This window comes from Puma concolor, chromosome B3 (genome assembly GCF_028749965.1).
Source record: "Puma concolor isolate L17-30 chromosome B3, mPumCon1.1.hap2, whole genome shotgun sequence".
Classification (NCBI taxonomy): Eukaryota; Metazoa; Chordata; class Mammalia; order Carnivora; family Felidae; genus Puma; species Puma concolor.
The window spans coordinates 86,897,320-87,180,715 of NC_141672.1; the positions used below are offsets into that span (position 1 = coordinate 86,897,320).

At 39.6% G+C, this 283,396-nt stretch overlaps 3 protein-coding genes and 1 non-coding gene across 7 annotated transcripts; 2 read left to right on the forward strand and 2 right to left on the reverse strand.

The window, feature by feature from the left end:
- Positions 1-5,418: 5,418 nt before the first annotated feature.
- On the reverse strand, positions 5,419-149,623 carry INO80 (INO80 complex ATPase subunit). 4 transcript variants are annotated; one of them, XR_015252593.1, is made up of 38 exons: positions 149,117-149,621; positions 119,594-119,779; positions 119,189-119,358; positions 119,028-119,095; positions 116,925-117,092; positions 111,452-111,572; positions 109,669-109,883; positions 102,279-102,332; positions 101,254-101,457; positions 99,038-99,233; positions 98,094-98,161; positions 97,032-97,241; positions 96,436-96,516; positions 95,536-95,631; positions 87,286-87,345; positions 86,719-86,861; positions 85,091-85,175; positions 83,936-84,053; positions 82,922-83,007; positions 81,486-81,653; positions 81,134-81,267; positions 79,821-79,888; positions 79,031-79,124; positions 78,089-78,260; positions 60,226-60,366; positions 53,757-53,982; positions 49,534-49,661; positions 38,233-38,327; positions 30,835-30,907; positions 22,927-23,085; positions 22,210-22,312; positions 20,148-20,236; positions 17,557-17,712; positions 17,105-17,264; positions 16,247-16,462; positions 14,123-14,336; positions 10,816-11,132; positions 5,419-5,517 (listed from the first exon to the last, which is right to left on the reverse strand). XR_015252593.1 is itself a non-coding variant. In XM_086710399.1 (38 exons), the coding sequence occupies exons 2-37, from the start codon at positions 119,734-119,736 to the stop codon at positions 8,203-8,205; spliced, it is 4,863 nt and encodes a 1,620-aa protein (XP_086566525.1). In that variant the 5' UTR covers positions 119,737-119,779; positions 149,117-149,623; the 3' UTR covers positions 5,419-5,517. The 4 variants fall into 4 exon arrangements, 2 of the variants coding, with proteins under 2 accessions (XP_086566525.1, XP_086566526.1); XM_086710399.1 differs by lacking the exon at positions 10,816-11,132 and adding an exon at positions 8,203-8,383 and having other exon boundaries at positions 149,117-149,623; XR_015252592.1 differs by lacking the exon at positions 5,419-5,517 and adding an exon at positions 8,246-8,383.
- Positions 149,624-195,102: 45,479 nt separating this feature from the next.
- EXD1 (exonuclease 3'-5' domain containing 1) lies at positions 195,103-232,134 on the reverse strand. The gene is made up of 11 exons (XM_086710403.1): positions 230,617-232,134; positions 221,971-222,039; positions 218,084-218,141; positions 217,714-217,841; positions 214,256-214,314; positions 210,168-210,254; positions 206,898-207,002; positions 206,735-206,815; positions 202,062-202,205; positions 201,206-201,397; positions 195,103-196,860 (listed from the first exon to the last, which is right to left on the reverse strand). Exons 1-11 carry the CDS (start codon positions 230,747-230,749, stop codon positions 196,222-196,224), a joined length of 1,695 nt encoding a protein of 564 aa, XP_086566529.1. The 5' UTR covers positions 230,750-232,134; the 3' UTR covers positions 195,103-196,221.
- Positions 232,135-232,423: 289 nt separating this feature from the next.
- Positions 232,424-278,401, forward strand: CHP1 (calcineurin like EF-hand protein 1). The gene is made up of 7 exons (XM_025918815.2): positions 232,424-232,738; positions 241,508-241,580; positions 254,952-255,032; positions 259,442-259,569; positions 271,421-271,482; positions 276,143-276,265; positions 276,423-278,401. The coding sequence occupies exons 1-7, from the start codon at positions 232,672-232,674 to the stop codon at positions 276,474-276,476; spliced, it is 588 nt and encodes a 195-aa protein (XP_025774600.1). The 5' UTR covers positions 232,424-232,671; the 3' UTR covers positions 276,477-278,401.
- LOC112856571 (U6 spliceosomal RNA) lies at positions 274,455-274,563 on the forward strand. The gene has a single exon (XR_015253077.1). It is a non-coding gene; the product is annotated as a U6 spliceosomal RNA (small nuclear RNA).
- Positions 278,402-283,396: the final 4,995 nt, after the last annotated feature.

The following is a 283,396-nucleotide window of genomic DNA, read 5'->3' on the forward strand; positions in this document are numbered from 1 at the left end:
GTGTCTCCTCACAAGAGGGGGTGAGCTGGGTAGGAGTGCAAGGGAGGGAAGGGGACAGACCTACTATGATACTCCCTACCCTGAAAATGCCAGGGCCTGGTCAGGGCATTGAAGAGCTAGCTCTTCAGAGGCAAAGAACAAGCACTGACCTGGGATCCAGAGGTTCTAGTCCCTGTTTTAATTTTTTTTTTAAGTTTATTCATATATTATTTCTGAGAGAGAGAGGGAGAGAGAGAGAGAAAATGTGCATGTGTGCATAAGCGGGGGATGGGCAGAGAGAAAGGGAGACACAGAATCCGAAGCAGGCTCCAGGCTCCGAGCTGTCAGCACAGAGCCCGATGCACGGCTCAAACTCACTAACCGCAAGATCATGGCCTGAGCAGAAGTTGGACACTTAACAAAATGAGCCACCCAGGCGCCCCTTATTTTTTCAAAGTTTCTTTCTTTATTTTTGAGAGAGACAGAGAGCACAAGCAGGGGAGGGGCGGAGAAAGAGGGGGCCAAAGGATTTGAAGCAGGCTCCATACTGACAGCAGAGAGCCCAATGTAGGGCTCAAACCCATAAACTGCAAGTTCACAACTTGCGCTGAAGTCCAGAGCTTAACTTGACTGAGCCACCCAGGTACCCCTCTAATCCCTGTTTTAAACTGTGTCTTAGCCAAGGCATTTTCCTTCTCTCTGGGCCTCTGTCTTAGCAAATGCAAAATCAAGAGCTGCCAATTCCCATCCAGTTCCAGTGGCTCCCCTTTTTCAGGACAGACATGGGCTTGGGGTCAGAGGGACTGGATTCCATGTATCTTGTGAGTCCCTGACCAGGTTATTGAATATCTCTGAGCTGCCATTTCTTCATCTCTAAAGTGGGATGGATAATCTTAACTACCTTTCACATTCTTGGGACTAGGTGTGTTATCGGTGAAAACCTGTACCCTTTAAAGCACTCTGTGAATGTTGCTTATTACTTAACCCTCTTAATGTTAAACTAATTCACTATTTGACGCTATTATTTTCCACCAATACCTAATTAGGTACTGGATTGTCTCTAACCACTAGAGTGTAAGCTCCATAAGGGTCATTGCTGGCACCTTCCTGTTCATTGCTATATCCTTGGTGCCTAGCACAGAGCCTGGCTTATTCTCAGGCCCTCAAAAAAACAGTTGCTGGACAAATAAACAGATAAATGAGCTGACATGGATGAATGACTACATGAATGAACTCGGCTACTTTGCAGAGCACTGAGGACAAATCAGGGTGACCAGGTGGAGGGAGAAAGGGAAAAGGGGGAGGAGGCAGAGGAGGAATGGAGTGCTGCTGGGGCTGTCCAGGCTCTGCTGAATTGGGGAAGGCAGGTGAAGAAAGGCAAGGAGGGAAATGACAAAAACAAACTTGGGGCAGTGAGACAGGCCACTTTGCTGCTGGGTGCCTGGCAGGAGGCCCCCCTGAACAAGCCCTCTCCCTGGTCAGGGCCCTCCTCTACCTCTCTCAGGCCCTGCCCTGCCAGCAAGTTGGGGAGAGGAAGGAGGAAGGAGGGCTGGCTGAGGTCACTCCATTTTGGTTTGTTTACCAACAGCACAATCCTCTTGGGTCATGACACAGTCAACAGCCTCTGACCCAGCTAAATATATCTCCTCTGTTGGCCAGGACCACACAGTCAGCCTCTGAAGGCCAGGGACCACTCCGCTCATCCCTTTGGGTTGGGCCCTGGGTCTCCTCCTCACCCCAGAGCCCTGTGTCCCAGGGGGGCCAAAAGCCAATCATTGTCCAAACCAAATACAATTACTGGCTGAACCCAGGTGGGTAGATTCATATGGACAGAATCAGAGAACTTTCAGGGGGGAAACCCCTAACCGTCCAGCAGTAGGACAACCAGAAGACTCACCCACTTCGACGGCATATTTGCAGTCACTGTGAATATCTAGGAAAAGTATTTACTACTGTTACTTTCTTTACACTACTCTCTCAACATTACCGTATAATGTTAAGTGAGGAAAAAAGCATACAAAGTTAGATACATAGTATGAATACAATCATGTCTTTTAAAAAGCATAGAAATATCTGGAAGGAATCACCAAAAACTGTCAACGCAGTTTGCCTCCCAGGAGGGGAACTGGAGGCCAGGGGATGGGATGAGAAAGACTTCTTACACCCTTTTGTATGTTTTTGATTTTGAACGATGCAAATTCATTACTTATTCATAAGTAAATAACTCAAATAGATAATAAAATGCAGATTTGAAAAAAAAAAGGGGGGGGGGGTGTCTATGCATTAAGACGTGATGAAACAGCCCTGAGAGGTTAAGAGCACTTGTCTGGGTGGTGGGCTCCCTTTCCTACCCAGAGGAAAAGCTGGCCCTATGCCCAGGTAAACCAGAACATCAGCCTTGCAAACAGAAATAGGGGCCCTATCAATGCTCAGAATCTAATTTGAGGCATGAAGAAGGACATACCTGCCTTAAACCATTTCCCCATGGTATTTGAAATAGCGCATGCCTTTGTGTGAAGTACAGTTTCTCTAAAGTTCCCTTGAAAACATTATTGTATGTGTGCAGGGGCGTTACCGTAATGTTATCATTTTATCACGTGAACCAAATGAAAGAGGGGGACATCTTGTAAGAAAGCTTTCATTTCTGGGAAGTATTTCTTACTGCTTTTGAGTTTTTTCCCTGAATTTCCCTAAGAAACATTTGCTTCTTTTATTAATAGCACTTATTATAATTATATATAAAAAGAACACATAATCACAGTGGAAGTTTGGAATATAGAATGGGAGGAAGCATTAAAAATTCATAATTCTGCCATCCAGGGAAGTTTACTTCCTTCTAGTCTAACCTCTTACTACTCTATTAAAAACCTTTATTATATATATAGGTAAGTGAAAAGACAAAATTGGTCATGTTCTACTACCTTGTGTCTACACCTTTTTGCCTAATTAACTTTAAATTGTGAGGATTTTCCTATGTCCTCAAATATTTTTGAAAATATGATTGCTGATGGCTAATATTCCACCATATCAATGTACAAACATTTATATAACCAATCCTATAGTTTCCGTTCGAGTTGTTTCCAACCTTTTGCAAGGTTTGATTATGCTGCTATGAACCTCTTATTTTAATTGCATATAGCAGAAAATCCAGTGAAGTGGGCTTAATTTAGCCTAAGAGGAGTTACTGGCAAAACCCAGAATTAAAAGGAGCGTCAGGGAAAGGCTCTCTCAGGGTTTCTGCTTCATTTCTGGCCTCTCCTTCAGGTTGGCTTCTTCTTAGCCCCTGGGGCAATAGGCTTTCAAGTTCACACCTGAGGAGGTGGGAGAGTGGAGTGAGGGCTCAGGTCCTGTTTCCCTCTGGCCAATTTATGACAAGATAGCTAGGCAGGAGGGAAATAGGCTGATTGCCCTGGGGCTGGGGTCTGGCCCATCCTTGCCTAGGTCATGGTGGCAGGGTATGTATGTGGGGGTTAGGCCTACCCCTGTGGTTTTGGCACAAAAGCAGGAAGGGAAAATGCTGGCTAGGCAGCCAAAAAATGTCCTCTGCAGACTGGCTACTCAGATTGGGGTCTGTGAACCAGCAGGCTCCACATCATCTGGAACTAATTGGAAATGCAAAAATCTTAGGGACCTCCCCACACCTACTGAATAGCAGTCTGCATTTTAATAAGAGCCCCACTCAGGAGACTGCTCATTAAGACTGAAGAGCCCTGCCCTACAGCAAACTTGATAATCCCCTGAAAATAGATCTCTAAAAGTGGAGTGGCTGGGTCAAAGGATGGATATTTCTAAAAGTCATGGTACATATGGTCAAACTGTCCCTTATAAATAAGGCTCTATCACTTTACATTCCTACCCTGGGATCTGGGTATGTGAGTCCTAAAGCTTAAGCAATTTGGGAAAACCTCTCTTTAAGAAAAAGAATACAGGGGTGCCTAGGTGGCTCAGTTGGTTGGGTGTCCGACTTCAGCTCAGTCATGATCTCAGAGTTCTGTGAATTTGAGCCCCACCTAGGGCTCTGTGCTGACAGTTCAGAGCCTGGAACCTGCCTCAGAATCTGTGTCTCCCTAACTCTCTGCCCCTCCCATGCTTGCACTCTCTTCTCTCTCAAAAATAAACATTAGGAAAAAAAAAAGTACAAAAGTAAATGTTAAGAATAAAAAAATCCTGAAAAATACTTCAAAATTATAATATTTAAACTTATCAATAGCTTGAAACATATGAAACTGCCATATTTGTAGGTAAAAAAGTCACAAATGGTTAACAAGCAATTTCACTTTTTCCCTACATTTTTGGCTGCATCCCCCCCCCACCCCCTCCCCTGCCCTACTTTAAAGCTTTATTGAAATGTAATTCACAAACCACACAACTCACCCTTTAAAGTGTAGAATTCAATGGCTCACAGAGGTATGCAATTACCATCACAGTCACCTCTGGAACACTTTCATTAGCCCAAAAAGAAACCTCACACCCCTTACCTGTTACCACCCAATCCCCCAGCCTTAGGCAACCGCTAAATCTGTCTCTACAGATTTGCCTATTCTGGAAATTTCACAATCATGTAATACATGATCTTTGGTATTTAGGTTCTTTCACTTAACGTAACGTTTTCAAGCTTCATCCATGTTGTAGCATGTGTCAGCACTTCACTCTTTTTTATTGCTGGGTAATAATGCACTGAATGGACATACCACATTGTATTTATCCATTCATCAGTTGATGGACATTTGGGTTTCTTCTACTTTTTTGCTATTTAAGAATAATGCTGCTGTGAACCTTTGTGTATCGGTTTTGTGTGAATTTTTTCATTTCTCTTGGGTTTATACCTGGGAATGGAATTCCCAAGTATATCATTAGGGCTCTCCAGAGATACAGAACCAATAGGTTTATGTGTCTATCTATCTAGTTGACTAACCTACACAGAGATAAATAAGATAGATCTAGCATAATTGGCTCGTGTGATTATGAAAGCTGACAAGTCCCAAGATCTGCAGGATAAGCCAGCAAGCTAAAACCCAGGACAGCCAATGGTGGAGTCAGGTGCAAGAGATAGCAGCAAGAGTGAACATTTCAGTTCCAGTCTGAAGGCAGGAGAAAGCCAACATTCCAGTTCAAAGGCAGTCAGTCAGTATGAATTCTCACTTATTGGAGGGAGGGTGAGCCTTATTCTATGCAGGCCTGCAGCTGATTGAATGAAGCCCACCTACTGAGCAAGGGCAGTCTGCTTTACACAGTCTATTGACTTAAATGTTAATCTCATCCAAAAACACCCTCACAGGAACACCCAAATGTCAGGGTATTCTGTGGCCCAAACTGATACATAAAATCAACCATCATAGTAACTATGTTTAACTTTTTCAGGAATAGCCAAACTGTTTTCCAAAGTACCTGTAGCATTTTACTTTACCACCAACAATGAATGATTCCTATTTCTCCATATTCTCATCACTTATTATTATCGGTTTTATTAGTCATTGGGTATGAAGGGCTGCATATTCTTTGCCTTTTCAAGCAATAATGATATTGCAATTGCAGTTTCTATAGAAAAAATAGGAAGGAAATGTCTTTTTTATGGCATGTTTAATATACATTTTTTTTTTTTTTTATAGTTTTGGGTGTCCTATTGCTACCTCTGTAACTTTCTCAGAGATGCCTGTTCAGTCTAGGCATTGCTCACTGATCTCAATAAACATGGTTTCCCATGGTCCAGTCAGCCAGGGCCTTACTGTTCTGGTGCCACCCACCATGCCTGTCCTTGGGGGGGCTTGTTGGCTGAGAAGCCGAGATCAAGGTGGAACAGTGTCTTGTTCAGATCATTCTCCTTGGAGTTAACAGTGGGATCTGAACACTAGATGAAGGCCAATGGCAGAGTTTTATTGGAGGTTGAAGAACAGTTCCAGGACCACCTCTTCCAAGGCAGAGGGGTTCTCCTAGGCTGAAGCAGTGCCCCATGCCATCTGTGCAAAAAAGGCCCACACAAAGTGAGGTGACCTGAGGCTGACACTACAGAATCTCACAGTAAATGAGCTTCTGATTCTACCAGGATTTGTAACAAAGCACATTTCCTTGTAACCTCCCCCAACTCCTGCAACTGTCATTTAAAAATAAATCTCAGCCGGGGCGCCTGGGTGGCTCAGTCAGTTGAGCATCTGACTCTCGGTTTCAGCTCAGGTCATGATCTCACGTTTCATGAGCTGGAGCCCCACATGGGGCTCTAAGCTGACAGCACGGAGCCTGCTTGGATTTCTCTCTCCCTATTTCTCTGCCCCTCCCTGGCTTGTGCTGTCTCGGTCGCTCTCAAAATAAGTAAATAAACTTAAAAAAAGACTTATAAAAAAAATTAATAAATCTCAATCTGATAGGAAAAGCTTAGAATCTCATTGTTTTATTTTGTATTTCTTTGCTTATTAATGAGATTGAAACTCTTATGTGAGAAAACTATGGATTTATAACTTACCTGAACAATTGCATGTGGGATCTGTTATAGCAGTGTGTGCTACCCTAACTAACATAAGCAACAATACTATTTGGTCAGAGGATTTATGGCCGAACCAGTGGACATCTGCAATTAGTCCCTAGGGATGACCAGCCTGTTCCCATAAAGATGAGGCACAGGAGAGAGGAGGAGATCAGATCAGGTTCAATGACACTGGCCTTTGAGATCACCCATTTCATTTTCCCTGCTCTTCCTAACCTAGGATGACGGACTGTATTTCCTCACATTGCCTTCTGAGAGTGAGCTGCATCAATCTATTGCCTAGACCCCTTGGCAGAACTGTTCCTTCTCATTTAAGTTAATCAGTACTTTTTTTTTTTTTTTTGCTTTTTAAGGGTAATTAAAAAAAAGGGGGAGGGGGTGCCTGGATGGCTCAGTCGGTTAAACATCTGACTCTTGATCTCGGCTCAGATCATGATCTCACAGTTCCTGAGATTGAGCCCTGGGGTCAGGCTCTGCGCTGACAGCACAGAGCCTGCATGAGATTCTCTTTCTTCTCTCTGCTCCTCTCCACTCTCTCTCAAAATAAATAAACATTAAAAAAAAAAAAAAAAAAAAAAGGAGAGAAAAAATACAGACAGCAAGCTTTAGTGAACTGGTTAAAAACCAGAACATGCTTATCTAAGACACTTGTCTTATCCAGAGCTCAGTTACTAGAGGCCCTCGGGAGGGCCAGAAAACAGGCCAAACAGGAGGCATGTACTGAAGCTCAATTACATCATTCCTAGAAGACCCCACAATTCCTCCTTCAGAGTACTTTTCATTGGTTCAGAAGTTCCAAATCCGGTAAAATGGTTTCCAAGCCCTCCAGAATTTGGAAAAAGTTAGAAGAGAGAGGGCTACCTCATATGGGCACAAAAACAGTGAGGGGGCAGAGGCCATCTTCAAAGTAGACTTAAGAATTGTGCCAGTGTAGCTGTTGGTGCTATTTAATGTTGTGCACATGTTAGTCACTTTGCAGTGAGCCTGGGCACCAAGATCCTCACATGACCCAGGGCCTCGGGAAATGTTAAGACAGGTTTACTAGGTATGGTGTTTTTAAGCAGTGACATTAATAAAACCTTTTAAAAAGAGTTCTAGGGATGCCTGGGTGGCTGAGTTGGTTAAGCATCCGACTTCAGCTTAAGTTATGATCTTAAGTTCATGGGTTCAAGTCCTGCATTGGGCTCTGCGCTATTGTGCAGAGCCTGCTTGGGATCCTGTCTCCCCCTCTCTCTTAAAAATAAACATTAAAAATTTTTTTTTATCTTGTTTTAAACGAGGTGCTTCCCATACCTGGGAAATGGGAAGGAAGCCCCTTCTCTCTTCTCTGGTAGAAGGAACAGCCATAGGTAGGCCTGATTTAGGGTGGGGTTTGTGGTTTGCGATGGTGGAGGAGGAGGTAAAACATTTGGAATGCTCCTGGCTATTCTCTCACAGAGCTGCTCTCTGGGGGATCACCAGCTGGGAATGGGGGAGCTTAGAAAAACTGCCATGGTCTCCTATAACTTTCACAGGAGCTTCCTTTTTGCCTTGGGAATCCCCAAGGCTATGGAATCCCCAATTGCTATGGCCCAATCCCCAGTCCAGGTTGGACCCAGAGAGGCCACTCTAGCCCCTGGGGCCAGGCCTTCATTCTTGAGCTTTGGGTCCCAAGACACAGAAATCCCATGGGAGAGCAGAGGCATGGGCCCTGCAGGGGTGCTCACAGGAGCACATTCTCCTGCCTTTTGGGAAGGAACTCTTACCTATGAGGAAGGAAAGAGTTGGGGGGCCTCTCTCTCTGGAATCCTGGTCTCTCTCCCCCAAGTGCCAGGAACTAGGAACCAAAGGCTCCATGAGAACTGCGAGAGACATCTTGAGCTTTGTGACTTCCTATGTCCAGTTCTGCTTTTACCTGGTGTCCTTGTTTTGATGACCAAGAAAACCCTTAACATAGAAAAAAGCAAGAGGTTTATCTTTGGCAGTATTTCTAGGAGAAAACCAGGGGTACATCCTCTTGCCATTATGGGGAGCGGGTGGTGGTGGAATGAGAGAGGGGGTGGTAGCAGTTTAAAATTTCAAATTTTAATTTCCATATCCAACATGGGGCTCAAACTCACAATCCCGAGATCAAGAGTTGCATGCTCTACTGACTGAGCCAGCCAGGCACCCCCAAAGTGGCAGTTTCAGAGAGGAAAGGGGAACCACCAAGTCTGTGGACCGGAAGCAAAGTAGAAATGGGAACACAGGAAGAGGCTGGGAGCCTGGTGATTAGTGAGACATCCAGTCCTCAACACCCAGGAAGTGGGCCTCAGGCATGTCCTCTCTCCTCCCTTTTCCTTCCACCATTTATACCCATCCCTGGTGACTGTCACCTGAGACCGGCATCTCCATAGCACTATTTGGCCCAGATGCTTGTGGGGTGACAAATGGGTGGGTCATTTCCATGAGGGCTGAAACAGCCCAAGCTCCTGCCACCCCAGTCCTCAGGAGCCTCCACATAGGGGTCTTTCTGATCACCATTCGCCACCATAGATAGAGCAAGTGCCCACGCACACAGTTTCAAGGCAGCCAGAGGCCCTGAGTTTTCTGCAACAGACTCTGCCCTCCACACACCTGCCCCATCTAAGTTGTCTAAACGAGCATTGTGAAGATGCTCGTGGGCAGCCAGCACTGACCACAGCTGCCTCCCAAATCACACGGCTTCACCACAAGCCAGGGGTCCGGTCTCTAAGAAGCTTGGGGGAGCGGCCAAATTTCCCCACATCCTTGAGAAGGGTTTAGCAATGAGCTAAGAAAGCTAACTGACCCTGAGGAGTCTGGTGGCCATGACAAGAAAGGCAGCAGAAAGTGAGCCTAGGGATCACAGACACTCCAGCAGCTGCCAGCAACTAAAGAGGCTACATCTTGGGGCGCCTGGGTGGTTCAGTCGGTTAAGCGACCAACTTCGGCTCAGGTCATGAGCTCACGGCTTGTGGGTTCGAGCCCTGCCTCGCGCTCTGTGCTGACAGCTTCGAGTCTGGAGGCTGCTTCGGATTCTTTGTCTCCCTCTCTCTCTGCCCCTCCCCTACTCGCATTCTGTCTCTCTCTCAAAAATAAATATTAAAAAAATTTTTTTTTCAACTTTTTAAATTTATTTTTGGGACAGAGAGAGACAGAGCATGAACGGGGGAGGGGCAGAGAGAGAGGGAGACACAGAATCAGAAACAGGTTCCAGGCTCTGAGCCATCAGCCCAGAGCCTGACGCGAGGCTCGAACTCACGGACCGTGAGATCATGACCTGGCTGAAGTCGGACGCTTAACCGACTGCGCCACCCAAGCTCCCCAAAAAATTTTTGTTTTTTAAATAAAGAGGCTACCTCTGGCTGGAAGTCACACCAGACAGAGGAACAGCAGCAGATGAGACCTCTCATACCTAACATGTTTAACAGAGGTGCTACCCAGAGGGGAAGTGTGTTAGAGAAGATCATGAATTAACAGTTAAAAAAAACAAAACACTGGAGAAAACTCATATGAGACTGAATTTTCCTAGAAATATTAGGATTTCATTTTCTGTCATTAGGTGGATGAGGCGGAGTAAGAGAAAAACAAAGCTGTTATTTCCTTCTCAAGGTTTCCTGGCTGGGGTGGCAACACACAGAGGTGGCTTACTTGGGACTGGCAGAGGTGGAACGTGCTCTAAGGCTCGTTATTCCAGGTGTGGTCCAAGGACTGGCGGCATGGCCATCACCTGGGATGTAGTAGAAATGCAGTCGACTGTAGGTCTCATCTTGGACTTTCTAAAACTCAATCTGCGTTTCAAGATCCCAAAGTGATTCATGCATATTAAGTTTGAGGAAAAACTGCCTTAAGGGATGATCCAGGTTTCAAATCCTTTTCTTTCCCTAATAGTTGAACTCCACACTGTACTGGTTAATTTGGGTGGCCATGCTGCTTTACTCCTCATTCACAGCAGCCCTTGAGGCACATCTGGGGATCTCTAAAACTTTGAGACCCGCTAAAACCTACTATCTCACCTCAGCTCCCTTTTGGCATTGACAGGAGCTAAAGAGATCTCTAATAACAGATGGTCTGCTGCAAGGGGCACAGGTGAGGGCATGTGGACTGTACTTGCAAGCCAGCATGGCTTTCTGATGGAACATGCTGCCAGACATCAGGGCAAGGCTGTGAAGAACCCCGCTCACTGCTCAGTCGGCACTGCCCTGCCTCCTGCCCAGCCCAACCTCAGGACCACAGACACAAACAAGCCTTGGGTATGTCTCCAGAGTCCTGGGTGCCTCAACAAGTCCTTACACACAGAAACAGGGATAGTAAGCCCACTGCACACCCTCCATTTCCAGGGCTGTTCATACAGACTCACGATCTTAAAATTCACTCACCTGGGGTCCTCAGAGCTGGCTCATGTGGCAAAGTGACCTCGGCCAAAGAGACAGCCCTCACTGTGATCCACACCAGATCTGCACTCTAAGGCCTGGGCTTCTAGGCTTCCTGAGGGATGTTTCTTTTAGCAGGCAAGAGCCCTCCCCCAGCCTTTTTCCATTTTAGGGTACTGGCTCCCTGGGTTCCTGAGAGCTGGGCTATCTCACATGGAAGATGTACAAGTCTTCAGAAAGTGGGTAGACAGAGCATGAGTCATAACTTGGGGACTGGTTAATGAGCTTGGAGTCTTCACTTTTTAGGTTCCAGTTTCATCCATCTATCCTCAGGGAAGGGAGAGACAGGTGAGGAGGAACATTAGGGCTGTGAGTGTTTCTCATTATGAAATGTTAGCTGTGTTTCTTTAGGGACTGGATTAAAAAGGGTGAAAGGGGAGTATGGCAGCATGTTTGGGAATCGAGAAGATTAGAGGTCTCTAATCCAAATCTTACATGTTTTTTCAGGCAAGGGCAACTAGCCTACCACATCTGGACGAAGCTGTGAGAGAATCTGAGTTGTCATGTCTCCAGAGAGGTGGCCACTGCCAACCTTGGCAAGGCTCCAGCAGGAATGTCATTGGGGGCCTTGCTGAGAACTGGAGAGGACCATCCTAGTGGGCTTGTTGACCAGAAGCCACAGCGGTGACAACAAGAGACCACCGGTTAATTGGGAAACTGATGCTGGTTTGTTCTGTGTGAAGCATTGGTCAAAGTTACCAGCAGGGAAAACAAGAGGGAGCATACACAACAGTGCTACTTGAGATCAACAAAACAAAAAGGCTGATCCTGTAACTGGGTGAGCAGCAGCTGCTCAGTACCCAGCCCTCTGAGATCAAGGGTGTGCAGCGTGAGCCAAGGCTCGGGAGGCCACACGGCCAGCACACTTGGGAACAGCACGAGCCCTGCTCAGAGGTGATGCAAGAGCATATCAGTGTTTTAGCTCAGTCAGAGAAACACCAACTGCCAGTCGAGGCTGGGAACTTGCTCTTTTACCAACTGATGAGAGAAGTAAGTTTTCAAAGCCTGGATGTCTTTGGAATCATTGAAACATATTTCACTCTATTTTCTTTCGTGATTCTTACAAACACGGCTAACTCTGAGAACATGGGAATTCCATTCACAGTTTGTCAGTATTCACAGTCTGTTAGTATTTCTGCTAACAGATCTATAGATTGTGTACTGGAACTGCCAATGGGCTGGTTTCTGGGGTTTATATACGTATTTTTGTACACATGCCACAGTTTTGGATATTGGGACCATAAACTTGTTCCTATTAGCTGGATATTTTACACATTACACACTGCCAGGATCATCTCTCACTTGCGGTTTTTGGAGCAAGAACCTGTCGGTATTAAGATTGCCACCACGAAACTACCTGATGGTGAACCAGGCCAAGCTGTCCACACCTGAGTCTTAGAGTCTAGGTCCTGAGTCATAATGAGTTCACCCTCCAAGGGCCTCAGCATGCCAGGCACTGGTCAAGCCTCCTCTCTGATGGCTGGAGGCAAATTCCTAAGCCTGATTAAAAATGCCACTGGTGATGGGGCACCTGGGTGGCTCAGTCGGTTGAGCGTCCGACTTCAGCTCAGGTCATGATCTCGCGGTTTGTGGGTTCGAGCCCCGCATCAGGCTCTGTACTGACAGCTCAGAGCCTGGAGCCTGCTTCGGATTCTGTGTCTCCTTCTCTCTCTGTCCCTCCCCCACTTGTGCTCTGTTTCTCAAAAATAAATATGTGTAAAAAAAAAATTTTTTTTAAATTGTCCCAATGACGACCTGTCCTCTCCAACCACAGGAAGGATGTTGGGGCTCTGTGTCCCCTTTACCCAGTCACATTCCTCTAAGAACCCTACTGTGCCCCAAGGCAGCTGCAAAGACCACAGACATCCTGATTTACATAAAATTATCTCACTCCATTTTATTTAAGATTTTTTTTCTCCAGTTAGTAAAAGAAAGATGTGTCTCTCTTTGTACATATATACAAGTTCAGTTATAAAAATAGACAGCACATTCAAAGAGAAAAAAGGCTTGGCATTTTTCTGATTCCCTCTAAATAGCTTCTGTACACAAGAGTCTGGGTTTGGGCAGGGGAATCTCAATGATTTAAATTAAATGATTCCCCTACCAACCCTACTCCAAAAAAAAGTTTTAAAAAATCAATCTGTCTAAACTCAATTCCGCGATTTTCAGGTGTGCAAATTAGAGGCTGGCCCTCCCGGAAGCACCCGCTCCACCAGGGACATCAGGCTGGGGGCAGGCAGGAACACCTCCCATGCAAACACCACCCCTTTGCCTCTCTGGGGGGAAGCAAGCTCAGGCGGGTGGGGCTAGGGCCGGGAGGGTTGGTGCTGAGCTTTGCCCTTTCTCCATCCTCTCCACCTCACTCCTGCTGTCCCTTCCTTTCTCAGTGCAATACAGACAGTGCATACAGCCAAGCAGGGGGCTGAAGGGCAGGGGTGGGGAGACTGTGCATTCAGGAAGGGCAAAGGGAGTTGCAAGAGGGGCAGTGAGGATGTCCTGCTGATTGAGGTGGCTCCTGGTCTCTTTACTGGCTTCTGGGAGTCCTGGGGTGGAAGCTGCTGCTACGGTTGCTGGTGGGACCTGAAGGTTCTCTGGCGTGAACCATGCAGGACAGGGGAGGAAATGCTGGGAAAACAAGTGCCTCCGGCATGCCTCCTCTAGCCTCTGTCACCCTCACAAGCCACTACCTTCTTACACTCAATGTTCTCTTCAGTGCTGACACTCTGGCAAATGGGGTCTGGAGACATGGGGAGCTGCCCAAAGACTGAGGATGCCAGATACAGGATTTCCTCCCTTCTTAGCCCTACAGGAAATCACAGCCCTAAGAGTGGTCTCCACTATGGAAGGTTCTTCACAGCACTTGCACAGCTTTTGCAAGGGACATGGCCAGAGCCCAAGAGTGAATGGGGATGGAGACTGTGTGCCTGAGCATCTAAAGGGGATCTATGTCAGCCTCTTCCCCAGTGCGAGGTTTAAGACGTGGCTGTAAAGTTCATTTGAGATGCTGCAGGGCCGATCTCTGTCCTTGGGCCTTCTTCCTATAGGCCACCCCATAGCACTCCTCTTGAGACACAGGTGAGAAAAGTGCTCACACCAAGCACCTGCCTGTCCTTCCCTTGCTGCAACTGGTCATCTCTGCCCTCTGACCTGGGATGTAAGATGCTGCACTGGGCAAGCCATCTAAAGACCACTTGCGGGCCAGGACTCTAGCCCCTCGTTTGGTTGAAAGAAGCTAGAGGGTTCAGGTAGTTACCGTCCTCCAGGGGGGTTGGTGCCTTTGCCCTGTTTCCGGACCAGGGAATCTGGGGCTAGGCTGCTGGTCAAGTGGAGGCTCTTGGGAGTCCCGGGAACATTATTTCCTTTGCTTAAAGGGGAACTCAAGGGAGAAGAGGCGCTTGAAGGTCCAAAGTCAGCAAGGCCAGCAGGCCGAACAAGGGACGTCTGCAGAGGACTGCTGGCCGAGATTCCTGTGGGAATGGAGAAAGAGACAAGTAGTGTATAGGTAGCTGGCCTGTCTGAGCTGCCCTGGTGCCTGACCTTGGTTAGTCTGGGCTGGAGGTGAGGCTGTGGAGGACCCCTCTCCCTGCCACTCCTTGCCAACCTCTTCTTAGCACAACCTCTTACTTGCATTCCTGTCAACTGTCTTTTCAGTAAGAGGGATGTGTTTTTAAGAGAAAAATGATACCTACCCAGCCTTCTCCACATCATCTCATCCACAAGGACAAGATGTCTCCTTGGTGCTCAAGGACACAGCACACGTTACACAATGCGGGCAAACCAAGGCTACAGGATGGTATGTAACTTCCTAGGTGCTAATGTATTCTTTTACACATTCCTTCTTCCTTCTTGGGACACCGCTTGTGAATAGCTACTTCTTTCTTAACTTCACAAGATGTCCTCTACTCTCCCAAGACCTGCAGTTTCAAGGACCCAGTTGAAACTGCTCCTCTTCAGTGATGGTTCCGTGGGTGACAACTCTTTTTCCTTCATATGAGCCAAATCTACTTACACCTGATAACACAGTGTCTAATATGTGTTAATTGTTTCTTGTGGACTGATTTTACTTTCCTAAAAAAGCGTATTAAGCACTCGGTGGGCAGACGGCTGTCTCTTCCTATCCACAGTGGAGCTGCAGGAGATCTGTGAATCAGTCCATTCCCAGTTACCAAGCACTGTTGTTTTTCTTGTGAACTCTACCCCTGCTGCCTCATTTACCCCTCCTGCCTCTTCTCAGACCAGGTCTCCAGAAGAAAGTCTGATGGGTGTTATGCTCTGCCCATCTGTGGGTGAGACAGCCTGCCATGGCAGCCTTGGCTGCTAGTATGACTTGTTTTTCAAGGATGTGATGAGCTGGCAAAAGGTTAAGAAATGCTGGACCAGCCTATTATACTTCATATTTGTTGAATGAAGAAAATACGTGAAAGCAGAGATTCCTGCAGGAGGAAGAAGTGGGGGAGGGCAGCTAACACTCACTAATAAGCTAATGCCCGTACCTGCTACAACAACACTATCAGCTAAACATGAAGCCTAGGTTGTGACTGGGGAGAGAGGTCAAGCAGTCAGTCATAGATGTCCTACCAGCTATAGTTATAATCATCCTCCACGTGTCATGCTCACCACAGCCACTTTCTTTCTCACTCTTTCCAGAGCCCCTCATCACACACTTCATAAGCCCATCCCCACCAGGTCTTGCCCTGTTTTTCCACTCTTGACTGCTACTGCTCCTCTTAAGCACAGCCTGACTGACCTGCTCTGTGACCCCTGATAGGCCCAAATCTTTGTCATCCTTCTTTCTGAATTACAGATTGGCAACTTCATATTCAGGCCCATGGCTCCTCCTTTTTCCGGGCTACAACTACAATGAAGGCCTCCCCTCTTTTGTCACTCAGTACAAGCATACTGCTGTGCACTGCTGTTTAAATGTATTCCATGGAAAACTTCCCTTCTCACTTCTACCGTAGACTCCAGAGTGGGGTCCATGCACACGAAGCACGAGTGATGGAGCACACATACTTAGGTAAATGTTAACTATGCTGGCCTGGACTACTGAAACGTGAAATGCTGGTCTTGGGGAAAAAAATGAGTTCTCAAAGCAGGAAGAATTCTGATGGTTTAAAATAGTATAGTCCAGAAATACAACTCTCTCCTTTCATAGTTACTTCCACTTCAAAGGTGAAACTGTACTAAGTCACAAGGGCAAGGGGAGAGTCAGGACTGCTCAGTGCAGAAGCAGAACCCAAGGTGGCCTTTGGGAAGGAGCTTTCTGGCCTGGGAGTGCCCTACCTGCTCTCCCAGCAGAATGCTTAATAGACCCTCCAGACTGGCCCTCACCAGAATGGAGCCTGCAGCTCACCCTTGCCCCCTGAGGCCTCCGCACCTTTAGACACGTTGTACCCGTATGCAGCATAGGCGGCTGCGGACGCTGCCGCAGCCCCTGCTTTGGCTCCTGCCATAGCGGCAGCACTGCCTGCAGTGGACTTCCGGCTCCGGCCTTTCCCTGCTCCTTTGGCTGTGCTTCCTGAACCTTTGGGGCGGCCTCGGCTTCGCGCTGAGTGACCACGTCCTGCGGCTGGCATTTCCTGAATGGAAATTCCTGTGGGAACAAATGGACCAAGAGGTAAAAAAGTCAACATGTGATGTTAACAGAATTTTCCCCTAACAGGGAGGGCTGGCTCTCAGGGTATCTCAGGACTTCCAGGGAGGTCTCTGTCCCCATTTAGTGGCTGGGCCAAGGAGTCACAGAGTTAGTAAGAATTCTAAACAGCTAAAACTAGTTCATTACTAAATGAACCTCAGGGGCGTGCTCTCTGTGATTCATGTGCACACCTCAACATGCTCCTGCCCTGGAGAGTCAACTTTTACTCCTAAGATTTAAATCTAGAACTCCTCGAGAAACAGCAACAACACTGGGCCCCACAGAACCAACACTGGAAAGGCCCAGAAAAGCAAACTTTAATTAAAAACTAACAAAAATGAAGGTGAAATATGAAAGACAGGGCTGACTAGAAAACAAACAAGTCTGAAATCTTTATCAAGTTCTTTCTCACTTTCAGTTGACAGGGCTACTGAAAGAATGAGCCTGTAAGTTTTTGTTTTTACTCCACTTGACTCTTCTTTACACAGTAGAAAATGCCATGATCTCAGACAGAACTGGGACTTTGGCCAGCACCAAACCAATGCTTCTCCTGAGGCAGAGGACCAGGCCCAAGCTATATAAGACAGCAGGATCACTCACCATTCACGGTGTCTGAAACGGAGCCCGTTATGGAAGCGGGAGAGTTGGTGGCTCGAGACTGGGGGGCTGAAGAGGCTGGGTCATCCACGATCACCAGCATATCACTGCTGCTCTCATCGGGGGGGATAGAGCCAGTGTGCAGTTCACTGCTGATGGAGATCTGGAGGAAGAAGGATCGAGATCACCACCATTCCTGGTACCCACAGCCCATGGCCCTTGTACCCACGTGAGGATGTGATTCTTAGGCTATTTCTCTCCTTCCTGGCTTCACTCCAGAGGGTGAAATCCCCTGCCTTGGCTCCAGAGAAGCCAGCTTGTCCTCATTTCCTTTCCTCCTTACGGATTCCATGTGCAGCCCCCTTCCCCAAGGCAGGAGAACTCCAGGAGAAGCAAAGGCTACAATGTCAGGATGCAGTCTCTACTGCTGTGAAGGCATCTAAAAGGAGCCTCACCTCACTGAAAGGGCTGGGCATGGCCGAGTCCACACTAATGAAGGAGTCGTCCCCGTCAGCAGAAAGGTTGGAGTTATCAGCCGAGGGAACAAATGGAATTACTAGGTTCACACCCTCTTTTCTCCTTTTCCCATCCAATTCATCTTCCTTTTTCTTCTGGGAACACACAAATGAAGAAATATGGAAAAAGCATGAAGACAGGCATCAAAAAGAAAAGCTGAGTTGGAAAAGAAAGTGAGGATAGAAACCTCTCTGTAAACTTCCAGGTTTTGTTTTTTGTTTTCAATTAGCATACTTTTAAGGAAAGAAAAAACTCCTATGGAAGGAGAAAAGAATAGCTCAAGAAGAGTTTATGTATATTCTACCCCAATAATACGGAGTTGAGAAGTAGGCCAGTCACACTGAATCAGAGCCGCACTAAGCCTCACCCATGGGGGTGAGCTCCACGGTCAGCTTCCGGCATGTCCAAGCTGTAGCACTTAGAGGGGCTGAACAGATTCAGTCCTACAAGAGGGAGGCCAGTGCCTTTAGTGTATTTTCTGCACATCTGTTTTTACTCTGCCTTCTTTTTAAATATGCATAAGGAGAATGAAAGTTATCATATCCAAGAAACTGTTTTTTTTTTTTTGTCATTTTCTCAGTTTACATGTAATTGCTTATGGGCTGAGCTACCTTAAGCAGTTCTAGAACCAAGTTCAGTAGGGTGCTGTTACAGATTAGGGACCTAAAATCATTGAATGTGCTTGGAAAATTCTGGAATCACATTCACCCACTGCATCTAACTACATTTGTATCTACATCTATATTAGGGTTAATGTCATTGCGTAGTTTATACTACCACTGGGGGTTTATCTGAAACTTCTGTGCTCAGAGTGAGGATGGCTTCTGATGCAAACTCAGAAAACCCTACAATCTCTTATATTAGAAAGCCACCTTTTCTTCTTTGATGTTGTTTCTGAATGTTAAAGCTATTTAAATTCTAAACAGTAGTAAGTAATGGGTTAGAGATTTGAGAGTGGAGTCATACATAGTTCTTGGATTTTTCAACTTTGTAAATATAGTGAATACTATATTTAGTAAGTACTTTCTAACCTTCAGGTTAGAAATAGTTTTGCTTAGGGGTGCCTGGGTAGCTCAATCAGTTAAGCGTCCTACTTTGGCTCAGGCCATGATCTTGCAGTTCATGAGTTCAAGCCCTGCATCAGGCTCTGTGCTGACAGCTCAGATTCTATGTCTCCCTTTCTCTCTCTGCCCCTCCCCTGCTCATGCTCTCTCTCTCTCAAAAATGAATAAACTTAAAAAAATTGTTTTAAATAAAAAAAATAGTTCTGCTTAGCAGAAGGTACAACTGAGGGTGTAGATTTTACAAAAGAAGGAAAAGGGACCTAAGGCCCAATACAAGCTTGGATAAGGGGAAGAAGTCAACCTCCACTTAAGACAGAACGAATTTAAACATGTGGCCAGACAATATGCTTCAGACAAACCAAACAGTTCAGGGAAATGAAGCATGGACAACTGTTGGACTTGAGGGCCCAGAGCTATCAAGATGTCTGAAGCTCATGGCAGCTATCTTGCTCAAGACAAGGGGCTCAACAAGGGCTGATGAAGGGCTTACCCAATGGTAAGCCAGGCCCACTAGAAAAAATTAGGAAGCACTTTCTGGAAGGTAGCAAAGTGGTTCCGAACCAACAATCCTTGGTGTAACGCTGGGAACCTAGTCAGAACCAATGGGCTGACTCCTGCAACTAGAATAAATCCTGAAGGCCTCACTTCGATTTACTTGTCAATAAAGACCAGGAATAAAGATCACTGAAACAGGGGCACCTGGGTGGCTCAGTTGGTTAAGCATCTGATTTTGGCTCAGGTAATGATCTCATGGTTCATGAGTCTGAGCCCCACAGACAGCTTGCTGCTGTTAGCCTGCTAGTGCAGAGCCCAATTCATATTCTCTGCCCCTGCCCCACTTATGCTCTCTCAAAAAATAAATAAAATATTAAGAAAAAAAAGATCACTGAAATAATATTCTGGTAGAAACAGCAAGATTGGGAGAAATGTAGGGGAACTACATCCCAGTTAGCAGCTAGCCTAGTGGGCTCAAGTGGGAAATGTCAAAAGGGAGACAAAACACAGCCTGAATTTTTGGCATAAATTGGACAAAAAGAGATGAACAGACCGGGCAGTGATTTATTTTGCTAACAGTAGATGACATTGAATGGAACACTAGCAGAATTATGGTAGGATTGGACATAATGACATCTTAGGCCCTAAGATTCTATGGAATCTGATAATGTAAGATCGATCCATCTTACCCACATTTAGCCTTCTGCTCTGTAACAGTCTCAACAAATGATTTCCATAATTACATATGACCACAGAGACAGCAGGTCTGTGTAGGGGGTACTGGTCTAACAAGGCTTCATTTCTGTGGATCAAATGTCAATCAGCATAGAACTGTTGTTACTTATCCCATATAGCTGCTGGAGCTGGATACCAACTAGTAACCAAGATGACAAGCCATGTACCCAAAGCCTTTTTGTAAGCACCACTCTGCCCCACACCGGTCCCTGTTGGCCACCTCAAACTTGAGATACCTTCTCTGCATACTTTTCCCGCTTGCGCTTGCGCTCTTTGACTCGGTTGGTTTCCTCCTGCTGCCGTTTCTCTTCTTGCCGCAGCCTCACTATCAAGAAAATTGTAAAGATCTGATGAAGTACCTGTGTTAACTGTAATCCTCATTCTCTGAAATTAAGGTGGCCATACCCTCTGATATTTGTGTTCCAGGGTATGACTTCTAAGACAGATAACTGGTGTTTTTTTTTAACTTGGAGAAGGAACAGAGTTCTTGGATTCTTAACAGTTTTTTGGGTTCCAACTACTATTTGGTTTCAATGTTGTGGGCCTTTCCTTGCCTTTCTTCTTTTTCTTTTCAGCCTTTTAAGATCTCTGCACTGTACAGATCAAGTATGGCTGGAGAGTACTGAAAGGTTTTTAGAAGGTGGTGGTAAATGTGAGCACTGTAAGAAAGGAACCTCATCATGCTTTCTTGTATGATGCTATGAAATACTCAGGGGCTCATAAGGTAATTCTGAAACCAATTGTTCTCCAAAGCCAGAGATACATGGAAGAAGTGTTATAGAAGTATGGTTCTCAAACTTCTCCATGAAAACATTTCTTTGGTATATGCTAACTAATTTGGATGTAAATTAAAAAAAAAAAAAAAAAAAAAGGGGCGCCTGGGTGGCGCAGTCGGTTAAGCGTCCGACTTCAGCCAGGTCACGATCTCGCGGTCCGTGAGTTCGAGCCCCGCGTCAGGCTCTGGGCTGATGGCTCAGAGCCTGGAGCCTGTTTCCGATTCTGTGTCTCCCTCTCTCTCTGCCCCTCCCCCGTTCATGCTCTGTCTCTCTCTGTCCCAAAAATAAATAAACGTTGAAAAAAAAATTAAAAAAAAAAAAAATTAAAAAAAAAATTTTAAATAGAACTACCCTGTGACTCAGTAATTGCACTATTAGTTATTTGTTCAAAGGATACCAAAATGCTGATTTGAAGGGGCACATGCACCCCAATGTTCATAACAGCTCTATCAGTAATAGCCGAATTATGGAAAAAGCCTGTATGTATGTATACAGGTATACCTATATATGGTATACACACAATGGAATATTACTTGGCGATGAAAAAGAATGAAATATTGCCACTGGCAACCATGTGAATGTAAGTAGAGTGTATTTTGTTATGTAAAATAAGTCAGTCAGAAAAACAAGTATCATGATTTCACTCATGTTGAATTAAGAAACAAAACAGATGAACATATGGGAAGGAAGAAAAAATAAGGTAAAAACCAAAAGGGAGGGAAAACATAGGGTTTCTTTTTTTTTTTTAATTTTTTTTTTTAACGTTTATTTATTTTTGAGACAGAGAGAGACACAGCATGAACGGGGGAGGGGCAGAGAGAGAGGGAGACACAGAATCGGAAGCAGGCTCCAGGCTCTGAGCCATCAGCCCAGAGCCCGACGCGGGGCTCGAACACGCAGACCGCGAGATCGTGACCTGAGCCGAAGTCGGACGCTTAACCGACTGAGCCACCCAGGCGCCCCGAAAACATAGGGTTTCTTAAACACAGACTGAAATCTGAGGATTGTAGGAGTGGAGGTGGGGGGGATGGGCTAAATGGGTGATGGCCATTAAGGAGGGAATTTTTTGGGATGAGCACTGTTATATGTAAGTGATGAATCATTAAATTCTACTCCTGAAACCAACAGTATACCATATGTTAACTAAGTTGAATTTAAATCAAAAATAATATGAAGAAATAAATTCTCTTTCAGACATCAAACAAAAACAAAAACATTTCTCTGGGCAGAACAGAGTAAATTCGTCACTGCTGAGGAGTCTAGGGATACAGCTTCCCTGATGTAAATGAATTCAAAGTCATATTACTTTTAAAATACATGCAAATTTTGCCTTCTACTCCATAACACATTCTTGTTTGGGTTTTAATACAAGTTATTAACATAAAAAATGTTTCTCCCCAAATACAGTCTTTGGCTTTGCTTACCCATGGCGCATAGCCAAGGGCCTCTACCATTTTCAGATATGTGGGTATAGACAAACATCTTTTGCAGGGAGGAAAGAGCTTTAGTTTAGAGTACGTACATTTCTTCTCCAGTTCTTCATCATCTAGAAGAAGACTAACCACCTCTTTGGGTTTCAAGGTATCTGGTTTGAAGTTCCCACCAGAAATCACCATCCGCTGAATCTATACCAAAGCAGATCGAAACATCACTACCAGGCACCCACTCCCTTATGGCAAATATTCAGAAAGAAGGCAACATCTTTCTCAATCTGCTCCTCTGGCACTTAGATTCCCCATTTCCTCTCATTCATCTCACTGGATCATCCAGATTATTTGTCCAACACAAAGAACAATGAGAACTTCTTTTGCTTGGGACTGCTAATTGAGAGCTAGAAGATCCAATATTGAAATCAAGATTAAAAAAAAAAATACACAAACCCCAAATAATCATTTCTTTGGAAACTAACAAATCTGGCATACAAATTAGAGGCTGTCAAATCAGGAGTCCTATGATGAGAGCTCCTTCTTGCCCTGAATGTGAAAGTATGTGAAACACAAGGGCTATGACTGATGTCGCTGCCACATGAACAATAGCCCTATCTAGGCTGTAGAAGCCATTTAGATAGGAAAGGAATGAGGAATGAATAGCCAGCAGTACCGGCCCTGATTTTATTTTCTATTCAGAAGAAATTTTCGCCCCTTCGTGATGAACGAAAGGCAAGCATCTTAGCCCGGTAAATGTGGCTGGACTTTCCAATTTCTTCACCAGTACAGTACTCCCTCTACCTTGTGCTTACCTCACTCTTCTCCTTGGCTCGCTGTAGAATGCGTTCTTCAATGGTGCCTTTACAGATGAGCCGGTACACAGTAACCTGTTTTGTCTGCCCCAAGCGGTGGGCCCTGTCCATGGCCTGTTGGTCCACAGTGGGGTTCCAGTCACTATCATAAAAAATCACCTGCACAGGCAGGACAAAAATACAGCAAAGACTGAGGCATTCTCACAGAAAAACCATGGATTCTGAGAGCAACCCAGTCGCTCGTCATCTGCAATAGTTTGATGCCAGATTTTTTTCTATGATAGTAAGATGAGCCAATATCCACTCATAAAACCAAGCCATCCCTTCACTTGCCCGGGGCAAAATAGATACACTCTAGCTTTTTTTTCAGGGTTTTCACATTTAAAAAAAGGGAACAGAGATACTATTAATAGTTAACCCTTAGTGCTTACCAGTTGCCAGTCACTGTTCTAGGTGCTTTATGTGTGTTAACTCATTTAAATCCCATAATCACTATGACTTAGGTACTACTAAGACTCCCATTTTATAGATGAAGAAACTGAGGCACATAGGAATTACAGAATTTATCCAAGATCACATAGCCTAAGTAAGTGGTAGGCCTGGGAGGTGAGGGATATGAAAGCCTTCTCTCTCTGGCCCACCCCTGCCCCCCTTTTTTATAGTTTTTATTTAAGTAATCTCTAACCCCAACGTGGGGCTCAAACTCACAACCCTGAGATCAAGAGTCCCATGCTCTTCCGACTAAGCCAGCCAGATGCTCCTGAAAGCCTTCTTTTTAACACTAAGCTTACCATGGTAAGAAAGACAGGCATGGATTTCCTGGCATTCTCTAGCTCCTATTTCCTGTCCCTTGAATTCAGCAAAGAAATGTTTAAAAAAAGGGATCCCTGACAGCTACTTTTAGTTTGCTAAACAACAAACACAAATGACAACAAAATGTACTCCCCTCTCCTCTATCCTATGAGTAACCCTACAATTAACAGACTCCTAAATTCTTAGCCCTAAGGCTACTATCGAATACAGGTGGCATCCTGAAAGAAAGCCAGTTCCAAATTATCCTTAGTCTCTCCCATGTGCCCTCATCTATATAGAAGCAAGTCACCAAATCTAGCCCCTGCTTCTTGAGAAATGAACTAATCCTTTTTAGAGTTCACTGTCCCTATCATGCAATGGCCCTCACCACCTGTGCCTGGCTCACTGCGGCAGTCAGACCGGCAGGCTTTCTAGGGCTCAGTCTCTCTCTTCTTCAGTCTACTTTGGATACCACTGTAGGCCACTCTACCTCTGTGCCAGTTATGTGATAACACACCAAGTCCAAACTGCCCTCAATAGTCAGACCCTGCTATACCGAGCCAACTTCATCACCATTCTTTTCTGAAATAAACACGCTCCTTCCCTTTTGTCAGGTCTCTTCAGCATTCCTCACTTATGTTTGTTTGCACCACTTTTTGCTCAAGTTGCTTTTCTGATCCGGAATCCCTCACTTCTGAATTGGTCCTTTATAATAGGTTCAGTTCAAGTTTCCCACTGTCAGGAAGGCCTGATTTCTTTCTTTCTTTCCTTTTTTTTAAAAGTAGGCTCCATGCCCAATGTGGGGCTTGAACTCACAACCCTGAGATCAAGAATCGCATGCTCTACTAAATAAGTCAGCCAGGCATCCTGGCCTCCCTGATTTCTCTTGCCTGTAACAATGTCCCTTTTTCCTATTTCTCATGGATTCCAAGTAGACATAATAATGGCTAAAATCTGTTCAGCACTTACAACATATCTGGCACTAGGGTGCATACATATTTCACTCAATTTTCACAAAAACCTGTATATTTCCTTCATCTTATAAATCAGGAAGAGACTAGCCTGAGCTCACAGTCTTAACAGTCTGCTTCCACAACTTGCATTATTAAGAATACCTTGCATTGCCTATCCTGGTCCAAGTTCCCACTTATTTACTATTTTCCATGGGTAACCAATTATTTCATGTGTATTATGTAAAAAAATCTCCGTATCTAGGGGCACCTGGCTGGCTCAGTGGGTAGAACATCTGACTCTTGATCCCAGGGTCATGCGTTCAAGCCCCACGCTGGGTATGGAGCCTATTTAAAAAAACAAACAAAAAAAACTCCCTATCTAGTCTTACTGTAGAACAGATACCATCCATCACTGCCAAGTAGAATTCCACAAATACTAGTCAATGAATACTAGACTAATCTCTAAGGGGATTGATCAACACTAGATTAAGCCTAAAAATGTAAACTGAAGAGTGATTCACTCCAAATGAATTTATTTGTTCTCTCATTTAAAATACGAGGCAATTCTGCCATTCTCTGCAGAATTAAGACTTTGAGTGAAGATAGACAAAAGGCACTGGCATTTTCAAAGCTCTCGCTTATAATAATAAAACCTCCTGTGGCTCTTTCTTATGCTGCTCCTTTTGTCTGGGTTTTACATAAGGTATAATCCCGTAATTTTTAGCATTAAGAATCCTTGGGGAGAAACTACAAACTGTGTGCCGAAGAAAAAAAAAAAATCAGTGTGAAAACTTACTGTTAATCCATAGTGTCCACAGACCTAGGATTTCAAAGTGCACAATGCTTGCCATTTGTAAAGGAAGGAGCATAGCAAACCTGATCACAGGATATTTTAGAGATTCAATAGGATATGCAAAATTCTAGAAAATCTACTTTAAACTTTCAGAGAGAATAAGGAAGAGAAGACAGAGTTAAATGAAAAGGAGGACTCCAAGTGGACTCGGGGGAAACACTACTTGCCCAACATACCTAAAATATCTGCATATGTGGAAAATGACAGCTGATGTCACATCCAAAAGATAATACTTTTAGTTAGTTACCTAAGCCTGAGGCAATGGTACAGCATCAATTCACAATGGGAAATTCAATCTTATGAATCATTTTATAGGTGCTTCCTTACACATTTACATTTTTTCCTAGAAGTCTCAGTGGCAACCAAACCTGATTCAACTTGTGTTTTGTTTTTTTTTAACTCATAAACAGTAAAAACATTAAAGCATGGGAGACAGGTCTGAAATTTAACTTCAAAACAACCCCTACACATTTAGTGGCTAATTATCATTTAAATAGGTTAAAAGAGGTAGGAAATTTGGGAGGACAAGAATAAAGTTAAGATTCTGTTAAGAAAAATACCCAGGAAAAAAAGAGTATGAAGTATGTATAAGCTCTAAGGTTAGAACAAGAATGAGAGAACTAAAAACAAAGCCAATAATATGGTTATTGTCTAACCTGACAATAAAATGAACACTGAATCAACCATGACATGAACTAGGGGTGATAGGGAGGGGTGCTGGGGGGAGACAATACCCCCCAGAGTGGGAAAAAGATGACACCGATATTTGGTAATTAGGTTTATGGAGCTCAGTGAGACATTCCAGAGAAAAACAAACAACAATTAAAGGATAAGAACTAACTTAGCCAGGGAAAATTAAAGCAAGTCTATGCACGGCCACAAAGCATGACCCAGCAATGACTAAGGGGAAATACATTACTAGACAGCACCTTCACGAAGTTGTACACTCCAAGCTGGACAGGTATGGGGGAGGGGCAAGGTCAGAGCTGAGAGAGGGTGGAGGCGCCTGGCTTTATAGGTCAATGACAGGGAGTTTCAGGGGATGATGGAGTGAAACAGAAAACAGGAAAAATCTGAGAGAAACAACTAGAAAAAGTTGGACCAACACTCGGAGGGTGAAACTCTGACCCAAGAGAATGGGAGGGCTGAAAGAAGTCCCATCTTGTCCCACAGGACATATAGGAATTCTCACACTGCTACCAAGGGAGAAAAGCTCCCCCTTCTCTCTCTACATGTGAGCCTTTAAAACAGGTCTTACACAGGAACAAAACAAATAGTACAGTTTATAACAACTCCTCACTAAAGAAAGTCAAATGTAAAGATACACCTACTTCAGAAAGAATACACGAAGAACATAGACAGTTAAGGGGCCATTAATCACATGCTAAAATCATGTTTTTACTAACAGAGTGGGCCAGAGTCCCATTGTTTACAAAAACATGTTTATATATGCATTCTCAATCATAAGACATTAAGTTTTTCCTGACATTTTAGGCTGACTAACCTCTTCCTTGTCCATAAATGGTTCTGGGGATCTTCCAAAGCTAAATAAATCTCAGGACAAAGGAAGAATGCCAGGCAAGCAGTTAACCTATTGTTTGTCTAATCACACACACACACACACACACACACACACACACACACACACACACAACCTTGACTGCTCCCAAAGCATAACTAGAAATTCATTTCAATCTTGTCTCATTTTACTGAGAAGTATTACAGGAGGTTCTAGTTTACAAGGGAGTCCCCAAGCCCTCCCCTCAAATTTAAATGTAAATTATTTTGGAATTGGGAACTCAATATACAGAGCTTTTCTCTAGGCTGCTAGGATGAAAAGAGAATTCCTACTTCTGCTCCTCTAGCTATGGGTTAGGCCTACTTTGGTTCTTTGAGGCCGGCAGGAGCTCCTTACCTCCACAGGGTAAAGTGTAAATACTGGAAGCATAATGCAGATCTCCCCGCTCAAATCTGCTTTGTTTTTTCTGACCATGCAAATAAATAACTAGAAGAACTATTCCTTAAAAACCATAGACCAAACCTCAGATCGGCAGGCTGAGAAGGGAAATGCATTTTAATCACATGAACTTATACCAGACTTCCCAGGTGACCTCATCCAACGTCATTACCTTAAATATCATCTAGGATCTGATGATTTAAAAACTACATCTTGGGGCGCCTGGGTGGCGCAGTTGGTTAAGCGTCCGACTTCAGCCAGGTCACGATCTCACGGTCCGTGAGTTCGAGCCCCGCGTCAGGCTCTGGGCTGATGGCTCAGAGCCTGGAGCCTGTTTCCGATTCTGTGTCTCCCTCTCTCTCTGCCCCTCCCCTGTTCATGCTCTGTCTCTCTCTGTCCCAAAAATAAATAAACGTTGAAAAAAAAATATTAAAAAAAAAAAAAAAAACTACATCTTTAGCCTCAATCTTTCTACTGAACTCCAGACCCTGCTGCCTGGGTGCCTTTGCCCCTTAATGTCTGTTAAGAATCTTGACCTGAATATACCCCAAACCAAACTCTTAATTTCCCCACTCAAACCTGTTCCTTCTCACCTTTCCCTTAATAAGTAATTGGTGTCTTCATCGTTCCAGGTGCCTAGGTCAAACCCCCTGGAGTTTTCCATGACACCTCCTATACATCCCACATCCAGTCTAAGAGCCAACCCCAATGGCTGTGCCTTCAAAATACATGCAGATTCCTATTATTTTTCCCCATCTCTACTGCTTTAATCCTTGTCCAAGTCATCATCATCTTGTGTCTAACTCCTAACTGAATTTCCTGCTTCTACCTTTCTCCCTATAGCTCTTCCCACCTCACTCCCCCAAAGTTGGGGGGACACATTTAAAACCCAAGCCAAATCCTGTTACCCCTCTGTTCAAATTCTCCCAGTGGCCTCCCATCTCAAAATTCTTACTACAGCCCACCGTGCCTTACAGGATCTGCTCCACAACACCCATCTCACAACCTCTCCTTCTCATTTGCTCTGTCCCATCTACAAAGGGCCGCTTGCTATTGCCTAATCATGCCAAGCACGTTCTCACCTCAGGGCTTTGCACTTATCTCTTCTGCCTGGAATGCTCTTCTTTCTGCCAGATATATGCTTGGCTTGCTTCCTTAGTTTCTTCAGATCTCAGTTCAAGTATCACCTTATCAGAGAAGCTATACCAGTGCATATAAAACAACCCCTGATCATGAAAGGGGTTTTGAAGAACAAACAGAAGTTTACCAGGTGGAAGATGAGGCGCTGAGGAACAGTTCATGCAGCAGTGTGATACAGTATGGTATGTTTAGGAAACAAGTCAATCATTATTTCTGGAACATAAATTTTGGAAGGTGGAAGTAATGTAGCAATTAGACTGGAAAGGAAGATAAAAGCCACAAAATGAAGGGCCCTGTAAGCCACGTAAGGAGTTTATCCTTTATCTTGTAGATGATGGAGATTCCCTCAAGAGTTCTAGGCAAAGGGAGTGGCATGACTAATCAAGAAGGGTATAAATAAACCAAGAGAATAAATATGGGGCTAAGGGCTGAGACTGGAGTCCAAAAGATCCACTAGGAGAAAGTGGTGACTCCTGCATTTACATTGAAGTATGACTAACCTGGGGCTGTATGGAATGCTTACAAGGTAGAGCAGAAAACCAAGGAGTAAAGAGAAAGCCAAATTTCTGCTATCTGATATGACACACGTGAGCCACCACCTCAGAGAACCCATAAGAACACACCTACCACCATCGACAGCCTTCCTTTAGGAAAACTGAGGCTGATGATGTGCATATTAGATACAGTATCTACCCTACGAGGCTTTCAGTGGTCCTCTGGTCCTGGAGCCTTGTCCACACTTGGTAAAATGGCTAAGGTTTACATGCCAAGGATGGTACAGTTGAGTCCTATGGTTGATATTCTACTTAGTGTTGTTACAGAATCTGTTTTTCATTCTTGAGGCCAGGCAGTTTTATGGTATAATAGTTAATAAGGAGAAAGCAGACAGAGCCTAGGAATGGAGACTAGGAAACACAGGCTCTGCTTCTAGTTCTACAACTTATGAGTCTATTCAAGCCTCTTCCCCCACACACCTCATTTCTCCAGGACTCTCTAGGGTTTGCATCTTCCTTCTATTCCTGGGAATTTTCATGCTCTGTATTTCACAGAGAGGCATCACAGCCACATAAAATGACATTTTTATAGTCATGCCTTCTACAAAACAATTTCCCATTTATGCATTTTTATGTCTCAGGGTTACTGAAAGTGTTTTAAAATATGTTTGGGGGTGCCTGGATGGCTCAGTCAGTTAAGTGTCTGACTCCTGATTTTGGCTTAGGTCACGATCTCATAGTTTGTAAGATCAAGCCCCATGTCAGGCTATGCGCTGATAGAAGAGAGTCTGCTTGGGATTCTCTCTCCTCTCTCTCTGGCCCTCCCCCATACTTGTACTCTCTTTCTCTCATTCTCAAAAAATAAATAAGTGAAAATTTAAAAAAATATATGTAGATATATATATATTTGAATCCTGGGAATAATTCTGAGATTCAAAATGAATGCTCTTTTCCTTTTTATTTATTTATTTACATTTTATCTATTTTTGAGAGAGAGTCAGAGCACAAGTTGGGGGAGGAGCAGAGAGAGAGGGAGACACAGAATTTGAAGCAGGCTCCAGGCTCTGAGCTGTCAGCACACAGCCCGACGCAGGGCTCAAACTCAAAACGGTGAGATCATGACCTGTGCCAAAGTCGGATGCTCAACCAACTGAGCTACCCAGGCGCCCCAATGCTTTTTTCCTTTTCAGTCACTGAAGTATTCTTCCAAAGAGACTGGATATGAAAGGATAGATAATTTGATAGAATGTCTTTATTTTTTAAATTACCAATTTCATTGCTTTCCAACCCTCTTTTAAAGTTTGGGATACAAAAGTATGAGTTTTTCCCATGGTGGAATCAATGCATAAGAGTAACAAAACAATCATTTCTGATTTGCTGCTATAGTTTCTAAAACAATTTGGCTGGATTGACAGATTTTTTTTTTTTTTTTTTTTACTCTGTTTATTCACTAATATACTCTAAGTGTTTAGGACAGTATTGGACACATAGTTGGCATTCACTAAATATTTGTTGAATGAATGTGTAAGAAATTTAAGAGAATGGAGAGAAAAGTCCAGAAGGAAAGCTAAAATGTCCTAGTTCTAGGCAAAATGCAACTGTCTTTTAACATAATGAGGCAAAGAGAAAGTGTGACACAAAGCAAAGAATAACACCAACTGAACAACATATTTATAGTAGACGACCTGCTGTCTGATATATTGTGCTCTCGTTACTTACTGTATCTGCAGCAGTGAGATTGATACCCAGTCCTCCAGCTCGAGTGCTCAGCAGGAACACAAAGATGTCATTCCTGCAGAAAAGGGAAGAAGACAGGTTAAAAGGGAAAACTGAAAAAGAAAAATGGCATGTGACAAAAGACAGGGATTTCTGAATACAGACCAGTATCTAGGGCTAGAAAGGGTTACCTACGCCTGATGCCTGACCCACATTTTTTGACACATTGTATCAAGGTGCTCTAACATAAAAATCAAACCGAGGTTGTCATCTTCCAATCTGCAGATATACTTCTGCTGCCCACCAATAATGATAGGCAATATACTTATAAAGATGTAACAAATATAACAGACATACAAGTTATCATGGAAGTAGTCATGTAATAGTCGTGTTTTAAACAAGTCAAACCATTCCTAGTTCATACAGAGGGGACAAATAAATCAACATTCCCTGGTGCTTCCCCAGAGAATCATGACTTCCAGTAATTTGGGAACTAATGATTATAATTCCCAAAGCACTCACTTTCAGATGAATAAAGTCAGTCCCAGAAAAATGACCTGAGGTCAGGACTAAGACCCAGGTCATGCCTTCTCTGTATTAAGCTGAATTTATGATCGATCTATGAAGACAGGCTAGAATTAAAGCACTTTTTAATGAATGGCAACATAGCCCTTACACAGAAATCATCAGATGTAGTTGCCTCAGTTTTTCTTTACATCCTTCATCCTTCTATTTTATTTTATTTTTCAAAGTGTTTATTTTTGAGACAGAGAGAGACAGAGCATGAACGGGGGAGGGTCAGAGAGAGAGGGAGGCACAGAATCCGAAGCAGGCTCCAAGCTCTGAGCTGTCAGCACAGAGTCCGATGCAGGGTTCGAACCCACGGACCATGAGATCATGACCTGAGCCGAAGCCGGACACTTCACCGACTGAGCCACCCAGGTGCCCCTCCTTCATCCTTTTAAAGAAACCCAGAATTACAAATAAACCAATAGGTGCCACTGTCACTCACGCAACAAATATTTACTGAATACCTTCTAGGACCAAGGACTGTGCCAGATCACAGTGAGCAGGCTTGGACTACAAGATTTATCTCTGTAGGCACATACAATTAGGGGCTCAGTTTGAACCCAATTCTTGCATATATTTTAAGATTATCTTGCATTTTCATGTTCTTGCCATACGAAGTTATTTTCTAGAAAATTTCTGAGGGAAAAGGACGGCATTATACTGGTAAGCGAACTTTCCAGTCCTTCAAATCAAGCTGCTAATCCCTTTTCTTCATGACTAAAATGAAGAGTGCAACTAGAAATTCATTTATACCAAGTGTTATTCAAATCGCAGGTCACACCTATTAGTGGTCATGAAATCAGTTTGGTGGATCGGACCACATTAAAGAAATAAAGGAACAGAACAGATTAAAAATATTGTAATATAGGGGTGCCTGGCTGGCTCAGTCTGAAGAGCAGATGACTCAAATTTCAGATATGGCATAGAGGTACTAAATTCCAACATAAAATGAATTTTTATTCTGTTGGTTAAAAAAAAAAAAAAAAAAAAAAAAAAAAAAAAAAAAAAGCAAACAGTGATACCAGGATGTTCTCAAGGGCTCTTCTTCTTGGTAAAGTCATTTAACTGCTGAAGGTCTGTTTCCTGGACTATAAAATGAGGATGCTCTGAATATAGGTGAAGTGACTAAGTGATGACATATCAACAGTAAACATGAGTATCAATGAAGGAACTATTTTGAAATAAGCCTCCTTGTTAATCACTAAGCTGTGCTGGTCCTAGTAGAAATCTGTCCACTATTTGTATTTAGGTAAATACAAGGTTCCTAGAGGCAGGCATAATAATAAAGTATGTCTGCAGGCCTGTTATAAGGCAGGATTCCAAAAGTTCTATACTCTCACTAATGTTCTACTAGTTTATCCTTGAATTATGTTATCAAGTTAATTATTTCATAATTTTATTTATTTAATTTACAAAAGTCCTCTTTAAAATTTTTTTAATGTTATTTTTGAGAAACAGAGAGAGAGAGAGAAAGAGAGCGAGCAAGTGAGCGTGGGGGAGGGGCAGAGACAGAGGGAGACACAGAATCTGAAGCAGGCTCTAGGCTCCGAGCTGTCAGCACAGAGCCCAACACGGAGTCTGAACCCACAACCTGCAAGATCATGACCTGAGCTGAAGTCGGATGCTTAACCAACTGAGGCACCTAGGTGCTCCAGAAGTCCTCTTTTATAGTTAACACATATAGGGCAAATCAAAAACTTAAAAGGCACACGCTAGTTTGCAAACATATTTTCTTACAGATATGAGATGATACAAATGGAAGCTTGACACCTTACAGCCCACAGGAAAATAACCATGAGGCTGCAAATAAAAACTGATAGAGCTTTCCAGGGCTGTACTAATCTCTACAGAAAAGTCCTTCCCACCTCTGGCCCTGAGAGGACTGCTCTTCCACATACTTCTCTCTCCTGCTTTGGTGGATACAGAAGCAGGGGTCAGAAGGTTCTCTCCAACACCCTTGTGAGAGCTGATAGAAGCACCCAACAGCTAGGACTCTTTTGGTTATTCCTAAAGAAGTCCAGACCCTGAGCAAGGGGAGCAAGCAGGGGAAGAGGGATGAGACAGGGAGGGAGGTAGAAAGCAATTGGGAACTGCAATATAAGGAAGGGCAGAGGCAAAGGGGTACTTGGGTGGCTTAGTCAGTTAAGCGTCCTGACTTTTGATTTTGGCTCAGGGGGTCATGATCTCACAGCTCATGAGCTCAAGCACCATGTTGGGCTCTGTGCTGACAGCAAGGAGCCTGCTTGGGATTCTCTCTCTCCTCTCTCTGTCCCTCCCCTGCTTGCTCTCTCTCTCAAAAATAAACAAACATTAAAAAAAAAAAAGAAAAGAAAAAAGAAAAAAGAAAGGGTAGAGACAGAAAGACGGGTCATTTCCATAGTCTGGACAGCCAGAGAGATAATTCCCCAGATATGGTAATGATTTATAAACAAGGACCATGTATAGAAAAAGTGAAGGAAATGTAGGTAAAAATAAGTCAGCAGCAAAACTTAGAAATATAATGCTAGAAGACACTTTTTGGGGGGATATTAACTATATATGGAAAAGACACCTCAAAAAAAGAAAACAGAAGATGCCTTTTAATGATAAGGCAGATGGTAACTTTTTGGCTGTATTCAATATCATTTTATCACACAGTAATGGAAAAATAAGGATTATGGAAACCTTGGGTTGTTAAATTATTGTTCATTCTGGATAACAGTATTGGATCATTTATAAACAAAAACACCTAAATCAAACTGCTGAGAAGTTCTTTTCAACTTAACAAATCTAGTATTGATAATGTGAATTAACGTTTTGGGGACTCTGACTAAACAGAAGAAAACAGAATCCCTGAAGCATCATGATGGTTTGGGTGCCCTCTAGGGGGCTGAAAAAGAATTTCAACTCAGGGTTTCTGTTGTTGGAACATGCCTTTGAGACCAGGCTTTTGGGTGGTCTGTGAAGGACCCTATGAAATCATGTAGCAAAGATATGCTCAGGTCTCACTCTTATTCTCATTTAATGACCCACTGAGGCTACTCTGCACCAGAATACCCAAACAGTGCTGGGTATGTAGTCTGACTGACTGCAGTGAAGACTCGCTGAATGAAAAAAGAACCAGAATGAAAGACAACACTGGAAGTCTACAACACTCTCACCAAGAAAACTTGGTGCTACACTCACTTTTTCTCATATTTTCCAAAGGGTCACCCCAAGTGATCAGATAATGGGGGGGTCTATTTGGTAAATGTCATGGGGTAGGAGGAAGGGAAGCAAAGGCCAAGGCACTCCAGAGCAAAGACCTTGTGAATGGCTTCTAGGATCATGCAATGATCACATGTTCTGAATGTTGCTCAGTCAGGACATCCTGGCCAAACAGTCTTTAGTCTCAGTCAGACTCTTTCCTGGAAGGATCCCTCATAAATAAATCTTGTATGAAGGGAATGTAAATGGCTTTTTATAGGAGTTCTTGTTTACTCTGGCTGACCTTTGAGCCACAGGGCTCTCTAGCTGAAACTACTTTTTTTTTTTTTTTTCTTTTGATGTCTTTTCATTAATAATAATGAAAATATTTGGCAAGGCAGACTTCTTCATTTTCAAAAACACCTGTCTTTTTCTCTATATTGGGCTACCTCAGCCACTCAAATTTACAAGTTGAGAATTTTTTCCCATTTGAAGGGGTCTGTCTGATAAGCTTCTGATAGCATTGGCACAGTTCGGACTCCATATACAAGAAGCAGGAGATTATATTCTAGCTGCAATCCCAACTCTGTCATCTGTCTAGCTCATAATGTAGGCAGGGAAAGACACATTCGTCTGTTTGTTTCATTTTGCCTAATATTAGACGCAGGTGTTAAAAATGATGGTTACTCAAATGTTGAACCTAAATAAAACTCACTGCTTCCTACTGGCTCACAGTTGTAGGGTCTGGAAATTCAAGGAACGTTCCCCAAAGAAAGTCACGTATTTATTAAGCACATCTAGTAGTTAATGGTGAAAATACCCTTCTTTTAGAGCTAAGGTTTCCAAAACTATCACACGATACTGCGAGTGCTAAAACAACTGTCCACAAGTTCAATAAAAGATTTTAGAAGTAATAAATTAGATACATCTACTGATTTTTTTCACTAGAAGGTCACTATAAAATATACGGTGTCTGGGATCTCACATCCACTGGGTCCGCTAGAAGAGCTGTACCTCTACAACTCAGAAGACCAAATCATTACATGTTAACATACTACAGCTCTGGTTGGACTCTAAATCAGAACTCTGTACAAGGCATTATAACAATCAGCATAGTCTTAAATGTTCATATCCTCTTACGGTCAGTAATTTCCCTTGTTTGAATTTATACTGTATTAAGAAAACTAAAATGATGACAAAGTTTTGTAAACAAAGATACTCACTCAACATTTTAACAACAGAAATACAGTATAAATATCCAGTGTAATGAAATATTAGTCACTGAAATTTATTACAAAGATTTTTTAAATGATACATAAAGATGTTTATGATATAATGTTAAGGGGAACACAATCATATCTATAATATGGTTACCAAACATGTGAATATAACCACATACATATTAAAGACTAGAGGGATATATCTAAGAGTTGAAGCTTTTACGTTGGAGTAGGCAAGAACAAAGTAAAATATGTTTCATTTGATTTCAGAATCAAGAAAAGATGAAGATTAGCTGGCAAAAAATTTTTTCTAGGCCAGGACGATTAACAATATGATGGGGTTGAGAGGCACTACGGTTGACCCTTGAACAATGCAGGGGGTTTAGGGGCACCAACCTCCTGGCACAGTAAAAAATCTGGGTATAACTTTTGACTCCCCCCAAAATTAACTACGAATTGCCTACTGTGGACTGGAAGCTTACCGATAATATAAGCAGTTGATTAATACACATTTTGTATGTTATGTGTATTACACATTGTAATCTTACTTAATAAAGTAAGCTAGAGAAAAGAAAATGTTATTAAGAAAATCATAAGGTAGAGAAAATACATTCACAGTAGTGTTTCATATTTATCAAAAAAATCCATGTATAAGTGGACCTATGGAGTTAAAACCCATGTTATTTGAGAGTCAGCTGTACTATGGATATACATGTCTCAAATAATCAATTTAAAAATCTGCCCATAGCTTCTGCTAGGTAAGAAGCTAGGTTAGGCCAGCCGCACACAGTTGCTCCAAGGTAACAAACTCAAATAGGTCCAAAGCAGATCTTCCCCTCCACTGTCGGCCAAACAGCCACTTTAATTCACATGTATAATTTCAATTTAGGAGTTACTGGCTTGAGTACAGACTGTAAACCAAAACAGGGTTTATCTTACCTGTGCTTCATTATAAAGGAGCAAAATTTTCAATCACAGGGCACTCTATGCTGAACTATGAATTTGTTTTATGCTAAGTTGTTTTACATTAAAAAAAAAAATTTCTTTTTTTTAATGTTTATTTTATTTTTAAGAGAGAGAGAGACAGAGCATGAGCAGGGGAGGGGCAGAGAGAGAGGGAGACACAGAAACCAAAGCAGGCTCCAGGCTCTGAGCTGTCAGCACAGAGCCCAATGTAGGGCTCGAACCCACGAACTGTGAGATCATGACCCGAGCCGAAGTCAGACTCCCAACTGACTGAGCCACCCAGACACCCCAAAATTGTTTTACATTTGAAGTAAACCATGCTTTATTTTAAAAAAAAAAAATTTTTTTTTTAACATTTATTTATTTTTGGGACAGAGAGAGACAGAGCATGAACGGGGGAGGGTCAGAGAGAGGGAGACACAGAATCTGAAACAGGCTCCAGGCTCTGAGCTGTCAGCACAGAGCCTGACGCGGGGCTCGAACTCACGGGCCGCGAGATCATGACCTGAGCTGAAGTCGGCCGCTCAACCGACTGAGCCACCCAGGCGCCCCAGTAAACCATGCTTTAAAAGTGAAATGAAAGAAATTAAAAATAGTAACCTAAATACAAATGGCTATGTGCCTAATTTTTTCCCCAAGAATTCAAAAGTTAAGTATTAATAGACTACAACAATTAAAGCCCAGAAATGCACAACTGTTGTGATTTACAGCAGCACATTAAGATCTACTCTATTCTTTAGTTATCCAGGTCTAGGGAAGAAAATATAAGGGTGGAGTTTAGCAGCCCTATGAGTAGCTAGTGGTGCTTCGCTTTTAGGGAGCAGTAACCAGACTCTGCTTATTACATGAGAACCTGCACTTAGGATAATTATGGCTCTGTAAGCCATCAGCATCCAGCAGGCAGTACTTGAAATTTCATAGGCTCATTATCAGGTGGGAGAAGTACTGTAACTGAGAGCTGCCAGCTGAATAGATTGCACATCACTGCAATTTGTCATACTGCACTGTATTATGTATTACTACAATGCTAGAGGGAAAGCAGGAAAAAGGAAGGTATTTTTCTTTAAATTTACACAAAAGAGGTAAGCAAAACAAACTAATAATCAACTATAAGTCAATATCCATTGATAGCCATTGTTAACATTTAGAATATAGCCTTGTGGACTTCTTTCTACACATACATTTTCCACATAAAGGAGGATCTTGGTTTACACTCAGAAATCATTTCTTTTATTGACCAAAGAAAAGGGTGCTGATTTGGTCAGAAGGTATATTTTGAATAAAGAAATTATCGAGTATTCATTTTTCTCTCTCCCGCACATATAGATCTGAACCACTATAAACAGATTAAGCTACCTCTTAAAATGGCAGAACACAACTGCTTAACAACCTGAGATATGCTGATATTTCTTTTAAACTCATCATCTTAAGCATTAGAGGTAAATCAAACGCGAATTTCTGTAATTCCCCTTAACATTACCTGTTCTGAAAATCAGCAACCATGTCCCGCCTCTCTGAGATCTTGGAGGAACCATCAAGCCTCATGTAGGTATGCTTCTTGTAAACCATGTATTCCTGCCAATCAGAGTGAAAACATGTAAGTCTGAGGCAAATTACTGTATTCTAATTCCCACAACATCTACCTACCTACCACCTCATCCATACTGGGGGCAAGTCATCATATCCAAAATGAGAGACTAATCTTAAAAGTACAAGAATTTAATTTGTAAATGAATTTATTGCCAATATGTGAAAATTGAGGGTAACATGAAGAGTACAGCCACCCTCAGTTTCAACTTGGAAACTAATCTTGTTCCTGCAGATTTCAGTAGGTTTCATGAAAACAAAACAAAATGAAATTTCCAAACAAAAATGGCCTTTCAGTCAGCAGCCAGATGTTTCTCACAGCTATAGAATATCCAGTTTTCTTTCCATAAGTAACACTCACCCTAGTGCTTTTCTCCCCAACATATCCTTGCTGACCAATATCCTTGAATTTACAGTCTAAGTTTCCTTCTCCCAGCAGAGCATGCATCATTGTTAAGGGAGGCCTAAGCATCAGAGTGAACAGAAGACAAGGTAACCTTCCATGGCAGAGAATGTTCTTAACATCATCTAGAAAAGGAATTACAACTTTTAAGAATAGAGAAGAAACTTCAAGAGATGCAATGGAGAGAACATATTGCCATTCTTAGAAGCTGCAATTCTTCTTACAGATGATGGCCAAATGAGCACTGATTTCCTCTTTCTTCACCCCTAATAATATGGATTACACTTCAGAAAGTCCATCTGTAGAGGAACCATTATCAAAAACTCAACACAGCTGCTTATTTGTAAGAAATACCATGAAACAATGATCAGTTCTAAAGTAACTTTCCCTACTGAAAAAGACTAGTTATTTCTACATTTGGAAGATGTCTGTATTAATTACTTTCCTATGGTTAAATGTTCTTTTATTTCAATATTCTCATAGGTAACTCATATCATACCTGGCTGGGTATTGCAGCACACAAGGTTGCTACAGTTGGGTGCAGTTCATGTAGTGAATGTGGTAGTCTACTCTTAGAGCAAGTGAATACAAAAAACCTTGGCTTTTTCATATTGGCTTGGCAGAGGACTCTGGCTATGGTACCTATGAGGTGAGGCTGGTCAACAAAGTAGACAAGCTCACTGAGGCACACATCTTCATTGTGCTTTGCATATATTTTTACTATTTCTTTGTCTCAAGTGATTCTTCAAGGGCTTTGATAATCAAAGAGGGATAGAACATATTCAGTCAAAGAGCTTCAAGTTCATATTTAGTGGTACGGCCCTGTTGGAACTGGATTAATGGCAGAAGAGTAGTGGGTGTTTTAGATAAGGAGGGATTCAGGAAAAAATGAAAAAATGAGAGCACGATGATAGTCTTTAGAGGCTCACTATACCTTGGCAGCTAATACAGTCAGGGGATGCTGCCATCCAGAACAACCAAATAACTAGATTATACACACATATATCCCACAGGTTGGACTTTAACCACAAGGTAGGCTTTCTGCACAGGCAATCTTGCCTTCTGAACCAGAACTTCTAACCTTAGTGAGAGCACTGATGAATGAAATATTCTTATAGATCTTGCTGTTGACATCAGTTATGTATCAAGGTCAACACAACACCAGAGATATTAATCCTAGACCATATTCAAACCAACACTGACTACAGAGCTTGTTACTGAGGCAAAAAAAGTGAATCTTTTCCATTTACTGCTTTAAGCCTTTGCTCTCCCACCCAGGGGAGCAGTGGGATTTCAGAAGGCTTAGATGAGTTTAGATCTGATTTCAGTAAGCAGCTTCAAAACAAGTAAATGGACATGGAAAAAGCAGTTAAATGAAGAATACAGGAATGTCTACATCCTTATACCACAGAAAAACAGCTAAAAGGTAAAGGCGGAGATAAAAAAGCAATTCAGTACTTTCTTCATTCAAAAATTCTGGCTATACCAAAGCCATTTTAGATGTCTAAAATTCTAGGTGGTTTAGAAAAGATCCATAATCTGGAAAGAAATGCCTCATTTCTTCCAACCACTAATTTCAAGACCTGTGCCCACTTCTATTCTTAGTTAGTTTTTCTATGATCTTAACAACATCTAATGATTTAGTATAAAATTGAATTCTATTTTGTTAAATCAAAATACAAATTCTAACAATAAATGGTTTGATAAGTAACTCCAGCACTTTTGAAAATTTATTTTAAAAAAATCTATCTCCAAGGGCACCACAGTGGCTCAGTTAGTTGAGCAACCGACTCTTGATCTCAGCTCAAGTCTTTATCTCACAGTTGTGAGTTCAAGTGCCACACTGGGCTCTGTGCTGAGCATGGAGCCTACTTGAAAAAAAATCTACGTCCAAAAAATATATATGCACACTATATATCTATTTCCATTTAACAATCTCTACATCAAAATGTTTTCTTCTTTTTCTTTTTTAATTTGAGAGAGAGAGACAGACAGACAGACAGCATGCGAGCAGGGGAGAGGGGCAGAGGGAGAGCGAGAAAGAGAATCTCAAGCAGGCTCCAAGTAGAGCCTGACATGATCCCATGACCCTGGGATCATGACCGAAGCCAAAATCAAGAGTCAGATGCTCAATCAACTGAGCCACCTACGTACTCCCATCACAATGTTTTCTAAGATTCATTTTAAACATTCCCAGTCATGCCCCAACTCTTTGTACTTTATGCCCATGTCTGAGGGCCACTGCTGGCTGATTTCCACTTGTTGGATGACTGTTGTGGTTTGTAGGAACTATGTCATGCTTAGCACTCCTGTGCATTAAAGAGGGCTACAGGACAGAAAGACCAACCATTATCCAGTCCTTCCTTATACATGGTACTCTGTATACACCAAGGTTATCTCTCACTCAAGTCCCTTTTGGTATTTAGGAAAGACTTAGAAAATGATCCACCAGAATGATTAGATTTCCTAGAGCCTTGTAAAGCAATTCTTTTTGTTCCACTAAAAGAAGCAAAGACAGAAGGGAAACCAAATATAGACCTTCTTTCTCTTCCAGAGGTCTCATAATTTAGTATCCTCCTTTATAAACAAATACGAACATTAGTACTCTCAAGTGGATTCTTGTGGATCACTAACTACCAACCAAAGTAAATTCTAATACTGCTTAAACTAATAAAATAAAAAATATGGCTTTTAACATTTAGGAAGTCTCGAGAGCTATACAATTCTAGCAGATACTATTTTTTTTTTAATTTTTTTTTCAACGTTTATTTATTTTTGGGACAGAGAGAGACAGAGCATGAACGGGGGAGGGGCAGAGAGAGAGGGAGACACAGAATCAGAAACAGGCTCCAGGCTCTGAGCCATCAGCCCAGAGCCCGACGCGAGGCTCGAACTCACGGACCGCGAGATCGTGACCTGGCTGAAGTCGGACGCTTAACCGACTGCGCCACCCAGGCGCCCCTAGCAGATACTATTTTTAAAAACTATTGAAGAAGCCAAAGGGGTTATGGACAAGATGTACTTTTGGTATTTGAGCAGTGATTCTCAACCAGGATTAAAAATACATGTGCCTGGAACCACCCCAGAAATTCAGACTCTGTATGTCTGGGCTAGGGCCCGGAGTGGTTTTTTTGTTTGTTTGTTTGTTTTAAAGCTCCAAAGATGAGTGCAATAGATAACCTATATCTGCAGCTGAGAACCACCACTACAAAAAGAAGGCAGAACATGGTCCCTTAGAATCTTGCTATTGCAGCATGGTCCTCAGAGAAGCAGCACTTGGAAACACCAGCAGTTTATTAAAAATGCAGAATTGAGGGGAGTGCCTGGGTGGCTCAGTCAGTTAAGCGTCCACTCTTCTGATCAGGTCATGATCTTGCAGTTTGTGGGATCAAGTCCTGTGTCTGGCTCTGTGCACAGAGTGCACAGCCTGCTTGGGATTCTCTCTTTCTTATCTCTCTGTACCTCGCCCCCCCCATAAATACATAAACATTAAAAAACAAACAAAAAATGCAGAATTGAGGGGGGCGCCTGGGTGGTTCAGTCAGTTAAGCACCCAACCTCTTAATTTCAGCTCAGGTCATGATCTCATGGTTTGTGAGTTTGAGTCCTGCATCCAGTTCTGTGCTGACTGCACAGAGCCTGGTTAGGATTCTCTCTCCCTCCGTCTCCCCCACCTCTCTCAAAAATAAATAAACTTTTAAAAAAGTGCAGAATTGAGAGATCCATCCTATAACTAATGAATCAGAATTTCTATTTTAACATGTATTACCTGGGGAGCCTGGGTGACTCAGGTGGTTAAGCGTCCGCCCTTGGCCTAAGCCATGATCTTGTGGTTTGGGAGTTTGAGTCCCACATTAGGCTCTGTGCTGACAGCTCAGAGCCTGGAGCCTGCTTTGGATTCTGTGTCTCCCTCTCTCTGCCCTTCCCCTGCTCACACTCTCTGTCTCTCTCTCTCAAAAATAAACATTAAAAAATTTTTTTAAATATGTTATTTGTAATTACATTTAAGTTTGAGAAACACTGTTGTGGATCATATCCTATACTATCTTAAAAACCCTGGAACTCTTTTTTCCAAGCAAAATCTTGTATGAAAACCTCCTAATATAAAATAGATAAAATGCATTATTATTCTGGTTGATGAAGAAGGGGGAGTCTAGGGCCCCACCTGCTTCATCTCTACCTAGGAATTCTGTCCTCTACCCGACCCCACCAATTTGAAAACCACTCTTAGAATACACATCGAGAAGACCGGTCAGTTCTGGATCATATCTATAAAGCCACATTTAAAACAGTGGCTACAGGGGCACCTGGGTGGCTCAGTCGGTTGAGCGTCCAACTTCGGCTCAGGTCATGATCTCATGGTCCATGAGTTTGAGCCCCGCGTCGGGCTCTGTGCTGACAGCTTAGAGCCTGGAGCCTGTTTCAGATTCGGATCTCTCTTTCTCTCTGCCCCTCCCCCCCTCATGCTCTGTCTCTCTCTGTCAAAAATAAACATTAAAAAAAATTTTTTTAAATAAGAAAATAAAACAGTAGCTGCGGAGGTATCAGCATAACTCAAAATAGCTTCAGCAAGTACCTCTCCTTTAAAGTATACTAAATAAAAGCAAACTTTCACACACCCAAAGATGTATCACAAAGGGACTAGGTTCATCCTGAAGCAATAGTGGTAATGATGATGGCTAGCACTTAACGAACGTTTACTAAGTGACAATCACTATGCTATACATTTTACCTGGTTTTGCGTATCTAATCCTCACTACAGTAGCCTTTAAGGTAGGTGTTATTATCGTCCCTCCCATTTTACAGATGTTAAGTCTCTAAAGTTACTCAGGCAGTGGGTAATGGAACTCAAGTTAATTGGTGCCAGAGCCTCTGGCTTAACCCCTGTACTGCTTCTCACATGGAACAGTAGGGGGGAAAAAGGTAGTGGTGGTGTGTGAGGGAGAAGCCATGTAAGGTTCTTTTTTTTTTTTTTAAGTTTTTATTTTTTTTGAGGGAGAGCCTCTCAGCAGAGAGCCTGATGCAGGGCTTAATCCCAGGAAACGTGTGATCATGACCTGAGCTGAAACAAAAAGTCGGATGCTTAACCGAGCCACCCAGGTGCCTCTATATGGTTCTCAAACATGTTGTCCATAACCTCCATCCATTATCATCATAAAGAAAGGATAACTGGGCATTTGAAAAACTAAAGGCAAATGTTTATATATCCCTAACATGAATCTTCCATTCTGAGTCTTTTCTATTTCAAAGTTGCCTCTGCTGTTCATTTAAACCCAATTTCACTTTCCCAAAACAATTTGGGGGAAAGACTTGGTATGATTCACAAACCTGCAGACCTGGCCTAACTTTATTTTTCTGAACACGCCCCTTTCCATCTTTGGGGCCTAGCACCAGCAAAAAGTAAGGCTCATCTCAATGTCTATTACAACCTCTCTACTGTCCAAGCAAATTGCCAAATGAGTGAAATATGGCAGCCATCCTTCCCTTAGCTAATACAAAGAGTCTTTTGGAGCAAGACTAATCACAAGGGACACATAGGCCCACCATAATCTGCTTTCATAATACTTGTGTTAGTCCTTTTTCTCCTACACCATATGATCCAATCACACTGAGCTAGTCCCTACAAATGTCTTGTGACTTCCCATCTCTGTGCCTTTGTACACCTGGCTTCCTTAGTCTGGAATGTCCTTCTCCCTGATGGTTGAAATTCTATTTAAGTTCAGTTCGGATGTCACTATCTATGTGAACCCTTCTTCAAGTGACCCAGTTAGAAATAAATGTATCCCTTTTGCTATCTTCAGCTCTGCTTATGCTTCATTTTGGCCACTGGTATCAGGGTACACTTGATAGTTGTGTGTGTGTGTTGTATGTGGTATATATCCTCCACTAGATACACTCCTAGAAATCAAAGATCACATTTAACTTACATTCACATCTGCCTAGCATGATGCCTTGCTCATAGTCAGCACGGAAAAGAAATGAATGAATGAAGCAGAATAAACATAGTGTGGTTGTAAGCTGACACATTTCCTTCCATCATTCCTAAAACGTAATCAGAATGCTTGATCCCAATTTGCTTTTCATTCCATGGAGCAGCTTTAGAATACCCAGCTTCCCAGTATGTTTAGAATCACAGCTCCCAAAGGTAATTTGGGACTTCTAAGAGAAGCCAGCTCATAAATGACAGAACATCTATCAAGGATGAATCCTCCTCTAGGAGGTACTTGCTGACTGGGCAAGTTACACAACCTAGTATCTCAAATGTCATCATTAGCTATAGATTATCTGGATTTAATACTGTATTGCACTATTTTAATGTATTGGTGCAGTTCAAGATTTGTCTGGGTTACAGTACTTAACAATCACACCACATACAGCACCAGCTGGCTGACCCGTTCCAAATACTTTTGTATTGCATAGAAAATACTGAAGCTTATTTCCTTAAAGTACAGACTCAGTTGCTTGATGTAACAGGAATGAACCTCAAAATGAGACAACCCAAAGATGATGTAAGTCATCTGTAGTGAGTTAAAAGCTTTTGGCAACTATCAGAATATGGTGGTGGGGGTCGGGGAGTTTCCAAACTAGGGTAAAAATGGTGGTGGCAGGAAAAGTTTTGTTTGACATACAGGTGGAGGCCATCATCCTAAGTGCAAAGGGGCCATGTCTGTTTCCCCCCAGTACCCTCACCAGCAAAGACCTTACAGGTGATTCAGTAAATATAAAATAAATCCATAGCACAATATTTAGTGATCTAAAATATTCTCCCCTATCCAAAGCTTTGACTTTTGCCTGTGGCACACTAAAAACTTCTGGCCCCGGAAATTTAGCAGCCTGCTTTTTTATCCCCTATCCAGAAATGGTATTTGGATACCATGGGAAAGAATAAAACATTTGTGAATATAGAATTCTCCTTGGAATAAGATCTGATATATTCACAAGAAACTTAAAGTCAGATTTTTGAGCAAGAGAAAGAGTCTATCAGTCACTTCAAAAAATACTGAGCAAATACTAAGTGCCCAGAACTAGTATTTCTCACAAAATACAAATCTGGTCATACAGAAGTATGTGGATTTTTACTGTCTTTTGGTTCTTTTGAGTCCTAGAAACAGTAAAAAAGATAGCCAAGGCTAAGGCACAGAACAAAAAGCCCAAAGAGGCTGTTGGATGAAAGAGATGCTGATGTGCTCTACAGTTACAAAACAGAGCTTCAATGCCCCCAATGTGAGTTTCCATGTCTTGCTCTACTGAAAGCTTTTCTTTCCCTCTTATATACAAGGTGTAACATGCTATGGTAAAAAGAAAATGCTGGGGGGGAGGGGGGGTTAATCTAAAACTAACCAAACAAAACCTACAACACATTGAGAATGAAGAAGGAAGGCAAAGGTCAAGGTACTTTTTTTTTTTTTTTTTTTAAAGAAAAGGTCAAGTGTACTCAAGGGGAAAAAGCATTTATGAAGATCGGAAGGGACTTTCTATAATATGATCCTCAGCGTTCATGTGCCAGGTCACGTTTTTTAAAACTTTTTTTTTTTAATGTTTATTTATTTTTGAGACAGAGAGAGACAGAGCATGAACGGGGGAGGGTCAGAGAGAGGGAGACACAGAATCTGAAGCAGGCTCCAGGCTCTGAGCTGTCAGCACAGAGCCTGACGCGGGGCTCGAACTCACGGACCGTGAGATCATGACCTGAGCCGAAGTCAGACGCTTAACCGACTGAGCCACCCAGGCGCCCCTGCCAGGTCACATTTTAAAGCTGATACATGGCTATGGGGCACCTGGATGACTCGGTTAAGTTTAAGCAACCGACTTCAGCTCAGGTAATGATCTCATGGTTCATGCATTCGAGCCTGCATTGGGCTCTGCAGTGACGGTGCGGAGCCCACTTGAGATTCTCTCTCTTTATCCCTCCTCCACTTGCATTCTCTCAAAATAAATAAATAAACTTAAAAAAAAAAGCTGATACATGGTTCTAACTAATGTTTACAGTGAGAGCCTTTTTTTTTTAAACGTTTATTTATTTTTGAGAGACAGACAGAACATGAGTGGAGAAGAGAGGGAGACACAGAATCTGAAGCTGGTTCTAGGCTCTGAGCTATCAGCACAGAGCCCGACATGGGGCTGGAACCCACAATCCATGAGACCATGACCTGAGCTGAAGCTGGATATTTACCCAGCTGAACCACACAGGCGCCCCTACAGTGGAAACTTCTATTATGACAATGACTTAAAAATCCATGATACTCTTTGAAAAGGTAAAGAAATATAGACCTAATCCTGCATTGTCCCAAGATCCACAATAGAATCATATATATTTTTCACAATAGGATTATATTTCAATAAATGGTTAGACATATATAAAACATCATGGACATTTTAGTTCTATGCCCACAAAATAGATTTAGAAGATTAACCTCCTGAAATACAGAATGTGGTTCACTGGAGTAAAATAATATAAAAACAAATAAACAGAAAAAAGGATAATATAGTATTAAGGAAGTCAGATAAGAGTTTCATTTTAGTTTTTCAGTAAAACATGTAAACAGTCGCAACATTTTCTGGCTTCATCATCCTAGAGGCATGTTACCCATACAGCTAAGGAATGTTAGCAGTTATGAAGTTCAGGCTTTGAACTTGGTTTTCCCTAATTCAGAATTCCCCAAACAGAGATGCAACTACATTTAGAAGAGGTTCTCAAGCTGCCATGTTTGCAAAACCTACCCACATCCCCCCAACCACTCCCAAAGCCCTGCTGCATTACAGAGAGATAGGAAGTGACTCTATTGGGTAGGGTTTATAGCACTCATCCTTAACAAAACTCACTATCATACTCTGAATCACTTATTTTAGTAATATTTATGAATACCTATAAGTGTATAATATACAGAATGAGGAACTACAATACAGGACTGTACCACATTTAAATCATCTTCATCTACTAGAGCTAGCTTATTTTTTGGTAGCTTACCCCACTTACCCTTGGCACTTTCCTAAAAGCAACTTTTAGGACTCTATAACATACTGGCATAACCTTGGGGAAAAAAGATCATCATTTTCCCTAAAAAATCTTTAGCATATTACTTTTTCTATAATTCACAGCAGTACAGTATCACCACACCTCATCTATGTTTCCCTGACTCTTCAGGAGAAGGCAAGTGCACTTTATCTAAAAGAGCCCCAAAAGTAAAGTTACTCATCTTATTTTGGCTATTGGCATCATTTTGAACAGAACATTAAAGATACAGGTAGTCCTTTTATTTTGGATTACTGCTGTTAGGACCCTTAACATAAGTTAAGATCTGCATCAAAAAAGTGCTTAATTACTTCTGTTATACTGACTTACACCCACCAACATTTTTCCATCATATAGAAATAGGTGACCTATTCCATAGGACAAACCAGAAAGTTCAACCGGTTGACAGCAATGAAGGGGCTGAACACTGTATTAAATGCCAGACTTAGTGATTCAAGTTACCTCGAATATCATTTGTTAGGTCTCTTGTTAAAAGATGTTGCCAGATTATTAAAAAGACCACAAAAATACTACGACAAAATTCAGCAAGCCAGGTCTGGCTTCCAAAGAACCTAAAACTTCTTCCCTATGCTACCTTTCATTCCATCTGTGCTGATATGTTCCCTAGTCCCTTATTCCTAGATAGGGATTATCATGGTCCAATACTCCCTGGGGTAGCAGGGTTAGAATATGCAGCCTTAGCAATGTAAAGTCCATGGAAAAACATGAGAAAATTTATACACTACTTACATCCAGGTGCTTTAGCCTCCTGGCCAGTGGCTATCCAACTTTCTGGCTCTAAACACTAATCCTGGTAGTTTGTGATTATTTGTCCTCACTTTCACTCTCCTGTTTGATCTCCATGACTTCCTCTCTCTTAAGTAATTAGTCTCCACTGAGACAAAAAGCAGAGAGAATGTCAACCTGGAAGCCTAAAGAAACAGAAGCCGCCATATACTGTAAGACAAGCTGTATCTTTCACCATAACCCTACAGTTGTCAACTTTGGTTGCATATCAGAATCACCTCATAAGCTTTGAAATATCCTGATGCCTAGGCCTCATTCCAAACTTATTAAATAAGAATCTCTGAGGATGGGACAAGGCATCACTATTTGTTAAAGCTCCTCCAAGAGAATGAAGTATGTATCCAAGTTGAGACCACTACATTAACTCAGATTGAATTGCTGTTCTCTGGCTTTTTACTTAGAAAACTAATCCCAAATCTTGTTTTCCATATAGAATTTCAGAGGACTTTTTTTTTTTTTTAATGTTTATTCATTTTTCAGAAAGAAAGAGAGAGACAGAGCACGCACACCATCAAGGAAGGAGCAGAAAGAGAGAGGGAGACACGGAATCTAAAGCAGGCTCCAGGCTCCAAGCTGTCAGCACAGAGCCCAATGCGGGGCTCAAACTCGGAAAAGGCAAGATCATGACCTGAGCTGAAGTCAGAGGCTTAACTGACTGAGCCACCCAGGCTCCCCATCAGAGGACTTTTTAAGTAATTCCTAGGCTCTGATCTACTTTAACATTAGGAAATTTGTTCCCCAATAAAGGAAGGAGTAGGGGGTGTTCTATTTCACTTGTGTAGGGAAGGAGGTAAAAGTCCTTTGTATATTCTCACATCTGCCAGGAGCTGCTTCTTCTCCCTTTATAGACACTAAAATCACAAAGACAAATTCTAGGTTCCTATTAGGCAGGACTGACATGAGTCATAGATATGTGATTCCTCCAAGTGAAATGTCAAGGTGTCCTAGGTCCCCAAGGTTCCTTCTCCTACCTCCAGCAGGTCTATCATCCTGGTCATCTGGGAGTAGATAAGGACCCTATGTCCTTGAGACTTGAGCCGAGTCAGGAGGACATCAAGGGCATACAGCTTTCCACTGTCAGTGATGAGGCTCTCCTTGCCTGGGGAGAAGAAAAGGGAGGGAGGAGGGGGGAAACTGTATTTAATTGAGGCAGCAAAATCACTCACTGCAAAGCTGTATGCAGCCAAAATTACAACCAGGATGCTTATCACCATGAGAGCAGAAAAGTACTCTAGAGAAGAATCCAAAGCACTGTTACATCATGATCCAGTAGTGCTCTGGGAAGCAGTATCCTGAAAGAGGGAGGTGTAGGTTCCCTTGCAATTGACAGACATCTGCTCCTAAGGCATTCAAAAGCTTCCCTGCTCCATGTCCTTATTCAGGGGATAGAGGGTACACATGGACATCCAAGAGGCCCACGTCATACATGCTGTAAGTGACCTGTTTCTCCTTGTTCATCCTATCTCTAGATGTCTGTTTCTGCTAGTTCTACAGCTATATGGTTTACACCCCCTAAAAGCATGAGAATGTACAGAAACAAGGGCTACTCTTGCCTATCCCCAGAGACACTTAAATATTGAGAAATGCAAATAAACATATCCACTTCTGTCCCTTTGTTTAAATCCAAACTCCTTCTCCTCGATGATTTCAAATAGGTTGGTTGGTAAATGTCATTATCCTAAACTGTAATTTAATAAAGACTGGGTTTCTGTGAAATAGAAACTGCTTTTATTCACTAACTTGCGCTTTCTCTCTCCTCTTCCCATTAAAAAAAAAAAAAAAAAAAAAAAAAAAAAAGAGTATTTTAGCCAGAGATCTTTACAGAACACTTAACTCCCAAATATTCATCTTATCCATTCAGTATCATTCAACTCCCATCACATTTCAGGAAGTAGAATTTCCTGTTTGCAGACTGGTCCATAAACATGCCCGAACAATCACTGCTAGTAAGAGGGGAAGAAATGAGGCTTAAGAGGCTGGGAGAGTTAAGAGTACATGTGGAAGTGGCTCTGGGATGCAACAAGAGAGAGACCAAGGATAGACATATTACATAGACAACTAAGCAACAGAAGTAAAAAAGGAAACTATTAAAAAAACATGCTGTCTACCCCTAGTTTCTGGGTTTGAATCCATGGTTTTTTCCTCTCAGAACTGCAGAGGCTGACTGTTGAGAGCAATCCAAGAGTTCTGAATGGAGATTTCTCTGTTCTCGCCACTATTTGCCAAGTGCACAATTATTGTATAAACCGAACAAGAGCGGATGTGCTGACAGCACCATAACAAATCATCAGCCACTCTGTTTTTGCTACAAAGCCACAGGCCCTGGATGTTTACTCCTCAGCACTGCAGCTTGCCTTTTCCCACCTTCGGAATGCTGCCAGGCCACATCTCTCCCTCCACCGCCCCCGCCCCCCTTCCCCCCAAGCTATGGCACACACCTTTGTTCAGCCTCTTTGTTTGGTCCTGTTTAGATTATTGAAATGCTCTTCTTTTTGTTGGTCTCCTTACCAACACAATCAAATGACTGCAGCTGGGACAGAGCCGAATGCTAAGCCCTCTCCCTGGCACCAGACAAGGAGGCCTGTACAAATTCCAAATCTGACCAAGCGGCAACGCTTTCCTAACAACCTCAAGGTTTTCTTGTCACGATTACCTTACCTTTCTCATTTAATTGGATTTCGTGGGATCCCTCAATTTTGATAGCTCCTAAACATTCCCCACAGAGCTACCAATCAGCTTTCAACAATAGTTTCTTTCTTTTTTTTTTTCTTTTTTCATTAAAAGCACAGGAAGGTGAAAAAACAAAGTCCATATATTTTTCAGTCATTGAGTAGAGTGGGCAAGCTAAGCTCATCAGATTTCTGCAGCCTGCTTATCTTCTCTCTCCATTCACATCCACTCCCTCAACCAAAATATTTAAGCATATATAAATCTCTTGTGACTGCATACTGAGAAGCTTCATCTCAAAATCATGATTCAATGGTTCTCACACATTCCTGCTTCCTACATCTACTTTACTTTGCTAACTAGAGCAAACTGATGCTAAGATTAGGAAGGCTCAGAGATGAAGATGTATACAGACTCTGAAGGACAGAACTCTGATGCACCCAAAAGAATTAAGAGTGGCACCTGTTGTTAGCTATTACTGTGTACGTGGGGACTGAAAATAGATGGGCTGGATTTCTTTGGACCACTCTGAAAGAAAAGGCCTAAGAAGAAAGACACTGCAGCAATAGTCTTAAAATACTTAAGCAATGAACAATATTTCTCCTTCTCTGTTAAGCATCCTAGACAGAGAAGTCAGCCCCCAGTACTTGTCCTTAGAAGATAAGCAGAAAAAATGGGTTTCTTTCCGTGCAAACATTGGTACCTTCTGGGCCTGGCATCCATTACCCAATTTTTTAGAAGCTACCAAAGCTGCACTAGACAACAGCACCACCTGTTACTAAGTAGGGCACAGAGCCAAGAAGAGCACGATTCCCTAGAAATTAGGCTGACTGTGCCAAGGCAAACCTCTCTTAAAACAGGATCTCAAAACATGTTGAACAGACCTATCCTACCTTCCTGCAGTATTTTCTACAATCTTGCAGTACAGTCTTATAGTATTCACTTAGACACAAGTTCTTACTGACCACAGCTGTGTAAGAGCCTACTTAGAAAATGAATATATCCCATGGCAGTAAAATTAGGGTAACAGATGAAATAATATCTCCTTTTTCCAAGAGAGAATTTTTAAAGGACTGTGCATCTTTCTCCAGGTGAAAAAGGGAGATGCATTCAAGGTGTGAAAGAAATCCAGGAGATTTTGGTCTCTCGGGGACTATAATGGAACCAACCCTTCCTAAGGAAACAGAAAATGTAAAAGTATAGAGAAAAAAGAGATAAAATACAGGTTTCAGTGACCCTGCACCCCCACCCCTCACTGCCCTGCCCCAGCCAGTCTACAGAGCACAATGGGGTCAGTGAGGAGCTGGTTGGTTCTCACAGTAAACAGCCAGTGAGGCTGGCGCTTTTTATCGATGCGAAAAGAACTCAGACACTTCCTGCAATTTAAACAAGGTCCATTTTTCTTTCAAAGAACAGGAAAAGCCACAAGAGATTCCCACAGCGCCAGCAATAAGCCTTCTACTCCTGTACTGGGAACTTAGGAGCCACAGTGAAGGAAGGAGAAAGAAGAAACAAGGTGTTGTCTTGCTTCTTTCAACACCTGTGCTCATCTTCTGCCTGGGATTCTATGGTTTCCAGACCCGGTAGATTTTATTCCGCTATTCCCACTACAAACCAGGCCTGTTTTACAATGGGGCTTTCCCTTTGTTTTCCTACAGTACACCTTCACCCAATGCTTTCAGGTGTTCTAAGACTGCTACGAGGACACATACAATGCTGCTCTCATAAACTCAAAATGGCATCTTCTAGTTCAAAGCACCCCCACAGCTCCTACCAGGCTGACCCTAAGTCCTTTGACACTTGGAAGATTCTTTTTGAATGCTTAGCTCTAGTTCACTTCCATCATATCCAGTAAGAAGAATACATTCAAAATATCAGAGAATCTGGACAACCAAAACTAACACGGTAGTTCTCAACTACCATTCCAGTTTGCCAGCAGGTGTAAGCAAAGAACATAAGCCTATGAACTCTGTGTTCAGTTTCCTTAACAGTAGTCTCACTAAAGCAAAGATGAAAACCTAGTTTCCTTTCAACCCTCGACCTTGACTCTAGGAGGTCTGGGAATCCGCTAGCATTTTGGCACAGAACACACTGTTTTTCTTCTGGTTATCATTCAGATCTCTAGTGCTCCGTGCAGGACACTGTTTATGCTACTTCAACGAGGCTTTCTGTGAGTGACGACATTCTCATTCACTCTACTGGCAATAGCACAAGACAACTGTACTCACTCAACCTGGAACCTTTCCTACCAAGTTTATTTCTATCCCCCTCCCCCTTTTAAAGGGTGGCATTCCTATCTCAGTTGCAAGCTTGTCAAAGGAGAGTACATAAGCACAAATCGAAAAAACATTTCTCTCTTCAGTCATAAATTACTTAAGTATTTTTATCTATAAAGTTACTAAAGGCAAAACAGGAAACAAGCCCAAAACTTTGAATTTCAAATATCTGAAACTACCACATGGAGTAAGTCTCTGGTTCACCCACTTGCCAGAACTGGGAATACATTCCAAGAGAACAGAGAACTTACCTGGAATCCTGATGAAAGACCAGCCATTCTGAGGCCTGATGCTCCACAGTCCTCCAGCTGGCTCTGGGAAGAACTGGGATCGTCGATTTAGCCAATCTGTTGCCAGTTCAGGGGCCCCATTTAACAAACACTGCTTGGCTGCCAGACTCCCTCCTTCCTTCAGCACTCGCCGCTCATATTCTGCACTTCGGTCATTGCAGTAAGAATCCAATGGCACTGCGGTAACCTACAGTGAAAGATCCACATGAGATAGCTTTCACATTTCCTACACTTCAACTCTGAAATCAGGCAGATGTGGATAATTTTTAGGCTAGTGGTTTGAACTTCTTTGTTCTGACAAATAAGCTGCCGTTAATAATGACCTAGTGAGCTGGTCCACGTAAAAGGTCAACCTCTTCAACATGAACCTGCAGCAAACTAAAGATCCAAAGAGTGCTGGAGTTTGCAGAAAAACTGGGATACCAAGTCAGGAATAATTCTATCACAGGTGTATATATAGATCTGATTACTCTGCCACCTCCCCTCATTGCTGGATAGTGTTTTCAGTGAAGTTCTATTAGCCATCCACAAAATGGTGAGATCAGAAAGGGAGCTGGAGCTCCGCAGTCATTACTAAAGAACTAAAGAGTTATGGGCCCAGTGCATATGAAGTTATCTTTAATGCTTTTGTGGCAAAGCTCCTGTATTTACCAATACTTCTTTCTCTCTTCCCTGACAGGTTGTTAATTGACAAACCTAATGGAAAATAAAAGAACCTTTCTTTTAGGCCATAAGCTGGGACACGGTAGAGGCAGGTGGAGAAAGCAACTGCCAAAGAGTAGTGGATTCATTTCTTGGCTAGGACAGAGGCTAGGCACAAAATCTTATCACACCACAAGGTGCAACCACACTGAAATGCTGCCCCCCAATGGAATAGAAGGCTCCTGTTAATTTAGAAACAAGCTTTTTAAAATTTTTTTTTTTTTCAACGTTTATTTATTTTTGGGACAGAGAGAGACAGAGCATGAACGGGGGAGGGGCAGAGAGAGAGGGAGACACAGAATCGGAAACAGGCTCCAGGCTCTGAGCCATCAGCCCAGAGCCCGACGCGGGGCTCGAACTCCCGGACCGCGAGATCGTGACCTGGCTGAAGTTGGACGCTTAACCGACTGCGCCACCCAGGCGCCCCAGAAACAAGCTTTTTAATAATCCTTTAGCGATCTGGGTCTATTCCCACTGCTAATAAGCATCTGTGTATTCAGATAGCTGTGAAATCATCTGATAGGAGCCCAAGTTACCGTCTGTTAAAATTTGGAGGCTCTGATTATCTGCAAGTTCAGGTTGAAAATAATGCTAAAGCCCCATTATATGCAGTAAATTGCTCAGAAAAACCCTGGAACTAGACCAAAAGATGAGGGAAAACTGGGTATAAGAAGCAAGGGCAGAGGTATAGGAGAGACCAGAACATAAAACGCTGGTTGTACCTAGGTAGCTACTTTCATTGTTGCTATTATGTCCAAGAAGTTAGACATTTAGGAAAATATATCTTACTATTAACTTTTCTATTTTCACGCCCATCAATCTTTAGGGCAATGGAATGGTTGTCAAGTTTTTGTATGCCTAAGAACCTTCTTGGGAGTTTATCTAAAGCACAGATATTAATCCAGAAGACCTAAGGAAAAAGCCAAAAGCTCTAGGTTTCTAACGAGCACTACAGAACCTCAGGCTAAGCCTTAAGAACTACTGCCAGGGTGCCTGGGTGGCTCAGTCAGTTAAGTGTCCAACTTCGGCTCAGGTCATAATCTCATGGTTCATGGGTTTGAGCCTCATGTCGGGCTCTGTGTTGACAGCTTAGAGCCTAGAGCCTGCTTCAGGTTCTGTGACTCCCTCTCTCTCTGCCCCTCCCCTGCTCATACTCTAGGTCTCTAAAAAAATAAACATCAAAAAAACACAAAAAAGATATACTGCCTTGGTTTACATTAACAGTCAGCTAGCTGACTATGAGGCTGCAGGTGCCTCTGCTGAAGACTACAGAATACCATAAACAAGAGAAAGCGCATCATTTACTAATAGCCACAAGAGTGCTCTACTCTGGCTTACAGATGAAGCTGAACTGAGTTTGCTAGCAAGCAGTGCCATCTACAGTCCACATATCAAACTACAGGGAAGGTCAGAGCAAGCAGGGCCCCTACTGCTCCAAAACCCAGATAAGTTCACACATAAATCACTTTCACACACAGTACTAGGAGCAGGTTTTGGTAATCTCATATTACCTTTGCCCACTCAAAAACGGGTATTTTTGCGTTCAAGTTATTCCTTTTTCCCACCTAAAGCTGAGCACATGTAAATACAGACAGAGTAAAACGCAGGTGAATAAAAATTGGATCTCTCCCATGATGGTCTGTCCTGGCTGCAGCTCAGCAGATCCTGGACCAGAGCAGGTATGTACCATCTAGGATATGAGTCTCAGAACCTCACAATCAGTAGTAGCTGTACTTTCATAACAATGGTACAAGCAGCAGTGGATGAGCTACAGAAGTATGACCAATTCTCTATACTATACACACTCTTGGATGAGTAGAGCATATTTAGTCTTTTCTAATGAGAGACTCATACAGTCCAATTTTATGCTCAAATATAACTGTTTTTGGTTTTATCATTATTGTTTATTTTATAGAAAAGCAGGACTTATACTGGAACTATATATAAGACGTCAGGCCCAAATGCTCCAGATGAAAACTCAAAAGCCAGAAACTCAGCATGAAGGAATAGGGGGAGAACAGGACACAGGAAGAATGTTTTTCCTGTCTAGAACTCACTCCTTGGCACTCTTATGGTTTATTATTTTTTAAAATGTTTATTTTTGAGAGAAAGAGAGAATATGAATAAGCAGGTGAGAGTCAGAGACAGAGGGAGACAGAGTCCTAAGCAGGCTCTGCACTGTGGGTGCAAAGCCCAATGTGGGGCTCGAACCTATGGACCGTGAGATCATCACCTGAGTCGAAGTCAAACGCTTAACTGCCTGAGCTACTCAGGTGACCCAGCACTCTTATAGTTTAAAACCAAAACAACTTTTTCCAGTTATAAACTTTCACCTATTTTCCAATTTCATTTTGCTGACATCCTTCCAAGTCCAGGATTGAAAACTAGGAGGTTTGCGGGGCCCAGTTCTTAGTGAAATATTTTTTAATGTTTTAATAAGCTTCTTTGGCAGGAGCCCTGGATCAAGATATATGCAGAATCACAGAATGTCATGTTGTAAGTACGTAAGCCGTGAACTCATGAGGCACAAAAAGAGGCAAACAAGTCCACTTCTAATTAAATTGTGCTTCCCTAGTCAGCTCTATCCTAGACAGCCTCCACCCATTCTGCTAACCCCAGTGGCCTTCCTGACTGTTGAGAAACAGGGGGAGATGAAGCATGACATACCATTCTTAACTCCCCACAAATGGAAATGCATACTCCCTTTAGTCTCACATGAGCTAACCTCTGTTTCTTGCTTCATTAACTTCCTAAACTATAGGATCTTCAAGGGCTGTCTCCTCAAGCATTTAGCGCGTCCTTCCTGATGACATGTATATTCCTGCTCTAGCTCTAAGAAGCGTGACCACTCCAAGCGCTTCAGTTTTTTTTTTTGGTAAGATGGATTTCCAGGGTCTTAGTTTATTAACGTTGCAGAATTATTTCCTTAGCTAATGAGAAAAGAAATCCTATAATTCCTTCCTTAATGGCACAGTTCTTCCTGAACCGACCCTAAAGTTTCCACAGCACATGCCAAGGACATTAATTTGTTTAAGCTCAAGGCCAAGGTTAAGACTTCAAAGGAAATCAGTCTGTCCCTACCCCAGATGGGTTAAAAATCAATATAAGATAATTAAGGAATCACATGATTATTCACTCTAGGCCTGATCAAGGTAAAAGCTTGTGTATGACTTTATATTCAGATATATTTAAAACTCTTCTTCCTGTCCTCATAACCATGGTGTTACTTATTCTCATTTCAAGTTCAGCACATACTTTATGAAGAAACTCTACACACAATTATAGATAAAGGCGCTGAGCAAGAAAGGAGGGTGCTGGGGAGGAGCCCTTCAGCCAAATGATAAAAAAAAAAAAAAGTTTCCTTCTGTTCCCTGCCTGCCACCACACCTTTATGCTACTATGGTCTTCTCTAAGCTACTCATTATTTATTGTTCTTTAGGGAAAAAGCAGCATCTGGCATGATAGTTTAGATTTTGGGCTCCTCAGAAAACAAGTCTCTAGTAGTACAGTTTGGGTATGCGTGTTTGAGTATGTTGGGAGAGTGGAGTTGTTCTTCAGAGTAGTTAGCTATACAGCTCTAAGTGGAACAAATGAGGAATCTTCATGCCTGTAAATGCAATGATGGTCCAAGGCATTTCACTTTTTAATTGGCTCTATAAAACACTGGGGATATGAGAAGTGAAAATGTCTAGAGATCCCTCTCAGAAATCCAGACTTCCTCTTATTAGGTCTCTAAGTATATACATCAGATTGGGAGAGTGAGAAGGCAACGAACTACACAACTATGAAGTCTAAAGACTGCTTTCTATAGAAACACCAGACCTTGGATATTTTGTAGAAAAAGTGAATTTCCCTACATCAACTTAAGCTTCAAAGACCAAAAATGCTTTGAAGAACTGGATACATATAAAATCTAAATATTTTCTATTTAGATAGCCAATATAAATCAAAGTTAACGGTGGCCTAGGAATCAAGTTCATGTAGTACAGGATCAGTAGGAAGAAGTTAAGGCAGGCAGGAGTCAGTGCGACTCAGTACTACCATCTTGTTTCCACTCATCAACTTTCTTGGGACCCTCTGCCAGATTCTGACCTTTGATAACTTAATAAAGGATGCAAGCAGATGTAAATACTGACAGAAAAATATCACTAAGGAAGATTCAAAAGGCTCCACCTTCTTTAAAGAGAACTGTGAAACCAGTAGGCCTTCTAGGATGAGTGCAGAAAACAAGAGAAAACACAGAAGGGTAAGAAATGTCAGCCTCTTGGTGCACCTGGGTGGCTCAGTCAGTCGAGAGTTGGACTTCAACTCAGGCGAGGATTTCATCATTCAAGAGTCTGAGCCCCACAGCGGGGCTCGCTGCCCGTCCCGCTTTGGAGGCCCCTCTCTGCCCCTCCCCCGAACTCGTGGTCTGAGAGAAAGAAAGAAAGAAAGAGAGAAAGGAAGAAAGAAAGAGAGAGAGAGAGAGAAAGAAAGGAGGAAATAAAGAAAGAATGAATGAATGTCAGCCTCTTAAAGAGTCTTCGCGCTAACTGGAAGATGCCCCAGAGCAAAAGGAAATGAGCCAGGAAGACAGATACTTGTCCTCTGCTCTAACCAGAGTCTAGTGCATCGCTACTCTGTCCCTCTCCCTTCATATACTTCTTCTGGTGTTGTAAGAGAGCTTCTGTCTGGCTCTGATCAATAAGGACAAGAAAGGGGCGCCTGGGTGGCTCAGTCGGTTAAGCGGCTGACTTCGGCTCAGGTCATGATCTTGCGGTCCGTGAGTTTGAGCCCTGCGTTGGGCTCTGTGCTGACAGCTCAGAGCCTGGAGCCTGTTTCAGATTCTGTGTCTCACTTTCTCTGACCCTCCCCTGTTCATGCTCTGTCTCTCCCTGTCTCAAAAATAAATTTAAAAAGTTAAAAAAAAAAAAAATAAGGACAAGAAAGAGCACAAGAGGTAAGCAGAGTAAAACACTGCACTGGGCCAAGAGGAGCCTTTGCAGTGATGCTGTCAGATATCACCAGAGTGCCCAGTTTTGATAAATGGGGTGTTAAGAGGCATCTAACAGTTGCTCAATGTTGAAACCATAACAGACACTGCTCCCAATCTGCAAATAAGACTAGGACTGCTGAATGGTGAACACAGCACAACAGTTACTTTTTAGGGCGAACATACTTGTGAACCAGTCTCAGCAGGGCTGCTAAGGAAAGTGAGAGGACACCAGATGAAGAAGTTTCGTGATGCTGGAGTGTTAGGTTTCCTTTTGTTATTTGGAGACTGCACTGAAGCGATAAGGCCAGATCAAATCTCCCTCCCAATGTAGCCCCCTCCCTTGAAAAACCGTCAAAAACCTCAATGCAGGTAACAAACAGCTCCCTCTCCTTATCAAATATTCCACTGTCCTTGACCCTGCTGTTTGGTGATAACCTACGTGACAGATGGCTTGCTCCCATGACAGTTCAGAGCTCCTTCCTGACTAAATGAGAGGAACTACACAGGAGAGACTTGGTCAGGCAAAGAAGCCATTCCTATTTACCATACAATAGTTCTCTAACCAACAAAATTTAAAGGGAGGAGTGTTGCCTTGGCAAAGCCAGGACCATGTATGCTTTCTAAATACTGAGGATTAATGTTTCTCAAGGTCCAAACAGCTTAAACACTTGTGTTTAAGAAATGGATCTCTTAAAAGTTGGTTTATTTCTTCAAGTATCATCTATTTTGTTTCTTCCCTCTTGTGGCACTTACTCGTGGACTGGCCACACACAAAAAAGATGGCAGTTCAGTGAGCAGGCAGCAACGAAGTGAGGAGGTAGCTGATCTCCGCTGATGGATGACCTGGTCTGAGTAGCCACTTACTGCTTTGCAGTGGCTGCTGAAAACCAGAGACTACAAAACAAAAATGCAAATTAGTACCATAATGCAAATTATGTTTAATGTAAGCAAAACGGAAAAAAATGTCACATATTAAACATCTGACTTAAAAGACATTCTTCTAGTAAACATTATGAATCCTAATAAACAACCAGTATTTAGAACCAAATGTATAATATAGTCAGAGTCCATGCTAATTTTTAAAACATGGCTTTATTAATATACCATAAGCAAGTGGCACTTCTCATTCTACCTTTTCCTGGGAAAGATACTATTAATTATAAAATAGTTAAGAACATAACGTTCATTAGATGACACAATGCATATGTAGGGGGGAAGTCTGGTTCATTTGTTATACCATGGATGCAAACTCATGTCTTAAGTTAAACATGATGACCAGGGCGTGTGGGTGGCTCAGGCAGTTCAGTGTCCGACTTCAGGTCAGGTCATGATCTCACAGTTCGTGAGTCCCAGCGCCACATCAGGCTCTTCGTTCTCAGCACAGAGCCTACTGCGGATCCTCTGTTTCTCTCTTTCTCTCTGTCCCTCCCCAGCTCATGTTCTCTCAAAAACGGACATTAAAAAAAAAATTATTAAAAAAAAAACACACGATGACCAACGTTTCTTCCCCAAATTTTAAGGTACATCTGCTTAGCATCATGTGTGTATACTAACAATGCAGTGTACATCTGACCCTTGAACAACATGGGTTTGAACTGTGTGGGTCCACTTATACATGGATTTTTTTTTCAGCAGTAACAGAACAGTACTGTAAATGTATTTTCTCCTTCCTACAATTTTTTTAAGTTTATTTTGAGAGAGAGAGAGAGAGAGAGAGAACAAGCAAGCAAGTCGGGGAGGAGCAGAGAGAGAGAATCCCAAGCAGGCTCTGTGCTGTCAGCATGGAGAATGATATGGGGATCTATCTCCCGAACCTTGAGATCATGACCTGAGTTGACACTGAGTCGGTTGCTTAACTGACTGGGTCACCCAGGCGACCCTTCCTTATGATTTTAACATTCTTTTCTTTAGCTTACTTTATTTTAACGATACGGTATATAACATATATTACATACAAATTATGTGTTATTGGTAAGGCTTCCTGTCAACAGCAGGCTATCAGTGGTTAAGTTTTGGGGGAGTCCAAAGTTATATGCATATTTTTGACTGCAGGGGATCAGCAACTGTAACCCGTGCTGTTCAAGGGTCAATTATAGTTCCAGCAAGGTGAGCTGTTTTATTTGGTGACACCAATACAAGTGCTCAGGAAAAGGAAATAATTTTTTACTACCTTTACCAGATCATCATTTTAAAAACATAAATTCTTCATATATATTACTATATCAATACACTTTAATCAGACTAAAAGCTCATGTTAAAGTTTCAGTTTACAGCCATTCCTGTGAAAGACTTTTTAAAAGTCTGGTACATTCACATAAAAGAATGTGTCAGTGGGATTCAGTGTTCTTTATGGCAGATGCAAATCTTCAGTGCAATGTTAGACATTTTATCTTTGGATCTTCATTCTTGATGACTTCACTTTTTTTCTTTATAGTTTTCTCAGATAAGGCAGGTTGGTAACCTAAATAACCATATAGATGAAGATAATACATATACGAAGTCGTCAAATTTATACACTGTTACAAGGTCAAGAAAACAAACTGCAAGATGAACAGTAACTAGGACCCTCTACAGAAGAATAATAGTTATAATTTCAGTACTAAAAGCTTTCAAAACCAAATCTCTTCAAGGCTTCTTTCCTCAGTTACGTTTGTTCATAATTTTTGTCAAAATAAATGCGCTCTTCAGGATCAGTATGACGGAAGTCATCTCAAGTTGTCTAGCAGGATATGTGTATCATAATCTGCTTCCATGAACCAATCAGCACTTTCAGAATAATGGTCTGAACAAACTGAAAGGCTTTAACTGTTTTCAGTACAGCTGGGACATCTCCAGTGGTTTCTAACCACAATGTATGGAAGCCTTTACAATACTTTATAACAATGGGCCTACACAGTTTTGATGTATTTGATATTTTTCTCTAGATGTTCATGTTTCTGTCATTACCCAGAAAAGAATTTTAACCTTCTGATAGTTTTTCAACAGTATCTGTGTTCTCAGCTTTATGTTGGCTAGCATCTTTTAAGTTCATCCACTTTGCTACATATTTATATCCATTATCTTCTGAATGCCTAGGGTGAGGATCATTACAAAGATTATTAGGTCAAGTATCACCCTGTTCTTCCAATACGAAACACTGGATAGCTAAGAACATGCACTTACAAAAAACAAACCCAATTCCTAATGCATAGACAAAGGTACTGAATTTTGTTTTTTGCAAGCACATTTTTTATTATTGGTGGTAAGCCCTCTTGCCCCTCCTAGGGGGTGAAGAGAAGTGGTTAAGACTCTAGTAATTAGTGTTCACATCGACGAAATACAATAGTAGTTCAGGGTTGCTAGAGATGGTGTCTACTGCCACCCAGGTGGCTGAGGTAGCAGCAGTAGCTGACCTTAAGTCTTCTAAATTGTTTACTAACTTCTAAAGAGCAGTAACTAAAGGCACCTGGGTGGCTTCAGTCGGTTAAGCATCTGACTCTTGATTTTGGCACAGGTCATGATCTCACAGTTCATGAGATCGAGCCCTGCGTCGGGCTCTGCACTGACAGCATGGAGCCTGCCTGGTATTCGCTCTCCTTCTGTGTCCCACCACCGATCCCCCCACCCCCCTGCCACTGGCCCATGAGTGTGCATTCTTGCTCTCAAAATAAATAAACTTAAAAAAAAAAAATACAGAGCAGTAACTAAACAATGTGTCAGGGATCTCTCTTTCTCTATGTTTATTTTTGACAGAGAGATAGCGAGCAGGGGAGTGGCAGAGAGAGACAGAGGGAGGGAGACACAGAATCTGAAGCAGGTTCCAGGCTCTGAGCTGTCCGCAGAGAGCCTGATGTGGGGCTGGAACTCACAAACCGTGAGATCATGACCTGACCTGAAGTCAGATGCTTAACTGACTGAGCCACCCGGCACCCCATGTCAGGTATCTCTTAAAATCACCCTCGTTTGAAGTATTCTCAAATGGCAAAATTCAACAAAGCCTGTTTCTTACTTCATTCCTAGAATATAAAAGTAAAAGATGAAAGAATGAACATTTCCTTCAACTATTTTCTCTTCAACATTGTAGTTATTTATTAGGGTTACAGCATTCACTGTAGGGAGTCCTTTCAACACAATATGTTATCTGTGATATATTTCTGGAAAAAGTCTAATGATAATTCTACTCCTGGGAGTGCTCATTCCCAAATTAGAACATGTCTACTTGTCTTATATGAGCTAAGTTAAGATGGTATTCTCATTGGAATTCACTAAGGTAAGATGATTTTTAGCTTTCTGATTCTAGATTAAAAAAAAAAATTAACTAGTTCAAAATGCTCGTTCACAACCTTAGCTTCAGAGAAACCTGACGACTCCTAGTATATTTTACTCAGGTTATTTTCTCTTAACATTGGTTCCATCAATTCTCTCTTAGCACAGGTAGTCCTTAACCACATTACCCACATTCCCTTCACAGAACAACATCAGCTGCTTAAACACTGCCACCTACAAAAAAAATTTAATGCTTAACAAAGAACACGAAGGACACCTTAAACATCATTGCATAAGATGCTTGGGCGGGTAGGTGAAAGAGGGACAGAAAAGAAGGTTCATCTCTTCTTTAGTCTGTTTTGGCCAAAAACAAATAAAAAGAAACAATGTCACACTATGGGAGACATGATTTGGTTATGATGTGGTCACAGGTTTTGCTGTTGTCTCTTCCTCATGCTCTTGAGTGTCTTCATTAACCTGTAGGCACTGGCAGCTGTGTGTGTCTTGCTATCAGAACCGCAGTATGCACATAGCAGAGAAGTCAGGCTTTTGTAGAGTCTTTTGGTACCGTGAAAAAGTCTCAAGTGGAAATAAGTAGGGCAGAAAGACCCCACAGCTGTACGCTTCTTGCCACAGTGTAGCACACAAAACATAAAGATGCTTTTCCCTCAGATACAGACTTACCCATTTAACAAGGGGCCATACTTTATTCTCCACCTCTTGTTTAAAGTTAAAAGGAAGATTTATGTTAACATTAGCTCCTCATGACTCAGAACTTAATTTTCTGCTTTTGTTTTTGAAGAATACATCAAACATACAGAGGAAAAGGTCTCACTTTTTTTATTCTTTGCTTTTTAAGTTTTTATTTTAATTCCAGTTAGTTAACATACAGTGTTATATTAGATTCAGAGATACAATACAGTGATTCAACAATTCCATAAATCACTGGAAGCTCATTATGACAAGTGAACTCCTTAATCCCCATCATCCCTCCCCCAGCCTCCCTCCCTGCTGGTAACTATCAGTTTATTCTCTATAATTAAGAGTCTGTGAGAAAAGGTCTCACTTTAAATGAAAGGGTGTAGTGTTTATAGATCAACTGCTAGACTACATGGATTCTATTTTCAGATATTTTAAGTGACCAAACAAAACGGGAGAAAATAAAGTACAGAAAAAGGGTGAATATAACAGCTTCCCAGGGCTTTCCACAAGAGGCACTGGCAGCTTTCAGGATACAAGAAATAATGACAGATATAAATACTGTAGCTGCAAATTAACATTTAGCAGATGAGTTTTTGAAAATGTCCTGTTTGGGGGATTCTTCTTTAATAGGCAGTCAAAGCTCTCCAAGCATTTAATAGAGAACAGTGTTTAAAACTTAAACACCACTCTTTTCAAAAACAATTCTTTATGTTTAGATCCTCTCGCATTTTTATTTTTTTACGTACTTTAAATCGCAAAATCTGAAATGCCCTTTAAGTTTGATGAGCTAGTTCACAGAGCTGTGGAGTATGTAAAGCTTCCAACACACATGATGCCTATGTAGACCATTACCATGACAAGAGTTTCACTGAAACTGATATAGGAGATGGAATCAAGACTGGTGCAGGTTTTCCCCTGCCACCCAAAAGAGACTTCCTGTGAAACCTTTCATAAGCTGAAATGGCATAAAGTCAAGAAGCAATTACCATTACTCTCTATGGAAAAATTTTTGAGCATTCCCAGGCCCAAAAAATAACCTCTCTTAATTAAGCTTTTCTGATACCTTAGAACACATCTTGCTAACAGATGCACAAAATAAATTGAGATAAAGCACAGATGCTCACAGACACAGTTCAGAGCTATGGAGGTTTGATGCTGAGTATCATTCCCGGGAAAGGAGACTGGCAGTGACACACTCTGCTCCTGTGCATACCACCTCTGTAATGTGAAATAAATGCTGAACGCTATTTCCGCTTTTTGCCCTTTTTTTGTAAAAGCAAAAATCCTTTTCCAATTTCTTTTAGTAAGTGAAACAGGTATGAATGCAGGTCTTTCTTAAAAGTGAAGTGGCATAAGCTTGAGCTTTTGAAAAGCGGGGGCCAGTCATCACTTTTAACTGGATACAGCATAAGATCCATTTTGCCCCCCCCAAAAGATGACTAAGTGCCATGTCCTTATTCTTCTAAGCAAAACAATATTAAAAAGAGAAAAGACTCATATGTGTGAGACTTGTACTCTTTAAACCCTACAAAACCAGGGGCGCCTGGGTGGCGCAGTCGGTTAAGCGTCCGACTTCAGCCAGGTCACGATCTCGCGGTCCGTGAGTTCGAGCCCGGCGTCAGGCTCTGGGCTGATGGCTCAGAGCCTGGAGCCTGTTTCAGATTCTGTGTCTCCCTCTCTCTCTGCCCTTCCCCCGTTCATGCTCTGTCTCTCTCTGTCCCAAAAATAAATAAACGTTAAAAAAAAAAAATTTAAACCCTACAAAACTGTACAAGAAAAGAGATCTGGCCAGAGCCCACAGGAGGAGGTGTGTGAGAACGAATTTATGAAAAATATGAACTAATTACTTACTATTCCTTCTTAAAATTCTCACCAGTAAAGCAGGGTGGTGCATAAAAAAAAATCAAGTGGGGGGCGCCTGGGTGGCTCAGTCGGTTAAGCGGCCAACTTTGGCTCAGGTCACGATCTCACACTCCGTGAGTTCGAGCCCCGTGTCGGGCTCTGTGCTGACCACTCAGAGCCTGGAGCCTGTTTCAGATTCCGTGTCTCCCTCTCTCTCTGACCCTCCCCCGTTCATGCTCTGTCTCTCTCTGTCTCAAAAATAAATAAACGTTAAAAAAAAAAAAAATTAAAAAAAAAAAAAATCAAGTGGAACACAGAGAACCATGCTGACTTTTGCTGCACAAGCATCACAAGAGAAAGAAATACCAGACAAGCATTCGCGTCAAGTTAGAGTTTAAAAGGCCCTAAACTTTGTTTAAAACACCCCTAAGTGTCATCTGATCTGTGTGCTTAGCCTAGTTCTTAGTTTCTTCATGTTTATATATTATCCCAAAGCCAGTATTATGAGAACGGTACTTCCTTGAACTCTGCAACACAGAATTCAAACTTAACATTCACTGCAGAGTGAGAACAAGGGTTTTACAGGCATACTGGGGGGGGGGGGGGGGGGGGAGCTTCTCACCATGTAGATTCATTCACATCCATGATGGAAAAGAAAGAGGCAAGGACTGGGTTAGACTGCTAAATGACTAAGTAGTATGGGATCTGATGTAGCTTACCAGGAACAAGATGACAACATGTAGCTAAGTCAACACTCATTATCTGTCTCCTTAGAGGAATAAGAACAAAGCCTTTACCTGGATCTGATGACAAGAAGCTATATTCAGAGGACAGGCTGCTGGAACAATAATTACTACTCTTTATAAAACAAATGAAGGCACCAAAGAGAATGAAGAATATTCTGCATTAAGAGGACAAAGCTGAATGTTGGAAAATTAATTCAAAGCTAATTTGGTAGCTCCAAAGGAATTTTATTTAAAATTATTTGAAGAGCACAAGAAAAAGAATTCTGACACGTGTTTCCAATTTTACCATTTTCCCTCCTCTTTTCTTTCAGGTCTGTCCACTTAAGAATAATCCCAAGGGTGCCTGGCTGGCTCAGTTGGTACAGCACACAACCCTTGATCTCAGGGTCATGAGTTTGAACCCCACAGTGGGCATAAAGATTACATAAGAAAAAAAAATGAATCACCCCAAAATTCACCTTTAAAATTGATCTTGAACATGGAATCTGGATTCAAGTTGCATGTTTCCTATCAAAACTTTACTGTTGTTGTTTTTAAATATTTTATTTAAGTAATCTCCACACTCAATGTGCAGCATGAACTCAAAACCCCGAGATCAAGATCACATACTTCACTGACTGAGCCAGCCAGGCACCCCACTTCCATCAAAATTAAAAAAAAAAAATTTTTTTTTAACGTTTATTTATTTTTGAGACAGAGAGAGACAGAGCATGAACGGGGGAGGGGCAGAGATAGAGGGAGACACAGAATCAGAAGCAGGCTCCAGGCTCTGAGCCATCAGCCCAGAGCCTGACGCGGGGCTCGAACTCACGGACCGCGAGATCGTGACCTGGCTGAAGTCGGACGCTCAACCGACTGAGCCACCCAGGCGCCCCTTCCATCAAAATTTTAAAACATAATTTGTGTTTACTTTGCATAGTGAAACAAAGCTATTTATTCCATTTTCTAGTACCATAAACGAAGGCAAAGCGAAGAGTTGGAAAAATATCATCTTTCCATTATGTTTACAAATAAAGTTCCATAATCAGAACTTGGCAAATCATATGAAAATGCAAGATACAGAATACACAGAGCTTGCAATAAAAAAAAATTTTGCTTACAAGGACTTAGGGCATTTGAGCTATGAATTCCTGCTGAAAATGAAAGCCAGATACCATTATGTACTTAGTATCTTCCCCAGCTGACATTTGTTGTGGCTAATAAAACTGTAGACAAGATGAGTGATACAGAGAGCAGGGAGAGATACCAACATTTTTTTTTTTTTTAATTTTCTTAACATTTATTTATTACTGAGAGAGAGAGAGAGACAGACCATGAGTGGGTAAGGGGCAGAGAGAGAGGGAGACACAGAATCTGAAGCAGGCTCCAGGCTCTGAGCCGTCAGCACAGAGCCCAATGCGGGGCTTGAACTCACAAACTGCGAGATCACGACCTGAGCCAAAGTCGGACGTTTAAAAAACTGAGCCACCCAGGCGCCCGATACCAACTTCCTTAGCAACACAATTTAAGAACTTTCGTGATGTCACATCACAGTCTGAACCCATCAATAGCCCAGGCCAAAATCTCAGAACTGGGAATACCAAAACAAACTTTATCATGAAAAAATATAAAGGCATCAGCCCAGCAGTAACAGGCTCTGGTCATTTTAAGATATGTCCACAAATTCTTTGGTATCTTTCTCTTCAAAAGGTAAAGCCTACTTTACTCTCCTTGCAGAACTCCCAAAACTAGGTCATAAAAGGCAGTGTGGCTCCTTCTTGCACTTTCTCTCTCTGAAATCACTTATCTGGGATGTGGATACTCAAGCAGCCCCATGTAAAAGTCGACACAGAAAGGAACTGAGGCCTTGAGCCAACAGCCAACACCAACTTGCTAGGCATGTAAGTGAGCTACCTTGGAAGTAGCTCCTATGGCTATAGTCGATCTTTCAAATAACTGTAACCTTAGCTGACATCTTGACTTTAACTTTCTAAGATTTTCTGAGCCAGAACCACCAACCCAAGTTGCTCCCAAGCTCCTGATCAAAAACAACTGCAGGGTGAAAATAACTGATGTACAATCAATGTACCCACTGATAAAATCAATGGATGATCAAACAAGTTACCAATCCTACCACATTTCTCAACCTCCAAGGAAATGTTATAACTCTTCACAAAATTCTATTTTAAGTACTGAAGTTAAGATCATACTTAATTTCAGGCTGGAGGACATTCCCTTAGATGAGAATACACACCAAGTTCCAAAGGAAAAACTAACACAAACACAACACACCAATACTAAGTCATTCAGGAAACATTCATTTAACTTTGTAAATGCAAGGCCCCAAACACAAGAGGGACTACTATATAAAATGTCCAAACAGCTAAATTGCATTCTCACTTGGGCAAGGAAAAGGAATGATGAAAAATAACAGGATAGAACTGCTGCTTAACAACACTTTCTTTTTTCATGTTAAGCTTAGTTTCAGAGTAAAATATTCTTTGTGGTAGAGAGTACCTTCCTATCAACTACAGAGCTCCTAACAGTATTCACTAGAGTTTTCTGCCATATAAAAAGGATACTTAACTACTTTGCATCCCCATCAATTGTCTCTCTTGCATGTTCAATCTCCCCCTTTGCTGCCTTTTTCTATTTTAGTCTTCAAATCTGAGTCTCCTCTCTCCTACAATGCAACTCTGCCTTAAACCCACATGTCCTTCCTGAAATACCTTCCTATTCTTCTTTTTGACTGTCACACTTCATTACCTACTTTCCACAATTCCTAACCAGCATCTTTCTCCCTGTAAATCCCTATGGGCTTCTGCGTTCAATCTGCACTCATAACAACAAAGACTTACTCATCTTACTCCTGTGTGTTTGCTTTACATTTAATATAGAATTTATCATTCTCTCTGGATCTTCTCTTGAACTCTGGGTTTTGGAAATGATTCCTTCACTGACAATGCTCCTCCATACTGAAATAAATCAGAATCCCTTGACCCCTGCTTCATAATCTTTTAGTTACAACCATTTCTGTTGAGTCCTTAGTACTTGATACTCACAACTTCTGTTCAACATTCTCCTTAACATGGACTCCTGTGTCCAATATTTCTTGACACCACACTCTTGAGATTAATTTTCATCAAATACCAATGACAGAGATCCCTCACTGGTGTGCTTAGTGATCTGAGTGATTAAGTGGCCTTCATGAAACTGGCTATCAGAGTACTCCCTCCCATCGCTTGATAGCAGCCACCAAAAGTTAATTTCCCCTAGGCTGTAACTGTAGCATCAAGAAAGTAAGCCAAGAAAAGGCTGAGTCTCCTAGGTTAATATCTACACCCAAGAGACTGGCATTCAAAGATTCCTACAATTTACCTTTCTGGCCCTTTCTCTCACTACTGTCTTTTATTTTAGTTCCAGTCTTTAACTTGTAATATTCTTCCTCCCACCCAGATCCGTATCACTCAAAATCCAATTAAAACAATACAATTTCTATAACGACTTTTTGTCCATTTCAATCTAAGGTGATTACCCATTCTAAACTTTACCACTAATCATCTACATCAATCTGGCAGTTAATTGTCTTCTTTCCACTCTTAAAGTGAATCATTTGTTTTGTTTTTATTTTTATTTTTTTTTAATGTTTATTTATTTTTGAGACAGAGAGAGACAGAGCATGAATGGGGGAGGGGCAGAGAGAGAGGGAGACACAGAATCAGACGCAGGCTCCAGGCTCTGAGCCATCAGCCCAGAGCCTGACTCAGGGCTCGAACTCACAAACCGCGAGATAGTGACCTGAGCTGAAGTCGGACGCTCAACCGACTGAGCCACCCAGGCGCCCCTCATTTGTGTTTTTAAAGTCCTTAAGTTTGTGTGTGTTTTTACTACATACCTGAATAATTTTTCAAACCCAAAAACAGGTTTTAACCTTGTTAACACACCTTGCTCACAGCAGGTGAGCTAACAGGGTGGTAAACAACACTGATTACATGCGATCTCTGCAGGTGTAGACAGACTAACACTGAGAGGGGGCTACTCTGAAGGTAGCCTGAATCAGCAGAAAAAAGGAGCATTAACCATTAAGCCAAGATCACATCCTACCAGTAGAGATTCATTCAATCAGTAAGTTCTTCTGACACAAATCAATGCACACTTTTCACTCAATCCAATTGGCTCGTGGTATCCTACAATTAAAAATAGCATGAAGAGAAAGAGAGAAGGGTTTGTGAAGAAAAGGGAGTATTTCCTCAAGGAAATACTGGGTCTTCCCCTCCATCACCATTCCTTACTCAATTAGGCTTCTTTTACTGTCCAAATAGTCTCCAAAAAAACTTCAAATGTAAAATTCACAATGTAAATAACAGTAACATGTTGGTACATGCATAACATTTTAAATAATATATAGGTATTGGCAAAATGCGTTAAGTCTGTTTAATTAACAGGGGGACATAATCAAAAAACATTTGGAGAACAGTGGCCTGTGTATCTACAATGCTAAAGAGTTTAAAATAAGATTTATGAGCTGATTCTAGGAGCACCTGGGTGGCTCAGTCGGTTGAGCAACTGACTTGATTTCAGCTCAGGCTGTGATCTTGTGGTCGCGACGGCCTTGAGCTGACAGCACAAAGCCTGCTTGGAATTCTCTCTGTCCCTCTCACTCTGCCCCTCCCCTGCTCATGTTCTCTCTCTCTCTCTCTCTCTCTCTCTCTCTCTCAAAATAAACATTAAACAAAAAAATAAGGTTTATGAGCTGATTCTAAAATTTACATAACAATGTAAACAAATAATAAAAAGATAACATTTACATAAAAATGCAAAGAGCCAAGATCAGCCAAAGCCAATACTGAAGAAAAACGAAGCTAGAGGATCTGTGCTACCAGTTATTAAGACTTATTATGAAGCTATAGGTTAAGAAAGAGTGGTACTGGTTTGGGGCACCTGGGTGGTTCAGTCCGTTAAGCGTCTGACTCTTGATTTTGGCTCAGGTCATGATCTCATGGTTTTGTGAGTTCGAGTCTCGCATCAGACTCTGTGCTGACAGCATGGAACCTGCTTGGGATTCTTTCTCTCTCTTTCTCTTTCTGCCCCTCCCCTACTCAAGCTGTCTCTGTTTCTCTCAAAAGTAAATAAATTAAAAAAAAAAAAAAAAAAAAAAGAGTGGTACTGGTTCAAGGATAGACAAATGGACTAATGGAACAATGACCCATATAGATACAGCCACTGATTTGGCAAAAACGATGCTGAGTGCAGTAAGGATGGTCTTTTCAAAAAATAGAGTTGGGTCAAATGAATATGGATATCTATATGTAAAAAAAAAAAAAAAAAAGATAACCTTTACCAGACTAAAAAACTACCAAAATTCCTTGTAGATTTGAATGTGAAAGGTACATCAAAAAAACTTTTGAAGAAAAACATACAGGATTATCTTCATGACCTTTGTATAGGCAAAGATTTCTTCAGCACGACACAAAAATGCTAACTATTTAACAAAAGACACTGTTGAGTTTGCAAAAGTTAGCTGCAGGGGAGAAGAAATCTGCAATACATAAAGAACTACAAGTCACTAAGAAAATACAGATACCCTAATAGAAAAATAAGCAATGTCTTGAATAAGAATTTCATAAATGAGGTTATCCAAATGGCCAATAAGCAGTAGAAAAAATACTCAATATCATTATTCATAAGAAAAATGTAATTTAAAGCCACAATGAGATACCACCACAAAGAAGAGCTAAAATGAACAAACAATAACTAATACATTTTGGCAAGGATGTGAAGCAACTAGAAACTCTCATATAATGTTAATGAGAACGAAAACACTGGTGCAATTGTTTTAGAAAATTGTTCGACATTATCTATTAAAGATGACCATATGCATACTCCATGATTTAGCAATTTGACTACTAGATATATATCCCACAAAATACATATGAATTTTCACTAAAAGTTGCATACAGTAATATTCACAAAAGGAGTTATAACAACCAAATATTTCCCTACAGTGACTCTTGTGGGGAGGTCAAGGCAGTGGAGAGGAAGAGTGAATGGAAGGAAGTAGGCACAAGAGACTTCTGGAGTAGAGTTCCAATAGTATTTTGTGAAGTAATCCAGCTGTATGTACACTTAAGATTTATGCACTTCCCCATATGCATGTTAATATCTCTAGAAGGACAGCCAAGGCAACAAAAAAGAAGACATAAAAAGTTTAATATACATACAACACCTATTACTTCTGTCTCTCTAATCCATTTGGCTTGTTATCTACTAAAGCAAAGCAAATGCTCTTTTCAGAATCAAGTTAGCTTTTCTTAGAATTGTTGAGTTCAAGAGTCACTAATTTTGTTAGAAAAAAAGTTTAACTTCCCTAATAACTTTGTTAGGGTACTGCGTGTCACTCCCAAATTTTCTTCCTCCCACTCCGACTTTTAAAGATGGACTCCACATTTATGTCAGTCTTTTTCTAATCTTTCAAAACTTTTCTTGCCCTTCCTAAGTTTGTAATTCACCATCTGAATTATAGCAAATACCTCTCACGTTATACTATTAGGACATTTACTGAAAATAGTAAACACAGTTGTAAGTCTATTTTCTGTGAAAATAAAAAATTCTGAGATTCCATAGTAAGATCCCTATTTAAATAAAGTCATCTTCCACAAGATTTGTAAATTATATCCATCGTGCCAGAAGTATTTTTTTAAACCTCAAGAACAGCAAACAAGTCATATCATGAATGAAAGGCACAAAGCACACATGATGTATTTATCCCACACAAAAGAGCCCAAGACCTTGTATTTAAAAATCAATTGATAAATTCAAACATCAGCACAATAGATAATCATTACATTTAAACCTCAATGCTGTTATCCAATATTTGATGAGCTATCTTTTGAAAAGAGACTCATTTTTGTCAATCTTTTTTTTTTTTTTTAATGGAAAACTGCCAGGATCAGAGTAGACTATGAAATTTCAAAGTATTCTTTTTCCCTAAAGTTTATTTATTTTGAGAGAGAGACAGCATGTGCATGAGCGAGGGAGAGGCAGAGATTGGGGGGGGGGGAATCCTAAGCAGGTGCCATGGTGTCACTGCAGAACCAAACGCAGGACTCAATCCCATGAACCGTGACATCATGACCTGAGCTCAAAATCAAGAGTCAGACGCTTAACTAAGCCATCCATGCGCCCCTCAAAGTGTATGTAGGTGTGTGTATGTATGCTAAAATATTATGCATCTTAAGTTTTAACTTTTATATTCTTAACTTATGAATTTTGGACATCTGTTCTAAAGGATTAGGCATCCAGGGTCCCTGGGAGGCTCAGTAGGTTGAGCATCTGACTTCAGCTGGGGTCATGATCTCAAAAATCATGAGTCTGATCTCCGTGGTGCACTCTGCGCTGACAGCTCAGAGCCTGGAGCCTGCTTCAGATTCTGTGTCTCCCTTTCTCTCTGCCCCTCCCCAACTCACGCTCTCTCTCTTTCGGTCTCTCTCTCTCTCTCAAAAATAAACATAAAATTGGGGTGCCTGGGTGGCTCGGTCATTTAAGCATCCGACTTCGGCTCAGGTCATGATCTCACGGTCCGTGAGTTCGAGCCCCGCGTTGGGCTCTGTGCTGACAGCTCAGAGCCTGGAGCCTGCTTCAGATTCTGTGTCTCCCTCTCTCTCTGCCCCTCCCCCGTTCATGCTGTCTCAAAAATAAATAAACGTTAAAAAAAATTTTTTTTTTTTAAAAACATAAAATAATTAAATAAAAATAAAAGATTAGGCGTCCTAAATTTCCTTCTCTACTCTGCTTTGCAAAACAGGCAAAACCAATGTTCTCTAGATAAATGCTTCTTGAATAAAAAAAATCTGTTCACAGAAGCCAGTGTGAGAAATAGGAAAGTAGTAGTAATAGACACATTCTAACAAAGTCATTCTTGGGGGATAGTTCCCATAATGAACTACTTTGTTCAAGTTTGAATCAGCTGGGTTCATTCAAAATTACTTATCTTTGGGGCGCTTAGGTGGCTCAGTCAGTTAAGCATCTGACTATTGATTTCAGCTCAGGTCATGATCTCATGGTTCGTGGGATCGAGCCCCACAATGGGCTCTGTGCTAACAGTGTGGAGCCTGCCTGGGATCCTGTCTCCCTCTCTTTCTCTCAAAAATAAACACTAAAAAATTTTTAATTTTAAAAACTTTTTAAAAATTACTTATCTTTATTTATATAATCTTTGAATACCAGGGATATAACAGGTACGTACCAGAATATACCAAGAGATGGACTTTGACTGCTAACTACAGGTCAGGGTAACTACACAGTGAAATGTGCATACTGCTTTCTGAGCAACATCTGGTCTTCTCTTCCATATTCAGAAAGTGAGACTCTTCATAAGCTCCAAATGTTAGTTTCTTTCTTTTCTTACGATTAAAAAGAATGATCCAGAATCTTCTACATGGTGACTCTCTTTACTTAGTCCTCTGGCTATTCTAATATTATGGAGCCGTGTAATGCTGTAGTTTTCAAACTGTGAGCAGTGAGAGTCATGATGTCATTTTTTAGTAGGTTTAACTAACGTTAAAAAAAAAACAAACGAGAAAAAAATCAGTACATTGTACATGAAGGCTAAGCATTGTTTTGTGAATACCGTTACAAAGAGTTATGTATGTGTATGTAATATTTTGTATACCTATACGCTTATCAGGTGGTGATATAAAATATTAAGAAAAAATACGGAGTTGTGGTCACACTTCAAAGGCCACAGATATAATGAGCTTTATTATATTTTTATTAATTGTTACATATGGAGTCTCAACAAAATAATTCTTAATTCAGAAGTTATGTTAACCTTTAAGGCTAGATACCACGTAAAGATAATTCTGCTTAGTTGAAAGCAGCAATTTCTTAGAATAGATCAACAAACTCTGGCAAAACAGACTGCCTGGTTGATATATCAATATATACGTGTTGGAGATAAGGATGAGACCGAAAGCAGAACGGTGTTTCTACACATAAAGAATTAGCTTTCAGCTACCTGCAACCTACTGGGGTTCAGCAAGTTAGTATACATAGTAAGCCACTATGGCAGCAAGTATCCATTTACAACATGAAATTAAAGAGGAAATGAAAGCAAATCTAACTTCAATTAGATAAACTTAAAGATTTCACTACCAATTTCCCATAAGGCATACTGCCCACATCTGAATTTCTCAGAATATACATTTTGTTTTTAAGTTTATTTATTTTGAGAGAGAAAGCACGTGTGCAGGCTCCACACTCTTAGCACAGAGCCTGACACAGAGCTTGAACTCACAAACCATGAGATCATGACCTGAACAAAAATCAAGAGTTCAATGCTTAACTGACCTAGGTGCCCCTCAGGAAATTAATTGATACAAGGACCTCAATGAACACATGCACTGAACACACTACGGTGTGTTTGAATACACATATGGGAAGGCATATGTGAGTGTTAAGTAAGATGCAAGTATCTACGTAAGAATACATAATAAACTCTTAAGAAAATGGTGCTTTCTGTACCAAAAATAAAACTAGCAACTATTTATAACTAGAGTAATAAAAAACTACCAAACGTAGGTGAAATCAGTCAATAGGAAGTTAAGCAACTCTTTATCAGACAGTATCTCACTAATAGAAGTCACCCTGCCACCACTGACTACATTATTCCAGTAGGACCGGAATCTAATTCTACTGTCTGTTTTACATTACCAGTCTTATCTCCAGAGTCCAAAAAAGCACATGGAGCAATGCTTGAGAAACCAATTGGGGAAACAGAGATCATATGGGTTCTTCAGTGTACAGGAGGCAAATACCATATTCAACCAAAGAATATCAGGCATTCAATAGCAATTAACTATAAGACTAATGACCCATTAAATTTTCTAGAGGACACAAGGATAATGCCATGCCTTCTAAACTTTTAATTCTGTTGGAGGACTGTAACATATAAATATATAAATCTCTTCTCAAAATTCTCCAGTGTTACCCATTTCATTCAAAATAAAATCCAAATCCTTGCAGTAACTGATGGTGTCCCTTATGATATGGACCTACATGTATACCCTTATGTTCTGTCACTTTCTCCCTTACTATTCTACAATGGCCAAAACAATTATATGAAAAGGTATTCAACATCATTATTTTTCATGGAAATAGAACTTAAAATCACAACAAGATCACACTGCAAATTCAACAAAATGGACTGACAATATCAGGTACAGGCAAGGATGATGAACAGTAGCACACTTCTCACATTGCTTGTGGGAGTATAAATTCCTAAAACCATTTTGAAAAATTTCTAAAACCATTTTGCTGTTTGGCAGTGGCTACTAAATCTAAACCTACATATACCTGATGATATAGCAATCTCATTCCTGGATATAAACCCCAAAGAAATGAGTGCTTACATTTATCAAAAGACATGTACAAGAATATGCATTGCACTTTTATTTACAATAGCCCCAAAATGGAAGCAACCTAAATATCCACCAACAGTAGTACAGGTTAATAAATTGTGGTCTATTCAGACAATAGAATGCTTCATGGTATTAAAAAGAAATGCTATAATACAACATGGATGAATCACACAATATTAAGGGAAAGCAGCTAGACATAAAAGTGCACATACTGGGTAATTCCATTTACATTAAGGTCAAGAACACAGGTAAAAATAACCTATGATGAAAGAATAGTTGGTTTGTTCTGAACTAGAGGTATCAAATGGAAGATGTCTGAGGCAGACTTCTGGGTGCTGGAAATGTTCTATACCTTAATCTAGGTATAATTTAGTAGTTACACAAGTGTATACACATGAATAAATTTAAAGAGTTGTATATTTAATATCTGTGCGCTTTATAATAAAATTCTATACAAAATACACACTAAATATACACATATGCATAGACACATGATACACACACACACACACACACACACACACACACACACACACCATCAATATATTAAATTATAACTCAGTACACTGCTTCCTCTGGAAATTTTGGGTTCATCAGGCCCTCACTTACTTTATTATTACTTTTAGTGATGCAAAGGAAAGGGGAGTACTAACATGGATAAGTGATGGTGAAATAATTGCTTACCTTTAACAAAGGGCAGCTGCAAAGGTTGGGAAAGGAGAGTGGAAAATTAACCCCAAGAAGGAAATCCTTGTTTCTCAGATATCTCTGCTGGCTTTCCCCTTCTGGCTCTCCCCAGGAGCGCAGCTGATGGAGCCTGTAGGAGGCTTTCAGAGACAGGAAAAGAGCTAACCATCTGAAACAAACCACAGCAGACATGCTTATTCAGTGCTCCATGGAGGTTTGAGGGTAGTTCATAGCAGCGAGGAACCTTGTCTTTCATTCACATGTCTCTTTTGTAAATCTTGAACATTTACAAACAGTTCTTTCCTTCTTTCAGATAAAGCTGTTTCGTACTTTTCTTCCATAAATTCTATCTTTGGCATGACTTGGTTTGCTACTATGAAAACTAAAATCCTCCGTAAAGCTCCTCGTTTAAAGAATATTTAACTTTATCACAAAAATTCTATTATAAAAACATCCTCATATCAGGGAAATAGTCTTTTCTAACAAGGTCACTATTTATTATGTAAATACAAAGTAATAACATTAAGTGAAAGCCATTATTCCAGAGAAAAAAAATATAGAACTAAATTTCCCAGAAGACTTAAGGTAGGCTATGCTGCAATCACTACTAACTAAAGGACTCAATGGCCATTATTTGCCCTGTGGAAGCAAATACAATATACTAAACTAACTAGAAATTAAGACGACTTAAAGACCTTCTGGTAGCATTTGGGGGAGGGGGAAGCCTAAATAATTTTTATATAAGGTATATTATGAAGTATCATGCAATTATTAAATGACCAAAGAAAATTAGAACTCCCTTATAACAATTTTTACCCTTAACAAGAAAAAAAAAAGCCTCGTTAAGATGATATAATATTAAATGTTTAATTTCACAGTCCAACCTCTCTCCCTATTTATCCCCAACTGCTCTGTCATCAAATTAAGCAAACTTCTCACCTGGCCAAAAGTCCCTGAAGCATAAGGTTTGCCATTTCTGCTGGCGATACATCGATAAAGCGAAGGAAGGAGAAACAGCTTTCTTCATTAACACCTGGAATATCAAAGGACAAAGTTAAACCCAATAGCGAGCAAGTCAACTAAAGCCTACTGAACTGCTGAGTTTTTATTTAAGAACGAAAAGATATCCAAAGGTTTTGTCTCAGCCACTACGATGTAAGTCACAGCATCATATTTTTGTATTACAATCACAAGTGGGAGAGGCAGACCTATGAGATATGGCATACAATGGGGCAGAATGGAGCTGGCTCACTGGCTACCTTTCGGCTTTTTGGTAGCTTGTCTAATTGCTTTTCTCTTTTTATCATGGCAGGAGAAAGATAAGTACAGAGCTGAAGATTCTGAACCTTTGCCTTAATACTCTAGATAATGCTCAAAGCTGAGCTGCTCCTTTCCCTTAGACTAAGCAGGAAGGAACTAAGTCACATTAATGATAGTCCTGCATTGTCTCTGTCAAGTTTCAAGGGTTTAAGAAAGTCTTTAAGAGGCAGGTAAAAAATAAAGGTGGAAGGTCAATGTAATAATTTTTTATTGCTTCCTGTTATAGCCACAAATCATAGCATCTACAGATGAAGACAACTAATTTACTTAAAGTTTATCAAGACTTCATAAATACAGACCCAGCAAGTAGGCAAAACCATTACTAGTTGCAAATCGGTCACTCAGCAAATCAAAGAGCATTCTGGCAAATCCCTGGTATATTTTCCTGCTCAAATATTAAAATACCCACCTTTTCTGTGAAAGAGAGACTGTTGGATATAGTCTGGTGCAAATGGAGAAAGAAGAACCCTTAACCACCTGTGAAGTAAAATAAAATGAATCCAAACTCATTATAAATACTGGGAAGTTAACTAGAGGTTCAAAACTAAAGAGAATCTTTTAGATTTGAAACTGCTTCTACTTTTAAGAGGTTTGTTGCCATATTACCAGACAGAAATCATGGCATAAATGTCAGAAAGTACTAAGTAATTAATATTCATATAAAAAGGTAATACAAGTTCAAAATCGTCTCATTTTATTTCAGGGAATCACAATTCAAAGCTGTAAGTTACCACATACTACACAAAACAGTGCTACAGCTCTGGTATGTTTCCCGTTTCTCCCCACCTATCTAGTTGAATAAAAAGCCTGGAGTTAACACAAAGAATTCTAAACCCAAGATGGGGTGCCTGGGTGATTCAGTCAGTTAAGCGTCCAACTTCGCCCCAGGTCATGACCTTGTGGTTTGTGAGTTTGTGAGTTTGAGCTCTGCACTGGAATCGCTGCTGTCAGCGTAGAGCCCATTTCAGATCCTCTGTCTCCCTCCCTTCTGACCCTCCTCACTCACACTCTCTCAAAAATAAACATTAAAAAAAAATTAAACCCAAGAAATGTGCCTCAACTTCAGTTTCATTAGACTAAATATTGTTGATAATTATTTTGATAATGCTGCTTATATTGTTCTTCTACAAAATGAACTTTCTAAAACCATGCTTCTTAAATGTGGATGTGCTTAAGCATCCATTGGGAGCTTGTTAAAAAATCCAGAAGCTAAGGCTACTCTCACTCACAGGTGTAGAACTGACCCATGCAAGTATTTTCTGAATAGAACTGGCATATTATATTAACAACCACTTCACCCTTACCAAATTTGTCATTGCTGATTCCGGGAGGAAGGTAAATTAATCTGAAATCCAATCAGTTTTCCCACACCAAGTGTAAAATAAAACACACAAAATAATCTCAGTACTGAGGCAGAGAACTTTGGTGACCTCTCTTGGTTCAAGTACATATTCACTCACACACACACACACACACACACGTTCCACATTCAGAAAGGCATCTCGAAGTGTCTAGAGACATTAGGTCAACCAGTTAAACCCTTGATATTGTACAGATTACTATCATAGTATCCATCAATAAATAGCTGTCCACCCTTTGCTTAAATACCTCATTGTTAGGGAACTCAAACACTCTCCAGTAAAACCCCAAAAGCACTAAGCCACAAAACCCCAACTTACAAAAACACCCTTAAGCACCCTTAATATTAGTATTTTTGCTCACCTGTCTCGTGAATGGTTGAAAACCCTGATCTGTCCATGACGGTAGATAAACTTTGAAATCTGGTATGGCTTTAGGGAAATATGAAATGGAGACCAAGTTTCTTGTCGTTCAAATAACTCTGGGTGATTACACACCTAAGAGGAAGGGAAGCGATAAGACACCACTGTCATGTACACACATCACTCTAGGAATCATGGGGAATCCCAAAGCCTGAATGTTTACCTTTATGAATATATGCTTTCTCATTTCATCTCTTTTTAACAGGCTTTGTTTATTTGGCATCAAAGTTAGAGCCTTTTTCTTGAAATGAGTTAATGAAGACAACTCCAAGGCAGCTGACCTAAAATCTTACCTTCCTAAACTGCATGACCAGATTCATGAGGCTGCTGGTGGTGGTCTGTGCTTGCTGGGTAGAGCCCATAGAAGACTGCAATAAGTCTTCAATAGAAATTTTGTTCTTGAGTGCCTGATATAGCAGCTTCTGTCGGCTGGTTAGTTGGCAATACATTAGAATCTCAATCTGAAAATCAATAAGGACATATATATATTGAAAAACTATAAGAAAATTCAGTATCAGCATAAAGTTGAAAACACATACAAGCCAGATTATGGCTGAAAATATACATACCTCTATAAACTCAGTCTCTCTCTATGAGCCTGTCATGTGGCTAATTATCCAGAAAAATATTCTTTCTTTGACACTTTTCCCTGTCACTCACTCTACATGTTGTCCCTGGGCAATCTCTTCCATTTCCAAATAGCACCAACTCTGACCACTGCAGTGACTTGCAAAAACATATTTCCAAACATCCCCAGCCCCATATTTTCTTTTTTTTAAAAAAAATTTTCTTTAACGTTTATTTATTTTTGGGACAGAGACAGACAGAGCATGAATGGGGGAGGGTCAGAGAGAGAGGGAGACACAGAATCTGAAACAGGCTCCAGGTTCTGAGTGGTCAGCACAGAGCCTGACGCGGGGCTTGAACTCACAAACCGCGAGGTCATGACCTGAGCCGAAGTCGGACGCTTAACCGACTGAGCCACCCAGGCGCCCCTTCAGCCCCATATTTTCAACTACCTACTATACTAGTACCACTCAGAGGGGGCAGGAAAAAAAAATCTTTACCATAATTTATTAAACTGATTAGCAGCATTATCATTCACTTAGCTGCCCAAAAAGAAACTTTAATCAGCTCTGATTTTTCTCTCTCTCATGCTCATGTTCTGTCATTTCCGAAGTCCCTCAACTCCAACAGGAAATTAACCTCAAATCCCCCATTCTGACCATTCCCAATGTCTTACTGCATAATCTCATCATATCTAATCTTCCTGCCTACAGTCTTTACTGGTTCTAAGAAACTTTCCATACGAATCTTGTAAGGTAATTCCAACTGCTGGATATCCTTCAACGTACATTACTGCCTATATGAAAATATTAAAAATTCTCCAGCGGCCACTAGGCAAAGAAGGTCTCCCATACTCTTAACCCTCCTGTCCCAGTCTCATCACCATGTCTTCCTATATACCTTAGCAACACTGCTCTGAATAATGTCTGCTAAACATGTTGCATATTTGAATGTTATTCTATCTTTGTTCACATTGCTCCTGTGGCCTAGCACCCTCCTTCTCACCATATTTTCCTAGTAAATGCCAATTCATTATTTCAGACCTAGCTCACATGTCATCTGTACCTTCAACTAAACATTTACCAAGGAATTTTTTTTTTGGTCCGGAACTCTAAGGTGGTTGCCTGTCAAGGCTTAAACTAATGAAGTCTTCTTTTCTTACCTTGTCAGACAATTCATTTTCCACATCTTTCTTGATTCTCCTCAGCATAAATGGCTTCAAGATCATGTGTAAGCGAGAGAGCTGATCTGAAATGCCAGGAGGCCACCAGACAAATACATTATATGGATTTAACAGAAACAAAAGAAATACCACAATCATCTCTCACTAAACTGTTCCTACACCTTTTAGCTTAAAGAAACTCTGAAAGGAGACTGAGACTTAATCTTTTCCCTAAGTGGGAAACCTAGGGGTCTGAATTTTCACAGCATCTGCCTATAGTCATTGGGGCAAATGCATTTTTCTACCATTTACTCAGACCAACAAGGAATACTTTATTTTTACTAGAATTCACCTTTAGAGTGTTTTAGGATCATTTTATCAGTAACAGAGTTCTCGTATAGGTCAAATGGAAGCTATCTGGGACTCCTAGTGTTTCCCCAAAATAACTTTTTCAAAGCATGTCAGCAAATTATCAAGTAGTAGTGTAAGAGATTACTTTAGGACTTCTCTATACTTGGTAGATTTCAGTTCATATCTATGTAATAAACACCTCATAACTCTCTTAAAAGGTATTATTCAACAAGATTAAAAGTATCGATAGATAAGGTTTAAAATGTTAACAGTAGAAACAAATCCTAACATAGAAAATAACAAAAATGACGCCTCTGTTTTTATTACAGGATAAAAGCCTTACCTCATTTCATAAAGAATATAATTCCGATATGAATTTTTCAGAATCTATATGGAAACTGAGGATTCTGTAAGCCAAAATGTGGTATTTTATGAACTCTGCCTGTTCTACCTAGTCAATAGGACAGCAGCCTCACCTGTATAACTTCTTTTGGCTCTTTTAAACATGAATAAAGCACATAATTAACTTATAAGAGAAAAAACTTTTCCTCAGATTCTTCTATGAATACTGAAAGAAAAATTCTTTGCATAGAAAAAAATATTCAATTATGTGGTTGCCTACACTGATAGAGAGAAAGAAAGAAAGTTCATAAAAGCACTCACTCTCATCAATGGCAGATTTGTTTTCGGCGTGGCTCTCAATGTCCTTGGAAAACCACTCATTAAATTCCTCATGTGAATCAAATAATGTTGGCATAATGAAATGTAGCAGGGCCCAGAGCTGGAAACAAAAGAAAAGTGAAATTAACTGTAGGACAACAAAATGACGGTGAAGATGTAATGAGGGAATGAGGGTTTGGACACAGTGAAATCTGCAGAGGTGTGTGTGTGTGTGTGTGTGTGTGTGTGTGTGTGTGTGTGTGTGTGTGTGTGTGTGTGTGTCTGTCTGTCTAGGTGCAGGTGTAAGTGTGAGTCAGTGGGCAAGAAAGAAGGCATATGTATGCACATGCCTCATCAATCAACCCTAATTCTATAAGATGCTATAGCAAAATGAGATTTTTCAATTAATTTCATACTAAAAGTCTAAAAGTGCAAGTACTGCTCAGATCTTGTAGTGGGAAAGTTTTAAATAGTCTCATGTATTTAAAAAATCCACTTCACAACTGAACACAATCTGAGGTAGCATAACTTGCTTAAAATAACTCTTAATCAGGGGTCAGTAAAAAATGGCCTATGGTTCCAACGCTGTGCCAACCACATTTTTTTCCTGCCAACTATTTTTATAAAAAGTTTTAATGGGACATAGCCATACCTATTCATTTCTGTATCATCCATGGCTGTTTTCACATTATAATGGCAAGGTTAAGTAGTTGCAACAGCAACTATATGGCCTGTAAAGTTTAAAATATTTACTATCTGGCTCTTTACAAAAAGTTTTCTAACCCCTGTACTAGATAATCAATATACCTTTTCTAAATAAGGAATTTTAGTGCCTCTCAGTGCCAAAGAATATTAGCTTTTCAAATATTCTATCATAAAAACATCTCTACATTAGATGGGCTACATTCCTAATATGTTCATTATTCATTCCATAATTACAGAAGAATAAATTATCTGCCTCTGCCAGAGAATTAGAAAATAGGAATGATGCCAAAAAAACCCCACTTAGGGCAAGCAACAAATTCTTCCTTTTATGTAGGGATTATAATTTGTACAGAGCAGTAACACTCCAGGTGGGCATGGGAAAGAATTCTATTCTGTGCTTAGAACCATTCTGTTTATTGCAGACATAAAACTGAAGCTTCTACTAATGCCTACCTCTGCCATGGTGTTCTGAATTGGGGTCCCAGTTAGCAAAAGCCGATTCCGACACTGGAACTGCAAGAGGATCTTCCAACGAACACTGTCCAATAAAGTGAATTACAAATTCCAAGTGAGCGGTAAATCTTTCTTCACCCTACGAAGACCCTGTATTTCTAAAAATGCTTTCCAAAAAATTAGTGAACATCCAGAATAATCAAGCACTCAACCTTAGACAATACTAAAAAATATTATTCAACAAAGCTGAGGACAGGAAATAACTCCTGAATACTGAAAACATGGTATTAGGGTTTAGGAAAAATAGCCCTCAAATAGGCAGGGTAGGATCCTTTCTGGCTTGACAAAGTGCTCTACTATCTTTGGTCAGTTTGCTGACACAAGCCATTTACTTATAAGGTACTTATCTATAGTAAAAAGCTTTATAATTATTAATCTGTGCACTTACAGTGTCAGTTTAGAGAGATCAATGGAGAAAGGGGAAAGGTGTGAGAAGAAAATGCAAAATGAGTCTACTACTCCTGGCTGTTAAGCACTTCCTACTTCAAAAGAGTGTAATATGAAGTAATGCCCATGAGAGAATGGAAAGTACCATCCTGTCAGTTAACATGGATTTCTAAGAAAGCCTTATGGGCTCACCAAGACTTAGTAAGTGCATGAAATGCAACATGTAATACCGCTTTAAAGTCAAGCACTGACTTACTATTCAGTTTTTGACTTTGAAGGTATTAAAGTATTTTTTTTTATTATTTAAAAAAATATTTTTAATGTTTATTTTTGGGGGGGGCGGGGAATAGCAGGGGAGGGGCAGAGAGAGACAGAGACACAGAATCCGAAGCAGGCTCCAGGCTCTGAGCTGTCAGCACAGAGCCCAATGCAGGGCTCGAACTCACGAGCTGTAAGATCATGACCTGATGCTTAGCAAACTGAGAAACCCAGGTACCCTTACAATGTTTTAAACACATAACTTCCAAGAAAAAGATTCTTGTGGCTCTAATAACCATCCAGGGACTAGGACAACCTGCATAAAACAGACAGAACCTAAGTCTACAAAATAAAATATTCTACTTCCTACTAAGACCACCTGTCTAAAATAATCCCTGAATCAAAGGGCAGACAAGACTTCTCCCACAAAAAAGTTCCTTTGAAGAGACACCTGGGTGGCTCAGTCAGTTAAGTGTCCAACTTCAGCTCAGGTAATGATCTCAATGTTCATGGGTTTGATCCCCTCAATAGGCTCTGTGCTGATAGTGCAAAGCCTGCTTGGGATTCTTTCTCTCTTATTCTCTCTCTGCCCCTCCCTAACTCATGCTTTCCTTCTCTCTCAAAATAAATTAATAAACTTAAAAAAAAAGTTCCTTAAGAACAAAGACTTGTTAAGATATAGTAATTATTAAATAGAGAAATGGAAGAGAAATCCTTGTATTCTAAACATTAATATTTGCATCCCATGAAAAATGCCTTCTGGTCAGATACATGGCTTATGCAGAGACCATATCATGCCATGTTCTGAAACCTCTCCGTCCTTTATTCATCTGTGTGTGTGTATATATCATATGTCTCTACCACATATCTATACATTTGTACGGCCTCAGTCTATAGAATTTGGTTTCTATTAATCATGTTACCTGGAACTACTCTTGAGTGCTTGAGCCTCATCCAATACCATGTACTGCCACTTGACCCGCTGGAAATACTTTACATCTTGCACCACCAGCTGGTAGCTGGTAATTACCACATGGAAAGGGGCATCCTGAGTGTAGAGGGTCTTCTGTAAATACAAGAAGCGAAGAATGAAAATAGATACCTAATAATTCATAAGATAATGAGAAATGGACACTAATTTTTAAGATTAAGAAGTTCAAAACAGTCCTAAAGACGTGCTTCTCCTACATGGTAGATGTGCAGTAAATGAAACCATAACTTTTTTAAGTACTCACCTTAATTACAGATCATGTTAAAATTAGTCTTCAGCTTACTAAAGAGTTCTTACTTAATCCTAGACTGCAAGTCCAGCTAATGGTCTATATAATGGGAAAAGTGTTGTAGAAGATAAAAAAGTACACTGGCTTAGTGCCTAGAATTATATGTAAGATTTTACACACAGGAAATTCCTCAGATCAATTGCAGAAACGACTGCATATGTATGTATATACGGGCGCATGTATGTATATATATAATAAGCTGAAAGTTACCTGACTCCAGAACCTCCTGATAACTTTTCTATCATGAGGATTTCCCCAGTATGGTAGCACCTGGAAAAAGGACCATTATACAGATTATTTCCTACTTATAATCTTAAAAGTATCGGCACAAATGTTAATTCAGAATGTTTTGTTTTTTTTTTTATTTTTACTTTTTAAAGTTTATTAAGTTTTGTCTACACCGAATGTTGGGTTCAAACTCATGACTCTAAGATCAAGAGTCTTATATTCTTCTGAATGAGCCAGCCGGGTGCTCCCAGATGATTTAAAAAGAACCTAAAGCAGATATCACCTCACGCCAGTCAGAGTGGCCAAAATGAACAAATCAGGAGACTATAGATGCTGGAGAGGATGTGGAGAAACGGGAACCCTCTTGCACTGTTGGTGGGAATGCAAACTGGTGCAGCCGCTCTGGAAAACAGTGTGGAGGTTCCTCAAAAAATTAAAAATACACCTACCCTATGACCCAGCAGTAGCACTGCTAGGAATTTACCCAAGGGATACAGGAGTACTGATGCATAGGGGCACTTGTACCCCAATGTTTATAGCAGCACTCTCAACAATAGCCAAATTATGGAAAGAGCCTACATGTCCATCAACTGATGAATGGATAAAAAAAATTGTGGTTTATATACACAATGGAGTACTACGTGGCAATGAGAAAGAATGAAATCTGGCCCTTTGTAGCAACGTGGATGGAACTGGAGAGTTTTATGCTAAGTGAAATAAGCCATACAGAGAAGACAGATACCATATGTTTTCACTCTTATGTGGATCCTGAGAAACTTTAACAGAAACCCATGGGGGAGGGGAAGGAAAAAAAAAAAACAGGTTAGAGTGTGAGAGAGCCAAAGCATAAGAGACTCTTAAAAACTGAGAACAAACTGAGGGTTGATGGGGGGTGGGAGGCAGGGAGGGGTGGGTGATGGGTATTGAGGAGGGCACCTTTTGGGATGAGCATTGGGTGTTTTATGGAAACCAATCTGACAATAAATTTCATATACTGAAATAATAATAATAATAATAAATAAAAATAAAAAGAACCTAAAGAATGAATATAGGAGTTCCTCTTCTGTCACTGCCACTAGCCCTCTTCCTATAGACTGAATTAAAACACACATACAAAACATTGGTTTGAAGGCATGAGAAAGCTACTGAGGCAGTGGAGAATTATGGAGTCAAGATCCAGGAAACAAAGTCCAGAGAGGAAAGCCTAACACGTGGTATATGTCCTTCCAAAAGGTGCTGATCATTTCCAAAAGTTCCAGTTGTGAAGCTAAGAAATTAAACAGAATATTGTTTTAAGAGATACAGGGCCTACAGAACAAAAACTGTAGTTTAAGGAAGAAGGATTCTGATAACCACCCACCTCCCTGGCCTTAAGATAAGAATCACAGGATACATACCCATGGGTAGTAAAAGTCAATTAAATATAGACTTGCCTTAACAAGTACTGAATCCCAGCTATGAATCATCTCAATTCCTGACTAGCTTAAGGGGGGACTTTTGGATTGTTAGTGCCCCCCCCTCAATTACTAGTGGCAAAACAAACAAAACAAACACAAAATGCCCAACCCCAAACACCTATAAATCCACAATCTGAAAGAAGAAAACAGAGCCCACAATGACCTCTACAATCATTCCTATATATGTCTGGTATACAATAAAAACATAAACAAACAAAATTTACAAAATATACCCAGATATATAGAAAGATTAGACAATATGACTAAAAACCAGTATGAGAAACAGATACAAGAAATAAACACAGAGGAGATCCTGACAATGAAATGTCAAAAGAACACTTTTTAAAAAGATGCTAGGGGTGCCTGGGTGGCGCAGTCGGTTAAGCGTCCGACTTTAGCCAGGTCACGATCTCCCGGTCCGTGAGTTCGAGCCCCGCGTCGGGCTCTGGGCTGATGGCTCAGAGCCTGGAGCCTGTTTCTGATTCTGTGTCTCCCTCTCTCTCTGCCCCTCCCCCGTTCATGCTCTGTCTCTCTCTGTCCCAAAAAAATAAATAAACGTTAAAAAAAAAAAATTAAAAAAAAAAAAAAAGATGCTAATTTGTTCCTGGAATTAAAAGATAAGCTAGAGAATTTCAGTGGTGTATTAAAAATTATAAATACCAAAGAGAATTTCCCCAACTGGAAAATACAGTAACTAACACTAAGAATTCAATTATGGGTTTAATAAGATTAGATGCATCTAAGAGAGAATCAGTGAAATAGATGATAGGTCAGAAGGAAATATTTACACGAAAGCATGGAGAAAGAAAAGAATGGGAAATTCACTTTTTCTGTTGTATCTCTAGGTATAATTTCCTTTCAAAGTGCTTCTTGGACCTGTAGCTTGATGTTTATTGTTGTTTTGAAAACTTTTGGGGCGCCTGGGTGGCGCAGTCGGTTAAGCATCCGACTTCAGCCAGGTCACGATCTCACGGTCCGTGAGTTCGAGCCCCGCGTCGGGCTCTGGGCTGATGGCTCAGAGCCTGGAGCCTGTTTCCAATTCTGTGTCTCCCTCTCTCTCTGCCCCTCGCCTGTTCATGCTCTGTCTCTCTCTGTCCCAAAAATAAATAAACGTTGAAAAAAAAAAAAATTAAAAAAAAAAGAAAACTTTCAGCCACAACGAAGTAAAAATATACAGGAAGAAATGAAGATCAACGAAAACACTGAATACGTGAGTAATATAAATAAATCTAAATAAATTTAAAATGTACAGATGATAATAAAATACTTGGTGGGGTTTGAAAGATAAAATATTTACAATAGCACGTAAGTCTAGAGAAGGGGAATGTAGTTAAAGTATACTAAAGCCCTTTTACTATCTGGAAAGCAGTAACAGTATTAATTTATACTACTTTTTAAAAAATCGGGACACCTGGGAGGCTCAGTTGGTTAAGCATCCGACTTGGGCTCAGGTCATTATCTCCCAGTTCGTGGGTTGAAGCCCCACATCGGGCTCTGTGCTGACAGCTCAGAGCCTGGAGCCTGCTTCTGTGTCTCCCTCCTTCTCTGCACCTCCCCTGCTCATGCTCTGTCTCTGTCTCTCAGCAATAAATAAATGTTAAAAAAAAATTTTTTTTTTTAATCAAGGATACATGTTCCTTGATTCCTGGGTATCTACTAAAGAATAAAATGAATATATAATTAGTATATTCCAAAAAGAAATTAGTAATTCCAAAAAGGAATGAGAAGAGTAGTAAAATATAATCAATCCAAAGGACACAAGAAAGAAGAAAAAGGAAAGTTGTAGAAGAAGAAAGAAAACAGTAAGGAAGATTTAAACTCCATGTATCAGTAACTACATTAAAAGCATAAATGTTCCTGGGGCGCCTGGGTGGCGCAGTCGGTTAAGCGTCCGACTTCAGCCAGGTCACGATCTCGCGGTCCGTGAGTTCGAGCCCCGCGTCAGGCTCTGGGCTGATAGCTCAGAGCCTGGAGCCTGTTTCCGATTCTGTGTCTCCCTCTCTCTCTGCCCCTCCCCCGTTCATGCTCTGTCTCTCTCTGTCCCCAAAATAAATAAACGTTGAAAAAAAAAAAAAAATTAAAAAAAAAAAAAAAAGCATAAATGTTCCAAATAAAGGCAGGAGAAAAAACCTTAAACGGAAACAGAATGGTTAAATGAAAAAGCGATACCATATACAAACCAGAAGAAAGCTGATCTATTTAATACCAGAAAGAGCAGATTTAAGGCAAAAAGTCTTAACAAGAGGGATTTCATAATAATAAAAGGTTCAATTCACCAGTAAGACAAAGTAACTGTAAACTTGTATACAACTCACAGTCTCAAAGTAAAGAAGCAAAATAGAACAGAAATGAAAAAATCCTTAATTGTGGCAAATTTTAACATACTTCTTTCAGTCAGTAATTGAAGAGGCAGACCAAAAAAATCAATAAAGATACAGAAGAACTTAAAAAACCTAACCTAACCAACACACACAGAACACTGCACTCAACAACTGCACAATACTTATTATTTTCAAACAGATATAGGACATTTATAAACACTGACCATATGGTGGGAAAGGAAAGTTCAAAAGATTTCAATGGATCAAAATCACACAAAGCCTAATTTCTTACCACAGTGGGTTTAAACTGTAAATTAGTAACAAAAAGATATCTAGTAACAAAAAGATTCCTCTGTTTGGAAATTAAGAACCACACTTTAAAAAAACAATTTTGGGGGCGCCTGGGTGGCACAGTCGGTTAAGCATCCGACTTCAGCCAGGTCACGATCTCGCGGTCCGTGAGTTCGAGCCCCGCGTCGGGCTCTGGGCTGATGGCTCGGAGCCTGGAGCCTGTTTCCGATTCTGTGTCTCCCTTTCTCTCTGCCCCTCACCCGTTCATGCTCTGTCTCTCTCTGTCCCAAAAATAAATAAACGTTGAAAAAAAAATTAAAAAAAAAAAAAAATTAAAAAAATAAATAAATAAATAAATATTTTTTTTTATTTTTACTTTTGAGAAAGATAGAGACGGAGTGTAAGAAGGGGCAGGGGCAGATAGAGAGGGAGACAGAATCTGAAGCATGCTCCAAGCTCTGAGCTGTCAGCATAGAGCCTGATGCACAACTGGAACTCACAAACCACGAGATCATGACCTGAGTCGGATGCTTAACCAACTCAGCCGCCCAGACACCCCAAGAACTACTTTTAATTAAGCCATGAATCAAACAAAACTTGCAACATAAGCTAGAAATTATATTGAATTAAAGATTAATGAAAATGTGACACATCAAAACTATGGATAGATACAGTCATGCACAAGAAGATATTAATACCCTTATGGACACTTACTGGAAAAAGCTGAAAATCAAGCATCTAAGCTCCACTTAAGATGTTAGAAAAAGAAAAAAGTTCACAAAAAAGCAGACAAAAGTAATTTTTTAAAAAAGCAGAAATGAATGAAATAGAAACACACAAAATAGCCACTTTCAGGAATGAAAATGGTACATTATAGAAAAAACATAAATCATATTTCATGGGGAAAAAGAGGAAGTCTATGGTCATACTAGAATCTTAAAACAAGTGTTGCTCAGATACCTGTCACATAAAATAAACATTCAGATGCTATCATCATACACCTAAGTATCTTTTGAATGTAAACTAACTATAAACTTGAGTACAGTCTACATTTAACTATGTTCTGCAGGGAGGTGGACACATTTCTGGACAACCTAAAGGAGCAATGGAAATTGAAGCAATGAATCAATATAGAAGAGACCATCAAACCTTTTCTGTAAGCAAATAACAACTATATGTGTTTAAATTTCATATCCCATTTGTTATGAAATATTCTTTTTAAATCAACAGTTTAAAAACAGAAAAGCTATTTTTAGCTCGTAAGCTGAACAAAAACAACAAAATTAACAGGTGCCAGATTTCTCAATAAAATACAGAATGCGTTAGCAATTCCACTCCTAGATATATACTAAAAGAACTGAAAACAGGAGAGGTGTTCAAATAAGAACCTGTAGATGAGGGGCGCCTGGGTGGCTCAGTCGGTTAAGCGTCCGACTTCAGCTCAGGTCATGATCTCACAGTTCGTGAGTTTAAGCCCCACACTGGACTCTGCTGACAGCTTAGTCTGGAGCCTGCTTCAGATTCTGTGACTCTCTCTCCCTGACCCTCCTCTGCTTGCGCTATGGCTCTCTCTCTCAAAAATAAACATTAAAAGAAACAAAAAACAAAAAACAGCACACTTTACACCCAACATGGGGCTCAAACTCATGACCCTGAGATCCAGTTGGATGTTTAGCAACTGATTGAGCCAGGTGCACCCATATATGTGCATTTTATCACAATTTTTAAAAAATGAGACAAAAAAAAAACAGTGGCAACTAAAATAGGCCCAAAGGCTTATTCAAAAATAAGCTCAACATGAACATGAAAGCTCGGTTCCAGGCAGAGGCGTAAAATCAAAGGACAGGTATCAAATGACATAAGTAGTTTGACATTGCCATCTAATGGTCAGTAAAGTTAATACTGAAAACTTAAGTGGTTTGGTGGAAATTTTTTTTTTTTAATGTTTTTATTTATTTTTGAGACAGAGCATGAGCAGGGGAGGGGCAGAGAGAGGGAGACACAGAATCTGAAGCAGGCTCCAGGCTCTGAGCTGTCAGCACAGAGCCTGATGCAGGGCTCGAACTCATGGACTGTGGGATCATGACCTGAGCCGAAGTCAGACGCTTAACTGACTGAGCCACCCAGGTGCCCCTGGTAGAAATTTTTAAGACTGAATTTTTCAACTCCTGATTGTTGAACACGTACTGGAAAAGAAAAAAAAAAAAATGAATAAATGAAGAAAAAAAGCAGCTCCATATTCCATATAGCAAACAACTCTGGAGAAAATATTCAACAAACTACCTCAGAATGATCTCATCTCCTCCTTACAAATTCAAAAATGAGTCAACCAATGGGGTACCTGGGTGGTCAGTCAGTTGGACACCCTACTCTTGATCTTAGTTCAGGTCATGATCTTGGGGTTGGTGAAATCGAGCCTGGCATGGGGTTCTGCACTCTCAGTGCTTGATTCTCTCTCTCCTTCTCTCTCTGCCCCTCTCCTGCTCACAGGCTCTCAAAATAAATCAACTAAAAAATAAGTGAAATGAAATGAAATAAAAATGAGTCGGGGCACCTGGGTGGCTCAGTCAATTAAGCTTCCAACTTTGGCTCTAGTCATGATCTCGCAGTCCGTGAGTTCGAGCCCCGCGTCGGGCTCTGTGCTGACAGCTCAGAGCCTGGAGCCTGCTTCAGATTCTGTGTCTCCCTCTCTCTCTGCCCCTCCCCCGCTCATGCTCTGTTTCTATCAAAAATAAATAAATGTTTAAAAATATAATAAAATTAAAAATAAAAATGAGTCTACCATGTTAAAAGCTATACACTTAATGTGCCTTGTAAATAGTTTCTAACTACAATTGAGGCAAAAAGGTGCAGCCATAGCCACAAAGGTATCCCTAAGTGGAATACCCTGCATGTCTCCTTATTCCTTACAATGCTTAAACCAGAAAAACATCAGATTCCCACATCCACCCTATCCTGTGTCCTTTAAATTGAATGGAACCCATAATTATGGACACCCCAAATCAGACAGATCATATCAATAATTTTTTTTAAAGAAAATTTTAAGTTTATTTACTTATTCTGAGAGAGAGCAAGTGCAAGCAGGGGAGGGACAGAGAGGGGGAGAGAGAGAATCAGAAGTAGGCTCCATGCGCTGTCAGTGTGGAGCCCAATGTGGGGCTCAATCTCACGAACCTCAAGATCATGACCTGAGCTGAAATCAAGAATCCGCTGGTTAACTGACTGAGCCACACAGGTGCCCCTCAATAATTCCTGATATACAATCTCCATAAAATCCTCTTTACCATGAAACTTCATTATCATTATGTCACTTTAGGGACAGAACACACAGTTACCTAATTTCCCCATTTTTACTTGCAAACACTATAATAAACCCTACCTGTTCTTTCTTTTTCTTTAAATGTTTATTTTTGAGGGAGAGAGAGAGAAAGCGAGCACAAGCAGGGGAGGGGCTGAGAGAGAAAGAGGGAGACACAGAATCCAAAGTAGGCTCCAGGCTCTGAGCCGTCAGAACACAGCCCGATGCAGGGTTCAAACCCACAAACCTTGAGAACATGACTGAGCCACTCGGCACCTCTACCCATTCTTTCTTACATCCCAATAACTTTCCACAATTAAAACCTGTTTAATAAATCTTGTTCACATCTTAACCAACTTAATACAACATACTTCCCTATTGATCACTTCTGACCTCGATCTTACTATTTTTCTTACTATCTAAACTCAGGCTAAAGATCTGACTTTGGAGTAATGAGAAAATGCATTCTTTATGCATATATTGGGAGGGGGTATGACAATGTCATAAATTATAGGGTATGTGCCCTGATGATATGATTTGCCAAAATCTACGTTAAACCAGCAAGGTAGATATTTTCTACTATGGCAGTTTGACCAGCAGCATCAATCCATGTGCCTAAACCAACAAATCATTCAAAGTGGACTTTGGCTTTCTCACTTATGAAACAAAAGGATGTAATATGCTCTCTTTATTGCTCCCATCAGTTACTTTCAAATGGAACAATGCAATGTATGCATTCCAAAGCATTTTGGAAAAAAATGCAAGAAACTAAAAATTCTTATAAACAATTTAAACAAGTAAGGCAGAAAAAGAAAAGTCACAAAGTTTAAAGAGCAAAAGAAATTTTTGCTGGATTGATTTTTACCTTAAATTTAGGAACAAATCTTGTAAACTCCTGGTGCCAATTGTTAAGTGTAGAAGCAGGTGAAATTATTAAGAAAGGTCCCCAGATGTTCTCTCTCTGAAAGAGAAAAAATGGGTCAGCTAACTGCAGAAAAACTGAAGATATTTAGTTCAAAATTATAATTAACAAGAGCAGTTTAAGAATCCATAATACTTTATAACAAGAGAAATGGTGTCTAGATCCCACATTTGCATATTCAGTAGTAATAGCCTATGTTAATAACAACACATGGAAGGAATCTGCTCAGAAAAACACTTGGGAAAAAATACCAAGCAATTACTCCCAACTCCCACCACTTAAAGGTCCTAATTTATATCACTGACAAAGCACTTACTACATCCTGACTTGTATGTGCTGCTTTCCCCTATACTAGATAACAATTTTACTAGTATTGGAGTTTTTGCTTTTCTCAAAATGTTTCTACACTTATTTTCACTTAATTCTCATAGAATTCCTCTAAGTAGGTATTATCCCCAAGTTGCAGAAGTAGAAACTAAACCTCAGAAAATTAAAGTGAAGTCAAAGCAAAAAAGATGAGGTGAATGCTCAAGTTTACATTCTCAGTAAACAGAGTTAAGATGTGAACTTGGGTCTTCTGGTCTAACTACCATTCCTTTGCCATTATTCTAATGATTGTGGACAGGGGGTGAGGGGCATTATTTCCAACCACACGCTCTCAAAAACTGTTCCAGTGCTGAAAACCTAAATGTTTCACCACACTATGTCACCTTGTAATGACCTTGAAGGCAAGGAGTAAGTCCTATAGTCCTGGTATGCTACAGAGCATGACATAATGCTTGATAATGGCTGATTCTCACCCCAGAATCTAGAGTGGGGAAGACAAAGACTGCATCTACCCACCTCAGCCAGATGGGCCAGGAGGGCAATACTCTGTACTGTTTTGCCAAGACCCATTTCATCTGCAAGAATGCCATTAATGCCCTGGAAAAAAAAAATACACATAGTCAGTACCTCTTACATTCCATCACACAGGGGTTCAACATACTGTCCCAAAAAACTAACCAAACTATTAGACTTGTTTAAACAAAAATGACTAGAAATATCATTTCAGCACTATCACCCACTGCTTGTAATGATTCCTTTTGTCAACTCTACAGCTACAACTATGAATTATGATACCTGAGGTGATATCATGAGTTGAATTAACAGGCCAAAGCCAGTTTTCCAGCAAATATAATCCAGGCAAAAAAACACAATCAATCAGGTTACCAAGACCACTTAAGGCAAACTATGTACACGATACAAATATTCTCAAACAAAATTGCAGGTTAAAAATATAGAAACATCTTTCTGACTCTTGTCAGAGTCAATGAAACTTTTTAAAAGGGATGAAATTTAAAACATTATCTTGTGTTCATTTCGCAATACTCTGAACCAATGATATCAGAAAAACGCGTAACAAAACAGAGTGGGTATGACACAGTTCTAAACTTCACCTGCTCATACAGATTTGCCAACCAATTCATGCCTTTCAGCTGGTAGCCTTTTAATTTGCCATTAAAAATGGTAGGTTGTGGAATATCTTCACCAGCTCGGATAGATGGGTTTGCCAGGCTGTAACTCTCCCCAAACCCAGTACCAGACTTGTTTGCTGCCCGGAGGGCAGCTGCTCGACTTTCTTTTGCATCTTCATCAAATGACCTTGTCTGGAAAATAAAACCATATTAGAAGAAAAACATAAGAGGGACAAATGGAATTCAAATCAAATTCATAATGACAATATATCCATTGTGTGGTAACTGGAACAAAATTTCTAATAATATTATGTAATATATTATGTATCTAGAATGATATATGAAACATTACTATTTTAACAATTATATTAGAAGTTCTCCTATAATGAACAGACCTAAGCCATACTACATGATTACTCACTTCATCAAGGAATTTGTTAAAAATCTGACATAAAATTTCTTTGGTTGGGGTTGGTGGGAAGAAGGTCAACTTTGTATCTATCCTGACCTAGACCCTGTTAAATAGGGTTCCTATGCAGTATATTCTTTACTTTCTTACTTATTTTAATTCAATCTAACTGCCATATCCTTCTGATTTCATGAAATATCACTACATCATGAATAAGCAAGATATTACTAAGGTTTGAAAGAAGGTCCTAACTTAGCAGTTTTCTTAAGGCAATGGTATAGCTCTCTTAACAAGCACCAGTATGGTCTTCTTCACTAAACAACCATGATGCATTTCACACTCTATTACCCATGATTACTCAAGAGGACAAAAAAATAGGTATACTATCCTCGCTTCAATCAACACACTCCTAAAGCTCACACAAGTGAATGCTTATTTTCCACCCTTCCTCAATTATTCCTATTGTTCTAAATGGAGACATAGCCCGCACCCAACACATAGTCACATACACATACACACATCTGCCAGTGTTTCTCACTGGAAATAGGAATAAACCGGAAGGAAAATCACCCAAATGAAAGGTTGTGGGGTATTTCCAGAGCACATCATAGGTTCTTTTCACTTGTAAGACTCACCCGAGCTTGATGAATATGGTAAGCATTTTCAGCATTCTTCAGGGCCTGGGCTTTGAAATGGTTACTATCTGAAAAGGAAAACTTACAGATTATCGCAAGTCATTAATTGATCTCCTTCAAAGATGCAATTCACAATGACACTGTCAATCCCTAACTCCCCCAACCTACTCATCCCTAAATTCACAGAGGGTGAGAGAACAGAAAGGCTCAAATTATATGACAAAGGTTAGGACTTAGAAGTGGCAATGAAGGCAGAGGGGTGCCATGTCTCCAGTAGCTAAAGCCAGCTCACAGAAACCACCTGAACTCCAGGCTCCCAATCCTGGGTTTTTTGCACAAAGCAATGCCAAAGCAAAGAAAAGCATAACAATAGGGATTAAAAACTGTGATAGATTTCTGCTGGGTGAAATTATCCCCAAAGAAGAAATCAAGGCATGTGTAACCCCTAAGACCCACGCAGGAACGCTCATTCTTTTTATTCTGAGCTCAACATGATCTTTATCACTATTCTCTGTGAAATTACCCTCAAACTTCACCCCAATTCATCCCTCCCCCTGTGGACACAAAAATACCAAAACTGAACAGTCTCTTTCTCATGCTTGACTTATATCACCAAGAATCTTGTTAAGAGAGACATGATTTTCTCTGCTGAGACATGTTCACTGAATTCTTCTGATTCAATAGCCTCCATTCCTACTAACAAATCAAAACATATAAAAATTCCCAAACTTGTAAGATCATATAAACACACCCTTTCCTTTTCAAATTCTTTAATTAAAAAAAGTTATTTTGTATGTTGATTTTATTCATACTTTCCCTACTCCAGTGCAATAAATTCCCCTTTACTAATCATTGCTTACTGATCAAGACAAAACTTGCAAGAAACCTTAGGTATGAAAAAATAGAGGGTACCCACTTCCTCTACCTCCTGATGCAGGACTCACCATAATCCTCCTGTGTGATGTTAACTACCACTCCTCCACCAATGTCAATCTGTCTTTGGGTAGAACTGTCTTCCAGTTTCCTTAAGATTTCTTCCTGGATTCCATCATGACCCATGTCTCGTTTACGACTCATGAAATGGGCATACAACTCTGTCTGGGTGATTAGGAAGTTCAGTTTTCGTTGTTGCCTCTTGGCCTAAAGGGGAAAAAAGTTAAAAGTGAAAACAGAGTCAAATCATCAATCACATACAACAAGAGGTGATCAACAGAATTCATAAAATCTTATATAGTTTGCATACAATTCTTTTATAGATTCTTTACCTTTAGAAAAGAATTGTTAACGCACAGTTTTATTATAACCAAGTCAGCGGTACTAAAAGCAAGGAATAGTCTTCACTTATATTTAATAACATATGTTTTGCTCTCATTTACAACATGAAATGTTTTCTCCATTAAGCTTCTGTTTCTAAAATGCTTATTTCTTTACTGTATCAATTTCCTAGAGTGGCGCAGAGATACCAACTAAACTCAACCAATGAGCTTTATTCCATAACCTAGGTGGTAGATACCTGTATACAGTTTTAGTATTGTAAAAAATGTAAACATGTCAAAAGATCTTCTTTATCACCGAAAGTGAAAATAAGTGACTAGGGGCTATAAATTATTCTGAAAGTCAACCAGAAGATATTTAAGAATAAGATGACAAAGGAAGAAAATACTCCCAAAAACAATGTATAGTTCATCTGTGATGACCTATAAAATATGAATACAGATCAAATGCACATGTCACTACTCTGCATTAACTATTTTATAATAAAATTCATATGAAGTAGAGTTGATTTACCCTTGGTCCACCTCCCCAAATGAAAAACAAAAATATAACAAGGAACTTAGCCAAGAAAGGAGACTAGTCCTAAGTTATGCTATATAAACTATACTTTCTCTTTAAGGTTTTATAGTACTTGAGCCAGATTTAAATGAGAAGAAAATCTGAAAGAGAATTTGAGAGAAAATGGGAGTTATTTTTCATAATAAATACAGGTTTATTACAGCTAAAGTACTATCGAGAAAACCTTTCTAAATTAAAACAAAAAAGAGTAACACCTCCTTTACAACAGTCAACTACTACATGTTTAAATGAGCAAAGTAAATTAAAGGAACAATAAAGTTCCATCACAAATAGTTTTATTTCAAAGGTTCGGAGAAGGACATAAAACATAAACATGAATGAAACCCATCAGTTAATTATCAACCAAACTGAGAGAATGTTTCACAAACTCAGATCATACATACGTCTGGTCGCTTGCAAAACTTCAAGACCTATGACTCTCAAATGCCTATAAATTCACATGGAAGTATTCCCTATAGCATCAAATGTTTACTAACACACTAATATGTTTATCTTGCATACAAAGATAAAAATTACCCACGAGACTTAAGAAACTTGGCAAAATCCATATTCACCCTCAAAGACAAGATAAAAGATAAAAGATCAAGAGCTCAGAAGAGGCCACAGCTCCGCTTTGACACGAGTACTTACTGCCTATACCTGAAAGAAAAGATCCTCCCATCCCTTGATTGCCTTCTTTCTTCAGACCTCAATTTTCCCTGCACACAACCAAACTGGTTTGCCAATGACAACACAATGACTTTGTCCTCCTACTTTCTCCTCTTGCTTCCCTGAACAATCTACTCACCTACATATTAACTAACATCAGGCTTAGAGGAATACTGGCTGAAAGTTAAAACAGTGAAGCATGTAGGAGTGGGGGGATGGGTCCCCAAACTGGACTAGTTTGTCTATTGTTCTTATCTGGCCCTAAATTTGGCAACCAGCCCTGCTCTTCCAACAAGGAAGAAACTGCAGCCAGCACCTGGAACCAAGCCAAGATAAGCTGTAAGCTGTTTTCTTTTGTTCATCCCTATCCTTTTTCTTTTCTTTTCTTTCTTTTTGGTCCACCAGAAATATAAAGAGGAATAAGGCTAAGAAAGAACAGAAAAACTTGGCATACAAAGAGAGGTGAAGGCCGGAGAGAGGGCCTTACTGAGGGACAAAAACAGAATCGCTTTAGTGGACTAAAATTACTATCCTCAAAATTATGTCTTAAAATGTTTTTTTCCAATGATTTCATTACCTTACAATTTATGTAGTATACACCAATCTCTTGATATGGCTGAGCAATCAGGGTTTTCAAAATTTTATACTACTTCCCTACCTCCCGCATTTCCTCATCCAACTTGCGCTGCTCCAAGGCTTCCTTCTCTGCACGCTTTCGGTGTTCCTTCTCCACCTTCTCGTATTTCTTCCAGTACAGAAGCATCTCCTTGGTGAGGCGGCGGGCACGAGGCAAGGTCTCCTTACAGTTCTTTTGGGCCTGCAAGGCAGCTCGACGCACCTCCTTCATGCACTGGTGGGCGAGCTGCAGATGACAACAGCATTCTCACAAAGGAGAAGGACCCAACACCACGGCCAGTCTTCCCTTAGCTCTAAACCACAGCATTCCTCAGTCAGTTCAGTGCACACAGTCTTTCTACGACCACATCTCCTTTTGCCACAATGTGGTTAATGTACCTGCACAGTACTAAGATCCAGACACAGACCCTGAGGTAATACATGGAATGAAAAATTTATACACATACTGGCACCTTAGATGGAAAGAAAAAAAAAAAAAAAAGTATAATGACCTGAGAAGTGCTGGGAAGCTACAAAGTATTATCATACACGTTAATAATAGTAGCAATTAATGCTTATTATATGCTAGGCACCACTCTAAGCCTAACATCATTAAACTAATTTATTTCTTCACATAAACTCTACAAAATTGGTAGTACAGACATCCTCATTTTACAGATGAGGAAACTGAGGATGGGTGATTAGATTAGCCCAGGAAAACAGAACCAATAACATTACCTCATCTGATCTCACAGAACTCAAAGGAAGTTGTGTTACTTCCCTCTAAAGGAAGGTATTAATATTACTAACCATCATTTCTTAGATAAAGAGACTGAGCACGTGAACTGCCGAAGGAATTAAGAGCAGGCTATGGTCTCATTCAAAAAGGTTCAAATACCAGAAATGTGAGGAAGAGCAATTTTATTTATAAAATAGAGAACATTCAGAAGTTCTCTTAGGTACTACTACAGTACCTAAGGTATTCTACCAGGTCACAAGAGACAAGAGCAGCAAACGTAGACATATTCCAACATAACAAAAAACGGGAAATATAAAACTACAATTTACCTTTCGGCTATTGGTGAGAAACAGGTTACGAGCTGAAGCTTTCTGCTTGTTGGCCTAAAATATTTAAAAACAATTATATCATTTAGGAGTCCTTTTGAAATAAGATTGTGTAGACTGACACTGTCTTTTATTCAACTCCTGAAGGGTTAAAAAATAAAGTCATCCAAATGCACCAACTGAGAACCACACACAAAGCTACTAAAGCAGCATTAGGAAGAATAAGCTAGTGCTGTGGCTGCCTTAAACAGAGTCTTCTGTATACTTTAGAAAGAATTTAAGTTATATTTCAGGCCTGAAGTGGAAAATGTAACAACATGCCCTAAACCCTAGCACCACACTAATACACACCGCTTTGCAAAGCCCATCTGCAAAGAAGCTGAGATAGCAGGCAATGACATACAGGAATTGTTACAACGGTAAACTAGCCTTCCAGTTTGTGTTTCTATCCTCCAACCAGAACCAATCTGCTGCCACTATTAATTTCTGCCAACACTTAAGCTTCACTAAGCTTCATCTTCTCTAACAAAAAATTCTAAGGCAGACCTAACACAAGATGACTCAGCACCCAACAAACCAGTCATGAGCTGATTCTGTCTTCCAATTCAGTTAAAACAAAAGAACCTCAATAAAAAACCTGATTTCCCATGATGATCCAGTTGACATGGGAGAAGACATAGCACAGGCATACATGAGTGACTACATCTGAAGAAACAGTGGGTACGAAGTTAGACAGCTTAAAAGCCATTTCTATAAAATTTGCACCTCAGATGATCTGCTTACAGGAATTTTTACACCCTTTATCAAAACTTTCTCCTACTAATGCTTAAGGAGCTATTGCTACTTAAAAGACAAGAATCTTGGGGCGCATGGGTGGCTCAGTCGGTTAAGCAGCCAACTTTGGCTCAGGTCATGATCTCATGGTCCGTGAGTTCAAGCCCTGCATCAGGCTCTGTGCTGACAGCCTGGAGCCTGCTTCAGATTCTGTGTCTCTGTTTCTCTCTCTCCTCCTCTGCTCACAATGTTTCTCTCTGTCTCTCAAAAAATGAATTAAAACGTTAAAAAATTAAAAAAAAAAAAGACAAGAATCTCAAATATTCCTATGGAATTCTTGATCATAAGAAGGGCATCATGTTTTAAAAATTATTTTTATTTGGGGCGCCTGGGTGGCTCAGTCGGTTGAGCATCCGACTTCAGCTCAGGTCATGATCTCACAGTTCGTAAGTTTGAGCCCCACGTAGGGCTCTGTGCTGACAGCTCGGAGCCTGGAGCCTGCTTCTGATTCTGTGTCTCCCTCTCTCTGTCCCTCTCCCCCTCGTGCTCTCTTTCTTTCAAAACTAAATAAACATTTAAAAAAATTAAAAATTATTTTTATTTTTTTAAGTAATCTCTACACCCAATGTAGGGCTTGAACTCAAGACCCTGAGATTAAGAGTTGCATGCTGTACCCACTGAGCCAACCAGGCACCCTAGATGGGCATCATTTTGAAGTCTATTCACCAGGTACAAAGAGGATTTCCCTATAACTTCTCTCATCAAGAATGTTCTTCTCTCCAAAAATACATATTAATTGGCACGGGGGGCGGGGGGGGATGGTAATTGTTAAGAAGCACAAACATACCAAGGGATCGAAGCTAATACCATCAAATTGGAACAATGGGTCATGTGCCTCCCAATGTGACATACCAAGAAGGATATATCACTCCTTTGGTAATCCTGCCCAAAATGAATAACCCAAATCTAATCATGAAGAATGATAACTCAAATTCAGAAACACTGTACAAAATAATAGCCCTATACTCTTCAAAAATAAAAATGTTATGAAAAATGAAGGCTGAGAAACTATGTCAGATTTAAAGGAGATTAAAGAGATGTGACAACTAAATGAAACATGTACTTCTAGATTGGATCCTGGATTCAATCAGGAAAAAAAAAAGCCCCAACTTTTATAGACAACTGATGAAATCTAAATATGGTCTGTGGATCAGATAATAATCTTTATAACTGTACTGTGGTTCTGTATGACAGAATGTCTTTTTTCTTAGGAAACACACATTGAATTACAAGGAAGTTCAGTACAAAGTGTCAAACTAACCCTCAAAATGGGTGAGAAAAAAGTATGCATTTATGTAACAAAAGCAAACAAAGCAAACATTGCTAAATATGAGTAAAGGATACATGGCAGTTCCTTGCATTACTCTTGCCATATCATTTTAAAACATTTTGTTTTGAAACAATTTTAGAGTTACAGAAAAGTAGCAAAAAATAATACAGAGTTCCCTTATATTGCTCCTGCTGCTTTTCCTCATTTAGCATCTTACATAACTAGAATACAATTATTTTAAATGTTTATTTATTTATTTATTTTGAGAGAAAGAGAGCATGAGCAGGGGAGGGGCAAAGGGGGAGACAAAGAATCCCAAGCAGGCTCCCCACTGTCAGCAAGGAGCTCCACAGGAAATACAGGATCATGACCTAAGCCAAACAAGAGTTGGATGCTTAACTGAATGAGCCACTACTCAGGTGCCCCACAGAATACAATCACAGTAAAACCCAGGATTGAGAGTAACTTGCTCTACGAGTGTGCCACAAAATGAGCAAACGTTTCTAATAATTTTAACTTGATAAATGAGTGATGTCTTGCAATACAAGTAGTGCGAGATGTCGAACATCACATGATCATAAGTGAGCCAATGGATCTTCTCTCTCTCGCTCTCTCTTTGTGGGATTGTGGGTGATTGTCTCCCATTCTCGGATGCTCAGTCTCAGGCCACAGTGTTTGACAGAAATCATCAATTTTTTAGAATGCTGGAAGGTGCTCACACCTGGCACTAGTTTCTTTGTCACTTCAAAGCACCTATGGACAGTCCTTTGCTTTTCCAAACAAGAGTACGCTTAGGAATGCTGTGCTTCATTTCAGGTCAGGCTGCCTACAGATATAGACCCTTCCCTATGCTGCCTAATTGCCAGTTACATTAAATACAGTATATGAGTTTATTATTGTACTGTAGTCAACATCTATGCAAGCATATACGATGGCCCCAATGCAGAAAAAGATTCCATTGAGCCAAGAGACAGCAGTGATTCTATTAGTGATAGTGAAAGTCGTCCTACACAATAACCTTGTCTGTCTCCCTGAAACCAGCCACAAAGGCTTTCAAAGACAAGTGCAGGTTAATTTATTTTTCTTTATATTTTGTATTTTCTTTATTATTTTGTATTATATTACAGCATTGTAGTTAATTTTATACGAATATTTTTGGGTTATGGAACGAATCATCTGAGTTTCCGTTATTTCTGTGCTCGCTTCAGCAGCACATATACCATTATTTCTTATGGGGCAATTCACTTTGACATACAAGTGCTATGGATTACAAGCATGTTTCCAGAACAAATTATGCTCGCAAACCAAGGTTTGACTCTATTAAGAAAGGAAAATAACACTGGTAAAATATTAAACTACAAGTCTTATCTGAACGTCAACAATTTTTCCACTAAAATCCTTTTCCCGTTCCAGGATCCTGTAACAGGATCCCACAATGTATTTAGTTGCTTTTCTCCTCAGTTCTCTTCCTGCATATATAACATTCTTCAATCTTTCTCTCATGTCCTTGACACTTTTGAAAGGCACTAATCAGTTATTTTGTAAAATTTCCCCAAAGTTTGTGATTTTCTGATGTTTTCTCATGATTGGAATGACATTACACATTTTGGCAAGAATACCCCAGAAACGACGTGTTCTTCTCAGGGCATCAAATTAAGTTCACAATATCAAAATTTCTATTACTAGTGTTACTTAGATCTTTTGGTTAAAGTAGATTCTACCACCTTACCATGGTAGTAACTACCCATGATTATCACTATCTTTCTTTTTGTGCTGAGATGTATATGCTGGGGAGATGCTTTCATTATGTGCAAGCTCTGGTTCTCCTGTATCTTTCGTCCTCTGATTTTAGCCTTCATCAATGGATCCAGTCTGCAACAATTATTACCATGGTATTTATGTTAATGATGATTCTCTACTTCCTTCTGTCCTATTAACTGGAATTCTACTGCAAGGAAGAGTTGTTCCTTCTACCTTATCTGTTTTCTTATTTAATTATTTATAACAGTATGGACTCACTGATATTTCTTTTATTCTATGTGTTAAAATTCAGTATTATTATTACCGATTTCATTGCTTAATTATTCTAACTTTGGTGATGAAGAGCCCCTTCAGATTGGCTCCTGTGTTCTTCTGACAATCCCCCACTTCCATCTTTCTTCAAGTACCTCCTTAACTTTATTAGAGAATAAAAAGTATTGAGAAATCAAGATCTGGGAACTAGATAATTGTTACTGGGATATCACTGCGTCTAGGCACTCTCTGCAAAGAGCTAGCTAGAAATTAAGTATATATGCATACTAACCTATGCACACACACACAACTATATTTCTGTACACATCCATCTGTGTGTGTGTGTGTGTGTGTGTGTGTACTGAGAGCTCTGGCTCCAATCATATTTCAAAGGCTTCACTTTAAATGTTTCCAACAGCGAGAAACTGGCTGTCATCTACAACATATTTACTTATTTGTTCAATTCTAGTACACATACAAAGTAGTTTCAAAATTCTAACCTATTCTTTTGTAAGAAACACTCACTATGTCAATCATAGCATTTACGTACAGTTCTTTTGGTCTCTAGCCTTACATATCAAGTCAAAATACTGATTTCCTCAGTTACTTCAGGGAGTCCTTTTCTTCCCCAATCTCTGCAACTTGATTATATATTACTCATTTCTGATACAGTTAACATTTGTTCTTGACTTTTTTTTAATTTTATTTATTTTCAGAGACACCATGTGTGGGGGAGGGGCAGAGAGAACTGGGAAAGAGAATATCCAAAGCAGGCTCCACAGTATCAGCACAGAGCCTGGACACTAGGCTCAAAGTCACGAACCATGAGACCAGAACCTGAGCCAAAACCAAGAGTTGGACACTCAACTGAGTGAGCTACCCAAGCACACCATTTGTTCCTGTTTTTATTCCACTTTGCCCACATATCCCCTCAACCTAATTCCCTTCCCACACCCTGACTGGTTTCAATTGTTTTATTATCAGTGTATATGAGGAGTATATGAAACATTACCATGATTTTCAAAGTCAGCCCTACATACAAAACGATGTACTCAAAGACTGCCCCTCATCCCTGCTAACCTGCTCCCATTCCTTCCTTTCTTTCTACATTTTTACCACCTGCCCGCTATAAGAAATCAACACTTTAATTTCAGGCTTATCCTTCTTGAATGTCTTTTGAATGAATGAGAATTTGTGTATTTTCTTATATTCCTCTTTTGCTTATATGAGAGGTAAATACTATAGATGCCTGTTTTTGTTTTGCTTTTCTCACTTAACACTATGTCTTTATCCCATGTCACTTCAGAAAGGTCTTCCTCATTATTTCTTTTTAACAGCAGCATAACAATCCACTGTGTATATCTACCAGAGTTCAATTCAAGCCCCATGTAAAGGCATTAAAGTTGTTTATTTTGCAATTAAAAATAATGCTGTAATGAGTAACTTTGTTTACATTGTATAGTTGCAGGTTTAGCCTCAGGATAATTCCTAGAAGTGCAAGTGCTGGTTTGAAAGGTAACTGCATATGGAGATTATTAGGTATTGCCAATTTACCCTCCAGAATAATGCTCTCTGATTTGCACTTCTAGCAGCAATGTATAAAAGTGTCTGTTTCCCCATAGCCTTCTTAAGAGAATGTGTTATCATATTTTCCAATTTTTGCCATTGTGATAAGTGAAAAATGGTATCTAGGTTGTTATTTTAGACTACTCTAATTATGAGACTTTGAACCTTTTTAATATTTAAGAGCCATTTTTGTATCTTTCTTTGTGAATTGTCTATTCCCGTCATTTTACCTGCCTACTGAATTTGTGGTTCTTTGGCTCTCAATTTTCAAAAGTTCTTTATATACTAGAGATACGAGCCCTTTGTGACAATGTAAATAATCTTTCCCACTTTGTCAGCTGTCTTTTGTCATGAAAAAATTTATTTGTATTTAGTCAAATTTACAAATGTTTTCTTTCATTGCCTCTGGATGTTGAGTCATACTTTTGCTGAGCCAAGGTTAAATAGGAATGTAATCCTTTTCCTCTAGTATTTGTATGATTTCATTTTTTATACTAAGAACCTTAATATGTTCAGAGTATATGTGTGAGAAACAGATCTACTTTTATCTTTTTCCAAATGGCTACCTAGTTGTTCCAGCACCATTTTTTAAAAAGTCTGTTAGTCTAGGGGCACCTGGGTGGCTCAGTCAGTTAAGCGTCTGACTCTTGATTTTGCGCTCAGGTCATGATCTCATCGTTCATGAGACCGAGCCCCATGTCAGGCTTGGTGCTAACAGTGTGGAGCCTGCTTGAGGTTCTCTCTCTCTCTCTCTCTCTCTCTCTCTCTCTCTCTCTCACACACACACACACACACACACACACACACACACACACACACACACACACAGTGTGGAGCCTGCTTGAGATTCTCTCTCTCTCTCTCTCTCTGCCCACCCTTGCTCACATGCTCACTCTCTCTCAAAATACATAAATTAGAAAAAAAATTTTTTAAGTCTACCATTCCACTGATCTATTTGCCTATGCATGTGGCAGTACTACACTGTTGAATTATAGAGGTTTTACGGTATATTTTAATGATTGATGTGTCTTTTTCAGTGTTCTCTGGCAATTCTTGCATATTGATTCTTTTCCTTGAGTTTAGTATCAGTTTTTCTAAATTCAGAAAATACCCTATTCATATTTCTATTAAGGCTATGCTCAATTAATAAGGCAACTAATTAAGTAAAATGCAAACTGAGTCGAGGGTATATGGACATTCCTTGTACGATTCCTGAAACTTTCAAGTTTGAAATTTTATCAAAATAAAATATTACCAAAACCAAATTAAAATAGCAAAAAGAATGCCTAAACATCTTTCTCTTGAATCATTCACATTTTTTCTAATGTCTGTGATTCTTCAGTAACATTCAAATATTTATAAATTCTCTAAGAAACATAACTCCACCATTTCATTTTAATTTCCTCTACTATCACCTATCAATTTGTTGTTCAATCTCTACTGCTATGAGTAAGAAAACTGCTTTTCTTTCTCAGAGAGGTTTCCCTCCATTTTTTGGACAATAAACACCACAGAACAACTAATTGTCTTGTGGATTCTGATCAAAATCTGGAAAAAAACAGTCAACTAATAAGAGTACTATTCAGCATTATCTTAATTCCATCAGATTAGTTTCCTTTCTGAACACTGTAAAGGTATCTAGCTCCAACAGCTCCTCTTTAGAGGGCAGGGAGACAAAACTTGCCATCTATGCTGGAGGCACTCACGTACCTTTGGTAGTTCCTTTTTCACAATGCTGAGCCATACTTTTCTACGACGAGCATTAAGCTGCTCAATGGATAAGTGCTTCTTCTTGGTGCCAGGAGGAGGTGCATCATGAGAGAACTTGGCAAAGACTTTGGTCTGGTGGTGGTGGCAACGAGGAGATTCTTCAGAGGAAAGTTCTTCATCCCTTCGCCTTTTTTTCTTAACTTTTTTCAACTTGGCTGCAAAGGAAACAGATTCTGAGAATGTCGCATTTCTGCCCTTCCACAGAAGACAGCCACAAACAACCTCATCACTTTAAAAAAATTCAAGGTTCCTTCCTCATTCCAAGTGAGGCTGGCAATGTTTACCTCCTTATGTATTCGGGCCTATGACTATTCCAAGAGAAAGATCTCACTACCTTGGAAGAATACTGGATACTCCCTATGTTTACATGAAAGAAAAACACAAAATAAAACCTAAAAACTGAATTTCTGTTGAACCCAACAATAGGAAGGGAGACTTATAAAGTACCACGAACTCAAGTAATGGCCAAAAGGAAGGAAACATTTCTACTTGGTGGCAATGTAAAGTGATTGAAGAAAAAACTAAAGAAAGAAAAAACGTGCTAACTGATAGGACATCATGGCCTGTGAAGAGAAAATCACACATGGCACAAAAAACTAATTTGGGAGGTGGGGTGGGGAGGGGAGGGTGCAGAGGATGAGAAAATACAAAGAGGGGCGTGTAAGTGGCTCAGTTGGCTAAGCGTTTGACTTTAGTTCAGGTCATGATCTCGCGGTCCGTGGGTTCGAGCCATGCATCAGGCTCTAAGCTCTCTGGAGCCTGCTTCAAATTCTGTGTCTCCCTCTCTCTCTGCCCCTCCCCTGCTTGTGGTCTGTCTCTCAAAAATAAATATACAAAATTTTTTTTTTTATTTTTTTTTAAAATTTTTTTTTTTTTTTCAACGTTTATTTATTTTTGGGACAGAGAGAGACAGAGCATGAACGGGGGAGGGGCAGAGAGAGAGGGAGACACAGAACCGGAAACAGGCTCCAGGCTCTGAGTCATCAGCCCAGAGCCCGATGCGGGGCTCGAACTCACAGACCGCGAGATCGTGACCTGGCTGAAGTCGGACGCTCAACCGACTGCGCCACCCAGGCGCCCCCAAAATTTTTTTTTTTTTTTTTTTTTAAATAAAGAGATAAACTAGGAGGATGTGGGAGAAAGGGGAGAAGGCTTAAAAGAATTTCTGAGTAGAGTTCATACCTTTAGGTGAACAAAATCTGACTTGTACACAGAGTTTAAAACTTTCCCTTACTACCTCCTTTCTGATTTCCAGCTGCTTAGAGCTCAGTAAGGGAGGAAAGCACATTTCCTGGCAAACAGGCACATAGGCATTACACAAGATAGAGAGGTGATCTATTCTGAATTTCCACACACAACAACAATCATAACTTATTCCCAACACCTCAGGTTGCTCTTCATACTTCCCTGTGCCTAACCAACTTCTTCCTCTCCCAGAACATTTTCAACATTTGGAAAAGTATGTAGAAGAAAGAAGGAATAAACTAACTGACTTAAACCTTTGGCTAGGAATCTGTAGTTTTATGTCTTTATAATTCTAGAAGAGATCATAAACCAAATACGAAATAAGGTTAATAATAGGACTTAGATAGGGAAGCCTAGGGTTTTTCAGATACAGCAAGTCTCTACTACATGCATTATGTTCAAAGTCCAAATGTACCAACAGGCTACACACAACCCTGAAACTAAAGAGTAAATGTGGAAGGCAGGTCAATATGCTCACCTTTAAGTTTCTTTTCCTCCTTGAATTTCTTTTTTTTGGGTCCAAGTAGGTGCCGTTGTTGCTCATAGAAAGGGTCATACGTGGACAGGAGGCCTGCACTGTAGTACTGGTACTGCTGCAACTGAAGCAAAAGCAAAGATAGTAGTGAGGCTTAGAAGGGCTGGTCTGTGTTCGAAGCCTGCCTTCAAATCACCTTTACTACAAAAAGTTGAGCCAGAGAAAAACCAAAGCTTCTAAAACATGGTCTTCTTCCCACAAAAAGACTCACAAAGATTTAGTACTTCAAAGTGAATTATTTCCTTACTTCAAAACAAAATGGGTTCATCAGCTATGTGCATGGCAAGTTGCTGAAAATAACTTAAGAGAGGAAAACGCTTCATGCTTCTCAATTTCCACCAGAATCTTTATTTGGTCCTGACACATATTTGAGAGATGCAATTAACTGCAGAAAGAGCTCCTCATGGATTCATCAACAAGAAATAAAATGTATTTCTATTACCAACAGGTCCTAAGATTTACTAAGGTTCTGATAGCTGTTATTCTGGCTTTTAGTCTTCTATCTGGTTCAGAGAATTCCCAACCATCCCAATTCTTTCAAGTCTTTTCACTCTTTATCTCCCACTAAGAGAGCCTGCCAATATTATGGATAATGCCTATGTTGCCAGAATTCTAACACATGAATAATCAAATTTTTTTCCTCTCCAGAGACAGATTCTTTCAAACACTGCATTTCCATTGACCCGCTAGGCTTACATTCATTTTGTCTTACCTATTACCAATGGATAAATATGAATATAAATTAAAATTAAGCAGTCCACTACTGAATCTCTTTCCTAGATTACAGCCAGTCTAAGAACTGAAACTAGGACAGAAAAGTAACATGGATAACTATCACAAGGTCCTCTGTCAATGGTCAAAATTGAATGAGCATTCACTGAACTGCACAGTTAAGGCCAATGGGGGGTGGGAGGGAGGGGAGGGTGGGTGATGGGTATTGAAGAGGGCATCTTTTGCGATGAGCACCAGGTGTTGTATGGAAACCAATTTGACAATAAATTTCATATATTTAAAAAAAAAAAACAAAAAAAAAAACGGGGCGCCTGGGTGGCTCAGTCAGTTAAGTGGCCGACTACGGCTCAGGTCATGATCTCGCGGTCTGTGAGTTCAAGCCCCGCGTCAGGCTCTGTGCTGACAGCTCAGAGCCTGGAGCCTGTTTCAGATTCTGTGTCTCCCTCTCTCTGACCCTCCCCCATTCATGCTCTGTCTCTGTCTCAAAAATAAACGTTAAAAAAAAAAAATTAAAAAAAAAAAGAACTGCATAGTTAATAAAATCTATAAAGTTTCCCATATGTATGTTTTACTTCAATTAAAAAAAGACCAAGTAGGGGTGCCTGGTGGCTCAGTTGGTTAAGTGTCCAACTCTTGATTTTGGCTCAGGTCACGATCTCAGTTTGTGGGTTCAAGCCCCGTGTCAGGTGTGCTGATAGTGTGGAACCTGCTTGGGATTCTCTCTTTCCCTCTCTCTCTCTCTGCCCCTCCCTTGCTCACGCTTTCACTCTCTCTCTCTCTCTCAAGAATAATTAAATTAAATTAAATTAAAAAAAAAAAAAAAAGATCTGGGGCAGCCAGGTGGCTCAGTCGGATAAACATCTGACTTCAGCTCGGGTCCTAATCTTGTAGTTCATGAGCTCGAGGCCCACAATGAATAGTGCAGAGCCTGCTTGGGATTCTCTCTTTCCCTCTCTCTCTGCCCCATCCTGCTTCCTCTCGCCCTCTCTCAAAATAAATAAATAAAGTAAAAAAAAAAAAAAAAAAAAAAAAGCCAAGTACTGCAATCCCTATTAAAATGTCAACAGCGTTTTCCACAAAAGAAAAAATAACACTAAAATCTGTACGGAACCACCCCAAATAGCCAAAGCAATCTTGAGAAAGAAAAACAAAGTTGGAAGTATTACAATTCCAGATTTCAAGATATACTACAAAGCTTTAGTAATCAAAACAGTATGGTACTGGCACAAATAGAGACATACAGATGAATGGAAAAGAATAGAAAACCCAGAGATAAGAGGTGCCTGGCTGGTTCAGTTGGTAGAACACATGACTTTTGATCTCAGGGTCCTGAGGTGGAGCCCCATGTTGGGTGTAAAGCATACCTAAAGAAAAACTTTCAATAATACAGAAGAGAGAACTAAGAAAGAAACCCATCCTTATGTGGCCAACTAATCTATGTCGAAGGAGGCAAGAATATACAGTGTGGAAAAGACAGTCTCTTCAATAAATGGTGCTGGGAAAACTGGACAGCTACATGCACAAGAATGAAACTGGACCACTTTCTACCACTCCAAACAAAATTAAACTCAAAACGGATTAAAAACCCTAAATTTGAGACCCAAAACCATAAAAATCTTAGAGGAAAACATAGTAGTTTGACATCAGCCATAGCAACATTTTTCTAGATGTGCCTCCCAATGCAAGGAAAACAAAAGCAGAAATAAACTATTGGGACTACTTCAAAATAAAAAGGTTTTCACAGTGAAGGAAACCATCAACAAAACAAAAAGACAACCTAATGAGTCAAAAGATTTTTGCAAATTATATATGCAATAAGGGGTTAATATTCAAAACACATAAAAAACTTGTACAACTCAACCCAAACCAATCAATATGATTAAAAAATAAGCACAGAACTTGAACAATTACCGAAAGACATACAGATGGCCAACAGACATATGGAAAGATCAACATCACTAATCAGGGAAATGCAAATCAAAACCACAATGAGATTATCACCCTACACCTGTCAGAATGGCTAGTGGCTAGTATCAAAAAGACAAGACAGGGGGCGCCTGGGTGGCTCAGTCGCTTAAGCGTCCGACTTCGGCTCAGGTCATGATCTTGCGGTTTGTGAGTTCGAGCCCCGCGTCAGGCTCTGTGCTGACAGCTTGGAGCCTGGAGCCTGATTCAGATTCTGTGTCTCTCTCTCTCTGCCCCTCCCCAACTTGTGCTCTATCAAATATAAATAAAATATAAAAAAAAAATTTAAAAAAGACAAGACATAGGCATTGGCAAGAACATGGAGAAAAAGGAATCTTTGTGAACTGTTGGTAGGAATGCAAACTGGTCATCCAATGGAAAACAGTATGGAGGTTCCTCAAAAAAAAATAAAAACAAGAATCATACGATCCAATAATTCTACTACTGGGTATTTACCCAAAGAAAATAAAAACACTAATTCAAAAAGATACATGCATTCCTATGTTTACTGCAGCATTATTTATAGTAGACAAGATACAGAAGCAACCTAAGTGTTCACTGATAGGTGAATAAATAAAAATGTGGCATATATATTTATATGTATATGTACATGTGTGTGTATCTATGTATATGTATATGTGTGCATGTATGTGTATGTGCGGATATATATATAAACTCTTCCCATCTGTGACAATGTAGATGGACCTAGAGGGCATTATGTTCAGTGAATTAAGTCAGACTGAAAAAGACAAATATCACATGATTTCATTCATAACTGCAATCTGAAAAACAAAAAGCAGAATCAGACTTGTAAAGAGAAAAGACTGATGGTTGTCAGAGGGGAGGGTGATGGGGGTTGGGCAAAATGGGTAAAAGGGAGTGGAAGTATAGGCTTCCAGTTATGGAATGAGTAAATCACAGAAATAATAGGTCCAACACAGGGAATCAGTCAATGATATTGTAATACCGTTATCCAGTAACAGATGGTAGCTACACTTGTGGCCATAATATATAGACATGATGAATCACTATGTTGTACACCTGAAATATAATACTGTATGTCAACTATACCAAAAAAAAAAAAAAAAGACAAACTATTTCAAGCACCAAATGCCTAGCACTGTACTTTATGAAGGAACTCTACGTTTATTCATTTTTTTTTTTAAGAGACAGAGAGCGAGAGAGCAGGGGAGGGACAGAGAGAGTAAGAAAGAAGTCTAAAAGCCAGATATCTTACTATTTATTACTTCTGCAGGTTTATAACCTTGAGCATGTTATTCAGTTTTCTGAACGTACTTTGGATGGTAAATAATTGCTGGAATGCTTTCAGGGCCTCAAATATGCTATTGCTTATTATGTACAAAGTGCCACACTTCTGACAAAAATCAAAAGTAACAGCACTCAAATAGTTGCCACTTAAAACTATTATTAATCTAATGTTAGCATGCAAAGAAAGGGAGTTTTTAAAGATAGGAACGCTTCCAAAGAGCAACTGCATTATAAAAGGAACCACAAGAATTTAAAATGGTGCAGCCACTCTGGAAATAGTTTGCCAGTTCCTCAAAAGGGTAAATAAGCACAGAGTTATCATATCATATGACCCAGCAATTCCTCTTCTAGGTATATACCCAAGAGAAATGAAAACATATGTCCACACCAAAAACGTGTATACAAATCTTCTTGGCAGCATTATTTGTAACAGCCAAAAGTGGAAACAACTCATTTTTCATAGTTATCATTCATAAAAGCCAAAAAGTAGAAACAATCCAATTAATTCATTAACTGATACGTGGATAAGTAAATGCAGTACGTTCATACTATGGAATCTTATTTGGCCATAAAAAGGAATAAAGTACAGGTACATGCTACTGAATGAACTCTGAAAACATGCTAAGCAAGAAGCTAGACACAAAGGATCACATATCGTTCCATATGCATGAAATGTCTAGAACAGGCACATTTATAGTGACAAGTAGCTGCCTGGGGCTGAGGGGAATGGAGAAAATGAGAGGAAACAGCTAAGGGGATTGGGGTTTCTTTCTGGAGAAAACATTCTGGAATTATATAGTGACAACAGTTACACATCTCTATCAATATACTAAAAACCACTGAATTATACACTTTAAAAGGGTAAATATTTTTAGTATATGAAATACATTTCAATAAAGCTTTTATTACAACCACCACCATCAAGATCTAAACATAAAAGTAAGGGGTACCTGGTGGCCGATTTTGGCTCAGGTCATGATCTCACATTTTGTGGGTTCAGGCCCCGCATCGGGCTCTGTGCTGACAGCTCAGAGACTGGAGCCTGCTTCCAATTCTGTGTCTCCCTCTCTCTCTCTGCCCCTCTCCCACTTGCAGTCTGCCTCCCTCTCCCTCAAAAATAAATAAACACAAAAATAAATAAATAGATAGATAGATAGATAGATAGATAGATAAAAGTAAAATGATGTATGGGGCGCCTGGGGTAGCTCAGTTGGTTAAAGGTCAGCTCAGGTCACAATCTCAGTTTGTGAGTTTGAGCCCCATATTGAGCTCTCTATGGTCAGCATGGAGCCTACTTGGGATCCTTCTCTCTATGCTTCCCCTGCTTGTTCTCTCTCAAAAATAAATAAACATTAAAAAAAAAAAAAGGATACTGACATATCTTCAATGAATGTTAACCAGAAGCTAAATACCCGACATGAAGGTCTGAGATTTCTCCTGAAACCTTTACCTCCTTGTCTTTACTATACTTATTCTGGTGAAGTTTCTTATATTTGTGCAGCCGCAACATGTTATGAAGTTCTTCTCTGCTGAGGTTGAGTTCTTCCTCTTCTTCTTCTTCTTCATTGTCTTCACTCTGAGAATCTGCCTCACTGGACTCATCACTTAGCAGAATGCTCTGCAAATGGGAGGAAATGGAAATGGAATCTCTCGCTACGAAGTAATTCCGTTTATAATCCACGCATTTTTCCCCAACACAAGGACAGAAATAGCTGGAAGACAGTCATTCCAGTTTCCCTTACATTATCCTTTACCAATCTAAGTGGAAAAGAAAAAGGTACCAACTGAACCTAGTATGCATGAATTCGAGAGCAGTAACACATGGAAATGCTGTAAACAGCAACAAAGCTTGATATCACTAAGTACTTACACTTAACATAAGATATTTTAGCTCTCAAATACCAAGGCAAAAAAACTAAAAACAAAGAAACAATCTATTGGGTATAAAGGAATATAGAAAGCAAGCTGTGATGGCTAATTAAGGAGAAACAACCCAAAAAATATTAATTGATTTTGATATTATCCAGATAATGAAATGTTATTCAGCCATGAAAAGGAAAGTAGTTCTGATCTGTGCCACAACATGAGTGAACCTTGAAAACTATGCTAAGTGAAATAAGCTAAGTACAAAGGACTGTGTATGATATGGACTTCACTTATATGAAATGTCCAGAATAGGCAAATCCATAGGGAAAGAAAACAGATTAGTGGCTGCCAGGGGTGGGGGAAGTAGAAAATGGGAAGTGACTGCTAATAAGTGCAGTTTCTTTTTGGAATGATGAAAATATTCTGGAATTAGTGGTAAGGGCCACACAAAACTTTATGAATACACTAAAAATTACTAAATTATATACTTTAAATGGGTAGATTTTATGGCATATCAATTATATTTCGATTTTTACAAATGTGATAAGCTAAACAAAGATTTCTGCATTCCCGAGAGCCACGCTGATATGAAGCAAATTAGAACCTTTTAAAGGACTTAGTGATAACAATAAAAGAGTACCTTTAAATTACTTTGAGCTATTCACAGGAAAATTAAGCAATAGAGAAAATATTGGTTTCAATAGAAGAAATGCTAACTCAGTTGGGCCAATGACTGTTATCTTGTAAGAATATCAACAAGATTATACCATTTCCTTGCCTATGAACACTCACAGAAATTTACCAGACTAAAATACAAATTCCTTAACATGTTTGTTATACAAGACCCTACACAATCAGGTTCTTGAACCTCATCTTCTATCATCCCCTCTCATTGTGCTCCAGCCATACTAGCCTTCATTCTCCCCCAAACATACTGTGTTGCATCCTGTGTCAGGAAGTTTGCAATTGTGTTCCTTCTGACTGAAATGCTCTTATCTGAGGGGTGCCTGGGTGGTTCAGTGGGTTAAGTATCTGACTCTTGATTTCAGCGCAGGTCATGATCTCACAGTTCATGAGTTCGAGCCCCAGGTCAGGCTCTGCACTGACCATGTGTAGCTTGTTTGGGATTCTCTCTCCCCACTCCCGCACTCTCTCTCAAACAATTTTAAAAAATGGTCTTATGTAAAACATTCACATAGTCCTGATAATTCAGAAATCACCTGAAATGTTACCTCTTTAAAAAAGCCATTTCTATTTCTTTGTTTACAGACATTACTCACTACCTCCCCCCATCTGAATGTAAGCTCTACAGGGCAGGAATGCTGTCTGTCTACAACAGTATCAGACAGATACGATGTATTCAATCACCATTTGTTGAACTACTCAGTAACTAATGAAAAGGACATTAATAACCCTGATGACACTGTGAGCCAGTGAGAGCAAAGATCTCATGTTTTTTTTACTCCTTGCTCTTCACAGTACTCTATGCTCAGAAATGATTGCTAAAGTGAACTTCATTGAGGCCTCTACATTTTTCTCCATGATCTCTTCAAAAAACTACACCCAGAATAGAAGACTCTTCTCTAGAAAAATCTCTGCCAATGTGCCAGAATGAATCAAGAACTTTCCTTTCTATTTGTAATTTTAGTAGGTTATTTGAATCATAAATATTTGCCTTATCTCTTACCTTTAGCCACTTTCTGCTTTTCTTCAACTTAGAGAAGTTATATAAATTCCCTTTGTCAGATTTTGATTCTGTGTGAAGAAACATAAAGAACAACAAAAAATGAAAGGACGACTGCCCCAAGAGAACGGATAGTCCAAAGAGGGACCTCATACCACACTGACCTGACTGCAGAACTCCATTCAGTGAGTATGTGTTTAACATTCCAGAATTGCCTGCTCCAGAAGTTTCACCAAGCAATGAATTTGGAGGTTCTTCCTTAACTTGTATTAAGGGATCCCCAGACTGGGGCAATAAAGGATTACTGTCATCCAGTCCATCTTCACTTTCATCACTATAAATTAAAGAATGATAAATCTACAATCACAGCTGACCCAGCAGAATATTTTCATTTATGGTTAGTAGACAGAAGAAATGGATCCTTTAAATAAGTTAATTGTGTTCTATTTGAAAGAAGGAAGAAAAAAATATCACACATACCAAAAACCATAAAATACATAAATGCTAAAACTAAAGAGATAATGGGAATCAGAAATGTGGTCAAACATTGGGAACATGTAATGGCATACCTAGAAATATTCCTGTTGAAGATGGCTGATGTCTGTCGCAAGAAATGGTCCAACCGGAGGGCCCTCTCCAGGTACTGAAGATAGAGGGGCTTTGCCAGCTCAGTGCAGCCGCCATCGTCCCCGGCACCCAACTCCGAGGCCATAGAACAAATCTGTCTTCATGCACAAGGGTCTCCGACTTCACGGCTACAGAAGCAATAAAATAAGAATACTGTTTATTCTCCTTTTATTTTCCTTACATGCCATCAATGTGAAGAGAAACCAGACCTTCTACAACACATGACAAGAAAATAGTAGTCTATAGAAAGATCTTAATAAAGTTTCTCAGTACGCACTGTTTCCTAATACAAAGGCAGAAATGAAAAGAATGAGAACATCAAGGGGCACTTCGGCATATCAGTTGGTTAAACGTCCAACTTCGACCCAGGTCATGATCCTGAGCTTCATGGGTTCAAGCCCCGCGTCGGGCTCTGTGCTGACAGCTTGGAGCCTGGAGCCATGTCTCCCTCTCTGTCTGCCCCTCCCCTGCTTGCACTCTCTCTGTCTCCCAAAAATAAATAAACATTGAAAAAAATTTTTTTAAAGAATAAGAACATCAAAGTATAGAAATATTGTCATGTGTCACAACAAAAATTCATATACTTCTTTCAAACAGTACCTTAAAATTTACACCTACTTCACTTCTGTCCTACAATTAACAATCATTCACAATTATCTAAAATCTACTCCACAAGCTCTCTCTGTACACCTCAGAGAGGACACCTGTTCTCAGCATCACCTTCAAAACAGCTGTTCCCTTTTTCGTTTTTTTTTTTTCAACGTTTTTTATTTATTTTTGGGACAGAGAGAGACAGAGCATGAACAGGGGAGGGGCAGAGAGAGAGGGAGACATAGAATCGGAAGCAGGCTCCAGGCTCTGAGCCATCAGCCCAGAGCCCGACGCGGGGCTCGAACTCAGGAACCGCGAGATCGTGACCTGGCTGAAGTCGGACGCTTAACCGACTGCGCCACCCAGGCGCCCCCCCTTTTTCGTTTTTTATTTACACTTGTACATGTGTGAGGTATTCCATTTACAAGGGAACAGATACATTAGCAGAGTATTTTACACACTTATAAACATTCTTGAAAGTGTTAGAAATGATTTAGAAAAATGGAAGAGAGTATAAGAGTGAAAAACAAAGGTAAAGCCTGTGCATTTTTTTTTTTTTGCTACCTTACGGTGTTAAAGGAAACCATAACATCTTGCAGTTGTCTTCTCTTTTTATTAAAGTTCTTAGAAGTTTCCTAATATAATCTTTCTTCTTGAAGAAATGTTAAAAAATTCCCCCAGCTAATCTATAGATTGAACATAATCTCCAACAAAATCACACTTTTCTTTTTCAGAACCTGACAAGCTAATTCTTAAATTTATATAGAAATGCAAAGAAACCAAAATAACCAGAGTAATTTTGAAAAAGAACTGGGTTGAACAACTTATGCTTCTTGACTTTAAAACATATTAAGGGTGCCTGGGTGGTTCAGTTGGTTAAGTGTGACTTCGGTTCAGGTCATAATCTCACAGTTCGTGGGTTCGAGCCCTGCGTCGAGCTCTGTGCTGACAGCTCGGAGCCTGGAGCCTGCTTCGGATTCTGTGTCTCCCTCTCTCTCTGTTCCTCCCCTGCTCACACTCTGTCTCTCTCTCTCACTCTCTCAAAAATAAAGATTAAAAACAAATTAAAAAAAAACATATTAAAAAGCCACAATAATCAGGTCAGTGTGATAATGGCATAAAGATATCACACAGACCAACAGAACAAACCTGAAAATCCAGAAATAAACCTATACATTTACAATCAATTTTCAGTGAAGGTGATAAGGTGGTTGAATGGAAGAACAGACAGTCTTTTCAACTGGATATCCACTTACAAAAAGATTAATTTAAACCTTTACCTTACACTATGCATAAAAATTAACTCAAATGGATCAGAGACCTAGTAAACCCCAAACTATAAATTTTCTACCAAAAAACACCAGGAGAAAATCTTCATGATCTTGGTTAATCAAAAAGTCTTTGGATATGGGGCGCCTGGGTGGCGCAGTCGGTTGAGCGTCCAACTTCAGCCAGGTCACGATCTCGCAGTCCGTGAGTTCGAGCCCTGCGTCGGGCTCTGGGCTGATGGCTCAGAGCCTGGAGCCTGTTTCCGATTCTGTGTCTCCCTCTCTCTCTGCCCCTCCCCCATTCATGCTCTGTCTCTCTCTGTCCCCCAAAAAATAAATAAACGTTGAAAAAAAAATTTAAAAAAAAAGTCTTTGGATATGACATCAAAAGCACAATCCATTAAAAAAAAAATGCTGATAATTAGGCCACGAAAATTTAAAACTTTTGGAATTCAAGCAGTATTAGCAAAAAGATAAAAACAAGCCACAGGAGAAGAAAATATCTGCAAGTTGTGTATCTGATAAAGGACTTGTATACAAATATCTAGTTATAAAGTCATGGAAATGCAAAGTATAACATAGAGAATACAGTCAATAATATCTTAGTAACAGTAACAGATAGTGACTACAGCCAACAGAGTGAGCACTAAGTAACATGTAGAACTGTCAAATCACTATGTTGCATACCTGACGCTAATATAACATTGTATATCAACTATACTTCAATATAAAAAATAATTACATGAATATTCATGAAAAGGCTGTAAAACTAACGAACAATAAATTGCTGTGGAAATCCAAAAGAAGTAATAATAATTTTAAGATGATATCTAACTTTTTTATGTATCCTCTAAAGATCTGCCTTCTCTACTTCAGGGAATCTTTTAAGAATAAAACAGTAAGTATATGTGAAAAGGCTTTATAAGAAATACCAGCGTATTGGGGCACCTGGGTGGCTCACTCAGTTAAGTGTGCAACTCTTGATCACGGCTCAGGTCGCGATCTTGCTTTCAGGAGATCAAGCCCCATGTCGGGCTCTGCACTGACACCATGGAGCCTCTTTGGGATTCTCTCTCCTCTCTCTCTCTCTCTCTCTCTCTCAGCCCCTCCCCTGCTGGTGCCCTAAGTAAATTAAATTAAAATTTTTTAAAAACGCCAGAGTATTTTCAAACAGTGTATGTTCAAATATTCAGAGTTGGAAGGGATCATAGAGATTATGTAGTCCAACTGGGTCATTTTACAGATGAGGAAACTAAAACCATAAAGATTAAATAATTTGTTCACAATCACTGAGCTCTTTTGCAGAGCCAGGTTTCCTGGTTCCTAAACCGGTCTTTTTTTAATCTCAGCAAACTGTCTCTCCAGACAGGATCTACCACTCAGTTTGCTCAGGTTTATACTTTGGTGTTAAAAAGAACACAATCCCAAGAACCAAATATTTTCAAAGCACCAATTCTTCAGAGTATAAAAATAAATAAACACGTTTTGAAAAAGCAAGACAATTTAAACAAAATGCACAAGGATTACAGGTGACTTTAAAATTTTACTTGCATTATTTGAAATATCTTTCTAGAAACCATTCTTGCTCACTGAGGTGCAGGGTTTTGTAAAAGCATTAACAACTAGGATTTATGTTAAGCTAAACAGATTAGTCCTTAGTTCAAGGTCAATAAATGGCCAATATAAGCTGTCAATAACCACCATTTTTTAGCTGATTTCATTACAAAGACACTAACACAGAATAACAGGTTAATAGAATAGCCTTACCTAAAGTTCAATTCAATATTGTTTTTAAAATTTAGACTTAGAATTATTAAAGAAGAAATGGTCAATAGGGCGCCTGGGTGGCTCCGTCGGTTAAGTGTCCGACTTCGGCTCAGGTCATGATTTCATGGTTCGTGAGTTCGAGCCCCACATCGGGCTCTGTGATGACAGGTCAGAGCCTGCAGCCTGCTTCAGATTCTGTGTCTCCTTCTATCTCTATCCCTCCCCCAACTTGTGCTCTGTCTCTGTCTCTCAAAAATAAATAATGTAAAAAAAATTTTTCTTTTAAATAAAAAAAAAAAAAGGTCATAATTTTTAGTTGAAATAGGCAGGCAACAAATTAATTTGTTTATAGTGTTTCCATGTTGGAAGAAAACCATTTTGGATGCTAGGTTGAAACTACTGTGTGTTCACTCAAAACAGAATCTCACTGGCAGAATTTATAACAAGGGTGGCAAGGCTTGAAGCTCATAAAGCTAAGATTCTGAACTGTTCTGATAGCAAAAATCTTCACTATATAACCTATTTAATCTAAACTTTGTATTCAGGTGAATTACATCAGGAAGTGTTACTAGGTTTCAATGGGGGGGGCGGACTTGTAGCCACAATATATAAAGAACTCCTACAACAACTCAGTAAGAAGACAACTAAAAAATGGGCAAAAGACTTTGAATACACATTTCACGAAGAAAGATACACAAATGGCTAATAGCACATAAAGATGCTCAACATCAAAAAAATGCAAATCAAAATGGCAGTGAACCACACTATACTCACCAGAATGGCTATAATAAAAAAGATAGATTATAACAACTGTTTGGGAGGCTGCTTGGGTGGCTCAGTCAGTTGAGCATCTGCCCCTTGATTTCGGTTCTGGTCATGATCTCACAGTTCGTGGGTTCGAGCCCTGCATCGGACTCTGTGCTGACACTGCGGAGCCTGCTTGGGATTCTCTGTCTCTCTTTCTCTCTGCCCCTTCACCACTTGCGCTCTCTCTCCCTCAAAATAAACATTTTTTTTTTTAAAGTAAAATACTATAACCACTATAGAAAACAGTTGGGCACTTTCTTAAAATTTTAAACATAGAGCTACCCATATGACCTAGCACTTCTACTCCTAGTTATTTACTCAAGAAAAATAAAACCACGTGTCTACCCACAGCTTTTAATGTGAATGTTCAGTGGCATTATTCCTAATAGTCAAAAAGCAAAACAATCCAAATGTTTATCAACCAGTGAATAAACAAAATACATATCCACACAATGGAGTATTATCAGCAATAAAAAGGAATGAACAATTGATACATACAACAACATGAATGGACCTCAAAAACATTATGCGGAGTTAAAAAAAAAAAAAAAAAAAAAGGCCAGACAGAAAAGACCACATATTATAGAATTCCACTTACATGAAATAACCACCAAAGGAAATCTATGGAGTCTGGAAGTACATTAGTGGTTGGCTGTGTATGCAAAAGGAGACTGATTGCAAATGGATATGAGACTTCTTTTTTAGGGAAAGAGGGAATGTGCTAAACACATGCTGTATTGTTGGTTATACAATTCTGTAAGTTTGTTTAAAATCAATGAACTATACATTTAAATGAGGTAAATTTCATATGTAAAATAGCAGTCTTTGTTAACACAAAGAGAAAAGAATGTTAAAAGTTCTTTTTTATAAGGCTTTAATAGGTTCTACTTTTCATTGTGGGAACTAACATGCACCCACTGCAAAAGATTTTCAGCGTTTCAAGGAAACGCTTTCAAAAATACAGCAAAATTCTCCAAGAGAATATATGTAATTCATCTTGATGTACATACCTATAAATTAAAGCATATAAAATTGCTAATTGGCCTCTTCCTAAGGTTTTACTAAAAAATAAGTGATCTCATTGTGTCTGGCTAGCTCAGTCGTTGAAGCATGTGACTCTTGATCTCGGAATTGTGAGTTGGAGCCCCACATTGGGTACAGAGATAACTTAAAAATAAAATCTTTAAAAAAAATAACTGACCTTATGTATTTATTTTGGCTGATAATGAAAATGGTCCTAATTAAGGAGGTTTGCAAGTATGACTACAAAGTAATACTGGGTGATTCAAAAAGAACTATTTTCAAATATAATTCCTCAGTAACTAAGCTGTACACGAACATGAAATCAAAACCAATTTGTCCAAGAAAGACCAAAGTTACTTCTATTACAATGCTCAATAATATGTGGCCCCATGTGACTCCCAGTATGCATCAATCCTGTAGTCTGATTCTCCCAGAATGACTTTGTAAAATATCACCATTCATGGCAGAAATATCAAGCATGATGCACTCTCTTATTTCCACAAGTCTAAAAAAGAGAAGTTGCTACAAGTATGAAATTTCTGACATATCTCCACAAGTAGTAGTCTTATCATGATACCTGGAAAGTAAGGGAATATTTTTAAAGTGTTCAATTAGATTCCTTTTATTGTGGTAAAATATACATAACCTATGGGGCGCCTGGGTGGTGCAGTCGGTTAAGCGTCCGACTTCAGCCAGGTCACGATCTCGCGGTCCGTGAGTTCGAGCCCCGCGTCAGGCTCTGGGCTGATGGCTCAGAGCCTGGAGCCTATTTCCGATTCTGTGTCTCCTCTCTCTCTGCCCCTCCCCCGTTCATGCTCTGTCTCTCTGTCCCAAAAATAAATAAACGTTGAAAAAATAAAAAATAAAAAATAAATATATACATAACCTAAAATTTACCACTTTAATCATTTTTAAGTGTTCAGTGGCATCAAGTGCATTCACAGAGTGGTGCCAATCATCCATCAACACCATCCTCCATTATTTTTTAATCGCCTTTAAGACTGGTGGCCTCTCTATTCAACCCAAATGCCTTGGCCATCTGTTAAAAGGGGCTTCTCTGAGGCACCTGGCTTGCTCAGTCAGTAGAGCCTGCAACTCTTGATGTCAGGGTTGTTAAGTTCAAGCCCCACACTGGGTACAGCAATTACTTAAAACTAAAATCTGGGGGTAAAAAAAAGCAGCTGCTTCTCTAATAACCTATACTTTCATCTCCTACATTTGTCTCTTATTCTCCACAAAGAAACAACAGGGCCATGCTAACCTGACCCACCAGCTGTTATCCAACTTCAACAGAGCACAAGACATTTCTCAACAACCGTTTAACCCACCTCTTATCAATTGTTTCTCATTCTCTACAAAGACTATTGCAGTTTCTCTCTTCCTCAAAATTATAAATTCATTCTCTCTTTCTTGGAAGGGCTTGAGGAGCAAATCTCTCCAATCTTTTCTATTCCACTGTAGTTCATTCTTTTCTGTACTTTTTCCTTGTAGTATTTGAGTCACAAATAAAAGCCACAAAAAAAGACTATCAGTCTACATTTGTTAACTCTTCAGTCAAGGTGACTCTACATACTGATGCACAGACAGGACTACTTCATTATGTCATCCACTGTGGGTCATGCCCATGCAGTCACATGTTAAAATACATACAATACACATATTATTGTAAGTTACTTTATTTTTTCCAATGTAGTATAATTGGAGCATTATACTGCCTTTTAAATTTATATACACATAGGTGCGCCTGGGTGGCTCAGTCGGTTAAGTGTCCAACTTCGGCTCAGGTCATGATCTCATGGTTCATGAGTTTGAGCCCCATATTGGGCTCCGTGCTGACAGCTCAGAGTCTGGAGCCTGCTTCGGATTCTGTGTCTCCCTCTCTCTGCCCCTCCCCTGCTCATGCTCTGTCTCTCAAAAATAAATAAATGTTAAAATTTTTTTAATTTATATTTACATATAAATTTATATATACTTTTATACAAAATATTATCTGAAGATTTCATTTCAGGATAGAAAAGAGAATACTATAAAGCATTTTCATAAAAAGGGAGAGTTGGGTCTGAAAAGGATGAAAGACCCACTCTCTCTGATAAAGCACTATTTATCAAAATGGATAAACAAAAGTCAATATTGTTGGCTAACACTTACTTCTGGATACTCTTCAGGTCTCTGACAACTTCTTGGACTAATCCTTCCTTACCTCCTTAATGGAAACTTTATTCTATATGTGGAGTCTACTACAGTTCTGTCATCTATCCTTATCCTTTAGAAAATCTCACCTACTTCCAAATTTGGATTAATACCGCTGTATATGGCTGACTTTCTGGCTTCCATCTTACAAAGTACACAATCCATATTTCTAGATGCTTGTTGGATTCTATCCTTGATATACCACTGAACCCTTCAAACTCAAAACTTCTCATCTGCCCCTATACCAGCTAGTTCATCTGTCTTTCCTATTTATACAACAGTGAGCTATTCAAACTCAAAATCTGTTAATCATTTTTACATCACTCTCGACTTCTCTGTTTACAATCTCCATGTCTACTTAATTCTTCTCTAGGGATGATGTCTGGAATCTGTCCTTGTTTTCATTTAGGTTCTTATCATCTCACACCTAGATTACTGCTTCCTAATTTGGCATCCCACCTCCAGGTTCTTCTCGCTCTAATCCACCCTCACAGCAACTGCCAGATCAGTATTCCCAAAACATTGCTCTGATTATGTTGTTATCCCTCAACAGCTTTCCAAAATTCAATAAAGTCTAAATTCCTCTGCCTGAAATTCAAAGACCTTTATCATCTGGCTCCAACTTACCTTTCCAATTTAATCTTTTACTACCTTCTTACACTCCAGACAAGTTAAGAATACCCTGAAGATGTCTCTTAACTTCCTGTCAGACCCATCCCAATCTTCAGGTGTTCTTTAAAATTTATCTGACCACATACTGCCATTTCAAAGACTGAAAGGACTATTAATATATGCTGTTAGAGCCAATTCACCATTGATTGGCCTGCTTCATACCCTGAACTCTGGCTCTTAAAACCTGGTTATCCTCCAACTGGACTCTGATCATACTTCAGAAGCCCTGACTACAGTTTGATATCCATGGTAAAGTGTCTACTCCTAAATCATACTCACATACATCATATTTCCTCACCTGTGTACCCATGTGTGATCCCAGAATGACTGCTTTGCACTGTCTAGTTACTGCAATGTCTTTATGGAAGCTGCCTTGCATTTGTCCTACAAATTATGTTTCTGTAGGAAAAGTCTTACCAAGTTGAACCAAAATCCTTCAAAGACAAAATGAAATATCTCATTGCAGGAAACACTCATAGATTATTCCCAAGTAAGACTATTCTCTCTTCTCTGAAGTTCTAAATGGTTGAAAGCCTGGCACTTACATGATAATACAGTCTACTTACTGTATACATGCATGCCTTATTTCTCTTCCTAAACTATAAACTATTTGAGCAAATAGTCCCTATCTCATTAATCTATTTTGGTTCTAGTATTTACAAATGACCACATTAATTTGCTTTTTCATGCAAATTAAAAATCAAAGGTCAAAGCTACAAAACTCTAGTTCTTTTTGTTGTTGTTATTTATTTATTGAGCAGGAAAGCATGTGTGAGCGGGAAGGGGGAGAGAGAGAGGGAGAGAGAATCTCAAGCATGCTCCGTGCTGAGAGCATGAAGCCTGACACAGGGCTCAAACTCACGAACTGTTAGATCATGACTGGAGACGAAATCGAGAACTGGATGCTTAGCCAACTGAGCCACCCAGGAGCCCCCAAAACTCTGTTTCTGCTACATTCTACATAAAGATCATCTACAGTCCATGACCATATGAGGCCTCTACTCCATCCTGGACACATGACTTGGGGGATGAAAGCTTGAATAAAACAAATGAAAAGATACGAAAGTAGTCAAATAACAGAAAGTTAAGCAGAATGGGTTCAAACCTTCATTATCCACACTTGCTGAACAGGAGAATGCATGTACTAAAAATCTTTTAGGCAATTCCACATAAAAATAATCTCAGACAAGCTTTAGATAAGAGGTAAGAGGTAAGAGGAGAGCAAGGTGTTACTGCTAGACAAGAATCTGAAGGATACCTGCACCAAATGCCAATGCTAACCAGAGGACAGGATTTTTATCTTCTCCCAAATGATAAGCCTGACAAAGATAACTACTTGGAGAGAAAGTCACCCTATCTCTAGATGGAGATGAGCTAAGAAGCACTGTTCAAATGATAGCTTAAACAGCTTTTAGTTTGGTTTAAAAATTTTTTCTTTCTGGGGCGCCTGGGTGGCGCAGTCGGTTAAGCATCTGACTTCAGCCAGGTCACGATCTCGCGGTCCGTGAGTTCGAGCCCCGCGTCGGGCTCTGGGCTGATGGCTCAGAGCCTGGAGCCTGTTTCCGATTCTGTGTCTCCCTCTCTCTCTGCCCCTCCCCCGTTCATGCTCTGTCTCTCTCTGTCCCAAAAATAAATAAACGTTGAAAAAAAAAAAATTAAAAAAAAAAATTTTTTTTTCTTTCAATTTTTAAAGAGAGAAGAGTTGGCTTTTTACCTTTTTGTCTAACAGCAATGGTAAGAACGTGATATATAATGACCACTTCATAAAGTACTACAAACTGCAATGATGGCCATTAACAATTATTTGTCTTAAGACCTACCCATTTAAACTTTGCATGCTTAAATCTATTTTCACCTCTGATTTCCTCTTTATAGACCATGCCCAAAATTGGTTTCATACCAATCATTTGGAGAAGCACTTCCCAAAGTTTGCTTCTCTGAATACTAGGATCAAGATATTGGAGCACCTGGCTGGCTCAGTCAGTACAGTGCACGATTCTTGATCTCAGGGTTGGAAGTTTGAACTGCATGGTGGGTACAGAGATCACTTAAAAATAAAATCTTTAGCAGTGTCTGGGTGGCTGTCAGTTGAGTGTCCGACTTCAGTTCAGGTCATGATCTCTCTGTTCATGGATTTGAACCCTGCATGGGCTCTACACTGACAGCAGGGAGCCTGCCTGGGATTCTCCCTCTCTCTTTGTCCCTCCCCCACTCACACTCTATCTCTCCCAAATAAAACGAACTTAAAAAAAATAATATAATAAAAAGTTTTAAATAAAGTCTTTAAAAAATATATTAAATGTCCATTAATACTGAAAATATTAAAGCATTAAAGTTAGGCCTAAGATTTTTTAGTCTTCAATATGCTAATGTGCTCATAATCTCTCTCTAAAAGGCATTCCAAACTTATTTGACTTTTTTAGCAAAATACCAATCAAAATAGCTCAGAGAACACTAGATAGGGCATCAATGATTCAGTCAAATATCTAAATAAAGAGTTCAATTATATCTGCCTTTAAGAAGTAATTCCTAAATTTACCAAAACTAATACAGAAAAGGCCAAATAAAGTTATAGCTCTTGGAACAGATCTATAGCTATGAAGCATTTGCAGGACTAAAGACAGCCTGTAGGTTACAGGCTGTAGCTTATACAAAAGGCCAAACATTAAGGGAACAAAATAACTGAATTTCCCACCTCAGCTCCCCTATAACTCAGACACTCTATAGCCCAAACTAGTTGTGACTGAAAGTGATCTACTACATCAGATCCACAGGTTATACTGATAATTTGTAGGACAATGGCACAAATAGCAGGACCAGGCCAAGTAAATGAATTTCGTATTATTTTCATAAATGGAAATAAGACCAAAAAGAAGTGAGATATAATTTTCATATGAACATTAAGAGTAACATTTCATTCACTCAGGCATTCAATTGCTGAACTCTAAAGTGCAGTGTAGAAAAAATTGTTTCCTTCAGAATTCAGTTTAATAGAAAAGACTCAAATAACAATAAAAAAATACACTTGGGAAGTCACTTAAAAGATATACAGATAATGTGCCATTGGAGTTTAGGAAAAAAATGATTATTTGTTGAGTGTTAGATCACGTTAAGTGTCACAATAAATTTGTCTCCAACTATAAATTCTTGGGAAGGAGAGTCCTTTATTCTGAGGTGGATAGTTTTCCTAAAAATTTGGAAGTTAAAATGTCTTTATCGTAAGCCATAATGGTGATATTAGTGTTTTTTGTTTTGTTAAATGTCCTTACTTAGAAAAAAAGAAAAAAAAAAAAGGGCCAGCATATCTGCCAGTCCCTAAAATTATTTGGAAATTTTACTGGACCAGGAAATCCAAATTGCTAGGAACCAATCACTGGCTTAGCTAGTTGACCTGTGACAAGTGGGACATACAGACTCACTTCTGGGCTCTGCCTTCCGACAGTCGTGACTTTCAGCTAATGCACTTTGGTGGGTTTCAGGCTCCCTATTCCAAATGTGGGGAGACTTGTCCTGGCCTAAGCTCTCCCCAGGAATGTTTTGAGGACACATTTTAAGAAACTAAAGACCTTTAGGAAAGGAGGAGTTCGATATTTATACGGTATTGTGGCTCCTTTATAAAAAAAAACAAAACAAAACCAAAAAAAAGGTGGGGGTGCATGGGTGGCTCAATCAGTTAAGCATCTGACTCTTGATTTCAGCTCAGGTCATGATCTCACTGCTACTGAGTTCAAGCCATGTGTCAGACTCTGCACTTATAGCATGCAGCCTGCTTGGGATTCTCTCTTTCCCTCTCTCCCTGCCCATCCCCCCAACTCAAAATAAAGAAACTTAAAAAAAAAAAAAAAAAAAAAAAAGGAATGTGTCACTCCTGACTGTATTAGTCATTAGTTATAAATATCTATATCTTTGGGGCGCCTGGGTGGCGCAGTCGGTTAGGCGTCCGACTTCAGCCAGGTCATGATCTCGCGGTCCGTGAGTTCGAGCCCCGCGTCAGGCTCTGGGCTGATGGCTCAGAGCCTGGAGCCTGTTTCTGATTCTGTGTCTCCCTCTCTCTCTGCCCCTCCCCCGTTCATGCTCTGTCTCTCTCTGTCCCAAAAATAAATAAACGTTGAAAAAAAATTTTAAATATCTATATCTTTGATGAGGGAACAGCAGATTAAGATATGGAAGATTCTGAGGCACCTGGGTGGCTCAGTCGGTTAAGCGTCTGACTTTGGCTCAGGTCAGGATCTTGTGGTTGGAGGGGTCAAGCCACTTGTGGGGCTCTGTGCGGACAGCTCAGAGCCTGGAGCCTGCTTTGGATTCTGTGTTTCCCTCACTCTCTGCCCCTCCCCCGCTCCTACTTTATCTCTCTCTCAAAAATAAATAAATATTTAAAACAAAAAAAAATTTTAAGATATGGAAGATCCTTCTATGTATTTCCAACCAAAAGAACAGAAAATGAGTAATTTGACAATCATATAAAATTTAATACTTCCAACTTCCCACCAAAAACAAAAAACAAAAAAAAAAAACAAAAAACAACCAGGTCAAATGGCTCCAATGGTGAATTGTATCAAACATTTATATGTTTGTTTATTAGTATCAATTAGTATCAATGCTTCACAAACTCTTCCCGATCACTGAAGAGTAAAGGACAATTGCCATGTCACTCTATGTGGCCAGCATTACCCTGATTCCAAAGCCACCCAAAGACATAAGAAAACTACAGACTAATATCCCTTATAGAAACAAAAATCTTCAATAAAATATTGACAAATGATTCTAGCAACATATAAAAAGGATTACACATAATTAACAAGTAGAATTTATCCTACAAATGCAAGGTTTGTGTAACAATTACACATCAACCAATGCAGTATATACCACATTAATAGAACAAAGTATAAAAGCCACCTAAGCGGGGCACCTGGGTGGCTCAGTCGGTTGAGCGTCCGACTTCAGCTCAGGTCACGATCTCACAGACTGTGAGTTCGAGCCCCGCGTCGGGCTCTGGGCTGATGGCTCAGAGCCTGGAGCCTGCTTCTGATTCTGTGTCTCCCTCTCTCTCTGCCCCTCCCCCATTCATGCTCTGTCTCTCTCTGTCCCCAAAATAAATAAACGTTAAAAAAAAAAACTAAAAAAAAAAAAAAAAAAAAAAAAGCCACCTAAGCATTTCAATTAACACAAAAATGACTTGACGGAAGCCAATGCCATTTCAAAATAAAAACACTCAATAAATTAGAGATAGAAGGAACTCTCTCAATCTGATAAAAGGCACTTACAAAACGCTCACATATCATTCTAATGTGAAAGAATGCTATCTCCCTTAAAATCAGGAATAAGACAAGATTGCCTACTCTCACAACTCATATTCAAAACTGTACTTAAAAATAAAATTAGGGGTGCCTGGGTGGCTCAGTCAGTTAAGCATCCGACTTCAGCTCAGGTCATGATCTTACGGTTCGTGGGTTCAAGCCCCTTATCAGGCTCTGTGCTGACAGCTCGGAGCCTGCAGCCTGCTTCAGATTCGGTGTCTACCTCTCTCTGCCCCTTCCCCATTTGGGCTCTGTATCTGCCTCTCAAAAATAAATAAAACATTAAAAAAATATTTTTAATAAAGTAAAAATCAAATTAAATAAATAAAATTCTAGTTAGAAGTTCTACCCAGAGCAATTAGGAAAACAAAACAAAACAAATAGCATCCAGACTGGAAAGAAGCAGAACTATTATTTATAGATGACCTGGGGGCACCTGGGTGACTCAGTCACTTGGGCTTCCCACTTCAGCAAAGATCATGATCTCACAGTTTGTGGGTTCGGGCCCCACATCGGACTCTGCTGACAGCTCAGCCTGGAGCCTGCTTCAGATTCTGTGTCTCCCTCTCTCTCTACCCCTACCCTACTCATGTTCTGTCTCTCTCTCTCTTTCAAAAATAAAATAAACATTAAAAAAATTTATAGATGACCTGATCTTATCTAAATAGATAATCCTAAGAAATGCACTAAAATATTATTATAACAAGCTCAGTAATCGTATAGGGTACAAGATCAATATACAAAAATCAATAATATTTCTATATACTAGCATTCAACAATTATAAAATAAAATAAAGAAAATAATTCTATTTACAATAGCATCAAAAAGAACAAAATACAGGAGTGCCTGGTTGGCTTGGACAGTAAAGCACCCGACTCTTGATCTCAAGGTTGTGAGTTTGAGCCCAATGTTGATTGTAGAGATTACTTAAAAATAAAATCTTTAAAAATACTAAAACAAACAAAAAAAAGCAAAACAAAAAAGCCAAAATACTTTGGAATAAATTCAACCAAAGAACTACAAGACTTATATATGTACTGAAAACAAGATATTATTGAAAAAAATTAAAGAACTATATAAATGAAAAGATATCCCATGGTTCTTGGATCAAATGATTTGGTATTTTGAAGATGGTAATGTATCTAGATTAAATATAACACCTATCAAAATCCAAGCTGGCTCTTTTGCAGAAATAGATAAGCTGATCCTAAAATTCATATGGAAATACAAGGGATCTAAGATAGTCAAAACAATTTTGACAATAAAGAACAAAGCTGGAGGGCTCATGTTCCCAATTTCAAAACTTACTACGTAGCTGCAATAGTTAAGATTTGTGGTATGACATAAGGCTAGACATACAGATCAATGCAACAGAATTGAGAGTCCAGAAATAAACCCTTACATTAAGAGTTAACTGATTACAAACAAGGCTGTCAGGATAATTCAATGGGAAAACAACAGCCTTTTCAACAAATGGTGCTATGATTAAAAAGTCACATGCAAAAAAATGAATTTGTATCTCTTTACACACAAAAATTAACCCGGGAGAGATCACAGAAGGAAAACATAGGGATAAATCTTCATAACCCTGAATGAGGTAATGGTTTCTTAGATATCCTACAATAGCAAAAGCAACAAAAGGAAAAAAAGATAAACTGGATTTCATCAAAATTAACTTTAGTGCTATAAACAAAACTATTAAGAAACTGAAAACCCACAAATGGGAGAAAAGATTTCCAAATCATGTATCAGCTGAGGGAGTGATATACCAAATACGTATTTTCATAGACTCTGTGCATTAGTACAGGCATCCACACTGTAAACCAGAGGGAACTATTCTGGTACTAAGACTTCCAGCTGCTTCTGGTATTGCATATGATTCCTTACTTACCAAATGAGAAGATAATGTAGAAAGATCTAGGGTTAAGAATAGTCACAATGAGACATAACCAACTAAGAGAAATGGGGATTACTTAGTTTGCTCCTTTTAGAATATATTAAATTGTTGCTTCCCGTAAAATACTAGAGAGTTAGGAAAGACATTCTTTTTATTTTATCAGTAAGGGATACTAGTTAAGCACAGCATATGTTATGGGAGCTTTTAGTATCTACCTTAGACTGGGACTGGAGGAGCACAAAAAAATACTTTTAAGGGACGCGGCTAGAAATTGGATCCTAACTGACTGCAAAAGAGAACATGTACTAGGATCTTTTGGAGTAATTCTGGATGGGCTTGGAACTTCTCAGACTTCCATGAGAATCCTGATTAAGGTTATGACATTTGTGTGAAAGGGAATTTGTATATTTATTTGGCATGGAGTTGCAAATGGGGCCCTTAAGCCTGATTACATATTACAGTATTTGCAATGCCTTCTACAGACTGATTTTTTAAAAAATATTCTTGTAAACTGATAAACAATAAAACCAAGGAATGATTAACAATTTTAGAAGTTTTTAATTTTCATGAAGTCACTTTATCAATATTTTCTTTTATGGTTAGTGCTTTTTGTTTTCTAAGAAATTTTTACCTACTCCAAGGTGACAAAGATTTTTTTTTTTTTTTTTAATTTTAGAGAGAGTGTGGGAGAGGGGCAGAGGAAGAGACAGAGAATCTTAAACAGGCTCCACGCTTAAATTGGGTTACTTGTTGGGGTGTGGTGACTCAGCTGGTTGAGCGTCTGACTTCAGCTCAGGTCATGATCTCAAGGCTTGTGTGTTCGAACCTCGCAGCAGGCTCTGTGCTGACAGCTCAGAGCCTGAAGCCTGCTTCTGATTCTGTGTCTTCCACTCTCTCTGCCCCTCCCCTGCCTGTGCTTTGTCTCTCTCTCAAAAATAAATAAGCATTAAAAAAATTTTTTTTTAATTTAGGTTACTTGCCATTTTATTACTGAGTTTTTAGAGTTAAAATGTGTGGATGCCTGTACTAATGCACAAAGTCCATGAAAACTGCTCCTCTTTGGTTTCCTTTTTTAAAAGCCATAAACAAGTAAAATTGACAAAATTAGCAAAATATCAAGAAATACGGGGGGGGGGGGGGGAATAATTCAAATACCAAAAGAGAAAACATAAGTCTGCACAGGATAAATATTGATAAGAAACTGAATGAAATTCTCATTTAAATCAGTTTTTACCTATCCAGTAAAATTTGTATCAATCCATTAAGCTGAAATAAAGGTTCCAAGTGACTATTTTGCTAAATCAAAACTATTAAAATATCTTTCAGCAATTCTGCAAAAAAATAATTGGTAAAAAAAAGTTTTTCATGAACACTTTGAGAAAGAGTAATCCGGTTTTGTAGGGTAGTCATTTCCTGCCCACCATATTATACAATTCAACAAAAAATAAGCTCAATGGCTCAACTGAAAAACATTTCTGCATTCACTAAAATGTTTCAGTGAAATGTTCCAGTTAATCGTAACCATTATAAAAGCTCTTGGGGAGCCCGGGTGGCTCAGTCAGTTGAGCGTCGGACTTCGGCTCAGGTCATGATCTCACGGTCCTTGAGTTCCAGCCCCGCGTCCGGCTCTGTGCTGACAGCTCGGAGCCTGGAGTCTGCTTCGGATTCTGTGTCTCCCTCTCTCTCTGACCCAACCCTGTTCATGCTCTGTCTCTGTCTCAAAAATAAATAAACATTTATATAAAACAAACAAACAAACAAAAACTCTCAAAACCAGCCTCAGTTGAAAGCAAAAACTCTAGTTACAGAATGATGGGAAGAGAGGACGAGGGACCTACACTGAGTAAGAGCACACTAGCATGGGGGGCTTTTCTGTCTCAGATGCTTTCCTAATACTAGCCCATTTAATCCTCACAGTAATTCAAATCTTATTCTCATTTTAATATTTTTTTACTTTTTAAGTTCATTTTTGACACAGAGACAAAGCGTGAGTGGGGGAGGGGCAGAGAGAGAGGAAGAGAGAGAATCCCAAGCAGCCTCCACACTGTCAGCACAGAGCCCAACTCTGGGCTCAAACCCACAAACCAAGAGATCATGACCTGAGCCAAAGTAGACAATCAACTGAGCCACTCACACTCCCCAAAACTTACTCTCATTTTAGTTAAGCCAAGTAATTTGCCCAAGCTAGAATAAGAACTCAGATCTATTATTGGTTAACACCAAATTCCCAACTCTTCACCACCAGACTGCTATAACAAAAACAAAGAAAAGAAGCCTCATGATTTGGGTGACCATACCTCCCAGCTGGTTTGCCCAAGACAGAAGTTCATGCCTACTGTTTGTCCCTAAGCAAAATTACTAATAATCCCTCTCCTTTCACTTTCACAAGTATCCACCTTTAAACAATAAATTTTTAGTCACCCTAACACATGGCAGATGAGAAGTAAATCAATCACAGAGCAATCTTTTAAATAAAATCCTAGTTGAACCAAAACTTTCCTTTCAGACCATCAAATATTCACTAAGAGGTTATCATATACCAGAAACTGAATGAGAAGACTTGTCCTCAAGGAACAGAGGCAGACAGAGCCCTCTACAAGCAGGCCAGAAACAATCTGCTCAAAGGGATCACTGCAAGAGCCTGAGAACAGTCTAGCAATTTAACAAGCCCAGAGTTTACCCAAAGCACAAAGTTTCAGAAATAATTAACACCTGCATTTTAAACTTTTTTTGTAAAGAGGGAGACGGCATGAGCAGGGTGAGGGGCAGAGGGAGGGAGAGAATCATAAGCAGGCTCCACACGCAGCACAGAGAAAACGTGGGGCTCGATCCCACAACCCTAGGATCATGACCTGAGTCGAAATCAAGAGTCAGTCAACTGACTGAGCCACCCAAGCGCCCAACACCTCCATTTTAAATAGAATGAAAAACCCCTGGCCAAAAAAGGAAAGACCTTTCATAAATCTCTAAAAAGACAAAAAGAAAATATTTTGTCCTACCCCACAGGTCTAGTGTAAGGAAAAATGCTTACCCACATTTTCCCTTTCCTAGTGTTCTTCATTAATGAAACTGGACTACTATTATGCCAAAATGAAGTATGTTACCAAAAAGAAAAAATTTAAAATGCATTTGATTTCTTCTAGAAAAGTATGATTTCAACTTCCTAGAAGAGTATCTTCACCAAGATAGGGAATAAACACCTTATCAGAATGAAAACAAACAAACAAAAAAAAAGCCTATTACTGCAACTGCCTCTATGGAGTTCAATAGTATAAATAATAGAATCTTTAATCAAACAAGCTCAACCCCTATTTATTAAGCATTTAGGGTTTATATATTACTAATCAAAAAATCCAAAAGGGAGGAAATGTTTCCTGAGGTATCAGATGGACCTTTCCACATGGTAACTTAAAAATTTTTTTTCTGGGGTACCTGGGTGGCTCAGTCAGTTGAGTGTCCCACTTCAGCTCAGGTCATGATCTCACGGTTTGTGAGTTTGAGCCCTGCATCAGGCTCTGCACTGACAGCTCAGAGACTGGAGCCTATTCCAATTCTGTGTCTCATTCTCTCTCTGCCCCACCCCTAAACATGCTCTGTCTCTCTCTGTCTTAAAAAAAATAAATAAAACATTAAAAAAAATTTTTTTTTTCTAATGTTTATTTTGAGAGAGAGAGAAAGAGAGAGAGGATCCAAAGCACGCTCCACGCTGACAGCAGAGAGCCCAATACAGAGCTCAAACTCAGGAACTATGAGATCATGAACTGAGCTGAAGTCAGATGCTTAACTGACTGAGTCCCTCAGGAGTCCCATTCTTTTTTTCTTCTAGTGAAAAACACCCAATCTGAACTAATAACAATTCATCACATTAAAAATTTGAAAACAGGGGCACCTGGGTGGCTTAGTCAGTTGAGTGTCCAACTCTTGATTTCAGCTCAGGTCATGATCTGACAGTTCATGTGTTCGAGCCCTGTGTCAGGCTCTATGCTGACAGCACAAAGCCTGCTTGAGATTCTCTCCCTCCCTCTCTCGCTCTCTGCCCCTCCCCACCAAAATAAATAAACTCAAAAGCAATTTTTTTGAAAACAAAACTGAAGAGATCTTACTGAAGAACCAGTGATTTCAACAACTTTTACAGTTAGATCCATGAAGACACTTACCTTTTCCAGAAATGAGATAGATGAGAAAAAGATGCTTCCATATGAGAGAAATTAAAGGACAGAGATCGACAACCCAGAAATCTTAACAAACTCAGTTCATTCCTCAGCAAAGGGAAGACAGCATTAGCTTAATAGTTACTCGTGAAAAAGAGGGATCCCTCACAAAGTGCTGGGAAAATTTAGCTATCGATTCCATACAGTTAATTCTTCATTATCATAGGAGAGATGGCAAAAGGTCATTATTGAGAATAAAAAGTAAGACATCCAGGGGCGCCTGGGTGGCTCAGTCGGTTGAGCGTCTGACTTTGGCTCAGGTCATGATCTCACAGTTTGTGAGTTCAAGGCCCATGTCGGGCTCTGTGCTGACAGCTAAGAGCCTGGAGCCTGCTTCGGATTCTGTGTCTCCTTCTCTCTCTGCCCCTCCCGAGCTTGTGCTTTGTCTCTCAAAAACAAATAAATGTAAAAAAAAAAAAAAAATTGTTTTTAAGTAAGAGACATCGTCCATAAACAGCCAATATTTCCAAAATTCACAATATTTAGTTTTCTTATACTAAAAGTCAATTTTCATTTTGGAAGTGACACACTAACAGAGAAATTCTGTGGAACTATGTTCTCCAAAGAAGCCTGAGAAACCTAAGTTCAGGTAATTCATCTTAGGGACAAACATCTGTAAATAAGCACGAGTTGAACTATATACTAAATTATAAATTAATCTTGCTTTTCAACCGTTAAACATTTAAGTCACTTAGGTGTGTAATGATTTTATTAACACTAAATACATTTACTCTCACTCTCTTCATTATACAGTCATTATACAGTATACACAGTCACTATACAGTCTACAGTCAATTAGAACAAGGTAGGTATGTTTACATCAAACTATGTGCTCAATAAAACACTTGTTAAATTGAAGTTAGACTTTTTCCTCTCTTCAACAGAAGCCTGGGGGGGTGGGAAGGGAGACTTGATTACAAACAATTCCAAGTGGGATTCCAAATTTTCTGACCTTGTATCAAATACTACTGTAATAAAGAGGCTATATACACATTCTTTTGAGAGCTATGTGCCAAATATTTTATACGTACATGCGCTTTATATTTGCATGAATTCATTTAATCCTTTTATGACACAGGCACTATTATAACTTCCATTTTACACAGCCAGAAGTGGCAGAGCCAGGTCTGAAATCCAAGAAGTCTGACTCCAAAGTCTCACATACTTAAACTCCAGTATTGTCGCAAGGACCTCAAGCAAACCAGAGGCTCCTGGGGCATAACACTATGTTAATGGAGTATTCTAAGCAGGATATTCATTTATTCATTTAGTTACAACATTACAGACTTGGAAATATTGATTTTATATTATGAGTTATAATCCAATGCTGCTTTGTTTACTTTGCTGCTCAAATCGTACCAGTTTTGGCCATTGAGAGTTCTCAGCAGGCTCCTGTGCTCCTCTGACTTATCCTTATCATGCAATTGTGTTGTTGTGGTGATGGGTGTTAGAGTACTTCCCTACTTTCTGGCACTACAAGATGTTCCAGGCTCATCTTGTATATTTCCTGCCCAGTCCTATAATCAGTCATTTCTCCAAGGAGCTCTTGTTCCTTGTATTAAATAACGACATTATTCACAATTGATCTATGGAGTCAATGCAATTCCAATTAAAATACCAATTAAAATTTCGGGGCACCTAGTTGGCTCAGTCAGTTAAGCACCCAACTTCAGCTCAGGTTATGATCTCATGGTTCAAGAGTTTAAGCTCCTGTCTGTTGTCAGCACAGAACCTGCTTCAGATCCTGTTTTCCTCTCTCTGCCCTTCCCCCACTTGTTCTCTCTCTCTCTCTCTCTCTCTCTCTCTCTCTCTCTCTCTCTCTCCCTCCCTCCCTCCCTCCCTCAAAAATAAACTTTTTAAAAAATCTTTAGGGGCGCCTGGGTGGCGCAGTCGGTTAAGCGTCCGACTTCAGCCAGGTCACGATCTCGCGGTCCATGAGTTCGAGCCCCGCGTCGGGCTCTGGGCTGACGGCTCAGAGCCTGGAGCCTGTTTCCGATTCTGTGTCTCCCTCTCTCTCTGCCCCTCCCCCATTCATGCTCTGTCTCTCTCTGTCCCAAAAAATAAATAAACGTTGAAAAAAAAAAATTAAAAAAAAAAAAAATTAAAAAAAAAAATCTTTAAAAAAATGCATTGGAAATGAAGATCTAGGTACTAGGTGTTGCTACTGGGTTTCCTTCAACCTTCTCAACGGACACAGCACAGAAATATATGTGGGTATAAATCCAAGCATGTATACATACACATACATGACTATTTCAATATGTAACCATCTGTGTTAAGCTAAAAATATGAGTTCATGCTGATGTCCCCAACTCCAATCTATTACCACGTGAATCATTCTAGCCTCCGTCCCTTGCTTATCTGTAAATTCACACTCTAACAGTGAGAAGAAACCTGTCTCTTGCCATCCATTTACTTAATTGTTCAATTGCAATATACATGTATATCAGTATCAGAATTAACCTGCACCTTCATGGGATACAACTTTTATCAATTAGACTACAGTGCTTATGTGCAATTCCTTTTGTCTTAGATTCCACTCACTTCCAAGTTTACTTAGGTCAGCACCTCCCTTCCATTTTCAGTGAGGCTGTTTCATATATTTCTAACACAATTAAATTCTCTTGTCACAGTCTGCACTCCTTCCTGGGATCTCTCTACCTCCAAAATGATTTTTGTTTTATTTGTACACATTAAAGTTTACTTTGCGCTGAAAAGCCCTATGGGATTTGAAAAATGCATAATGTCATGTATCCACCATTACAGTATCCAAAATAATAGTTTTATCAAGCAGCACTTTAACTACAGGGGCACCTGGCTGGCTTAGTCAGAATATGCAACTGCTGATGTCAGGGTAGTGAGTTCAAGACCCACACAGGGTATGGAGCCTACTTTAAAAATAAATTACAGGGGCGCCTGGGTGGCGCAGTCGGTTAAGCGTCCGACTTCAGCCAGGTCACGATCTCGCGGTCCGTGAGTTCGAGCCCCGCGTCGGGCTCTGGGCTGATGGCTCAGAGCCTGGAGCCTGTTTCCGATTCTGTGTCTCCCTCTCTCTCTGCCCCTCCCCCGTTCATGCTCTGTCTCTCTCTGTCCCAAAAATAAATAAACGTTGAAAAAAAAAATTTAAAAAAATAAAAATAAATTACAAAGTACTACAATCTTCTAAGGAAGCAGCATGGTTGGGCAGAGAAGTTGAAGTCAAAAACTGTTAAGTTTAATGCTATCAACAAGCCACAGATAGACTTTAGGACTATCAGCTATCCTCTCAAGGTTCCAACAGCTTCATTATAAAATGAGGAGATCACTGAGATGATAATAATATATAACATTTATAGGGGCACCTGGGTGGCTCAGTCCAACTTCAGCTCAGGTCATGATCTTGTGGTTTCGGGTTCGAGCCCCGCATCAGGCTCTATGCTGACAGCTCACAGCCTGGAGCTGCTTCGGATTCTGTGTCTCCCTCTCTCTCTCTGCCCCTCCCCACTCACACGCTGTCTCTCTCTGCCCCTCCCCACTCACACGCTATCTCTATCTCAAAAATAAATAAAAATTTAAAAAGTTTTTTAATAAAAAGTAATAATATATAACATTTATTAACACTATGTGTCAAGGATGGTGCTAAGCACTTAACAGGTTATCTTATTTATTTCTAAGAACCATATCAAGTAGATACTATTATTATCCCCATTTAATAGATGGCATTAGGCTTTATACTAACTTGCACAAGATCTCCTAGCCAGAGTTGTAAAGACTCTAGAGCAGGAGTCAGGACAGTATGGCTTGCATATCAAATCCAGCCCACTGCCCTTTTCTTATTCCTGATAGATAAGAATGTTTTTTATATTTTTAAATAAGTGAGGGAAGAAAATCATTATTTCATGACACATGAAAATTCTATGAAATTAAAATGTCAGTGCCCATAAATGAAGGGCAGAGTTGAATGGCTCCAACAGAGAAGGTATGACCAGCAAAGCATATGATTTATTTGACCCTTTACAGAAAAACTTTCCTGAGCCCTACCCCAGAGCCTGGTCTTCTGTTATATTCTAAGAATGATTCTAAAAAAGGCAAACTATTACTAACATTAGAATAACATGCAGGACAGAAATATTTTAGACCCTGAACTAAAATATGTCATGTTGCAAAATACCACATCTCTGAGTTATCTTAAATATTGACATCTAGTGGTATTCATTACATAAACACAAAGGTTAGTACATTGTAACTATTTTCTTTATTGGTGTATTTTTTCCCTGCCTTATCTTAAAAAAGATTTGAGACTCTTCCTACTCAAAAAAGTTCTGATTTCAACACTTTACAAACTAAAATTTTAGATTAAGCTAATTAAACTGTCAAAAAAGAATGTTACTTGTAATTACAGCTAACACTTGTGGAGAAACTATGTGCCAGAGACCATTCTAAGCAATTTACTCATTTATTTCTCACAATTACCCTCTATGAAGTAGATACTATTACTCTCCTAATTTAACAGATGAAGACAGTGAGGCTTAAATAGCTTTCCAGAGATCATACAGTTAATAAGAGAGTTAAAATTCGAACTCAGGTTATCTGGCTCTAGGATCTAGAAGGGGCTCGGTGTAATATACTGCCACTGGATTACAATGCTTCTGTTAACAAGGTAGAACAGGGCCTTTAAACATATGAAAAGAATGTATTTTTTTAAAAAAAGACAAAAAACTACTACTAATTCCTATCAACAACTCAAAAGAAATATTTAGGTTTATACTTCCCCATGGCACCTAGAGTTTGCATAACCCTGTGTTTATCTTTGCAGAGCCCCTCTGTACTCTCCACACATACACATACAAGTGGATTAATTCTCTTGTACATCCCCAGAATCTACCACAGTCCCTTGAGTGTGGCAGATGCTCAACAAATTGTTGTTGGGAAAATCAAAAAGCACTCATTAGGTGTTCAATGAATATTTATCTAATGAACAAAATAAGGAGTTACATAAACCATTAGGTACAAGCATCATCAAATGGCTTGCTGACCTGAAATGAACTAGGACTGGATCATAAAAGTCTCTGGCTTCATAACCGTAACATTGTGTCTGGTTTGTTCTTGAACCTTAACCATCTTCCTTGCTAGTAAGTTTCATAAACAAACCACTCATTATACACCTGTCAAACAATATTCATCCTTCAAACTGATTCTAATTTTCCAGGATTATAATGCATGTTTTTATCTAATTCAATTTAATTTAATCATAGTCCATCCCAGTCTTCATCATTTCAATATGGAGTCAAATTTCTTTATCTTCACATGTAAGCCCTACCATTGCCTTCATCATTTATACTGCCATTTTCTGGAAACTTCCCTCCTGTTTATTTTGACATTTTATTTTTCAGTAATCTTTAAACCCAATGTGGGACTTGAACTCACGACCCTGAGATCAAGAGTCACATGCTCCTCCAACTGGGCCAGTTAGGCACCCCTTGATTTATTATTTCCTGAAGTGCAGTAATTGAAATCCATTCTATAGTCTAAGAGTAGACGTAACTGTGGTTTTGTACCAAGATAACGCAGTCCATTTATTTTTTCATGCCTTTCCAGGGAATGACTAACATTTTGTCGGCCTTTCTGACAACACTCAGGCAACATTCTCAGGAATAAACTGAGCACCTGAACATCCTTTTTACCATATTGATGTTTACTAGCCATTTCTCTGTTCTTGCACAAAACTGTGAAAGATTTATCCTGTTTATTCTACTTAGCTACTAACCTCTTACACAAAAGAGCTAGCTGTCACATACAAACCCAAAGGTACCTTATTTGTTCTTTTACAAGAATATCCTTAGTACCATTATCAAAAGATGACTCTATACTTGAATACGCAGAGACAATCCCATATACCATACAGGTTGTTCCTACTACATAGTTTCCCTTCTCCCAAATCAAAACTAAATGTGTATCATAGGGGATCATAGGGGAGCCAGGGTGGTTCAGTCAGTTGAGTGTCCGACTCTTGATTTTGGCTCAGGTCACAGTATCACAGTTTGTGGATTCAAGCCCCAAGTCAGGCTCCACACTGACAGCACGGAGGAGCCTGCTTGGGATTCTCTCTCTTTCTCTTTGTCCCTCCCGTGCTTGTGCTCATGCTCTCTCTCTCTCAAAATAAATAAACTTAAAAAAAATTTTTTTTAAATGAATGAGCCACCTGGGTGGCTCAGTGGGTTAAGAGTCCAATTTCGGCTCAGGTCATGATCTCACAGTTCGTGAGTTCCAGTCCCGCATCAGGCTCTGTACTGATACCTCAGAGACTGAAGCCTGCTTAGGACTGTGTCTCCCTCTCTCTTTGTCCCTCCCCCACTGGTGCATATGCTCTCTCTCTCAAAAATAAATAAACATAAAAAAAAAATTTTAAATAAATATGTCATAGCTTTTGGCGTATTTCCTCACAGACAAAAATAAACCAACATTCATCAATATGCTGTCTTACAGTTAACATGTCATTTAATCTCAGAAGTGAAAATTATTATTCCCATTTTACAGATAAGGAGAACTGAAACTCAAAAATGTTGAGTAGCTTACCCAGTGGTTAAGTGGGACTCAAACCCCTCAAACCCAAATCTTTTTTTAGTCTAAAAACAATGTCTTTCCATCACGTTACCAGGTTTCCCCTTAGCTAAACTATCACTTGCTTTTCCCATAAGAAGTCATGTTCTTGAGAATATGAATTTAAGAGTCCGCATCCTACTTCTTGTTATGGAAACCACTGGTTTGCCCCACATGAAATCACTTATCTATGCATCCAGGCCTCTCTAAGACAAAGGCTTTCTTAAACTAGGGTCCATAAACTTGGATGGGGAAAAATTCACATTCTTATTTTTGCTAAACTGTAACTGAAAATAGCATTTCTTTCATTTCTGAATGTAAGCAGCACACCCCAACTTTTACTATTTGTTTCAGTAATAAAAAGCATATTTCTTACATCATAAATACGTGAACTATATTTTATACATTTAAATGTCATATTCTGAGAAGGTGTTCACAGGTTTTTTTAGACTGCAAAGGGGTCCAGGGCACATAAAAAATGTTAAGAACCCTGCTCAATAGACTGTCACACGGGCTGTCAAATCCTTGGGTAGTGAAGGTTTATAAAATCACGTCACACAGCTGATTCACAGTCTTTTAGTCCCTTAAAAATATGAATAGCATTTAGTTCCAATGATTTATTTACTTTTACTTTTTTTAAATGTTTGTTTTTGAGAGAGAGAGAGAGTGGGGGACAGAGGATCCAAAGTGGACTCTGTGCTGACAAGAGTGAGCCCAACATGGGGCTTGAACCCCCAACCGCAAGATCATTGACCTGAGCCGAAGTTGGACACTCAACCAACTGAAACAGCCAGGCACTCCCCCAATGATTTTTTAATATCTGTCAATTACATTTATAATTACTGATCTCCTACTTCTGACCTAACATATATGGAAATCTCTCTTATGTACTTATTAAATCCAGGCATTATGCTTTGTGATCTTTTCAACCCTAACAAACCTACCACATCATGATTAGCAAATGAATCGAATGCTTCTATAAGTGAATTTCTAACTTAATGTAAGCCATAGTCTGAATGTTTGTGACCCTCTCCCGACCATCATATGTTTAAATCCTAACTCCAAAGATGATAGAATTAGGTGGGACCAGAGCCCTCAAGATTAGGATTAGTACCCATAATAGGTATTTAGTATTACCAACTCTTCTCATTCTCTGTATGCTACAGCCTATCATGTCAAAATGTTTATGCTTAAGATTCAACTTTAAAACTTGCCAACTTTAAAACGTCATTTTCCCACACAAATTCAATTTCCTATTAAACCTATCCCATTCTGAACTCTCGAAAATTCATTGTACCCCAGCATTTACATTTTGTGTGAACTTGTATATTGACACGTTAAACCTCGAAGCCAGTTTTAATCTTCTTGAGGGCAGCAAGATGTCTATTATTGCCTCTCTAGCCCCATGTCTACACAAGCAACAGCGGTCAAAAGCTGTTATGATACCTTTCCTTGATAGTACCATGACAAACTCTTATTACGTGAAATCATAACACCATAGTTTATTGTCTGTTGCTTAGACTTAATCAGATGTTCACCTTGATGTACTCAAAACTGTTTTTTATCAGTCATAAGCTTTTCTAATCACGTTTGTGCTCTTTACAGTTACCTATTAAAAGACACGGATCTTTGAAAATTAGTTTGGATTCTTCTGAAACAAAATAAAGAGGAAAAGAACACAGTAAACTAAAATAATAGAATTTAACCCTTAAAAACACAAGTTTGCTTTATTATCTAGTAAGGTATGTGACTTTTACCACATTTAATAACCTCAAATTGTTGATTTATAGGAAGAGCTTGAGAATTTCAAGCATAAAACACAAAGGGAATGGATTATTACTGGCAGCAAAAGGGAATAAAGTCCTGACACATGCTACCAATGGATGAACATTGAGAGCATGTTAAGTGAAAGAAGCCACTCACAAAAAGACACATATTGTATGATTCCCTTTATACCCAGTATCCAGAATAGACAAATCTACAACGACAGAAAATACATTAGTGGCTCCTAAGGGCTGCGGGAAGGGTTGATGGGGTAGTGACTACTAAGGTGGCTTTTTGGGGTGATGAATTACATAGAGTTGAAAGATGTACAATTAACTCTGAATATATTAAAAATCACAGAAGTGTACACTTAAAAAGGTTGAGTCTTTTGGTATGTGAATTATATTGCAATAAAGCTGTTGCCTGAAAATAAAACGCCACCACTAGCAAACCAGAATGAAAATCTCCTTGGGAAAGGCAATCATGAAAGTCATTGACTGGAAAAGTAAGCGGTTACCTGTGATTTTAGCAAAGTCAACCTCCTAATTTTCTCCCATTCCTCCCAACAAGTAACCTGCTAATTCCATCTCCCATTCCTACCAACAAGTACCCGAACATAAAACTAGGCAGTGTATCTATGAATCAAAGAATTTGCGAACAGTTGGCTGCAAACTAAAATAGTGAGTGCATTCTTAGGCTCTATCACTCCTAAACTGTAGGGGGCTTCCACCCTCGCTGATTACGGAAGTAGTAGTTTTCATCAGCTACCTCAAGAAGGAATGTCAAAATAGGATGACACTTGCCTGGACACCCTACAAAAGCCTAAAAGACCACAATGGGTGTCCCCTACGCACTCCTAAGTATGTGCACGTGTTAGGCTGTCCCCACCTAACACCAACAAGCAGCACGCACCATTCACCCACATCTCAACTTGCTCCCCATAAACTGACACACTATCAAGCTCTTAGATCTCATTTGTTTAAGAGGACAGATAAAGACCTCACGGAGTCCCCACTCGAGCCTAGCCCCCGCCCTGACCCACCCCACCCCTAAACCCACACACGTGTTAGCCCGACACCGCCCCACCGGGTCCCACGTGCACCTGGTCTAACACACTCCCCACGTGTGGGCGCCCCACGGGCTTCCTCGGCTATCTGAGGTCACCGCGTGACCCCAGGCCTCTAGAGGTATAAAAGGGGGAAGGACGAGGCCCAGGTCCCTGAGGTCCCAACACTACGGGGAGTGTCCACACCCATCCTCCCTATTAACCCCAACAAATCCAAGGGCCGGGGGCGACGGCCCCTTTAAGACGCGGCCCAGTCGTCGCCCGCAGAGAGGGGCGCAACGGGGCCTACACAAATCCCCCTCGGTTCGCCCGCCCACGTCAAGTCGCCTCACCTCGGGCCGCCGGGCCCCGCCGCCGCGGCGGCGGCGGAGGGGGGGCGGGGTGCGGGCGGGGTCCGAAGGGGGGGGTCGCCCCGCCGACGGTGGAGCCGCGGTTCGCTCTCTGAGGCTGTGGGACGGTGACTGCGTTGGGCGTGGACGCTCCTAGCTCGCTCCCTCGGCGGCTCCTGGGACCCCAAGATGGCGGCGGCGCTGAGGCGGCTGCGGGCGCTGGGCCGGCGGCGGCGGCGGCCACTTTCACTCACTGAGAGGAGCGGAGCAGGGACACGGGGAGCCATGGCGGGGGGGAGGAGAGGCGCCATAGCCAGGCCAGAACAATCGAGCCGCTACTCAGCTAGCTTACCCCCGCCCCGCCCACGCTCACTGTTCTTCGCCAGCCCGTGGCCTCTCGCAGTGCCGCTGCCGTCGGCCTCGTGCAGCTCGCACCCCGCCGCTGCCGCCTGACGCCCAGAGCGGACTGGGGTTCGGGGGGAGACCCTGATCCATGCCATCTGAGTGCAGATTGGTCGGGGCTGGGACTGGCGAAGATTGCCGAAAGGCGGCGGGGAGGAGGAGGAGGATGTCATCGCTAGAGTGAGCAAGCAGATCTCGCGGGAGCAAATGTCGCGAGACCTCTCCAGTCCTGCAACCGCCGGAGAAAGGTTACTTTCCCCGGAAGTAACGTCAATCGAAACAGCCTGGGATCCTGGGAGTATTTGTTTCCGCAGGCAGGAGTTGGGAGGGTGCTTATGATTAGTTTGTTAGAGGCCACCGAACACTGAGATCACTTGAGGGAAGGGTGAGGCTCCGGTGTGATAGTTTGTCCTGTTTGCAGCCACTGTAGGCGGGTTGGGAAAGTACCTGCTGTGTAGAGCCACTCTTTAAATACGGTACAGGTTTGGGCTTCCCTTTAAGGCTTAGGGACCAAGATCACGATGCTGTGGCCTCGTTAGGTAAATGCCTAGGTGGATCTTTAGGAATCAAGGACTTGGGAACACATAAAACTGTCACCGGAAATGTCTTTCTGTTCTCACACCCACCGAATGAGCCTGATGTCTGTGCCAGCTCCACAGTGCAAGCCCCGTGCTGGCCACGTTTACTAGAGTTAGTGAGATTCAGTTAACAGGATCTGTGATTAGAAGTACCTAGTGAAGCCTAACTGAAGATAAGGATTAGATTTTCCTACAAGTGAACTGTGCTGCAGTATTTCAGTTTCCTCACATTTAATGCTTTAAATCCTTTAGATCTGGCCCTTAGCATTTAAGCAGAACAGCATTTCCTTAAGGTCATTAAGTAGACTTCTACATGTGCTAAGTTCACTGCACTTTTAAAAAGTGAATTTTGAAAAAAGTTAATTTTGCTTAAAGGCAAAAGTATGGTACTTTCCGTAAGAAAGAAGGAGACGTAGGGAAACGCAAGTATTTGCTCATTGGCGGGGTGGGGGGGTGGGGCTAATAAACTAAAGTGATTGGTGTCTGGCAGGAGAGGAGGGTGGGAATAAGGGGAGGAGTGGAAACAAGGCAGCAGGATTGAGGAGGGAGTGGCAAATACTGTTGTAAAGGACTGATTTTTTTTTTTTTTAATGTTTTTACTTATTTTTGAGACAGAGAAAGACAGAGTATGAGCCGAGGAGGGGCAGAGAGGGGGGAAGGGGGACACAATCCGAAGCAGGCTCCAGGCTCTGAGCTGTCAGCACAGAGCCCGACACGGGGCTCAAACTCAGACTGTGAGATCAGGACGTGAGCTGAAGTCAGACGCTCAACCAGCTGAGCCACCCAAGCGCCCCAGTAAAGGACTGATTCTTAAAACCATAGTTATGTTTCACATACCCCCAAAATTAAACACCTAAAACCAACTAAGATAATATTTGAGTAACAATGAGCTGACTGTAGTATAGACCAAAAGGAAAAGAATAAAGGGGATAAAGTCAGTAATCCCCTAGAGGGACCAAAATGCAGGTAGTAGAGTCTTACAGTTCAAGTGTGGGTTGACTGTTTTATTTCTTTTCTATTGCTGTGCTAATTACCACAAATGCAGTGGCTTAAAATAACACGAACTTAGTATCTTACAGTGCTATAAATCAGAAGACTGATAGAGGTCTCAAAATGGGCTAAAATCTCAAGGTGTTGGCAGGGCTGCCTTACTTCCTGGAAGCTCTTTGGGAGAATTACTTCCTTTTCTACCTTCTAGAGGCTGCTCCCATTCTTTGGCTTGCAGTTCCAAAGCCTCCATTTGCAGAGCCAGCAATGGCAGGTTGAGTTCTTCTCACATCGTATCCAGCCAACTCTTACCCTTTTTCAGCACCCTCGTGATTATATCAGGCCCACCAAGATAATCCAGGTTAATCTCCCTGTTTTAAAATCAACTGATTAGCAACCTTAAATTCACCTGAAACCTTAATTACCCTTTGCAATATAACCTAACATTCCCAGGTTCTGTGGACATCCTGAGGGAGAGGGCATTATTTTGTTCCCTGCATCTGTCCTAAAACCTCTGAAGTACAACTCTGTTTTCATCTGTGATTCTCACACTAAAGTCCAACTTTTTCCAATCTCTAATGCAGTCTTACATTTTTTTAATAGTTTGTTTTTTTTAGTAATCTCTAACCCAACTTGTGGCTCAAATTCACAACCCCAAGATCAAGAGTTGCATACTCTTCCAACTGAGCCAGCCAGGCATCCCTACAATCTTACATTCTTGATTAAAAGTATGTACATTCTTGGGGTGCCTGTGTGGCTCAGTCGGTTAAGTGTCCAACTTTAGCTCAGGTCATGATCTTGTGGTTGGTAAGTTCGAGCCCACACGGGGCTCTGTGCTGACAGCTCAGAGCCTGGAGCCTGCTTCGGAATCTGTGTCTCCTTCTCTCTCTGCCCCTCTCTTGCTCACACTCTGTCTCTTCCTCAAAAATAAATAAACACTAAGAAATTTAAATAAAAGTATGTACATTCTTTGCCTCAGAGATTTAGTACATCATATAAAATTTAATCCACGATTTCTTGGTAATTTGGATTTAAATTGAGATTTAATATTTTTCAGAAATATGATTTTACATTAAAGTTCATTGTAACATTTTGCTTACTATCCAAATGGAAGAGTCTCTTTGGCTTGAATGTTTTCACAACCATTCAATATGCAGTGTTTAATTTTATCAGGGTAATGTTTAAAATACTTAGAGGGGCATTTGGGTGGCTCATTTGGTTAAGTGTCTGACTTCGGCTCAGGTCATGATCTCACAGTTGGTGAGTTTGAACCCCACGTCATGCTCTCTGCTGACAGCTCAGAACCTGGATCCTTCTTGAGATTCTGTGTCTCCCTCTCTCTCAGCCCCTGTGCTGCTCAAGCTCTGTCTCTCTCTCACAAGAATAAATAAACATTAAAAAATTAAAAAATAAAATACATTAGAAAATAAAAAATACAGAATTTTTTTTAAGTAAGTAGGCTCTATGCCCAATGTAGGGCTTGAACTCATGACCCTGAGATTAAGGGTCACATGTTCTACCAACCGAGCAAGTCAGGTGCCCCAAAACATACAGAATATTTTTTTAATGTTTTATTTTTATTTTATTTTTGAGAGAGAAACAGCACGGGCGGGGGAGGGGAAGACAGAGAGGGAGACGCAGAATCCAAAACAGGCTCCAGGCTCCAAACTGGCAGCACAGAGCCTGACATGGGGCTCGTACACTCGAACCACAAGATAATGACCCCAGCTGAAGTCGGACGCCCAACCGACTGAGCCACCCAGGCACCCCCTATAATATTTTTTAATGATCATTTTGCACTTAACAAATGCACACTTTAACCAATGGAGCCACCCAGGCGCCCCAAACAAAACATTTAAAAAAGAAAAAGACCAAATGAACTGTACATAAATGCTGTGGTCCACGTACTATTTTTCACAGAGGTGTGGGGGGTAGGTTAGCAATTTGAAACTAATGTGTACGCTAGAATTAAACAAATATATTGTAGATCATGAGCTGAATGCCTCAATGTTAGAGAAAAAAGTTATTAACTAAATAAAAGGGCAAAGCTAAAATTAAGCTTGTGGTGCTAGATTGTTGGAATCTGAGGTATTAGTATAAGTTTATGGTTTTAATTTATGTACAGGTACAGAAATATGGATTGGTGGGTATGTGTGGATTAATATAAATATATTTGAAAAAGATTTAATAAATATATTTGCTAGTTCTGTCTGCTATAGGTATCTACAAGCAATAAGAATACCTAGTACACAGGTACTTATTTCTAAACACCATTCTCCAATAAAAAGAACAAGGAGAACCTTGGAGAAATGATTGATTCAAGATGAGCCTAGAATATCTTGTGGTGCCAGAAAACAATGTTCAAAAAAGGACATCACAAAAACAGGAGCCAACCTGAAAGGGCTCTTACTAGCCAAAACAGAAGATACGTAATGATAATATTGCATTCTGACCTATAGATATTTATTTTTAATGTGCATCTATACTGATACAGTAATTGAGGTTTTTTGTTTATCATTTTTAGAGAGAGCATGAGTGGAGGAGAGGGGCAGACAGGGACAGAGGAGAGAGAAAGAGAGAGAAAGAGAAGCCCAAGCAGGCTCCACACTTACTGCAGAGCATGACAGGGGGCCCAATTCCACAATCCTGAGCTGAAATCAAGACTTGGATGCTGAACTAACTGAGCTACCCAAGCACCCCAATAATTGGTCATTTAAATGAATGAGGGAGAAGAGATAGGTCTTTCATATTTATTTAGTAATTTCTACACCCAATGCGGGGCTCGAGATCAAGGGTCACACAATCTTATGACTGAGCCAGTAAGGCACCCCAAGACAACTCTTTCTTAGAGTAGAATTCCATTTACTAAGTGTAGAAGGTAAGAGAGATAACAAAAATTGCCATTAAGCAAACACTACAGTAGTGACTCTTGCAGACAAAATCCACTGATGGATGCTAAATTCGTGGGTGAAAATTTAAGGATTTACGTAGATTCAAAGTGTCTCACCCAAGATACATTTTAGCACAAAAGAGAAAGGTGGTAAATTTACAATGGTGAAGCTTGGCAGAACCACCTTAACCAAGTGATCGATCTGAACATAAGTAATAAGACATATGGTATGATGGGTAAGATTCCTATACATGTACAAGGAGCTTCTAATCCCCAAGGGGCTGAACTGGAGCAGTGGGTTAAAACAGACAGGCACTTCCAGAACCATCGGATTGTAGAGGGGGAAAACAAGTATCCAAAAATGTAGGGTGCTCCTCTAGGTAGCCAAAACAATAAGTGTCAAATGGTAAAATAAAACCATAAAGGTGCTAGAAGAAAGCACTGATTAATATTTTTAACCTTGGAGTGAAGGATCCCTTTTAAGCCTGCCATAAAAGGATGACATAGAGAAGTCAGAAAATAAAAATGCTGATAAATATAACAAAAACAATATAACCTAACCTAAAAATCACCATAAGTCACAAAAAGAAGCCAATTTCTTTAATATACAAGGAGCATTTATGTACCAAATTTTAGAAAGTAACAGCCTAATAGGAGAAGAGACAAAGAAGAAAACACACAATTCATTCATTTGTTCAGTAAGTGTTTGCTGAACGCTTAATATTTGCAAGGCATGGTTCTAGCACTGGAGATGTGGCTTTGCAAAAAACAACAAAAAGGAGTGCCTTATTGTCTCAATCCATAGAGCATGCAACTCTTGATCTCAGGGCCCTGAGTTCAAGCTTCACACTGGGTGTAGATCCTACTTACACGTGCACACACACACAATTAAAAAAACAATTAATGGGGCATCTGGGTGGCTCAGTCAGTAAGCATCTGTCTCTAAATCTCCATGTAGGTCTTGATCTCAGGGACTTGGTTCAAGCCCCATGTTGGTTCAAGCCTCCACACCTAGCATGCAGCCCACCTAAAAATATACATCTATAATTTTAAAAATAGCAATTAAAGGAGAGTCTGGGTGGCTCAGTCAGTTAAGCATCTGACTCTTGATTTCAGCTCAGGTCATGTTCTCGTGGGTCATGAGATCGAGCCCCACATCAGGCTCCATGCTGACAGTGTGGAGCCTGCTTGAGATTCTCTCTCTCTACCTCTCTATCTGTGCCTCCTGTGCTCACTCACACACGCACTCTCTCTCTCTCTCTCAAAATACATGAATACACTTTAAAAAGAAGTAATTAAAAAAGAAAAAGAAGGGGAGACTGGTTGGCTCACTCAGTAGAGCATGCAACTCTTGACCTTGGGGTTGTCAGTTCAAGCACCACATTGGATATAGAGATTACTTAAAAATAAAATCTTTAGGGGAGCACCTGGGTGGCTCAGTCGGTTAAGCGTCCCACTTTGGCTCAGGTCATGATCTTGCAGTTTGTGAGTTTGAGCCCCGTGTTGGGCTCTGTGCTGACAGCTCGGAGCCTGGAGCCTTCTTCGGATTCTGTGTCTCCCTCTCTCTCTGCCCCACCCCGACTTGTGTCTCTCTCTATCAAAAATACATAAATGTAAAAAAAAATAATAATAAAATAAAATCTTTAAAAAACAACAACAAAGAAAAATAAATATCGAAGGTTGATAAATATATGAAAAGATTCTCAACCTCACTTAAAAGCAAGTAAATACTTTCTTTTAAATTGAGATACTAGGGGCGCCTGGGTGGCGCAGTTGGTTAAGCGTCCGACTTCAGCCAGGTCACGATCTCGCGGTCCGTGAGTTCGAGCCCCGCGTCGGGTTCTGGGCTGATGGCTCAGAGCCTGGAGCCTGTTTCTGATTCTGTGTCTCCCTCTCTCTCTGCCCCTCCCCCGTTCATGCTCTGTCTCTCTCTGTCCCAAAAATAAATAAACGTTGGAAAAAAAAAATAAATTGAGATACTATTTTTCACTTACCTAATTACCAAAGATTAAGCTTAGTACAGGTAAGGCCAAGGGGATATAGGCACCACTATACACTAAAGAAGTCTAAATAGGCAGCATCATTTATTTTTTTGAGAGAGAGAGAGCACAAGCAGTGGAGGAACAGAAAGAAAGAGGGAGAGAGATAATCTCAAGCAGGCTCCACACCATCAGCACGGAGCCCAGTGCGGGGCTCAAACTCACAGAGAGATCATGACCTAAGTGGAAATCAAGGGTCAGACGCTCAACTGAGCCACCCAGGTTCCCTTTGTCAGCATCTTTTTAAAGGACTCTTATTTATTACTTTAACACGTCCGGTGTGTTTGAGGTTTGATTAAGTATCTATTATTTACTCTTTATAATTCAAAAAACGATTATACAATAGTCCCACTTTGTCCATGGTTTCACTTTGTTGTTTTTGTTACCCGAGGTCAACTGCAATCCAGAAGCCAATGATCTTCCTAACACATTCTCGGAAGGTTAATAGTAGCCTAACTACATACTTCACAATGCCTACGTCATTCACCTCACTTCATCTCATTAGATAGGCATTTTGTCATCTCACATCATCACAAGAGGGTGAGGACAGTATAGTATTTAGAGAGAGACCAAATTCATATAACTTTTTTTACAGTATATTGTTATAATTGTCCTATTTTATCATTATTGTTGTTGTTAATCTCTTACTATGCTTAATTTATTTTTTTTTAAAATTTTTTTTTCAACGTTTATTTATTTTTGGGATAGAGAGAGACAGAGCATGAACGGGGGAGGGGCAGAGAGAGAGGGAGACACAGAATCGGAAACAGGCTCCAGGCTCTGAGCCATCAGCCCAGAGCCCGACGCGGGGCTCGAACTCACGGACCGCGAGATCGTGACCTGGCTGAAGTCGGACGCTTAACCGACTGCGCCACCCAGGCGCCCCTTAATTTATTTTTTTAATGCTTATTTATTTTTGAGAAAGAGGGAGAGAGACAGAGCATGATCAGGAAAAGGGTAGAGAGAGAGGGAGACACAGAATCTGAAGCGGGCTCCAGGTTCTGAGCTGTCAGCACAGAGCCTGATGCGGGGCTCAAACTCTTGAACTGCGAGATCATGACCTTAGCTGAAGTCAGAGGTTTAACCAACAGGCACCCCTCTAGCTTTGTATTCTTATTATTCATTCAGCAAATATTTACTGAGCTAATTGCTGTATGCCAAGCAGTGTGCCAAACACTGGGTATATAGTCTAATAAGGGAACATCAGATTAAATAATCACAGCATAACATGATGAGTACAGTATAAGAAGTTTGTATTTGGGAAGCTGAGAGGAGGCATCAGTAACTGCCAACAGACTTATCAGAAGAGTTTTCAGAGGAGGTAACTGAGCCAATTCATGACAGAAGAGGAGTGGTTTTTTGCCATGGGTTTGCCATCCAATAAACAAGTGGGAAATTAGAAGAACCACATCAATATCAAAGTCATCAGGAAGGTAGATTTAGATATGGCGACCATCTCTTCAATTACAAATGTGATGAAAGAAAGGAACCATTGAGAGTTGGAGAAGGAGGCTGGTGATGTGGAGACACCTTGGTGTAGACACTGAAGGCTGAGCATGAACATGACACCATCATCAATATCTCCCTCATGAAATTTTGAACTTTATTTAATAACCCAGGTCACAAGATCCTCATAGAAAACATCATTACAGGAACATATCAGGCTGACATTGCTGTTCTGATTATTGCTACTGATAAAATACCAGGCTACTCTCTCAAGGAATAGGCAGACTGGTGAGCTTGGAATATCAGTCTGTATTTTTCTTTCCTTGCAATGTCCTTTTCAGATTTTCATATCAAGGCAATGTTGGCCTCACAAACTAATTTGTAAGTGTCTTTGTTCTATGAAAGAATTTGTGTGATTATTTTTAAGGCCTTATTTGTTAGAGATATATACTGAAATATTTACAGGAGAAATTATCTAACCTAGGATTTGTGTTAAAATGATTCAGGGGCACCTGGGTGGCTCAGTCGGTTAAGTGTCCGACTCTTGGTTTTGGCTCAGGTCATGATCTCATGGTTCGTGAATTCAAGCCCTGCATTGGACTCCATGATGACAGTATGGAGACTGCTTGGGATTCTCTCTCTCCCTCTCTCTCTCTGCCCCTCCCCTGCTCACTCTGTCTCTCTCTCTCTCAAAAAAAAATAAATAAATAAATAAAAAGATTCAGAAAAAAGTGAAAAGATGAAACAAGAATGATAGAACGTTCTGCAAGTATAATTATGGGTACCTGGGAGTTTATTATACCATTTTACATACTATTAAATTTTTTCCAATGTTTTTTATCTTTCATAATTTTTTAAGTTTGTTTGTTTATTTATTTTGAGAGAAAGAGAGAGCACGAGCAGGGGAGGGACAGAGAGAGAGGAATAGAGAGAGAATCTGGAGCAGGCCCTGCACTGTCAGTGCAGAGCTGTATGTGGGGCTCAAACTCACGAACCGTGATATCAAGAGCCGAAATCAAGAGTCAGATGCTTAACTCACTCAGGCATCTAGGCACCCCTATTTTACATAGTTTTAAATATATTAGACATTTCTGTAAGAAAATGTTTTTTTTAAGGGAAAAATTCTGGCTAGTATATTTCAGCACACTCTAGTTATAATATTGACCGAACTTAGAAACTCAATCTTCACTCAAACTTGGTGATAAAAACAATCTGCCCTTCCCCTGGAAAAAAAAGACACAAGGATTGTCAATTTGACTAGTTGGATGTAGAGGCAATCCAAGGCTTCAAAGCATGTTTGCTTCAGTGGAAACTCCTTACAGGTGACCTACTATGCCTTGATCCAGGTCACGTTAGAGTTTGGCTCTGGCACTTATCCCCAATTCAACCAGAAATGCTACTGGAAGGGGACCTGGCTGGCGCAGTTGGTGAGGCATCAGACACTTAACCACCCAGGCGCCCCAACCCTACTCATTTTTAATGGAATTATTTGGAGGTCTTTTGCTACTGAGTTGCATTTTTGTGTCCTTCTTATGCTATCTTCTTAATGTCACAAAGATTTTTCTCCTGTGTTTTCTTATAGAAGTTATATCTTAGGTTTTAAGGATTTAGGTCTGTGATCCTTTTTAAGTTACTTTTTATAATCTGTTGCAAGGCAAGTGTCAAGGTTCATTTTTTTTTTTTTTTTACATATGGATGTCCAATTGTTCCCACAACCATTTTCTGAAAAGATTATCCTTTCTCCATTGAATCGTCTTAGAATCTTTGTTGACAATGAATTGACCATGTATATGTGAGTCTGTATCTGGACTCAATTTTTTCCATTGATATATATATTTATACCAATACCACACAGTCTTATTTTTTTTAATGTTCATTTATTTTTTTGAGAGAGAGACAGAGTATGAGCAGGTGAGGGTCAGAGAGAGAGGGAGACACAGAATCTGAAGCAGACTCCAGGCTCCAAGCCATCAGCACAGAGCCCGACATGGGGCTTGAACCCACGAACAGTGAGATCATGACCTGAGCTGAAGTTGGAAGCTTAACTGACTGAGTCTCCCAGGCACCCCAATACCACACAGTCTTGATTATTATAGCTTCAGAATAAATGTTACAATTAGATAGTAAAATCGTCCAACTATGTTCTTTTTCACAGTTGTTTTGGCTATTCGAGAGCCTTTGTTTTTTCATATACATTTTAGAATCAGCTGACCAATTTCTACCCCCAAATTTGGGAAGAATTAATAGTTTAACAATAGTGACTCTTCAACACATAAACAAGGTCTCTCCATTTATTTAAGTCTTCCTTAATTTCTGTCATCAACTGTAGTTTCAAAATACAAATCTGTTAGATTTATCCCTAAGTATTTCATGTTATTTTTTCCTCTTGTAAATGGCATTTTTAACACTTTAATTTCCAGTTACTTGTTGCTATTACATAGAAATATTACATAGAAACATTACATATGCTCTATGTAATATGAGCATTATTACATAGAGCACCTGGGTGGATCAGTCAGTTAAGTGTCCAACTCTTGGTTTCGGCTCTGGTCAAGATCTCATGGTTAGTGGGTCCAAGCCCTGTGTCTGGCATGCACTCTCAGCGTGGAGCCTGCTTGGGATTCTCTGTTCTCCTGCTCCCTTTCTCTCTGCCCCTACCTCTCTCTCTGTGTCTTAAAATAAATAAACATAAATAAAAGAAATGTGATTAGTATATATTAATCTGTGTCCTACAACATTGTTATTCTCACAGTTCTAGTAGCTTTTTTTATAGATTCTCTAGAATTTTCTGTGTAGGTGATCATGTTGTCTCTGGGGTTCTTTTTAATTTAATTTTTTAGCTTTTTATTTTTTTTAATTTTTTAGCTTTTTAAAAATTTTAATGTTTATTTTTCAGAGAGAGAGAGAGACAGAGTATGAGTGGGGGAGGGGCAGAGAAAGAGGGAGACACAGAATCTGAAGCAGGCTCCAGGCTCTGAGCTGTCAGCACAGAGCTCAATGCTAGGCTCAAACCCACAAACTGTGACATCACGACCTGAGCCAAAGTTGGACACCTAACCATCTGAGCCACCCAGGTGCCCTAATTTTTTAGCTTTTTTAAAAGTAATCTTTTGCCCAATGTGGGACTTCAACTCCCAACCCCAAGATCAAGAGTTGCATGCTCTACCAGTCAGATGCCCCAATCTTGTCTTTTGATAAAGACATGTCACAGAGACTTAAGAATAACTAAAGGGGGATTCCACTGGCCGAATCTGGGACAATTTGAGCATCAAAATAAATACTGATAGTAAAGAATTATTATTTATAAGACTCCATAAGCTGATATGAATAGATAAAGATAAATGAATGAATTAGTGAATGAATGGTGGAGAAGGGAGAGCTCTTCTTTTGGTTAAATGTAAATTAATAAATGAGGAAGGAATGATAAGATTAGAAAATCATCATTGGAAAATCATCATAATAATTGATTCAGACAAGTATCATCACTGTATGTGGCAAAAACTAGCAGGTGAAAGTTTGAAGAGTAAGAGGATATTTATACAGTCTCAAAGTATGTCCCTAGAAAATACTACAAAAAAGTAACTTCAGAGTGGAGGAGTCTGGCAAACATCACCTTAGCCAAGTGAACAAAAGCAAGGGAAAATAACATCACTGGTAGTGATGTTAATTGACAGCATGAGCCTTCTGCTATGATATACACGGAAAAGAACTCAGCATCACTTCTGTGGAACTACAGCTAAACTAACATAACCTAAATCTAATATCAGAGAAAGTAAAATTGAGAGACATTAGCTCAAAAAAATAACTGGGTTTACAGGAAGGTGGAGTAGACAAACTTCCCTATTCCTCCTACTCATTACAACTAAAACCCCTAAACACTGTATAAAAAACAAACTAAAACCCCTAAACACTGTATAAAAAACAAACATAAGAATCTGAATGGTAGAGAGAAGATTAACCAGCAAGGAACCCCAGGACCCCAGGAACAACATGGTAGCAGATCCCTGGGATTTCTTTTTGTCTCGTGTATCAGATTTGGATCTGAAGTCCCTGATAACCTTGAAAATAATGGGTACAAACCAAAAAGCCCCAACAAAAGCCCCAATCTTTTAGCCAAAGAAGCAGAAAAAGGGCCACCTAGCAAGACAAAACATTTTTACACAATACCACTTTACTCCAGCCAAATAACACAGGAAAAAACACAAAACAAAAAACAAAACTATGGCCCAGCACCCACATCCACACCAGCAAAGGCTGACTGGGGAGCCTGTCTAGACTTTCACTCTTACAGCCTATAACAAGGTGCCCTAACACCCCTTTGAGGTAGCAGCAAAGAAAGCCAAGTAGGGAACTAGGGCTTTCATCCCATCTAGGGGTAGCAAGGACTCCTACCCCATGGCATCAGTGGAGACCACGTGGAGATATGGAACTCAAACCTCCCACCAGCATAACAGGGAGTCCCCACATTCAGATATCAATGGAAACCAAGTGAAGAACCTGGATTTCTATCTCTCTCTGACAGTAATAAGATGACAATGCCCTCTTCTCCTATTGGAGTGGTGTCAAAGGAAGCCATAAGACCCAGAATCATATTCAAAGACATAATATGAAAATGTCCAGGTCTCAAGTGAGAGTCACCAAGAGTCAAGAACTCAAACTGAATGAAAAAAAGACAATCGACAGAGCCAACACTAAAATGACAGAGATGACACATTACCTGTTCAGGAAAAATAATTCAAATGACAGTGACTTTCTGTTTTTTTTTTGTAATTTTATTTATTTATTTTAAGTAAACTCTACACCCAACATGGGGCTCAAATTCACAACCCTGAGATTAAGAGTCACATGTCTACTCACTGAGCCACACAAGCACCCCTAAATAACAGTGAATTTCTTATCAGAAACCATGAAGGCCAGAAGAAAGTGGCACAATATTTTTCTAATGATGAAAGAAGTGGCAACTCAGAATTCCATACTCCGTGAAAATATTTTCCAGGGTTGAAGAGGAAATCAAGATATTGTCAGATGAAGAAAAACGAGGAGACTATGTAGTCATCAGGCCTCTGCTAAAAGAATAGCTAAAGGAATTCTCTAAACAGAAAAGAAATTATAGAAGAAGGAACCTTGGAACATCAGGAAAGAAAAAAGAACATGCTAAGTAAAAATACAGGTAAATAACATTAGGCTTTATTTCTCCTCTTGATTTTGTTTGATTTAGTGTTTGTGGTATGTTTGTCATGTACATTCCTCATGATTATGTTCGACAGTTGAAGCAAAAATTATATTATATTACTACTATGGGCTGAACGTTGTGTCCCTACAAATTCATATGTTGAAAACCTAAGGCACATGGTAATGGTATTAGGAGGTGGGGGGTTGGGGAGGTGATTGGGTCGTGAGGTCATAGCTCCTATGAATGGAATTAGTGCCTTTTTAAAAAAAGACCCCTCAGGGGTGCCTGGGCGGCTCAGTCAGTGGAGCCTCTGACTCTTAGGCTCAGGTCATGATCTCAGAGTTGGTGAGTCTGAGCCCCATGTTGGGCTCTCTGCTGACAGCGAGAAGCCTGCTCAGGATCCTCTCTCTCTCCCTGTCTCTCTGCCCGTTCCCCACTCTTTCTCTCCCTAACTCTCTCAAAATAAATAAATAAACTTAAAAAAAAGACCCCACAGAGCTCCCTAGCCATGTGAGCTCTTCCACCATGTGAGACAGATTGAGAAGTCAGTAATCTGCACCCAAGAAGAGGATCTTCATGAGAACTTGACAAAGCTGGCACCCTGATCTTGGACTTCCATTCTCCAGAACTATGAGAAATAAATTTCTGTTGTTCAGAAGCCACCCACTCTGTGGTATTTTGTATTAGCAGTCCAAATGGACTAAGACAATCACTGCCTGATGTTCCAAATATATAGAGAGGAAATATTTGAGACAGCAGAATGCTGGAAGTTCTAGAATTACTCTAAGGCAAGTAAGGAAAATAAAAGGCATTCCAGGGACGTCTGGGTGGCTCAGTAGGTTAAATATCTGACTTTGACTCAGGTCATAATCTCAGGGTTCGCAGATCTCAAGCTCTGCATCCGGCTCTCTGCTGTCATCACAGAGCCCACTTCAGATCCTCTGTCTCCCTCTCTCTGTCCCTCCCCCACCCTCCCTCCCTCTCTCTCACTCTTTCTCTCTCTCTCTCAAAATTAAACATTAAAAAAAAATAGAAACATTTCAATTGTAAAGGAAGAAAGAAAACTGTCCTATATTCAGATGACAAGATTACATGATTGTCTGCATAAAAAAAAAAAAATCTACCAAAGAAAACCTAAGAAACAATATGGGAAGTCAGCAAGATCTTAGGATATAAGATAACCATATAAAAACAAACTGCATTTTTATATACTAGCAATGGCCATGTAGACACTGAAGTTAAAATACAATACCATTTGGGGGTGCCTGGGTGGCTCAGTCAGTTAAGCTTCCTACTTCAGCTCAGGTCATGATCTCACAGTTTGTGGGTCCAAGCCCCACATTGGGCTCTGTGCTGACAGCTCAGAGCCTGGAACCTGCTTCGAATTCTGTGTCTCCCTCTCTTTATGCCCTTCCCCTGCTCACACTCTGTCTCTCTCTCTGTCTCTCTGTCTCTCGAAAATAAACATTAAAAAAAATTTTAATATAATACCATTTAAATCACTCAAGGAAAAAAAAATACTTAGGTATAAACCTAGCATTATGCCCTATGAAGCACAAAATGTTTTAATTTTGATGAAGTCCAATTCATATATATTTTTTCTTTTGTGGTTTGTGCTTTTGATGTGATATCTAGGCAACCATTGCTTAATCCAAGGTAACAGAGAACAGCTGAATTACAAAAGCAAATCAATATAAGAAAGTAACCTTCTGAATCAACTAGAGTAACTGGATGCCTGTAGGCAGAAGAATGAACCTTGACCTAAGTCTCACATTACATAATGAAATAACTCAAAGTGGATCGTGGACTTGAATGTAAATAAATGGTAAAACTACAAAACTCTCAGGGAAAACTATAGCAGAAAATCCTTGGGATATAGGACTGGGCAAAGAATTTTCAGACTTGAAACCAAAAGGATTATCCATAAAAATAAACTGATGAGGAGTGCCTGGGTGGCCCAGTTGGTTAGGCATCTGACTCTGGCTCAGGTCATGATATCATGGTTCGTGGGTTTGAGCCCCGCATCAGATTCCAGGATGACATCGTGGAGCCTGCTATGAATTCTCTGTCTCCCTCTCTCTGTCCCTCCCTGCTTGCTCTATCTCTCTAAAAAAATAAATAAACATGGGGGCGCCTGGGTGGCGCAGTCGGTTAAGCGTCCGACTTCAGCCAGGTCACGATCTCGCGGTCAGTGAGTTCGAGCCCCGCGTCAGGCTCTGGGCTGATGGCTCAGAGCCTGGAGCCTGTTTCTGATTCTGTGTCTCCCTCTCTCTCTGCCCCTTCCCCGTTCATGCTCTGTCTCTCTCTGTCCCAAAAATAAATAAACGTTGAAAAAAAAAAATTAAAAAAAATAAAATAAAATAAATAAAAAAAAATAAATAAACATGAAAAAAAATAAACTGATGAAATAAACTGTGAAAGACCTGTTGAGAGGATAAAAAGATACTACAGACTGGAAGAATTTATTTGCAAACCACATATCTGACAAAGGACAAGTATCTAAAATACATTAACAATTCTCAAAACTCAATAGTAGCCTTTTGCCTTGTCACATCTATGAAAGCAAGATGGGTCACCAGCAGTTCTATTGAAGACACTAATGAATATTCAGTCGAGGTTCTTACTCTTGCCACCTTTGTTCAACACTGCATGATCTGATCTGGAAATAAGGCCTCAGTTAAGCGCCACCAGTGTTTGCATCAGTGCACAAAGGGATAGGTTACATCAGGTTGGACTACGTGATATTCCTTGAATGACTCATCCAAGACATCTAGTGACAAAACAAACAGAAAAACAATGCCAGCTCTTCGTACTTTAAACAACAGAGACAACAATAAGAACAACAAACTAAACAGTAAATAGGAAACAATCTTTTTTTTTTTTTTTATCTAAGTAATCTCTACACCCAACATAGGGCTTGAACTCATGACTCCAAGATCAAGAGTAGCATGCTCTTCCAACTAAGCCAGCCAGGCGCCCCTAAGTAGGAAACAATATAAATAGCAAGCAATACAAAAGCAAAGAATCCGTGTACAAAAGAGACATTTGCACAAGGAAGATATACAGATGGCAAACAACACATGAAAAGATATCCAGCATCATTAGCCATTAGGGAAGTGCAAAATAAAATCATAATGAGATACCACCTCACCCAACTCACACTGCTAAAATAAAAAATACAACATCAAGCAATACTGAAGATTTGAAGAAAATGGATTACTCATACATTGCTGCTGGGAATGCAAAATGGTATAACAACTTTGGAAAATAATATGACAGTTTCTTTAAAAACTAAACATGTAACTATCATAAGACCCCGCAGTTGCACTCCTGGGCATTTCTCCCAGAGAAATAAAGATTTATAATCACAGGAAAACTGTATACAATGTTTATAGTGGCTTTATGCATAACAGTAAAAAATTAACACAACCCAGATGCCTTTCAACAGATCCATACCATGAAATACTACTGAGCAAAAAGGAACTATGGCTGCATGCAACAACCTAGATGAATCTCCAGAGAACTATGTTGAGTGAAAAAAAGCTAATCCAAAAGGTTACATAATGTATGGTTCTATTTATATAATTTCTTGAAATGACAAAATTATAGAAATAGAGAACAGATTACTGCTTTCCAGGGCTAAGGAAAAGATAGGGGTGGGAATGAAATTAAGGTGGCTATAAAAGGGCAACATGAAGGATCCTTCTGGTGACGGAAATGTTCCTTATCTTGACTGTATCAATGTCAATATCCTCGTTTTGATATTATGCTATAGTTTTGCAAGATGTTACCAATGGGACAAACTGGGTAAAGAGTAAGATTTCTCTGTATTATTCCTTACAACCGCATGCAACTCTATAATTATCTCACATTAAAAGCTTAATTAAGAAGTAACTTGCCTAGGGGATGCATGGGTGGCTCAATAAATTAAGCGTCTGACTTTGGCTCAGGTCATGATGTCAGAGTTTGTGAGTTCAAGCCTCACATCAGGCTCTGCACTGATAGCACAAGCCCTGCTTGGGATTATCTCTCTCTCTCTCTCTCTCTCTCTGTCTGTGCCCCTCCCCACTCACGCAGTGTACACACACACTGGCGTGCTGTCTCTCTCTCTCTCTCTCAAAATAAATAAATAAACTTAAAAAAATAATAACTTGCCTAGGGGCACCTGGCTGGCTCTGTTGATAGAGTATGTGACTCTTAATCTTGGAGTCATAAGTTCAAACCCCCGTTGGGCACTGAGCCTACTTAAAAATAAATAAATAAATAAATAAATAAAAAGGGGTGCTGGCTGGCTATGTCAGTAAAGCATGAAACTCTTGATCTCAGAGTTGTGAGTTTGAGCCCTATGTTGGATATAGAGAATACTTAAAAATAAAATATTTTTAAAAATAAAAATATAAACAAACAAATAAATAACTTGCCCATATTCTTAAAGAAAGTTATGTTATGGAATATAAACAGGGGTTCCTGGCTGGCTCAGTCAGAAGAGCATGAAGCTCTTGATCTCAGGCTCATGGGTTTGAGCCCCACGTTAGGTACAGAGGACACTAAAAAGAAAAATAAGTACAGAAACATTTTTTTTAATTTTTTAACATTTTTGAGAGAGACAAAGACAGAGCTTGAGTGGGGGAGGGGCAGAGAGAGAGGGAGACACAGAATCCGAAGCAGGCTCCAGGCTCTGAGCTGTCAGCACAGAGCCTGACGTGGGGCTCGAACCCACGGACCGTGAGATCCTGACCTGAGCCAAAGTCGGACGCCCAACTGACCAAGACACCCAGGCACCCCAATAAGTACATAAACTTAAAAAAAATAATAATAGGGGCGCCTGGGTGGCTCAGTTGGTTGAGCATCCAACTTCGGCTCAGGTCATGATCTCGCAGTTTGTGGGTTCCAGCCCCGTGTCCGGCTCTGTGCTGACAGCTCAGAGCCTGGAGCCTGCTTCAGATTTTGTCTCCCTCTCTCTCTGCCCCTCCCTGGCTCACACTCTGTCTGTCTACCTCTCTCTCAAAAATAAACATTAAAAAAACATTTTTTTAATGATAATAAAATTGTACTCGATCTACAAGGCTGTTATGGATTAAGTGAATGAATATGTTCTCAAAAAAAAAAAAAGAAAAGAAATATAAAGTTTCAGTTGTTAAATGTTCTGTTAGTATGAGAGAATTTCTTGTTTGTTTTAGGTAATAGACACTGAAGTATTAAGGAGGAAAGGGGCATCAAGAATACCACTTGACATAATTCAGAAAAAAATCAGGGAGGGGAAAAGAGATAAAGCAAATGTAGGTAAATGTTAACATTTGGAGAACCTGTGTGAAGGCTATCCAGAATTCTCTGTGCTATTCTTTTAACTTTTCTATAATCTGAAATTATGTCAAAAGCCATTCAAATCAAAAAACATAAACTATGGTATAACCATACAATGAAATGCTATTCTTCAACAAAAAAGAACTACATGGAACAACATGGATAAATCTCATAAACATTATACTGAATGAAAGAAGACTTATTCAAAAGAGTATCTGTTGTACAATATGTTTATATGAAGTTCTAGGATAGGCAAAATTAATCTATGATGGAAAAAATCAGAACAGAGATTTCCTCTGGAAGTTGGGGTGATGTTTCTTAGAAAGGACATGAGAGAACTTTCTAAATTGTTCAGGATCTTCTGAACCTTCATAGAAGTTTGATGTTACACAGTTATGAACATTTGTCATAACTCATTGAATGGTACATTTATGATTATACATTTCATGCTGTGTAAATTTTATCTAAAAAAAAAAAACCCCATAAATACCAAATGCTACTTAATATTATGTATGCTCAAGTGTTTGGGCAAAGTGTTCTATTGTCTCTAACTTACTCTGAAAAACGTCAAACAATAAGATGGCAATTGTAGAATCTAGATGGTGGATGCAGTGTTCACTGTAAAATAGTTTGTGTGTATGTTTGACATGTTTATAATAAGATACCAGGGGAAAATCACAGGAATCAAATGGCATATGTTCCAGATTTCTGAAAAAATTCTAGGATTCAACTGCATACAAATATTGAAAATATTTAACTTTGTCACTGAGCCAAGATTTTGATGAATTGCTACATATTCCTAATCCTGAGAAGGGCTCCAGAAGTGACCTCGCCAACCCTGACCAGTAAATTTCATTTTCCCTACTTAGCATTGATTTCTCAAGTTCTTTTCCAATTCTCACTCCTCCATGAAACTGTTCCCAATTCCTTCTTTTCTCTTATTGACTCTAGTCAAATTGGATCAAATCACATTCTTATGAACTGTTTCCTGCTTATTCCAGCCCCTGCCCCAGACATTTGTAGGCACTCAGAGTCTGCTACCTAGAGATTCTGCACCATCAGCCCCAAACTAATGAGGACCTTGCCTGGCACAGTTCCTGTTCCTTTTCCTCTAGTAAGGATATAGTCTGTTGTCCTTGACCTGGTGTGAATAGTCTTGGATGTCTGCAGGAACACTGAATTGAGTCTTCCTGTTTACCCCTCCAATGTGCATGACCAGTCTAGACAAAGACTCTGGCCTGGGTCCCTGGTTCTCACTCCAGTTTCCTTCCAGGGTTGCATCCTGCCCCAGGAACCTATTTTTCAGTCAACACTCTGACCCCTTACAAAGTTTCTAACTATCCCTTTATGCAGCATTACTTACACTGACTCATATGATTCTTTCTCTTCTACTTGTTGGCCAGTATCTGCTAATGAGAAATCCTGTAACCATGTCCTGAAACCTTTGCTTTGGGACCTTCAGAGACTGACTGCAAAATGATTTTATTTGGACTCAATGATGGGACTTCATCCTAGCCCACCATGCTTCATCCTGCTCTCCCCTATTCTAAGGCCTTTCTAGAAGGTCCCAGCATGTGAATCTGAGAGCCATGTCATTACAACAATTATTTCCACACATCTTATTTTTCCAATTGTAAGAGCCATAAACATAGGGGTGCCTGGCTGTCTCACTTGGAAGAGGATGCGACTCTTGATCTCCAAGTTGTGAGTTCAAGCCCCAAGTTGGGTACAGAGATTAATAATTAATTAAAAATTTAAGCTTCTGGGGCACCTGGGTGGTGCAGTCGGTTGGGCGTCTGACTTCAGCCAGGTCACGATCTCGCGGTCCGTGAGTTCGAGCCCTGCGTCGGGCTCTGGGCTGATGGCTCAGAGCCTGGAGCCTGTTTCCGATTCTGTGTCTCCCTCTCTCTCTGCCCCTCCCCCGTTCATGCTCTGTCTCTCTCTGTCTCAAAAATAAATAAACGTTAAAAAAAAAATTTTTTTAGTTTAAGCTTTAAACATAAAGCTATGTCTAATTTATCTTCCCACTCTCACAATACTGAGCATACTGCTTGCATAGAGTAAATAAATAATAGACTGGTCAAATATAGAGTAAATGAGAGGGTTCCATGAATATTTTCATAAATTGCTGGGGGAAAAAAATTCTCATTGCCGGTCACACTGGACAACTTGGTATGTCCAAATATACCCTGCGCTTGCAGGATTTGCACCTACTTTTTAACTATATATATTCTCAGGATTCACCCTAAATTTACTGAACACCAGTATCTGAGAATAGAGCCACAAGTCTATTTGTTGTAGTGGGTTGAAACTTCACACAATGCTAGTTTTGGGGAGCAAATTGCTACAGGGGGCTCACTTCAGCTCTTCAAGGGCAGATTCCTTGAGCCCCGCTCCAGAGACTGATTCAGAAGGGCTTGAGAGGACCCCCAGAATCTGGATTATAAATCAGCACACAGTGGTTGTGATGCTGGCAGGTCTGAGACAGACTCTGAAAAACACTGACTTGAGAAATCATCTTTTCACCCATAGAAATTCCTGTCGTTCCCTCCAGACACAACAATAGATAAATTGTGGTATACATTAAAAATGAAATACTGTACAGCAGTGAAAACTAATGAGACATGGCCACGGACAACATGTAACAACAGAATAATATTGCACGAAAAGAGGCCAATACAAAAGAACATATACTTTATGATTCTATGCATATAAAGTTCAAAACCAGGCAAAGCTACGTGCCTATTAGGGAATTCATAGTCGGACAGTGAACCTGTAAGGAAAAGCAAGAACGTGTTTGCCATAAAGGTCAAGATAACGGTAACCTCTGGAGGTGGGTATGTAGAGGGCATTGTGATAGAAAAGGAATACAAGGTAAGATTCTATGGTACTGAAAATGTTCTAGTTCTCGAACTGGGTGTTCATTTTAGGTTTTTCTTTAAATGGTGAGTTTTCATTATGTAAACTTCTATGTATATTTCACAACAAAAAAGTTTTTAAAAATTCCCTGTCATTGCTCATTTGTTCCTCTAAGTCTTCTTTGAAATTTTCCAGTTACCCCTCTCACCTGGAAATCACTATAAGTTAATTTCGTAATTGAGATTTCACAAGATGCTAGATCAAAATGCTTTACTGATAGCCTAATCTAGAATATCTAACACTTCTCTTCTCTTATTCCTGGAATTAATAATCCAAAAACCCCCCAGAAAACCACTCACATCAATCTGGCAAGGTCCACTATTTATAATTCCTCACTGTTGATTAGTCAGAATTCCTTCATCCTTTAGAGGCTACATATTTTTCTTTTAAAATATTTATTCCACTATTTTATGTAGTGTTGAGATCATAGTTGCATGATGGTAATTCCCAGAAACACATTTTGAAATTCATGTATTTATTCCTCATTCTTCCCTGATTCCTCTTATTCATTCAGCACCTGTAGTATAGAGATGAATGAAAATTAAAATGATATATTGTTAAGATTTTACAAAAATTACAACTTTTATTTTTTTAACTTTTTTACTGTGTATTCATTTTTGAGAGACAGAGAGAGACAGAGTGTGAATGGGGGAGAGGCAGAGAGAGAGGGAGACACACAATGTGAAGCAGGCTCCAAGCTCTGAGCTGACAGCACAGAGCCCAACACAGGTTCATGGAACCCATGAACTGTAAGATCATGACCTTAGTCAAAGTAGGATGCTTAACAAACTGAGCCACCCAGGCACCCCTGAAAATTACAATTTTATACTTAACTGATGTCACATGATAAGAAGAGCTACTAATGGACGATGCTTTGATTTCCCCGTTGTTCTTTAAATATGAACAATGAGTCATAGGATATTACTAGTGTGTACCTTCCATCATGACTGGGCCCTTTTTTCTTCTTACTGATGGGAGATTTTCAATGTACATTCAGCTTTTCAGTCATCTACCTGACTTTCACTTCGTAATTCCTCTCTGGTTATCAAGTTTCTTCTAATCTCATTTACAGGATATCACCCCAAGACCACTTCCTTTCCAACAGTTAGAACTCATTAATAAACCATTTTCTAAAATATCATCATTTCAAGCTTTCCTCATTTAATTCCAGCTGCATCTCTGAAAATAAAGTGTCTTTATATCCTCAGTCATGTCATGGTTGGCAGGGCACAGATAATACAACATATATCCATACGATACCATTTCCTGTCTCTGGGAGAAATCACACATGCTTGTGGCAAGCACTACAGGTACCCTCTTATGACATATTTCAAAAATTATGTGGTATAACCCTATATCAGTGAGGATTAACTGGTAAACAGAAAACACCCTAAGTATTTGAAACAGAGGAAATTTAACACAGGAAATTAATTACACAGCTGATGGAGGAGAGGGGAAGTTAACAGTGGATTAAGAGGCGGTCCAGAGATTATCAACAGCAAGAATGCTCTACTACACCTAGGTTGGAGGAACAAAGAGCTACCACTTGGAAAAAGGAAAGGATTTATTCTCCATTGTACCATGGGAGGATAAACAGATGAAAAATTCAGTGAAGTGAATTTCAACTCAAAATAAGGAAAAACATTTAAATAAACAGAACCGTCTAAAAAGGGGAACAGTTTGCCTTGAAAAGTGGCAAACTTGGGGGTGCCTGGGTGGCTCAATTCGTTAAGCGTCCGACTTCGGCTCAGGTCATGATCTCACAGTTTGTGAGTTTGAGCCCCGTGTTGGACTCTGTGCTGACAGCCCAGAGCCTGGAGGCTGCTTCAGATTCTGTGTCTCCCTCTCTCTCTGCCCCTCCCCTGCTCACACTTTGTTTCTCTCTCAAAAATAAAGTAAAAACAGAAAAAAGGCTTTAAAAAGAAAAGTGGCAAACTTGGAATCCATAATTCTGTAAATATTTGAACAAATATAAATGGAATATCTGCTCTACAAGTTCTATATGATGTCATTAAAAGCCACAAAGAAATGTTGATAGACTCTAGGTGGTAGGTCTATGGGTATTTACCGTAAAATCTTTTGACTCAGCTGTATGTTTGAAATTGTCTATAATAAGATGTTAGAAGGGGTGCCTAGGTGGCTCAGTTAGGTAAGTGTCTTATTCCTGGTTTCAGCTTAGGTCATGATCTCACCGTACATGAGTTTGAGCCCCACATTGGGCTCTGCACTATGAGCAGAGCCTGCCTGGGATTCTCTCTCTCCCTGTCTCTCTACCCCTCCTCTGCTCTCTTTCATACTCACATTCTCTCTCTCAAAAACAAATAAACAAACTTTAAAAAAGTAAGATGTTAGAAAAACATCACTGAATTCATCGAGACATCTAGCCCCACAAAGTGGAATCATCTGTTCATAAATATATTTGTTACCCATTATTGGATTACAAATTACCCCAAAACCTAGCAGCTTAAAACAGCAAACGTTTATTATTTTACAATTTCTGAGGATCAGGAAACCAGGATCCATTTGGCTGAGTAGCTATGGTTCAGAGTTTCTCCGGAGGTTTTAGTCAAGCTTTTGACTGGGGCTGCAGTTATCTCAAGGCCTGACTGGGAAGGATGTACTTCCAAGGTTACTCATGTGGTTGGTGGCAAGACACAGTCCCCCATAGGTTATTGGCCAGAGTTCTAAGTTTTTTTTGCCAGGTTGACCTCTCTAAAGGGCTGCCTGAGGGTTCTACTGACATGACAACTGACTTAACCTCAGAGCGAGTGATTTGAGAGAGAGTGCACCCATGAAGGAAGCCACAATATTAGAATTTTCAGTGAAGACAGAAGCATATACCAAGATTCTGGGAAGGTGGCAGCAGTGGTTGTGGTGACACAGTTTTAAATTCCCACAGAAAAAACAGAATAATTAAATATCAAAATCTCAAACCCTTGAGCAATTTTTACAACAAAACTTGGTGATAAAGTATCTGTAAACTGTACAAGCAGGTGAGGACAAACCATCAAGAGCTATTGGGATCCATTAAAAAAAAAAAAAAAAAAAAAGGAACAATGGGACATCTGACAGACCTAAAAAGAAACCCCTAAAATAGCCAATATTATTCATTAGAAAGTAAGGGCCTTGGGGCACCTGAGTGGCTAGGTCAGTTAAGCATCCAACTCTTGATTTCAGCTCAGGTCATGATCTCATGGTTGTGGGATCGAGCCAGTGTTGAAATCTGCTCTGGATGTGGAGCCTGCTTAAGATTCTCTTTTTCCCTTTCCTTCTCTCTCTCTCTCCCTCTCTCTCTCTCTCTCAAAAAGGAAAAAAAAAGTAAGGGGCAATTTGAGAAAAATGGCTGAAACCAGGAGGGTTTTGCCCAACCCAATAGCAAATGAGTGTAAGGGTCCCACAATATGAAGGTCTATATTGGATGGAACAGCCTAGACCCTATACTCCAGAAAATAAGCAACCATGGCTCCCTTCCAGGACAGCATCCTGCACTGAGTAGAAACTGCTAGAAATGGAGTCAACAGGGAAAACAGGAGTCAAGATAAAAGTGGGGCAGGAAAACAGAGCCAGGAAATCTCAGAAAGCAAATCAAAATAGTTTTAACATTACACAAAAACAAGAAAACAGGGAGCTCTGTGAAGTTAAAAAACAAAATGAATCAAGCATCCTACCAAAATTTTAAGAAAATTACTTTCACATAAATATAGGCAAAAAAAAAAAAAAAAAAAAAGCATGCCACTCAAATCCCATACAAGTTTATTATAAGGAAAAAAGAGAATGAAAAGCAGAATAATCTCTGAATGAAATCATGCCAATGAGACATACTCAAAAACAGATCAACACTCAAAAGTGCTATTGCATAACAAGCTAAAAGGCATTGAAAGTATTATGCAAGATAATAAAGAACATAAGAATTAGAAATATTCAGAAATGAGGTGACAGAACCCGAGAATTAAAAATACAATTTAATAAATCATTTTAAAAATAAAGACTAAAGTAGAAGTAACACATAAGCAAATAAACACAAGTGATGTATTAAGAAAAAGAGGGTGAAAAGGAGGAACAGTCTTTCAATAAAAAAGAAATGAAGAAAATATAAGGATTTGAGAGAAAATGACAAATACTGACGACAGGCAAAGAATATCCAACACATGGAAAATAGAAGCCTTTTTTGAAGTTTATTTATTTTTGAGAGAGTGTGCATGCACATGCACACACAGTGGAGGGGCAAAGAGAGAGGAAGAGAGGGAATCCTAAGCAGTCTCTGTGCTGACAGCACAGATGTGGGGCTCCATCCATCCCACAACCATGAGATCAGGACCTGAGTGGAAACCAAGAGTCAGATGCTTAACTGAATGAGCCATCTAGGTGCCCCGAGAAAATAGAAGCCTTTAAAGAATAAAAACAAAGCAAGGGAAGAGAATAAATACTAAAAATATAATTCAAGAAAGCACTCCTGAAATTTAAAAAACAAATAAGGGGCGCCTGGGTGGCTCAGTCGGTTAAGTGGCCAACTTCAGCTCAGGTCATGATCTTGCGGTCCGTGAGTTCGAGCCCCGCGTCGGGCTCTGTGCTGACAGCTCAGAGCCTGGAGCCTGTTTCGGATTCTGTGTCTCCTTCTTTCTGACCCTCCCTTGTTCATACTCTGTCTCTCTCTGTCTCAAAAATAAATAAACGTTAAAAAAAAATAAAAAAAAAAACAAATAAGCTAAAACCGCATATATAAAAAGCATGCTGTGGGCTCCACCCTGGGCTTGAAGCCTACTTAAAAAAAAAAAAAAAAAGCATGCTGTAGGGGAGCCTGACTGGCTCAGTCAGTGGAACATGCAACTCTTGATCTCAGGGTCATGAGTTCAAGCCCCACATTGGGAGAGGAGATTACGTTAAAATAAAAAAATAAAATCTTAAAAAAAATAGCACACTGTGTATCTCAAAATGGTCATCCAGGATAACCAATATCAACATATAATCAAGTAAAATTATTTAGCTTTAAATAAAGAGAAAAAAATTCCTTTAGGCAGCCAGCCAAGAAGACCTCATGACATAAAATTAGAAATAGCATTAGATTAGTATACCTAGATTTTAATAGCAACATGGTGTGCCAGAATAAAATGGAATAACATAATTAAGATACTAGGAGAAAGAAACTAAGAATCAAGGACTTTATGTCCAGGAAAACTGAGCTGTAAATATAAAGGGCAGATAAATCTATTACATCATGCACGAACTCGGGGAAGTTTGCTTCCATGAGCTCCTGTTAGTGAATCTACTAGAGGAGCTTCAGACAATCAAAATGACTAGAGAGTCATGGGCACAAGAGCTGGTAGTAAACATTAATCATATGGTTTCTTACAGAACTAAGACTAAAGGAAAGTGAAAGAGTTAGATTATAGTATGTAATAGCTACATGATTGGAAAATGTAGATAATAATGCCACTATCAGAAAGAATAGGGAGATAGGGAGAATACATGCAGAAAAATGTTCTTTGATTTTAGTAATCACAATTTGGTGGTGGTAGTGGTACTAGTATTACTATTATGAAACCTCTGCCTGTGTAAAGTTGATAAAGCAAATGAGTAGTTATAGGATAGTCTAATTCTAACAACCCTCATGCCCTTAGGAACCCGAATTCTTTATGTGGAAAAGACACAGATGTAATATAATTATCAGGATGGCCCTTACTTTTGGAGAGAAGCTAGGGACTGTGATTGAGTTGCCACATGTTGGGCATCTTCTGAGATGTCTAACAAAGTTCTCTTGCATGACGTGGGTTGTTGCTACAAGAATGTTCACCTTATTTTACTATGCTATAAAAATGCGTATCTCCTAGGGCATGTGGCTGGCTCAGTCGGAAGAGCCTGTGACTCTTGATCCAGGGGTTATAAGTTCGAGCCCCACAATGGGTGTAGAAGTTCCTTATAAATTAAATCTTTTATAAAATGCATATCTCCTAAAAGCAATTATACATCTAAAATATTAGTGAAAGAAATGTTTAAAATAATTTGAGGCTAACGGTGTACTTTGAAAAACACTCTGGAAGTTCCTTAAAAACTTAAACATATACTTACCATATGATCTAGCAACTCCACTCCTTAGGTATACATACCTATCAGAAATGAAAACTGTCCACATGAAAACTTACATACAAATGTTCATAGTAGCATTATTCACAATAGCCAAAATGTAAAAATAACCCATATATCCATCAACTGATGATTGGATAAATAAAACATGGTACAGGACACCTGATTGACTCAGTCAGTACATCATGCACTTCTTGATCTTGGGGTGGTAAGTTCAAGCCCCACGTTGGGCCTAGAGCTTACTTTATAAATAAATAAATAAATAAATAAATAAATAAATAAATAAATAAATGAATAAATAAATAAATAGTACATCTATATGATACAAACATATATGACCCTTAGAAATATTACGCTAAATGTAAGAAGCCAGTCACAAAATACCACAATGTGTATGATTACATTTATTTGAAATATTCAGACTGGTGATTGCTTACGTCTGAGGAGAGATACAAGAGAGAAATAAAGAGTGACAGTCCATCCTCCAATTTAAACCAGGATGTTCTAAAATCTACTTTCCTGATCATTTAGTTTCTTGTTCATAATTCCTTAGTGGTTTTCTATGTGATAAAACCTATTTTCTATGGCATAAAACCCATTTTCTATGGGATAAAATGGTTTTCTACAGGATAAAACCTAAATTCAACAACATATATCCTCAATTCCCCCTTTCTTTGGCAGTGCACTTAAGATTTCTTTTGGGAAATGGGGTGCCTGGGTGGCTCAGTTGGTTAAGCTTCCGACCTCGACTCAGGTCATGATCTCACTCTGTGAGTTACAGCTCTGCGTTGGGCTCTGTGCTGACAGCTCAGAGCCTGGAGCCTGCTTCTGATTCAGGGTCTCCCTCTCTCTGCCCCCCACCCCCGCCACTTGCACTCTGTCCCTCTCTCTCAAAAATAAATATATATTTAAAAAAAAATTTTTTTTAAGATTTCTTTTGAGAATTACCTTTTCCCCAGTGTTGGCAATGTTGATTGGGACAATAAGTCTAGGTAACGTAAATGGGTGGGTGTATGATATAGTCAATTATATTCTCTCTCAGGATTTTGAGTCCTGAGTCAAATTATGCAGGGAAGGGGAAAAAATGTATTGGCACTCATTCACTCAGACAGTTGAGTGGTTCCTGCTGCCCAGAGTTCTGCAGCTGCTCTTGATCTTATTTCCAACCCTGTTTCGCCCGCTTTCCCGTCAATTCTGTGAGCCACGGATCTTTCCAATAAATTCTCTTTTTGTTCATATTAGCCAAGTCCGGTTTTTTGCTTATGAGCAAAAAAACTTAACAGATACACAGACCCTGTTTCCCAGCCTTACCTGTCACTATCATACCCTATGTGTTTTCCCCTCTGCAATAGTGAGTTCCTTTTAGTTCTCTTATCCAAAATGCATATTTCCCCTAACTCTTAAGAAGCCTGTTGTCACACATCTCAGTTCCAGGGCAAGTGCTATCTCCTCTCCAAGGCTCTTCTGTCTCCCCTACTCCCATTCCCACCACCAATGCACTGGCACACCTTGAACATAACGATTATTTCAATCATAATATTTGTACATGTCTCCCACTAGACTTTGTCCTTTGAGACTAGGACATGATTATTTAGTTTTTCATGATTATTTAGTTTTGAGAGAGAGAGAAAGAGAGAGACAGAGCACGAGTGGGGCAGAGAGAGAGAGGAAGACACAGAATCTGAAGCAGGTTCCAGGCTCTGGGCTGTCAGCACAGAGCCTGATGCGTGGCCCGAACTCACCAATTGCAAGCTCATGACTTGAGCCAAAGTCCAACCCTTAACCGACTGAGCCACACAAGTGCCCCATGTGTCTTTTTATCTCTGTTAAAAGAGATAAAGCCAGTTCAGTGGCTGGCTCCAAAAATGTACTCCAAAATGTTCGCTAATGAATGCAGAAATAAAGCCTTCTATGTTGAACACTGAAGTAAGTGAGCCTCACAGCCACAGTGCAGTGTTCAATATTTTAGAGGCAAGTATGAATATGAGCTACTCACACATGTAATCTTTTCATTTATGTTTTACTTCTTTTATGTACCTATGTCTTCTCATAAAGAAGGGCTGAGGAAGAGTTTTCTTGACTCTATCCAAAGTTTGCTATTTCAATGGCTTCTTAAAAAGCAAACTATGCGGGGCGCCTGGGTGGCGCAGTCGGTTAAGCGTCCGACTTCAGCCAGGTCACGATCTCGCGGTTCGTGAGTTCGAGCCCCGCGTCGGGCTCTGGGCTGATGGCTCAGAGCCTGGAGCCTGTTTCCCATTCTGTGTCTCCCTCCCTCTCTGCCCCTCTCCCATTCATGCTCTGTCTCTCTCTGTCCCAAAAATAAATAAACGTTGAAAAAAAAAATTTAAAAAGCAAACTATGGATGGCATCTCAACAAGTTACACAATAATGAGGAGAGCCTTTTCCCTGATCTCCCTCATTCCTGGAACTTGCAGTTTTGGCTCTTCCTAAGGAATGTTTTCATTAGAATTTGTTTCCATTACAAAGCTTTTATTTAGAACATTAAGGGTTTAGCCATCAGGTGGCTTTCAAGCTATAAACAATTCGCACTCTGGGGAATTCGAGAACTCCAGAATGTGGAAGTCTCTCATATAAATCAGAGAGGCTACTGATGCAATGTAGAGATGAGGAGCATCTGTGTAAGTTATTGGCCCTTCTGGTTTACATCACAAGTGCATTTCATGAACTGATCATATCTACCAGTTTACTCTCTAGTTCATTGAGGAAAAAGGGGATGGGAAATGAAAATATTAAAAGTGCATGCCTCTGGGGAAAAGTGCTGAGGCTGGTCAAGGATGAGGCAGGGGGATATTCATTTTCATTATAAGCCCTTCTGTACTGTTTATTTTATAACTGTGTGCATATATTACTATTTCTTTTTAAATTTTGTTTGAATTTTATCTGATTTCATTAGTGTTAGAAATAGGCCCATCGACCTAATCAAAGGAAGGATACCGAGACTCTGAGCACAGTGAAGTGAGGCTTTAATCAATGTTCTTGCAAGAGCTGGTGTCAGATGGATAGGTACACTTGGGGCAGTTACAGCAAACAATTTATCTTCTAGCAAGCAAATCTCCTAGCATGAGAAACTGAGAGCGGAAGAAGAACTAGGAAGTGAAGTGTCTAAGGGTTTGGGACTCAATCAATAACGTTGATTAATTGATCAGTATGTTCGTACATATTTCCCAACAGGTTGTAAACCTATTGTTAACTAGACAGCACTGCTTTTATTTGGTATTTCTGAAAATGAATCATCGCCCTTATTTCTCACAATTAGCAACATATATTTGCTTCTGTTCTTTGGTATCATTTAACAGACTATTGTAATCCTAACGATTATTTCCCCTATACCCACTAGAACAGTGGCTTCCAAATGTTTTAAAATAAATTATTGAGGCACAGTTTATATACAATAATATTTATGCATGTACAGCTCAGTGAGTTTCAATAAATGTATACACTGGTATAACCACCATCACAATAAAGATATAGAACACCCATTCACCTGAAAAAAATTCCCTATGCCTCTTTGTAGTCAATCCTCAACTCCTACCTCTACTCCCAGGCAATCACTGATCGGTTTTGTGTTACCATAGATTAGTTTTGTTTTTACCAGAGCTTCATTCAGTTGAATGACACAGTATGCACTCTTGCATCTGGCTTCTTTTGCTCAGCAAAAATATTTGAAAGTTGTTCAGGTTGTGTACATTGTAGCTTGTCCCTTTTTATTGCTAAGTACTAGTCCACTATAAGGATATACCACTATTTTTTTTTTTAATTTTTTTTTCAACGTTTATTTATTTTTGGGACAGAGAGAGACAGAGCATGAACGGGGGAGGGGCAGAGAGAGAGGGAGACACAGAATCGGAAACAGGTTCCAGGCTCTGAGCCATCAGCCCAGAGCCTGACGCGGGGCTCGAACTCACGGACGACCACGAGATCGTGACCTGGCTGAAGTCGGACGCTTAACCGACTGCGCCACCCAGGCGCCCCAACCACTATTTTTTTTTTAATCCAAGTGCCTATGGTTGGAATTTTGGATTCCAGTTTAGGGCTATTAAGAATAAGGCTATCAGGGTGTCTGGGTGACTCAGTCAGTTAAGCATCTGACTCTTGATTTCAGCTCAGATGATGATCTCACGGTTCCTGGGATCAAGCCCTGCATCCACCTCTGTGCTGATGGTGTGGAACCTGCTTGGGATTCTCTCTCTCTCTCTCTCTCTCTCTCTCTCAAAAATGAATAAACATTAAAAAAATTTTTTTTAATAAACCTTAAAAAAATAAGGCTATCATGAGCATTTGTGTCTGAGTCTTTGTGTAGGTATATGCTTTCACTACTCTTGGAATAAATCTCTAGAAGCAGGTAATAACTTTATAAGAAATTGACAGCCATTGTCGAAAGTGGTTACAAGCATTTTATAGTTCTGGTTGTTCCATATCCTACAACACTTGATGTTGTCAGCCTTTCTTAGAACTGAAAAAAAATGAACTTTATTGATGCATAAATACCCAGGAGTTGAATTTCTAGATTGTATGGTAAATGAATATTAAACTTTGAAGAAATAGCCAGAACTTTTTTGAAAATGTTTGTACCATTTGACATTCCCATCAGCAATGTATGAGAGTTCTGGTTGCTTCACATCCTCACCTATATTTGGTAGTGTTAGGTTTTTTTTGTGGGGTTTTTTTGTTTTTAATTTTAGCCACTGCAGTGGGTGCGTGATGGTATCTTGTGAGCTTAATTTGTATCCTCTGATAATTAATACTGAATGAATAATATATGGTACTGGGGTGCCTGGGTGGCTCAGTAAGTTAAACTTCCGACCTCAGCTCAGGTCATGGTCTCACAGTTCATGGTTTCGAGCCCCGCGTCAGGATCTGTGCTGACAGCTCAGAGCCTGGAGCCTGCTTTGGATTTTGGGTCTCCCTCTCTCTCTGCCTCTCCCCCCCCTCGCAGCCCATCTATCTCTCAGAAATAAATAAATAAATAAATAAATAAATAAATAAATACATACATACATACGTAAATACATAAATAATATAATATAATATAATATAATATAATATAATATAATATAATACAGTGCTTACTGGCCATTCATTATCTTCTTTTGTGATGTTTCTGTTCAAATCTTTTGTCCATTTTTAAGTTAGATTGTCTCACTGACTTATAAGATTTTTTGTATATATACTAAATGCAAATCCTTTGTCAAAATATATGTATGGCAAATACTTTTTCCCAGTCCGTGGCTTGCTTTTTCATTTTCTTTGAAGTATCTTTATTTATATTTTTAAAAAAATTGGGGAGAGAGAGAGAGTATGAGCAGGGGTGAGACAGAGAGAGAGGGAGAGAGAAAATCTTCAGCAGGCTCCATGCCCTGCAGGGAGCCTGATGCATGACTCAATCTCATTACAAATTAAGCTCACAGGATACCACCACACACTCACTGCAGTGGCTAAAATTAAAAAACAAAACAAACAAACAAACAAAAACTAACACCACTAAATACAGGTGAGGATATAGAGCAACCAGAGCTCTCATACATCGCTGGTGGGAATATTAGGCCTGAGATCATGACCTGAGCTGAAATCAAGAGTCGGTCACTTGGCCAACTGAGCCACTCAGGGGCCCCTGAAGTATCTTTCAAAGAGCAGAACTTTTAGATTTTAAATGATATCCAAGTCATGTTTGTTTTGTTTTCTTTCTTTATGGTTTGGGCATTTTGTTTCCTAAGAAATTCTTGTCTCAGTGTCATGAGGATTCTCTATGATTCCTTTGTCGTTTTTTAAATTTTAGCTCTTTTTAAAAGTTTATATTTAAGTAAACTCTATACGCAATGGGGGGCTCAAACTCATGATCCTGAGATCAAGAATCACATGCTCTCCCAAATAAGCCAGCTAGGCACCCCTATCATTTTAGCTTTTACATTTAGGTCTGTGATTCATTTTGACTTGTTTTTGTGTGTTATGAGATAAGGACTGGCTTCCTCTTTTCATATAGATACCTAGTTGTTTTTACAAAATTTTGTTCAAAAGACAGTTCTTTCCCCTATTGAATTTACTATGGCACCTTTGTCAAAAATAAATAGCTTAGGGGCGCCTGGGTGGCGCAGTTGGTTAAGCGTCCGACTTCAGCCAGGTCATGATCTCGTGGTCCGTGAGTTCGAGCCCCGCGTCAGGCTCTGGGCTGATGGCTCAGAGCCTGGAGCCTGTTTCCGATTCTGTGTCTCCCTCTCTCTCTGTCCCTCCCCCGTTCATGCTCTGTCTCTCTCTGTCCCAAAAATAAACAAAACATTGAAAAAAAAATTAAAAAAAAAAATAAAATAAATAGCTTATATGTGGTGCTCTATTTCTGGGCTCAATATTCTCTTTCATTGATTTTATGACTACCTAAAACCAAGACCACACTGTTATGATGATGTTTTTAATGATGTAGTGCAAATCCTCCACCTTTATTTTTCCTTTTCTAAGTTGTTTTAGCTAATCTAAGTCCTTTGCATTTCCGTATAAATTTTGGAATCACTTTGTCAATTTCCAAATAAAAATTTGCTTGGATTTTGACTGTGATTGTAATAAACCTATAGATCAATATGGAAATAACTGATATCTTAATAATACTAAGCCTGCCATGGTATATTTTCCATTAATTTACATCTTATGGACACCCGAGTGGCTTAGTAGGTTCAGCATCCTACTCTTTTTTTTTTTAATGTTCATTTATTTTTGAGAGAGAGAGTGTGTGATCAGGGAAGGGGCAGAGAGAGAGGGAGAAAGAGAATCCCAAGCAGGTTCCACACTGTCAGAATGGAGCCAAACACAGTGCTTCAAGCCACAAACCATGAGAACATGTCCTGAGCCAAAGTCGGAGGCTCAACCAACTGAGCCACCCAGGTGCCCCAAGCATCCTACTCTTGATTTGGGCTCAAGTCATGATCTTGTAGTTCATGGAATCAAGCTCTGCATGGGAATCTGGGTGGACAGAGTGGAGCCTACTTGGGATTCTCTCTCTCTCTCTCTCTCTCTCTCTCTCTGGCCCTCCCTTGCTTGAGCATGTGTGCTCATGCTCTCTAAATAAATAAATAAATAAATAAATAAATAAATAAATAAACAAACATTAAAAAAAAGGAAAAGAGAAGACCCACATGATGCTGTCAATAGATGCAGAAAAAGCATTTGACAAAATATAGCGTCTTTTATTGATAAAAACCCTCAAGAAAGCCGGGATATGAAGCAACTTATCCTAATATCATAAAAAGCCATACATGAAAGGCCCACAACTAATATCATTCACAATGGGGAAAAACTGAGAGCTTTCCCCCTAAGATCAGGAACATGACAGGGATGTCCATTCTCACCACTGTTGTTCAACATAGTGTTGGAAGTCCTAGCCTCAGCAATGAGACAGCAAAACAAAATAAAAGGCATCCAGATTGGAAAAGAAGTCAAACTTTCATTGTTCACAGATGACATGAAAGTATCTCTACATGGAAAACCCAAAAGACTCCACCAAAAAACTGCTAGAGCTGATAACCTGAATTCAGCAAAGTCGCAGGATATATACCAATAATGAAGCAATACAAAGAGATATCAAGCAATTGATCTCATTTACTATTTCACCAAAAACCATAAAATACCTAGAAATAAACCTAACCAAAGAGGTAAAAGATCTGTATGCTGAAAACCATACAAAGCTTTTGAAAGAAATTGAAGAAGACACAAAGAAATGGAAAAACATTCCATGCTCGTGGATTTGAAGAACAAATACTGTTAAAACATCAATACTACCCAAAGCAATCTACACATCCAATGCAATCCCTATCAAAATAACACCAGCATTCTTCACAGAGCTAGAACACACAATCTTGAAATTGTATGCAACCACCAAAGACCCTGAGTAGCCAAAGTAATGTTGAAAAAGAAAACCAAAGATGAAGACATCACAGTCCCAGACTTTAACCTGTATTACAAAGCTGTAATCATCAAGACAGTATGGTGTTGGCACACAAACAGATACACAGATCAATGCGATAGAATATAGAACCCAGAAATGGATCCACAAATATATGGCCAACTAATCTTCAACAAAGCAGGAAAGAGTATCCAATGGAAAAAAGACAGTCTCTTTAGCAAATGGTGCTAGGAGAACTGGACAGCAACATGCATGAGAATAAAATTGGATCTTGCTCAGGAAGCAAGGGAAATATAAGCAAAAATGAACTATTGGGGCCTCATTAACACAAAAAGCTTCTGCACAGCAAAGGAAACAATCAACGAAACAAAAAAGTGTGATGTGTCATTTGCAAATATCTTCTCCCATTCCATTGGTTGCTTTTTTGTTTTGCTGATTAGTATCCAAAATCTTTAAAGAACTTAACAAACTCAATACATGAAAAACAAATAATCCAGTGAAGAAAACAGCAGAAGACATGAATAGACACTTTTCCAAAGAAGACATCCAGATGGCCAAAAGACACATGAACAGATGCTCAACATCGCTCATCATCAGAGAAATACAAATCAAAACCACAAGGAGATACCACCTCACACCAGTCAGAATGGTTAAAATTAAGAACTCAGGAAACAACAGATGTTGGTGAGGATATGGAGAAAGAGGAACCCTTTTGCACTGTTGGTGGGAATGCAAAGTGGTGCAGCCAATCTGGAAAACAGTATGGAAGTTCCTCAAAAAAGCAAAATAGAACTACCCTATGACCCAGCAATTGCACTGCTAGGATTTTATCCAAAGAATACAAAAATGTTGATTTGAAGGGGTACGTGCATCCCAATATTTATAGCAGTGCTATTAACAATAGCCAATTATGGAAAGAGCCCAAATGGCCACCAACTGATGAATGGATAAAGAAGATGTGGTGTATATCTATCTATATATCTATATCTATATCTATATCTATATCTATATCTATATCTATATCTATATCTATACCTATACCTATACCTATACCTATACCTATACCTATAGATACATACCACACACACAATGGAATACTACTTGGTGATGATAAAGAATGAAATTTTGCCATTTGCAACAACATGGATGGAACTATAGTGTATTATGCTAAGCAAAATAAGTCAGTCAGAAAAAGGCAAATATCCTATGATTTCACTCATATGTGGAATTTGAGAAACTCAGTAGATGAACATAGGGGAAGGGAGGGAAAATAAGATAAAAACAGAGAGAGAGGCAAACCATAAGAAACTCTTAAATAACAAAGAAAGAACTGAGGGTTGCTGGAGGGGGTGGCTTAAATGGGTGACAGGCATTAAGGAGGGCACTTTTCAGGATAAGCACTGGGTATCATATGTAAGGGATGAATCACTGGGTTCTACTCCTGAAGCCAAGACTACAGTGTGTTAACTAACTCAAAAAATAGATTAATAAAAAGAAAGAATTCCATCTATGATAGTATAAGGAATAAAATACTTAGAAATAAATTTAACAAAAGAAATACAAGATTTATATACTGAAAATTATAAAATATTCTTGTATGAAGTTAAGACCTAAATAAAGGAATAACATCCCCCCCTGAAAAAAGGGAAAAAAAATATTATTTACATTTTCTTTAATTTCTCTCAGCAACATTTTGTGGTTTTCAATATGCACTGGTCTTGAACATATTTTATTAAACATATCAAGGATATCACGCTTTTGGACATTATAATAAATGGTACTATTTTTAAATTTTCAATTTCTGATTTTTCTTTGATAGTATTTTTTGTATATTCACATTTCTGTATATTGACAGTGTATCTGTGACATTGCTAAATTAACTTATGGGTTCTAGTAGCATTTTGTAGATTCTTTAGTATTTTATATGCACCTGATCATGTCATGTAATAATACAATTTTACTTTTTCAATTTCTAATCTATATGCTTTTGTTTTTCTTGCCTTATTTCACTACTTAGTAACTACATTACATGTCAAAGTAGTGACAGCATATATTCTTTCTTTGCTCTCAATGGTATGTGGAAAACATTCAGGCTTTCAACATTATACATGTGATATTAGTAATAGGGTTTTCCCCCCAATTTTAAGAAATGTGATAAAATACATATATAATTTACCACCTTGTTCATTTTACATGTTCAGGGGACTGGTATTAAATACATTCATATTGTTGTAGAAACATGACTACCATCAGTCTCTAGAATTCTTTTCATCTTGGAAAACTGAAACTCTAGAGCTATAAACAGTAACTCCCCATTCCTTCTTCTCCCCAGCCCCTAGCAACTGGGGCTAGCAACTTCTCCCCAGCCCCTAGCAACCATCTACTTTCTGATTCTATGATTCGGACTACTTTAGATAGCGCATATTTGTTTTTTGTGATTGGCTTATTTCACTTAGCATAATGTCCTCAAGATTCATCCATGGGTGACATGTATAGAATTTCTTTTTTTTTTTTTAAAGCTAAATCTTATTCCATTGTATAATATATCACATTTTACTTATCCATTCATCTGTCAATGGACACTTGGGTTGTTTCCATGTTTTAGCTATTGTGAACAATATTGGTATGAACATGGGGCACAAATATCTTCTCAAAACCCTGTTTTCCATTCTTTTGGGTATATACCTAGAAGTAAAATTGAAGGAGATTTGATATTCTATTTTTAAATTTTTGAGAACACCATAATGTTTTCCACAGCAACTATACAATTTTACATTCCCACCAATAATGCACAAGGGTTCCAATTCCTCTACATCTTCACCAACACTTGATATTTTCCTTTCTTTTCTTTCTTTTTCTTTTCTTTTTTTTTCCCTTATTTCTTTCTTATTAAGTAAACTCTACCTCTTTGTGGGGTTCAAACTCACAACCCCAAGATCGAGAGTTGCATACTCTATCGACTGAGCCACCCAGGCACCCCTATTTTCTGGGTTTTGATAGTAGCCATCCTAATGGGAATTAAGTGGCATCTCAGTGTAGTTTTGACTTGCATTTCTCAATGATTAGCAATATTGAGCATCTTTTCATGTATTTATTGGAAATTTATATATATTCTTTGGAGAAATGTCTATTCAAGCTTGTTGCCTATTTTTGAGTCAGGTTTTTTTCATTGTTGAATTCTAGGAGTTCTCTATATATTCTGGATATGAATCCATTATCAGATATGATTTTTAAAATCTATTCTCCCATTCTGTGGGTTGCCTTTTTACTCTCTTCAGTGTCTTTTGATGTACAAACTTTAAAAATTATCACAAAGCCCAATTTGTCTATTTTTTTTTTTCTTTTGTTGCCTAGTCCTTTGGCTTTTTAAAAGCACTTTATTAGGTAAAAGGAGTAGTCACCTAATTCTAGTCTGCTGAGAGGTTTTTTGTTTTGTTTTGTTTTGTGTTTTGTTTTTTGTTTTGTTTTGTTTTACCATGAATTGATGTGTATTTTTATCCAAAGTATTTTTCAGTAGTTATTGAGACAATCATATGGTCCTTCTCTTTTATTCTGTTAATATCATGGATTATATTTTCATGTTAAACTATACTTGTGTCCCTGGAATAAACCCCAAATGGTCATGATGTATTATCCTTTTCATATATTTCTAGATTCTATTTGCTAATATTTTGTTAAGGATTTTTACATATATGCTTGTGAGGAATATTGGAGTATAGTTTTCTTTCCTTGCAATATTAGTCTAGTTTTGGTATCAGAGTAATATCATTATTTATGGCCTCATAAAATGAAGTGGGAAGTGACTTCTCCTTCTTTATATCCTGTAAGTATTGCTATTATTGCTTCCTTAGATATTCACCAGTGAAGCTAACTGGGTACAAAGTTTGCTCTAGGGAAAGTTTCAAATTATGAATAAAATTTGTTTAACTGACTTAGACCTATTCAGGTTTTCTATTTCTTGTCTTTTTTTATTTTTATTAAAAAAATTTTTTTTAATGTTTATTTCTGAGACAGAGAGAGACAGCATGAGAGGGGGAGCGGCAGAGAGAGGGAGGCACGGAATCAGAAGCAGGCTCCAGGCTCTGAGTTGTCAGCACAGAGCCCAGAGCCCCACACGGGGCTTGAACTTGAAAACCGTGAGATCATGACCTGAGCTGTAGTCGGTCGCTCAACCGACTGAGCGACCCAGGCACCCCATTGTCTTTTTTTTTAAATAAAAATTCTTTTATATTATTCCAATAAAAAATACATTCATACAGGGGCACCTGGGTGGCTCGTTCATTTAAGCAACCACCTTTTGATTTCAGCTCAGGTCAAGATCTCGCAATTTATGACTTTGGGCCCTGCGTTGGGCTCTGCGCTGTCGGTGTTGAGCCTGCTTGGAATTCTCTCTCTCTTCCTCTCTCTGCCCTTTCCCCACTCACACGTGCACTCTCTTCCCCTCTTTCTCTAAATAAACATTTCAAAAATACATTCATACAGAAATATAACAATCTTGCAAAACCAACTTCAAATAAAATCTTTAGAACAAAATTTTACAAACATTCTTTTAAGGTTTTCTATGTGGTGATTTATGTTTTTCAATGATTTGTGCTTTTCACTGAATTTTGGTGGTTTGTGTTTTTCAGTGAATTTGCCCATTTCGACTAATTGTTCAATTTGAGGGCACAGAACTGTCCACAGTAGTCCACTGTTATCCTTTTAATATATGTATGATCTATACTGATGACCTCTCTTTCATTCCTGATATTGGTGATTTGTGTTTTTGTTTTGTTTCATTTTTTATCTTGGTCAATATAGTTAACAGTCGAGCAATTTTATTGATATTTTCAACCAATTAGGTGTTGGTTTTATTGATTTTTCTGTCTACTTTTAATTGTATTGATTTCTACTCTTAACATTACTCATTTTATCCTCTACTTACCTCATGTTTACTAATCTTTTTTCAGTTTAAGATAGAAGCTGAGATCATTGACTTAAGATCTTCCATGTTTACTAGGTAAATAAAGATATAAATTTCCAGGGCGCCTGGGTGGCTCAGTTGGTTAAGCGTCCAAACTCTTGGTTTTAGCTCATGATCTCATGGTTTCATGAATTCGAGTCCTGCATCGGGCTCCATGTTGACAGTGCAGAGCCTGCTTGGGATTTTTGGTCTCCCTCTCTCTCTGCCCCTTCCCCACTTATGCTGTCTCTATCTCTCTCAAAATAAATAAATAAACTTAAAAATTAAAAAAAAAAGATATAAATTTCCTTCTGTGCTTATCTTTAATAGTTTTGTTTTTGTTTGTTTGTTTTACTGCAACCAGCAATAGACGCACACTTACCCCAGGCATACAACCAAGAAAAAGAGTTTCACGAAACAATATTTTCCCTTACTATGTGCAATACACTCTGATATTTTCTATTCCGTCTCATTGTTTAAGAAATGCTACTCATGACTAAATTGAAGCATAGTCTAGACTTTTTTCTTTTTGCAATGACTTATGTTATTTTAAGATCAGATTGCTGATTATGCCCTGATTACAGTTTGACAGCTCTTCCTGTTTGAGGAGGTCTATTAAATTGTAGAGTCACTGGCTCAAATCCGGCTCAAATCCTAAGAGAATATGGAAAAGAATTTATCAAACTTTGTCTTAGGGTGAACCTAGCAATTTAGCTAAGATTGTTTCATATAACAATAAACATCTCTTTCTATAATATCCCTAAAGAGAGCTCTGAAGACATTTCAAAGATATTTTTTATCATGAGTATATAGACTTTGGCTTTATTTTAGGGTTTCTATGATTTAAATATTTTATCTGTAACTTTATCCTTACTTAGAGATCAGGGACATTTATTGAGATTCAAACATCCCAAATATTTATGTTTTCATTAATTTTCATAATATCCAATGCAGGTAAGTTATAAAATTTGACAGGAAACTTTGCATTTATAAATGAAGAAGTTAGAATTTTAAAGGTCATAAGTATGCCATGCCTCTCAAGAAAAAAATCCAATGTTCTCAATGATGCATCATTACTACAAAAATTGGAGGTGGCAATATAATTGGTTAACACTTTTGGAAAGTAACTTAGCAAGAGCTTAAAAATTTTTTTTATTTTAACTTGTTTTAATTTTTATTTTTTAAAGTTTACAACCAAATTAGCATATAGTGCAACAATGATTTCAGGAGTAGATTCCTTAGTGCCCCTTACTCATTTAGCCCATCCCCCCCTCCCACAACGCCTCCAGTAACCCTCAGTTTGTTCTCCATATTTATGAGTCTCTTCTGTTTTGGCCCCCTCCCTATTTTTATATTCTTTTTGTTTCCTTTCCCTTATGTTTATCTGCTTTGTCTCTTAAAGTCCTCATATGATTGAAGTCATATGATTTTTGTCTTTCTCTAATTTCACTTAGCATAATACCCTCCAGTTCCATCCACATAGTTGCAAATGGCAATCATTCTTTCTGATTGCTGAGTAATACTCCATTGTATGTGTGTGTGTGTATATATATATATATATATATATATATACCACATCTTCTTTATCCATTCATCTATTGATGGACATTTGGGCTCTTTCCATACTTTGGCTATTGTTGATAGTGCTGCTATAAACAGGGGGGTGCATGTGTCCCTTCAAAATAGCACACCTTTATCCCCTGGATAAATGCCTAGTCATGCAATTACTGGGTCATAGGGTAGTTCTATTTTTAGTTTTTTGAGGAACCTCCATACTGTTTTCCAGAGTGGCTGCACCAGCTTGCATTCCATTAAAATTTTTTTTTAATGTTTATTTATTTTTTAGAGAGATAGAGTGTGAGCAGGGGAGGGGCAGAGAGCGAGGGAGACACAGAATCTGAAGCAGGCTCCAAGCTCTGAGCTGTCAGGACAGAGTCCCAAACAGGACTTGAACTCACGAACTGTGAGATCATGACCTGAGTGAAGTCAGATGCTCAATCAACTGAGCCACCCAGGCACCCCTAGCAAGAGGTTTAAAAAAATTTTTGTAATAACAAAAACAAGAAAACCTCTTTGACCTGCTGTTTCTAGTTCTGCAATTTCACTGTAACAAAATGATTCAACACATAGAAAAAGCTTTGCGATAGCTTTAAAAAGCATGAAATAAGGAATTGGAAACAAGCTGAATATATCACAATATAGTTAAATAAACCATACAGCATTTTCTTAGAAATATTATGTAGTCGTTAAAAAATCTTTACAAAGTTGTGCAACAGCATAGGAAGACATTCATAAAGTAGAATATTCACATATCTATGATTACAACTGTGTAGGAGCCAAAATCCTATGCATAAACACTGGAATTAACAAAAGTGCTTTTACTGTTGGGTTAGAGAAATAAGAGTAAATTTTTTATTTTCCTGTATTTTCCAAATCCTATTTAATAGTACATGAATATTAAAATTTAACAACTACTAAACAAATAAAAATAAAAGTAAACATCTACTGGGGCACCTGGGTGGCTCAGTCAGTTGAGTATCTGGCTCTTGATTTTAGCTCAGGCCATGATCCCAGGGTTATGGGATTGAGCCCCAAGTCGGGCTCCATACTGTACATGGAACCTTCTTGAAATTCTCACTTCTGTCTCTTCCCCCCCCAACATCGCCTGCCCCCCACAGACTCGCTCTCTCTCTCTCGCAAAATAAAATGAAACATCTACTAAAAATGTTGTCTGTTAGGATAATGAAATGGAAAAACATATGACTTAAAAAACAAACTAAGTGTATTTACATTATAGTTATGACTGTTTCAAGTTTGTGGGCCGGGAGGGGGGAGAGAGAGAGAGGAAGAGAATGAAATAAGATTCAAAGAAAAACACCAAGGGGCGCCAGGATGACTCAGTTGGTTAAGCATCTGACTTGGGCTCAGGTCATGATCTTCCCATTGGTGAGTTCAAGCCCCGCTTTGGGCTCTGTGCTGATACCATGGAGCCCAGAGCCTGCTTCAGATACTGTGTCTCCCTTTATCTCTGTCCCTCCCCCACTCACACTCGGTCTCTCTGTCTCAAAAATAAATAAAAATGTTTTAAAAATTAAAAAGAAAAAAAAACACCAAAATACTAGGAAGGATTATATAATGTGAGATGATATTTTTTTCTCCTTATTCTCTAAATTTCCTGTAAGTTATTTATTTGTGTTACTACTATAATAAATGCCTAGCAAGTATACCTTGCTAAATACCCAGAGGCCCCCTACTTTACCCAGGGGCCTCATCTCAGCTGGCTAGTGGCACTTGCCTTGTATCAAAACAATGAGAGGTCTATAGGGCATTAAAATTCTATTGTGTCGTGTTAGAATTTACCAAGCCCACAGCAAGATTGGAGGCAAAGCTGCTGCAGTGACTTTTTAATATAGGTGAAAGAATATTGAATAGACCAAGAAACAACTCTGGTTCTATCCTGTGCATTTTTGTCCAGGGAAGTCATTGAACTCTGTTTCCTAATTCCCAAAGTAAAAGGGTCAGATTACATATAAGAAGTTCTAATTGTAGGTCATGTACAGAAAGGTGAGATTAGAAGTCAGACCTGAGTACAAGAGATGCGGGAAATTAGTATAAACTGCAGCAAGACCCCAAGAGTTTGGGAAACCATTTAGTAAGTTTATTAACTCTCAACTAGAAAAATACAGAGTAACTAAAGAAGTCAATGGTGGGTGGGAATAAGAACCTAGGATTTCCCAAAATTCTGGGCAAATGGAGACAAGAAGTCCGAGTAACGGCACATAGCACTTGACAGGGCTTGAACGACACAGGGATTTTTCACTCTATTTATTTTTCTATTTATTTGGGAGAGACAGAGACAGAGACAGAGAGAGAAAGAGGGCAAGTGCATTCACACACAGAGGAGAGGAGCAGAGGAAAAGAGAATCTTAAGCAGGCTCCATGCTCAGCGCAGAGTCCCAGTAGGGCTCAACCCCTCAACCCTGGGATCATGACCTGAGAGGAAATCAAGAGTCGGGCCACTCAACCAACTGAGCCACCCAGGTGCCCCATGGGTTTTTCACTCTAGCCAAAAGAGAACTTCACAGTAGGAGCTGGGCACATACATGGGGTTTAGGTTGGCACTCCAGGCTAGAATGAGGCTGTGGAGAACACTGCAGTTCCAGGCATATGAGTGTCCACTGAGAAAATACTGTGATGAAACCCAAAAGTTTCATTTAGTTCTGGGAGTCAAAGTACTTCTCAACTAGCACTGTCCAAAAGAACTTTCTCAAACGATGGAAATACTCTTCATCTGTGACATTCAATACTATATAGTCCCTGGGCATATGGGACTACTGAAAACTGGAAATATGCAAGTCCAACCAAGGAACTGAATTTCTAAATTTAATTAATTTAATCTTAAATTTCAATAGCCACACATACAGCTAGTGACTACCAAATTGAGCAGCACAACAAAGGCCTAATACAGCCCAAAAGTTCTTTTTAAATATAGCCAAAACAGGGTGCCGGGTGGCTCAGTCGGTTGGGTGACTGACTTCGGCTCAGGTCATGATCTCACAGTTCATGAGTTCGAGCCCCGTGTCGGGCTCTGTGCTGACAGCTCAGAGCCTGGAGCCTGCTTTGGATTCTATGTCTCCCTGTCTCTCTGCCCTATTCCCACTCATGCTCTGTCACTCTCTGTCTTAAAAATAAATAAAACATTAAAAAAGATTTTTTTTTTAATTACAGCCAAAACAAACATAATGAAACAAGAAAGCTTTTTTTGAATATGAAGGATATTTCATTTTTGTTTGTAGCCTGTATGTATATATGTTGTGTGTAGTAATTTAATAGTTCCATAAGAAGTTAAATCAATTCTAGGAATTTTACAAGAATTCAGACCCTTTCCAGAGTAAACTTAGATTAACCACATTCTGAAATACATCTGAAATACATCTGAAGATGTATTTACCCAAGATGAAGCAGAAGCCATCTTGGCCCCACATGACCTTCTAAACTAAGGAAAAAGTGAGACACAGCAACAGCAGGGCTGTTGGGCCTGACTGTTCTTGGGCCTGACTTCATCTTGAGTGTAGACTAGATCTGGGCTTTGGAGTTTGGAACGGCACAACTAGTCTTTCAATGGCACTCATAATAGAATCAGTGAGTGCAGACAAGGATGTTTCTAATTGTAGATTGTCCCTAAGTTTCCTACAAGCACAATAAATAATAGAACCTGTATGAGAGTCAACTTATAGATTTCTAGACTGGACTCCGGACCGAGAAATCCAGACATATTCTAACATATTCCTACTGTGATAAAACGAAGAAAAGAGATAATCCAATGCCAAAACAGGTTTATTGGTTATTGTATACAATAGAACATGAGCACCTTGCAAGTATTCAATATAAAAAGGGCTCCGTACAAGCTGCCTTCCTTTCACCCTAAAAAAGTATACCAACTGGGTGCCTGGCTGGCTTGCTTGGTAGAAAATGTGTCTCTTAGCCTCAAGTTCGTGAGTTCAAGCCCCATATTGGGTGTGGTCTACTTAAAATGAAAAAAAAATTTTTTTAATTAAGAAAAAAAAAAAAGTATACCAACTCCAGGCAAAAGAGGGGAATCAAACTTCAAGTTTACATAATAAACATACTCAAAAGAAGCCCCTGCTTTCTTACAAAAATGGACAAAACCTTCTGAAAATAAAGCGAATCAAAAGAAATTAAAACTGGGATACTGATGCCTGTTAATAACATTAACTAGTGCCTGTCTATGACACAAAACAGACAAAACATTAAAATTTTTAAAAAGTCGGTATTTTCTCAGCTTTTTTGAGGTACAATTGATAAATTAAAGTTAATATTTTAGGAAAATGTTACTAAGGAAAAAAGTACTGGTAAAGTTATCAGTTCCCATTTTTTAAAACTTATTGGCAAAAGTTTTACCAACCTTTTTCAGACCAAAAAATACAACAAAAGTCTAAAAGTAGGGGTGCCTGGCTGGCTAGTCAGTAGAGCATGTGACTTCAGATCTTGGGGTTGTGAGTTGGAGCCCCAGGTTGGGCATAGAGCTTAAATTATTAAAAATAAAAACAAAAAAACAAAAACAAAACAAAAAGTTTAAAAGCATATAGCTTCCAGATACTAAGTCCGAGATTTTTCCCCTCCTCAAATCCTCCAAACCCAAATTATGAGAAATAATTTGCTCTGACCACTGGGAATATTTCCGCACAGTGACATAATAAAAAAATTTACTTCTTCCATTATTTAACTTATTCATTCCCATCCTAATCAAACTCCAGGCATGTAGAAGTAAGCAAGAGAATATCATTTTCCCTAAGGCGTTCCTTCGTGACTGAGGCAAAACTAAATTTCCAACATGACAAACTTAAGCTCTGAGGAAGGTACTGCTGGTAGAAGAAATGAGCCACTTTCATGGTCTCAAAAACAAATCACACATTTCTAAGACAGATTTGGAGAGGGATTTATCCAAGAATCAGTTTTCTCCAAGGCTGGACAGGGAGGAAACGTAGGAAACACGGCTTTTCTAAAAGGATGAAAGGTGTCACTTGGAGAGACTCTGGTTTCCTGAGGAAGGGAAGGAGACACTGAAATATCTTGTTTTGTGCATGTTAGATCTTCCTGGTTTTGCACCATCAGTAACTGTTCTATCTCCTCTTTCAAAGATAAACTTGTCTGAAATTCCTGTTTGGGTGTCTTACTGTGTTCTTTTTGAGCTATTCTCTGGTCCTCTAGCCTCTCTGACTCAAGGCAAATGAGTTTATTGATAGAATCCTCGTTGGTTTCTTCCTTCATGGGAGGTACATGTTGAGGTTCTGTTGAAGTCTGTTTATTCTTAGATTCTTCTTTCAGCAAATTTACATGATGAGTTTCATCTAGTACAGAATTTTTACAAAGTAAGGAAAACCCTACTTTTCCCTCTTTCCCTGCTGTCTCTGGCACTGATTTCTTTGGATGTACCCTTGTCCTTATTAGGAGTCCCTGTGCATTCACCCTATATTCTTTTGCAGCTCTCTCTCTGCGCTGCTTCTGGAAGTCCTTGAGTTGAAGAAGCTCTTCTGGAAGCTCCATACATGAAGGCTAAGAAAAGAAAACAACACAAGTCTGCTGTAACCAAACTTCTAAATATGGTCCTTAAAATCACTTGCACTACAAAGTATTTAGTAAGTGAGGATCAACTCAAATGTGTTCTTATGGCTCCCTCTAGTGTATTCAACTATAGTAGTACTATTTTTTTTATTATTAACAAATATATTTTAACTTTATTTTTTTTAAGTTTATTTATTTTGAGAAAATAGAAAGAGAGAGAGAGAGAGAGAGAGAGAGAGAGAGAGAAAGCACACAGGAATGGGGCAGAGAGAGAGGAAGAGAATCCCAAGCAAGATCCTCATTGTCAGTGCACAGCCTGATGTAGGGCTCAAACTCATGAACCATGAGATCATGACCTGAGCTCAAGTTGGAGGCTCAACCGAGTGAGCCACCCAGGCGCCCCTTAACTTAAATATTTTGAATCCACAGTTATGTGTGTGTGTGTGTGTGTGTGTGTGTGTGTGTTGTGTGTTATGCATGTGTGTGTGCATGTATAAAGATTACACAATGAGAAGTGTTCCCTCCAACCTGTGGTCCCAATTGCCTTAGCAAGGGCACTTTCTAAAAAGCAATTTCTTATGTAGCCTCCCAAAGATAGTCTATGCATCTGTGATTATGTGTGTATAAATATCCTTTACTAAATATTTATCTTCTCATTGGATTGCATTTTTCAATTTTTGTTTTCTCTCAAACTTTTATTTTGATAACTCTTTCTAAAAATTATTTTATACAAATGGTTAACGGTGTTATATATCCTTTGCATTTTGATTTTTTTAAAGTTTCTTTATTACTGAGAGAGAGAGAGAGAGAGAGAGAGAGAGAGAGAGAGAGAGAGAGCATGGTCGGGGGAGGAGCAGAGAGAGGGAGACACAGAATCCAAAGCAGGCTCCACAATGCAGGGCTCGAACTTGCGAACTGCAAGATCATGACCTGAGCCAAAGTTGGACGCTTAACTGACTGAGCCACCCAGGTGCCCCTGCATCTTGATTTTTTAAGCCATAAAGTTTACCTTGGACATTCTTCTATAGTAGCATTTTTAAGGGCTGTATGGATATGCCATAATTTATTTAACCAAATCCATATAGATGGATATTTGGGTTGTTTCCAGTATTCTGTCATTACATAAATGCTACAATAAAGAACATATTAAGAAAATGTTCTCTTTGTTATACGAGGCAAATAATTTTTCCCAGGTTGCTTGCCTTTTGACTTTCTTCACAGTATTTTCACCAAACAAAAATTTTAAACTCAAATTTATTCATCTTTTATGATTTCAGAGTATTTCTGCATTACATAGAAAGGCATTCCCTCATACAACTCAGTAGCAAAATAGCAAATGGTAATCCAATTTAAAAATGAATGAAGGACCCGAATTGACATTTTTTCCAAGAAGACATTCAAATGGCCAATAGGTATATGAAATGTATCTGACATCACCAATCATCAGGGAAATGCAAATCCAAACCACAACGAGTTGTCACCTCATACCTGTTAGGATGGCTATTATCAAAATGATGGCAAGAATGTGGAGAAAAGGGAACTCTTATGCACAGGTGGCAGGAATAGAAATTGAATTGGTATAGCTATTATGGAAAACAGTATGGAATTCCTTAAAAAGTTAAAAATAGAACTACCATACAGTCCAACAATCTCACATCTGGGTATATATACAAAGGAAATGACTGCACTATCTCAAAGAGACATCTGCACTCCCTTTATATTGTAGCATTATTCATAAGAGCCAACTTGTGTCTATCAATGCATGAATGGATAAAAAAAATGTTACTTTCTCTCTCACTCACACACACACACACACACACACACACACACACACGTACGCACGCACAATGGAATATTATTTAGCCATAAAAAAGAAAAAATCCTGCCATTTGTGACATTGATGCACTTAGAGGGCATTATGCTGAGTGAAATAAACCAGACAGAGAAAGACAAATACTGTATGGTATCACTTCTATGTGGAATTAAAAAAAAAAAAAAAGCTGATTTCATAGAAACAATAGAATGGGGGTTGCAAGGGGATGGGGGGGAAGGGAAAAGAGGGAGATGTAGGTCAAAGGGTGCAAACTTTCAGTTACAAGAAAAATAAATTTTGAAGGTCTAATGTTCAGTATGGTAACTATAGTTAATAATTTGGTATTGTATATTGAAAGTTGCTGAGATCAAATCTTCAGCATTTTCACCATACACGCACAGAGTTAACTATATGAGGTGACAAATGTGTTAATTATCTTAGTGTCAATAATGATTCCCACAATGTATATGTATAGCAAATTTTCACAATGTACGCTTTAACTATATACAATTAATTTTATCAATTATTCCTCAATGAATTGGGGCGGGGGGAAGAAAAGCATTCCTTATTGTGAAATAATTTTCTTTTAATTCTTTTTTCTCCAATAATTTTATAATCTCACTGTTTACATAAATACTTGATCCAAGGAGTTTACTTTGGTAATAAAAGAAATAGTAATCCAACTCTGATCTCCTCCCCTACAATAGTTAGTCAATTGCCTAAAGCCATTTATTGACTAATTATCTTTTTATCATTAATTGGAAATTCTACCTTTATCCCAACTATACCGATAGATATATATTGGAGCTACTGCTGGGTTCTCTACTATTTTCCATTGATCTGCCTACACACGTACCAGTCACAAACTTTTAATTTTTAATTTTTTGTTTGTTTGTTTTTAACTAATCTCTGTACCCAAAGTGGCAAACTCCCAGCCCCGAGATCAAGAGTCATATGCTCTACTGGCTGAGCCAGCCAGGTGCCCCACACCTGTTTTATTTAATATAGACTTAAATGTTTTCATAGCTGACAGGATTATTCTTATTTATATTTATCTTTATAAACACTACAATCATAGTTTGCAAAAATAAAGCTGCTGTTAATATTTTTCTTAGAATAGAGGTAAATTCAAAAGTTAATTCAGGAATAACTGATTGCTAAAAATACTTAGTGTCACCATTCATTTAAGTCCTCTTATGTCATTCAGTAATATTTTAATGTTTTCTTTATCTCTATATTTCACATTTCTTATAATATTTATTTCTAGGTATTCTACCTTTTGTTACAACCATATAAGTGGATGTTTTCTCCCATTATGTTTTCTTGCTGTGTGTATGGATGTAGGAAAGCTATCACGTTTTATATCAGTATTCATTTTACTAAATTGTTCCTTTGTGGTAATCTTTTTCCATTGATTTTCTTCAGTTTTCAGTTGTATCATAGGCCAGGCATAATTGTGATTCATCCTGTTCAATTTTTGTAGTTTGTCTTTTTTTTTTCCTTCAAATTTAATTGGCTAATAGCTTCAAAAAAATGTTAAAGTAGTTGTGGTAGTCACAATTTTTGTATTTTCTTGATATTAATGGGAATGCTGTTAGTGTTCCCAATCAAACATTATGTAGACTTCTTGCTTGTGATATATGTTTTATCAGGCATTCCAACTTTAATCAGTAATGTATATAGAATATTACCAAATTTTTTCAGCACTAAACAGTGAGAACAAAATAAAGTTATAAAACTCCTTAGTTTTATGATGATAAATGAGAGATATTTAAATTCTCCAATCAAACCAGGTATGCAAGAATTTTTATAATTTTTTGTTGTTGTTAAACAGTGAGAGCAAAATACAGGAAAGTTACATTTTTTTCAGCATGCATGAGATAATCATAAGACTTTGTTTGTTCCAGTAAAATGGATAATTTGCTAATAGTAAAGCAGAAACCAGCAGCACGTTAAAAGATACTAAAAGATGTATTAGTATAATACATCTAAGTAGGGATCATACCAAAAATGCTATTACTTTATTTAGGATTTTGCTTCAGTATTCCTAAGTGAAAATGGCTAATAGCAGCAGACTGTAACCCTTTTATGTAAGGAGCCAAATAATAAATATTTTAGCCACAAATGCTCTCTGTTGCATACACTTTTTTTAAACAATACTTTAAAACTATAACAACCATTCTTACCTTCGAGCTGCATAAAACAATCTGTGGGCCAGATGTGGCCTTAGGGCTATAGTTTGCCAACTCCAGGTCTACAGTTCTGTTACATTATGCTGGCTTCTTAAAAATTAGTAATTAAATCTTAAATTTATTCATTCCTTGACAGAACATAACTTAATATTGTGAAAAAGTACTCAAAGAGATGAATTAAGCCCAAGCTATAGCCCCTTCAAAAATATTTATTACCAAGTTGGCCTCAGGATTTGCTGTAGCTGTGAAAAGTGGGCATCACTGTGCCCTCCACGAGGACCAAGACAGAAGTGGAAGTCCTAAAAATACAGTCACAGACAGCTGTACCTACCTCGGTGCCTCCCAGGCGATCTGCGGACCCTTCTCGATAGGTGTTTAGATAACCATCCACAAGGGTGGTTAGGTCAGACATCATCTCATCCAGGAGTACCAAACGAAGGGGTAGTAGGTAGGTAGCCTCTAGGGCCAAAATTTTCAGTAAAGATGGTGAAAGAGGTCGTGTGAACCACACTTCTGGATTTTCCTAGAAACACCAAAACAATTTTCTCTGAATAATAAGCAAAACTTTAAAGAAAGTAAATGTTTATTCAAGAGTTGCTTAGGAGTTACTGTCATTTTCTTCAGTTATTATCTTCTATCTTCACACTCTGGCTAGCCTTCCGAAAATATACACACACAATTCATGTATGTATGAGTGTGTGTATGTTAGAGGGAAAAGATGGAGTGGGAGGGTGAGAGAAAGAGAGAGATGGATCAATCAATTGATCCATCAATCAATCAGGACTTCTCATTCAAAACTGAAGTAGACTTAATTATAGGACCAAAACTGAGGCCAATATAGTCATGACCTAAGTTTGTAGGCAGAGCTATTAGGAACTAAGGAAAATTTACCTTACTTTTGGAGAAATAATTGGGATGATTTTTCTTCCATCACCTTAATCCATATTCCCAACAATATGGGAATTCTCTTCCCCTGGAGAATTGCAAATTTATTTCAGAGTACAAATCTGAATCCTGGCTTTTATTCACTTGAGATCACAAACTATTTCCATTTGAAACAATTAAGATTTTGGCAATGCTCATATGCTTACATAACAACTGTCAGTTGTCTATATAATATGATGATAATCCTGCTCACAAAACACTTGAAAAAATTAATGTCATGTGGGACATTCTTTAATACCCACCTGAATCAATTTTTGTCTCTCTTCCAGAAAGGAGAGAGATTTAGGGGCTACTTTAAGGTGTCTGATTAAACTCTCCTGTAAAGAACTGATGCAATTTGGAAGAAAGCCACCTGTTTCCATGGAAAACTGAAGGACATCTGCTACCTGTGGCATTAAAAAAAAAAAAAAAGACTTGTCTGTACAATATAGAATATTTATAGAGACCTATCTCATGGCATAAATAGAAATATATTTAGAAAAATGTCATTAAATACCATTTTCCCCAAAGACCCACATGATAGATAATGCCAACAGAAAAGATGTTCAGTCAACTTATTCTAAAAAATTAGGAGGAAAAAAAAAGGAAAAGGATCACCCAACTTTAATGCATCCTTGGCTACTTTGTCTTCTACTCCTTTTATTTGCCTGCCTTACAGTTATCTATTACTCTTTGGTGCCTTTAGACAATGGAGAAAGGAAAATAAATTTCAGTAAGTGTTTGTATTACTTATCAGCAACTCTGGGAAAGTGTTGGTAAGGAAAGCGAATAAAATTAAGAAATGGAAGGGCACCTGATTGGCATAGTTGGCAGAGCATTCGACGACTCTTGATCTCAAGGTTGTGAATTGAAACCCCATGCTGGGTGTAAAAATAACTTAAAAATAGTAAAATCTTTAAAAAAATTAAGAATTGGACATATTATTTAATCTGTGTGTGGCAGGCTAAATAATGGCCCCCAGAGACATCCATATCCTAACCCCTGGAATCTGTCAGTGTTATCTTATATGGCAAAATGACTTTGTAGGAGTGATTAAGGTAAGGATATTGAGGTAGGGAGATTCTCTTGAATTATATGGGTGGGCCCTAAATGTAACAATAAGAGGGAAGTGCAGAGAGATTTGATTATAGTCACGGGAGAAGGCGATCGGGTGATAGAAGCAGAAGTTGCAGTGGTGCACTCTGAAGATGGCAGGAGCCACAAGCCAAAGAATACAGGTAACACCTGAAAAGGCAAAGAAAGAGACTCCCCTCAGAGCCTCCAAAAGAAACCAACCCTGCTGACATCTTGACATTAGTTCAGTGAAAATAATTTCAGACTGCTGAGCTCCAGAACTGTAAAAGAGTAAATTTATTTTGCTTTAAGCTGCTAAATTTGTGGTGATTTGTTACAAAAGCAATAGGAAATCAATACATTGTGTTAAAGGGAAAAAATTGGAAAAATTCTGAATTCTTGCTTCCTGTACTATGGAAATGTGAAAAGAAAATATGGAAAGATATGCCAACGTCTCCATATGGGGTCTAATCAAGAAGCCTAACATGCTGACAGCTCAGAGCCTGGAGCCTGCTTCGGATTCTGTGTCTTCATCTCTCTCTCTGCCCTCTTGCACTTGTGCGCTCGCTCTCTCTCTCTCTCTCTCTAAAATAAACATAAAAAAAAAAAAAACCTAATGGCCTCAGGAGAACAATGAGAAATTCTCTTACATTAAAAAAATTTAATTTAATTCAAAGTTTATTTATTTGAGAGAGGGATGGAGAATGAGTGGGTGAGGGGCAGAGAGAGAGGCAAACAGAGAATCCCAAGCAGGCCCCTCGCTATCAGTGTAGAGCCAGATGCAGGGCTTGAATTCATGAACCGTGAGATCATAACCTGAGCCAAAACCAAGAATCGTACTCTTAACTGATTGAGCCGCCGAGGCACCCCCATTTTTTATTTATTTATTTATTTATTTATTTATTTATTTATTTATTTATTTATTTATGTTTATTTTTGGAAGAGAAAGAGAGACAGAGCATGAACAGGGGAGGGGCAGAGAGAGGGAGACACAGAATCTGAAGCAGGCTCTAGGCTTTGAGCTGTCAGCACAGAGCCCGATGTGGGGCTCGAACTCACAAACCGTGAGCTCATGACCTGAGCCAAAGTCAGATGCTTAACCGACTGAGCCACCCAGGTGTCCCTGCCACATTTTATTTTTTTTAAAGAAGTTTTTATTTTTTAATTTTTTAAATGTTTATTTATTTATTTATGAGACAGAGAGAGGGAGCAAGCAGGAGAGGGGCAAGAGAGAGAGAGAGAGAGAGAATCCCAAACAGACTCCACGCTGCCAACACAGAGTCCAATGAGGGGCTCAAACCCACAAACCATGAGATCATGACCTGAGCCAAAATCAAGAGTCAGATGCCCAACTGACTGAGCCACTCAGGCGCCACTTAAATTTTTTTGAAAGAGAGCACACACACACACACACACACACGCATGCACGTGTGCACACAAGCAGGCGAGGGGCAGAGGCAGAGAATCTTTTTTTTTTTATATACATATTTATTTTTGAAAGAGAGAAAGTGGGAAGGAGGGACAGAGAGACAAGGAGACAGAGGATCCAAAGTGGGCTGAGAGCAGAGAGCCTGATGCGGGACTCAAACTCACAAACCAGGAGATAGTGACCTGTGTCAAAGTTGGACGTTTAACTGACTGAGCCACCTAGGCACCCTTCTCTCTTACATTTTGGAGGAAGCCAGACATAATCTCCATATAGTGAAAGATCCTGAAAGAAGGTCCAAGGAACATGTAAACAAGAGAAATGGTATAAAGTTCATCATGAGCAGATATATAAAGAGCAAACATGAACTACATTTAACAACATAAAATTGAACTTTTAGGAATATCTGCTAAAAATAATTGGCTAGGGGACACCTGGGTGGCTCAGTTGGTTAAGCATCTGACTCTTGATTTGGGCTCAGGTCATGATCTCATGGTCATGAGATTAAGTCCCATGTTGGGCTCCCTGATGAGCATGGAGCCTGCTTGAGATTCTCTCTCCCTCTCTCTCTCTCTCTCTCTCTCTCTCTTTCCCTCTGCCCTTCTCCCCCACTTGCCTGCACTCTCTCTCACTAAAATAAACACTTTTTAATTTAAACATTTTTATTTTTTATTAAAAAAATTTTTTTTAATGTTTATTTTTGAGAGAGCATGAGCAGGGGAGGGGCAGAGAGAGAGGGAGACACAGAATCCAAAGCAGGCTCCAGGCTCTGAGCTGTCAGCACAGAGCCTGATACGGGGCTCAAACTCACAGACTGTGAGATCATGACCTGAGCCGAACTCAGATGCTTAACTGATTGAGCCACCCGGAAACCCCAAAAATTTTTTAAAAATTAAAAAAATATGGGTGCCTGGGTGGCTGTCATTTAAGCATCTGACTTCAGCTCAGGTCATGACCTCCCAGTTCTGAGTTCCAGCCGCATACTGGGCTTTGCACTGACCATGCAGAGCCTGCTTGTGATTGATTCTCTCTCCCTCTTTCCCTCTGCCCCTCCCCCACTTACACGCACACGTGTGCATGCTCTCTCTCTCTCTCTCTCTCTCTGAGTGAATAAACTTAAAAATTTCTTTAAGAAAAAAAAAAAAGAGGTGAGAGTGGGAGAGAGCCAAAGCATAAGAGACTCTTAAAAACTGAGAACAAACTGAGGGTTGATGGGGGGTGGGAGGGAGGGGAGGGTGATGGGTATTGAGGAGGGCACCTTTTGGGATGAGCACTGGGTGCTGTATGGAAATCAATTTGACAATAAATTTCATATATTGAAAAAAATAAAAAAAATTTCTTTAAATTGGCTGGGGCATAGAGATTATTTAAAATATAGTAGTAGTAGTAATAATAATAATAATAAAATGAGGGATGACTGTGTGACTCAGTCAGTTGAGTGTCTACTTCAGCTCGGGTCATGATCTCACATTTCGGTTCCTAAGTTTGAGCCCCACGTCAGGTTCAATGCTGTCAGTGCAGAGCTGGCTTTGAATCCTCTGCCTCCTTCTCTTTCTGCCCTTCCCCCACTTATGTGCACGTGCTCTCTCTCTCTCTCTCTCCCTCAAAAATAAGTAAACATTAAAAAAAAGATAACTGGCTAACTCATTATTTTAAACCTCTCCAAAGGTACTAGGCTTATGTATTCAACATGTCCCTTTAACTGGCATAAACCTAGAAGACTAGAAGAACCTAAAGAAAACATAATGAAAACTAGTGGTTTTACTATTCTCACAGCCAAACCAGAAACACACATGAGCTCTAAGAGCTAGTTAGTATAAACTAAGAATTTCTTATTTCTCTAGAGTTCTTTAGAGCAGAGAAAAACCACATATATTCAGGCTATTTTGGCCTAGAATAGGCTTTGGGGGCATATCTAAGACAACCTGCTTCTCTGAGCTACATGCTGACTAGCCATCAATCCTAACTGATACATATGTGCTAAAGGCACAGATGTGATTATTCACCTCACATTAAGTGATTCATGTCAGACTTCTGAATGACCTCCAAATCCTTTGAGTTTTTGAATGCTGTAGAATATTGAGCTTGCTTCTTTTTTTTTAATTTTGAGATTTTATTATTATTATTCTTTAAGTAATCTCTACACCCAGCGTGGGACTCAAATTCATGACTCTGAGATCAAGAGTTACATGCTCTACCAACTGGGCCATCCAGGTGCCCCCGAGTTTGCTTCTTATTTGACAAATTCTGGAGCAAAATGAGGGGGAAAAATCCTAAATAATTTTAAGTAACTTTTCTGTAGTGCTTTCACAGTTCACCAAATGACAAGTGGACAAGAATGAGGCACACACAAAAATTCAATCACTCATCAGATAAGCCCTATTTCCTATAAAAGCTATATATGCTGGACTGAATCTATGGTTTCCCTGCATGTACCTGTGTGTCAAAGACATTATTCAGCAAAATTCCATACTGATGAGAGAGGCAATCAGAAAGCCAACGACAATCATGGATAACCTAAGGAATCAGAAGACAAAGACAGAGTAATTAGAACCTGGTTGCTAATCTTAATAGCTGAGGAATCAGCTTACACACTCACCTTCAAAATTCTCTTGTCTTCTAATACCATCTGAAGTCCATTGTTGAAAGCACGACTTCCCAGAAGGAAAATGTCAAATAAATAAACTCGGCTATTTGTGGCTACCTACAAAAGACCATCCAGACATACAAAGGATAAAAAAGAACTAGGGAAGGGGATCTGAGGATCAAGAAAGACATGTGATAAAATATTTCACATCCTCACTTTTATTTTTTTTAAGTTTTATTTATTTATTTTGAGAGAGATAGTCTCTGGGGAGAGGGCAGAGAGAGAGAGAGGGAGAGAGAATCCCAAGCAGGCTTCTCACGGTCAGTGCAGAGCCCAACAAAGGGCTCAAACCCATGAACCACGAGATTATGACCCCAGCCAAAATCATGAATCAGATGCTGGGGTGCCTGGGGGCTCAGTCAGTTGACTGTCTGACTTTGGCTCAGGTCATGATCTCAGGGTTTGTGGGTTCAAGCCCCACATGAGGCTCTGTGCTGACAGCTCAGAGCCTGGAGCCTGCTTCAGATTCTGTGTCTCCCTCTCTCTCTCTGCCCCTCCCCTGCTCACACTCTGTCTCTCTCTCTCAAAAATGAATAAACATTTAAAAAAAATTAAAAAAAAAGCATCGGATACTCAACTGACTGAGCCCCCAGGCACTCCTCACATCCTCACTTTTTTTTTTTTTTTTTTTTTTTTTTTTTTTATTTATTTATTTTTGAGAGAGTGAGAGACACAGAGCCCAAACCGGGGCGGGGCAGGGCAGAGACAGAGGTAGACACAGAATCCAAAGCAGGCTCCAGGCTCTGAGCTGTCAGTGCAGAGCCAGATGTGGGACTCGAACTCATAAACCATGAGATCATGATCTGAGCCAAGGTCAGACGCTTAACTGAGTCACCCAGATGCCCCTCTCAGATTGTCACTTTTAAAGTAAACAATAGGCACTCAGTGATTCTTAGGAAAAAGAAGTTTAAATTAATCTAAGAAAAACTATCACTGATTTTTCAAAAGAACAGAAAGAGACACAAGCTAGTGGATTTAGCCTTTTGCTTTTTACAGTCTCAAACTTGATGTTTTACCTTTCACGCATGGCATTTTAGCAATCCAAGGATTATAGGTTGAAAGGGAAGGAACAGCATTTCATTGTTAATAACAAAAAATGCTATTTCTCTGAGTCTCATAATATGCATGGTTGTGTTAGGTGTTACATAAAATTACTCATAAAAAGGGCATGTGGGTGGCTCAGTTGGTTGAGCCTCCGACTCTTGTATCGGCTCAGGTGGTGATCTTGCAGTCGTGAGGTCAAGGCCCACATCAGGCTCCAAGCTCAGTGAGGAGCCTGCTTGGGATTCTCTCTCTCCCTCTCTTTCTGCCCACCCCCCAACCCAAGCACATACGCACATACTTTCTCTCAAATAAATAAAGATGAAAAAAAATACTACTCATAAGACAAGATCTCTGCCCTTTAGCAGTTTTAAAAAGGCAACAAATAAAGTGCCACTAATGGTAGGATGTGAAACGTGGCTTTTTAGATCAATTTTATACAATTATAAGAATTTCAGATTGTTTCTGATCATAAAGGTCACAAAGGCAGTACTATATTGCTGGATAATCTACTAAGTCAGAGAATGAAGGCAAAGAGAGATCAAATAAGGTCTAGAGAGCCAGCGACACGGCAGTCTAATGCCATCTTTGTCATTTTAGGAGCTGTTGATATAGCTACAATTTCCAGGCCTACCTGGCACCCATTCTCAGATCTTTCATGTTGTCTGCTAGAATATGACACTTAAAACAGACACTCCCTGTGTTTTCTCTACTTCCTTAACTATACGAACTGAATAGGCACATTAGAAAAGTTTGGAGAGTAATTCTCTGCTAGACTATAAACACTGTGAGAGAAGAGATTCACCACTGCACATACATCAACTAGAACAGAACTAGGAGCATGGATAGCTTAGACATTTCTTCGGTGAACCAATACATGCCACACATTGCTCCTTTCCATTTTTCATATGCAAACAATGTATATGGTTCTGAGAATATGCCTTCAGTTCTATATCCTGCTGTTTTCCACTCATAACTTTTCAAACATTTTTCTACATTGTACTCGTCATCAATTTTTGGCAGCTGTGTAAGATCTATCAAATCTACAGTAATGTCTCCTATTGTTAACTAAAGTGGTTTCTGATTTTTCACCATAAAATGATGCCAAGAGACTAGGTTCTCACATAATTTTTTTCATATTTTGAATTGAATTATTTAGGATACATACTTCAGTGGAACCCTGAGAAGTGGGCAGATAGCCAATAATAATAAAATTGATAATCTCAATAGGTAGAGGTAGTTCCTGACTCAAAGAATATTCAGCCTGTTTTCTTGCCCCCCCTTAAAAACTGATGCTGCCGAGGTTGATCCAAAGCCCATCCTATAACTTTTCAAGGCTCACTACAAACATCTTTTGACATAATTGGGATCCTTACCTGACATCTCCCAGGTCCATGAAAATGAAAATGATGTGGCAGAATACTGCTGTGGAATGCTACCAACCAGAAGGTAAAATAAAAATTCTTCACGTGTCTTTGTGGGTTTTTTTTAAGATTTTATTTTTGGGACGCCTGGCTGGCTCAGTTGGTAGAGCATGTGACTCTTGATCTTGGAGTTGGAAGTTCAAGCCCCACATTAGGTGTAGAGACTACTTTAAAAAATTAATTAAATTAAAGATTTTATTTTAAGTAATCTCTACACCCAACGTGGAGCTTGAACTCACAATCCCAAGATCAAGAGTCGCACACTTCACTAAGCCAGCCAGCCGCCTCTGAAATTCTTCATAGATCTAAGGTGAGAGAACAGAGCTGGGAAAGAAGACCTCAAACAGAGCCTTGATGAGCACAGCAATGATGATTATAAAAGTGAACCTATAAAGTGACAGAAGCTCTTTCCTTTTTTTCAAATTTTTTTAATTTTTAGAGACAGAGAATGAGCGGTGGGTGGGTTGGGACAAAGGGAAAGAAATCCCAATTGGGCTCCACTAAGTGCAGAGCCCAACCTGGAGCTGAATCCCACAAGCCTGGGATCATGACCTGAGTTGAAATCAAGAGTTGGACACTCAACTGACTGAGCCACCCAGGTGCCCATCTTTCCTTTTGAAAAGAGAAAGTACTAGAAAAGACATTCCAAACAAGTTATAGGACAGTGACACTGAGGTGACATTAAGAAGACAATTAAAATTAATTTGCCAGTAAATCCACAATTATTTCAAAATAAAAAGTTTAAAGTATCTTTTACCTGAAGCCAACACAGCTTCCCATGACGACACACATTAGCACCTTCTGTTGCCACACTCAGGACACTCTGCTTCTTGATGTGAAGCATCTGGTGAGAAAAAGGAAGAAAATCTCTAGGGAATAAATGTTCCAAGTATGCATCATGAATGGCACAAGCAAAATGGCTAGCAATTAACAAAGTGGGATAATGTTTTCTAAACTTACAAAATTTGACTTACCCAAAACACAAGTCTGCTTCTCTCTCTGTCTCTCTCTCTCTCTCTCACGCACAACACTGAACATTTCTAATCCTCTTTTTATTTTTTGCAAAATTGTTACACAACTGGAAAATAAATCATATTCTAGATGCTAAGAGTTGAAAACTCAGATACCTTTTGTTATCACTGATACTATAGCAAAAGATTTCTATCTTTTTAAAAATGTTTATTTATTTATTTTGAGAGAGAAAGAGAGAGTGTGTGAGTGAACAGGGGGAGGCGCAGAGAGAGACAGAGGGAGAGAGAGAATCCTGAGCAGGCTCTGGGCTGACAGCACAGAGCCCGATGTGGGACTCAATCTCCCGAACCATGAGATTGTGACCTGAGCTGAAATTAAGAGTTGGATACTTAACGACTCAGCCACCCAGGAACCCCCAAAAGAGTTCTGTCCTTATGACCAGATTCCTCATGCAAAGAACACTGCCCTGACACAGGCAATTTACTGTACCAGAAGGGAACTGACATAGTGGCTGAGTCTCACAGTATATACTGTTCAGAATGAGAGAAACAAGAACTCAATAGGTCCCTTAAAGTCTTAGATTCATTAAGTGACTCAAAACTGATGTCACGGTATTCCAAGAACACATGCTGGTCCTTCAATTATCTATAATCTTATCCTATTTCAAAACATTATACACTTCTAAAATCCTTAATCCATAATCTATGAAAACATCTATATGATACAAGATTCTCCCCATTTTACAGGCAGGCAAATTACTCAAGAATAGAAGGACATGGTAACTTTCACTAGCATGATATCTTCCTCTAGAGAGCATAGAGTGTTCTGCATTGAGTATCTTTCATCAATGATTAAAAAAAGGGACTGAATTTTAGTTCCATCCTCAGGCAATAGCAAGAAGGCTGCAGAACTTTGAAAACAAACCTGAATTTCCCTATTGACAAGAATTTCCAACAACCTCTTCAAATTTCCAGGTTCTTACCTCATTTTTTGTTATTATCATTTGACCCTTCAAAGAATATGTTGATATATAAAGAATTCTTATAAGTCAATTTAAAAATGGGCAAAGGAGGGGCACTTGGTTGGCTCAATTGGTAAAGCATGTGATTCTTTGGTCTCAGGATCATGAGTTTAAGCCCCAAGTTGGGCGTGAAGCCTATGTAAAAAAAATGGGCAAGGGAATAGACATTTCTCCAAAGAAGACATATAAATATGCAGCAAGCACATGAAAAACGTTCAACATTATTATACATCATGGAAATGTAAGTCAAAACCACAATGAGATACCACTTCACACCACTAAGATGGTTACAATCAAAATGACAGATAACAAGTTTTGGTAAGAATGTGGAGAAATTAGAACCCCCATATCCTGCTGATGGCAATGCGAAATGGTATAGCACCTTTGGAAAACAATGGTCGACTCTCAAAAAGTTAAACACAGAGTTACTAGATGATCCAGAAATTGCACTCGTAAGTATCTATCCCAGAGAAATGAAAATATATGTGCAAACAAAAACTTGTACATGAATGTTCATAGCAGCATTATTCATAATAGCCAAAAAGTAGGAAGAACTCAAACGGTGAAAGGATAAATAAAATATGGCATATTCATATAAAGGAGTATTATTTGGCAATGGAAATAAGTGAAACACTGATAATTGCTATAAAATACATCAACCATGAAAATATGCTAAGCAAAAGAAGCCGGTCATGAATGACTACATATTGTATGACCCCATTTATACAAAATGTCCTAAATAGGCAAATCCATAGAGGCGGAAAAGTTGCCGAGGGCTGGGGACTGGGGAGGAATGGAAGTGACATCTACCAAGTGTAGGGTTTCTTTTGGGGGTATCAAAAATGTCTACGGGTGCCTGGCCTGGCTCAGTTGGTAGAGTGACTCTTGATTGTGAGTTTGAGCCCCACATTGGGTGTAGAGATTACTTTAAAAACAAAAACAAAAAAACTTCAAAAAAAGGAAAATGTTTTCAAATTCTTTGTGACATATTTACAACTCTGTAGATATGCTAAAATCCAGTGAACTATACATTTTAAATTGGTGAATTTTAGGGCATGTGAACTACATCTCATTTAAGTGGTTAAAAAAGAATCCATGGAAAGCTGATGCTCTCCCAATTAAAAAAATGCACCCATGCGCAAGTATAAGCTTGCATCTAAACAGAAAGCTTAATGACTCCCCTGAAGTCCATCTGTGAACTGTACGCTAGGCTGAATAGTTACTGTCATGTCTGAATATATGATTATAGATGCCTAAAAAGAGAATCTAGAATGAATTTTTTTTTTTTTAATTTTTTTTTTTTTCAACGTTTATTTTATTTTTGGGACAGAGAGAGACAGAGCATGAACGGGGGAGGGGCAGAGAGAGAGGGAGACACAGAATCGGAAACAGGCTCCAGGCTCCGAGCCATCAGCCCAGAGCCCGACGCGGGGCTCGAACTCACGGACCGCGAGATCGTGACCTGGCTGAAGTCGGACGCTTAACCGACTGCGCCACCCAGGCGCCCCTAGAATGAATTTTTTTAAATAGGAGTAAAAAAAAATATCTGACTCACCTCTAAAACTGCCAATGGCTTTTTATCCTACTCAAGTCAAACTCAAAATCCTTATAATGTCCAAAATGCCCTGCCCGATCTTCCACCTGACCCCTTCCATTTCCTATCCTTCTTCACTGTGGTCTTGCATCCCTGCTGTTTGTTCCTTCACACAAGTTAAGTGTGCTTCATCCTCAGAGTCTTTGCACTTGATAATTATGCTTTTTTCAAGTTCTTTACCTAAATATCCAATAGCTAGTTCCCTTCTTTGGGGTCTCTGTTCCAATGTCCTCTCTTCACAGAGGTTTTCTCTGTCCACCCTATATAAAATAGGAACTCCTTGTACTCTGCTCCTCAAACCACACTTCATTTTTCTTCATAGCACTTCTCATATGCAATTGTTTATTTTCTTGCATTAAAATGTAAACTCCCTTAGGGGTGGAACTTTGTCTTTATTATTTTTTTTTATTTTTTTTAACGTTTATTTATTTTGGAGACAGAGAGAGACAGAGCATGAACAGGGGAGGGTCAGAGAGAGAGGGAGACACAGAATCTGAAACAGGCTCCAGGCTCTGAGTGGTCAGCACAGAGTCCGATGCAGGGCTCGAACTCACGGACCGCGAGATCATGACCTGAGCCGAAGTCGGACGCTTAACCAACTGAGCCACCCAGGCGCCCCTATCTTTTTTTTTTTTTTTTTTTTCAAAGTTTATTTATTTTTGGGACAGAGAGAGACAGAGCATGAACGGGGGAGGGGCAGAGAGAGAGGGAGACACAGAATCGGAAACAGGCTCCAGGCTCTGAGCCATCAGCCCAGAGCCTGACGCGGGGCTCGAACTCACAGACCGCAAGATCGTGACCTGGTTGAAGTCGGACGCTTAACCGACTGCGCCACCCAGGCGCCCCGCCCCTATCTTTATTATTATTTACCCCAGACCTCAGAACGAGGCCTGGCATATAGCAGGCACTCATATATTTTGTTGAATTGTTATTTTTTTAAAAATGTTCTTATTTATTTTTGAGACAGAGAGAGACAGAACATGACAAGGGGAGGGTCAGAGAGAGAGGGAGACACAGAATCTGAAGCAGGCTCCAGGCTCTGAGCTGTCAGCACAGAGACCAACACAGGGCTCGAACTCACAGACTGTGAGATCATGACCTGAGCTGAAGTCGGATGCCCAACCCACTGAGCCACCCAGGCGCCCCTATTTTGTTGAGTTATTAGGGAAAATATCAATGATCCTTTAATAAGAGACAAATTTATCAGACATAAACATGATACCTACATTCAGACAATAGCAGGAAGGTCAATACTTACTGCAGCACCAAACTTCTGCTGGAACTGATCAATGACTGTGTATGTCACCTCCTCTTCTTCTGCTGGAGAATGATGGTAATAGGTATGTTTGTCTTCTCTGGCAATAGAATTGCCCTCCCACTAATTTTAGCCATACTCATAAATTCCTCCTCTATTGCAACTCAAAGGTCTAATGTTATTTCATTATCACCTGCATCAGCCCATTACACAGTGAACACTCTAGAGAATAAACAAAAGCCCCACCAATGATAATCTGATGAATTAGATTATTTAATCATCTCCTGTGAAAATCCAGTAATGTTTCCCTCCTCATAGATTTATGTCTTCAATATTTTAAGACATGCCCTTTTTGAAAATCATTATTTTTAATCTTTATTTATTTTTGAGAGAGACAGAGTGGGGGTGGGGGAGGAACAAAGAGAAAGGGAGACACAGAATCCGAAGCAGGCTCCAGGCTCTGAGCTGTCAGCACAAAGCCCAATACAGGGCTCAAACTCACGAACTGCGAGATCCTGACCTGAGCCTAAGTCATACACTCACCTAGACATGTCCTTTTAAAAGGATGCTCATAATAATAATAAAAAAAAAATAACAGTTTAGGGGTGCCTGGGTGGCTCAGTCGGTTAAGCGACCAACTTTCGATTTTGGCTCAGGTCATGATCTCACAGTTTGTGGGTTCAAGCCCTTTGTTGGGCTCTGTGCTGAGAACGTGGAGCCTGTTTGGGATTCTCTCTCTCTCTGCCCCTCCCCTGCTTGTGCAGGCTCTCTCTCTCTAAAAATAAATGAATAAACTTAAAAAAAAATAATGCTTTAAAACAAGTCAGTCCTGGAGATGGGCCATAGCCCATACTTTTGGATTTCTCTGGGTCCTTACGTTTTTAAATCATGCAATTTAAATACTTAGAGGTATAACATAACATACAGTTTCTCTTCATCTCCAACCTCTAAAACTTTGGAGTGGCATAGGACAGTCCACACACCTGTTTTTCTCTATCCATACTCACTCTTCTGGTGATCTCATCTAGTCTCAAGGCTTTTAATATCATCTATGGGCTAACTCTTGCATTTGTATCTCCATGTCAGACCTTTCTCCTCATCTCTAGGCTTACATTCAGACTTCAGTGGACCAAAACTCTTAATCATCTCTCCAAACCTGTTCCAACCAGCATGGTTCTCATCTCAGTTAAATCACTCTCCATACTTCAGGCTACTCAGACCAAAATCCCTGAACTCACCCTTGATTCCCTTCTTTCTCTCACATCCCCATCTAACATGCCAGTACACTGTATTGGCTATGCCTCAACATACATCCAGAATTCCACCACTGTTTAAGATACTGCTACCACTAGGGTCCAAGCTACTGTATCAACTCGTCTTAAAATTATTTCAATAGCCTAACAGGTATTCATGCTTTTACTTTTGTCCTTCTCTCAGTATCTATATAGCATCCAGAATAACTTTGTTAAAACAGAAGTCTGATCATGTTACTCTTCTGCTTGATACTATCCAGTGGGAAGTAGAAATTTTTTTAAATGCCATTTATAATAATATAAAATGTGAAATACTTAGGGATAAATACAGCAAAAGATGTGTAGAACTTATAACTGAGAACTACAAAACACTGCTGAGAAATTAAAGATTTCAGGGATGGATACACTGGGTTAAAAGACTGGAATACTCAATTTTGTTAAGATGCCAATATTCCCCAAACTGATCTACTAATTTCATTGCAATCCCAGTAAAAATTTCAAAGGTTTTTTGGCAACCTGATTCTAAAATTCATGGGGAAGGGGAGCCGGGATGGCTCAGTTGGTTAGGCAACAGACTTCGGCTCAGGTCATGATCTCATAGTTTGTGAGTTAAAGCCCCGCATCCGGCTCTGTGCTGACAGCTCAGAGCCTGGAGCCTACTTCAGATTCTGTGTCTTCCCCTCTCTTTACCCCTCCCCTGCTCACACTCTGTGTCTCTCAATAATAAATAAACATTAAAAAAAATTAAAATTCATGGGGAAATGCAAAGAACATAGTATATCCAAAACAACTCTGAAGAAGAACAAAGTTGGAGAACTAACACTACCTGATTTTAAGATCTATCATCAACCAATAGTAAACAAAACAGTTTTTAAAAAAGCAGTAAACAAAATAGTCTTGTATTGGTATATATACAGAAAAATAGATCAATCTAACAAAATATAGCGTCCAGAAATAAACCTACATATATATAGAAAACTAATTTTTGACAAAGGTGCAAAGGTAATTTTAGAAAATAACAGTCTTTTCAAAAAAGGGTACTGGAACGATTGGCTATTCTCATCCAACAACAAAACAAAACAAAACAAAACAACAAATGCTGATCCATACTTCACATCGTGTACAAAAATTAAGTAAAAATGGGTCCTAGACCTGAATGTAGGCTGAAATCATGAAGCTTCGAGAAGAAAACATAGGAGAAAACCTCTGTGACTGAGGAAAAAACTTCTTGATATCAAAAGTACAATCCATAAAAGAAAAAAATGTATAAATTTTACTTTATCAAAATTAAAAATGTCTGCTCTTTGAGACATACTTTAAGAGAATAAAAAGACAAATTACAGACTTGCAGAAATATTTGTAAGCACATATTTGAGGAAAGATTTATATCCAGCATATATAAAGAACTCCCAACACTGAATAATAATAAAACAACCCAATAAGAAAATGTGCAATAGATATGAACAGACATTTCACCAAAAATATTCAGGCGGAAAATAAGGACACGAAAAGATCCTTAACATTCTTAGTCATTAGAGAAATGATAAAACCAAAAATCTTCCAATGGCTTTTCCTCTCATTTCAGAGTAGAAGCCTGAGTCTCTTCAATGATCTACAATGACCTCCATGATAGGCCTACCCGACTTCATCTATCTTTCTCCTTGCTCCAGCTACACTGATCTTGCTATTCCTTCAAGATCCTGGCACGTTCCTATCTCAGGGCCTTAGTAGTTCTTCTTTTTTCTGCCTAAAAAACATTTCCCTCAGATACACACTGCTCAATCCTTCATCTCCTCAGGCCTTTGCTCAAATGTCACCATTTCAGTGAGGCCTGTCCTAAACACCCTAAAATTGTAAAACCACTCTCTTCACACACTCTTTCCCTTTTTTCTATTTTTTTTCTCCTTAGCATTTGGCACCAGCATACTATATTTTATACTGATTTATCTTATTTAGTGTCTGCTTCCTATAATGGAGCTCAACGAGGGCAGAGATACTACACTTCAGTATCCTCAATGTCTGGTATATAGTACACCCTAAAATATTAAATAAATAAATGAATCACAGTATTTTATCTGAATTCAGAGCCTAGAAGCAATGGCCCTGCTGAGCATTCCATACAGAACCTTGACTCGCAGTTACGTCAACTCTGAAGAGTTCTAGACCACAATAGAGCTAGCCTAGACAATTCAGAGACCCAGTACTTACCTGATGGGCTATACTTGAGATGATTCAGCAGAGAGGTGGTTGGTGACTCAGGGACAGGAGAAGTAGGCTCACATATGTTTAGATCTTCACCTTTCATTTTATCCATCCTTGTTCTTTCTGTATTTAGACTATGCTTACAAAAAACAACACTCAGGTGAACTTGTTCTTTGTTTGCTGATGCCTTACACAGATTTAGCCACACATTGATTTAAAGGTGCCATCAAAAGATAGAAGAAACATCTATTTCTTCTCATTTCTATTACCTCAGGCCATTTGAGGAATTATTTAGATCATGAATTAGAGATAATGCTTTCTACCCTAATGTGTACATTTGGGTAAGATAACAATTAAGAAAATTACTCCATCATACCTAACAGAAGATGCCTTTTCTCTCTCTGCACCTTGTTCCACTTCATCCAGCAGTTCCACTGTAAAACAACCAAATGGATTCCAACAGAGGGTCCAATCTGAAAGCAATTAACCACTCCCCTTCCACCCACAGTCTAATGAGGTATCACAAACAGTAATTGGAAATGAAACGTTAGTCCATAGAGGTCTTCATCAGGCAGCAATAAATAGAGCAGAAAAGCCTACCCAAAGTACTGAAGATACCTAATATCTCCCTGCCAACCTAGCTTCCTTGGTCATTTAGAAGGAATAGAACGCGCTCTACATTTTCTCTTTATCCTTTTGTTCCAGGGCACCTTGGTACTTCTGCAGATTGGTTCCAGAGATTTTCTTTCCTATTCATTCCCACCACTGATACATCTTTCCTCACACTGTGTACTCTTTGGATGTTTTCTCTCAAATCATTCACAGATCTCACAGACTGCTGCCTTAATAAATAGTTCAGTGACAGTAAAAGCAGTAAAAGCTAGACTAGAAATTACCAAAAAAATATGAAAGAAACCTTTCACAGATTCTGAAACAACTTATTTTTAATCTAACAGTGCAGGCAATATTGTTATTATTGATTCTAAGATGTACTTTTTAAACAGCTCTGAAATTGCATATTATTAATAATAAGTGCACATGACAGTTTAATTGGCAGCTTTTTCTTTCTTAGGATGTGAAAAGTAATAGTGCACGGGGGCACCTCGGTGGCTCAGTCGGTTGAGCGTCTGACTTGAGCTCAGGTCATGATCTCGCAGTTGACGAATTCAAGCCCTGCGTCGGGCTCTGGGCTGACAGCTCAGAGCCTGGAGCCTGCTTCATATTCTGTGTCTCCCTCTCTCTCTGCCCCTCCCCCACTCATGCTCAGTTTCTGTCTCAAAAATAAAGATAAACATTAAAAAAAATTTTTTTTAATAGTGCACTTTATAATTAATGGCATTTTAGAGTCAATTAAGTATACATAGGTACTAGTCAGAGAAAATCCACTAAGGGGCCATACTATGTTCCAAATGTCTCCTTCCCCTGCACTATCTAGATGTGTTGAGTCTTGGGCAGAGAAAGTGAAAGTTATTGAAAATATTGAGTAGTCAATTATTATTCTTCATTTTATTTTATTTTTTTAATTTAAAAAAAATTTTTTTAATGTTTATTTATTTTTGAGACAGAGAGAGACAGAGCATGAACGGGGGAGGGTCAGAGAGAGGGACCGCGAAATCATGACCTGAGCCGAAGTCGGCCGCTTAACCGACTTAGCCACCCAGGCGCCCCTCATTTTATTTTATTTTTTTAATTTAATGTTTACTTATTTTTGAGAGAGAGAGAGAGAGAGAGACAGAGCATGAGCAGCAGACAAGCAGACAGTGAGGGAGACACAGAATCTGAAGCAGGCTCCAGGCTCTGAGCTGTCAGCACAGAGCCCAATGTGGGGCTCGAACTCAAGAGCTGTGAGATCATGACCTGAGACAAAGTTGGATGCTCAACCAACTGAGCCACCTAGGAGCCCATTTAAATTTATTGTTTGTTTGAGGTTTTATTTAAATTCTAGTTAGTTATCACTTTAATAATTCTTATTCAAAGTGCTTTTCAGGGAGAGTGGAAAAAGGCTCAATCCGTGGCTGACTGAACCACAGGGAAAAAAAGGAGAAGACTGCCCTTTGAACTTAAAAATTATGAAAAAACGCCAAGTCTTGAGAAAGGATTTAGGAAGAGATGAAATCCACATGTACAGTTCACAAAGCTGGTCAGTGGTTAGCCCTCTCTTGAGTTAGGAAGATAGTAGTCGTGATTCCTTTGCCTCTCTTTGCAAACCCATCCACAGCCTAGCTTTGGTCCAGGGCAAAGGCTAATAGAACACAATTAGGAATCCCACTACATAGGGGCACCTGGGTGGCTTAGTTGGTTAAGCATTTGACTCTTGGTTTTGGCTCAGGTAGTAATCTCACAGACTGAGCCCCGTGTCGGGGTCTGTACCGTAAGTGCGGAGCCTGCTTGGGATTCTTTCTCTCCCCCTCTCTCTCAAAATAAAAAAATGAACTTTAAAAAAGGAATGTAGGGGCACCTGGGTGGCTCGGTCGGTTGGGCGTCCGACTTCAGCTCAGGTCATGATCTCGCGGTTTGTGAGTTTGAGCCTCGCACTGAGCTCTGTGCTGACAGCTCAGAGCCTGGAGCCTGGAACCTGCTTTGGATTCTGTGTCTCCCTCTCTCTGCCCCTCCCCTGATCATGATCTGTCTCTCTCTTCTGTCAAAAATAAATAAACATTAAAAAAAAAGAAAGGAATCTAGTTTCAAAAAAAAAAAAAAAAAGAATCCCACTATGGGGCACCTGGCTGGCTCAGTTGTTAACATGTGACTCTCAATCTCAGGAAGTGAGTCTGAACCCCATGTTGGGTGTAGAGATTACTTAAAATCTTTTATTTTTTTCAAAGAAAAATCCCACTACTACTACCACCATCACAGCCATTACAAAAAGGTGTTCAAGGGACAGAGAGTGTTTATAGTAGCATACTCAGTGAGAAAGGACAGATAGCTGGCTGCCTTGAAGTAGGGCTAGATTGGCAGTCATTAATTTGGTGAGACTTTCATCTCTCTCAATTCTACTCTCACAAAACAAAGTAATCTTTCAAACAGCAGTAATCTGTCATCTACAGGAGTCCTTCCCTTTCCTCATATCTGCCCCACTGGTAAGAAATGAACAGCTCCACGAGGTCCCCGATCTCCCGTTCTCCCCACATTGATCTTTACTCTTCCTTGGAAGGCTTTCTGCTTTAGACTTCTTGAAAGGAGGAACAGTTCTTGCTCCCCTTTTCTCTTATCCTATTTGGCTTTTTGGAAGCACACTGACCAAAAGAGCTTCCATATCTACTCTTTTTTTGGCAAACAAGTGGACCTACTCTTGCTAAATGGCTTTTGCTGGCAGAAATGAAGAAGAGAGCTGCAAAATAAACAAACAAAAACGCCAAAAAACAGAAAAACAAAACAAAAACAAAATAAAAAAGAGCTTCTTCTTGCAATTCCAAAATCCAAAAATCTCTGAAAACCAAAAATTGTATCTCTTTTTGGCAGCAAAACCTGAACTGACATACTATTTATATTCCTATTTTATCACTTAGGAGGATTATCTGCAGTTTCCCGGTTTTATTACAGAGTTGTTCCCAGACCCACTTCCAATGTTAATGTAATATTAAACAGTATCTAGTTGGCGTTAGGGTTTCCAAAAAATGCAGAATTGTGAATTCTGAAACATTTGGTCCTCAGGTTTCAGATAAGGGACTGCAAATGTACTGTGAATCTGTACTGTTAAATTTAATTGCTGAGCAAGATTCTTTTCTGTTCAGATTCCTAACTGCCTACTGGCTGAGTCTCTAGTAACAAGCAGTAGTGGTCCTCACACTGTAAAATTAAGATGATTAAAATTCTCTAGAACTGTTCTGTTCATAGTACCCTCCGAGAAAGTAAGATGAAGGTCAATTCTCAAATACCAACTTTAAGGGTTCATAAACGCAGGGGCACCTGGGTGGCTCAGTCATTTAAGCATCCGACTTCGGCTCAGGCCATGATCTCATGGTTTGTGAATTTGAGCCCCGCATCAGGCTCTGTGCTGACAGCTCAGAGTCTGGAGCCTGCTTCGGATTCTGTGTCTCCCTCTCTCTCTCTCTCTCTCTCTGCCCCTCCCCCATTCACACTCTGTCTCTCTCTCTCTCTCTCTCAAAAATAAACATTAAAAAATATTTTTAAAATTCATAAATGTAATATTAAAGGCTATACAACATCTCATATGTTTTCAAATGTTGGAATGAGGTGGAGCCGTGAGTTTACTGCTATGCAAATCCCAATCCCTGCAGTCAGGGAACATGCACCTCTCACCGTTCACAATCTCGTGCCCAAAAAACATCTTCACTCCTGGAACACTTCGACCAGTCTCCACATTCTTCACTGTTACAGAAAATGATTCATTTAGTTATTAAAAAAGATAATATTTTCCTAAAATTTTAAGAAAATAATGCCCCCCAAAAGTGCCATATCTGAGTTTTATAAAAATCCTCAAATTATTTTCCCCCAAGAAATGAAGAGTCAATAACAAATTACAAAGCTATAGCCTTGTAACAAGTGGTATAAAGAACAGATTGGGGGGGCCTGGGTGGTTCAGTCGCTTAAGCAACAAACTCTTGGCTTTCGCTCAGGTCCTAATCTCATGGTTCGTGAGTTTGAGCCCTGCGTTGGCCTCCACACCTGGCAGCACGAGGCCTGCTTGGGATTTTCTCTCTTCTCTCTCTGTCCTTCCTCTACTCATACTCTCTGAAAATAAATAAATAAACTTAAAAAAAAAAAAAAAGAACAGAGGGAACAATGGTCCAAGAGGAACTTAAAGGGCAGTGGTAGCAGAGTGAATTTAAACTTCTCCCAAGAATTATTCTAAGGCTCTTGAGGCTAAGGACTATCTATTTATTATATTACTATTGTTTTTTTTTTTCCACCTAATTCTGGATAAAATTTTAAGGCAGTTGAGTACTTCTAGAGTCCACACCCTGTTTCCTGTCATGCTACATGCTCACAAGTACTGGTAAGGACAATAATCCAACTGCTGGCTCAAATACAGAGCTCTTATATGAGTAGATAGGTGAGTTAGGGAAAAGTTTAGATGTCATGTCAAAAATGATGTCGCTTTTCTAATTTTTTTTAATGTTTATTTTTGAGAAAGAGAGGGAAAGATAGAGCATAAGATGGGGAGGGGCAGAGAGAGAGGGAGACACAGAATCTGAAGCTGGCTACAGGCTCTGAGTTGTCAATGTGGGGCTCAAACCCACATGAGATCATGACCTGAGCCAAAGTTGGATGCTTAACTGACTGAACCACCCAGGCATCCCTGGTGTCACTTTTCTAGACGGAAGTGCTCCCAGCAGTTGTATATTTCCATGCTGCTCAGCAATCCAAAATAATCGAGTTTCACCCTCACTATTCCACTGAATACATTCTTACTGAGGTCAAAAATCACCAACTGCCTATTTTTCAAATCTAAAAAAAAAATGTTTATAGTCTTATCACCCTTGTCTCCCATGTATCCTTTGACAATACTGTTCTCTCCTTTCTTCTTTGCCTTATAGGACACACTTCAAGTTTAGTTCTTTTCCTACTAATTTCCTAGAGCTATCATACTGAGCATACTGAAGTAGGCACCATGCTAATTATTTGCCCACATTTGACTCTCCAGTAACATAGCGAGAGAGGCATTTCATTCTCTCTGTTATGGAAGAATGTGAGACTCAGAAAAGTTAAATAACTTAAGGTCACACTACTAAGAAAAGACAGGGTCAGGATTCAAACCTTGGCCTCAGTTATTTTAATACACAACTCCTAACCAATGTTACGCTGTCTCCCTCATTTGCTCCTCCCAATCTCTTTACCCACCTCTACCACCTCGGACATCCTGACACCATTTTTTTTTAAGTAATCTCTATACCTAATGTGGGGCTCAAACTCATGACCACGAGATCAAGAGTCATTTGGCTCTTCCAAATGAGCTAGCCAGGCACCCCCAACATTCATTATTTCTACAACATGGATTATTTCTCTCAGTTCCACTCACATTTCCTAGGAGACTGACTGTAACATTCTCAAACTGAAATCATTACCTCCTCCCAGTAGAACCAACAAACTTTCTCTTCCCATTTCTATCAATTAATAATAGTACTATACATGTAATCTTCTGAGTCAGTCATAAATATAGGAGTCATTTTCCATTGCTCTCTATCCAATTGATTACCAGGTTACTTATCCCATCTCTTATGTATTCCTAGAATCTGTCTCTCTCTTTTCCTTTCCTTGCTGAACCTTAGCTATGACCACTATCATTTTCCCTTTATTGGATCCCTTGGTTGTCAAACTAGTTCCCTGTCTATGCTCTCTGCCTATAGTTTCTCCCTACTTCAATCCTTCCTGCCGTCATAGTGAAAATACTCCTGCTTTGTTCAAATAGTATACAAAATTAGTAAACAAGTGTCAAGAAATACGTTCAACTTCTTTAGAAATATTTTATAAACAGGCCAAAATGAAACAGCACTTTTTACCTATAAAACTAGCAAGAATTTAGGAAAGATACACATCAGCAATTTTTTAAAAATATCCAATGTTACTGAGTATCACTTGCACATAGCTAGTAGTGAAGTAGAAAGGCACAACCCTTTAGAAAAACTATTTGGAAATATGCATCAAAAATTTTTTTTTTAATTTTTTTTTTCAACGTTTATTTACTTTTGGGACAGAGAGAGACAGAGCATGAACGGGGGAGGGGCAGAGAGAGAGGGAGACACAGAATCGAAACAGGCTCCAGGCTCTGAGCCATCAGCCCAGAGCCTGACGCGGGGCTCGAACTCCCGGACCGCGAGATCGTGACCTGGCTGAAGTCGGACGCTTAACCGACTGCGCCACCCAGGCGCCCCGCATCAAAAATATTTAAAATATCTATAACTTTTACCTAGTAATTTCACTTGTAGGAACTATTCCTAAGAAAATAATTATAAATTATAACAAGTATTGGAGCACCAAGTATTGGCTTAGTCACTTAAGTGTCCTACTCTTGATCTTAGGGTTGTGAGTTCAAGCCCCACATTGGGCACCGTGCTGGGCATGAAGTCTACTTAAAAAAAATGCGTATATATATGTATAAGTATACATATATATATATATATATATATATATATATATATACACACATATATAATAACAATATTAAATTGTACTTCATAATGTGTTACAATGTATATATAATCCACAAATAAAAATTTTATTTTATAATTATAAAATACACTAAATATTTTTATTTTATTTTTTTACAAAATGTTTATTTATTTTTGAGAGAGAAATAGAGTGACAGAGAGAGTGTGTGTGTGTATACACAGGGCACAGAGACAGGGAGACAGAGAATACGAAGCAGGCTCCACACTGCCAGTGCAGAGTCTGGCACAGGGCTTGAAATCACAAACCATGAGATCATGACCTGAGCCAAAATCAGATGCTTAACCAATTAAGGTACTCAGGTGTTCCTATAGTAAATATTTTTAAAACTATACTGTAAAATGTTTAGCTATTAAAATCCTCAACAAGATATTAGCCAACTGGATCCAACAATACATTAAAAAAATTATTCACCAAGACCAAGTGAGATTTATACCTGGGATGCAGGGCTGGTTCAATATCTGCAAAACAATCAATGTGATTCATCATATCAATAAAAGAAATGACAAGAACCATATATCCTCTCAACAGATGCAGAGAAAGCATTTGAGAAAATACAGCATTGTTTCTTGATAAAAACCCTCAAGAAAGCAGGGATAGAAGGATCATACCTTGAGATCATAAAAGGCATATATGAAAGACCCAACGCTAATATCATCCTCCATGGGGAAAAACTGGGAGCTTTCCCTCTAAGGTCAGGAACAAGACAGGGATGTCCACTCTCGCCATGGTTATTCAACATAGTATTAGAAGTCTTAGCCTCAGCCATCTGATAACACAAAGAAATAAAAGGCATCCAAATCATCCAGGAGGAGGTCAAACTTCCACTCTTTGCAGATGACATGATACGCTACATGGAAAACCCAAAAGATTCCACACAAAAACTGCTAGAACTGATTCATGAGTTCAGCAAAGTTGCAGGATATAAAATCAATGCACAGAAATCACTTGCATTCCTATACACCAACAATGAAGCAACAGAAAGAGAAATCAAGGAATCAATCTCATTTACAACTGCACCAAAAACCATAAAATACCTAGAAATAAATCTAACCAAAGAGGTGAAAAATCTATACACTGAAAACTACAGAAAGCCTATAAAAGAAATAGAGGAAGGCATAAAAAAATGGAAAAATATTCCATGCTCCTGGATAGTAAGAACAAATACTGTTAAAATGTCAATACTATCCAAAGCAATGTACATATTCAATGCAATATTTATCAAAATAATACCAGCATTCTTCACAGAGCTAGAACAAATGATCCTAAAATTTGTATGGAACCAGAAAAGACCCCAAATAGCCAAAGCAATCTTGAAAAAGAAAACCAAAGCAGGAGGAATCACAACCCTGAACTTCAAGCTGTATTACAAAGCCGTAATCATCAAAACAGTATGGTACTGGCACAAAAACAGACACTCACATCAATGGAACAGAATAGGAAACCCAGAAATGGACCCACAAACATATGGCCAACTCATCTTTGACCAAGCAGCAAAGAATATCCAATGGAATACAGTATCTTCAGCAAGTGGTGCTGGGAAAACTAGATAGCAAAATGCAGAAAAATGAACCTTGACCACTTTATACACCATACACAAAAATAAACTCAAAATGGATGAAAGACCTAAATGTAAGATGAAAGACCTTAATGTAAGATACATCAAAATCCTTGAGGAGAAAGCAGGCAAAAACCTCTTTGGTCCTGGCCACAGCAACTTCTTACTCAACACATCTCCAGAGGAAAGGGAAACAAAAGCAAAAATGAATAACTGGGACCCCATCAAAATAAAAAGCTTCTGTACAGCAAAGGAAACAATCAGCAAAACTAGAAGGCAACCGAATGAATGGGAAAAGATATTTGCAAATGACATATCACATAAAGGGTTAGTATCCAAAATCAATAAAGAACTTATCAAACTCAACACCCAAAAAACAAATCATCCAGTGAAGAAATGGGCAAAAGACATGAATAGACACTTCTCCACAGAAGATACCCAGATGGCCAACTGACACATGAAAAAATGCTCAACATCACTCATCATCAGGGAAAAACAAATCAAAACCACAAGGAGATACCACCTCACACCTATCAGAATGGCTAACATTAACTCAGGCAACAACACATGTTAGCGAGGATGCAGAGAAAGAGAATCTCTTTTGCACTGTTGGTGGGAATGCAAACCGGTGCAGCCACTCTGGAAAACAATATGGAGGTTCCTCAAAAAATTAAAAATACAACTACCCTACAACCCGGCAATTGCAGTACTGGGTATTTATAAAACGGATACAGGTATGCTGTTTCAAAGGGACACATGCACTCCAATGTTTATAGCAGTGCTATCAACAATAGCCAAAGTATGGAAAGAGCCCAAATGTTCATCAATGGATGAATGGATAAAGAAGATGTGGTGTGGTGTGTGTGTGTGTGTGTGTGTGTGTGTGTGTGTGTGTGTGTGTATTTTACACAGCAATTTAAAAAAATGAAGGTATTATGCTAAGCAAAATTAGAGAAAGACAAGTATCATATGACTTTACTCATATGAGGACTTTAAGACACAGAACAGATGAATACAAGGGAAGGGAAGCAAAAATAATATAAAAACAGGGAGGGGGAAAAAACATAAAAGATTCTTAAATATGAAGAACAAACAGAGGATTACTAGAGGGTTTGTGGCGGGGGGATGGGCTAACTGAGTAAGGGGCATTAAGAAATCTATTTCTGAAATCACTGTTGCACTATATACTAACTTCGATGTAAATTAAAAATAAATAAATAAAAATTAAAACAAAACAAAGCAAAACAAATAGACTCTAAATTACAGAGAACAAACTAATAGTTACTAGAGGGGAAGGGATGGAGGGGTGGGTTATTTAGTTGTTGGGGATTAAGTAGTGCACTTGTCATGATGGACACTGGGTTGTGTATATAGAATTGTTGAATCACTCTATTGTACACTTGAAACTAATATAATACTGTATTTTAACTAAACGGAATTCGAGGAATAAAAAAAATGAAAAAAAAACTTTAAAAAATAAAAGAAAAGAAAATGTTTGGCCATTAAATTGGAGTTTCAAATAATACCAGCAAAAGCTTGTTATTGTGTTAACTAAAAAAAGCATATAACATACCTAACTTACTATGTCAACTATATAAAATCAGTATAATTAAAGACTATATAATTAAAGTCTATATTTTATCTAGACTGAACACTTTGTTGAACAATTATGTGGCATATCCTGATTGTTGTCCATTCAACGCCATTTATTCAGGCTAGCAAACTGCTTAGTCTCTCCACAAACAGGAGTGGTTTCTTGGACCTCCAGGGCATCTCTTTAAGGGGATTGACTCAGCTGGGAGGAACACTGCCCTACCTCTCTGTCCTCTTCCTCCTGTAACTTCTACCAGCCATCACATGATCTTGAGGTTTGAAGGCATGGGCTAAAGATGGCAGAGCAGAAAGATGAAAAATCTGGATCTCCCTCAACTCTGGGGAGAGTCACAGTAGCACTGGGATGCCTGTCTTCTTTTATATAAGAGAATAAACTCCTAGTTTGAGCCACTGGATTGAGTTTGTTTCTAGTAGCTGAGCATTGTTCCCAACTAACACAGGATTAAACATTTCAGGCAACAAGCTTGAAAACTTAGATGCCTCTTACTTAAAAAAATCTTTCAAATTATGGTGCACCTCGCTGGCTCAGTCGGTAAAGCATGCCATTCTTGATCTCGGGGCTGGGAGTTAGGCCTCATATTGGGCCTAAAGCCTACTGAAAGTTAAAAAAGAAAAAAGTCTTTCAAATTGTTCCTCATTGCTTTCAGAAGTGTCCAAATGCTATGATATGCTAAGGCCTTCTGATTAGTCCCATGTCTACTTCTCCACTCTTAAGTCTCACTACATCCTCATACTGAAATTTACTTAGGTTTCCTGAATGCACCAAGTTTTCATGTCTTTACATTTTTTGTACATGCTGCTACTTTCTGCATAAAACTATGGTTCTCTCAAAGTGTGGTTCCCCAACTAAGCATCAGCATCACCGAGAAACTTGTTAGAAATACAAATTGTTGGCCCCCACCTCAGACCTTAAGAATGAGAATCTCTGGGAGGGGGGCCCAGGAATCTGTGTTTTAACAAGTCTTCCAGGTGTTTCTGATCCACAGCTAAAGTTTGACAACGACTGGCTTGAAACACCTTCCACTCTTTTCCCACCTAGCTAAATCCCACTCACCTTTGGGACACCTTCCCTACTATCCTAACTCTACCACTCCCAGATCTAAATTAACTGAAACTTTGGGGCACCTGGGTGGCTCATTCAGTTGGGCATCTGACTCTTGATTTTAGCTCAGGTCATGATCTCATGGTTTGTGGGTAGAAGCCCTGCACTGGGGTCTGTGCTAACAGTGCAAACCTGCTTAGGTTCTCTCTCTCCCTCTCTCTCTGCCCCTTCCACACACACAAGCTCTTGCTTTCTCAAAATAAATAAATAAACTTAAAAAAAATTAACTGAACCGTTTGTGTTTCCATGGCATCTTGTGTTTCCCTCTATCAGAAGAGGATATCATACTGCATTATAGCTTTCTGCTTGCTTATCTGTCTCCTTACTAGACTCAGTTTTTTGAGGACAGTGACCATGTAACCCTTATCTATATCCCTGGTATCTGTCATAGTACCTGCAATAAATCAATAAAATATTATCAATATCAAAATAAATCAATAAAATAAACTATCAATAAAATATTACTGAGGGATGCCTGGCTAGGTTAGCTGGAAGAGCACGCAACTCTCGCTCTCGTGGTCATGAGTAGAAGCCCCATGTTAGGTATGCAGCCTACTTAAAATAAATTTAAAAAGCAAAATTAACAAAAAAAACACAAATGATTATTGAATGAGTTACTATACTGCAAAAGTCTGGTATAGTCCCACCCTAGTCCACAAAGGTCTATTTTAACTTACAACATGGCTTAAGAATAACACTAATCTCTCAAATGTCACGTATACAAGCTTCAATTGTGAACTTGAAACTTCTTTCAGGGAAACAACTATCCTAGCAAGTCAATATTCTAGCTGAATAAAAACTATATATTGGACTTTCAAGGTGAACACATGTAGGAACTAAGAGGGTGGTATACCCATAGAGGGCATGGAAATTCTGAGTCCCTTCCCACATAATTTTGCCAATGCATCTCTTCTATTTGGCTGTTCCTGAGTTGCAACCCTTAAAATGAACAGAATTGAAGCTGGGAGATATAGAGGCTACCTTGTAACCATGATGATGACAGATGATCACCGAGGTGGCAAAAGCACAAGGCACCTGGTCCCTCCTGGCATCTTTGAGTCACTGCACTATTCCTCAGCAGCCTATCTCTACACTTGTTTTTGCATGAGAAAAATTAATTTGTGAATTTGTCTGTTGAAGCCAAAAGTAAATCTACCTTTGTCTTTGTGAATTTGTCTGTTGAAGCCAAAAGGAATTCTATCGAATCGAGTGATGATTTTTAATTTCAAGACACATATGGAAAGAAATTAAAAAGTACCCAATGAAAAAAGAATCTACACATTGAAAATTTTCACTATCATGTAAACAAAAGTATAGAAGTGGGGACAAGCCAGCATATATAGCCATGTTTTCTGTCGGGGAAAATAGCATTCTAATCTTCCTCCTACCTCTTTCCTAGAATAGGAATGACTCCCTCGCAGTTGCTAATGAAGCCCAGAGCCATCACCCAAACTTAGCTATTAATCTCTTAAAAAGCAGAAGATGATGAGAAATAAAATGAGACCTTTCTTCAGGACAACAATCTTGTTAGGGTCCACATGCTGGAGTACTCCCTCAAAGATGCCACAAACCAATGTGAGTTTCACCCTTCTCCACAAAATCTGATTGAGGAAATGGTAGTCGCTGCTGGGATCCATGCTATTTGATGGAAAGGCAGTCTTCAAACAATCTTCTTAAGTGTCCAACCACTTGAAAATAAAAGAGATCTATGATTTTAAAAATATTTTGGGGGGAATGAGGTTATTTTCCCTTTTCTCATACCTGGAAGGAACAAGAAAAATAAAAACACGAGAGTAATTCAGTTTTGCTCACTCATCTTTTTAGAATAATGGGGAAAGGACCATTGCAAGCACCAACTCTAATTTATACATGGGAAATTGAAAACCATAAAACTTCAGGCAAGGTTTGGGTTCTTGGTCTATATGAGGTAATACTACCTTTCATTGCTTAGCTAAATGGAACAAGCAGAACATTTAGAGGCTTTTAAATGGCATATACATTTATCTTTTTAACACCAACCAACCAACAAACCAAAAACTCTTAAAGAGCAAATGGAAAAAAACCAAAAAACTGATATTGGCAAAATACTTGCCAATACATGCTGCCATAACTGCTCACCCAGAAATCTCTGGGATCTAATTTCTCCTGGTCTCTTCTACATTAGTAACATTTCCAGAATTTGGCAGTTTTACTAACTAAACCGTTAGAACTATTACAATTTTATGCATGACCAATCCAGCTGCCATGTCAGAGCAGTTGAAGAGAGACAACACTAGATCAGACAAGAGCAAGTCAACCATGGAAACTACCCACTGAGACTAGAACCTTGGCCTCATGCTAAGTCGTCAAAACCTTAGGTAAAGCTTAAAAGTAGTGTAGATACTAAGTGACAGTGGTCAGAATTTAGTTCTTCCGCATCTCAAAGGGGTTCTGTACAAAGCAACACTCAAAGGGTGGGGAGGGGGTGAAAAGGCATTGAAGCCACAGGAAAAGAACTGGTTCACCGGAGAGGGTGTACTAATTTAACGGATGGCTTAAACATTTTCCAGAAAATAATGTCATAAAAATAAAATGCAAAATTCCTCATTGTTAAGGCAAAATAAAGAACTTCAAGTAAATGGCGGACCATACGCTGAGAATTTAATCTCGCCCGCCGATAGATTTTCTCCCCCGAAGGGAAGTTTGGGAAATCCTGTCCCAATTTCACGCAAATGGTGACTCCCTCGAGCTTCATTCAGTCTTGAGCTAAAAAAGAATGGGCTGCTTTTACGTAAGAACTCTTGGAGAGTTTTACGCTGGCGTTGGCGGTTACCAAAAGACAGTGCCGAAAACAAACCGAAAAACGCGGCGCCGAACACCCACACCGAGGACCAGACGCCAGCGGGACGCAACCAGGGGTGCCTGCTGTTTCCCAAGGAGCCAACCGGCACGCAACCCTGAAGCTGACTCCCGAACGTCCCCAGCGGCCAGGAGGTGAGAGGGCCTCCAGAAAAAAGGAGGTGCAACTCCCAGCATGCAGTTCTCAAGAGACACACCCTAGCGTTGCCCCAGGAGACGTTTTGTCTATATTTTTGTTTCTCTCTGCAGTCCCTGCCACCTATGGGTGGGATTTCCACTTTTTGAGTTCTGCGAGAAACGGGTTGCCTACGCTGCCTGCTTCAGGTTAGCTTGTTGTAAAACTGTGGGTCGATGACGTTGCCCTTTTAATTGCGGTCGCTAGAGCCAGAGTGGCATTGCCTTTTTAAGGCCGGTAGCATCATGCTTCCGGGGGCGTGGTCTGCGCTTAGGAATACCCGGCCCTGCGCTGGGCTGATTCATTCCGGGGCTGGAGCTAAAAGCGTCAACGTCGACTTCTGCGCAGGGTGCAGGCTCGCTCCTAATTGGTTGGTCCTCGGACCGCCCTCCTCCGCTCGCCACCTCTGGGTTCCCTCCCTGGTCCGCAGTAAGAACACTGCCCTCTTGTCTCTTGACCCTTGGGCCTCTCTCCCTTCCCTCCCTCTTTCCCGTCGCCGCTGTCGCTTCAGGCGCCCCTGCTCCCGGAGCAGCTTCCGGCTCGGTGATGGGGTCTCGGGCTTCCACGTTATTGCGGGACGAAGAGCTCGAGGAGATCAAGAAGGAGACTGGCTGTGAGTTCGGGTAGGGGGTGGGAACGTGGCCGGGCGCCTCTGGCTGGTCTCAGAACCGAGGACGGCTGTCGTTGAGGTCTGGAGCTGGGGTGCCCAGAGATTGCCGGGGTCCTGGGCAGCCTCCAGCTCTGGAGCTCTGTGGCCGAGGGATAGAGCCGTGGGCTCAGGCTCCTGTGGGGCTGTCCTTTTCCCTCAAGACGGGAGTCCCCATCATCCTCAGAGCACAGGCACCGCTCTTTTCTCTTCTTCCTGCTCATGAAAGCGCCCCCCGCCCCCAACTCCTTTGCTTTATCCTACATTGCACCAACCTCGAATTCAGGAGCCCTGGATGGATCTTGTAGAAAACATACTCCGTTCCTGTGACGGTTCTGGGCAAGCACTTAAAACCACTGTCGACTATGAGAAATCACAAATAAATTCTTTCCACAACTGTAAAAATAAGTTTAGAAAGCAAGATCATATAGCAAGGCTTTGGAAGACGTGACCTAGTGACAGGAGACCTTTAAAGAATCAGGGATCTGAGAGTGTGAGACTTCTTTCATTCTGGACCTGTGGGGAAAAAAGCACGGATACTGTGACCATCAGTTTTTGCTTACACTGAAGACGTTTGTTGTTCTAATTTCAGATATATTGATTTCTACTACGCTGGTGTACTTTATGCATTTGCTATGGAAATTGGATGTGCTCCAAAATCTCAGTGTAAATTTGTACTAGGAACTGATTTTTTATAGTCCAGTCTCTTCCTCATTAACCAGAACATAGGGTCAACAGGGCTTTGGGGATTCAGAAGCTCTGCGTAACACCATCACATTTTTTTTTTTTTAATGTTTATTTATTTATTTAGAGAGAGAGAAAAAAAGAGAGAATCCCAAGCAGGCTCCTCATTGCCAGTGTAGAGCCTGACCTGGGGCTTGAAGCCATGAACCATGACATCATGACCTGAGCCAAAATTAAGAGTTGGACACTTAACTGACTGAGCCACCCAGGTGCCCCACACATTTTTGTATAGCTCTTGATAATGCATAGAATATTTTCTCCATAATCCTTTATGACTCTTGTATTTTACACGAGTTATGTGTTTGAGCTCGGTCTCTTCATAACCTGTCTTTGATAATGAGGTGACCAGTAAGTAACTCAGTGGCCCATAAACAGGTAATGTTGAAGGATTCTTGGGGGAACTACAGAGTTACTCAAGCAATGGTAGCCTGAGAGAAATTGAATGCTCTCCTGTGTTTTCTGACAAATTTAACTGTCGAGAATCTTCAAGTTGGAAGGGATGTTATCTAGCTGTTGTCAGATTGGTTTACTGCTTTCAGCATCCTCTATCATATGGCCAATAGTCTCTCCATAAAGACCTCTAAGGATGATGAGCACACTACCTACTGATTTTGGGTGAATGACAGAAAGTAGTTAGCTGGTTATAATGTGTAATACTTGTTTGGCCACTTGACCTTATGGTTATTTTATGACTCCATCAGACTCCCAAGAGTAGAAATACAGGCAATTTGGAGTCAGCAAACATTTTATTAAATTTTGTGGCCTTGAGCTCTGGCCACACTTAGAAATACTGGAACTACTTTAGGTCTAAGGTGACACCAGAATTAAAGCATTCATACTTAAAATAGAAAGTCACATAATGAGGAAATGTAAGCCATAGTGTGGATGAGAAAAAGCTATTTTTGCCTCAAGATGAAGGGAGCACTAATCCCATTTGGGTTTATTTACATTTGACCAAATGGAAAGGTCCTGAACTGCTATAGAACTGTTCAATTATTTTACTGTGTGGCTTGTGGAGAAACAGAACTACATATTCCTGTAAGAGCTGTTTTCCTAGTTGCCAAAAAGTGAATCAAGCCTGACTGAGATTCTCAACCACAACCAGTACAAATGTACCTTGAATCAGAAAGCCTAATGAAACAACAGGTTACTGACTTTTTGCATTATCTGTATTTGTACTATGCCAGATACTCAAAGCACATACCGACAAAAGATGCCTTTAAGAGTTATGATTAGCATTATGACATAATGTAGCTGAAATTATGTGCCACCCACCTCCAGCAGTCAAGAGAAGACGAGTCTGTGGGCTGGTCTTGGGGAGGACAGGAATTGGGCCCTGATGAATGCATGAACGGATTAGATTTAGGTAAATTAACCTAGGGCATTTTGGGTGGCTTCCAAGAACATTGTCCCTCAGCCTGCTACAGAGTCATTCCTCTGCCCTGGGAGAGCCGTCAGCTTATCTGGTTAGTATCTAACAGCAGAGTTGATTTTTAAAGCAGTAATTTTAGCATGATGCAGAAGGTTTAGATGACTAAAAACAGATACCTGAGGGTGAAGTGGAGAAGTGGAATTTGTCCAATTTTTGTCTGCTTCTTGTTCCATTAAGAGTTTGAGGAACTATCAATCAGAAACACTTTCAAGTTAAGGACAAGTAGTAAGGCATTTCACTACTTCCTTTGCCAGTAAGAAAATGTAGCATAACTGAGGAAAACTGACTTTATATTCAATATGAAAGGTTTGCATTGGAATTAATGATTATATTTAAACATATTTTCCAGAAGTCTAAATTGATTAGAATTCAAGTGTAACTGGTTTAGCCGGTATTTGAAATTTAATCTCTTAAATGTCTGGCAAACTAATTCTAGGTAAGAATTACCTGTTAGCTTCAGTTTTGTCATCTTCAAATGAGAATAATAGTACCTACTTTATAGGATTCCTCTGAGGACTAAATGAAATAAATTATGTAAACTACTTAGAATAGTGCCTGATAATTGAATTACCAGGTGAGTGTCAGCTGTTATTTTGAACTGTAGATAAGAATCATCTTATTGGGAAAATATTTGCATGTGCTAGTATAAAACTATGTGTAGAGCTATGTAAGTGGGGAGGTGATAGCATTGTATACATTTCCTATTTTCAGGGGACATTGGTCTAGGAATCGAGTACAGATGTTATTTTCTCAACTCTATAGAAATAAAACTTTTAAAGGAATAGAAATCTTGACGTTTCTAACAGTTTAAAAAACACCGTGTAAAACATTTATGGGGCCCATAGGTGGCTCCGTCTGTTGAGCATGTGACTTCGGCTGAGGTCATGATCTTGAGTTTTGTGAGTTCGAGCCCTGCCTAGAGCTGTCTACTGTCAGTGTGGAGCCCACTTGGGATCCTCTGCCCTCCCCTCTCTGCCCCTCCCTGCCCCTCCCACACTCATACTCTCTCTCTCTCTCTCTCTCTCAAAAATAAATATTAAAAAAACGACAATAACATCTTTAGGGGCACCTGGGGGGGGCTCAGTAGGTTCAGCGACCAGCTCTTGGTTTCGGCTCAGGTCATGATCTCATGGTTCTCGAATTCAAGCTCCACATCTGGCTGACAGCTCAGAACCTGACAGCTCAGAGCCTACCTGGGATTCTCTCTCTCTCCCTCTTTCTCTGTGCCTTCCCCATTCACTCTGTCTCTCAAAATAAATCAACAACAAAGTACTGACTTAAAAAAAAAAAACTTTAAACCATTTTGTGTTGGGGGGTACCTGGCTGGCTCAGTCTGTAGACCATCTGGCTATTGATCTTGGGGTTGTGAGTTTGAGCCCCACGTTGGGTATAGAGATCACTTAAATAAATAAAGCTTTATAAAATAAATAAAAATTAAAGAAGAATAAAGCATTTTGTGTTGTCATAAAACATTTGCTATATATTTTTTTGTTCTGTTACCTTCTTTCACAGTTCCACATTTTCATAAATTAAAACTCAGTTGAATAAAACTTGTCATGGGGGAAGTCACAAGGGTTTTGGGAGTTTCTGTAATCTGCACACTTAGTTCTTTTAACTGTAGCAATAAACTGGCTGTGGATTGCTTAAAACCATCTTTTAAAAATAGCCACTTATCTGTGAGAAACAATTCATACCAATGGAGTAGTAATGAATGCACATTAATTAATTTTAGGGAGAGAGAGAGAGAGAGCAAGTGCATGCGCTCAAGCAAGGGAGAGGGTCAGAGGTAGAGAAAGAGGATCTTAAGCAGATTCCATGCTCAGTGTGGAGCCAGATGTGGGGCTCAACCTCAACTGAAATCAAGAGTTGGACACTTAACTGATTGAGCCACCCAGGCACCCCACAGTCATTTTAGTCTCTAGTTCCAGTATGTGTCATGTGGTATGGAGAAGGTGTGGAGGCTGGTGAGGTTTTCTTTGTTTGAAAAGGTGTACTGGTAGGTTTTTCTGTATGGACAAAGAGCACAGCATAACAAAGGCAATTGCTTGAGAATAATTTCCTGGGCTAGAATCTAAGTGAAAATTCAACTTCATGCCGTTGCCATCTAAGGATGCAAGACCTCTTCATGGCCCTCACCTGCCAAGCCTTGTCGCCTGAAGGTGCTATCTTCTGGTTCCTATTGAAATTGAAATGCACATATAACTAACACTTTTAGCTGGTTTGAGGTTCAGTAATTTGTAAAGCTCTGTATTTGCCCCAACCAACTTAAACAGTAGTGTAATGAACATCCATATACCTTCCACCTCAATTCAACAGTAACATTAAATAAATAAATAAATAAATAAGTATAAATAAATGTATATGTATATACATATATATGTATTTATGGGGGTTTTTTTGTGGGTTTTCTTTTTTTGTTTGTTTGGGGTTTTTTTGGTGAACGATTTGAAAGGCAGATATTACTCCTCACTGCTAAATATTTCTGCATGCATCTCCTGAGGTTAGGGATTTTTTTTCCTATGTAACCTCAGTACTATATCATACCTAAGAAAAATTGACTACAATTTTATCATATTATCTACCATTTACTCCATATTCAAATTTCCCCAATTATAAGGTAGAGGTTTTTGTTTTGTTTTTTTAATGCCTTTTAAGTCTCTTGTAATCTTCAGGTTCCTTTAGAGAGTAGGCCACCTCTTGAAGTCCTCTGGTCAGGGGAAATGGAAAGTGGTGGAGTGTGGAGTGTTCAGAAGGAATGGTTGGAGTTCAGACTTAAACTTCTCAATCTTTCATCTGGAGTTACCTTTAGTTGCACTAGAATGCTTTACCTAGGTTATCAGTCTGTTCTTCTGCATTACAATTTAGGATAAAGGCAAGGGAAAAATACTTTCCTTATTCCCTTTTCATTTTATTCTTCCCTCTGTCTCCTGCCTAGTGCTTGGCCTTGTCTCTGAAATGCCTTCCTCCTTTAAGCATGAGGCAGCGATGATAGACAGGTTTGTAGTCAGGAAGATTGGCAGGGTCTTTCAAGTAATTTTTCAACAACATAAAATGATTAATGCCCATTAGTAGAGAAAAATACAGCTTCATTCAAGACATGACCATGTACACAGCCTTTTCTGAGAGATCAACTCCAGAGACTTCCTTTGGGTTACCAAGAATTGGTGCAGATTTGGGGCACCTGTCCTATTAGCCTAGTGCCTTCTGTTGAAAATAGTTTCCTGGAAACTTGTCATGCCTTCGTTTGTGGCAGTTCCAATTCCTTTCTGCTTCTTGAAGTTGCTCTGAGCTCTCCACCTTGGAGATTGCTTTATATTCTGTGTCATGGTGTATTTAGCACCTAAATTAAAGCTTGCTATCTCCCCCCCGCCCCACCTCCTCTCTCTTCACCTCCTCCTCCTCCTCTTCCTTGTTCTTCTCCTTCTTCTTCTTGTTAATAAACATTACTTCTGAAGTTTAGGAGACAGATTGTGATCTGACCATACTGAGTTATGTTAGAAGTTGATATTTGGCTGTTCATTTCTCCACTGATTTCTATACAGATACATTTCTCCTGGAAGGTAACAGTTTTATGGTAGACGAAAATTCATGAAATGTTCCATATTTTTAAGGAAACCAGCCATAAGCTGATCTTTTTTTCTGAAATATGGGATGTAATACCATACCAAAATTTACTAAGGGAATTTTCAATATTACACTTTTCTTTTTTTTTTAGTGTTTGTTTATATTTGAGAGAAAGAGAAACAGAATGTGAGCAAAAGAGGGGGAGAGAGAGAAAGACACAGAATCTGAAGCAGACTTCAGGCTCTGAGCTGTCAGCACAGAGCTCTACTCGGGGCTCAAACCCATGAACTATGAGATCATGACCTGGGCCGAAGTCAGATGCTTAAACCGACGTCGCAACCCATGTGCCCCTCAAAATCCTACTTTAAAAGGTTTCAATGCTCAGTTCTTTGAGATGATCTATGTTGGAAAGATGTCTGATAGCTCATTTGTTAGGTGAAGGAGTTAGACTAGATGACAGCATTACTGCCAGTTTTAAAATTGTGTTAATAGCTATACATACTTACATATACATACATGGAATTTCAAAAAGGATTTACAAAAAATTGGTAATAGTGTTTGCTTCTGACAAGGAAGACTGGGGAACTTGGTTGTGAGAACGGAGACTTTTCATTGTGTACACTTTTATACTATTTCCATTTTTATGCTAATGTGTGCGGATTATTTTCTCAAATTAAAAAAAGGGGTACTTGGCTGGCTCAGTCTGAATAGCATATGACTCTTGATCTTGGGATTGTGAGTTTGAGACACACGTTGGGTGTAGAGATTACTCAAAAATAAAATCTTAAAAAAAAAAAACTAGTACAAAAAGAAATACAATTGAATATTTTCCTTGTTTAAGGAAAGTAGTCTGAAATATATAGTACTCTAAGTACTAAAAACTGATCCAGTGGACTAGATATTCTGCAGTTCTTAAAAAGGACTCTAAAGCAATATGGAAAAATTGAGTTAATAAATGAAAAGTTATTACAACTAGTAAAGTGTACAAGTGGCTGATATTAGATGGTATATAAAGAAATGAAAACAGTGGTGTTGGGATTGTGAACAAGTTTTGTTCTTTAAAAAATCTTTGAGGAAAGTTAGTCATTCTTCAACTGACTTGTTTTTGTTAAACTTAAAGGGAACTTCAGTTCCAGAGCAACCTCTGAGGCCCGCGGCCAGAGCCCGGGTAAACAGGTCAGGTTCCTGAAGAAAATGGCTATGGCTGCCAGAGTCAGGAGAGAGGTAGAGATGAATTAGTGCAGCAGCAATACTGTACTTTCAGGTTCACGACGTGAGGATGATGATGATAGTGCTTAACCTGGAGTGCTTACCTTGTGCCAGACACTTTGCCAAACACTTTCCTCTCCGGGATGAGGTTAGTTATCCTGACAGCCCCTTTTGCTCGCCCCTCACTGGTGGACAGTGGTGCCACGAATGGAGTCAGGGTGTCAGCCTGGCCCCCACCAGAAAGCACCGGCTGGCAGGAGGTCCACAGCCGCTTCCTCAGTGCTTGGACCTCTGCTGGCCCTGCGCTGGCTGGGGTTGATTCTCTTTTTCTGCTCTCTAGAGAGCTATTACCCGAGAGCCCAGTTTGGGTGAAACCTGATGCTGAAGAATTCAAGCTGCCCCTAGTGTGTCCTCTCATCCTAGCTCTAGGCCACTCATTTCCTGCTTCTCCCGCTGTGCCCCGGTTTGCTTTGTCCCATTGTTCCTAAAACTGCAAGCAGATTTTGTTGAGCTGGGGGGAGGAGGACTACTATCAGAACTCCTCCAGTCACCCCTTTAAACCCCTGAAAGCACAACCTAGGACAAAGTCCACACTTGCCACACCCTTTTTGGCTCTTTTCTTTTCTCCTTTGATAACTCTTACCTATTTTTCCCCTGCTACCTCCAATCAACCAGGAAACAAAACTATTTCCCAGAAATTCCTATTGGCATTTTCAAATTCTTACTGTGTACCTGCAGTTATTACCTCATTTTAATTGCCAGCTCGTGCTTGAGGTAAAAAATGACGAGCACAATAGCTTCCTTGTAGATGTCGTATGATGATAAGCTGAACTTTTTACAGATTGCCTAATTTGCTTTCTCAGAGCCCATTCCTTTACTGGAAACTCAGTGGAGCTCTTGCAATCACAGAAAAGAGGCTGACCTGACCCTGTGGTCTTTTACCTAAATGTCAGTCCTGAGGGAAAAGAAAGCTGCTAATGCTTTGTGCAGGAGCAAACCAGATTTTAAAAATAGAATCTGCCCCAGGATGCTCAGCTGGCTCAGTCTGTGGAGCATGCACCTCTTGATCATGGGGTTGTGAGTTCAAGCCCCACACTGGGTATAAAGATTATTTAAAAATAAAATCATTAATAAACTAAAACAAAAAAAATAAAAACAGAATCTGTCCCAGTCTTTAATTCAGTACAAATTACCGACCTGGCATTGCCAGCCCGAAACATCATACTGATTAATAGGTATGTGTTTTTAATCAAACCATGTGTTTTCATAGTCTCTGAGTCAGGTGAAAAGGTGAAAGTTTCACAATTTCTTTTTTGTTGTTGTTCTTTTTGTTTTATCTTAGAGAGAATCCCAAGTAGGCTCGGGACTGTCAGCTCAGAGCCCAATACAAGGCTTGATCCCACAACCATGAGATCATGACTTGAGCAGAAATCAACTGAGCCACCCAGGCACCCCACAGTTTCCTTTTAAACTAAATTTGGCTTTGTTTTGTTAAATCCTAACCACCTGACATTTAATATATAGTACTAATGAGGACTAGGCTTCATTCCTGAGAGTCTATTTTGCTCTTGATTTATGTACTTTCTAACTCCATTCTTTTGTTAGCTTTTAAAATTCCTGTTTTGACACTAGAAATGAGTTACAGTTGAGACACATCCCCATTTACTCTCTTTGAAGTATATGGTGCACTAGAACCAGAAAGGCAGTTGGTCTCTGAAGGTCCACACTCGAGTTGAGTTTGAGTGGAGGGTGACTTCTCCAACTAAGACTAATTTTGTCTTCTTTAGTTTCCCACAGTCAGATCACCCGCCTCTACAGCCGATTCACCAGCTTGGACAAAGGAGAGAATGGGACTCTCAGGTAGGCAGTTCTGTCTGTATTTCCTCTTTATTTTTGGGCAATGTCTGAACAGGGCAGAGGTAATAGGCATCCAGAGTGCAGATAGGAGGGACAAGTTCTTCACTGTCTTTGGGCACCATCGATTCACAAGGGAGTTAAATAAGCAGAACAGTGGCTTTACATTTATCACTAGGTGCTTGTTGCTTTATTCTTAACTTCTGTTGGTTTGGGCAGCCAGGCTTCATGCTGCTCCTAGGAACCACCTAGGTGGTCTAGATTGTTTTGTCCTCTCTTCTCATTTCCCAATCCAACCCTATAACCCTAGGATACATCAGTTTATTTATATTAATGTTAGATAAGATGTTCAATGTTTCAGTCTAGAGCAGTGGTTCTCCGGGCTCCTGGGTGGCTCAGTTGGTCTGACTTCAGCTCAGGTCATGATCTCACAGTTCATGAGTTCGAGCCCCACATTGGGCTCTGTGCTGACAGCTCAGAGCCTGGAGCCTGCTTCACATTCTGTGTCCCGCTCTCTCTCTGCCCCTCCCCCACTCGCTCTTGTTTTGTCTCTCTCTCTCTCTCTCAAATGGATAAACATTTAAAAAAATACTTTTTAGAGCAGTGGTTCTCAGCTGAGGGTCTTTTGCCCCTGGGTGATAAAATGTCTAGAGACATTTTTGATTGTCATGACTAGGGCTTGCTGTTGACGTCTGGTGTATAGAGGCCAGAAATGCTGTTAAATGTCCTGCAACAGACATGATAGGCCCTCCCATGACAAAGAATTATTCTTCCTAAATATAAAACATGCCCAAGTTGAGAAACTCCTGTCTAGAGTTAAGTATATGATTTCAGAGTAATGTGGTGTTGTACCACTTCATATTTGTAATCATCTTATCATAGTCCAATGAAGTGTCTTGGTACCATTAGCCCCCAACCTAACTCTCAATAGCAAGCATAGCTTTGACTAACCAAAAGCTAGTAGCTTTTCTAGTGGCTGACAGTAAGCAAGAAGTAGTTTGAGACTTCTTTGAAAGACTTCTAGCACAACTGTGGGATGTAGTATAAATGGGGAAGAAATATAGTTGTTAAGCCTTTGTACATAATCCTTGGACAGAATAGCTAGAGAATTGTGATAAATCCATAGAGATGTGTTTGTGTAGGGCCAAATCGCTAGAAGCTGGGATTGACTCAAATCATGCTTTTTAGTCATTAAAGTCAGCAACTATGGAATATCTACCATGTGCAAAGACCACACTGGGTGCTTTTTCTTCTTCTTTTTTTTTTTTTTATTGAGGCAAATACACATAATATAAAATTTACCATTTTAATGTGCACAATTCAGTGGCCTTAACTGGATTCATAATGTTGTATAACCATTACTACTATCTAGTTCCAGAACATTTTCATCACCTCAGATGGAAACCTTACACCCATTAAGCACTCACTTTTTTTTTCTTTTTAATATTTTTTAATGCTTGTTTATTTTTGAAAGAGAGAGACAAGGGCAAGCTGGGGAGAGGCAGTGAGAGAGAGAGACACAGAATCTGAAGCAGGCTCCAGGCTCTGAGCTGTCAGCACAGAGCCCGATGCAGAGCTTGAACCCATGAACCACGAGATCATGGCCTGAGCCAAAGTCAGATGCTTAACTGAGTGAGCCACTTAGGCACCCCTAATCTGTCACTCTCTATTCCAGGGACAACCACTAATCTATTGTTTTCTCTGTAGACATTTCATATAAATGGAATCATACAATATGTGGCTTTCTGTGACTGGCTTCTTTCATTTAACATGGTGTTTTCAAGGTTAAATAATACAGCATGTATTGATATTTCATTTCTTTTTATGGCTGAGTAATATTCCATTATATGCATATGTTACATTTTGTTTATCCGTTGATACGTTGATGGACATTTAGGTTTTTCACACATTTTGACTGTTATGAATAGTGCTACTGTGAACATTTTGTGTGAATATATATTTTAATTCTCATAGGGTTTACAGCTAGGAGTAATATTGAAGGTCATATACTAATTTTGTGCTTAATTTATTGAAGAACACCAAATTGTTTTCCACAGAGGCTGCACTGTTTTACATTCCTACCTGCAATGTATTGAGTGTTCAAACTTCTCTACATCCTCACCAACACTTACTATCTGTCTTTTAATTCTAGCGATCCTTGTGGGTATGAATGATTTATCATTGTGGTTTTGATTTGCATTTCCCTGCTGGCTATTGATAAGGAGCATCTTTTCATGGTTGACCTTTTTTGTTTTTTAATTAATTAATTAATTAATTACGTTAAATTCAGGTTAGTTAACAATGTATTGGTTTCAGAAACAGAAGCCAGTGATTCATCACTCACATATAATACCTAGTGCTCATCCCATCAAATGCTCTCCTTAATGCCCATCACCCATTTACCCACCCCCCCCAACCCTGTTTGCATGTCTTCTTTGGAGAAATGCCTTTTCAAGTCCTTTGCCAATTTTTTAATTGGTTTGTCTTTTGTTGTTGTTGATTTCCAAGAGTTCTTCCTGTATTGCAGACACTAGACCCTTATCAAATATATGATTTACAAATATTTTCTCCTATATTGTGGCTTGTCTTTTCATTGTCTTTGTAGTATTCTTTGAAGCACAAAAGTTTTAAATTTTGATGAAGTCTAACTTATCTAATTTTTTTTTTGGTCCATGTACTTTTGGTATCCTATCTAAGAAACCATTGTCAAATTCAAGGTAATCAACATTTACCTCTGTGTTTTTTTCTACTAGTTGTATAGTTTTGCTCTTCTGTTTAGGTCTTTGATTCATTTTGAGTTATCGTGTATGGGTGTGTGTGTGTGTGTGTGTGTGTGTGTGTGTGTGTGTGTGTGGTGTGAAGTAAAAGTCAAACTTTAGTTTTTTGTATGTGGATGTCTACTTATCCTAGCACCATTGGTTGAAGAGACTATGTACATTTGTACTTGAAAAAATACATCAGGGGCTGCCTGGGTGGTTCAGTCAGGTGGGCATCCAACTCCTGGTTTTGGCTTGGGTCATGGTCTCCTAATTCATGGTTTCAAGCCCCACATCAGGCTCTCTGCGCTGGTAGCTCGGAGCCTACTTGGGATATATTCTCTCTCTCTCTCTCTCTCTCTCTCTCTCTCTCTCTCTGTCTCCCCCTCTCTCTGTCTCAAAAGTAAATAAATAAATAAACAAACTTTAAATATATACACATACTTAAAAAAAAGAAATCAGACTAAAATCCTTTTTTTCTTTCAGTTCTAATACTTGAATAATTTGCTTGAGTTTAGGTTTACATCTTCCTCATAAATTCAGATTTAACCACTACGTAAAGTTCTAGAATTCACATGCATTTTGAGTCCTTTTCTTCTTTGTGGAAACTGAGTGATCTGTAAATGTCGTTGTGTGTTTTGATCACTTTCATTATTTGCAGGAAAACAGTGGAAAGACTTTCATAAAAGGGGTTGTTTCTTCTTAGGGTGAAAATTTTGCAGGTGTCAACTAGTGTTACCTACTCATTAAAATCTTGGTAAGATTTGGGGCGCCTGGGTGGCTCAGTCGGTTAAGCGTCCGACTTCGGCTCAGGTCATGATCTCGCGGTTCGTGAGTTCAAGCCCTGCATCAGGCTCTGTGCTGATGGCTCAGAGCCTGGAGCCTGTTTTCAGATTCTGTGTCTCCCTCTCTCTCTGACCCTCCCCCGTCATGCTCTGTCTCTCTCTGTCTCAAAAATAAATAAAGGTTAAAAAAAAAATGTTTAAATCTTGGTAAGATTTGCTCAATTGCTAAAACACCATTTCATACTCTATGGAAAGCCAGTGAACTAATTTACTCATCTGATAGGTATTTATTGACTGTCTGTGATGTGCTGGGTACTGTTCTCAGTGCTGGTTTTACACATTCTTGGTTGGGGAAGAGGTGGTAGAAAGTGATGCGATATTTTTTTATTTCCTAGTTACCTAGATCTAACTGATTTTTTGTACTCAGTTTTACAAAGCCCTAGGTCTTAAATTTGTGCTTTGATCTCCATTTGGTGTGAATCAAAATATGGGATTATCCCAAGCCTTGAGTATAAGAGGAAATTACCCTATTGTACTACACAGTAAACCAATAGCATATTGTATCTAAACCATTTTTTGGACCCACCTACTATCAGGGCATTGCTCTGGCTATGCTTCCTGACACTACCATCTCCGCCTCTGGCCATCCCTTAGATATTCTACCCTCTTCCCCAGCCCCGTCTTCTCTTCTACTCCCTCTAGCCGTAGAGAATACTGCTAGACTCTCAAATCTTCTGTAATATAGCATAATTTAGTTCTTTCTAGCCTTCACTGCCAAACCCAGCTCAAGTCCTGTCTTGACTTTTTCAGGGTACTCAGCCAAATGCAAGTGACCAATCTTTTGTTCCCTAGAATAGGATCTACTTTCTTAAGAAGGCTTTTGGCAGAAATATTTTCCTTTCTACATTTTCTTTACTTTCCTCTTCCATGATGCTCCCATGTCTGGGACCTGAAGCCAAATTCAGCAGAGTCAGAAGCTATACCATGTATCATCCACAGCATTTGTATTCTTTTGTAGTGTCAGTCCCAGTGGGAACATAAAGCAGAAACTTTGGAAGGCTTTGATTAGGAATTGAGCTTCTGCAAAGTGCTTTCAGAGATTTGCTCCAAAGTATGTTTTATAGAATACCAGTTCCTTGGTCTGCCAATAGGTGTTGCATAAAAAGAAGAAACGTTAATTGTCGACTAAACTGCAAAGCTTGGGGCGCCTGAGTGGCTCAGTTGGTTAAGTGTCCGACTTGGGCTCAGGTCACGATCTTACGGTTTATGTGTTCGAGCCCCACCTCCGGCTCTGCGCTGACAGCTCAGGGCCTGGAGCCTGCTTCAGATTCTGTGTCTCCCTTTCTCTCTACCCCTCCCCCTTTCCTGCTCTGTCTCTCTCTTTTTCTCTCTCTCAAAAATAAATAAGCATTAAAAAAATAAATACGGGGTGCTTGGGTGGCTCAGTTGGTTGAGCATCTGACTTCAACTCAGGTCATGATCTCACAGTTCGTAAGTTTGAGTTCCGTGTGGGGCTCCGTGCTGATAGCTCAGAGCCTAGAGCTTGCTTTGGATTCTGTGTCTTCCTCTTTCTCTGCCCTGCCCTATTCACACTCTGACTCTCTCTCAGGAAATGAACAAATGTTTAAAAAAAATTTTTTTTAAATAAATGAACTGTGCAAAGCTTGGTAAACAAGGTTTAACAGGCTTCTTTTTTATGGGTTTTCCTGGCATCTTTAATATGCTTAAGTGAATTGGGCCTCTTCAAGAAGGGAGTATTATAAACAGTATTTACCAAATTGATTTTTGGAATTTTCCTGTAGACTTTTTTACATGGATCACCTTCCAGATGGATATTTCATAGAATGTAAAAACATACCGTAACCTCACAAATCTCATTTTCTTCAGAGGCCGTTATTTTAGGTCAAATGTTTCTACCACTGCTGTTAAAATTGATCTTCCTGAAATGGCATCTGTCCTGTAAGGGGTCTTGAAGTGGTCCTTTGTAGGTCAGGTCAAAATGAGAGCCTGATCAGCACCTGAATACAAAGATGATTTCTTTTGTTTAAGTATCTTCTCTATTGATCTAATCTATGGTGTTAGAAGTCAGGATAGTGATTACCCTTTGTGGAGGGGAGCAGGTAGAGACCAAAGGAGCATGAAGGAGGTGTTTGGGTACAGATCATAAACCATTTCATGATTTGGGTACTGGTTACAATCTTTACTTGGTAAGAGTCATCATGCCAAATACTTGTGATTTGTGCTCTTTTCTGTAGGTATGTTATACTTTGGTAAAAGTTTGCTTGAAAAATAGCCTCTGTTTTGAGCAATTTTAATATTGACTCTTTGTCACATAATACTTTTTCTGGGGGCTCCTGGGTGGCTCAGTCGGTTAAGCATCCAACTTCGGCTCAGGTCATGATCTCACAGTCTGTGAGTTCAAGCCCCGCGTCAGGCCTTGTGCTGACAGCTCAGAGCCTGGAGCCTGCTTCAGATTCTGTGTCTCCCTCTCTGCCCCTCCCCTGCTCATGCTCTGTCTCTTCTCTGTCTCAAAAATAAATAAAAACATTAAAAAAACTACTTTTTCTGAAATAATCCCATGATGAAAAATATTCCTCGATGTTAAATCATGCAGTTTAGGTTGACTACAGGGGATAGTACAAACCAGCTAAACTCTGCAAGAAAGTTTTTACTGGGAATTGCTTGTTGGCTGTGTTGTTACATATCACTTAAAAAAAGACTGCCTGTTGGGAATGCACACTGGTGCAGTCACTCTGGAAAACAGTATGGAGGTTCCTCAAAAGATTAAAAATAGAACTACCCTATGACCCAGCAATGGCACTACTAGGTATTTATCCAAGGGATACAGGTATGCTGTTTCGAAGGGGCACATGTGTTACAGAACCAGGTTGGAACACTGGTGGAAAAACCAAGCGGCAGCATTTGGAGATCTTGGTTGATCAGGGATTTACTTAACACTGGGGGGCTCAGAGGAGACTGTTTCTCCAAAGATCTGAGTGCCAAATGCAAGTGGGGAGGGTAATTTATAGTTGTCAGCTTCCATATCTGTGGGGGTTTTTGCGTGCGCAGCAAACAAAGGAAGAAGAACCCAGAGGAGAGGTCTCTAAGCTAGAGACCAGAGTTTGTTTTAGCCCCATTGGCCATCTTTGGTGTACTTTATTCCCTTCTCCAACACATGCACCCCAATGTTTGTAGCAGCACTATCAACAATAGCCAAAGTATGGAAAGAGCCCAAATGTCCATTAATAGATGAATAGATAAAGAAGATATGGTATATATATATATATATATATATATATATATATATATACACACAATGGAGTGTTACTTGGCAATCAAAAAAATGAAATCTTGCCATTCACAACTAAGTGGATAGAACTAGAGGGTATTATGCTAAGTGAAATTAGAGAAAGACAAATAGCATATGACTTCACTCATATGAGGACTTTTAAGATACAAAACAGATGAACATAAGGGAAGCAAAAATAATATAAAAACAGGGAGGGGGCAAAAACATAATAGACTCTTAAATATGGAGAACAAACAGAGGGTTACAGGAAGGGTTGTGGGAGGGAGGATGGGCTAAATGGGTAAGGGGCATTAAGGAATCTACTCCTGAAATCATTGTTGCACCATGTGCTAAGTAACTTGGATGTAATTTTAAAAAATTAATTAAAATGAAAAAAATAATATAGCAATTAAAAGACAGCAATTTGTCAGAGTGGATTACAAAAAAAAAAAAAAAAAAAGACTACCTGTAAATTTTAGGAGATTGTGTCCTGAATGATAGCTGTTTATCTGCTTAAACACTGAGTGCTTTTTAAGGTTTATTTTCTTGTTTGACTTTATTCAGAGGACAGATGATTTCAGTGTCCCAGACAAGCTCTTCCTTGTACACACTGGTATTAGTTATTTCAGAATAGATTTCACAGATGAGAACTGTGATACTAGTCTAATTCTCACTCTTTTAGCAGATAATTTTCCTTTCTGAAACCTTTAACTATCTCCTTTTGATGTTCTGAAACTTACAAAGATGTACCTTTTTGTGGGTTATTTTTCATTATTCACTGCTCAGTATTAGGTGAACCTTCTCAATCTAAAAATACATCCATTAGCTGGGAAGTTTTCTTCTTTTATTTCTTTTATTATTTCCTCCCCTCTCTTTTCCTTTTTGATCTTTATGGCTTATCTGTTGGCTGCTTACTGGACCACAAAGACTCAACTTTCACTCATATTTCCTGGCTGTTTTGACTTTTTCCTTTGCTTTCTGAAAGAAATCCTTGAATTTATTTTTCAGTCATTTTGATGAACTTTTTTTATTAGTCCACAGCCTATTTTTAATTTCTAAAGACCTCTCTTTTCTCTGACTTCTGTTCTATCACAGTAACTTATTTTTGCTTTATAGATGCAAAAGCTTGTCAAATGTCTATGGGGTTACTTATTAGAATCTTTTAGAACTTCCTTGTGTTCCCTGAATTATTGTTATCTGTATTCATCTTGATCCTACTCTTTTGTGCAATTAATTTCCCCAAAATATTGGGTGAACTTTGGTTGTCCATTCATATTTATGAAAAAGCCTGCATGGATTACTATAGAAAATTGGCATGGGTTTGTTTGCGGTTGCTTTCACCACAGGTCTTTCCTGGATGGAAGGGCTGACTTCAAGTCCTCTATTCTCTGAGCAGGGCCAGTTGGTAGACCTCACTTTAGGGTATATGGTCAAGGGGCAAGGGTACAGATTCCCCCCCTCCCTTCTTCAAATAAAAGGACTGTGTTCCTCAGAGGCCAACTTCTCGTATTTGAATTCAGCCCTGCCCAGGTAGCTCTTTCCATTTCTTTCCTAACAGATCAAATGGTTTTATATTGTTAAGATGGGCGTCAGCAGCATTGGGCAGCTGGCCTATTCTTTAAAAATTCCTGTAATTACCCTGAATGTGGCTTCCCTTACCTGGCAGTCCTGAGTGTGGTGCCTTGCTGAGATTCTGCAGGGCAGAATGGCTCTCAGCTGTGTTGCAGCCTTTTCATGGGCCCTCCTCTGACTACTTGTCACTACATTTGCACTTATTTTCTACTTCCAGAATTTGTCACAGTCGCTTGGTTACTAGCACACGCCTCCCACCCTGATTGTTTATGTCACGGATATATTCTGATAACGTGTGTGTTTCTGCTGACATTTCAGGGGGTTTTAGAGAGTGAGAGAAGGTAAATTTGTGTGTGCCCAACATATTCAACCAGAGGTCACACGTAGCCTTGCAGATTAGCCAATCTGGCCCTGGAATGCTGCAACAACTAACAAAGTTTAGATTTGGCACTTATTGACACTTTACATGAAAATAATTCTATTGTGGAGAGCCTGGGTGGCACAGTTCTTTGAGTGTCCAGCTCTTGGGCTTGGCTCAGGTCATGATATCACACTTTGTGAGTTTGAGACCGACACTGGGCTGTGCACTGATGGTGCAGAGCCTGCTTGGGATTCTGTCTCTCCCTCTCTCTACCCTTCCCCAGTTTTGCACAGACACTCTCTCTCAAAATGAGTAAATAAACTTAAAAAATAAAGTAAAACATTAAAAAAAGAAAATCACTCTATTATCAAGACAACAACAACAATATTATATTATCAGTTTAATTTAAAATATTAATTAAATGGGGGTGCCTGGCTGGCTCAATTGGAAGAGCATGCGACTCTTGATCTTGGGGTTTTAAGTATAGAGATTACTAAAAAAATAAACTAAAATATTAATTACGTGCTTTAAATAATGGAAATTATTTCTGTGTTAAATATAAATAATAACATTTCTATTATATCACTTGAATATGGAATGCTTTTAAATTTCTTAATATGTTCCCACAAGTGTGTCCTATTAACAGATTTTAATGTCCTCATTATGTATAAGTCATCTAAGCATCGACCCAGAATACTGAAATACAAACAGTTTACTGTAAGGCTAATTCTCCAAGTAAGAGAAGGAACCTGCACAGTGAAGATCATTGTAGAGGGCTGGCACTTCTGGTTACTAAAAGTCTCTCAAACATCACTGTGCCGGTGAAGGTCTGGAAAACCACTCTTCACTGGGAATTTCTTGGCCACAAAGAATGCTGTTATATGGTTCTGTTCTCAGACTTGCCTGCTTCTAATAATAATATCTTTTCTTGAGGTACCTGGGTGGCTCAGTCGGTTGAGAGTCTGACTTCAGCTCAGGTCATGATTTTATGGTTCATGAGTTCAAGGCTCACATCAGGCTCATTGCTGTCAACACAGAGCCCACTCTACATCCTCTGTGCCCCCTTCTCTCTCTGTCCCTCTCCTGCTCAATCTCTTTCAAAAATAAATAAACATTAAAAAAATATCATATCTGGGGCACCTGGGTGGCTTAGTTGGTTAAGTGTCCAACTTGGATTCAGGTCATGATTTCGTGGTTCTCTGGGTTCAAGCCCTGTGTCAGGATCTGTGCTCAGGATCCAGCTCAGAGCCTGGAGCCTGCTTCAGATTCTGTGTCTCCTTTTCTCTCTGCCCCTCTCCTGCTTACACTCTGTTTCTCTCTCTCTCTCTCTCTCTCTCTCTCTCTCTCTCTCTCTCTCTCAAAAATAAATAAACGTTAAAAAAAATTTTTTTTAACGTTTATTTATTTTTGAGACAGAGAGAGACAGAGCATGAATGGGGGAGGGGCAGAGAGAGAGGGAGACACAGAATCAGAATCAGGCTCCAGGCTCTGAGCCATCAGCCCAGAGCCCGATGCGGGGCTTGAACTCACGGACTGCGAGATTGTGACCTGAGCTGAAGTCGGACACCCAACCGACTGAGCCACCCAGGAGCCCCAAAAATAAATAAACATTAAAAAAAATTTAAATACATATATATGTATCTTCTTAAAATGTCTTTGAGGAATATTTTCCTAGGTATGAGATAGACTATAATATTGGCGTGCTTTTTTAACGTACACACAAATTTTGAACAAAATCTTACACGTAGGATATGTACTGCTTAGAGGATATATTTTTCTCTATTAAGTTTGTGTTAGTGGACAGATTTAAGAAGTTGTTTTAGAGAAATTGCCTTGATCTCCATTCTACTATAAAACAACTAATAAAAATAAACTGTATATTTATTTAACAGTTTACAAACGATTATTTTCTATTCTTTCATTTTCATTTTGATACTATCAATAGTATTCCTCTTGGTCTTATGGAACTGCATTGTATATACAATCTAAATTCCAGGAGTAGAATTTTTTTAAAAAGTGTCAAAGGACAGGGTTAGGTCTTACATTGGAAGTCCAAGTCTAGATCCCCTTTGAGACTGAAGTTCAGGCTTGGTTGTGTACTCTCCACCTGATACTAGACCTGGTATTTAAACTGTGCCTTTTTTCAGCTAAAATTACTTCAGCTTGTTAGACATTAAACTGAGGTATGTGGCTATGAAATTCAAATGAGCCTTAATCTTCATTTAGAAGGAAGTAGTTATTGTTTCTTAACCTGTGTCAAAGAAGAAGAACCACTTTGGTGATAATGTGGACTTTGTATTACAGAATAAATTATGTAATAAGAGCTTAGTACATTTGTTGAATTAAATAATCAAGACCTCCGTAGTTTCCTTTATCTTTTATCGTCTTAAGCAACCCAGTTATCTTAAGAATCGCTTCTTCTGGTTCATTCATTGATATAAAAATTATTACCCTAAGGAATCAAGGAAAATTAGAATCCAGGGGTGCGTAGGTGACCTAGTTGGTTAACCGTCCCACCCTTGATCTTGACTCAAGTCATGATCTCATGCTTCGTAGGATCGAGGCCCACTTTCAGGCTCTGTGCTGACAGCATGGAGCCTGCTTCAGATTCTCTCTCTCCTTCTCTATCTGTCCTCCACTGGGGCCTGTGCTTACTCTCTGTCTCTGTCTCTCTCAAAATAAATAAACTTTAAAAAAAAGGGGGAGGGGGAGATTACAATCCAGAGTTATTGTTCCAGAGCTTTGTGCTCAGTTCCCAGGTCGGTTTCTACCTGTGTCACCACCAGTTGTGCTGGAGATGAGCTTCTTGAATTAATTCAGCACCATCTAAATGTTAAACCATTCTAAGAGGAACAAGAGCATTGAGGGCTCCTGGATAAAATAGGGACATTTCATTAGCACTTAGTACAAAGCAGGTAGAGGAATAAGGTCTCTCTCTTCTGTTAGTAAACATCTTGAAGGCAAGAATCAGGTTTATTCAAGTTTATATTATTCTTTTTCTTTACTTTTTATCTGGAAATTGTTTTCTTTCTTTTCTTTCTTTCTTTCTTTCTTTCTTTCTTTCTTTCTTTTTAATGTTTATTTTTGAGAGAGACAGAAACAGAATGCGAGTGGGTTAGGGGCAGAGAGAGAGGGAGACACAGAATCTGAACCCGGCTCCAAGCTCTGAGCTGTCAGCACAGAGCCTGACACGGGGCTCCAACTCACGAACTGCAAGATCATCACCTGAGGTAAAGTCAGACGCTTAACTGGCTGAGCCACCCAGCACCCCATTATCTGGAAATAATTTTAAACTTACAGGAAAGTTCCAAGAATAATGCAAAGAACTTTCACATACCTGATACTCAGATTTAGCAGTTAACATTTTGCCACATACTTCAGTGTGTATTTCCTATTGCAAGGACATTCTCATGTCAAAGTCAAGAAATTTAGCATCTTGATATAGTACTATTATGTAATTCCATGTTCTGTATGGCCTGTATTCCATTTTTACCTATTGGTTTAGTAATATCCTTCATAGTAATGTTTTTCCTAGTTAAGGATCATGCATTGAGTTCAGTTATACATTTCTTTAGTCCCCTATAATCTGGAACAATCCTCTGCCTTTCCCTGTCCTTCATGACATTCTTATTTTTGAGGAATACAGCACAGATATGTTCTAGACAGCTTTATGTTCTTGGCACAGGATATCAGCTAAGAAGGTTTTAGAAAATACTTATTGAACACATTTGGGGAGAGCACCTTTCTTTCAGAAAGTTTAATATGGGAAAGAAGTGTGTTTTTTAAGAAAAAGAGCATGTGCTTTGACATAGGGACTTAGATTTAAATCCTGGTTCTGCCACTTATACTTCAGTAGCACAGGGCAAGTTACTTTATCTCACTGACTCTCAATTTCCTCCACTCTAAAAGGGTACAGGTAAAACACCTTGAAGAAATGAGATAATGTGTATAAACAGAGTGACACATGATGTGTATATAGTGAATGGCAGCTAATAATACTCGCTTAAGTGTAACTGCCAAGCTGTGAGAAGATGATTGCCCTTGCCAGGTTCAAAACTTAAATACTTCTCTAGCTCTGAGTCGGTAGGAGAAATGGAAGAAGAGCCAGAATCGGAGCAAGGAAGTATGAAAATCATTTAGTTGTCACATTTTATTCTTTCCTTGGACACTGCCTAAGATTTCCTTGCCTTTCACAGGTGCTGTAGATCTCACCGAGAGTACAGAATTTTTGCTACCTCCCACAGACTCTGTGTTGTTTAATACTTTGCGTTGCTGTTCACTCTCCATACCTAATAACCAAGTACAAAATGGTAATGTTCAAAGAATGATTTACAGGGACAGCTCAGTATTTGTTCGTCAATTGGTTTATTGACGTAACTTGTGTGCTGAATTCACTGGAATGTGGCATAGTCAAATCTGGCCTCTTCCACTCCTGAGTTGGTGTGAGAAACACTTGGCAGCTACTAAAATGCAATTCTTTGCAGTTATTTGGTATAATTTGCCACAGAAGTAAATTCCATGAGGTAATGATCTTGCTAGGTTGTACTCTGGCATGACTAAAGGAGTTCCTGCTAAGGGCCAATAATCTCTAACTCAAGGTGATTCTCTTGGCAGCCGGGAAGATTTCCAACGGATTCCAGAACTTGCCATCAACCCACTGGGGGACCGGATCATCAATGCCTTCTTTCCGGAGGGGTGAGTCCCTGCAGTTGTTGGGCTTCCTTTCTGAGGCTAATCTGAAATAATGATATTGGTTGGGTCATCTCAGATCTGTGATCCTCTTGATTTTACTGGGCATCCTTAACTTAGTCATATCTAGAAGATCTCTTCTCTTCTACCCTCCTTCCCATTTTTAAATTTCAAATAGGTATATAAGCCTGTTTTCAAACTTCTGTCTTTAATCTATGTTTATCTTTAATGTAAAACTAAAATTTTTTAAACTCGTATTTGGAAATAATTTCAAATTTATAGAAATTTGTAAAAATTGAAAATAATACAAAGAACTCCCAGACTTATCTGTTGTTAAATTGTTAACATTTTGCCTCATTTGCATGTGTTCTCTCAGTTCAAGCCAATGAAAATATAATCAAATCGCATATGTAATTAGAAATTTTCTAGTACCCACATAAAAAAAGTAAAAAATAAACAAGTTAAATTAACTTCATTAATATATACTTTATTTAACCAATATATTTAAAATATTATCATATGATATATAATCAATATTTTTAAATTAATACATTATATTTTTTTAATATTAAGTCTTTGAAATCTTATGTATAATTTATACCTACAGCACCTATCAGCTGCTGGAATACTAGTATAAAATATTATGTATTTTATTCTTTTTTCCAGCTTTTTTGAAATATAATTGTCATATAAACATTGAATAAGTTTAAGATATATAGCACAGTGATTTTATATATGTATATATTGAAAAATGATTATCACAATAAGGTTAGTTCATCTATTTATCACCTCACATAGGGACTGTTTTTGTGTAATGAGAACTTTTATAATCTATTCTCTTAGCAACTTTGAAGTATACAATATAATACTGTTACCTATTCTCACCATGCTATGCGTTACATCCCCAGAACTTATTCATCTTATAACTGGAAGTTTGTACCCTTTGACCATCTTCACCTGTTTCTCCCATTGCCTATTTTATCTTAATAGATCAATCATATGCCAATTTTTATATCCTTTATAGCACCCCCCCCCCCCCCACCCCCACTCCAATACATGATCCAGTCTGGGTCTGTTGTCATGTCTCTTTGGCCTCCTTTAACGTGGAACATTTTCACAGCCTTTATTTTTCTTTTACAACGTTGGCTAAGGATGCAGTCCTCTCCACCACACACAGTTTGTCAAATAGATTTAGGTTGGTCTAACGGCTTTTGATATGCTTCACTACCTAATACACTGCCATCAAAGTACTGGGTAAATATTTATCCATCTGATTAGGTACTTTTTTCTGAATAAAGCTTATTATGTATTGTTTTAAGTAATCTCTTTAACAATTTCTTCCTGGTTCCTTGTAACTTTATCTGTATGACCCAAAAGGACTTTAACAAGTTCAGCGGTTGCCAGTTTCTTAATAATGAGACTAAGTGTCAGTGAGGATACTATCAGATAAAATACCTGGAGAGGAAATTTTAGAACTCTGAATTGGGAGCAAAGGAATTTGCAAGTTGTGAAGTTGGGCATTTAGTACATTTGAGTGACAGAGGGGAAAGACTAGCAGCTAGTTTATTTGAAGACACGAATCTAATCAAACTGAGACCTGCACTCTTCAGATTCATGTTGACCATGAAGAATCTCTTGCCTGTCTTCATTTTCTCCTTTTTCTCTCCCTGAGAAACTACCCTGTTTGTTTCAGGTGTGGTTTTTGTGCTGAATTCTTGCATTTTTTCCCACTTCCTCTTCAGTCCATACCGAACATTGACCCTATCCAGAGATAACTTTCACAACTGTGCTTTGTATCCAAATATTTTGGAATGAAAAGTAAGCCTAGTAGAATCATTTTGCCCACAATTTTTCAGAGTTCCATGGTGACCATTGATTATTTGAAGAAGCGGTTCTTGGGAAGCTGTTTTATAAGGCCCAACCACCTTTGTTGTGACTACAGTATTGGCCGCCATCCTATGCAACATTCTGCTAGAGACAGTAGGCAGGTGCACATGAGGAAGTTGAGGCCCACACTGGGCTACACCACTAAGCTCTTAACAAGCTGGTCTTCTGCTTCTTGCTCTTAATAAGATACAGAGATTTGGTTTCTGGGTTTTCTGTTTCTTCTCTATTCTTATGCAAGTGAAATTTTTTTTTAATGAGATTTGAAAATGGAGCATTAGTATTTAGTTTCCTTTAACCTTTGAGTCATGTGTCAATAATATATGTACTCATTAACCTGTTTGTTCTGGCATATAACTCAAATCTTATTCCATATTACTTGATTCCTCAGATCTTATGTTTTTTTTATGAGATACTGCTCCATTAGCAATATATAGCTAACTTGAAAAACTAATGGTCATTCTTTTGAGTACATTGAGCTCATGAGCTAGCTTTTGAACTCCATCCTTTGAAAGTCTGATCAGCGTGTTTCTGCCTGGCACTTGAGAGACTTGACGTATGACAACTATTCAATGGGGCAAGAAAAGAGTGGGATTTACTTTTAGGTAGCCACAGGAACCAGACAACCTATTCTTTCCATGACTACCTTAGATAAATAACCATATCACATTGGATATTCTCCTTTAATTAAAGAATATTGGGGGCAATGGGATGCCTCAGTTGGTTAGGTGTCCCACTCTTGATTTCAGCTCAGGTCATGATCCCAGGGTCATGGGATCCAGCCCTGCATCAGGCTCCCTGCTGAGCATGGAGCCTGGTTAAGATTCTCTCTCCCTTTCCTTCTGCCCCTCCCTTGCTTGTGTGTGCACACTCTCTCTTTCTCTCTAAAATATAAATAAATAACATTGTTCGTTCAAGTTTTAGAATTCTTTCTTCTTTTTATAAGTTTATTTTAAATGTTCATTCTTTTTTTTTTTTAATTTTTTAACGTTTATTTATTTTTGAGACAGAGAGAGCATGAACGGGGGAGGGTCAGAGAGAGAGGGAAACACAGAATCTGAAACAGGCTCCAGGCTCGGAGTAGTCAGCACAGAGCACGACGCGGGGCTCCAACTCACAGACCGCGAGATCGTGACCTGAGCCGAAGTCGGACGCTTAACCGACTGAGCCACCCAGGCGCCCCAATGTTCATTCATTTTTGAGAGAGAGCACGCATGCTGGAGGGGCATGGGGGGGACAGGGGATCTGAAGCCGGCTCCACGCTGACAGCAGACAGCCCAGTGCAGGACTTTAACTCAAGAACTGTGATATTATGACCTGAGCCAAAGTCGGACGCTCAACCATAATTTAGACTCAGGCACCCCTACAATTATTTCTCATAGGGTTACTGATTTGCCTGTGGCATGATTAATTTTCTCTAATTGTAAGTACCAGAAAAGCTTTATATATGAGTATTCCAAACATAATCATGAGAAATGGGGGGAAAAAATCTATCCAGTTATGAGGGAATAATAAAATCATGACAAGTAACACAATTATTTTGCAGACATTTAAAATGTTTCAAAGTGTTTATGTTGATTGGAGACATGCTTAAAAGTTTAAAACAGGATAGAAAATTATGTATGCATACAGTATGTACACAGTTATCCAGAATGCATAGAAAAATAAATGGAAGGGGCACCTGGGTGGCACAGTCGGTTAAGCGTCCGACTTCAGCCAGGTCATGATCTCGCGGTCCGGGAGTTCGAGCCCCGCATCAGGCTCTGGGCTGATGGCTCAGAGCCTGGAGCCTGTTTCTGATTCTGTGTCTCCCTCTCTCTCTGCCCCTCCCCCGTTCATGCTCTGTCTCTCTCTGTCGCAAAAATAAATAAACGTTGAAAAAAAAATTTAAAAAAAAAAAAAAGAAAAATAAATGGAAGAAAATATATTAATGATTATAATTGATTGATAGAGCTAGGAATGGTATTTTTCCTTCTATTTTCCCCCCAAATTTCCAAAAATGTATTTATTGCTTTTATAACAAAATATTTATTTTAGAAGTTGCTTTTCCATAATATGCCTTAACCTTAAAATATGTGGTATAGGTGTATGTGATTTCAGGGGAAACACGAGAGGTGGCTGGGGAGTCATTGGGTTGACATGGCTAATTTACTGCCCACTGTAAACCCACTACAGCAGTGAGTTCAAGTCCTGGCTTGCCTGATAGTGTAGCCTTGGTGCTACTCAAAATCCTCCTTGGGAAAAGAGATACAAGAAACATCAGTAGGTGACTCTGACCCTGCTAAATTCAGTTGCCTCTCAAAGTCTGGTTAATCATTTATAATGTGGGAAAAATAATACCTATCTCACAAGGTTGGGTTGATGCTTAATAAAGGTATTTTATGAATCCTAAAGAATCACGCATATGGGGAAAGACCTCGTTAAATGGACTTTAAGGCCACTCTAGCTAAAACTGTTGCCAGCATATTGAATTCCTAGGAAAGAATTACCCCGATTGACATGGTATTCTGTTTGTTCCATTTCCCAATCAGAGAGGACCAGGTAAACTTCCGTGGATTCATGAGAACTTTGGCTCATTTTCGACCCATTGAGGATAATGAAAAGAGCAAAGATGTGAATGGACCAGAACCACTCAATAGCCGAAGCAACAAACTGCACTGTAAGGAGATAAAGTTTTCTGCCTTAAAATATTTGCTTTCACTTCTTACAAATCATGTATTTACTCATTCATTCATTGAAGAAGCATTTACAAGAGTATAGTGATGAAGAGCTCAGACCCTGAAATTAAACTGACTGGGTTTGAATCTCCGCTCTACCCCTTTTTGGCCATGTGATTTTGGGCAAATGACTTAAAAACTTTGGGCTTTGGTTTCCTCTTCTGTAAAATGGGATGTTACGGGATTTCACATAGGGATGTTGTAATGATAAAATGAATTGTAATATGTCAGGTACTTCAAATAGTGCCCGGCAGTAAGAGCTGCTGATATTATCCTTAAAATTCATAGAATGCTTACCATGTGCCAGGCAGTGTGTAAGTGCTAGAGCAACAACAGTGAATAAAACCCAGCCCCACCTGTAAGGAAGAATGGCAGTCCTCAGCCTATCTTAGAATTTGGTTGCTACTGGGGTAGGAGTAGGGGTAGACAGCTGTCTTAGTGCAAGATTTAACTTTTGTCCCCATGCCTCTTGCCTCCTTTCCTTGGACACTTGTTATATTTCCCTCTGCCCTTGTTGGCTCATGTATGGTATTGCCCAATCCCTTACAACACTTCTCCAGAAATTGAAATTGAATTTCTCTTTTCACTCAACGTAAGCTGAAATTGAAATTGTATTGCATTGATGAGCCCAAGCTTTTCTTGCAAAAGTGTACAGTGGTATACAGAGAGGTCTTTGAAGCCACAGAATAAATGGGGCCCATCAAGTTGATATTGGATTTTATTGATTTATAGTAAAATAAAAGGCTTTTTAATATGGAAATAACTACAGATAAATCATAGAATATAATGCCAAATTGACATACATTTGAAAGATGCAGAGCACCTGGCTGGTTCAGTCAGTAGATGTGTGACTCTTGATATTAGAGTCATGAGTTCCAGCCCCATGTTGGGCATAGAGATTACTTAAGAAGAAAAAAAAAGAAAAGAAAAATGAAACATGGGTAATTGAAACTGAAACTTTTAATTTATGGCCTTTGGGCTACATCCTCAGATCTCCTTGGCTATAGGACTATAACTTCACTCCTGTCTTGGTAAAGAGTTTCAGAAGCACTGAAATAAATTTTGTTATATAGGACAGGAAAGATTTTTGAACCAAAATAGCAAAATACTATTCTTCTTTACCACAATATCGGGTACCTTACTGAAGAGCAGAAAACTTAAGTACAAACAAAACAGTATAGAAGAAAATAGAACTCTAATGAGTTGTTCTCAAATTTATGGAATACTTTATGTTGTTAGTGAATTCCCATTTCTCCTTTCAAGACTAAATACTACTTGAGACAAAGCCTATGTCTTAACGTTTTAAGAATTTCAGCATAGGGGTGCTTGGGTGGCTCATTCGGTTAAGTGTCCAACTTCGGCTCAGGTCATGATCTCATGGCTCTGCTGACAGCTCAGAGCCTGGAGCCTGCTTCGGATTCTGTGTCTCCCTCTCTTTCTGCCTCTCCCCTGCTCACACTCTCTCTCTACTTCAAAAATAAACACAAAAAACAATTTATTTTTAAGTTTCAGCATATATTTAGTACGTTTGCCTGATTCTGGCATTAGCATAATAGAAAATTTCTTATTCAATGTGGTCAGACCAGGACTTGATCAATAATTGAAAAAGCCAGCTATGGCATGGAATCATAGAAGAGTATACATGATTTAACACTTTATTTTACCTTAAAATATTTGAAAACACATTCACTGCCCAATCTTTTGATGAAGGACTAAGACTTTTTGTTTTGTTTTCATAAAAGTCTGCAGATGGGAGTCGTGTGATGTTTTTATATAAAGCACATCCATAATGTATAGTCTGGGGTTTCTGGTTGCAGTTTCTTTCAAGTGGAAAGAGAATTTAAAGATACTTGTAAAGCACTCCACAAATAGAATCTTTCTGGTGTTTACATTTTTTCCTTAATCTTTTACAGTTGTTCTGCCACACTTAGCTTAGCAGCAGTTGTTGTTGTTTTTTTTTTTCAGTAACTTAATTTTGAGCCTTTCAGAAGTAATCTAATTTTCGTAAAAACAATAACTTTGTTTCCACGTACATGTTTCACTTTGTATTTATTATATAGTTTTATTAAATTAAGTACACATAGCACAGTTTTAGGGCAGTGGATACATCTGACTCTTGGTGACCATCCAATTTCAGCTGGCGGAGTAGACACTCAGGTGTTGCCCATTAGCTACGAGTATGCAGTGAGCCACCCCATCTATTCGGACAGTTTGCAGAGGGAAGGGGAGCGTCCATGAATCAAGTGAGTTGGTTAAGGAGAAGACAGTTAAGAGACATTCTGTGCTCCACGAAACTATGCTTGCTTTTCTAATCCAGGATTAGAAGAGACTTTAAAGGTCATCGGACCTAACACAAACCTTTTACCTGAATTCCCTCTCTAGCATGGGCTATACTTTTTTCAAGTCATGAATTCCTTTGGCGGTCTGGTGAATCCTACTGACGCTATCTCAGAATAGTTTTGAATGCATAAAGTCAAATATGTAGGCTTATGTGCTTCTGTATTATATATTAAATAACAGGATGTAACATTAGAGGCTGTGTAACATTAGAGCTGTCTATCTTTTTTATTATTATTGAAGTATAGGTGACATACAATATATTAGTTTCAGGTGTACCACATAGTGATTTGACATTTATGTCAAATGCATAATGTCATATGTATGCATGGCATACTTTATGAAATGCTCACCACAATAAGTGTGGTTACCATCTGTCACCATACAAAGTTATTACAATTATTACTGATCATTTTCCCTGTGCTGTGCTTTACATCCCTGTGACTTATAACTACAAGTTTGTACTTTTTGATCCCCTTCACCTGTTGCTCATCTCCTCACCCACCTCCCTTCTGGCAGCTACTATTTTGTCTCTGTATTTGTGAATCTGTTTCAGACAGCTCTGTATCTTGACTGTGGTGATGGTTACACATAACTACATAGGTGGATAAAATTGCACAGAACTACACACACACACACACACACACACACACACACACACACACACAAACACACACACACAGTGAAATCTGAGTGAGCTCTGTGGATTGTACCACTGTCAATTTCTTGATTCTGATGGTATGTTATAGTTAACGCAAGATATTAAACATCAGGGAACGCTGGTGAAAAGTATATGGGACCTTCCTATGTATTTTTTTTTGTAACTTCCTGTGAGTCTCCACTCTAAAATAAGTAAGAAAAAAAAGAAAAAACAGCCAACATTACATTGGTGAAAGCAATAGAGAAACACATTCCACATGTTTCTCTTTGTATATTTCTTTCATGGCATTTGTTAATGTAAAATAGATTTTAGAAAAACACTTAATAAAGTCTTTGTCAGTATTTTGTTGTATACAATGGAGCAGTAGGTTAGAATACCCAAAAGGTATGAATATGTGTCAGACCAGAAAGAGGTTCCCAGTGGTCTGCTGCAGGGCTCTTTTCGCTTTTTGTTGTTCTTTTCATCAATGACTTTCATTGAATCTGAAATAAGCAAATATATCAAGTTTCTGGTTGACTGTAAACTTGTAGGCATAATGAATACAAGACACCACAGAATCAGAGCCAGAAGAGATACTGATAACCTGAAAAATGTTGGGCTAAATCTCATAAAATGAATGTTTTAAGGGCTATATCTGGGGCACCTGGGTGGCTCAGTCGGTTGGGTGTCAGATTTCGGCTCAGGCCATGATCTTGCAGTCCGTGGGTTCGAGCTCGTCACCAGGCTCTGTACTGACAGCTCAGAGCCTGGAGCCTGCTTTGGATTCTGTGTCTCCCTCTCTCTGTCTGCCCCTTCCTGCTTGACTCTCTCTCTCTCTCTCAAAACAAATAAATAAACATTTAAAAAATTAGAGAAATTGGGGGCACCTGGCTGGCTCAGCTTAAGTGTCTGACTCTTGGTTTTGGCTCAGGTCATGATCTCACGGTTCGTGACTTTGAGCTTCACATCAGGCTTTGTAGATGGCCCACGAACACATGATGTTGATGTTCAACATCACTAATTATTAGAGAAATGCAAACAAAAACTATAATGAGATACTATCTTATACCCGTTAGGATGGGTACTATCAAAAAACAAATAAAAACAGAACATAACAAGTGTTGACAAGGATACAGAGGAATTGGAACCCTTGTCCACTGTTGGCGGGAATGTAATATGGTATAGCCACTATGGAAAACAGTATGGTGGTTCCTCAAAAAATTAAAAATAGAATTACCATATGATTTAGCACTTTCACTTCCAGGTATATATCCAAAAGAATCGAAGGCAAGATCTTGGAGAGATAGTTGTACAGGCAGTCATGTTCTTAGCATTATTCACAATAGCTAAAATGAGAAAACAACTCAAGTGTCTGTCCAAGATTGAATGGGTAGGCAAAAATGTGCTATATAAATACATGGGAATATTATTCAGCCTGGAAAAGGAAGAAAATTGAAATATTCTACAACATTATACCACTTGAGGCATAATGCCACTCATGAAAATGCTGTATGATTCTACTTCTATGAGGACTTAGAGGTAGTCAGAATCTTAAAGACAGAAAATATAATGGTGGTTGTAAGGGATAGGGGGAAGGGAGAATGGGGAGTTATTATTTAAAGGTATACGGGGGTGCCTGGGTGGCTCAGTTGGTTAAGCGTCCTACTTCGGTTCAGGTCATGATCTCATGGTTCATGAGTTTGAACCCTGCATCAGGCTCTCTGCTGTCAGTGTAGAGCCCAGTTCAGATCCTCTGTCTCCCTCTCTCTGCCCCTCCCCTGCATGTGCTCTTGCTCTCTCTCTCAAAAAGAAATAAACATTTTAAAAAAACAATAAAGGTGTAGGGTTTCAGTTTTACAAGATGAAGAGAGTTACAGGGATGGATGGTTGTGATGATTATACAATGTGAATGTATTTAATGCCACTGAACTGTACATTTAAAAATGGTTAAGATGGTAAATTCTATGTGTATTTTACCGCAATAGAAGAAACAGATAAACAAGTATGTAAAGCAAATTGAACCCCTTGTAGTAAAATTTCTGCCTTATAGACCTTTTACTCAGCAAGCAGATAATAGTAAGAAGAGAAAAAAACTGCAGTTCATTAGCTTTGGATTCCCATAGCTTGATCCAGATATTTTATGCAACACATCTATAGAGTCCTTTCTTTGTAGTTTATTTCCTTTATAAATTGCTGTGGTCTAAGTACATTAGTTCACACTGACCCCAAAGAAAATATTCCAAACAGATTTGGAAGTTACTTGGTGTATCAGTTAGGATACCTTTAGCTGACTCATCTGGATTGGACAATAAGTTAAATGTATTATCTCACTTTACAAGTCAGGGGAGGCAAGTGTCAGAGTTTATTGTGTTTTTTTCTATTGCTCTACTTTGCCATCCTTAGTATCTGCTTCATCCAAAGGCATGGCTCCTCATGGTCATACGATGGCTTTCAACAACGAGGCTATGTGTTTCCCTGTTCACATCTGACGGAAATGAGACAGACAGCTGTAGATGAGAGTCTGTTAGGAAGGAGGAAGATCTGAATGCCACAGAAATGGCAAACTTTAGGATGAGATAGAATAATCGCAAAGTGCTGTGCAAGTTATCCATAGTTTTTACCATTACTTTAATCTTGGCTTTCAAACCAACTTTTACAGGAAGCTGAAAACCAATTGAATTCTTTTGCAGTCTGGGGCACCTGGGTGGCTCAGTCAGTTAAGTGTCGGACTCTTGATCTCAGTTCAGGTCTTGATCTCAGGGTCATGAGTTCAAGCCCTGCATTGGGATCCACACTGGGCGTGGAGCCTACTTTATAAAAATTTTTTTTTAACATTTATTTATTTTTGAGACAGAGAGAGACAGAGCATGAACAGGGGAGGAGCAGAGAAGAGAGGGAGACACAGAATCTGAAACAGGCTCCAGGCTCTGAGCTGTCAGCACAGAGCCCGACGTGGGGCTCGAACTCACGGACCATGAGATCATGACCTAAGCCGAAGTCGGACGCCCAACCGACCAAGCCACCCAGGCGTCCCTGAGCCTACTTTAAAAAAAAAAAAAAAAAGAATTCTGTTGCAGCCTATCTGTTGAGATCACATTTATGTAATTAGATCGATGAAACCAAACCTATAGGAGAGTCCTGGACATCTACTTATGTTTATATATTGGTTTTCTCTGAATTTCCCACAGAGCTATGAAAGCAACAAGATGGCGCTTCCGGGTGTAGATTGAGAGCAACTGAACATTGTATATCTAGCGATATATTTGCCACTAAGACACATTTCCCTTCCATAGGGGGTGTATTACTTTAAAATATGAGTTTCTGGAACCAAGTTTGATTATGATCCATCTTTTACACAGAACAGGAGCTCTGAGAGCACACTTTGTCTTATTTCTTTCTTATGCTGCAGTGAAAGAATGTCAAGGGAAACCCCCAAGGCTGAACTATACCTAAGCACACATAGTACTACTGCTCTGTCTGTCTCTTGGGAATGGTTACTAATTGCTCTATCTCCTCTTCAGATCAGTGAGGTTATAATGTCCTACATGAAAGGTTCACCCCACCTTGTGGTGCTCCAGGGTGTGGTAGGTAGGGGAGAGGTTTATAAGCTTCCCTTTGATGTTCTAATTGTCTTCTTAAAAGATTTCAGTTTTTAATTTTTATTATTTCTTTTTTTAAATGCTTTATTTATTTTTGAGAGAAACAGTATGAGCAGGGAAGGGGCACAGAGGATCCAAAGCAGGCTCTGTGCTTAAAGCAGTGAGCCTTATGCGGGGCTCAAGCTCACGGAACCGTGAGATCATGACCTGAGCCGAAGTTGGATGCTCAACCAACTGAGCCATCCCGGCCTCCTAGTGTTTTCATAATGAATGATGTGGGAAGGGAAGTAAGTTGTCTGCGTGAAGCTATTTTATTTGGATGATAGGAGTATTGGTAAAGTGGAATTAGGGAAAGTGGCCAAGAAGAAATAGTGAACAGCATATTCACAATAGCTAAAAGGTAGAAGCAACCCAAATGTTCACCAACAGATGAAAGGGTACGCAAAATGCATTGTATACATACAGTGGAACATTATTTGGCCTCAAAAAAGGAGATTCTGCCACACGCTACTTGGATGAATCTACTTATGCTTAAAAAAAAAAAGTCAAAAGGATAAATATTGTTTGATTCTTCTTAGGTGAGGCTCCTAGAGTAGCCCACAGTCATAGAGAAAAAATTGTCAAGCTAAGGGTAGAGGGAAATGGGAAGCTATTGTTTAATGGATCAGAGTTTCATGAGGAAGATGAAAAAATTCTGGAGTGGATAGTGGTGATGGTCACCCAACAATGTGAATGTACTTAACTGTACATTGTAAAAGGGTCAAAATAGTAAATTTTATGTATATTTTACCAAAGCCTTTTTTTAAAAAAAGAAGAATCGGGCACCTGGGTGGCTCAGTCGATTAAGTCACACGACTTCAGCTCAGGTCATAATCTCATGGTTCATAGGTTCGAGCCCCGCGTCAGGCTCTGTGCTGACAGCTCAGAGCCTGGAGCCGGGTTCAGATTCTGTGTCTCCGTCTGTCTGCCCCTCTCCCACTCATGATCTGTCTGTCTCTCTCACAAAAATAAACATAAAAAAAAGAAAGAAAGAAAGAAAGAAAGAAAGAAAGAAAGAAGAATCAATGATTAAAAAGTAAAGATTTGACTAAAATCATTCATTTGACTTTTTCATTAAGCAAATATTGGAGCAAGTGCTGTTTGCCAGGTACTAATTTAGGTCTATGATACAATGATGCATAAATCAGATAAGGTCTTTGCTTTCATAGAGCTTATGATCTCATAAGGGAGTCAGACTATATATGGGAAAAGACAGACGAAGAAATAAATCTTATGGCTTTATGACTGTGGCAGGTTCTGTGAAGGAAATGAATAAGGTGAGATGAGAAAGTGATAGGGAATGTCACTGTATACAAGGAGTGGTGAGTGAAAGCCTCTCTGAGCTAAGAATGAGCCAGCCATGCAGAGAACAGAAGAGAGCTCTAGGCACAGGGAACAAGTAGGGTCCATGAGTACTTGATCTGTTCAGAGAACAAAGCAGCTGTCCCAAGAAAGAAGTGAGTGTTGAGAAAGGAGGGCAGAGAGGTAATGGTAGGGAGGTGACATTTATTGAGCTCCTACTGTGTGCCCAGCACTGTTTAAAGTGTCGTTTTTAAATTTATTTATTTATTTTGAGAAGTGGGAGAGGGACAAAGAGAGAGAATCCCAAGCCGGCTCTCCCTTGTCAGCAAAGAGCCTGACATGGGGCTTGAGCTCAAGAATGGTGAGATCATGAGCTGCAATCAAGACTCTGATGCTTAACTAACTGAGCCATCCAGGCACCCCACCATATTGCTTTGACATCCATGTCAGGAGCTCAGAGGAGAGGTCAAAGCTGAAGTTGCACATTTGGGAATCATGAGCACTAGAAAGCATTTAAAGCCATGGAACTAGATTAAAGCCATGGACAGCTCAAGATTAGGGGAGTCCAAATCACAGGACCAAGAATAGGGAGATGAAAGAGAGATGAGAAGAGGAAGGGTGCCTGGGTGGCTCAGTCAGTTAAGCGTCCTGGGTCTTGATCTCAGGGTCGTGAGTTCAGGCCCTGTGTTGGGCTCTGCACTGGGCATGAAGCCTACTTAATTAAAAAAGAGAGAAAGAGAGGGAGAGATGAGAAGAGAAAATAGAGCATTGTTAACAAAAAGGCTCGGTCATTTGTGCATTTGATCATTTGTTATCTTGGGAAAAATGTGTTTGCTGGTTCAGGGCCATAACTGCCTGATTGGAATCCAAGTCAGTTAAGAAGTAACTACTATTGCTGCATTTTTTTTCTGAAAGGTCCTTTCAGGTAATCTCTGAATTTACCTGATGTCTTAGTCTGCTCAGGCTGCTGAAATAGAATACCATGGACTGGGTGGCTTAAACAGACATTTCTCACATTTCTGGAGACTAGAAGTCTGAGAACAGGGGGCCAGCATAGTCAGGTTCTTTGGCGAGTGTCCTGATTCACCCAGAAGGGGCTCCCGTTTTCTTGCCCTATTCTCACTTGGGGAAAGAGGTGGAGACAGACAGAAGGAGAGATTTCCTGTCTCCTTCTTTTATAAGTGCATTAATTCCATCACAAGGGCCCCGCCCTCATGACCTCATCTAACCCTAATTACCTCCCAAAGGCCCCACCTCCTAGTAGCATCACATTGGGGATTGAGGGTTCTAACATAGGAATTTTGGTCGGGATTGGGGGGATAGAAACCTTCAGTCCTTGGCAGCTAGGTTTTAAGAATTAACAGTTCTAGCTTCTGTAAATACCTTGGCAGAAAGGGGTGGGTTGTTTTTCTTTTAATGTTTACTTATCTTTGAGAGAGGGAGAGAGAGCGTGAGCAGGAAGGGAGCAGAGAGAGGGAGAGACAGGATCTGAAGCCAGTTCTGTGCTGACAGCAGTGAGCCTGATGCCAGGCTCAAACTGACAAACCATGAGATCATGACCTGAGCCAAAGCTGGATGCTCAACCGACTGAGCCACCCAGGTGCCCCGAAAGGGGTGTGTTTATAACAGGTACCTGATTAAAAAATTCTGGCTGGCTCAGTCAGTAGAACATGCGACTCTTGATCTCAAGGTCATGAGTTGGAGCCCCGCATTGGGCATGGAGATTACTTTTTAAAAAATGAAAATAAATGGTTGTTTTAAAAAAGAAACAAAAAAATGTTGTTTAAAAAAATTCAGAAAGTTATTTATGGGTTATATAGCATAACTATATATGGATTATATATAGATTTCCCTTCTGAAATCATCCTGAAGATTGCTTAATAGGTAACACAGATATTCCTTTAGGAATACTAATGATCTTTGTCTCCTTTCCTTTGGAATCCAAACCTCCATGGGGCGCCTTGGTGGCTCAGTCACTTGGGTGGCCAACTTTGGCTTAGGTCATGATGTCGTGGTTCACGAGTTCGGGCCCCACGTTGGGCTCTGTGCCCTGGAGACTGCTTCAGATTCTGTGTCTCCCTGTCTCTCTCCCCCTCCCCCGCTCGCACTTAGTCCCTCTCTTTCTCTCTCTCTCAAAAAAAAATCAAATAAATAAATAAGCATTAAAAACAATTTTTTTAATTAAAAAAAATAGTAACCTCCTAAGCATATAAATTCTCAAATTTGGTAAAGATAGTTAATCAACTAACCAAATTAAGAGAAAACACATCAGAGAAAGTCTTTCCCAGTTATTTCCCCCTCTAGAATTTTTTAAAAGTTTATTTATTTCAGTTATGTCCACACCCAATGTGGGGTTCAAACTCACAATCCTGAGGTCAAGAGTCGCATGCTCTCCCAACTGAGCCAGCCAGGCGCCCCTCTCCTCTAGAATTCTAATATGTACCTTATAACGAGCAGGTTAGATTTTTCTAAAATTTTTTAACGTTCAGTGGACTCGCCTCCTTTTGGCAGCGGTAGGGGTAAGGAGTGGAGGAGGGGTGATGTTTAAATTTGTAGATACTCATCCGGGTTCTCATGCCTTTGTACCTAGTGTGAGCTCTGCCTAGAATGCCATCTGTCATCAGATTTGTCTGTCTTTCAAGACTATGTTCAAATGTTACTGAACCAGAAAGGCATACGTGCCATACGTTTTGTTCCCCAGCATTTCAGATGTATGATAACACTGCAAATGTAGTGAAGTGAGTAGTGTGTGTTGCTCTCCTCTACTAGCTTATGAGCTGCTGAGGACAAGACCTAAATCTGTATCTTAATAATCAGGGGCGCCTGGGTGGCGCAGTCGGTTAAGCGTCCGACTTCAGCCAGGTCACGATCTCGCAGTCTGTGAGTTCGAGCCCCGCGTCGGGCTCTGGGCGGATGGCTCAGAGCCTGGAGCCTGTTTCCGATTCTGTGTCTCCCTCTCTCTCTGCCCCTCCCCCGTTCATGCTCTGTCTCTCTCTGTCCCCAAAATAAATAAAAACGTTGAAAAAAAAATTTAAAAAAAAAATAAAATACTCATTTAAAAAAAAAATAAAATAATTAGAGAAGTGGATTTTGGCTTTTTAGTATTCACAGAACCCTACCCAAAACAAAAAATGTTAGTGGCGTACTGTAAGCGAATCCAAGCCTCAAAACCGCACTCCATTCAGCTATAATTACAAGGCAGTCACCTCCTCATTGTGATTTTTCATAGTGCCAGTAAAATCATGCAGTGGTAGCTCTTCAGCAACATGAATTGTCTCTTACATATCCTAGTTTCCAGAAAACGTATTTATTATTAACAGGAGAGAAACATGGTAAGGCCAGGAGACCATCAGATTCTCAGCATTTTTATTTGCAGCTCAAGTTCTTTATTTTCAGGGCTCCAGCATGGAAGACAGTGACTTGAAATTTGGCACAAATTTCCCAAAGTGGCCATTTTCCCAGAGCACTGTTTTGTGTAGTCTGCTTCTTTGCCTGCGTGGCACCTAAGGCTGGCACCCTGTGAGCGGTGCATGGGTTTTGTGAGATGACCTCATGTATAGAACTACTAATGGGCTTGTTTGTTTTTTAAACATTCTAAGGTAAGATAAAGGACACGCAATTGTTTCTTTTTATTATTAAGTTCTCTGATTTGCCTGAAGAAGGGACATATTTTATCAAGGTTAGGATGCCATCAATTATGAGATGCATTTCAATTTCTTAAGTGTTAGGTCTTTAAAAGCTCTGGAAGTAACGTGTACTGCTCTTAAAAAACTATTTGTTGTCAAATTTCTGTCTAGCGTCCTTTACATATTTACTTCCTTGAGAAGGGGCAAAACACTACTGAATTTCCAGTAACTTTTTGTTTTTCCCTACCAGTTGCTTTTCGACTATATGATTTGGATAAAGATGACAAGATTTCCCGTGATGAGCTATTACAGGTAGGTGGGAGAGCTGCCATGCATGCGAACAACTGTTGGGGCCTCTGCCTGCTTACTCTTTTGGGCAGGAATTGTTCTTTCTTTCAGTAAGCATTTATTTGCCACCTGCTGGTGCAGAATCCTGTCCTAACTATAAGTCAGAGCCAGATGACCTAGGGAAACTTGAAATGGCTCATTGAGTTCTCAAAGACAGATGTCTCTGCTATTTAAAAGCTAACTAAATGTCTTTTGGGTGCTGACCAGCAGAGCTAAACTATGCGAGATGGTCTAAGTCAGATAGTTGAGTTATTGTCACGTCAGCTTATTGACATCCAGGTAATTCTGATGACACTTGGGTAAATGCTGCTGTCTCGTCTGTCCTTGGCCTTGACATAACAGTCAAGGAGCTTTTGCTGGGCCAGTGTACACTGAGCCACCTGCTCACTGTCTTTTGTTGCTTCTGAAGACAATTCCCTGTCTTTGCACTAGCAGTGACTACTAGCATTTCATCCTCTTAGCATTGCCCTCCCCTTCCCCTCCCCGCCTTCCTTAAATACACAGTTAGAGGGAAGAAAGTTCTCCTTTTCTCTTTTCTTTAATACTTACGAATCTGGAGGACCCTAGGAGGCTAACACATTCAGGAATTTCCATGAGGAGATTTCTCTATTTCTAGATACACCTAAAAAGTAAAGTGGTTTCCACTCACCCTGAAGTAAATGTGAACTCACTCAGTGTCCTGAGAAGTCTTCTAAGCTGAAGATTACTCAGGCCAAATTAAGGACCAACCCAAGGTATTTCTATATTTCTATGTCTGAGCACAAAATTCAAAACAGTCTGCAGGTCAATGTTAACGTTCTTTGCTTTTGAGTTGGGGATATCATTCTTCAATGAGAAGAGTTTATTTAAAATTGCTATATATGGGCTTCTGAGTTCTGAGGAGAAAAGGCAGAGGCAGTTGCTCTATAGTTGAATGTTTTCATCCTGTGGCCCAGATCTGGTTGCCAGAAAGATTTTTTGGAGTGGTGGGTTGATTTATTTTCTATTACTAGGATTTTAAAAAAGCCAGAGTGGGGAGATCATATGGCCAGAATGCCAGTCAGTGCCACCAGAGTGTTCCTCAGGGCCAAACTGACTTGAGGACAAATGTGTTCATGAGCTGTCGAGATGACAGAGAACTAGTTTTACCCTAGCAGGAAGAGGATATGAACATGTTACCAAAGTGAGAAGAAAACAAATTTCATCTTCCTGGACACTTCCATGTCCAAAATATTTGGTGATATGCAATTCTTAACTATTCATTCAGTGGATATTTAAAAGTTTGTGGTGAGTTTCTCCTAGGGGAAGACTGAGTGGTTGTTTTCTAGTATGATTTTTATAAAAAGTCCTGGTTGAACTCTTGGAGATGACAGATATGTTCATTATCTTGATCGTGGTGATGGTTTTATGTGTGTCTACATATGTCAAAACTTAACAGATTGCACGTTTTAAATATGTATAGTTTATTGTATACCAATTATACTGTAATAAAGATAGTTGCTCTACTCATTTTATGAGGCTAGCATAACTTTGATGTGAAAACCTTATAAAGACTGCATAAGAAAATTACAGGGATACCTGAGTGGCTCAGTCAGCTGAGTATCTGACTCTCGATTTCAGCTCAGGTCATGATCTCATGGTTCAGGAGTTGGAGCCCCATGTCAGGCTCTGTGCTGACAGGACGGAGCCTGCTTGGGATTCTCTTGTTCTCTGTCTCTCTCTGCCCTTCCCTCCCTCTCTCTCGCTGTCTCTCTCTCAAAATAAATAAACAAACTTTAAAAAAAGAAAAGAAAATTACAGCACAATCCCTTTCATTCACATAGATGTAAAAATCCTAAACAAAATATTGGCAGATTAAATCCAGCAGTGTATAAAAAGGATATTGGATTCTGGCCAAGGTGGGTCTATATCAGGAATTCAAAGTTAGTTTAAAATTAGAAAATTAAAAGGGGTGCCTGCGTGTCTCAGTCTGTTAAACATCTGACTTTGGCTCAGGTCATTATCTCTCAGTTTGTGAGTTCGGGCCCCACATTGGGCTCTGTGCTGAGCGATCAGAGCCTGGAGCCTGCTTCAGATTCTGTGTCTCCCTCTCTCTCTGCCCCTCCCCTGCTCACTCTCTGTCTCTTTTTCTCTCTCTTTCAAAAATAAACATTAAAAACATTTTTTTAATTAGAAAATTAATATACTTTGCCATATTAACAGATTAAAGAAGAAAAATCGGTCTTTTCCACAGAATAAAAGCATTTGACAAAATTCATCATCCATTCATGATTTTTTTTAATTTTTTTTTTTTTTTTTTTTTTTTTTGAGAGGGAGAGAGACAGAGCGTGAGCCAGGGAGGGGCAAAGAGAAAGGGAGACACAGAATCTGAAGCAGTCTCCAGGCTTAAGCTGTCAGCACAGAGCCCAACATGGAGCTCAAACTTATGAACTGTGAGATCATGGCCTAAGCTGAAGTTGGACAGTTAACCAACTGAGCCACCCAGGCACCCCTAAATCCTTTTTTTTTATTTTAAAATTTATTTATTTATTTTGAAAGAGAGAGAGCACGCACACATGGGAGGGAGGGAGGGAGAGGGGGGTGGGGAATTCCAAGCAGGCTCCATGCTGTCAGCACAGAGCCCATTGCGGGGCTCGATCTCACAAACCGTAAGATCATGACCTGAGCCCAAAATCAAGAGTCAGACACTTAACTGACTGAGATACCCAGGCATCCCCCCCCCTTTTTTTTTTTTAATTTTAGAGAGAGAGAGCGCAAGCAGGGGAGAGGGGCAGAGGGAGAGAGAAAGAATCCCAAGCTGGCTCCACCCTCAGTGCAGAGCCCAGTGCAGGACTCGACCCCACAACCCTGGGGTCAAGACCCGATCCTAAATCAAGAGTTGAAATGGAGAGTCAGATGCTCAACTGACTGAGCCAGCCAGGCACCCTCATTCATGATTTTTTAAGAAGTCATAGAAAGTGCTCGTTTTGGCAGCACATATACTAAAATTGGAATGATACAGAGAAGATTAATTAGCAGGGCCCCTGCAAGGATGACATGCAAATTTATGAACCTTTACATATTAATTAAAAAAAAAAGACATAAAAACAGATAGAAGGGAGCTTTCTTACACTGATGAAAGGAATATACAACAAACCTTAGCAGATATTAACCAAGTGGGAATAATGAAAGCCCTGTTTGCTAATGAACTTCCAACTACAGCCCTCAGTGCCACTGTGGATAGCTGACTGGGCACAGAGGCCTGGACGACTACATGGGCCACTGGTCGCTGGGACCTGGATCAAGCCACTTCTAGACCCTCTTGTCCTCTTGAACAGATTGTATGAGTGATTCCTCAGACAACACCACTCCTATCCCCACAGAGCACACATGCTCAATGCAGTTCTCTAATTCTAAAAATAAAACACCTCAGGAATAATTGGATGCAGATCTGAAGAAGGTGCTATTTGAGGATGAATTTGTCTAGTCAGCCACAGACGATCGGGGAAGATGGCAAATGACTTGTCCATTTATTGTTTTTGCCAGGATTGCCTCTTTCTATTAATCCTTCAATATGTACCCCAATTTGGGGTACAATTTGTACCCCAAACGTACACCTTCCAATTTTCAAGAATCAGTTTGTGAAAAGAAATAACCAGTGTTGATGCAAATCCATATTTCAGCTCTTTTTTTCTTTTCAGAAAATCCTGTAATTTACTTTTAAAAGTCTGTGTCATGAGATTGGATAAGGATGTAAGAGGTGGGGGAAAGGAAGGCTTGTGAACAGCTGGGCTGGAAGGCCTTTCTTGTGGAAAAGCTCAACTCTTATCTCTGAAGACAGAGGTGGCTGACTACAGTAATGTGAGGCATCACAAAAGCACCCTGTCCCTCGTTTCATATCACTACGGTTGCTTATTGTGCTTAAAGTAGCAATTTCCAGAGTATATTTATGCCCTAAAGAATTGAGGGGAGGGGGGCTCTTGGTTATGTGTGAAACAAATTTGGTGAAACAGTGTTCAAATTCTCTTTACTATAGCCCTTTAAATATTTTTGTTATTTTTCTCAAAAGAAGGGTTTAGTATTTAAGCCTTCAAGTGTCTTTATGTTTCTTGATTATACTTGAGAAATAGCTGGTTTAATATAATCCGCTGCTTCAAAGAAGACTACTGCATTCATGTGGGGTTTCTAGAAAGCTCCACCAAACTGACTTAAACCAATAAGGAACTAGTTTGCCTCATGCAATAAGAAATCTTGGGATAGATTATCTGGGTTGGTGCTGTACCTGAGTGACGTCCAGGAATCAGGCTTCTGTATTCTTGCTCTGGCATGCATAGCACATACGACTTTCACCTCATAGTCGCAAGATGGCTGCTACGCCACCAAAGCATCATATTTATATTCCAGACAGGAAGCACGGGAAGAGCAGAATGCAAACGACTCTCCCCTAGTGAAACTTTGCCTTCCTTTCCAGTGACCTTGCCAAAGAGTTCTGCTCACATCTTTATCTAGAATGGCCTAGACGAGAAGACAAGGGTTTCAGCTTTCTGGCCGTTATATTTAAGGACATCAAAGGAAAAGAGGGTGGGAGTGAATTTTCCTTTAATCTTCATAAAAGAGTTCCCCTGACCCCCAAGTCTCCTGTAATTCCTGGCTTTTGGTCTTGCAGGTGCTACGTATGATGGTCGGAGTAAATATCTCAGATGAGCAGCTGGGCAGCATTGCAGACAGGACCATCCAGGAGGCTGATCAGGATGGGGACAGCGCCATCTCTTTTACAGAGTTTGTTAAGGTCAGTCAGTCACCTCTTGGTTTGAAAATGTTGAAAAGCTTTAAAATTGTTGTACAGGAGGGAGGGAGAAAAACATTCAGATAAGAACTTGGGACAGTATCTCCTCTTTTGACCTGCATAACTGTAATTGGGTTTTGTTTTGTCTTTTTTTTTCCAGGTTTTGGAGAAGGTGGACGTAGAACAGAAAATGAGCATCCGATTTCTTCACTAAAGGACTGAGACCAAACTGTTCTTGCTTTTGAGTATTTAAGAACTGGAACTTGAGAGTCCTCCTCACCACCAGCCCCACCTCCACCCCATCATTCCGCCTTCTCCCACAGTACTACTGCTGTTGCATGAGAACCCCAAATACGGTCTGTCAACACAAACCTGCCTTTGGTGTATAAACAGGGCATTACAGAATGGTACACCCGTCTATTTCTGTTCAGTATCATTCGCCAGCTATCTCCATTTCTAAATACCATCTCCCCTGGTTTGCTGCTGAATGCCACATGTCCATCCAGTCTGAGAAAATGAGAGAGGGACTCCTGCCAAGAACCAACCAGCAAAGCTCTTTCACTGGATGTAGACGAAACCGTGCTGCCTTCCCTCCAGCCAGGCTTTGGCATGCTCCTTCATCTTTTTTTTATATCTTTTTTCATCCCTCGCTTTCTACTTCTCTCTCACCCAACAGATCATTCACTTTGTCTTTCAATCTCTCTGCTTTTCTTTAAGCTTCAGTCCCTCTGTTCTACTTGGCACCCTAAGCTGTGCCTGTTAAATGTATTTCTCACTTGGCAGGATAGTGCAGTGGTCTGGCAGTTTTTGTCTATCTTCATTCTTAAATGGGTCTCTGGGATGTTGCCTCTCCAGGAGGTTTTCCATAACCAACATTTCTCTCAGAAAAATGATCATCTCTGGTCCCCTGCACTCTGCTCTGTCATCAAAGGGCCGTTGGTTGGGGATGTTCTTCTTGAAAGGTAGTGGCCTTGGTGAGAGGTGTAGAGCCAAGTGTGCTAGGTGGCTTGCCCAGGTCGCTCTACCTCTGGCCTCTGATTATCAATATACACACCTACGTGGCTACTCATGTTAGTACAGTGTTGACTCTTCAGAAAATAGCCATATGCCTGCAGGTTTATTTAGTTTGGGGGCATCATCACCACCAGAATGGCTGCTCTGCCAATATGCTTGGGGCGTTTCTCATGGCTTTTTGAACAAGGAGCCTGGGCATTCTAAAAGCCTGGTATGTCCCCACTTCTGCAGCATGGTTTATGCCTCAGTGTTATGTGCCCTGGAATGTTTTTCATTTCACATTTCCAAACTGGAAGATTAGTGTAATGGAAGTGCCTAATTCATCCCAGTCCAAGAGATTTAAAGGTTATCTTCAGTGTCTTGATGTTTTGCACAAAATTCTCTCTGAATTTTACCGTTGGCAAATATTAATGCTGGAAGCCATAGTCGGCTCCTAAAAGAGGTCCAAAGCACTGAATGTATTATTAACTACCTGGTTACGTTGACTTCCTAGCTCCTCTTGTAAACCACTAATATCTTGGAAACAAGGAGTCTGGCACCAGTGGCACGACCTGAAGTGGCATTACAGGCTTTTGCATGAGCCAGAGCAACTTCTCTGCCTATCCAGCTTGGTATCGTCCTGTCTGAATCAGGCTGTTGTCATCCTAACATCTGTTTATGAGTCTTTATGTCTGTATATCTGCCCTTGGCCGATTTTCTCTGACTCATTGATTGCTTGCTTGCTTGCTTGCTTGCTTGTTTCCTTGCTTTGGAAGGCTATCCAAGAAGGGAATTGCTTAAAAACAGAAATGCTGCAAAGGGATTGGGAAGGGTGGGAAACAGGAGTGGCCAGGCTGGATGACTCAAGTATAAATGACTGAGAAATTCTTAATGAGGTATCGGTCTAACTTTGTGATCAAGTGATGTATTATAGGAAATGTATAAAAGGGAAGAATTTTCTGACACTGGTCTGTTAGAGAGGTACTTCAGAGGCTCCTTGACTTGCATATTTAAAGTTCCTAAGTTTATGGCTTTTTCCTCCTTTTGGCTGTATAGCAAACTGTTTGAATCCACAGTTGTGCCTTACTGTTCCATTAAAATTGTATTCTTCGATCCATCAATAAATACTTGTGGTTAAAACAAAATAACTTAATTTTGTCCATGTGTTTCTAAGAATTTTATAGAACTCAGTCCCCTTCTTCAAGTATGAAATCCCAAACCGTGTTTCCTTTATTCAGGTTTACATCTGTACTATCAAATGCATGTTTGCTCTACTGCTGCCTGGACATAGGATGTGGGGACATTCGCATCCTAGGGGTGTGTACTGTGTGTCTCTGGGCACAGCTTTGTTACTTCAGTCACTTTCCATTCACTCCAGGTAGGATTCCACTTCTGTTCTTGACTCCCTGGCTTTTTAAATATAGAAAAGACCTTTAAAAGTAGGCTGTGTGTTTATTGCATGACATTAAGTTGTCCACCCCCTCATGCCTGTGCAGCCTCAGTGACGTATTATACCCAGTTGTTGTTACACGGCTTTTCATATCTTTTAAGACTCAGTGACTGCTTCGTCTGTAGGGTACGAATATCTCTTTTTAGATTTAATGGCATGCTACAGGACCCAAAGCAGTAATAATAGCTGGAATCAGTCATACAAATTCTAACACAATACCCTCTTGTCCTTTCCCATCCCTCTGCCTCAAAAGTTCATTCCAATGACTTGCACGGTGTTAGTTTTGTTTCACGTTGAATCTAATGTTAGGATTCAGTGAAAGTGCAAAATAGATGAAGTCACTGTTTTGGAGAAAACTTAATGTTACTGATCATGGCCACAGGAACAGCAGTCTTGTGGCTACAGTAAAAAATAGTATGCTGACAACCAGGAAGGGCTCCTGACAAAGGAGACCATATAAAAAACTAAATAGCTCAGTAAACAGTCCTGTGTAGACTAATCCTAAATAGGTCATTAACCCCGAAGGCATTGCAGCATGAGTTTATAAAAAAGACCTCAAGTCATTAAGAAGGGTCTAAAAAGTGCTGGTTTTTATGGGTGTAAACTTCAATAAAATGGAAATTAAGTGAAACATCACTGATAATAAAGAGAAATTTTTAACATTACTTCATGCCATTCAGGCTGTACTTGAATCTATGTACTCAATGCTATGTGCCCTGGTTGAGCTCAGTGACTCCTGTCTGATTTTATACAGATGTCATATCTTTTTCCTTCTCACTTTTGAAAAAGAAATGATTGATAGTGACATCAAATGGTGACATGGGTTAGAGGCTTATATCTGCAAACAACTGTATAGATTATGGAGAGAAAGCATTATTCTCCATGATGCTGAATTTCTTGAGGGTAGGAGTTGTGGTTCTGCCAATAATGGAAGAGCAAATTTCTAGTAGTTATTAAAATATTCTCTGCAGAATGACAGCTAGGAGAAAGGTGACACGGAGACTTCCATTATTTTATGAAACACTTTTTTAATGTTTTATTTATTTTTGAGAGAGAGACCAAGAGAGACAGAGCATGAGTGGAAAAGGGACAGTGGGAGAGAGAGAGACACAAAATCCAAAGCAGGCTCCAGGCTCCGAGCTGTCATTGCAGAGCCCGATGCAGGGCTCGAACCCATGAACCAGAAGATGATGACCTGAGCTGAAGTCAGATGCTTAGCCGACTGAGCCACCCAGGTGCCCCTTTATGAAACATTTTCTAAGAACTGACTCAATTTCTGAATAAAACTCATTTTCAGAAGAATGCATGTGCTAAATTTTGGATGTATTTTGTGCTGCCTGCTGCCTCTTCCTGGCAGATGTAGAGACAGAATCACAAATCTGGGTAGCATACAATGTGTGTTTGCAAAAAGTAACTGTATTCTGTGCACTCCTCACCTGTGCCCAGGAGTTCTAATCTATGAGATATCATAGATATTGGGGGATGGCTAGAGAACAGAAAGAGGCAGATATCAGCAAAGTTTGCAAAAGGGGAAAAGAGAAGATTTCATTAATGATCCACTCATCTGTTTGACATTATTCCCTGGGAAAATTTTATTTTACTTTTTATTATTTTTTTAAGGTTATTTATTTAGAATCTCTACATTTAATGTGGGGCTCGAACTCACAACCCTGAGATCAAGAGTTGCATGCTCTACTGACTGAGCCAGTCAGACACTGTTATTCCTTGGGAAAATATTAGAATGTGTCATTACGTGGTTTGTGAAGACATGGAAAAGAATTTGATGGTAACCAGGGTGCTGATGTCTTTGGCAAATAATTGAATATGCCAAATTATTCTCCTTCCACTTATTTCAAACAGTTGTTAACTTTATACATCAGACCAATGAGATAAGTAAGTATTTATATGTTGAAGATGGAGAATATTTGATTATATTATAGTTGTATTTGAAGATGGTAGTTGAATAATCATGCACCAAGAATCTAAAAGATCATTGTCAAAAATAAATAAATAAATAAATAAATAAATAAATAAATAAATAAATAAATACCGGTGTTAAGAGAACATTTTTCTTTTTCAGGAAAAAGAAGAACAAAATTGGAGGAATCACATTTCCCAGTTTAAAAATTTACTTACTACAAAACTAGAGTAATCAAAACACTGTGGTATTGGCATAAGAATAGATTACGGAGAAATGGAGTGGAATTGTGAGTCTAGAAATAAATCCTCACATATATGATCAATTCATCTTTAACAGGAATGCCAAAACAATCCAATGGGGGAGACAACAGTCTTTTGGTATAACTGGGGCAACTAGATATCCTCATGCAAAGAATAAAGTTGGATCCCTACCTCACACCATTAAAAAAAAAAAAAAAAAAACCTCAAAATGTATCCAGTCCTAAGTGTAAGAGCTAAAATTTACAGAAGAAAATATAGGCATAAATCTTTATGACCTTGGATTAGGCAATGGTTTCTCAGATAGGACACCAAAAGTACAACAAATAAAAAGTAGATAAACTGGACATCATCAAAATTTAACGTTTTGGTGGTTCAAAGGACACCATACAGAAAGTGAAAAGAATGGGAGAAAATATTAGCAAATCATATCTCTGATAAGGGACTTGTACTTACAATATATAAATTACAACTCAGTAGTAAAAAGACAACCCAATTGTGGAACCCTGGAGCACTGTTGGTAGGAATGTAATATGGATGCAGTTGCTATGGAAAACAGTATGGCAGTTCCATAAAAAATTAAAAATAGGATTACCATACAATCCAGAAATTCCACTTATCAGCATATGCCCAAAATAACTAAAAGCAGGATCTTAAAGAGATAATTCATATACCCATGTTCATAGTAGCACTTTTCAGAATAGCCAGAGGTGGAAACAACTTAAATGCCTCTTGACATGTAAATGGAAAAACAAAACATAGCATATACATACAATGAAATATCATTCAGCCTTAAAAGGGAAGGAAATTCTGACACATGCTATAACATTGATGAACCTTGAGGATATTATGCTAAGAAATAAGTCAGTCACAAAAGGATAAATACTGTATGATTCCAAGGCCTGGATGGGAGATTGGGGAGTGACAGCCAGGAGGTATGGAGTTCTTTTTGGAGTAATGAAAATATTCTAAAATTGTGTTGATGAATGCACAATTTTGTGAATATTCTAAAAGCCATTGTATTGTACTGTTCAAATGGGTGGATGGTATGGTATGTGAATTATAGCTCAATATAGCTGTTTAAAATAAAAGATTTAAAATAAAAGTATTGGATTTAAGGAAAATCTGTCATGCCATGCACTTTTCTATCATCCAATCCTTTTCCGCATCCAAGGACAAAGACATAGAAGTGTGATGTTTACTAATTTTTTTAAGTAACATAAAGCTGTAAAAATGGTTAATACAAGGAGGCGCCTGGGTGGCACAGTCGGTTAAGCGTCCGACTTCAGCCAGGTCAGGATCTCGCGGTCCGTGAGTTCGAGCCCCGCGTCAGGCTCTGGGCTGATGGCTCGGAGCCTGGAGCCTGTTTCCGATTCTGTGTCTCCCTCTCTCTCTGCCCCTCCCCCGTTCATGCTCTGTCTCTCTCTGTCCCAAAAATAAATAAACGTTGAAAAAAAAAAATTAAAATCGGCCTGCTTATTCTTGGCCTGTTGCTCCTTAATATAAATTAAAAAAAAATTATTTTTTTAAATTCAAATTTATTTTTTAAAGTAATCTCTACCCCCAACATGGGGCTCAAACTCATAACCCCAAGATCAAGAATCACATGCTCCACTGACTGAGCTAGCCCAGTGCCCCAAGGAAGAATTTCTTAATAATTATAATACTATTCAAATGAGGAACAGGATATTGCCAATACTAGTGCATTCCCTAGCCCTTAGTTGCTAGAATTGCTTAAGCAAAATCTTTAATGAACATTTTTGTCAGGAATCTTGCAGAATTACTAAATTACAACAGAAGTTTACCCAGATGATCTAGAATTCCTGCCTAATTGGTTCATAACATAATTACTACGTTCTCCATGTATATATAACAATATTTTACAAAAGTAGTTTTTATTTTTATTTTTATTTTTGTTTTTGGTGTGTGTGTGTGTGTGTGTGTGTGTGTGTGTGTGTGTTTATAGGAACACACATAGGTATATCTGCAGAATTTTTAAACATGAAGGACATGATTGTTAGGAAGAGGAAATAAATGAGAAACACTCTGTATAATCCCTGTTGACACTATTTTATGGTTTTGTATTTGGTTCTTTTCTATTTGCCAGTGCCCTAGGAAGAAAACTATCTATATTGGGGAATGATTTTCAAAATATTTTTTAGCTAGTACTGCACTGATCTATCAGAATGTACGGTTAAAGCTGAGTCCCAGAGATCCTCTGCTATTCTGGGCAGTAAACCCTTCGGTTGCTGATAGAAGGTATGTTCGGGAGAGTCCTGAGTGTAAGAGGAGGCAGGCAAAGAAAACTTGGGTTTGGGACAATGGTACTCTAGAGCAAGTGTGGAAGCATTTTAATATTTTAATAACTGAGTTAAATATCAATCGACCCTGCCAATATCCTGGATTGAAGAGACTATCCTAGGGGTACCTGGGTGGCTCAGTTGGTTAAGCATCCAACTTCGGCTCAGGTCATGATCTCACTGTCCATGAGTTTGAGTCCCACACTGGGCTCT

What these genes read in the sequence shown, in the direction of transcription:
- CHP1 (XM_025918815.2), top strand. Translation starts at nt 232,672, where the DNA reads ATGGGGTCTCGGGCTTCCACGTTATTGCGGGACGAAGAGCTCGAGGAG. An exon ending in GATCAAGAAGGAGACTGGCT is followed by an intron (nt 232,739 to 241,507) that starts GTGAGTTCGGGT and finishes TGTCTTCTTTAG; the next exon opens with TTTCCCACAGTCAGATCACC. An exon ending in CCGAAGCAACAAACTGCACT is followed by an intron (nt 259,570 to 271,420) that starts GTAAGGAGATAA and finishes TTTCCCTACCAG; the next exon opens with TTGCTTTTCGACTATATGAT.
- EXD1 (XM_086710403.1), bottom strand. Translation starts at nt 230,749, where the DNA reads ATGGATCCCAGCAGCGACTACCATTTCCTCAATCAGATTTTGTGGAGA. An exon ending in TGGGCACGAGATTGTGAACG is followed by an intron (nt 218,142 to 221,970) that starts GTGAGAGGTGCA and finishes GTTGTTTTACAG; the next exon opens with TGGAACTGCTGGATGAAGTG. An exon ending in AGAGACAAAAATTGATTCAG is followed by an intron (nt 201,398 to 202,061) that starts GTGGGTATTAAA and finishes TGGTGTTTCTAG; the next exon opens with GAAAATCCAGAAGTGTGGTT.
- INO80 (XM_086710399.1), bottom strand. Translation starts at nt 119,736, where the DNA reads ATGGCCTCGGAGTTGGGTGCCGGGGACGATGGCGGCTGCACTGAGCTG. An exon ending in TCAGGAGGTTCTGGAGTCAG is followed by an intron (nt 86,862 to 87,285) that starts GTAACTTTCAGC and finishes TTGTATTTACAG; the next exon opens with AAGACCCTCTACACTCAGGA. An exon ending in CAAATCTGCCATTGATGAGA is followed by an intron (nt 83,008 to 83,935) that starts GTGAGTGCTTTT and finishes CTGGCATTTCAG; the next exon opens with ATCAGCTCTCTCGCTTACAC.